At 39.2% G+C, this 246,228-nt stretch overlaps 4 protein-coding genes across 47 annotated transcripts; 1 reads left to right on the forward strand and 3 right to left on the reverse strand.

Moving 5' to 3' along the window:
• Window positions 1-12,379: 12,379 nt before the first annotated feature.
• On the forward strand, window positions 12,380-153,218 carry LOC125321263 (ABI family member 3 binding protein). Of its 42 annotated transcripts, none has more exons than XM_048293820.1 (59): window positions 12,380-12,576; window positions 33,184-33,363; window positions 42,460-42,528; window positions 44,455-44,587; window positions 53,627-53,808; window positions 56,798-56,859; window positions 61,848-61,899; window positions 62,357-62,419; window positions 63,446-63,541; window positions 63,864-63,941; window positions 69,483-69,563; window positions 70,853-70,927; window positions 73,524-73,583; window positions 74,080-74,154; window positions 75,320-75,388; window positions 77,366-77,440; window positions 78,886-78,945; window positions 79,327-79,392; window positions 80,983-81,057; window positions 82,967-83,032; window positions 83,545-83,631; window positions 87,486-87,551; window positions 89,073-89,132; window positions 89,514-89,579; window positions 90,499-90,573; window positions 91,645-91,719; window positions 92,630-92,704; window positions 93,543-93,620; window positions 94,185-94,259; window positions 95,329-95,394; window positions 96,603-96,683; window positions 99,841-99,909; window positions 101,404-101,451; window positions 101,931-102,005; window positions 103,569-103,616; window positions 104,143-104,217; window positions 106,420-106,494; window positions 107,316-107,390; window positions 108,056-108,103; window positions 108,655-108,729; window positions 110,071-110,145; window positions 111,749-111,823; window positions 112,458-112,529; window positions 113,004-113,078; window positions 114,681-114,755; window positions 115,235-115,309; window positions 116,431-116,496; window positions 116,840-116,914; window positions 122,167-122,262; window positions 127,107-127,217; window positions 129,444-129,527; window positions 130,917-130,985; window positions 131,652-131,864; window positions 133,311-133,422; window positions 143,211-143,290; window positions 144,773-144,802; window positions 145,781-145,942; window positions 149,701-149,814; window positions 151,833-153,218. In XM_048293820.1, exons 1-59 carry the CDS (start codon window positions 12,498-12,500, stop codon window positions 151,946-151,948), a joined length of 4,863 nt encoding a protein of 1,620 aa, XP_048149777.1. In that variant the 5' UTR covers window positions 12,380-12,497; the 3' UTR covers window positions 151,949-153,218. The 42 variants fall into 42 exon arrangements, with proteins under 42 accessions (XP_048149777.1, XP_048149778.1, XP_048149779.1 ...); XM_048293821.1 differs by having other exon boundaries at window positions 99,844-99,909; XM_048293822.1 differs by having other exon boundaries at window positions 93,546-93,620.
• Window positions 153,219-154,035: 817 nt separating this feature from the next.
• Window positions 154,036-177,990, reverse strand: TFG (trafficking from ER to golgi regulator). 3 transcript variants are annotated; one of them, XM_048293867.1, is made up of 9 exons: window positions 177,863-177,988; window positions 175,398-175,502; window positions 173,558-173,766; window positions 166,767-166,850; window positions 165,778-165,924; window positions 164,145-164,312; window positions 161,293-161,433; window positions 157,250-157,339; window positions 154,036-154,810 (listed from the first exon to the last, which is right to left on the reverse strand). In XM_048293867.1, the coding sequence occupies exons 3-9, from the start codon at window positions 173,739-173,741 to the stop codon at window positions 154,452-154,454; spliced, it is 1,173 nt and encodes a 390-aa protein (XP_048149824.1). In that variant the 5' UTR covers window positions 173,742-173,766; window positions 175,398-175,502; window positions 177,863-177,988; the 3' UTR covers window positions 154,036-154,451. The 3 variants fall into 3 exon arrangements, with proteins under 3 accessions (XP_048149824.1, XP_048149823.1, XP_048149825.1); XM_048293866.1 differs by having other exon boundaries at window positions 154,036-154,813; XM_048293868.1 differs by lacking the exon at window positions 164,145-164,312 and having other exon boundaries at window positions 154,036-154,813; window positions 177,863-177,990.
• A 2,427-nt stretch (window positions 177,991-180,417) lies between these two features.
• Window positions 180,418-205,878, reverse strand: ADGRG7 (adhesion G protein-coupled receptor G7). The gene is given in 22 exon segments (XM_048328576.1): window positions 180,418-180,461; window positions 180,464-180,577; window positions 180,580-180,631; window positions 181,872-182,028; window positions 183,025-183,177; window positions 183,681-183,694; window positions 184,176-184,243; window positions 185,807-186,171; window positions 187,499-187,612; window positions 188,940-189,089; window positions 190,520-190,600; window positions 190,602-190,677; window positions 192,339-192,446; window positions 192,536-192,601; window positions 192,604-192,653; window positions 192,955-193,046; window positions 193,549-193,704; window positions 196,106-196,147; window positions 196,150-196,217; window positions 196,986-197,117; window positions 202,024-202,131; window positions 205,773-205,878. Coding segments are annotated over 22 exon segments (2,316 nt in total).
• A 3,849-nt stretch (window positions 205,879-209,727) lies between these two features.
• TMEM45A (transmembrane protein 45A) lies at window positions 209,728-233,646 on the reverse strand. The gene is made up of 6 exons (XM_048295636.1): window positions 233,435-233,646; window positions 219,376-219,585; window positions 217,235-217,447; window positions 216,564-216,748; window positions 214,325-214,470; window positions 209,728-213,099 (listed from the first exon to the last, which is right to left on the reverse strand). The coding sequence occupies exons 2-6, from the start codon at window positions 219,563-219,565 to the stop codon at window positions 213,006-213,008; spliced, it is 828 nt and encodes a 275-aa protein (XP_048151593.1). The 5' UTR covers window positions 219,566-219,585; window positions 233,435-233,646; the 3' UTR covers window positions 209,728-213,005.
• Window positions 233,647-246,228: the final 12,582 nt, after the last annotated feature.

Genomic DNA, 246,228 nt, shown 5'->3' on the forward strand with positions numbered 1-246,228 from the left:
CTTCAAATTATGAGACAGTTCCCAAACTCCAGGTTTCTCAAATACTAAGGATTTTTTAAGGCAATTTATGTTAAAATGGGGTTTGTTCTGGACATGTGATGTTATAACTCTTGTGTTGCATGTGCCTTTTCATTTAGGGTAAGGGAGTCTGATGAATTTCTTTAGCTGTTAATAGTATTTTAAATTTAGGAACTACAGAAAAGATTGTATTCTCAAATCAATATCTACTTTTCATGTTAGGAAGTACACTGGTTTCACTTTTACACATATGTATATGTGTGTATATATATATATATATATTCGTAACTTACTTGAGATGAGAATGCCTGGAAAGAGACTCTCCTGTTAATCCCCACCTAATTTTGTTGATGTGATGGCAATGTTTTGGATAGCACAGCTGGACTATTTTCAGATGGAACTGAATTGGAAGGTAAGATCCACTCATGGATGTAACCCTCTGTAGCCACTTGTACTGCGTTTGCATGGCTTGGTTTTTGGTAGCAGGGCTGGCCACAGAGGTGGCTTCTGTGAGCAGCTGCTGGAAGCTTCCACTGTGTCCAGCAGAGCCAGTCCCTGGCAGCTCCAAAGATGGACGTGCTGCTGGCAAAGGCTGGGCCAATTAGAGATGGGGGTAACACATCTGTGATAACAGATTTAAGAAGAAAATCAAAACAAAGGTGGGGGCACAATTTTAATTCCAGTCAGAGAAGAGCAGAGTGAGAACACGTAAGATGAACAACTCTGCAGACACCAAGGTCAGTGAAGGAGGAGGGAGAGGAGCTGCTCCAGGCACCGGAGCCGAGATTCCTCTGCAGGCCGTGGTGAAGACCATGGTGAAGCAGCTGTCCCCCTGCAGCCCATGGGGATCCATGAGGGATGCAGAGATCCACCCACAGCCCGTGGGGGAGGTGCCCAGCTGGAACAGGTAGACGCCTGGAGGAGGCTGTGTTTCAGTGGGAGACCTGATGGAAAGAGGAGCTCTGCTGCCAGGCTGGAGCAGCCTGTCCTTGGAGGACTGCACCCCGTGGAAGAGTGACCCATGCTGCCGCAGTTTTGGGAGGACTGTTGCCCGTGGGATGGACTCACACTGCAGCAGCTCACAGAGAGCTGTTGCTTGCGAGATGGAGCCATGTTGAAGTCCGTGGAGAGCTGTCTTCTGGGGGAGGGACCCTATGGTGCAGCAGAGGAATGACTCCTCTCCCTCAACAGTGGGAGAAGCCTTGGGTGATGAACTGACCATAACCCCCATTCCCCATTCCCCTTGCACTGCTGGGGTAGGCAGCAGAGCTGGGAAGGAGGGAGGGGTGGGGGGAAGGCGTTTTTAAGGGCTTATTTTACTTCTCATTATCCTGCTGATTTTGTTAGCAATAAATTCACTTTATATCTCTAAGCTGAGCCTGGTTTGCCTGTGATGGTATTTAATGAGTGATTTCTCCCGGTCCTTATCTCAACCCATGAACCCTTTGTTAAATTTTTTCCTCTCTGTCCAGCTGCAGAGGGAGTGAGTGAGCAGCTTTCTTGGGTGCCTGGCATCTGGCCTGGGTCAACCCATGGCACCACGGCTGGCCATTTGGTCCATGGGACCAGGTTAAAACCAGTAATTGTTTCTCTGTCTTGAACCTAAAGCAAGGATGGTAGGCCTGATGCAAAGCCATTTCTTTTGGGCTGTGCTTTTTGCTAAAGCTAAGCACAGCCCTTGACATAAAATAAATCTTCTAACACACAATTGAGAGCTATCTGCTGGAAATGTGTATTTGCTGTTCATTTTTGAAGTGAAACATAACCCCTTTCCCCTGCAGATAATGGACTTTGTAGACTATAATGTTTCAGAGTTGTTTTGATTAGATTTCCAGTTGTTAAATACTTGCTCAAGGAGTGTAATGCAAATAATTTTGTTCTAAAGACAGCAATTAGAGTTTATTTAATCCTGGATTTCGTTTGCTTCAAATAAATTGTACATGCACTGTTACTTTAATCTTCATGTAATGTAACTTTGTATTTTTCTATCCCTGGATACAGAGGACAATTATGATGTGTAAACATATGAATTTCATATTAATATGTACAAGTTCTTTATAATAAATGTGCTCTGTACTTTAGAATAATGTGTTTCTGTTGCTCATTATGCTGCCTTTTTCAGCTTAAAATGAAGTGTATAGTTCATAGTGGTTTTTACATGTTTAAATTCTGTGCACAGTAGTGACAAGCAATGACACTCAAATGTTATCCACAGTATTCTGACCCAGATAAGCCTGCTGATGTCTAGTGCAAACTAATGTAGCCAAACTCAGCCAAAAAGTCTCTGGAAGATGTGTTTTAGGCCAAAATGACTCATAAGGAGAGAGGAAAAAACATGAATTATTTCCCTCCTGTCTTTGCATGCATTCATCAAATCTGTGCATCCTAGCCAAAGAACTAATTTTCTCATGCCAAGAAAATAATATCTTTTAATAAAACTAAGAATCTGGTCATCTTCCTTCATATAACTGTGAGATTACTTCTCCGCTTTTCATATTTTTTTGTTTGCCCTAGTTTTTGCAGGGCTTCCCCTGGCTTTCTGTCAGAATATTTGAAAGACTGGTGTAGAGAAAGGGAGGAGGGGAGAGGGAAATAAGCACAACTTAAGGCTGCACCTGCTGTCCCTGGAGTGGGCCAGATTCAGAGTTGCATTTAATTCAGTGCCCCCGCTGTAGTGAGGCAGAACTTACAACATTTTTTTTTCTTTGATGAATTGAGCTGGCAGCCATCGGGAGAATAAAAGTTTCTATTTTAAGTAAAAGAGCACATGCAACAGCCCTGTACGCTTTTGTGCATGGCCTTGATACAAGAGCAGCTTGGTGTCTCCCTCCATTCCGTCCTTGGAGCTTATGCTGGGAGGCGTCATGAAATAAACAGGGGGAAAAACCCAACCCATGAGCAGAACTTGCAGAGTTTGGTAGCAGCCGCTGTCAGGGTGTGGGTACACGGCGGAGCAGTTTGATCAGCAGCAATGCTTCCAAGCCAGCTCCTCTCTCCGAGAGACACGGGTTATGCTGCGTAGGGCCACATCCCGTTCTCCTGCTGGTGCTCCCGCGGGCTTGCCGACCCCTTGGGAGCTCTGCAGTGCGCTCTGCGGCAGCCGCTGGCCGGGGCCGCGGTGTGGAGCCGGCCGCTGGCCCAGCGCGGGGCTGTGGCCGCCGGCCCCGTCCCGCCCGGCCGGAGCTGTGGTGCGGAGCCGGCCGCTGGCCCAGCGCGGGGCTGTGGCCGCCGGCCCCGTCCCGCCCGGCCGCGGCCGCCGCTGTCCCGAGGCTGCGCCCTGGCGGCCGCAGGCGGCAGCGCCGGCAGAGCCCGGAGCGCTCGGGGGCGGGTTCCCCCGGGAGCTGGAGAAGTGGGAAGGCCAGCTAAGGAGCGAGCCGGAGGTAAAGGCCCAGGGCACAGAAAAATGGTGGGTGTATTGAGAAGTAAGGAAGTATATTATATCTCTTTGAGATGGAAGCCAGAAGTACTTGATTAGAATGTGGCTGAGCAATGAGGAAGCGGTAGAGTTAGGGCATAGTAGTTTGTCCCATGGCAATAATCCAAAATAAACCAAATCTGTACCAGATACGTGATATGACATGTGGCATGTGATATTTATTCCTGTACAAACCTACTATAATATAACTTGGCAAACATCAGAGCAGCCAATCATTAGCACTTCATTATTATCTTCAGGGGTGGGTGCTTCTGCAGATCTGTGGTACAGACAGATCTCCTTCGCAATAGAATTGCCAATAGCATCAACATTCATGTTCTAAATGTATAAACAGATTTTGTATCCTCTCCTAGTGTGTAGTAATAGACTCCAGACTTCACATCTGAGTTCGCTAATCTGGACTGTGATCTTACACTATCTTCACAAATCAGAACATATTGTAGAAAGAGACTGAAAGAGACCAGGAGGTGCTGACTCCTGCAAAGGAAGATTGTAATGGAGTATTGAAAGACCAAGACTCGGTATGCATGGATTATGAAGCCCATCTTCCAAATCAATCTGGGACAGAACTGGTGCTTAAAGTCTTTGCTTGTATTTTAAGCATGTATAGAATAATTAAATTATAATTGAGAATAATTTAGGCTATCCAAAATTCATTTTAATCACAGGAAAATCAATATATACTAAGACATTTTTGATTAATGCAATTACTCTGTTAAAGACTCGTTTCTGTCACATACTTTTTTGTGTTTGGTCTTTGCTTCTGCCTGCATTTCAACTTAATCTGATTGTGTTTAGGCAGACAGTGATAAGTGTTTAGAGATATGGTGGCAGGAAAGGCAGACACAGATGTTTGGAAGGAATGTTCCAGGATAATCCAATGATAGAGAGGCTTTAATTGTGTTAATTACCTCAAGTGGCACAAATGTGTTGATAAAAGAGAAGATTAAGGTGGTTTTCTTCACAGACAGAAGCAGTGTCTTCAGTACTAAGTAATTACATAGTGCTTCAAAGGCCAGGCTAGGTTTTTGCTCTAGAGGCTTGATGAAGTTGGGCAGATTTATTTTTGTCAGGATAGAACAATGAAGGGGAAGCCTTCAGGTGAGGAACCCCTTTGATGTATTGAGTGTTTGCTTGAAGAAGCTGGTTTCTTGATAGTGTTTTAAAATATAAATAGTAGCACACATCATGTGTTTGATGGACATCTACCAACATGATTCATAGGGACTGTGATCAACTATCTGGCCAAGTAAGTGGTTGGGTGCTTGGGCACAGAGGGCAGTGTGTAGTGGATCATATGTTACCTAGATGAGGGCAACAAGTGGAGCACCACAGATGGTTATCTTGGGACCTATCCTTTTAATATCTTTGTCAGTAACCTGGAGGAGGTGACAAAATGGACCCTTGTCAGGTTTTCAGCTCACACAAATTTGGATGATCATTTGATACTCTTGAGGGCAGGGCTGCCATTCAGAGGGGCCTTATCAGGCTGGAGGAAGGGGCTCACAGGGATGTCATGAAATTCAAGTACAACTGCAAAGTCCCATGTCTGGATGGGATTAACCCCTGCAGTGATACAGGCTGGGGAGTGATTGGTTGGGGAGCAGCCCTGATGGAAAGAATTGGGGGATCTTGGTGGACAGAAGGCTGCACAGGAGCCAGCAGTGGGTCCTGGCAGCAAAGCAGCTCAACAATGTCCTGGGCTGTATGAACAGGAACGTGGCCAGGAGATTGAGGGCAGTCATCTCCCCTGCTACTCATCACTTGCTGAATTACATATCTAGAGAGCATCCAGTGTTGGTCTCTCACCCCACCCCCAAATACAGGACAGACATCGATAAACTGGAGCAAGTCTAGAGAAGGGCAAGCAAGATGGTCAGGGTCTGGAGCACTTGCCTTTTGAAGACAGGCTGAGGGAATGGGACTTGCTCAGTCAGGACAAGGGAACCTAACAACAGCCCTAACAGTGTTTCCCAGGATGTGGCCAAGTACATGGAGCTAGGCTACTCACATTGCTGTGTAGTGGGAGCAGGAGAGAAAACAGGCATGAGCTGAAACAAGGGAGGTTTAGACTTCTTATAAGGGAAAAATATTTTTCCCCCATGTGGATGGTCAGGCATTGTACTGGGAATGTAGTGACACTCTGCAGAGCCCTTCCTTGGAGTCATTCAAAACCTGACTGTTAAGAAATAATTTTAAAAGGCAAAATAAGCCCCAAATTAAAAAAAAAAAAACCTCAATAACGGGAAGGAATGGTACTGCTGAAAACCAATGCGAACTGGAATCGCATTGGTTCTCCATATGATGGGTCATGATAATGTTATCAGAACTGAAGAACTGAGTGTACCAGGTTATTTGCAGTACAAAGGGAACAATAAGATAAGTCAATACTGTTGGGGCCCTCCCCCCCTGCCATGTGGTCCTGGGAGAGGGGCCCTGGGGGGGAGACACGGGGTTTCCCTGCCCCTGGTCAGCCTCGTTCCCCGTTGGTTGGTTTGTGTTCCCCTGCGCAGGCAAGGACCCTCGGGTCCCGTGATTGAGCAGTTCCTCGGCAGAGCTCCGGCCATGCGGCTGGAGAAATAAACATCTCTCTGAAACATCCATCAAGAATCGGTCCATAGATATTTCTTTTCCACGGGACTCCTGGTTTGATATGCGTGTTACAGTATCCACACTGTAACAAATGGTAGAGAAATGCTGGCAAGACACCGACCCCTAAGGACAGAAAATTCATGAGTAAAAACCACTCTAGATCTCTCTCTTCTCGCCTTGGTTTGGATATTCTCTCTGGATTATGGAAGAATCGTGGGAAATGTGGCTCTCTGAGTCACAGAAAGAAATGTATCTAGAAGTTAAAGGAATCCTTGAACAACAAAACAAGAAAGTGTTCCGGGAGATCTAGAACATTTTTTAACTGGTTTTTCAAAAATTTCTTCTTTATTTCTTGAGACTCTCTTTTTGATATTGATCCTCCTGAAATTACTGGAATTAATCATGGGTGTTTTTGGCATGAGATCTGGGATGAGATCAGGGATCAAACAGAACATGCAGTAGTGACAGAACCTCTCCATGCATCCCTTGTAATCAGCGAAGCTCTTGAGGAGCATTTGTATGGTCCCATTACCCCTAGAGCAGAGGATGGCCATAATCCCGTGGCTGAGACCACGTGGCAGCCGTCCCAGGAGCGCGTGACTGCAGCCGCGCCAGCGGAGGTGCCTGTGCTGGATGCGCCCTCAGGAGCGCGCGCCTTATCGCAGACCCCATCCCTGTCTCAGGGTCCCCGGCCGCTTGACCACGAGTGAGGGAGCGACGCTGCAGGCGCCGTGGGTGCCGTGGGCCATGTGCAGCAGAGAGGCGGCCCCCACAAGCAGCCAGGAACCGGGGGTCGGCATGGAAGCCCGCTCTGAGCACACGGCTCGGAGAGCCCTGCGGAGGGAGAAGTGGCAGTTTCCACAGCGACACGAGAAGCCGCGCAGCGCAGCGCCGAGCCGAAACGGGGCCGCACTCAAAGCAGCGTGGAGTTGGCAGAACAGAACCACTCACAGGGTGTGGGGCCGGCGGCGATGGCAACGCGGGGCCGCGCAGAGCCCAGACACGCGCCGGAGCAGCACCGCTCGGAGAGCGCGGAGCAGCCGCAACGCGGGGGCCCAGCCGAGACATCAGAGTCAGCGAGGCAGCAGCCACGCGGGACAAGCAGCCACGACGAACATGCAGGCACGTGATAGGAGGAGTTACAGCAATGAAAATCACAGGAACTGTGAAATGGTACAATGTAAAAAACAACTATGGATTTATAACACGAGATGATACAGGGGAAGATTTATTCATCCATAGAACTGCCATTAAAAGGAATAACCCTAAAAATTACCTGCAAAGTGTAGGAGATGGAGAAGCTGTACAATTTGATATAGTGCAAGGAAAGAAAGGTTTACAAGCAGCAAATGTTACTGGGCCTGGAGGTATTCCAGTGAAAGGCAGCCCTTATGCACAAAATTATAAACAATATCCATCCCAGCAATTTCCCTATCCACAGCCTACTTTCCCCTTTTACCCTCTACCCAATATGAGCCCCTTCCTTAGTTTACCCCATCCCCAGTTTATTCCGAATCCGTTTTTCACCCCATGGCTTCCCTATACAATTCCCTTTCCCTACAACTCCTCTCCGATGCCGAGGTGGGGATGAAAAGGGGGAGGGAAGAAATTAAACCCTCTCCTGCCTCAGTTTCCCCACAAAACATGCCCGGAGAGTCCTGTCTCCCTTCTGTCAGCCTTAAGATGTTCCAGAGAATCTGTTTGGACATTTAAAGACTCAGGAGGGTGGCTTGTTTTGTTTTGAAACTGTTCTTGTTATGTTTATCCAGTTGTTTTCAATGTTAAGTTCTAAATCTCTTTTTGTTAAAAATAAACGGGTGAAATGTTGGGGCGCTCCCCCCCTGCCATCTGGTCCTGGGAGAGGGGCCCTGGGGGACAGACACGGGGTTTCCCTGCCCCTGGTCAGCCTCGTTCCCCACTGGTTGTTTTGTGTTCCCCTGCGCGGGCAAGGACCCTCGGGTCCCGGGATTGAGCAGTTCCTCAGCAGAGCCCTGGCCATGTGGCTGGAGAAATAAACATCTCTGAAACATCCATCAAGAATCGGTCCATATATATTTCTTTTCCATGGGCCTCATTGTTTGATACGCGTGTTACAGTATCCGCACTGTAACACAATACTTAATAGAGAAGTTAAATAAACGGGATTTTTTATTTCTCTCCATGTTGTGCAGAACTTTGGTGAAATACACTGGCGGTTAGAAAAGATGAGTCACTGTCTGAAATTAAAAGTGTCAAATGAGTGAGTGCTGAAAGAGTTTGGACTATGTAAAACATGTCACAAGAACTAGCTATTCTGTCCATTCTTTTTCACTGAATTTCTTCCTCTCACTTTGTCTCAGATCCCATTAATTTGGAAAGCTGGAAATTAGTTTGGGATAAGGACACTAGAATGCCCTGTCTTTGTCACTTTTATGCTATCAAATGAATGTCTTATCTTTGACTAATAGATTAACATGTGAACCCTGTATTTTTGCAAGCACAAGATCTCAAATGTTTGCTCATCAAAATGAGAATGGAATATTGGAAAAGAAGTAATTACAGACTTTTAGAAAGTAGAGTTAAGATTTTCTTTTTTCTTCTTTTTCTTCTCTAAGCAGCACATCCGAAAGAATGTTCTCTGGCATCTCTTTTTTCCTGAAGGCTTTAGAGGAGATCCCATGACATTTGCAAGAAAAAGAGTCCAATAATTGAGTCACACATAAGAGAATGAAAATTATAATTAAAATTTATATAGCATGTTTTATGAAAAAGGCACTTTGCAAATAATTGACAAGCACTGCTGAAATGTACAGTATCAACCAGAAACATTCTGAGAAAAGACAGATCAAGTGTACTGTGAGTAAGTCATTACTCTTGGAGAGCTCCACATGGCATTATTGTGCTTTTCAAAGTGAAGATAGGAATTTTTTTTAAGGTTATTCTTTGCATATTCTTTCTGCTTTAAATTAGAACAGCAAGGAGTTGAGTCACCTTGGCTTTTGCTTGTCAAAATAATCAGGAATAATAGGTGAATTGTGACTAAGCCCAAATCTTAACAAAAGCATATTCGTATTTGGAAACAAAATGTAAAATCTCGTCTCTTGATCTTCTCCTTCCCGTCCCCCCAGCTTTTTCTTTTCCTTCCCATACTTTTGTTTTCACTGTACTTGCTGGTCTGGGAACTATTAAAATAGGACTAGAAAAGCTCTGCTTTGCCCCCAGATGTGCTGTGATACTATCTTGTTGGAATCTCCATTTTTGAGACCTAACCCACAGAGAATCAGTTGAAGTTGAGGTAAGCAAGTAAACTTTTGAGTACTCGACTTTGTTACTTAAACATTAATTTGGTGCTGAAAAGGAGGAGTCACTAGAGGATCAGAGGTTTTGTCTTTTCATGTTTGATCTGTTTGAGACTTTTCATTACTGTGCTTAACTCAATATTTTTTGCCTTTTATGCTAAATCTTTTTGTGACACAAAACTGTCAATAACTGAATCTTCTTCATTTAATATTTTCCTTCTGAAGAGTCAAAGGAAGGGTAATGTACTTCCAGGTTTGGGTAGATGAGGGAAACCTGAGCAATGTGCTGGGTTTGATAACTTAGTTAATGCAAATCAGATTCTCTCTGTTTCAGTGGAGATTGTGAAGCTGTTCTCCAACAAGAGGAGAAATTGGGTGCCTGAACAGCATTATGGAACCATCCAGCAGTGCAGGATAATGTTTGAAGAGCTCCCTTATGTTCCCATGTTTAGTTTTGCACTGCAGTAGTCAACATCCATTAAAATGGCAGGAGGATTTAGGGAAAATGAAAGCAGAAGGTGATTTTTTTTTTTTTTTTTTCCATTTTTCATATAGCAGAGGTTTCCTGGGAAAGGTTAGTCCTGTAAGAAAAGAAGTGGACAAAATCAGTGATTATCTATTTATCATCTGTGGATGGTGCAGATGCGGGGAGCATATTGGAAAATTATAAAAATATTATATAACAGATTTTTGTATTCTTGACATATATTTAATGGAAATTTGCACTTGCATCTGCTTGTCAAACCAAAATTGTCCCTGATGAAGCATATCCTTGATAAGACAGAAGAAAATGCCTCTTGGCATGGGTTTTTGAACTCTGGGCTGGGAAGAGCTGTGTTCTACAGGAATGATCAGAGGGAAAGGGACCTGCATAGTCTGGTAGGGTCTCAAGGGGAAGGTTAAATATCTGTATGGAACACCTAAGCAGAGAAGACACGGTTGGATAATGCACCAAGAGGAAGAAGTAAGATGTAATTGGCATCAGAGAAGCAAGTAGTTGTGAAAGCAGGGATGGGACTATATTTATCTATGAGACAGGTTGTGAGGTAAGCAAATAATTAATATGTTTGTTTCACTGAGATTTTTCCGAGTAGAAGTTGGCCTTCGTGCCTTTTTTTTAAAGGTGTTGTGTAATCTTTTGAAGGAAAGCGAATTTGCCATAAGACAAACTAGGAGAGTCCAGTTTACGCTAATACAAAGACAGCTCTGTGTGACCATGGAGCAATTTTTCCCATTAGTCCTCCTGACTGTTCCATCAAATGATTGATTTCTTATTTTTAATTTTGAAGGGAAAAAATAGAATATGGTTTCTGGAGCATTTTTGAAAATAGTATTTCAACTTAAAAAACAGTAAGAATGGCACGTCTGCTCTCTGTATCCATCTCTCTGTCATTTGCCACTCTTTTAGTGCGGTGTTTTGTGAGACCCCCATCCAAGTGTATGGCCTTTCAAACATCTTTTCATCTCATTCAAATTGTACTTGTCTTATTTACCTGTTCAGGGTGTCCGTATTAAAGATCTGAATCCTCCCAAAGATCCTTGCGGTAATAGTGTTTAGGGATTTTTGAGGGTCTGTCTATAGTATTGACTTTCAAGTTGCTATTCCCAGATTTGAGTTAGTGAATAACAAAAAAAGTTTCCTTATGTTGGAATTCAGATGGTGTGATGAGTCTGGAACACATTCCAATTGTACAGCTGGTTTTGCTGTAGCTGTGTGCTGTCCATATTGATTAGAAGAGCTTGAAATTCCTCAAGTTTGTCTCTAGGACCAATATTGATGGCTTCTCTTGTGAAGTTCTTCCTGAATTATGGTGTACGCAGGGTCTTTTTAAAATACATGATTAATCTGATCTTTAAGAAATGCTCCTGTATGTTTCAAGACATTGCCTTTTTATTTTGAACTACTTTGTTTCTAGCCCAGGTAGGAGTGCTGTGATTTTCCCTGCTTATAAACACAATGGAAGTAGAACAGTGTCAGGTCAGTAAGGTGGGGAGTGGGAGCAGACTAAGCATACTGAAGAACTTCACAATTGTAAGCAAGACATATGTTTAGGTTTGGTTGTTGATAGTTCTTTTGGGTTTGGTTTTGGTTAGACTTCTTCTGTTTGGTTTTTTTTCCCAAGGGGACTGTTTTGGCTTTTCTTTGTTTGTTGGGTTTTTCCTTGTTTGGTTTTGGGGTTTTTATTTCTAGGAGGAGAGAGAGAGAGATATCACTACTTAGTTGAATAGATTTAATCTCTTTGGAAACTTTTCCAGATACTGAGACTAAATTCTTTGTTATTGCTTCCTCTTTTTCTCCTTCACCCTTTCCTTCCCATCTTCTCACTTGTGAGTGGGACCAAATGCTGTGCTTACTTGGCTCATTGTAAACATGGAATGCAACAGCTTTTAATGGAAAAATGGAACTTCTTTTCTATTTAAAGTTGTGTAGCTGGTAAGAAAATCAGCCTGGAGTGAGATGCATTGCTTTATTACTTTCAGTGTGCTTTGTACCCATTGACTCACCAGACATTTGTGAAAGGGAAAATTATGAAGTATTTTTAAATTGCCAACACTAGATACAAGTGAAAAAATGACATTTAGATTTTTCAAGTCCAGTTCTTTTGCTGAATAAATATTTACAATGCCTGTTTATAACGTCATGTCAAATTAAACTAGTATTTATTTTGCCTGGATGAAAGCCACAAGTAGCCTGAATTAACCTTAAGAAAAATGTTGAGATTGCAGAAATATTGAGGTCAATATAGCAAACAGTTCTCTGAGTACTGCAAATGCTGTTTTTGCAGTTTAAGTCCAGCTTTCTTGGATAAAACAGTGAAAATGTCTCTCAGATCAGTTTTCAGTTAATAGAAAGTTTGATATTCATGATTTTATTTTCATGAAATGTAAGTAATAAAATGGTAATGTTTTACCCTTAGTGGTGGAAAAGACCTTGTAACAAACCCCAGAAGATTATACTAGGGGGAGCCTGATAATATTTTTTTTTATGCTAATTCTCGTTTTGCAGTGGGAGTGAATGATGTCATCCTGTCTCCTCCCACTGTGTAAACTAAGCTTGTGTCAAAGTGTTGCTGCCTCTTGTCACAGACAGAACGGTTCACTTAAATGCAGCTGCGGTACTTTTGGGTGATACCTGTCAGAGCCATTCCCAGTGCGAGGTTGGGTTTGTGACCATGATGTCAAGATTTGTCTGTCTTCTTTTCTGTGGATATATTGCACTAAACCTGGGAAATGCTCAGAAATTGCCAAGAGGCAAGTAGCTATGACAACTTTCTGGGGGTTTGTTTGTTTTTTTGTTGTGGGGCTTTGGGATTTTTAATGCCTGTGTTTTGTTATGGAAATTTGCTTTCAACATGTTAGGAATGATTAAAGGTAAGAAGGATTAAAGATGAAAGAAGGTCAGTGAAAAGGGCAAAGTCCAGGTAGAACAGCAACCTTAAAGCTCTTGAATAAAATAACCTCAGAAGTTTTCATGGTATCTTGTGACTCTAGTGAGAAGTACTGTGCAACAAAGTTACTGTATTTAATGATTTTATAGTGATTCGGACAGCAGTGTGCAGGTCTATGGTTTAATATCTTAAAGACAATGTGACTTAGAAGCACCCCGTGTTGCTGGTGGAAGGTTTCAGTTCTGTCTTTGAAAGAACTTGTATACTTTCCCTTTTTATGCATCCTTAACAATTCAGTAGGACTTGACTACTGTGGGTCAGGTTGCATGCATTTTGAGGGAGAGAACTATGATTGATTAAAATTTATACAAGAAGAAAAGCCCCTCCAAAGTTGTGTGAATATGTTTTTAACTATTTCTTTCTCCCAGAGTCTGGAAGTACAGTAGATTTGCAAAGCTGGCAGTGATCTCTTCTCCTCCTTGGTAATATGACACACATAACATTGGCATTTTATTAGTATTTTATTGCTGACTGCAGGAAGAACAGTCATAGCATAAAATTAAAAGAGTATTTCTCTATCTGGATGGTAAAACACTTCGTAGTGCCTTGGCATTAAAGCAGCAATTTCACAACTGTTTCTGTACTGCACGTATTGCTCTCACTTTGTGGAAGTGCTTGCTTGAGTCCACTGTGCTTTGTAATGCGTTTTACATCTGCAGTCTCCTGCAGCCACTGACATTTAGTGGAAGCTGTGATTCAGTTATGAAAATGTTTATTAAGAAATAAGCACTTTGAGGGCTTCCTAGGAAATTCTGTTCCATAGAAGGGGAACCTAAAGGTATTTTGGGGAGTCGAGATGATTTTTCACCCCTCACCCCTCCTTAAGAGACTTTTTTTCCCAGGATTTTGTTATTTTTCTTTCTTCCCTGTGATGATATTCTTTTGAAAGTATCTTTCTTTTGATCTCATCTTCTGGAGCCAGTGTGGAGTTTTCTGCATACTGGTAATAGTGGAACAATATGTAGTCAGCAAGTAACAGATATGCAGTTCAAGTCAAGCTAACTCTAACACTTTAGTTTTGTCAAAAAAGGACTTAAGAGAGGATTATGTTGACCAAAGAGGAATCTTGTATGTATTGCCTACTTTGAGGGAAGGAACTGTTCCAGTGCTTGTCTTTTTAATGTGGTTTCACTGGACTTTCTGCTCACTACTGTAGAATAGTGGCTCTAAATTTATGCTAACTGTGAAATTCAGACAAAGCTTCTAATCCACTGCAAGATTAACTCTGGCATGCGTTTTTTTTTCTGTCCTAAAATAACATTGCAGAAGTGAAGTTCTGTTTGCTGAGTGCATAAAGCTGCAGGTGGAAACTTCATTTCTTTTCAGTGAAATAGCATTTTTAAGTTTTTCCCATTGCAGTGTGGAAACATCAGTCTAATTCTTTTGTTTGTAGCTGCCTCTCCACTTACTATTTACAAAGAACTGCGTTGAAAAAGCAAGTGTATTAGTACTTAGCTGCTATCTGGAAATGCTCAAATGATTTTCTTCTACAACATTGTCTTGTTTGATAGGGAGTACAGACTTTCTTCATAACCAAAGAGTATATGTGAATCTTAAAGTGTTTTAAAAATGAAGATATGTAGTGGTAATATTCTTTTAAGAGGGCTATTCTGCCTTGCTATGCAAGCTTAAATTCCAGTGAATTTCTGTGCTCTTTAAGTCACGAGGTATGAGGCTTCAGAGTCACTCTTGCTCTCCGGGGAACAGAGGAATCAAGTCCATAGCTTGAAGGAGGGCAATCTAGCCAAACTTGCTTTCTGGTGGTGCAGGTACTTGTGGCAACAGGTTATCAGAGGAAATCTTGCCCTTCTTACCAGCACTTTGCAATTCTAGTGCTCAGATCTTCTCTCCCAGAGGTGAAACACACTGACCCCATGTCTCATGGACTGGGATTTCCTTTCAGTGGTACAAGGTGGAAGGAACATCTTGCCTCCTGCAGCTGCAAAGGAACAGATCCAGTACAGTGACTTCCAGAGCTGTTTGAGACACTGTGTGCAAATGTGCTTGTCAGGAGGCTGGAACACAAATTGCTCCCTTTTCACATATATTTTTGTACTTTCACCTCCACAAGTGTGTGTTCTACTAGGATGAAAAAGAAAATATTATTGCTGTTCTCAAAAGAGTGTTCTTTATTAGCGAATTCTTTCTTTCATTATTTTGACTTCAAAGATTAAGGCATTGTTGGAGGAATAATAATAATAACGAGTAAAGAAAATATAATTGGGAAGGGAAGGCTGGTGAGTATTGTGTTTTAGTATGAAGGCAGTGGTTTTTTTACAATTATGTATGTGTTTCATCTGGCAGATCAGCTGCTAAGAAAATTCTGCAGTCACTGCCTTTGAATATTATGTGAGGGACCACAGAACAGCAGAGTGGGAGATGATGGTACAATTAGGGATGATATTTCGTCCAGTATTTCAGCTGCTCTCTGTTTGTCTAGCCTCTAAATTAGAAATTTTCCATTTATTTTTGTCTCTCCCGTTATGCCATTATGTCAGTGCCATCCAACATATGTAATTCTTCAGTTCAACTTTATTAATGGGTGGAAACAGTTGCAAGGCATAGGTGCCAGAGTTATAACTTGTCATACTCTGTCTAATTTTTATGGTTCTGTGAAACAGAAAAGTTCCATTCTTAAAGAATGCAGTGTCGTCTCTCTAGACAGGAATTAAGTACAGACCAAAAGTCTTGTCTTTAGAGAATGAGTTGGTAAGCAGAGCATCCTGGGTCTGAGACAGAGATGAGAAAACAAAGCCACAGAATCCAGAATAAACAAGGTACAGGACATAATCCACAAGATTGTACTGCCTTGTAAACCGTGTTTCACTGGCATCTTTCCAGTTGGAGCTGATACAAATGTTGAGGGCAACAGTTGTGGAACAAGTTTTTAGTGTTTGGTGAAACAGTATTTCATGTTTTGATTTTGTCACTTGACTTTCCAGTTACAGCACAGATGTGCATGGAAATGTGGATTTTCACTACAATCTCTGCTTTCAGTAGCTTTTGTCTATCTTTATGTTCTGTTTTACTTTGTTAGAGATGAGAAGAATTTGGGGTCGATCCCTCCTTATAAAAATGCAGTTTTATGAAGTTACTTAAACGAGGAATCTGAGTGTTTTTCTGGTTTGTTTTCACGGGATTTTTTGACATGTTTCTGACCACTGTGGTTTTCCTGCTATTTGAATTAGTCATCAGGTACAGTGGAATTCAGGTCCATCTTTGTTCTACTTTCCAATACTCAGGCCTGTCCTACTCTGCTGTCCAGGAAGGGCTCAGGAAACCTTAATTCGGCTTTCCCCTGGTTGCTGTCTTCTTAGGGAAAAAGTATATGGACTTGACATTTCTTAGGGGACCATGTGAAAAAGCCTGATTTACAGAGTCCTATAGGGAAAACCAGATCCAAAACTTCTGTGTATCTACAGTTGTAAGTTGTGGGGAAAAGTGGGAAAAACAGTTGTTTTACACTGAGGATTTTTTACTTTGTTTGGAACTACAATATGTTTGGTCTGATACTGTAGATAGCTACTGGCTAATATTTGTACCTTAAGGTAATTATAACTGACATCCCTTCGAGAGTAAATGCTGTATTTACAGTAGACTCCCAAACTTTGATATTTGTGAAAGGAATAGGCTAATTTTATTCATAGCTAAGTTTGCTGGCTACGCCATGTTGTGTAATATGTCTTACTAAGCAGAGGATAAACTCAGCATGTGTTTTCATTTACTAGTGTCAAACAGTTAAAACAATGTAGAGTTATTTCAATGTGTCACAGTTATTATATTGCAACAGCCAAACCTTAAACTTTTGTGCTGCCCTCTCCCCTCCTCCCAGAAGCACCCCTTTAGTAGCTGTAGGATGGCAGGACAAAAATTGTAAGACAGGGGAAATTCTCCTGGAAGCTGTGGGTTTTTGAACATGCAGTGAAGCTGGCATATCAAAATATCACAAAAGGACTGAAATGACATGTGGTTTATATGTTACTCTCCCCATGGTTTACAAAACATCTTTCTGGGAACTATTTTTCAAAATGCACAATGCATTAACCTTTAAAAAACATTCTTATGAAGAAGGGCCAGTTTGAACTAAATTATTTAACTTCATTTTTTGTTTTGTCTGGAAAAAGAAGTGTGAAATTAATTTGGGGTTTTTTCTTATGTTTAATGGCACATAAATGACAAGTCCAACAAGAAATTTAAAAGGGATCCTTCATCTGGTGTAATAGAGTGACAAGGGTTTTCAGTCTCTGGATATGTCATGGCAAATTTGGGTCATTCTTACCGAAAATGAAAACAGCCTGTAAGAATGTAACAATTATAGCAGTTCATTTAATCAGTTATCTTATCACGCAGAGAGTTGTGTCCTAGGCTTGCACATAAACATATCAAAACCCGGTACTGAGTGTCAGGCTTCCAAGTTCAAAGATAATCTGCAATACCAGAATTCCATTTTTATACTGGCACAGTCAGTGGTGCAACATTGTGATGATACATATGGGTGGATTCTGCCAGAATTAAATTCCATTGCATGTGAAGGCCTCCAAAATGATCTCACTGCTGGGTAATCTATATAACCTTCCACCTCTTCATTTTAATTTTAGTGTTCCCAAGTATCACTTTTTGAACATTATTTTCCAGCTCTCCTGCATATAATCTTTGGATCTAGGTGTTCCAGAAAGACAAGCTCCATAACTCACTTGAGGGGAGAGCTAAAGGCTAAATCCTGCTGCTGCTCTGGGTCCAGACCTACTGTATATGGATAGTATAGTCTGTGTATCTGTTGAATGATGATACAGTGAATAATGAACATTGGGTTTGAGGCTTCTTTGGACTCACCTGGTATGCACTACACACTGCATGTGGGAACGAAATCCTCTGTCTTCTCTAGGGGGAAAAAATGGCTAGCAGTGACCTGCCATAGTCAGAATTGTTCATGCAGCTCCAAGTGGATTTATTTTCCTTGGGGAAATTCAAGTGCAGACTTGAAATTGTTTGTGAGCAAGATAAATTTGTTGCTGGGGAGCGTTCTTGACTATTGCCTTTCACAGGAGATGATTGGAGTCCTACTCACTGGCATGGTGAATCTTGGTGAGAACAGAAGCAGGTATTCGTGTTCTGGCCAGGCTGCAGCCTAAAATAGGTGCCATTAGTAAAACAGCCCAGCCTGCAGTACCTTCCCAAGTGGAAAAGGGCAGCTGGAAACAGGCCAGATGCTACTCAGACTTGCCTGACAGGCCTTAGTTCAAACACTCTAAGTTAAAAATTGTTTTTTCTACAATACAGGACAACGTGTATAATACAAGTTTGCTTCGTGAGATATGTATTTGTCTTATTGTGCTGGGAGAATGGTGGTCATGAAGATGACTACTGGCAGCATCATGAATGAAACCTTTCTATGGGCAAGGCCTGGGCCATCTTTTCCAGTACAGCCATGCTTCAAAACATAACTATCATGTGCCATTTTACTCTGCCTACATCAACTCTAAACCTCCCCACTTGAGCAAACCGGTGTGTGTCATATCAAGCTGAAGAAAAAACAGATCAAGTTTTGAACCACCAAGTGAGTTTCTACTGTTCATGAAGTTGTGATTGTAGTTATGGTCACCAGAATTGAATGTTTTTACACTCACTGCTTAACCAAAGTTATGTCATCATAGTGTGCAGATATCCAGGCAAGGTTACAGAAGGATGGTTGCATTCAGAATATCAACACAGAGTCTTCACTGCTGCAGAACTGCTGAATAAAATGCTGGTAAAAAGTTGAGGCACTAGCTTTGAGGATTCTAGACCTAAAAGCAGGGAGGTAGGGAATGCTTTTTTTTGAGAGGAAAACTACTTTTCTCCCAGTCTGGAGGAGAGTGTTTATTGCACTTGTTCAGAGGTTGGTAGACAAAATATAACCTGTGTTCTCTAAAATGCTTTAGAATTGTTGCTGAGGTCCATCACTTTGCAATAATTTAGTATTATTTAGAGCATCTTCTGGAAGAAAAATAAATGAGGCAAGTGAATCCACAATTTTTCTTAGGCTAATTGTAGCCTTGGCTCTTATATAAATCCTGTTTACCTTGAACAAGTATGTTATCAGGCATGAGGGCTCCATGTGAATAAATCTACTTTGATAAAACCCAGCTTAATGAAGTGCCTAAACCTCTGCATGTGATTTGATTTTTATTTAGTTTGTGTGTGTATATGGTGTGCTAACACTAGAATATCACTGTATGTACTTAAAAAGAAATTGTAGTTCTATACTCTTTCTCAAGCTGAAGAGTTGATGGCAAAATAGATTCTCAGAGTATGAGGGAATTTTTTGGTACGGCTATTTCAGCATTTTATATAGTTCTAAGGTTTTGCATTATTCTTGAAATCTGCTCAGGAAAAGCACAATTCAATGGAGTGGGAAAAGATTCTTTCCAATCACCTGCAGTTGTGGCATTAGTTTATGAATCTATAAATGGCCACAGAGTGCTTGATATGAGTTTACATAATTAATACTTTGGGAACCTGGCCAATTTTAAAAGGCTGAGAGTGTATGTGGGATAACATTATTTTTAAACTCACATTTGGAAAAGACTTTTCTTCTTTTGTCAGCTGCTTGCAATATCTGCTTTATATTAATTATTCACTTTAATTTTTCTTTTTATGATGTAAAAGTCTGGAGTAATTTTAGAATGTGTAAAACTGTGGTCGGTTCAAAAATACAAATAAGTATGCTTGAATTGTCCCAGAAGATCATTTTCTGACTTCGAAGTTAACACATTTTCTGGCAATTTAGATTACCTCATTACCACAGTTCAAGCCTATACATGAACAAGAAAAATACACACTGGGAAAATTACAAGACTTTCAGACCTTATCGCTTACCACTTTTCTTTTGAAACCTCAGTGTGTCTGCGTAATATGCACAAACACTTGCTGAAAATTAAGGCATGGGTGCAATAGCCTGAAAGTTGGTAAGAACTTGAGCTTTGGGATACAAACAATAGAAAGAAAACTCTACATTCTGACCTGAACATTTTGGCAGAGTTCCATTCTGTGGCTCACACGAACACTGAAGTAGTTGGATTAAATGGCAGGGCAGAGTTTTTATTTATAGCACAGTGTGCAGCTTGTTTCACAGTCAGGAAAATGGCTGCAGTCAGGCTTAAGAAGCATGAATTGTCTTAGTTTGATGAAGAGCTAACTCAGGTAAAAGTGGTGGGGTTTCATGTTCAGCTTGAATCAATAGGTCTCCTTCTTTTGTCAAAAAGCTTATTAACAGCTATTTATTGTGTGAACATGACTATGAAATTGCTCCACAGTGGCAGCTCATCATTTGCCACCTTACAGATGAGCACCAGCTTTTAGCTATGATCTGACAAGCACCAATACTGCATCTCTTCAGCATTCCTTCCTGCTCTTTGGTTTAGTTATGAGGAACACAAAAACTGGCAATTCTAATAGAAATGTCTTTTTGCTTGTGTTGGTTATTCAGTGCACCTTAGCAGCTGACACATCTGATGTGACTTGGTATTATGGAGTAGAAGTTAATTTATGTCCTTTGTTAATCAGGTCTGTATAAACATAAGTAAGATTTTTTTTCAAAGTATTAAAATACTAATTATGCAATTATTTTTAGCTGAAGAATTTCTTTTGACTTGTTGGCAGATTTGGGGATTTTTGCTCCAATGGAAAATCTATACTTAACTTGCGCACAGGTAATAAAGTCATGAGTGTGATTTCACATAGACTCTCTAGTACACTGAGGCATGGATGTGCACACACAAGGGCAGAGTGGGACCTTGCTCATTTTTGGTAAATGCTTTGGGTCAAAAATTATTTGTTTTAATCTTTTACACTTTCAGCAGTCCCCTGTACTCTCACAATTTTAGTAGCAGGGTCAAATAGCAGTTGATAAAAGCATTAGTATGTTGTTAATGTACAGCTATGAATTCTTAGAAAGCAGTTTCTCAGTAATGTAACAGATGTTTATTGTGCTCCCTTTCCGCTCAGAAATACTTACAGCAATTAGCAAGGGACATCATGTGCTATTATTATACTTATTTGAAGGCAATGTGAGGTTGCTCATAGTATTAAGGATGTAGAACAATTACAGATATTCCACCACATGTAGGGAATAGATAATCTCATTTATGCCCTGTTGAAATTTCAGGTATTTGTGAACAATTTTTTCCATGACCTGTCCCTTCTAGATTATTTTCCAGTAATTTGTTTTTGTAGTATTAAAACACTTGTCAGTTGTCAAAAATCCTGGCGCAGGGACAACCATCTCATTTGAAAACTCCAAAGTCGCGAAGCATTATTTATGTGCTTAATACTCTCTTAAATCAGAGAGCATTCCTTGGGAATTATTGTAATCTACTGCACACTGGGTTAAAAGATCAGTAATGAGAGAGACATAGCTTCCTACATACCATAAATTCTCCATGAGCATTTGGATACATGCCTGAGAGAAGTACAAGTAAAATGCAAAGTCAGGCCTACAAAGATTGCTTAGCTAATGGTTTCGTGCCCCTAGAGGTATGTGCCCCCATTCCACCCCAAAATTTTCATAAGCCTTCCTTTTGTGTAGCCAATAGCATTCTTTATTGGCATTTTTCAATGAAACATTGGCTGGAGAATTTATTAAAAAAAGTAAGTATAGACATAAAAAGATGGGTTGGAAACAGAGATTACTTCCTACAGCCTTCTTTCATCTCTGTAGATAAAAGGCAACATGGTGAAAATAGAGCAGGTGATGCAACAGAGAAAGAATTTGGAAATATAGTCAGAGAACATAAACTCTGTGCCATATCCTGGGTGGGAAGGGAAATATGTGGAAGAAAAGATGAAACACCTTCAGTAGCAAAAATAAGTATTTGTCTTATATTAGTACTCACTTAATCATAGGCATAGCTTTTATCTTACGTGTTGTATACTTACTAGGCTTGGTGTCCATTATTTTCTGTAATCCACTGATTTAGAACCATTTCCTTCATATTTCAGTTTTCTTAAGACAAGTTAAAAATGCCTGTGCTTTGCAATGTGTTCATAGTGCTGAAGAAGAATTTCTGTTAAATTTAGGAATTCAATAATACATTCTAAACTTATGAAGTATTTATTAGTACTTTTTAAAATTAAAGATGTACTGGCAATTCATTGCTTCTTTCTCCAGATGTGTTTGAACTGTAGAATCTTTCCTTTGATCTCTGAAAATTCAGAATGTGGAACAATATAGAAGAAGATAAAAAGGATCACCTCTGATTTTTCTTGATCTGTTGGGGTTTTTGTTGGGGTTTTTTTTAGAGTAGTAGTAAGAAGCCAGGTCATCAGTCTTGAGATCTGTCTCATCTAATGGTGCGAGATGAGATACATTTTCCAGCTGGAAAAACTATGTGCAGTTGGAATCAATCCTTATAGGACTGGGCTGTATCCAGCAAGTGTCATAGACATGTGTGAGAACGTTCAGTTTGGACACCAGGAACATAAGTGAAACCACTTTATTTTGACTGCTCTTTTGGAAACATAGGGCAATTTTTAAAAATTTACATTTTGTTTGTTTGTTTGTGTCTACAGCTTTCTAAACTGAAGGGAAGTAACTGGCTAAAAGCTTTGTTGACAGACTTGACTACACTGACAAGTCCAAATCATAGTTGTCATAGTTCAATAGAATTTCATATTTCAGTACTGCTTTTGTTAACTGACGAAGTTTTCTTACTCTTTCTGAGTTTAGCATTTTATATACAACACCGCCTAAGAATTCTTATGTGTGCTTCAGATATTTAATTGCTTTATCATCTGTTTGCCTCTAAAAAGTGGGGAATTTATTCCAAAGTTAACACAGAATATTGCAAGCACCTTTGCCAAGTGCCCATTCAGAGCTATTAATCCCTGCTGTATTTGAAGTCCTGTATATCTTGGGTGTTATTTTGAGCAGAGAACACAGATATTTTCTGTGGTCATATGAGGGTTGCAATGCTGGAAGTGGAAAACCGTTGTGACTTAGAAAAAGGAGAATCCCATTCCATTTCCATCTTTTTGCATATTATTTTAAAGATTCCTGCTTCAACTATACCCAGCATAATGGGAGGGCTTATAAATAGAATTTTACCTGTTTCTGAATGGGTGTCTCAATCTAGTTTGTTTTCCTTCAATTTCAAAGCAGGTCATTATGGACAACTCATCTGCTTCTATTTGCCCAACCCAAGTTGTTTTCCAAATGTACACAAAGCACAAAACATTCTCCCTCACTGAAATGAGTATAGGATTTACACTAGATGTTGCTCAAGAACCAGAAAGAGGTTCTTGAGTAATATCAAAGGGGTATCAAAGGGAACTTTGGACTTTTAACCACTGACTGCTATTCTTTGAGCCTAGTTTTCCATCTACCCCATAAAGTAGGCATCCGGTCTGCATTTCTCCAGTCTGACAGGAAGGATACCTGTGGAAATTGTGCCAAACTTGAAGTAAATTATATTCACCCCTTTCCAATTATATGCAAACCCAGTAATAACATTACAGAAGGCAGCAGGCTTTGCTGGACTGCCTGGTTTTGGTAAATTTGCTCCGGCTGTTCCAAATCACCTTCTTGTTCATCACATGCATAAGTGTGACTGTTCCTGGTGACTGAGGTTAGGGGGAACAGCTTGTGGTTTCCTGGATGCTCTGTCTTGCCTTTACTCAATCAATTGCACTGAGATATTTTTCCATTCTCACATAACAAATTAATCTTGCTTCTCCCTGGCTGTTCTTTCAAGCTTATCTATATACTGAAGAGATCATGCCTTACTGGATTTTCATTCTATGTGTTAGAGGTATGAAGTAGGATATTGGAATTCACGCAGAGCACTGAGGAGGGCAGCCCTCCTTGAGGCTTTATGGTGCATACTTAGATGTGCAGAACAAAAGTAGTAGCCTTCAAGTGGAAAAATACTCATTTTTACAAGGAAACATAGGGCTGAAATGGACTTCCCTGAACTCATTTTGACCACCTTGTTCTTATTCCTGAGACAGTTTGTTCCAGAGTATAACTGCCTATTTTCCAGATATCTTCCTTGCTACTGTTTGTAACTTCTCTTCACAGATGCGGAGCAGAACTTACTTACACTGCTTTTCCTCAGGAATTTGTTTGTTTGCCATATATGTTTGGATACTGTCTTCACATCGATCCATGTACTTTCCCTCTAAGGTTGATGACTCCTATTTTTTCAGGCTTCTTTCCTGGGTAACAGACTCTGTACCTCTAGTCATTGACTTTGCCTTTTTTCCTGGATTTATCAAGTTGGTCTGTTTTGCAGTGCTCTATGTACTTATCTACTAGTGATAAGAGATCTTTTCAGAAGTGAGAACTAGTGCATGAAAGGACTGGGATCCATCTCTTCAGATTTAAAATAGAGAAGGTAACAATTTTGAAACATACCTAGACATGTTGGTAATTCTGAGATTTACAGATTAATTTACAACTAGAGGATTGGAAATACATGCTAGTTTCAAATTTATTCTGTTAGTATAGCTTGTAAATCCTCCTAGCTGTCTAAATAAATGTTTAAGCAGTTTTGTCCTTATAAAATTACCATGTGCTGATTCACAGAAGGAAGTAAAACAAAGTTAGCTTTAAAACCATCTAAGACAATGCTAGTACAGAATACTGAGCTAAAGACTTGCTCTTTCAACTGCTTGGATTATGTCAGATAAGGTAATACTTATGACAGACAGAGGATTTCAATATATGACTACCTATTTTGTTCTATTAGCAAAGATATACATGCAAATTTCAATTTATTACTGCTTGGGGTTTTTTAAATGTTAATTTGGAGGTGCCTTATTCTAACACAGTAGAATTTATATTTTCTTGCCAGCAGTTATTTTGATACTCTTCTTTTGAATGATTCCTCCCAAAGTGTTTCAAAAGATCCCCAGATGAGTAGTCACACGGTGAAAAAAACCCCTATGTATTATGATGTAATAAATGGTGACCACATGTAAGGAACAGACTCCAAATTGGCTGTAAGAAATGAGTCCCTCACTACAATCTGGGTACACAGTAACAACCCATGTAGCAGATTATGTGTGCACTCAGTAATAAACGCTAAAATCCTGGATTGTAAAGTGTGATGTCGTCCCTCTTCTCGCAGAAGCAAAGGCGACTGCAGTTCCAGATAGTGGTTTTCATTATGCCTTTGATTTTCAATTCTTAAAAAAATGCACTGATATTCATGAATGAAAAGTGGCTTAAGGAAGTGGTGATGCCAAACACTGCCTGCCACAGAGTAGGTTAATGGCAGTGATGATGCACTGCCGGCTCATGAACATGGTTATAAGAAAGCTGTTGCATTGAGGTCTATGGTCTTTAATACCAATCACTTCAATACATTTGTTGTTTATGGGCTGAGCCAGACCAACAGCATTTGAATTCTTCACCTGCTCAGGTTCATAGTGTTTTGTTGAGGTTTTCCTCCTGAGGAAGAACTGTTGTCAAAGAAAGTCCCTGCTTTTATTCAGCTGATCAGGTCTAAAATATGATCACCTTGTATGAGGCCATGTCCAAAGACCACATTTCTCTTTTGGAGTTTGCATTGACTGATGCTCTTTAAAGGCTTAAAAAAAGAAAGTTACACCTAGAAAATTTGGGAGACTCTTCTTGCTCCCCGCAGTCTTCTGCTTGCCTCTGTTGAATATATTTATGTAGAATCTGTCAGGTTCTTTGGCCAGGACACAGTTTTCTTGGTAGCCCAGCCTGGGTGGAGTTGCCTTGGACAGGTTTCCTTGGACAGAAGAAGTAGCCAGGATTGGAAAGACAGCTCTTCTGGACAAGATGCAGTCACTGTGACATCAGCTCTGTCCAGGTGAAATTACATCCAGAAAAATATATGCCAGGCCAATCTGGAAAAAAAACAACAAACAAGGAGCTTTGAGAGTAAAGCCAGGGGAGCAAGGCCCTGGAGAACCTAAAGACATCAGATCTAGATTAAGCTTTATCCTACTACAAATAAGTGATCCATAATCTAAATTGAAATAAGGGTTTCAGGTTGTTTTATTAACAAGGATTTTTTTTCTTGTCCTTTTAAATTTGTGTGCTGTTTATTTCAAAAGTTTTATCTATCAAAAATTATTCAACTTGAAGGCATTTTAGAAGGCATTATGCATTGAAAATAATGGATAGGCTTGGTTTTGTCCCTATCCTTCAAAAATGTTGAATTGTTCAATGTTGAATTTTATTTAAATGAAATTTTTACCTTTAAACACCAAACTAAGTTTACTAACTGGACACATAAAGGAGCGGAATTTTCTAAGGTTTAAAATAAAAATTAAACTGTATCTCACAAGAGGAGCCAGGGCCAGGTTGTTTTAAGTCATATCAAAGAAGTTTTCAGAAGTCTAACTCCTGTTCCCTTTTCCATCAGAGCTGCAGACTTGGTTATTTTCAAACAGATTTCTTTCTTGTTTTCAGTTTTGTTTCCTATTTTAATAAATAATGAGAAATGACCTGCAGAATGAAAGCTGGAATTGGGGGTTGGACCACTGAAGTGGGATCCCAAGTTTAAATCCAGACTCTTTTCAGCTTTGCACCCTAAATATAACGACAGTTACTAAGTCAAATAAAAAATAATTTTCAACCAGCATGTTCAAGAAGCCTTGGGAGGGAGATAGTTATAAAGATGGAAGTGGAACTTCAGGGAAGTTCTTGAATGACCTGAAAACAGGCAAAACAGGCGGCATCATATGAGCAACAAATTTCCTTTGTACAATGATTTATGTAGCTATATAGAAGCTGGAATTGCTGATAACTACATCTTTACCTCTGCATTGACCTAACTGGTCCTAAAGTATTAATGAGTACAGCTTTTTAACTCAGTTCTGAACTGTAGTGATCACTAGGGAGGAATTGGCAAAAGAAGTTTTAAAACCTGTGTAATTTTGTAATGTAAACGCTCCAACAATTTTCTTTCAGAAGTATATATTTAGCTTAAAACATTAAAGAGCAGCATATCTTTGATTAGCATTAATAAAACTAAATGTGCACAGCAACTGGAGGAAAAGGTGTCAGTAACCTTGAAAGAGTGCTGTGAGAAAGGGCACAGGAAGGGATGGGACTGACCCTGGGCCCTCACAGTGCATCTCTTCCTTTCGCATCACTACCTTCAGCTGAACATCAGTATTGAGGAGTTTCCCTACTACATATTTCAGCTACTCATACCCTTTTAGTAGTGAATTTCTCTATCATTTAAATTACTAAAATTGCCTCAGATATTAAAGAAGTACAGAGGGGAATTACAGTTCATGCTGTTTTATTTGCTGTGTGCATTCTGTTAAGAATGTCGATACACCTAAGTAAAGTTGCCCTCTGAAATGAAAGTAGTTTGAAGGTGTAAGCTGAGAGCTTAAGAGTTAGTTTTTTGTAGATAGGCATGCTTGTTTGTGTTTTGCAAAGTTAAGTGCTGCATGTTGACAGCCTATTCTTCTGAAGCAATGCTAGACTTGTGTAGGCGTAATAATACTTGGAAAAAAATAATTAATTGGGGAACTTCATTTGCAAATGACAAAACTACATGCAAGGCTGTTAGCTCACCCTCCCCTAGTAAGGTATTCTTGGTTGCCCTCTTCGTACAGCATCTACTTTCATCATTCAGAGTACTTGTTAGTGTGAATTTCATGGCTAGGAATGTTAGTGTCTGATGTAATCTGCCATGAGAAAGGATCAAACATTGTCCTCAGCTATCTGACTGGAGGATACAAAGACAGATTTTCTGCAGAAGTGCAGAGTAATTTGGCAAGAGGCACTGGGCACAAACTGGAATATGGGAAATTCCAGTTAGATGTTAGGACTTTGGTTTTTTTTAACAGAAGTATGCTAATCACTGAAACAGGTTACCCCAGAGATGTTATGGAATCTATGTCCTTGGAGGTGTTCAAGACTCAGCTAGATGTGGCCCTGAGCAGCTTGAGGTCTGCTTTGAGCAGGGAGTTGTACTAGATGACTTACAGAAGTTCCTTCCACCCTAAATTATTCCATGATTCTGTGGTTGTGGCTGCTTTAGAAGTGTGTCTTGTTTATTCTACTACATAGAAACAGAGCTATTTTTAAATGTTTCCCATTTTAAGCTGTATTTGGGTTGCAGCCAAGCAACCAATATTTCTCCATTTTTGGCAGCCAAAATAAACACAAAAATATAAAAGAGCAGAAAATAAAATTTTCATAGTGTTAGATTATCATTGAAAACTTGCCTAGTGGTACTATGACACCAGATTTAGAAAAATCAAAGCACTGCTGTGAATGATTTGAATCAGTGAGGTGGTGCTTACAAATAGATGGTGCTAATATATTTTCATAAGACACACTTCATTTGTCTAGCACTCTGGGAGGCAGTGCTGGGTCTTGCCTTCATGGCCCCTAAAATCTTTGAAACGGTGGAAAACAAACAGTTTCAATGTAAGGCAAATGGAATTCTGGCAACAAAGCCAAATTTGCTGTAATACAGTACAGCTGTATTCACCCTCTAGTTTTGTAGCGCAGAGTTCAAGGATCTTCACTCTATGGATAAAACCAAAAAATAGGACTGTATTTTGTCACAAGATGCCATGCACACTTAAAGTGTGCAGTAGACTCCTGGTATGAGTGAAAGTAATATCTAGACTTTTAAAAGTTTCAGTATTTTTTTGCTTTTGTCTCCTGTTGCCTATGCATTCCAACTAGCCAAACTATGGTGCTTCCAGCTGGATTCTTCAGGCCATTGGTAGCTCTTTTCCTCTTTCTGAAGAGTTGGTGGTGGCTGGTTCTCTTATGAGGCAGCTGATTCATCAAGCTGTCTTTCATTCTCTCCCAGTATAGGCAGACTCCTTTCCTTAGAGTGATTCCTGCACTGCAAGTGCTCTGATGCACTTAACATAGTGCTTTTACTTCAGATGTGCTTTGCACAGTTTCTCCTGCTGATCTTGGCCATCAACTGACTTTTGTTGAAGAGAATACTTGCAGATCAGTGTGGAATTTCTGTTGGCAAGCGTGGAGGGAAAGATTGTGTTTCAGAGGTAGCTATGGATCTCAGAATCTGCCATTTGGAAATGGCCTCAATATAAAAGAATTACACTATAAATGCAAATACTTAAGACCAGAGTTTCACTAACAAATGCCAAAAACTGACACAAATGAATGGAATTAGAGGGCATCTAGTTTATCATTCAAGTCTTTCATCAAGGAGATGCAGGGAAAAAAGGTCTCTTGAAATCCTAATACGACAAAATTATTTTCTCAAAATCAAATAGATTCTTATCACAGTATGATAACCATGAAGTTCCTGTTACTTCCCTTGTCCATTCAATTATATTTAATGAATGTTTATCTGAGTGGTGACTAAAAGAGACATATTACTCAGAATGAGAATGCTTTCCTGAGTAGTTGTTCAAAACACTGTGAGATCAACACAAATGAAATCTATATTGCTAATGTGCTCCTGGGGGCAGTCCCCATTTGCCAAGCTAATTTATATGAAGTCCTTATATCCTTATTGCTCCAGGATGGCCCTCTCTTGACTAGATTGGCAGTGTCTGTGCAGCACGTAGGATTGAGCTCTCCTTGTCCTTGGTTGCTCCACTGCTGTTCATATGCTTCCAGAAACTGGTCATTTATTGTTTTACCAGTTAATATTCATCCCTCATTTTCAGTGGTTCTGGAATGCACACAGCCCATGAACAGGAATGTGGTTTAGTCATATGAAGTGTGGCATCTGTGTTGTTGCTTTAGCAGTTATTTTCCCTGAAAAAACATGCAGCTAAGTTAAAGTGAAGGAGATTTGTCTGCCTTGCTCTTTGCTGCTCTTTGGGTTAGGCTTTAGGAAAGACAGCTCCTGCTTGCCTAACCTGATCTCCTCTTATGACAAGGTCACTCACTTACTGGGTGAGGGAAAGGTTGTGGATATTGTGTACCTTCAACAAGGCCAAATGCTGGATCCTGCATCTGGCTCATGATAACCCAAAGCTGTCTGGTGAGAAAGGACCTGGGTGTGCTGGTTGCCAGCAGCTGAACATGAGCCAGAGTGTGCCCAGGTGGCCAAGAAGGCCAATGGAAGCCTGGTCTGGATTGGCAATAGTGTGGCCACGAGGCCTAAGGCAGTGGTCGCCCCCCTGTACTTGGCACTGGTGAGGCTGCATTCCAAATCCTATATTAAATGTTGGGTCCATCTCTGCAAGAAAGATGTTGAGGAGCTGAAGCATGTCCAGAGAAGGGCCACAAAACTGGTGAAGGGTCTGGAGCAAAAGTCTTATGACAAGGAGCTGAGGGAGCTGGAGAAAAGGAGGCTCAGGGGTGACCTTATCTCTTTCTACAACTACCTGAAAGGAGGGTGTAGGGGCCAAGTGGGCATCAGCCTCTTTTCCCAAGTAACAGGTGACAGGACAAGGGCGAATGGCCCCAAGTTGTGCCAGGGGAGATTTAGATTGGATATTAGGAAAAATATCTTCACCAAAAGGATCATGAATCATTGGAACAGACTGACCAGGTTTGAGTCACCATCCCTGGAGGTATTTAAAATGTGTGTAGATTTCGCTGTTGGGGACATGGTTTAGTTGTGGACTTGGCAGGGCTGGGTTTAGGGTTGAACTTGATGATCTTGATGGTCTTTTCCAACCTAAAGAATTTTTTCCTAATGTTTTTTCCTAAGCCCTACAGGGACTCTGAAATATTTGTTGCCATCCAGGCCATCACTGTACTTAAAAGTAAATTAGAGGAAAAGGACCAGCCCTGTCAAGACAGGGTGGTGAGGACAAGGATTTTTTTAAACTTATTTCAAATTTGTCTCCTTTTCTTCTTTTCTGCCTTGTTCTCTCTTTTAAAAAATACATGATTCCTATTTATTTTCTGCCAGAACTGTCTTTGATTTTAAAAGCTCTCTTGGTGGTTTTGCTATACTAGCTATAAAAAAGAGGTCTAAAGGGTCTTATCTCAAAGCCACTACTGTTTTGGGATCCTGTTTAAACTTTCTAATTGTAGAAACCTCACTGAGAGTTTTAAGGCTTTAATAAAATCAAGACACTTGGTCACTATAATTGACTGCTTACAAATAAGCGATGCTACCTATCTAACTGAAATCAGACCCAGTTCAATTTAATCTTGATATAGAATTAAGTCTTCAAATTGATGTAAAGTTTGGTTGATAGATATGTAAATACAATTGTGGGGGGGAAAAGGGTGAAATTATTGTAAATTTAAAATTAAATAGATCTTTACTAATTTTTTTTTTTTTTTTTGTAAATTCAGTTTTGAGAGTGATTAATAAATTTATTATGGAAATCAAATTACCATATTTGAATTAAGTACTGTAAGTGTTATTTTATTCTTAAACATGAATACTCAATAGAGACCAGGAGACCATAATTTCGATAATGCTCAACTCTCTAAAGTTAGGGTTTTGAAGAATCTATAATTTCAACAGATTTAGCTCACTGTCAATCAGAGATAATAATCTTAAATTTTCTTACCACTTTTTTCTAAGTGTCTTTACTAAGCTCATTAGAGGCATTTGAAGTCTGCTGTGTTTTCTTCCTGGTTTGTGCTATCTGGAGGCCTGTCAGTATTCAGAGTTGCCCATCTGCAGCCTTCTTGTGTAGGGAAAATAAAGGAGTTAGGATGTCACAGAGATTAGGAAGCAACTGCTGCCCTTTTTCCCGTGAAGGTATTGCACTGCTGAAAATGCCAGAGAACTAGTTTTCTAGAAGCCTTGCAGTCTTCTGGAACCTGGCAGAGTTGCCTTCGGAAAATTGTGACAGTTTCCTGGCTGAATGATGTTTCTTGATCACTCTTTAGATAAAGGAAGGGAGGCAGATGTTTTCCATCAGTTTTACTTGTACGCTTCTTTCTATAAAGGGAAGAGGCATAAAGTGTTGGCTTAAGGCTTTACATTCTGTGTGCAGACAACTGCAGATGCTCAAATCATCTACAAAAACAAAGTGAGGGTTTTAGTCTCTTGGCAACTCTAGTCACTAGAATTTCTCTAAAAGAAGCAGAGTATGTTGGGGTGATACCAGAGAATGAGTATGTAGTTGTCTAGAGGAACTTTGAATATTAGTCTGCAATTACTGAGAGGAAGGAAGGAAGGAAGGAAGGAAGGAAGGAAGGAAGGAAGGAAGGAAGGAAGGAAGGAAGGAAGGAAGGAAGGAAGGAAGGAAGGAAGGGAAAGGAAAAAGGAGAGGAAGAAGGAAAGGAAGAAGGAAAGGAAGAAGGAAAGAAGGAAAGAAAGAAAGAAAGAAAGAAAGAAAGAAAGAAAGAAAGAAAGAAAGAAAAAGAAAGAAAAAGAGAGAGAAAGGGAAGTTTAGTATCACTCTGCACTATTATTCAATGATATATTATATATCATTTATCTCATTGTTTTTCTTCAGGATTTAGTTCCTGAAGTAAAATGATTGTCTGCAAAGTTCTGGTTTTTCCTGATAAATTAATTTCAGCCTTCATAATTGGACAGATGCCTGAAAATATGTTGGGGATAAAAATTTACATTTTGAGAATGAGAAGAGAAATAATAACCCAAAATATACTAGTCTGGTGCTGGTGTTGTAAGTTTGGGGGAAAGCCAGCAATTCAACAGTTCTGAAAATATGATAGGCCTAACTGTGACAAGGGAATATTAAAATTGTACATACCAAGGAAGGAAAAGGGAAAAGCCAATTCTCCCTTACCCCAACAAGAAGAAGCCAAAACACCAACTTGTAGCCTAAAAAGTTAGTAATTCTGTTGTGAAGTCATTCTCTGTTGCTGCAAGTTAAATTTTTGCAGATGGAAATACAAGATGTTTCTTACTTTATGTGCTGTTCCCCTGGAAAGCATAAAAATGAATGTTTAAAAAGAGTTTCTTCGTAGTTTTGAGTAAAGTATTTATGTTAGTTAGGTGTCCTGGTGTAATTCCAAATACAGAATTACATTTCCAGCCCAACATAGGGGGGAAAAAATTGTAGAAGTTTTATTTGGATCTGGTTACTGTTTATCCTCTACCATAATTTTTGAGTGTGATTAACTGATGAACTTAATTTTACAACTTCATATTTTCTACTAACAAGCAAAAAAAATCAAACCAAAAACTTGCACTTTTTTTCACCTATGGGTCCTATATATGGCTACTACTACTATAACTCTTGCATTTAAAGGAAAAAATGCATGCATTTTTTCCACTTACTTCATGCATGGTTTTACTACTGCAATTGTTGATGTTAAAGCAAATGATAATGCTAAACTAGTGGAAAAACAGTTATGTTGGCAACCACTTTTTCACATGACTGTTAGTTCACTTTTTAAAATACACTGGGTTTCCAGGAGACATGACCTGTAAGAAATTTTTCAGTTGCATGCTATTAGCAAATTAAACAGCCCTATATTGCTATATTGTCATGTTCCATTACTGAATATATGATTGCTAGGTAATGCATTTTGATCTCTTTTTTACTCTTTCCCCAGTGAAAAGGCAGAGTCTGAAGGTTCAGATCAATGCAACAGATGACACCGTTTGCATGAGGTATCTTCGACCAAGTCAAAGCACCAAACTAGAAGGTTTTGTCCTGGGCTATGGAAGCAACTTCCTTTCTAATCAATACATTCCTTTACCTTCAGAAGGAAAAAACTATGTAACAGAACTTGGTAAGACATATTTGCTTTGCATGCTGTTGTTGTAATGAATTATGGGAAGAGATTGAGGAGAATATGAACATTTTGTTTGCCTAATTTTTTGTGTTATTGTGTTGTTGCTCAAGGTTTCTTTGTGTTTGTTTAAGGTTGCTGTCAAGAATTTCAGTTGAAAGTGGAATTAGGAGATCCCTCAAGGAGAACAACTAGTTTTTGTTTGGAAAAGTTTGTTTACTGGTATTTGTTTTGGGGATTTTCATTTTACTGATAAACCGTGCTATATGACCACATCACGGATCAAATGGGATGGTTTGCCTAAGGTTGCAGCTATAAAGTAAAATATAAGGGAGATGTACATGTTTTTAACAAAGAGTAGAAGACACAGTGAAACAGTCTTGAGAATTGTGTGGTTGATTCCTTTTGACAGAAACATTCATATCAAAATGATGCCTCTTCTTGTGGGGATCTACTCCAGTACTACATGCTATGGATTAACCTCTAACTTCCATGTGAGACATTACCAACAGAATTCCATAAGCTGTTTTATGGAAGAGATTAAACCATGTCAAGAATGTTATATTCTGTTATCTGGATTAGGGAGGAGAAAAAAAAAAACTATTAAAACATTGATTTATCAGGATTTGACCTTTTGAGATATCTGTTCAATCCCTAAGGATTTTCCTATTGCTTTCTTTAAGCTTTTCTAGCCTGAAATGAATCAATTTACCTTCATCATTGTAGTGCTGGTGATCTTGGTGTAAAACAAGGGGGAGGAAAGGATGCATGAGCATATGTCTCAGTTTTTGAGATAAGACTTCAGGAGGAAATATTCCGGAGTGAGTGTTCCTCCCCTTTTCCTCCGTCAATGAGACAAATGGGTCACAAGGAGTGAAAGTGGGAAAAAGAAACCAAACTGTTTATTAACACACAAACAAAACAGGGTAGAACAGGGGGGAAAAAATACAAAAAAATACAACAAAATACAACAAATTCCCACAGAGGGAACAGACGTGGGCTCGGACCAGCCGGGGCCACCCCACGGGCCCGCCGGCGCCACACCCGCAGGCTCCCTGGACCAGTGAGGAGGGAAGGCAGGCAGTGAGGCAAGGGGGAGGAAAGGGAAAAAAGAGCAAGAAAAAAACCCAACAGAACCTTTTCCCAGCTAGCTGGAACACAAAAGAAACCCAGGAAAGCAGCACAGCACTCCTGGCACACTCCCTGCCCTGAGCCCTGCCAAGCTCCCTGAGCCGTTGGGCTGAGCCGTTAAACTGCCCCACACTCAGCCCCGTGGTCCCACCCCCTGGGTCCATCTTAAAGAAAGAGCATCCTTGGGCGTTGAGCGGATGGTTAAGGAATAAAGCAGCTCCATAACATCACCCCAGAACACATAGGAGTAGTAATTGCTATCTTTTTGATGTGGTCAGTTAAGGCCATTGTGGGTGTCTGCTCCAGGCTGAAAACTGCAGAATAAAAAATGAAAAAATAAGATGTTAGATACAGAATAATTAAGATATTAGAAACTGATAGGATCACTGTGGCAGAAGTTAACGTTCCTTTTCATGAGTTGGTACTCCTGGGATTTCTTTGTAATTCCATCTCCAATCCAGTGTTTGACTTCATAAACATGACTTAAGCTGCGTCTGGTTTATCTGATTCATCCTATGTGTAACTTTTGAATCAGTTCACTAAGAATGATGTACAGGATTTTCTGTGCTATACTGTGCATTAGGCATAACAATGCCTGTTGCATGAGTAGTGAGGATTAATATTTTTCAGATACTCTAAGATCCAAGGAAAGAGCAAAAAAAGGACTAAATGTAATATCATGCGTAGATCGTTTGCACTTCCTATTTAATAGAAGCTTTAATACTTAATGTATTGCGATACTGAAAACTGAAAGCTCAGAGTTACCTGGAATTTAAGGTGTATTGATATTTTGTAGCTTTAACTGCAGTAGTTAATGGCTGGAAACTAGGAACCTTCTTAGTTCTACAGCACATCAGAGCACTAACCACATGCATATTCGTTTTCTGTAGGGTATCAGGAGAGGGAAGAGCAAAAATGTTGACGAATATTCTTCCTTTATGATTATTTCAAAGGAGAATAACTTCAAAATTTTATCTCCCTCATGCTTATAGAAGTTGTCCGTTTCCTTGTGACAATAAGTCTATGCTTGTGACTTCTGAATGTCCAGTAACTAAACATGCAAAATGCAACATAATACAGATACCAAGACAAGCATTTCCAACCTTCAGAAAATGTCATCTTTGAAAAGACACGAGTAAAAGAAGTTATCAGCAATATGTTCTTCAAGTTGCAAGCGTTTATTTAAGGCAATTACCAGTACGTTTATTGGAGCAGTTGCTTTTAGTTAAGAGATTTAGGGTTAGATTGTATGCCCTGGGGACTTGTTTATTGGAAGCAGTGAGTGCATAATCTTTCCCATTTTACAAATATTAAACACAACATTAAAGTGCAGCTTTGATTGTGCTTTCCAAATGTGTATGGAACACGAGCTAAAGCAATAAACATCAGTTGTGCTTTTGGCTCTATTTTAGAGTGACTTGTGTGGCAGAAATGAAGACAGAGATGATTTCTAGCACATTCCCTCCTCCCCACCTTATTTAAGGATCAGTTGTTGGCAGAAACTGGAAGAATTGCAGAATGGTTCTTAATTCTAGGAACAATGATTGAGTTTTATTGTGGCAGCCAGAGACCTCAGCTCTAGCACACACTTTATATTGATTTTAGAAAAACCAAGGTGTTGTAGAGGGACAATAAAACTACTCTCAAGAATGTGCCAAAGACATAAACCCCCTAGACCATATTGCTGAAAAATCTTAGATTATCTTTGTACTCCTAGTACATCTCATATGTCATGAAGTTGGCCTAGTACCTTCTCTTCATATTAGAACAATGTATTTTTTAAATTTCACACTCAGCATTGTCTATCCCATATTCTAGCGATCCAAGTGCCACTGCACGCTCTGAAAATGGTCTTCAGTGGGTTCCACAAGTTTTTCCACAGTCAGAACAGCTAGGTTTGTACAAAAGCCATTCATTTTTGCCCTAAGAACTCCTTCTTGGTCCTCTCATGCTTTGACTTATCTGAATTTTACAGAAATCAGGTGAGTTTACAGGCTTCCCTGAACAGTGGTGGGTGAGGCTTTTATTGAACAGGATGTGGAGGAAGTGGTTCCCAAATATGAAAAGTCATAGTGGTCTATTTAGATAAAGACAAATACAATTTAATGTTTCCTCCTTTCTTGTCAGTTTTAATGGTTCATGGAAAGATAATTCCTTTCCCAGTCAATTTAGGGACTATGATCACAACCTTAAATTGGTTTGTAGCTGGAAGGTAAAGATTAGAAATGGAGATTTAAGGGCATTTGTTAGTCTCTAAAAGGTGTGTTTTTCTAATGCATTAAGGAACATTGCTGTGGAATATAATCTCCTGAGGGAGTGATTAGATCCACGAGAATGGAAGATCCATGAAAGTGGATCTGGTTCTAGTAGTATTAAAATCGTTTATTCTGTGAAGACTTTTAAGGAAAAAACGTACATATATGTAATCAGCCATAGACCCTACTCAAAAAAAATTTTTTCATTAGTTTATCTATTAGGCCAATGAAAGAAAACACACAGACTTCACATATAAGTCATTAATCCCTTCCTAAAATGCATCAATCCCTTTTAATATAATTTGTCCTTTCTAACAAGGAGTATAGCTCTACTAGGTAGAATGAAGTACCTTGCAGACATTTCCACATTTCCACATTTCCTTGATTTAGCTCTGCATCCCTGGTTTTGTTAATGGAGCAGCATAATTGGTATTCTGTTTGGGATAATTGTCCCCAGTTGGAACTGGAATATGGAGGATGACACAATATACACAATACATGTTTCTAAGGCCCCAAAATTCCATATTTCCAACCCAGCCATTGTAGATTAAAATGAAATTTATTGTCAGCTTTTCTGCTGGGTCACACACCTCTTACGATCCTGTTAATGGGAAGCTTGAAGTCAGCAGATGTATTAATTTATAAAATTATGTGTCTATAGGTGAATATATATTTTAAAGAAATTTATAAGGATATGACCTTTCCAAGGATTTTCAGGAGAGATATATGGCTTTGTATGAAGTGTGACATTCACCTACGTTTCATCCATTAAAATATTCAGCACCTCACTGCAGTGATTCTTATCTTAAAATATCTGTTTTGCCTTTGTTTTGCAAATTATATAGTAACTGAGGCAGCAATTGCATAACATTATCCATAAATTGGGATCTGCCTGCAGAGGGGCATGTGCAAAGAGAAAAGGATTCTATTGGATTTCCTGGACTTGTAATGAGTTTGTGCTGGCAAGAAAGTCTTGAGCAGCTTCATGCACTAGTAGAATGATCTGAATCATTTTGAAGGGTAAATGACAATGACAAGGCAGCAGCAAAGTTTGTTTCCAAGATTTATGCTTCTTTATCAGGACACCAGATGTATTTTGTGCTGAGTGTACTTTGTGTACTTATGTGGCAGTAAACAACATTATTATTGGTCATGAAAGCTATTCAGATAGTGCCAAAATATATCAAGGTATTAATTCAGCTAGACTAATGAAAAGGTGAACAGACCCATCCAAAAGCTCTGGGCTTGACTTAAACCTTGATCTTAATTTTTTCAGTCTTCCTGACTTGTAAGGAAAGAGTATTTGCTTAAGAAATCTGTGTTAGTCTTTTCTAACTTGGCTAGGAAGATTGCAAGCCAGCCTCCTAGAAATTGTTGATACTGTTGGAGAAACCCAAAAAATTGCGTGGAGACAGGAGAGTGTTGTAAGAATGAACAGCAATTACTTAACACAGTGAACAAAATTAATTTCCCTTTCAGTTTCTAAAACCAGATCAAAGTTGTGCAATGCTTTTACTTTTCCTTTTCTTGAACAAGATTGTACAGTGTAGGAGGAGAATGTATTGGTAATCCTGCTTTATAACAATCCCAATAACTGGTGGGTGAATTTTGTGTTTATGTATATATATGAAAGCATTCTATTACCAACTTGAACACATTTTAAAAAGTGCAATTCAGGGATCAGTGCTTAGCTGAAAGATCTTGCTGCGCAGTTTCTTATATCTGATCAAATACCAGAAATTCTCAGATGTATTAGTTCCATGCTTTTCAAGATGCCAAATAATGTGAATGGTAATTCAGCATTACGTTGCCTCCTGCTAATTTACCAGAAACAAGGTTCTCATTGCTAATGTTAGCTGAGCCTAGTGGAAGGGAGGACCTGGAGGAGGTCAGCAGATACCCCTTCCTCCAGACAAGTGCATTGATCAGCAGTGAGTTCATTCATGCCAGCCTTTTTGTCCCACTTCTCTGTCTTTTCCCATGCTTGTTACACTACTATACCTTCTATCCTCCTCTTCCTCCACCTTTGCCCTTAGCAACATCCCATGGTAAATCTTTAGCAATCCCCAATTACAGATTAAGGATTTGCAGCCTGAAGCCAAAAAAATTCTTTGTTTTGATTTCTGAATTCAGTGGTCTATGAATTCTAATGATACATTTGTAACACTATTTTAAGATTTATTCTAAGTTCATCAGTCAGTTCATTCTTACATTGTTTTGCTTTCATGTGCATATTGGCTGGGCCCTGAATAGTGTGCCTGAACAAAAGCAGAATTTCCTAGCATTTTGTAGTATGTGTTAGTTGCCTGCCGCCACTGATTTGATAGCCTAGCTCATGGCAAATGGAAGTAAGTGTTCTCCTATGTTAATCTGATATGTCAGTGGCATGTATTTTTGTTACATTCTGGTCATCTTCATAAGCTGTTAAGGTGTGCAATAGAAGCTTTTTTCTTTTAAAAATTTTATTTGTTAATATAATAGCACATGTTTGGGAGAATTACATCACTAAGAATTAGGCATGGATTTATCAAGTAGCACTTCTCTGGTACATGTGGGCGTTTTCCTAGAGTATTTTATGGTTCAAGAATTGAAGGTGGTCACTATTTGGACTTTATTTCTGATCTGAAAGGAGCTCTTAGGCAAGGTATTTGTTGTTCTAGCTTTAATAAAGGGGGTTAGACAGTAATAGGTTCAAACAAGTGGTCTTAGAGTAGCAGCCCTCCAAGAATGTGTTATCGCAAGACGTTATCCTTGTGGCATCAAGGAGCTGCTAAGGTTGTCATAGCAAATCTGCTAATGTATTTCAAACTTTACTTGTTAAAGCTTGCATTGTTTTGTAGGGATCCTTCATTTATGAGACTGTGGGTCCTCACAGATGAGAGAAAGGCAGATCTCTATCTTGTATCTTTATCATATATGTCTCTGTTATATACTGATTAATGTTGAAATGATTTTTGGAGCCAGATGTTGGATTCATGCTTCCGTGTCCAGACGTTTCAATGTTGACCTTAGTCATGTAACTGCCCTTTTCTTACTAAATGCAGTTCAAAGAAAATAAGAAATATTCTGTTGCAAACAGGATTGCCTGTACTCTGTGGTGTAATTTGCTTTTACTTGAGTTTATAATTTTACTTTTCAAATGAGCTTCTCTTCTTAAATATATTTTCATGTAAATAGTTGATATATTCTGCAATTTGTAATTACATCCAGTCAAACACCCATATTTTTATAACTGACAGTCACATTTTCCTACCTACCTCTAATTTCAGCAATTTATCTCTTAAGCATATAAGATGAATTAGTGCAAGGTAAACTATAGTTTTATTTAAGTTCTGGTATTTGACAGAATTTTCATTTTCTTTTCCTGTTTTACTCACCTCTCCCCAAGATTCCTGTTTCTTATAGGCATGGATCTGTGGAATGGATTATGAATATAATAGGCATCATAAAAGAACACAGATTATCGTGAAACATTTCCTGTAACTTGACAGAATTTAATACATGGGTGAGGCAATGTTTTAACGCCCTGAAAATGAATTGAGTCATAGTAGCATCAGATGATTTCAGCATTGTGATAATGACTGATAGTCATATTTCTCAGCAAGAAGACTGAATCAGTGTGAAAACTCAGTAGTCTTCTGAACTTATTAAAAGAAATGTTGAATTGCTGTGGAAGACTAAGAAAGAACTCCCATTTCTAGTAAGTCAGGGCTCATTATATGATATTGAAAAAGCTCTCTGCATTTTTTAAATTCAGGTGCCTTGGATATAGAATGTATATCTGCCCAGAGTAAAAGCATTTCAAGACATGTGTCCTCCAGTCCATGCATAATGCTTTGATACTGTACATCAAACCAATGAATTTAACTTAAATTACAGTTGCTCTACTGTTAACATCTATATAGTTGCATGGGTGGTTCTGCTCAGGAATGGAATAATATTTCTAAATTAAGATATATCTTTTGTTAAGTACAGATCAGAAATTTATTGTTGTATTTCAGATATTGAACAGACTTGTTTAACAATTTCATATTCTGATTTCAGTTATAATTTTCATAATATTGTCTTAAATTCAGTGGTTCTAAAGAAGTGCTACTTTTTAAACCTACCCTTTCTATAACAGCACTCTCTCAGCATCTAGCCTCAGCCTGCTTTCCTAAATACTTCCTTTTGTAGCTTGTATTACGGTCAGAAGAGCCATGAATTCCCTGCAAAATGGGAATGCGTTGTATTCTTTGTTAAGGCAACATTCGTTAAATCCACCAAAATAAAGCTTAATGAACAGCAAAAATATTTCCATAGAGAACATTTTGTTAGAGAAAAAAACACCTGCTAGAACTAATGAATCCTGAAAACTGCCAGGTTTTGTAGCTGAGATGTCCAGTGAGGCATTAACAGTCTTTGTTTATTGCCGAATTTTGTTTAGCAGTTAATCTATTTCATATACTGCTACACAAGTAATTTCAGATTTCAGCCAGAATTAATTTTTCCATTTATGGAGCAGGGAAAAAATGTTTCAAAGTATTTGAATAACTTTCTCTCACAATTCTTGGACATTTTACTGATGAACTCATAAATTTTTAGAGCTTTGAAGACTGGCTTTGTAGTTCTCAAAATTTCAAGGTCATGCTTTAAAATAATCCTGTTGAATATGTTGTGAGTTATAACAGTCTCACAAGTGGGCATAAATGCAGAGCAGAAAACTGGGTTTAAAGTAGAGGGAAACGAAATTATTTTAAAGTGTTGCTAATTTCTAGTTTTCAGTCTCAATACAAAAAATGTCCAGATGGTTACACAGGTCCCATACTTGTGTACCCCTCCAAATATTAAAAAACATTTTGTAAACGAATATGCATTTGCACTTTGGGGTTCCTTTTTTTTAACTAATACTTTTTTCCACACTGTTCTGAACAGCTGTTTTCAATGCTTATCTTGGCTATTGGGTTCAGATGAAACCCATTTAAAAAGAATAATTAAACAATTAAAGTACACCCATAGTATGGGTTTCCAGTGATTTAAATGCATAAAATCAGTGAAGTTAAGTTGGAGTGGTTTCCCTTGCCACTGGCAGAGCCTTTTCAGTAGTACAGCAAGCTTTGGATTTTATTTGGTACTGCTTTTCCTTTCTCTCTCTTTACAGAAGTCTGAGTGTAAGGGGAAATTTAATGATATCTTAGTGGTTCTGTTCAGGTGGTAGAATTCAAGGTGCCTGTTACGCTGATATATGCAGGAAATTCAGTCTCTCATCTGTAGTTATACATTTAGGTAAATGTATCTAAACAACAATAAGAATTTTACATAGAGTAATCCTATTTTCTAAAAGCTATGGTAAAAATAATTTTGATCAGTATATGGTGAGCCAAATTCTACCCATGGATGTCTTGCTGGAATGTCCCATGACAACTTCTCTCATGTTGCAATTCAGAGAGAATTGGTTTTAAGTAATTAAGAAGGGCAGAAATCCCTGACATCTGGTTTTAAGACAAAGGGAAAATCTTATTTCTGAAGAGGAATTCCCCAAACTAAACCAAACATCTCAACCTTGTTTTAATGGAAGCATTTATTATTTTGAACTCAATACAATTTAAAGAAAACAGATCACAAAGATTGGATACCGTGTAAAGCATTCGCTGACTATTTGACTTTTTCTTATTAATTTCAGATTAATCTCTAGAACATCTGTAATAATTGCTCTTTTATTCATTTGCAGATGCAGAGCCACGGTACTTGGTTTCAGTAAGACCAGCACGTGTTTCAAATAACAAGAAATCTTGTTCAGGTATTTTAATATTACTCCATCTCTTTCTTAAAATATTTGAAAGAAAACAGAACCTTTGACTGGGTTTCTCTGAAAAGGTATTTCTACCTGTATTCATCTGACTGGGATGCACGAATTCTATATGTGGAAAGGTAAAATGTAGGACACTAATTCCTAGTCAGTAATTAGTCACTCATATGGTGTTCAAAACATGAAGATGTACCTAAAGATTTTTTGCATAAATTTAGAACACTAATGATTAAAGACATTAAAGTTATTCTTCCCAAACTACAAGTAAGGATTCTTTCATCCATAGACATGTTAATGCTCTTTGTTTCTCATTGGAAAATGGTAGTGTGGGTGTGTCTGTCTGTCTGTCTCTATCTCTGTATCAATACTACTGCTAAGCTTGCTGATGGAAAGAGGGATATTTCCAGCTGAAACTATACACAGCAGAGTAGAAATCTGAATTTTATTCTGATCTGTTTCAAAGTCTTTCTATATGCCCTTAATCATGTCATTAATACTGTTAGTTCTGAATTCCTTACTTTAATAAGGAGACTTAATTCTGTACTTTAATATGGAGACTTCTTTCAGGATCACTGGACTGTTGCAAAAAATAAACTGATGACCTGTCCTGGAAGCACTCAAGGTCAGGTCAGACAGGGCTCTGAGAAACCTGATCCAGTTGAAGATGTCCCTGCTCATGGCAGGGGACTTGGACTAGATGGTCTTTAAAGGTCCCTTCCAACAAAAATTATTCTATGATCATTATATGATATTTTTTTCCTAGTTATGCTTGGGATTAATTTTTTCTTGCTCTTGGCCAAGTATAGCACAGTATGTCTGGAAAGATTTTGGAAAGTGATTTACCTTTCAAATGCAACATATATATGTTGCTTGTTAATGTGTGTTTTGTAGCAACATATTCATCATCAACAAAGTAAAAACCAACATGGTTAACATTTCTAAATGTACACACATATATTGATATTGTCACTGGGGCTTTTTAAGTGAAGAAATAATTGGTTTCAAGAGGCATGAGAAGAAAGTTAGTCAAATCTGTAATTTATAAACTTCCAAGAAATGTTGGTCACCTGTACATTTTGAGAAGGTAAAGATCCTTTAGATTTTTGAAGTATGTAATATGATGTAAATAATATATCAATTTTCTATAGTTAATCATCTTTCAAACACCAGAGATTCTCCTTGGGCCTGTAGCAGTCTGTAAACTACAGGCTCAAAAGAGTTTCTCTAGATCATTTGTTCCTTTCCACCTATTAACTTTTAAACTTTCTTTAAAATAAGTTCTTTCTCCACACAAGAATTGTACTTCTCTATACAGAGCATAGCTGAAGTTCAGTATCATGCAAAAGCTGATTTCCATATAGTAGGTAATCAAAAGAGAAAAATCCTGCAGATAGAGACACTGACTCAGATCTGCCTACAGTTAAAAGCAAAATAACTTTTGTAGGTTTTATTTTACTCTTAAGAATGCTCTAGAAAATATTTATTATGTGTGGACATATTTGCAGTGTTACTGAGAAAACTGCCAAGAAGTTACTATTTTTGTTACATCCATGGAGACTGTCTAATGTCCTGGACTCTCTCATGTCTTCTGTGATGTAGTCCAAGATAGCCAGACGTTTTAATTTAATCTACCTATAGCTTATTCTTATAGTAAGCATATCTAAACCACCAAATATTCATTTTCAAAAATTAGGTTTAACTGGAACATTAGGTTGAAAAAGTGACCATGGACACTTCTCTGCCGTTTTTGTAAATCATATCTTAGAAATAGTGACCATGAAAAATAGAGAACTCTTGTACCTCTCCCTTCAAGCTAACAAGAGAACTAGATCTTCATTTATTTAATTATCCAATCGCAAAAACTTTCCTCTACATAATGCAGGAGAGAGAAATTAACTTTATATGTTTCTTATGTAGGTCGGAACAAGACACAAAAGCCTCTGCAGCTGGTAGTTGGCACTCTCACCCCAACCTCTGTATTTCTCTCTTGGGGCATCCTAGTCAACCCTCAACATGACTGGACAGCAACAAGTAACTGTGCTAGCGACAGGTAACAAAACAGAAAAAGATGGGGTGCAGCTCTCTGCTGTAATTAAGATAAATTTTACAGTGGAAATTAAAATGTTGTAAACAATAGCTCTGAATGTGAAGTAAGTTTTCTCATTTGCTCACATTAGTGCTTTGCAAATCTACTTGACAGCAGTTTAGTCAGATGTCTACATGCTGAATTACAAATCTTGCTATTTACACTAGATCCTTTGTTCTTAAACCAATGGCCTTGGCTCTACCTTAATTTCTTATCTTATAAATTGAAACTTTGTTAAATCACAGGAAATATTTTACTTTAGAGCTGACTGAACAAGAGTAAAAGAAGTCTTTTGTTGTGCTGAGGTGGGGGAATGATGCCTTGTTTTAACACCATTTGATTTTTGTTTCCTCTATTTTGTCTTATCACCAAAACTGCTTTCCTGCTATTGATACAGTACAGCTTTCATAAATTTTCTGTTGTAAGTAAAAGAGGATCTCTTCTATGTCAATATTTTTGGCATTTACTGGGTGGCACAGTAGGTGGGAAACTCAGGAAGACTCACCAAGTAGAAGTTTCAAGAGAAGTCATCGTGCAGAGGAGCTTCTCAATTAAGTGCACTATCATTATTTATTCAGCCCTTAGCAGATGAATAAAATTGTTTGAATTGTTACTATAGACGTTTTCCCTACTTTGTCTTTTTGTGTTCTCTTCATATTCTTCCTCAACAACAGAAGAATTTTTTTTACCTTCATTTACATTGTGTGAAGCTCTATTCTAGTCAGCAGTGTTTTGTAAAACTAAAAAGAAGCATTGTGCACCCATGGGATGCATCTACATCTGTTTTGCAACTGTTACCTTTTGGGTTTTAAATGTGCGGGGGTTTTTTTCATTATTATTTTTGCATATTGCATTATAGAACATTTGCTTTACCTATCTAGTATTGTCCAATATGTAGCTGTCTAATTTAGAATTGAATTTTCTTACTTTGGTATTCATAAGAAAACTCTAGCTGACATGATTAAACTGGATGCCAAACATAGGTTATGTTAAAAAAACATCTCATGTAGTCAGGAGGACCTTTCCATACCTTACAAAAGTTTCATACTTCACGAAAGGACTAATTCTTTTCAAGCATCAGAAATTTCTCATGAAAAAAATTTGGATCTTCATCACCAACCAGAATTTCAAACACTATTGAAAAAATGTTAATGTTTGTTAGGAAACAGTTATGGAATGTTAGTAAATGTCCAAAGATGAAATTTGATCAGATTTTTCTTCAGTAGAAATAAAAGTTGGTTTAGGCTTAGATTTTGCTCTTTCAATCAAGAAAGAAGCAAATATTTTCCTACTGTGAGAAACTGAAGAAATGAGCTGATCTTGGACAAGCTTATAAAGTGTTCTGACATAGTGATTTTAGCACCATTTTTACCAAGGAATTTATCTTTATGTGATGTGTCAGCACCAGTGTTGCAGCGCCCATTGTACAGTGGGAAGGAAGAACACTTCAGGAGAAGCCTATATCCTGTATTAATCCACCTGGAAATTCAAGGCAAGTGGTATCCACCACCATGCCTTCATCAATTCTGTGTTTTCTCCTCAGTAGCTGAATTTTCTTGCTGGATATTCATTGACTCAAAGTTTGAACAAAGTTTTTAACATAGTTTTTGAGTTAGGGCAGTGTGCTACTTGTGTCTTGCTATGTCTAGAATATATTCTGATGTATTCCTCTCAGGAATTACTTTTAATGTGCACTCTGTTTTAGTGAAATATTGTCAGACAGGAGAAGCTAGTTTAAAAATATTTAAATCAAATTACAAGTGATCTTATCAAAGTATGGTTATATACCTATAAGCAGATTTCTGTTTTGCAATCAAGCATAACAATGAAGTTAATGAAGAAAGAAAAAAGTCACTTTAGTGGTGCTCTTATTTATTTTACCTTTACTGGACCAAACTGCTTGTGATTTGTATAAATGATGAGAACAGTTGTCCACATGACCCTCTTGTGTATATCTAGAATTCTAAGAGAGATTAGATCCATATATACTTCTAGCCAGTGTGTAGAAGAAAAACTATTAATTTATGATAATCATTTGAATGACTGTTGATAACGTGCAATAAGAAAAAAATAGGAAGTAGCCCATTCTTAGCAAGTTAGCATTGTAATAAAAGTAGAAGAGTTAGAGTACGTAACAGATTCACCAACATTTCAATCTGTTTCAGGGGCAGTCTGCCTGACTTGATCCTTTTTCATCTGGCACATTCTCCTTACGGTGACATGCTGCAATTACTGTTAATCATCCTCGAGACTGCTGTTAGTGGCTAACCTCTAATCTTTGTCATTGGCAGTTCATAGCAGTCGTGACCTCTTAACTCAGTTCTGTCAGTAAATATCCCACCAAGATTTAAATTTGTCACTCTATATGACCTGAAACAGAGTCACTGTTCTTGGCCTCTGATTTTACCATCTCCATGTGGATGTTAGGCTTTTGTACAAATGTTGCATAATAAAAGTTATTTCAATCTGTTACTGAGTCAGAAAATAGAATCCACATGGGATAGCTCAGTTCTGCTGGCCAAGATTTCTCTAGTGCAAGTTTGACCTCTGTGGGATATTCCTTAGAAAATCTGGTTCTGTGAGAAAACGAGTTTGGAATAAGAGGCGCCATGTTCTCAAAGAGCATTACTATCTTTTGCTGCTTCCATGAAGTTATTGCTTGCTTCTTGAGGGCACATAGCAGTCTTCTGTACACATGAAGTTTTTAAGAAGCTCCAATGAAAAATATTTACTTATTTACTTGTGATGTTTTTCAACAAAACATTCTTTTGGTTAAACTCTCTAGAGCTTAAGAGCATAAGGCAATAGAATGCTACATATTTCCTTCAAGATAACCCCAAATGCTAATCCCTTGTTGAAGCAAAGGTATTCACTGCCATTTTTGTGGCCCAAAAAGGAAAGCTGAAATTTTGAAGCATTCTTGAAGTGACCATTATCTCTCATCAGACCCTTAGCACTAGAATGAAAAAACAAAAATATCTAAATCAAAAAACTCAATTGATTAGTTTTATGTAACTGTTGAAAACTACACAACACCAGAAAGCGCAGTTGGTGGAACCTTTCTCAGCATCCTCTTTTCTAACGCCAGTTGGAGGTAGTTGATGAGGGAAGATGGCAAAGTCATGATATCCTGCTGCACAGCCATGTTCAATTCTTTTTATTATTTCTAAGAGAGTAGAAAGGTTTGTTTCCTCTCTGCCTATTTGTGTTCAAACAAGTATTAGTGGACAGAGCTGTCAGAAGAAAAGCACTGGGGCTACATTTACTCTCCATCTAAGTCTGGAAAAGACAGAATACTCTGTAGATTTTTTTCTTTGTATTTGCTTTGATTAGAACATCTCTGTAGTTGGGGTTCAAAAAATGTGGACTTTGACCTTAGTTCTTTAGGAAGGAAAGTCAGGGGATGGAACAAACCCCATTATTTTCTGTGTTAGATGAAAGCAGGGTTTATAGATACAGTAAAATATAATATTCTATGGAGTGGGTTGTATAGAAAAACAAACACACTTTCACATACATGCAAAATAGAAATTTAAAACCTGAAGGTATGTCTTTTTAAAGTTAAAAACTGGGAAATTCACATTGGCGTTGTTTAAATTGGCTCGCCTGTGATTTAAATGTTCTAGTGTCATAGCTGCAAGTAGCACAGATTTTGTGGTTTATTTCATTTTTATCTGATGCTTTAAAAAAAAAGTAAGAAAAACCGTTAGGGAAAACCAGAGGAGAGTCCATACTTAGTCTTTATGTTGTATAGTCCATAGAAGTAGGGTTTTTAAAGCCCTAAATTCAGAAAGATATGTGCCTATCTCCTCCTGTGCCTATTTAAAAACTTTTGTCACTATGCAGCTCCTAACTAAGTCATACTTTGTGTTGCAAGTGACATACAAAATGTATTTTAAACTTAGCAAAATTTCTTAAAGGAAAACATACAGCAGCAAATACACATCTTGGGTTTGAGATGCTTTTGAGTTGATGCTGCAGGAGTATATGCTAAAAGCTTGTTTAAACTGGAGTGATTTTTTGCTGTTCAGCCTCACACTCTTCAGAGCCTCTTACTCTTCATTTCTGTCATTCTACTAAAAGTTTTAAGTAAAAGAAGTGAATGTTAGTGATCATGTAAAAGTGAAAACTAAATTAGAAAATGCTTTGCAAACTTAACCGGTAACCATCACTGGTGTCATTCTTTCCATTTTTTATATATGTCAGTGTTTACTTTAAAGTAAACTTAGCAGTAAAAAAGGAAACAATATAATCAACTTCATGTGTTAACTTGCGCAACACTCAGTGTCTGAAAAATCATAGTTCAAGCCATTTCTTGTATTACTTTCTAACGTTAGATGGATGCTGGGCTTTTAATGAAGTCTAACTATAAATAAATAAATATCTGGTAGGCTAATGGTCTCTTTTAAAAAATTCCCATTAGATTTCTATGAACAAAAAAGAAAAGAGCTTCATAATCTTTTGTCTCTGGTGACATGAATTCTCAGAGCTGGAATGTTCGTATATCTCCAAGGCTTAATTGTTTGTTTGGTGTTACGTGTTACTGAAATAGTCATGATTAAATTGTTTGGAGTTTTGGTTGGGACCCGGTTCCAAATAAACCCATGATATTTATACAAACTGACCTAGTCTTGAAATCTCATAAAACCATCTGCCTTATAAGATTTCCAGTATCTAACTGTTTGTGTCTGAATATTTGACTGTGCGGGCACGTTCTGGGAACCTGGCTGAAATGAGATTTGGTTAAAAGATGGAAAAATGGCACTAGAATTCTTGGCAAAACAGTATCATTCACACTGATAGATGAAAACTTAATGTCTTGCCTATCCATCCTAGAATTTTACTTCTTTTAACAGTGAATAAGATCTGCTTAATCTCAAAAGCAAAAACCCTGTGTGCTGCTTCTTTAAAGTGCTTATGTATTTTGATTTCTTGTGCAAAGAAAAGGCTGTCTCTAAACTGAGAACTGCCTTGCATTGTAGAGTTTTAAAAAAACAAACTATGTAAGCTGAACATAGAAGAGAAACAACCTTCTGTGTCAGGCTGAGAGTCTTGTACATTGACTTTGCAGATACAGTAATCACTACAGCGGTTGGCCTATGGAGTAATCTCATGCCCTTGTGGCTTCCTTTAAATGATGAAATTGGTTTTACTTATTTTATTTCTGCCATTACATTTTGTGTACATCTTATGTGGAGGCAAGCAAAGTCAAAATATCATAAAAGATACAGAGTTTCAAGAAAGCAACTAAACATTCGATGATGTTGCCCAAATGCATGTGGAGAGAGGCTGTCTTGATGAATGTGGGCTCTTTATTCCTCTGCTGCGGTGGGTTTTGCTTTTTTTTTCTCATTATTACCGCACTTAATTCTGAGTGCAACAATACCCCTCACCTGCCCATGACACCTTTTGTTTTAAATTGTTGCAGTTTATTATCCTTTCAGCTGTCTAGTAAAAAGGGAGGAGGTAAAATTTCTCTACAGTCCCCAGGGGGGCCTAATTGGTGGTATCTTCAAATGAGTGCCTGTTAGGGCGAGAGAGGGAGGTACTAACTTTAATGGGGTTTAACAGAAGAGCTCTAGTGTTTTATATAGAAAAGAAACAGAGTGAGCCCTGAAATCATTTGATTAGCATTTGTTGTAGATAGAAATACAAGAGATGTCAATAAACATTGTTCTGATAAAATCTCCCCCACCAAAACACATAACAAATAATTAATCAAAATTAAATATTAAATTAAGTTAAATATTGTTAGCTCTTTATACCTGCTGAGAATCTAGATTAAAATAAATTCTCACCAAGTGTGACTGGGTGTGCCGTGTCCTTGCTGAAACATCAAACCAGTATTCACAGGTGGGAATAGCATTCCTAGGACTGTTCCACAGTGTATTACTTGGATATTATCTGTTAGGGCCCTGTGGTGTGCAATCAGTTTTTCCTGTTCCTACATCACAGAGATAATGGGAAGTGTTTTATTTGAGAAACATGTAGTGTAGCTTTCCTTTCTATGTGAATGTGACAGCGCTCTATTTCAGCCTGCCTTCTGTCATTCTGGGGGGAATCTATGAAGATGTTTTGCTGAGTGTTTCCAGTTCAGCCAGCTGCACTCATTTTGTGCATGTATGTCACTGCCACAAGGGGATTGATAGATGTGAGTGGTGACTGGATCTTACTGCTTTCTCATGTCTTCAATTATATGTGTTGACTTTTTGATATTATATTTTTGATGAAAGAAAGTTTTGAAAAAGGGAGAAATTAAAATTACAACAAAATTCAATCGCTACAGTGTTCTCAGGCAGACACAGAAATTGCATTTTTTTTGGCAGTTTGTTGGTCTGGTTTAACAATGAGTTGTTGTTCTTTGATGACAAAACTTGGCATTTCTGAATTTTTACTCTATAAACAAATGATTGCATTTACCCAAAAGCACATGTAGATATTTAGATATTTTTAATAGTCAAATTATTGTGACCTGCAAATTGTTAAATGGAACTTCATTTTTATTGCTTTTTATTGAAATGGTTGAGGAAATTCTGTCATCGCAGTCAGTGTTTTTAGTACTCGCGATGGCAAGTTTCCACTGAAATAATTATACCCTTGGTGAAGTTTTTATAGGCTTGGAAACCTTGGAGTTGAGAGCACATTTCTTCTATGCTGTGTGTTTCTCTTTCTAATGGCATAGTTTGGCACAATTATGAAAATCTTCTTTTCAGATTTTATAATAGTCTTGAATTTAAGTGAAAGATGGAGAGGGAGTTTGTTGTGCAAGTGTTCTTGGTATTTTAATTCATGTTAGAGTGAAGGAAATTTCAGGTGTGGAACCAGCATTAAAAAGTAGAACATTTTCGCAGCTAGAAGCAAGTGGGAACAGCCACTTAAAAGTCTGTTCATTATCAACAAGTTTTTAGTGGTTTTTTTCTCCTCATTTCTGATGCAGGTGTTCTTTCAGATTGTTCAATAACTGAACTGATTCAGTTTACTCTTTTTTCCATCACATACAATCACTTTATTTCTATCCTATTGGACTAAAACAAGTAGGAAAAGGTAAGGATGAAGATGAAAACAAATGAAAATTCCTCTTTCAGGCAAGGGAAGAAGGTGACTATTTCCACTTAAATTCACATTTGATATCTATACTTATTCCAAATCCCGTCCCAAAAGACTGTATGGGGCCCAGTAAGAGGAATTTGTGTTGAAGATTGAATTTGTTTATTAAGGTTACATTTTTTGCAAGTCAGTGACAGGGAGTTCAAGTAAGCTTTTCCTGTTGGTTAATTTCTATGTGACTACACACAAATGGATTAAGAGGATAAAGTAGAAGAAATTTTCCTTCTTTTAATGTTGCCAATAACTGATTTTTCTGAAATGTTCTTTGTCAGTTTGACTGAGAGTTAGGTCTATTATTTGACATTTGATCAGATCACAGCCCACAGAAGTAAGGAGCCAGATTATTCCTTGGTAGTCCTGGAACCGAGAGAGGATATTCACTACTTGTCTTTCTTTTTAATTCCTGTTTTTTTTCCTTTCCTTTTCAAAGTAGTACAGTTAATTAAGTTATTTGAGCCAACATAAATACTGATTTTGTAACCTGGTGAAGTACCCAAATGAATGGAATTGTAGCAACTAAACCAGGAGAATCTATCTTTTCGGTGCCAAGAAAACAAATTTGACAGTTATAAGATAAACTATGTAAACAAAGTGAACCATTATGTATGGAAACATTTTCCATGAGTGACGCTTGCCTTGTCTTAGGTTGTGTTTTAGTAATGAGGTAGGAATTTCTGTGTACTCAACAGTCAGGTTTCATGTAAACTTCTGAAAGTGCTCTTCTGTAACTTTGGCAAAAGCAACTTTATACATTCACTGTATTAGATTTGGTCCACTAAGTAGTTTTAGAATGGACTTTTGAAGCCTTTTCAGTTGTTTAAGAACCTTTTTTTGGTTGGTTTGGGTTTTTTTAAGTTCTCTTCCTTTGTCTCTATATGTTTGTCTATATAATACCTGTAATAAATCTCACAACCTTGATTTGCAAGCTTTAAGTTGTTCTATTTAAGTGTGGCAAAATACAATTGGACTGAATTAATCCATTTTCAGATGATGTAAATGTGAGATAGATATGGACAATGGATATGAATTATTTATGTGTAACAATTTTCAGTAATACTTGGATTAAAAAGTTGCCAAATCTCTCTGAGATTTGCTTTTCCAAAAAGAGAAACCTCCACTCCGTTCTGGAGTGATTCAGCACATATATTGAAAATGAGACTACAGTCAGCAGGGGAGTTCTTGTGTTGAAGCTCTCACCATTTCCACTGCCTTGTTTTTGATTGGTTAGCATTGCAGTCATACTTTTTCAGGGTGGTGCTCCTTGACAGAATTGGGCAATTTCTGTAGAAATGTTTTTGATTTCATAATCTGTTAGTATTCATCACATTATTGATTTAAACTGCTGAAAGTAATGTCTTGGGGTTTTTTTTTTGTTTGAAGTGTGGGCAATACTTAATGGGATTTCTGAATGAGGAATGTGTTATACAAACAATGACTGTTACTGGCCTTCCCTGGAGAAAGCTTTTGGACTAGGTTTGATGGGAACACCTTTCACTGGATGCAAATGGAAGATTTTGAGAAATCAGTTGAGGCTTCTTGACTAGCAGACTTATGATTCAATTGACTAGTTCTGGCATATGTCAGAATCACAGGAACTGCTTGGAAAATGAGCTTGCACTTTGTGGGTAGAACCTCACACACACGGGTGTTTGTGAATGTCCTTTTGCTCTTTGAATGATACTCCTAATGATGGGGTACATATATGTGGAATAAATGCTGGCTTTTTGATATTTGGTGACCATAAAGAGGCAGAAAGAACAAGAACAATATAACATTATTATTATTATTATTATTATTATTATTATTATTATTATTATTATTATAGTTACTATTATTTCCCCACAAAAATGGTTATCATGAGTTCCTTTGTGTAGATCTATTTTTTTCCCCGAGCAGGTTCTATACAGTTCGCTACAGAGAAAAAGGTAAAGACAAGAAATGGGTGTTTCAGCTCTGCCCAGCTACAGAGACAGTGATTGACAATCTGAAGCCAAACACACCTTATGAATTTGGAGTTAAAGACAATGTAGAGGATAGTATTTGGAGCAAGACTTTGAATCATAAGACAGTTCTCTCCAGTAAGTATTTGACAATAATTAATCAAATAGCTGCTGATTTTGACTGTATTTTTTCCTCTATTATGGTATTACTTAGAGTAAGCTGTTGATCAGGTTTTTATTGTTTAAATGCCATCCATTATGCTCCTAAAAAATTCTTTTAGGAATTTCTGAAACTAGAAATATTTTGTTTTTGAAAACCTGCCATCTAGTCTTCCGAAAGTTGTTCTCTTGTCATTGCAAATAGAGGATCTGATGCAGGTTGGTAGGACTCTAATGGTGTTTAGTACAGATACACGTTAAGGGTTGAGTATGTAAATTTTTACTTCTGACTGGATTCTAAGCTTTTACCTTAGGCCATGAATAATAAGATGATCAACTAATGAACTAATGCATCAACCATCGTCCACCTAATCCATTTACTTTCTTCCGTCAACTAATATGAGTGATGGAAATTATTGGAGTTGTTGGAATCTCCTTTTATAACTGGATTTACATTGAAGCTGGTCTTCAAGCTAGAGAGGGCCTGTCCTACCTCAATGGGCCCTTTATGACTCCACTCAAAAGTTGAATTTGAAGCTTATTTTCAATCAAGGTATTATAAGGATTATGTCTGAAGCATGCAGTGTTGTGTATGCTTTTGTTTGTGTTTTCATGGAGGCAGTGTATTACATCTGTCTGTCTCTCAGTCATATTGTAAGGTTCCTCTCTAAAGTCCCAAGACAATGCAGGAAAAGTGAGGTCAAATTAACCCTTGTAAAAACATGCACTGCTGAAAGAATCACTCGTACCTGTAGAGGAAATAAGCATCAGCAGAGTTTTCCTCCTTTTAATGAAAGGAAGAGAGGACTTAACAGAGATTATCCAATTTGTTTTGTTTTCCTCAAACATTTGCATGAAGATATTTCTGAACATGATGGTCAGAAGATGCTGCAAACTCCTATGATTACAGTTTTTAGCTTGATTCAAAACATAAAGAATGGGAATTCTCATTAGAGAGCCTTATTCCTATGAGATTTTAAGCTGAAATTTAATTTGGCCTTCTGTTTCAGCTTGTAGGTGAGTTACAGAGCTTAATATACTTGTGTAAAAGGGAGGAGAGCAGTATGGTGGCTTGTAACACTGAAAAAACCTTCATACTCCCTAATAAAGAGCTTTGCTGGCCTTCATTATAAAGTACAAAGCTGTAACTTAGAAGCACCTGCCCAGTGTCCATAGAGCTGTTTTAGCAGTCCAGAATAATGCCACTGCTATACCATGAGCTTAAAGAGGATAATGGTGGTAACCTTTTCCCATACCTGATTCACAAAAAGCTCTGCTTCACAGCCTTAAAGATGTATTACCCAGGGGCTGATTTTTATTACATTTCAAACATCTTAAAGTCATCTTTAGAGCAAGTGCTGAAATAGAGTTCAACACTTAGAATAAGAGGGAATGAAGAGTGCAAAATGTTAGTAGTTTGTTAATGTGTTCAAGACTGATAAAAACATCCACAAACATCAATAAATTTTTTCTTTGTATGTAATATGTTTCTAAATGGTGTTTCTTACAGACATTTTACATTTCTAATAGGCCAGGAGCATCATTCTTGTAAGTTTGTGGAGACCCACTGACTTTGGTTGAAAGATTCTTTCTTGTAAGAGTTCATATTCTATTTACATAAGATTTCTTTTGTCTAGACTGTAGACTTGTGTGTTCAGTGAACGTTGGTGCAGCAACTAAATCCAGGGAGCTTGTGACTACCCTGCACGTCTGCATTCTGGTCTATTGATAAAGTATCTTCTAATCAGAAAACTGTCAGCACTTTCAGATTCAAGCCTTTCATATTTTTAGTATATAGCAGGTAGATACAGAAAATGTGGGGGGTAAACAGAGAGTGTATATTTATAATAAATGTATAACCAGGTGCCTATATAGTTTATCAATCAACACAAACAGACACTTCTTTTCTGTTCTAATTTCCTGTCTTATATCAACTCAATTTCTTCCCATATAGGGGAAGCATCTCAACAGAAACCAAACATCCTTCACCATAAATGTTCTTTTTCCCACTGAAGAATATATAAATTACTAGAAACTGAAAGTTCGTTTGAATGTTCCTGGATTTGCTGAATCCACAGGCCAAATTTTTGTTATATACTAAACATGTTGGGAGGGGCTGGGAGGAGAATCTGCTTTTAATTCATGATTTGAGAACACATGAAAGGCATGGCAAATGTTCAGCATTTATTTAACTGATTTTTGTCAGAAGAGATGAAAGTAGCTTATTTCTGACCATCTTACCATGATTTTGTCATGAAGTCAGTGTGAAACTTCTGTGAAACTTAGTTTTCCATTGAATTTAGGCCAACAGTAAGTCCTGTTCCTTAGAAGAATCAAGCACTTTGAAAGATTTTTTCCCAAATGAAATGTATCTCAATTGATATTTTTTAGAGTTGAAATTATTTTTCTACTTCTCATCTGTTTTGGATGGAATTTGAAAAAAATATGATAACATGTAACTTGGCTCTTGTTTGCACACCCATCGTTGCAAAGGCAGCAGAAAAGTGTAGATAGGTGGAAGATACAGAGAAAGTTTGAAGCATCATGCTAGAATCAAATAGGTGCTGAACAGAACCGTTTCTTGACTTACTTAGCAGCTACATCACAAGAAACTTCTACTACTTAGAAACTCAGAGGAAAACCTAAGAGAAAAAAATTGGAGTTTAAATCTGTGGGTTACTTTGTTCATAGATTGAAATAAACAAAACCATAAACAAAACAAGAAGAGTACATTTCATTTCCTTGCTGTCAAAATGTGAAGAGAAGGCCTTGCATCTGCATCTGTTAATGGATCTGAAGACACAGGACAAAAACGTTTTTCCATGATGTGTTTTTATACAGGCTTTGAATTAAGCCTCCTAACTTTCCTAGCTGCCAGAAAAAAAAAGGTGAATAAACTTGGTTTGCTTTGCTTTGGACAAAACAAAAAAATAATTATGTGTACTTATTTATCTTTCTGTCAAAACAGGTAAAAAAGTAAATGGGCAACTCCAGAATATGTACAAGTTGGTACCCAATTCCCAAACACAGGTATGCAAAACAGTCTCTTTTTTTTATACTTGATTTGTATTTCATATGATCAAATTTTTTATTCTCTGTTTCACTAAAGTGAGAAAGACATTATCAAGGCCACAAATTGCCAATATAGAAAACAATCTGTTAAATGCACTGTATGGAAAAATGTTTAAATGTGTGGATGGACAAAATAACTGAGAACTGCAACTAAGATGATTACATACACTTGTTCCAATCTATCAAAGATGAATTTGATGGTTTCCATGTGTAGATTCCAAACTTAAAATTGCCTTATTCCTTTGTAGTAGTCAGGTTTGTTAACCTGTGATATTTGTTGTGATCAGTTAACCTTGGGATAACTTGGTGGTATGATTTTATAGAGTCATTTTGTATATACTCAGGTCTTCTAAATTAGTCATCCCATTGAATTCACTGATAGTTCCCATATATGAGGCAAGTGTTTGCAGAACCAGAGGACACCAGAAAGGGCAATTTAATCAAGTTTGCTAGGCTGTCCATTAAATTCTTTTATGTGACACGGTAGAATTTTTACCGTTTTGTCAAAAAATTGATGATTTTTATAAATAGATAATTAATTTTTTTTACCTCACCTGACTTTTTTTCATAAACACAAACAAGCATGGATGGATTTCATTTGATTTTGGATTCATGTACACAGATACTTTTTTCTTCCACGAGCTGAAGCAGAAATGAAGGCTCTCTAGACTGAACCAGCTAGTGAGTTTTAATACAGTGAAAAATAGACATTTTAGTCATAACTTCTAAGCATTACCAGTTCTAGTATGATATTAAATTGGTTTCTTTGTATTTCCTTTTCTTGTTTTTTCATCAAAGTGCAAGTTTCAGCATCTAATATTCTGGAGGATTTTTTTTGTTCTGCTTCTTTTTAAGTTACTATCCCTGTGGTAGACTATAGGATAACTTCCCAAGAAAAATTGTAGAAATTCTTCTTACTTTAGAGATTTTAAAGGGTTAACTCATGAGTGTCAATTATTACAAGAGAATAACCCATTCTTCACAATTCTCTTCTGTCTCAGATTTTCCAAGTGTTTTCATGGTAGGAAATGGTAATGTATGGTTTCTCATTGTTTGTTTTTCATATTTCAGAATATTATAAATGGTCTGTAATTATCAGACCTTGAATTCCTTCAGGAATCAAACCATAATTCATGAAATAAATTTTCTTCTATGAATAATTAGGTATGCGTAGAATCATAGAATCATTAAGATTGGAAAAGACCTTTAAGTTCCTCCAGTCCAGCTGCTAACCCAGCACCACCACCATGTTTGTCATCAAATCATGTCCTCAAGTGCCATATCTACACTTCTTTTGACACTTCCAGGCATGATGACTCCACCACTTCCCTAGGCAGTGATTTCAAATGCTTGACACCCCTTTCTGTGAAAACGGGTTTTCCTAATATCTGATCTGAACCTCCCCAGTGCAACTTGAGGCCATTTCCATTCATTTAGGGCAGTAATACTTCAATTATTGCATCATATATAGAGTTAGATCAGTATAATGCCTAGGTTATAGGAAAGATAATTATGCCTTGCATTCAAGAGAAAATGCTTTATTTGTGAGTAATATGAATCCAGTTGGTTAGATATCCAGGAGGGTGCTCATCTCATTATGTTGATGAAGCCAACTTTACTGTTCTTTGCCTTGGTCCCATAAGTGTCTTTAAAGTTACACAGGACTGCCCAAGATCAGGTAATTCATCCTGGGATATGGAGTGCAAGCTGAGTTCCTTTGCTCTTCTCAGCAAACGCTCTGTGCCAGAACCCTGACTGTTATGCTGCTTCTGTGGAAGTAGGGATTCTATTTATGTGGGAGAAGTTCTGAGAAAGTGAGTGAAAACAGTTTTGCAAATATTTGCACAGCACAAGTATGAAAGGAGGACTAGAGCCAACATCTAGTCTTTTTTGTGATCTTCACAGGGCTTAGCTCCAGAGCAGTACTGCTTTATCACCCTCCACAGAAATATCATGAAAGCATTCCATAGATTATTCTAAAAATTCTCTTATCATTCTCACTTCAGTGGTGCAAAAAGCCAAAAAGCAGATAGTTCCCATTGTTCTTTCAGTTTCCACAGCGCTAGGTGGGGTATGTTTCAGTGGCGCAATCAGATCATCGACGCAAAGCAAGAATGAGCGTTATTTAGGCCAAGTTTGTTTATGCTGTATTTTGCTCCAAAGACGCAACTGACTCATATCAACATGGTCCTAACTCTTCTCTGTAAAGACATTTTTAAAGGCTGTTTATTAAAACAATGTTACCAGCCCATCTAGTCATTTGACCTTTCAACATCGGTCACGTATCATCTTGTGTTTCTTTTGGCAGTTTCATCCTTTAAGTTTGTCTAAGCTCCTGGGGCTGTGTGAGCAGCAACTAATGAGAGTGTGGAAGAAAAGAAGTGCTCTAGGGATGGTCATTCTTCTTCCCTTCATAAACAATGGGTAGTGGGAGAGCAGAGAAAATGCATTAGAAATTTATTTCCTCTTCTGTCTGGTTAAGTTCCTCTAATTTCATAATGTCAGCCTGGAAGGTGGGGTCCTCCCCAATTTTTCCAGCCAAAGAGGATTGTTAGCTTCTACTACTTGTTAAACTCTAGAGTAAAACATTCCTGCTCTTCCAAAACCTATTCAATCCAGACTGACCATGATCCTTCCTTGAGGAGTCTCTTACATGCATGTCAGTTAGTTTTGGCTTTTTGAAGTGTCAGAATATAACAGAGAAAGAAGGAAAGGAAGGGAAGGAAGGGAAGGAAGGGAAGGAAGGAAGGACAAACAAGGGTCTCTTAAAGCAATGTTGCCATGTGCTGTTTCACAGAATGCTTGAGATTTGCAATCCTGTAAGCAATGTGCTGTAGGTATATGGTCACAAGTTAAGATTCCTGATCTATGGTATAATTTACATCCCTGATTTTCCTCTGAAGATACGGAATAACTTATTTGCCATCTTCTTTCATGATGGCAACAATTGTTTTAATAACTAATGTTCCTAATACCTATATGCTTATATTCTCTCTCTGAAAAATATGGTTGATAGCGCCATTCCTACAGACAATGGGCTGATGTTTCCAAAATAGTTTGTACAAGTAGTAAATTTTACTAGACCTAGGAATATCTAAAGTAGTCACATTTTGGAAACTGAGAAGAAAGCTTTGACAATATGGGTAGATTTCAACTGCAGCTGTTACAGATATGTGAAGGTGAGCAGTCTAATTATAGCAGCTGGGGAACATGGATTTCATGTCAATTATTCATTCTTGGTTGAAAAACTAAATTTTTTATGTATTTAAATGTATTTGGCGTTTTTATGTTGCTATCATTGTAGCCATCCATTATTCAACAAAGAAAGGATGCTCTTGTCAATATAAGAATTGTTTACTAATAAAAAGGTTGATAATAATTATGATTAGAAGTTCTGCAGTAGAGGTTACACAATTGCTCACTACAGCTTCAGAGCTGTTTATTGATTGTAAAGCTTCTGATGAGAAATACAATAAAATGAACACCTTCTTCTAATAAATGTGTTCCATCCTGTTTGTTAGTCACAGGAACAAGAGGGCTACTTTAAAAGCAGATCATCTACAACACAATTCTTTCACCAGAAGACAAAATGGAAATGTAAAACTTGCTAACAATAAAGAAAAAATAAAGAAGGAAGATTTTTTCTATCCTCATATAATGACAATGATTGAAACCTTCACTTAGTTTAAGACCATGTTCACACCAATGCAAAACTGTTATTAGGTAGCAGACAGTAATGGCTTTCGTAGAATAAGTAGCCTCCATCCATTTCCCCAAGGAAATGTCCATCTTACTAGTGGAGATTGGCCTTCCAGCTTTTTAAACTTTGGTATGTGTTTAAGGTGTACCCAACCATTGTTTTTAAAGCTTTTCAGAAGTATTTAGAATAGAACAAAAATACCTATCCTTAGGTAAATGATTGGCACGTTGTCATCAAATGCTAACTTTTCATGCAGATGTTCTTTCACGTGAAGTAGACCAGATGTCATAAAGTGCAAAATTAATTACCTGATTCTGATTAGAGCAGAATATATTTAGCATGGAAGGTGATTGTCAGAGTTATTTTCTTTCTTGTAATTCAGATATAACTAAAAAAAATCCTCCTTTAATGTATTTAGCATTTTTATATTGCTAGCATTACAGTCTACCTTCTCTCATCACTTGACTGTATTATTAAGCTTTCAGAATTTGTTCCTAATTCTCATTTTTGGTATCAGCTGTTTTCTTGCTTTAATAACTGTGGGGTCCATTCATGTGTTCCTTTTTTTTTTTTTTTTTTTTTTGTGGTATTAATATAATGGAATATTCACTTTCAGGCAAGAAGTACTCTGGGTCAAAGAGAAGTGAACAGCAGAACAGTCCAAGTATTTAGCATAAAAATATAAGAAGCATGTGAGTGGCTGACCACTTGTGCTTTAGAAACAATCCCACTAAACAAAATTACTCTGAGTTAATCTACTTTAATCAGGCTATGCACCCAAGAGTGCTGCTGGTTTACAAATGTGCACCTGGTTCTGGAATAGTCTATGTTCTAAATATAGTATCCCTGAGAATATATTTCTATCCTGTGACCAAATTGTAATTGCATATGTTTCAGATGTTTTGCTGTAGTTAAATGTCAGCTTTTCTTAGCATTCTGGACTAATCCCCAGTGAGTGCTCCAAAGATCCTTAAGAGAAAAAAGAACTGGGGCTTCCTAAGATGTCAAATACTGTGTTTTTATTAAGCAAAACATCTCAAGCTGAGAGAAAGAGATCAAAATGCAATATTACCGCACTAGCCCGTGGGAACTGAAGCAATAGCATAACCATCAGGGACCAGGGCCAGAGCCATATCCAGTGTTAACTTGGGACAGGCGTGGTATTGGATTAGAACCCTCTATTTTTATTATTCAGTTCAATTACTATTATGGCAGTTATCCCAAGGCTTTTTTTCTCTTTTTTCAGATTATATTCAGTGATAATAAGAAGTTGGTCCCTGTCACAATAATCAAACAAAGTAAGTTTTTGAATTTTTTTAAGTTTATTCTCATAAAGTTTATTGCTGCAAATTTATTTATTACTAAATAAATAAATTAAATTACTATTAATTATTAATAAATTACTATTTATTTATTATTAAATTATTACCGCAAGAGTAATCTGAGATTAAAATGAGTGTCAGGGCAATGGGATGGCCTGCAGCTGGCCCTATAATACCATAAGCATAGAATGTCAGTTTCACCAAAATTGATATGCCAGGGGAAAAAGGTGTACGATTAAGAGATGATATAGAAGAAACACAGTTTGCAGTCTCTTAAACTGAATGTAAATACAGAAAAGATTAGGATGGTGTTCTCATCTGCAAATACTGAGGAAATATTTTTAGAATGCTGAGGTTTGTTTCTGGTGTGGTTTTATTTCTTATTTTGAGGTTTTTAAAATTAGCTTCTAATCTCCCTGTGTTGTCTCCACAGTCATTCAAAATCGGACGCAGTCAAAAGCACCAGACAGTTCTTCTCTCCCAGGAGCAATATTAGGTGACTAGAAGATATTTTTACTGTTTTTCTTAACCCGTGGTTGAAACTTCAAATTGTGCAAATGCTTTTAATTTTCTTGATCTTAATAGTTTTTCCTTGTATATCAAAGAGTATTTTGCAGCTGGTTCAGACAGTATTTTTTATATTTTATGGTGGCACAGGTGGTTCAAGAGTGTTGTAGCTTAAGCGAAACAGAATCATCTTATCGTCACTGGATTTAACAGAAGACACTGTCACTGTTTTAGGCAAGGAGTTCTTTCGTACTTCAAGTGAGGTTCTATGGCAAAGATCTTGTTGAGATGAGGGATTTTTCTTACTGGGCTTTTAAGGTAGCACAGTAGCATCCCATCTACAGTCACAAACCTGACATATTAAACTACAGAAATCTTGCAATTAGAATTTGTTGTTAGATCTCAGGGCATTACTGTTTCCCTCCAAGCCATTAGGTTTCATGCTTTATGTTCATTTGATCTATAAGAATACACAATATTGGCTTAGAACATAAAAATGGGAGAAAGTCTGTCAGATAGTGCTCAGTGTGGTGAACTACTGGTCTGCCTGAAATAGCCATGAAAGGCTCACTGCATCATGCACCTTGTGACCAATTTATTCCTGAATTTATTGCTTAGTCCTTTATATATGGAAATATTTTCTATGACTGCCTAACTTGGGCTTAAGTTTTCTTTGTGTGAGTCTCAGTGTATTGATACGAATCAAACACACACCATCTGGTGTTGAGCCTGCTTGGCCCACCAGACAGCATGTCCCAGTATCTGTGATGCTGCAGTGTTCCAGTATTGAATGGTTTTCAACTCTGATGAGTCATGAAATGGTGGTAATAGAAGGAGTGGTGTAAAGGGGAAAGAGCACCAAATGGGAGCAATAATTACGGGCTAGAACAAACTCATTTCCCAGATACTCAGACTAAACTGACAGTAGTTCAGTAGTAGTTGCTTACATTTCTCAGAGAGCAGACTGTGTGTTTTCATCTCTTCTGGAATTAATGGCACACGTCTTTCTCTGTAGTGCACCTCATTGTTCCAGGTCTCAACGAAAGTCAGCAGAAACTTCCTCCTCTCCTGACAATAGATGACATACCTCAAGCATCCAGGAAAAAACTGGGTAAGCAGAAATGCTAGGCAAACGAAAAACACTGAAAACCATTTTGCACTGTGAAAATAATGATTCATAAGTCATTAAATCCTTGCTGTAAATTTTATTTTTGAAGTATCTTTTAATTAACAGAACAAAACCAAAAATTCATGTGTTTAACATAGCTTGTAGTGATTGTGCAGTGGAAGTTCGTTGGGTCCTAAAGGTACTCAGCTTTCCACATTTATCCATGTTGGCTTACTAAGTCAAACTAAAGTGGGACAGAAATAAATCTGTGGTAAAAGAGAGCAGATACATCTTTGTAATTACTCTCTAATGTCTGTTCTTTTAGCTAAGAATGAAACTGGAGTATGGCCTGCTGAATCCAAAACACCAGAAGTTCAAGAAATCTCCCCACAGTCCCTTCCAGGTAATGAAAATTCTGTTTTTAGAAACTCTGTGGAATATCTTTGCCAAATATATAAACTAAAATTAAACCCATCTTTGTGCTGCTTAATCTAGAGTTAAAATAGTGGTTGGAAAACAGGAGGATAGTGGCCGAACTGGCAAGGAGTGGTAATGTGGATAAGAATCTCAATCTAATTTTGGAGGAAAGTTTCAGGTGATATAACTGTTAAGTTTATGAAACTAAGAATTAGAACCATATCTTTGTGGGGTGATGGGTGCCTTGAAATTGTGAAAAATGGCAAAATGAGTTTTTTTGTGATGCACCTTTAGATTCTGACTTTAATGAAATATATGAAGAAGAAAATTAAGGATAAGAACATGATTGTTTGAAATGGATGCATGAGGTTTAGACAGAACAGTGAAAAGTTCTATTTTGGGGGTGCAGAGGATGACATCACAATGTTCCATTTCAGTTCAGGTCTGAACATATTAATCTTAACCACATTCTCCCTGTGGACTTACTGGTCCTATTAATGTAAATACATGGGAAAGGAATATAACATTTGATCCTAGGCTATGTGTCTGTGAAATATATATTAACTCGCATATTTGGAAGATTGAAGTTTTTTGTCATCTATTCAGGGCTGAAAAAATACCACTTATTTAAAAGGGTATAGTAAGATGCTACTTTTGACTGTTCAAAAATGTAAAGTGAAATTTTAAATACTGCAAGATTTACTGCCTCCATTTGCTTAGGAAGCAAATTAGTGTAACACAGACAGACTACTTTATGAATTCGTATGACAAGTACAGTCCTATATTTTAACATTTTTAGTATGGGCGGGGAAAAGGATTGGAAAGAGCTGAATTGTTCAGAGTCAAATGATGAAGATTAACATTTCACCCACTTTATTGACCCACATTTCAGAATTGTTTAAGAAGGCATATGCCTATCTTCATTTTCTGTAGTCTGGCTCTAATCCTACAACTGAGTCTGAAGTCTTGATTCTGCTGTCACAAGAGACAATAGCTGGCTTCTGCCAACTTCTTTGCTGAAAAGAAGAAGGGATGCTTGAACTGTGGCAAGAATTTAAAATTAAAAAGGAATTTGAAGGAAAAATGACCAAAGGTTTGCTTTGGTTTGGTTTAGACATCTTATGTGATCTTGCTGGCATTACTCTATCCTATCTATCAAGTCTTTCCTGGCTGCATGAAGTGGTGTAGCACTTGGTTTCTTTGACATCACAGAATTCATGCAGATACTGCCCCTAAATATGACCGTGTTTATTTTATTCCTTAAATATATAAAAAACGCTATGCTTAACTTCATCACACCATCTTAGTCTTAAAAAAAAAACCAGAATAAAAAACCCTCCCAATGACTACATAGGGAATTAAAAATGTGTGGGGCAAAGAAATGCAGCAAAATCATGTAATCGTTGACAACAACCTTTCAGACTAACTGCTCCATCTTTTTTATTTTTTTTCCTGGGAAAATGTTTGAAGAATTTTATTTTCTACTCAATAGATAACTGTATTTACCAAATTCTACTTTAAACCATCCATTCCTTTCTGCAAAACCTTCAGATGGATAGCTCTTTTCTGTTCATCCTAAATATTAAGAGGAAAAAAAATGATGCTTCTTCACAAGAATTTATTATCAAAGGTTGCATTGAAAATGTGTGGATGCTTTTTAGAAAGCCATAAGCAGTCTTTTTAGGTTGTTTGATTGGTTTGTTTTCTCTTATAGTTCAAGGTCTCTTGTGGAATTAAATTTTGTGGCTATGTTGCTAGATTATTTTCCTTGTTTAAGTAACTGCTGTTTAAGAACTGGCAATCTGCAAGTATATTTTCTAGAACTTTGCCATTTTTGTGAAAGTGAGAACTGAATAAATTTAAGTGGTTGTTTATCCATCAGAATCCATGTCCTCAAATCCTAACCCTCAAGCTTGGATTCATCCAATCAAAATGTATCATTACTTGTGACAGAATGTATTGGTCAGTCAGGTAAAGAGTGTGAAATGTGGCACCTGAGGAGGAGAGCGCTGGTTCATTCCATTTCCTTTCCTTTGTGCTCTGTAATTATATTTATGTACCAGCATGTAGAATTTCTAACCAAGTCTAGACATAGCACAGAATTGTATTTTTATGAAGTTGGGATAGTGTTTCATTATACTGGTAATACTTGGCAAGTACTGTCTTTCCTTGTAACAATTAAGTAACAATTTTTTACAACTAAACACATTGCTGTCACACCAATAGTTACTGAAATATTTAGAATAATTTTCATTTTCCATTTCAAGCATCCTTTGTGGTTTTGCTTCTGTTTCTTTAAAAAAAAAAAAAAAAAAGGTGGTGACCATTCCTTTCAGATATTTGTTGATCTCAGCACCAGTGCCTCATGTTAAAGTAAGAGTATGTCACACTATTTACATTAAAAAATGTATCCATTATGGTTGCAGTCTTTCAGAGAAAAAAAAAGGAAGTCAGGAAACAGGGAAGTGAAAGTGAATCCTTTAGAAGGAAAGTATTCTTTTAGTGTAATTCTGTCTTGCTATGGCATATGGAAAAATAACTTGAATACTTAAGGATTTTAGCCAGACTTTTATGAGTAACTTAAGTGAGAGATCTCAGCACCAACCTTTTGCAAGGGTTGCATTTAGGAGACAGTTTAATATATAGGCATAATTAATTGAGCTTAGCAATAGGATCTACTTCACTGTATTTCATTCTGACGTTGCTATTTGAAAAATCATACTGGATTCTTTGAGTAACACATAATAATTATTTGCTGGGGAAGGTTTAAGGACTGGTGCCAGACTGGCAACAGAACATTGATTTAAAAGAAGCTCTGTGCTGCAGCAGCTATTGTGTCATCAGCCATGCTAGAAGAGAAGAAAGGAGCTCCAAGTATTTCAGCAAGCAGTCTATCTGAAAGGCTCTGTGAGCTGGGCTGCCCTAGTATTCCACTGGCTCTTTACCAAAGGGTGTGGTTTGGGATGTGACACAGTTTAGTAACTTTTGTTCATGTATTTGTCCACCAGGCATCCCATCATTTTCTTAATTTCAATCCTTCCCTCCCTTGGCATGCATTTCCATGGAAAGACTTGTTAGTAAACTCTTTCATTCTTTGTTTTTGCCAGGCTTGTTACAGTATTTTCCACTCAGGATTAATTTAGTCTTGACACAGCAACGCAAATCTGTACTGCTTTCCTCAATCTTTGAATTGTTGTCTAATATACCTCAGACTATCGCTACAACTTTTTCTCCTCTAAATGGGTCTTTCTGTTAACTTCACAGGGAAATTAGAGCCCACCAACACTTAGAAATATGAGCACATTAGTCTGAGACATGAAAGCACTAGTTGCTTTAAAAAAAAAAAAAAGAAAAAAGAAAAAATAAGCTAGTTATTTCTTTATGTAAGGGGTTATACTATAATTTAGTGAATTAGATTAGTGAAATGCAGAATAGACTTGAAAAGAAAAGTGTGAAAAATGCTGGCTCTGAATTCATTAGCTAGGGTTAATGTTCAGTTGAAATAACTCCTTTGTAGCCATGTCACCCAAGTTCTCTTCCTTCTGTCCTCCTTCCGGCCCCTGAAGTGTTCCCCTTGTGCTCACATGGTATATCAGGAATGAGATTAATGTTTTCATCAGAATATCTTAATTCCAGTTGTAGATGAAAAGAAGGTCAAGGGAAATTAGAGTAACCATAGTTTAAGAAATGTTGTCTGAGTGCATTCTTGCTGTGTTCCACGTGGGGATAGTAAAGTAACTTGGCTGTGTTAATGCTCTACTTTGTAGCCTTGAACCACTACAATAGGCCTAATTTACCTGGTACCCTGGAATAGTCAGAGGCATTTCTCTTTTCTCTAATTTAGCTTTCAGAGCCTAAACTTTCTTCTTCCTGTATCTTTTTTTAACAAAAATGTCTGCCTCAGTTTCATGTCATCCCTACAATATTTCGTGCAAAACTGAGAGCTTGGTTTCTTTTGTTCCAGTTCTAGGCATGCTTTATCTTATTCAGCTTGCTCAGCTAATTTAGCTGACAAGGCACATTTCATTTGAGTATAAACCCTCTGACCTTTTAAAAAAAAATCCAAACATCATGAATTCTGTATTTGCATTTGGTGTGGAATTGTTTGGGGTTTTTTTTCATTATTGCACCTCACAAATAAGAAATATTAGCTTTTGAAGTGCTTCTGAGGTACAGGTTTGATAGTTGTTGCCTCAGTGTTTCTTATGACTGAATTTTCTCCCGCAAGTTTCATAGGGAGAAATTGCTCAACCTTCTCTGGACAATGAAATCCTCCTTGCACTGACAGTAACAGCACTGTAACTGATTTACAAGCTGAATTGAACCCTAACAAGGCAGCATCTGTAGAGATTCAAGAACGTGTGGCACTGAAAGCACCATACTCCAAACTAGAAAATAGTGTAATTGTTGTAACTGTAATAGCATCTAAATCCCACTATTTAGAATGTGGGAAACAGCATCCTTTTTTCCACTAAATGAAATAAGAAGCTTATAAACCTCCATGATCAGTTCTTGCTTGAAGCATGTTCAGTAGATTGTGGAAAAAGCTTGGAGAGCATGCAGGAAAAACCAAACTGTCTTCTATTGTGTCTCAAAAAGAAAGTGATCTTTTATTAAATTAATATTAAAACTTAGTGCTATATTGATGCCAACCACCAATATTAACGATCTCTTCCAAATAGCAACGTGTGCTAAATACTGTGCAGTTTGCTCTGTGGAGGGAATTAATGCTCTTGTGACATTCAAGGCTGAGACCTTACCATTCTGTGTTCCGTATGCATAAGCTTTGTCATTTTACAATCTTAGATGATCAATTCTGTATAAACACCTCTGGGGTCTCCAGCAAGAAGCAGAGGAAAGAAGTGACCTTGACTTACTTATCACTGGCATTAATTGTTACGTGAAACAGATGGCAGAGGATAGTTATACGGTCGTATATTAAAATATGGCCAGCAATTAAGTTTAGATACATTTAATGGCTTTTTAATAAACTGCCCATGTATTACTCTGAAAATACAGAATTAGAAGAATGAATGGAAATCAAAATCTATTCTATAATTACTAGAAAAATGGAAGAGCTGAGGTATTACAGGTGAGTATTTTTTATGTTCCTGAAAATTTTTATATTAGAAGGATTAAAAACCATTCAGAGTAACAGGGAAAATACTTGTAAATGCACTTTGTGATGTAATGGATCTTGTATAAAATGCATTTTACACAATTTTACATAATGAATTTAAGAGGTTGTAACAGAAGTACAGTGTGAGTTTCTGACCTTAACTTTGCTCTTCATGACTTGTATTTTCTTTTATAATATAAAACTGCAGCAAAATAAATCCAAAACATCATATAGATTTCACATCTGAAAACAAAAGTAAATACTAATCATGATGGAGTTGAGCTGCTGTAGAAATCATTCTAATCATGTGACATGATGAAATGGTGATAAGAAAATCAGCAGGCTTTGGGCAGTAGATAAAGAAAAGTTCAGAGGGATTTTAAATTACATTAAGCTTCTTTCTTCTAGCTCAGGCTGAGAAAACACATGGACCTGAAGAATTTAAATCAACACCTAAACCCAAACTGGTGCAAACTCAAAACATACTCGGTAACTAATTTTTCTCTTTTTACATTCTTTCTACATTAAGTGCTTTTTTATCTCCAGCAGAATTTTTCTACTTCTTGCTGCATCCTCTTTGTGTTGGCTCCAAAGGAAGTCCTGATTAAAATATTCTGGTTCCTTTTGTGGTTGCAGTGACTAATGCTGGAATGAATTGTAAAGAAGGATGCACCTAGCTCTGGATGAACTGTGGCTTTCACAGATTTGTCTGCATGATTCAATTCGATTTTTCAAATTAATGCTTTCTGTCTATGTGATGTGCATGGTTGACATAACATAAAATTTCTGTCTGTAAAACTGATCTCCGTGATAGAATTGAAATAATTACCTCCTTGATTCTCTTCTGATTACAGGTTCATTTAGGTAACCAACAGATATGAATAAGAACAATTTTATATTGCATGTGATGTGATATAATTTTATTTGCCTTGAAGGAAAGAGAAGCTCTACTGATTTTTTTCATCTTTTGTCTCAGTGTTGTATGGTTAGTTTTGTGATTTGGTGTAACACCTATTTAGTTCTGGTATTCAGAATTCTAAATTCTCTAATGTTGATTTTATTGCTTGTACTTTCTTCCCTGAGCCATGCAAAATTATGAAGACAAATCTAAACTTGAGTTTGTATTTAATTCTATTTTTTTTTAAACATTGCTTAGATTTTTCTAAAGCAGAGCCAGCCTGCATACAGGATATGTATGATAAAGGGAAGGACCAGAAATGTTTGCAGACTAAAATGCAGATCTTCCCATGAAGAGGACTACCAATGCTTCTCAAGAAATGTATTTTATACAATCCTATTGATTCACATTAATATCTCACTCTCACTTTTTTCTTTTTTCATTTACATTTGACAGCAGATTTCTGGAATTTACTGAAGCTAAACCGTCAGTCAATCTATTTCATTTTAACTTTTAATCAGGTTTTTTTAACCATACTCAACTTTCCTTGGTTCTGCTATGTTTCAAAGATTGAAATATGAAAATTAATCAAGATGCATCATTGATTAATTTTAAACTAGCTGCTCATAGTTACTGATAGATGTTCACTGTCAGATTCCCATGATTTAGAGGTCTTTGTTTAACAGCTAGGGAAAAAAGATTGCATACCTTTTTACGTGACAATTTATGTGTGGGTTTTTTTCTAAGTTGGAGCTACTTTTTCTTTTTGATTAAATATCATTGTTTTCAGCAGTGAGTGGTCCATAAGCCAAATATAAATATATGTTGTGCCCTGTAGTATTCTTAATCAAGTAAAATTTTGGTTATTTTTTTATCATAGCTTCTAATGAAATACAGTTACTTCCTTCTGGATCCAGAATCCCTGATGCTCCAAAAAGTCCATTGACAGAACTTGGTAATTACTTTCTTTGTAAATATGAGTAAACTTTAGTAAAAAATTGTCTTCACAAAACTTGTCCCAATAAGAGAAATAATATAACTGAAACAGTAACACACAAACTCCTTATATTCTACCCTTTTTGTGGTGCTTTGTACACCCTTTCATTACACAACTGGGCCCTAAGCTAATGCTTTGATGCTTGTGTTGGTGATGAGTGGGGATGTGTCAGCAAGTTATGAGCATGTGGAGTGGGAAGAATATGATGTTTGTGTGGATGGTTTCTTCCTCCTCCCTTCTTTCTTACTCTCTTCTGCTGGGAGACATCTCAGATGTAAATTCACCCCATAGGGTGCCATTTGTGTATGTTAGGTATTATTTCTGTGTCCTTGTTGTTACTCTAAACTCAATTTTGTCCAGCTCCAAGTGTGCAGTTTTTGCAAATGACATTGTTGAGCTGTTTGTGGCAGGTGGTGTCCAGTGCCAAGCCTAGACCCCATCTCTTACCATCTCGTGCCTCCTCTCCTCTACGTCGTACCCTGTGTCTCCCTTTCCCAAGACCTCTGATTTCATAACAGGCCTGTATTTTCTCTGGGTTTGTGTTAGTCATAAATAGCTCATTCTACCAAAACTATTGCTTGTTGCTGCTTTCTGTATTAACAGCTATTACTCTAGTTACCTAGAGGGCCCTTGAATCAGGTTCATTTATATTTTGTTAAGCATTAGTCAGGAAGTTATCATAGAGTAGTGCTGGCTTATTTAGACAGCATACTTTTGCTTAATGTAGTCTGCCAAATTTTAAAATAACTTCCAGGAACACCTCTTAGTTAATGAAATGCATATTTGAAGAAGGTTCTCAAGTACATTAAAATAATCTTCACAATTTCTTCTTAATTTGATAGATTTTTTTGACAGCTCTTCTCCAGATGTGTTTGAGGGGATGGGGAGAGACATTTGTTTTCACTGTAGTGAAAGACATTTGGTTAAATCCAGTTAGAGGCAGCATTGGAAAGAGAGAGACATGATGATTTAAGAACCTATTTGCTATAAATGTAGCTGAAAAACTGGAAATTATTAGGGATGTGAAATATTCTTTCTTTCTGAAAAAAAATCCTGTGTTTGTCTCAGTGGTAAAGGTGGAATAATAGCAACACTTGAGGAAAAAATAAGTATTTCATTCCAGTATTTATTCTGGTTTTGTTCTCATGTCTTGCATTCTCTCTGAATAGTTTCACTTGGCAAAAGTGGGATTTCATTATGTGAGGCTAGGTCAAGTCATTGGGTCAGCTGGAGCATCTGTGCTCCCCATGAAGTCACTGCTGAAGTCAAAGATATTCTGTGAGAGTCAGGGGGTGGTTATACTGAGGAGATTTCTCTGCACTGTGCCTCTGCATGCCTTGATCACCTGCTGTCATAAAATCAGCAAAGCAAGCAAAATTTAATTTATGAAGTTCAGCTGCGCCTGACTTGTATTCTGCCCTAGTTCCCCTGAAGAATGTTCTTCTTTATTTTTCTATCTTGATTGTGCTAGAGGGAGATCTCTCCTTTGTTTTGTAAACTTCGTGTGTGGTCAGTATATTTTGAATTCAAATGTTTCTGGAAAGATAGCTTTCTTAACATGCCTTCAATGTTCTGATGCCTTTGGGAGATCCCTTATAGTTCTTACTGGATGTAAATGGATCAATGGAGGCTTGTGCCAAAAGCTGTGAATCGTATGTATTTTGTTGGGAGTATTTTCTTCTCTATAAATATAGAATAGAATGGTTCCATTTGCAAGGGAATGATTTGCATTGCAATGATCATCTGATCCAGCTGCTGAGTCCAACTATATCAGGATAGTCAGCTGAGATCCAAATTGTTAATGTGAAAAGATGGATTGAAAGTAAATGGGAAAGCAGATCTAATGTATGAAAAAAAGGCTGTTCACTTTTTGGCATGTATTCATATTGCCTATACTAGAAATGAACACTACACCTAATTATTTGAATGAGGCTTTTAACAGAAAGTAAAATGGTTACTGACCAGTACACACTGTTGGGTAGGATCTGTAGCAGGACAGTAGTGCAAAACCTGCACATGGTGGAAGCTTGTTCATGATGGCTTTTAGGTAAGAATGCCCAATTCCATCTTGAATCCATTTTCATTAAAGCACACCTCAGGTTATCCATACTTCAAAGTGAACAACCCAGAAGGTCTTGGTAATAATCCTCATTACAGATAACAGATAGTAGGTGTTGTTTACTAACTTTCACAATTATTTCACTGATTTCATTGTACTACTCTTTTCTTACGTTTTCCCATTGCAACTCCTTTAAAAACAGTCATACATAATGTAATAGTGACCAGTTTATGGACACCTGCAAGTGGTATGAATATCAAATTAATTGTGTTTCAGTTGTAGCTGCCTCGCTGTGAATAAAATCTCTTAAGTAATAATGATTCAGCTTGATTAGATAAGACATGCCCAAATATGAATGGGGTAAAAATTATGGAATGAAGAGACATTCAAACCAAATAAAAACTTGCTAGTTACAGTTGAAATTAGATTTTGTATCACTTGCAAGGAGAGAGTCTGTCTTGGAATGATAAAATTTTATTTCATGTTTGCTCTTAGCTACTCAGAGGCCAGCCTTGAAATCCGTATCTTCTGCAGAAACAAGAGAGATGGAAATGGGTAATTAGCAGATTAGTTCAATGATTTTTTTCCATTATCTTAGCATCATGTAGATCTGTAAATGTTAATCTTGGCTACCAACACTCACAGAGAGCTGCTTATTCACCATTCTTGTGTCTGTGTAACCACCTGAAAAATGTATTTACTCTCAGTTTAAAAACTGCCTAAACACAGTGTTGTCATGTCTCGTTGTTACCTTACTTCTTCCGGTTTAGCTGCAGCTCTTACCCAGAAAATTTAATAAGAGAGAATACCTTGCTGGTAAGAGATCTTTCAAGCATGTGGAACCTGCATTTCAAGGCCAGAAACCTCTGTTTGCAGCCATCACCTCCCCTTGTCACGGCTGTTGTCTCACATCTCCCTTTAGGCCATCTGCCATCTTGCTCAGCTTTGCATTAGCATCATCTGGAGCTGCACAGCCTTCACTCAGCTATTTGATGCTAATCCATCAAGTCACAGCTCTCTCAGCATTTTAAACTTAGGTTCTTTTTTTCAGCTTTTGAGGAAAAACAGACTGTTTCTTCAGGATCCAAACCATCTGGTACCATAGAAGTGCAACCAACCCAATCCGGTAACGGTTTCTCATGAGGTTAATCCTCCCAACAGTGGAGGAGACAGTGCCTCTCATTAAATAGTTTGTTCAATTTGAGATAAATGAAGAACAACTGTAGGTATGAAAGCCCTGCATCAAGTATCAGATCTCTTTGTGACATTTTATATGAAATACTAAACGAGTAGTTCAGGGCGTTTTTCCATGTTTGGCAACAGCATGTAATTCTTAGTTTTAAAATTAAATTGGACTTACTGTAAATACCAAATTTAAATAGGACTGTCCACACCTGAGTTTCATAAGTAGAATATCCTGATTTGCTAAAGGATTCTGAGTTGTAGGAGATGAATGGAAACTGAAGAATTTCCAACATATTTTGAAACCGTTGCTCTTCTTTTAACCTTTCTGTATAAACATAGACATAATTCTGCCCAGATTTCTAAAATGGCACCATAAAAACATACCACTGAAGATTCAGATGCTTTCTAGTTGGTCCTTACAAAATTTCTATTATGTGTTTCTCTTATTTAATAGATGTTATTTGCCTGGGGCAACTGACAGTTTTCCAAAAGAAGGGAAAAAAGAATAAGATGAGAGCCAGTTGGAAAGATTTCATTTCATTAGCATGCCAATAGTGTAATGCCTGATGCATATGATTTTGGAATAAATTAACATTGGGGGAAATCCATTACTGAGGGGGAGATTGATTACAGCAGTAGTCAGCTCTTCACATGTCTGACAAAAGACAGTTTTTATGTTTCATTTGGTCCAGTTCCTGTTTTGTCATCCTTTTTCTTCTCCAGTTTCAGCACCAGGATATCCTCCTTCCTGATCCTAGAAAAAAATTCCATGAATAACAGTTTGCTACTTTTTATCCGTAATTTTTTTCCTATTTTGAATAGCCTTGTGTTTCCTCTTTTTAACTCTATATTTCACCTTCTTTTTGTGTGAGTCTGATAACAATTTGGTCATTAATTGCATTAGGTATTAATGCATGGTTTTGGGAATCATTTTGAAGTCACACTTAATCAGTTATTGTACATTTCAGACTGTACCTTTCTGTGGAACATAACGTGTTAAATATTATGCAATAGTTTTGTCAGCTTATGAAGGAATACGATGCTGTTGCAGAATGCTTCTTGTCACTTCAAAACCACACAGCATTATTTTTGCTTTTATTTTCCAGTTTCATATGACTCTTTTCCTGTTATTTCTACTGCCCAAACTTTTACATCTTCAGATATACCAGGCACTGGTAAATTCTAGTAATATTCTTTCGCAAGCATAACCTTTGATTGGTTGGTGCTGAAAAGTTTGTTGCTGCTTCCATGTTGATGCTGATGATTTCAGACAGCTGTTGCATACTTCTTGCCTTGGGTGTTGCCCTGCATCTTATTTTTTCAACTCCTGTATCAACATCCTCATTCCTGTGATCAGGCAGAGCACAAGTTTAAAGCAAGTCCACAACTAGCTTACAGAATAATGCAGTATTGATCAAAGAGGTGTGTCGGGAAAAGATTCAAATTTTGCAAGGCTTAAGGCTGCTCCAGTCAAGTAAAATATCATACTTTCTAGTGATAAGATTTTTTTTGTTTCCTTCTTCCTGCCAGTTTTTCAATGTTCATATACAGTTTGCTGTGATTTTTTCCTATGTATTGTCTTTAAATAAGAAAGTCAACACAGCTAAGGCCAGGCCTTTCCAACTAACTCTACTTTGAGTTATAGCTTTGGGAATAGATTGTTTTTCCTGTAGCCTTAGGTAGGAGAGGATGCTCAAGTTTTTAAAGCATTGGTTGAGCATGATGAAGTTGAGAGGTGAGGACAATGGTGAAGGGGTAGGAGGAGATGGAGGGGAAAGGAAAGCAGTTCATTGCCCACATCTTCTCTGACCAATGCAGCAGGACTGTGTTAAATTCTCTGCTGAATAACCTACTGGTTCTTGGCATCCCAGTATAGTTCAGGTTTACTGCATTATTCTACAAAGCATCCCACTCCCAGGCAATGATTTTAAATCAGATAAGTTCCTTCTTTTACATAGGATACCTGAGACCAAACCTGACTGAAAAAAAGTTGGCTGAAACTGAGATGCTGGATAGAGCTAAGTGACTTAATGAAGTGGTGCCAAAATACTTTAATCTCTTGAAAACACATTTTTCCCAAAATTTTATGAAGAATTTTTGACTTCATGGATAGATATGGTTTAAGTTGTAGAGCTATTTCTTCAAGGTGCTATTTTTGCATAATGTGCATGTAAAACTCTTTGTGAATATTTGCACACATGGGAAAATTAGAATAACATCTTCAGCTAAGTAATTAGTGATGGTATTTGAAATAGACAAAGGAGGTTCATTTTTAAATAAATAAGTAAAAATAATAAATGCTTTGCAGAGCAGTAGAAAATAAAATTTCAAATTTCTCTCCACCAAATGTTCCTTCTTAATTTACTTACATGAAATTATTTCTCAGGAGTTTTGGTTTTGGGGTGTTTTTTTACTGCAGCTAGAGGTACTACTGATTTGGAAGTATCCATGCCTATTATTACTACAGAGCTTCAGTTGTTAGAAATGGCATGGGGCAAAATTGGTAAGTTAACTTTATTATAGTTTCAAAGATTTTGTGGGGTTTTTTTAACCTTGCTGCTATTTTTGGAAGTTTTGCATTGCTTTAGTTGTCACCATCTCAGTAGTTCATACCACTTATTGCTGTTGCTAATTAGATGCTCGTCTGCACTCATCATTCATCTTTGTAGATGGAGGATCAGGGGCAAAGAGGAGAGTTCCCTTTAGTTAGTTGTGTTTGGTTTTCTCATTATTAAGCTTCCCAGCTGTGGACCTGCCTTTCTCAGTTTTGGGGGTTTTTTTCCTGTGCTGAGAGAACTTTATTGTGAGATGGAATAAAAAACTTACACATATTTCTGTGTAATGTTTCCGTGAAAAGGCTGGCCCACTGACTACTCTCTGGATCCAAAGGTGTTCTCTTACTATCTGCCGTGCATTGTGCTAAGATTATTAAGTAATAATAAGAATGCTCATTAGTATGAATAGTTAGGTCACCTGGTTTCCACATCGACTTCCACACCAGCCTAACAGTCCACGAGACAGAGTAATGCCCAGCTGACTTGCAATTTTCCCTGTGCTTCCATTTTAACAATGCAACATCTGTTTGCTAACTCCTGAGCTATCCAGGTACCTCTGAGGCAGTTAAGCCTTTTAACACAAGATTATCTTTCCAGATTTAGGTGAAAGGAAGCCTCCTTCTTCAAGATTCACAACATCTGGCATGCCAGAAATGCCACCAATCTCAGCTGGTAATGATATCTGTCTTTTTAGTTCTCCTCACATCTAGGCAGTCTCTAAAAAGACACAGCAATGCTTTGCTAAATAGAGGGTTTATTCTGACTTGCTCTCTGTAAAGCTGGAGAGACAGAAAGTAGCTGCATCTACTGCAACATTTCAGAGATTTGGAATGAAATATTGCAATGACAAGATTAATTTTTTTTATGTTGGTAAACAATTAGCTTGTCCAGGTTTTCTTGTGGAGGATTGGATAGATGGATGGATGGATGGATGGATAGATAGATACGGAGGCCCATTGTCAGGAATTGTTAAGTAAGCGTTAACATGTCAAATTTGTTCCTTTTGCACATTGGAAAAGCACCTCCACAGGCAGAAAAAAGATTTATCTGCTGTTCTTAAGCAGATAAAAACACTTTGGTTAGTGAGTCATTGAATGTTGCTAGAAAAGGATTAAGTCGAAGGGACCTGAACAGAAGGGTTTCCACTTCCAAAGATCGGGAGTATCAAAATATCCTAGAGGAATCACTCAGCACCATTTCCTTATTGCCATAACTTCATCCACGTGCATGTTTGTAAACTGTCACAAGTCTTGCCTGCCTTAAACCTGAAGCCAAGCACAAAGCAATGGGCAGAGATGCACAGTGCTAGTGAGAACACACAGACTAGATTTGACACTGGTTTGTGTATTAGGTTGTGCATTCTCCCTGTGCAAAATTAGGATAACAGGGTATGAGGAGATCACTTCAGTAAAGGTACTTGTTCTTCAGCGTACAAACAGATGTTGAGTTGTAGGAGTTTAAGTTGTAAGATGTGCTAGAGTTCTGTGGAAAATTTCCTTTTTTCACTTGTTTGCTAGCATTTCTCTACAGAGAGAGAAATCCTCTACACTGTGCTTTATTACTGCCAGGGACAGTTATTTCTGAGCCACAGAATGAAGGATTTCATTGACTGTAGGATAAAGTGAGATCAGATCTTGAATTCTAAATGCATAGATGTGATTCTTAGTTGCCAATTGTCCCGAATTAGTGTGTTAGAGATTGCTCAAAAAATACCACTGTGGTGGTATAGTGGTGAAATACCACTACTCTGATTTTCACTTACATGGAAAGGGTGGGGCAGGGGGGGTGAGGTGCACCACCACACCATATTACCTCTGCAAAAACTGTTAGCATCTTTCAAGGAACTCTAAAGAGTGGCTTGGTGAATTGGATATTTAGGCATTTTTCTGCTGATGTAGAGCCATTTAGCTACTGAGGCTCAGGGAGTGTTGTGTTAGTTGCAACCACAGCAAGACACTTGCCTGCAGGTTTGAGTCACAAGGTACTCAAGGAGTCACAAGGAAAGGGCACGTGTGGCCCTAAGTACAGACATTTAGGGCACTGTGAGCTGGTGCTGCTTGTGCTGCTGTGGCAGGGCTGAGTGGAGATCTCAAGACCATTTCTGTGTCTGACCGTAGCAACCGAGAGACCAGTCCTGGAATCGACCTCGTCTGCCTCACGGGAAACCACAAGGATGGGTAAATAGCCAGCGATTCCCTCCTTCATGGCTTACTTTGGCAATGCTCTCCTCTGCAGTGATGAGCCTGTTCAGATGCGCTGGTGTCCCAAAAAGTGGGTCAGTGATGTGGCTGCACCCTTATGGCTTCTTGCTAAAAATTGTTCTACCTGTAAATTTTCTGCAGCCATTTCTGGGGAACCGTTTCTAGGTTTCCTCTCGTGGCTTGGCTGCCAATGCCAGTTGAAAGGCAAGCACTGTGCCACCATGGGGAGTGATGCTGTGACATGGTAGCCTGGCCCAAGCAGGATGGGGTTCCCTTCTTTATAACTCTGTCTTGATGTGACCTGTGTGACAGCAGCCTGTCTGAGGACCTGAAGATGGTTTTTGTGTTTGATCTTAGCTACTCGAAGACCAAGGCCGAAGTCCACCACTCCTTCCTCCCTGGCAACTCAACAAACTGTGATGGGTAACTAGCAACAGCCTTCTTTTCCCACTGTCTCCCATCTCTTTCACTTCCCATCACACCTCCCACCCCAAACCACCTGGCATCCTTGTCATCTCCCATGGAGAGAACGAAGCACTCGCCACACTGGTTCTGCAATTCTGTTGTTTGATCCCACGCTTTTTCCATGGCTGATGAGCATTTTCTGCAGGAAGCATGTGACATCCTGCAGAGACACCACGTTGTTGCACCTGGCCTTCAGCTCCATTTCCCTGCTTCTCTGTGTGTGGGTAGCGGGCCTTGCTTTCCCTGATGCATTCAAATATGACAGCGCTCCTAAGAGACAAATCCCAGCTGGGCTGGCACAAGAACACAGCACAGCAGTTCAGCTGTCCTTCAGGCATTCCTTGGGCAACGCTGCAGCTCTTGGTTGCCTCACCACTGACTTTCAAGGTTGCTGGTTTTCTTCCACCCATGCCTTTCCATTGCCATCATCTGGAAGTGGGAATGCTCTGCTCTGTTGCTGCTTTTGAGGCTGTGTTAGGTTTTTCAAAATCAATACCTCATTTCAGCTTTTGGTTAATAACAGGATGTTTCTTCGCAGTTTGAGACACCGGCAGCCTCTGGCAGTAATGATATTTCTTGCAGATTTGACAACTATGCAAGGCAGCAGTCGTCCCAAGAGATACTGTTGTGCTTTTAGCCAACCTGTTACTTATCTGGCCTATATTGGGGTAAAACTTAAGTGTAGGTATAAATGTGGCCATACATGCAAACCATAGTTAATTCAGGCATTGACTATGGCACTTGGCGACAGTAGTGGAGATGCTTGTGGCAACAGCTTCTTTCACACTGGCAGGTGTGAAAGACCAGTCCTGTGTCCCTGTAATATTTTGTGGCCCATGGAGCAACAAAGTATTATGTGAGCAGGCTGGTGAGACTAATATCTGAAGCTGAGTGCAAGTTAAAAATGTAATGAACAGTATTAAGTGTCTTGGCACTTTCGTCTGGAGCAGTCTTGCTTTCATATCAACTGAGATATTTCACTCACTTCGGAATCTTTTCCAGGGAATTTACATTTCCTGCCTTGCATTACTTAAAGTAATTTTCTGAGCTTTCTTGGTTTTAATGTGGAGAAATCAGATACTTGTAATTATAACAAATCATATAAATTTGGCTGGGCTAAGGATATTCTTTTCTGATTCCCTGCCTGGTGATGTTGTCTGAATCACTTTTTATGTTCTTTTATTTTTGCCAAATTTTTAAATTGGATTTTTTCCAGTATCTTCATCTCATAAATTTGCTTTCTCCTTGACTTCTCTTGGCCAGTGGTCTTGTACTTTTTCAATCTTGCATTCCTTCTAACCACATGGGAATTTTTTTCCATATTCCTTGTATCATTCTGTTTAATTTTTTGCATTATATTTGTGTGGTTTTACACATCTTTGCACATTAACCTCTTTCTTTTTAAAATTCTGCTAATTTTGCAGAATGTATTTTTTTTTTCAGTTCTTTATTGTTTGCAATTTAAACCATTGAGTCCATGGTTGCAGGTGATGCCATGGTGTCATGGTTCATGTATTTTTTAAATAATAAGCCACCATTTTTTTCCAGCCCCACTTGACTTTCTTCATGTCACTTCTACTCCCCAAACTTCTACATCTGCAAAAATGTCAGAGCGAGAGACTGGTAAATGACATTTATTTTATTATCTATCCTTGATTTTTCTTTATATTTAGGTGGTACAATTCAGATGTCTGTAATATGTCCTGTATTTTTAATGTTCCCTCCAGTGGTCTTTCATTTGTTCATTATGGCTTCATGTTATTTGTAATAATTACCAGTGTATAATTAGCAGTTCTAGCCTCAAGTAAGTGATCCTGATACCACCTGGCTCTTTCAGGCTAGTATTGTATTACTGAAGGGTTCTGATGTGGTCAGTGGAGCAGAATTTAGCACTCAAGAGGAAACTCTTGGGTTTGATGAATTTTGGGTTATTAGCAAAACAGTTTTCTTTTGCAGGGGGAATGCTTTTCTTTACCTAGTAGACACCTTTTGAAGACATTCATTGATTGGACTTTGGTTTCCTGTTATAGCTTTTTAAGTAGTCTCTAATAGTCAAAAGGCTGCTGCAGTACAGCATTTTGGTGCTAAAAGTTATTTTTACAGTTACATCTGCTAATAATTTATTATTTCCCTCCGTGTATTCATGAAGAATATAGGTTTTTAAGCACAATTTATGCATTTGTATTTGACCATGATATTTTTCCCAGAATATCGTCATAAAAAAATAATAGAAGGTTGCTGTGATGTTTTCATCAATGGTTCTGTTCATGCTAGCATGATTTAAGCAAGAGATATTTTATTACATAAGTATATCAAACATCACTTTCTTTCTGGGGACCAATCAGATGGAATTGGGTTAATGAGCATTAACATAGTTTGTCTTCTGAAAATTAGCTTATTACAACATACATACACTATTCATGGTTTCTCTAGTCTTATTTTGTTAAGGTTTGATCCGTGTTCTTTTAGCTTCTCATCACAGATAAATTTAGAGAAGCTTTTATCTGTTGCAGAATTCACACTGAACACAAACATGATACAGCTGAGCTAATACTCCATGGGCGGTGCTGACAGTTATCTTGCCTCTGCATGAACGCAAGATTTTTGTTTTCTTTTGAAGCTGAGAACTCTATACAAGGTCATTTCTATCTTCAGTAGACAGAAACATTTTAGCAGTTTACCAGGCATGACTTTGCTGTTGTCTGCAGCATTGTTCTCCCCAAATTACCACAGCCTTCTCTCTTGATTTAATGAACGGGGCTACTTAGGTTACTTATTACTTGGCCTTACACTTTCTTAAATCGTGAATGTTCTTAACATTAAGAGCACCTACGCTTCATTTTTTCATATAATACCCCTCACAGAAATGTTTCTTTCCTGGTCTAGGCTGCATAATTTCTCTAATGGAAATGGTGGTCTTAGGGGCTGATAGAATCCAATTTTTTTTTTTTTTTTTTTTTTTTTTTTTTATTTGTGTTTTCATTAATGTATTGTCAGAAAAACATAAAACTATTTTTAAGCCATTTTCTGGAGATGGATGGTCTGTCTCAATAATCCTGTTTCTGTTGAAGCAGCTTTACGGCAGTTGCAGGGAAAATCTGATTCTTGGCCAAAATATGAATTTGTTGGAAAAAGTTTTGATACCACCTGTGTGAAAATTGTGTGCATGCTGTATCAAAATAATATTGGGCATTTGCAACTCCTTATCTAAAAGACTTATCTGGCACATCCAAACTGAAGTGTAGGGAGAAGGGTTTTGCTGTCAGCTGTTGCTATTGGATAGAATTTTAAAATCAGATGCAGACAGCTGGCCTTGTAGTTAATGCCTAAAATTAGATGTTGTGTATCCAAAAAAAAAAATTACCCTATGAGACAAAAATGGAGTAGGCTACCACAAATATCAATTAGAAGTGTGTATACAAAAAATCTAAAATAAATTTATATCCCTTGGACCTGGTAAGGGCTGAAGATCACCTTATCTAAAGGCTGATTTCACTTATTGTTTCAAGACTATTTTCATATTTGATCTTAGCTACCCAGGGATCAGGCCTGAAAATCACTTCTCATCCCTTCATGGAAACCAGAGGGAGCGTGATGGGTAAATAGCATATAATTCCATGAGCTTTTCCATCCTTTGCCATCCCATCCAGCAGCTGTGGAGAGTGCCAATGTTCATTCAGACATGTTGCTTTGAAGACTGCTTGATGCTAAGCTTTCTCCCCACGCTCCACCCCCACCCCTGCTCAACTCAGCCATTTCTGTGCAATCTAAGCTGGAAAATAATTCCCCCCACTGACTGAATAAGAATCCACAAAAAGACCTCTGCTAGCTTATGTTGCCTCTAGGTTTCTTCTGGTAGCTGCAGTTTTCTTTCAAAGAATGAGTACTTTAAAACGAGGCCAGTGAGAAGAAGATTGCTTCACATGAGCTACTGGAATTGACCTTCCTTCATTTCACACTAGCTTCAGTGTTCATGTAACACCTCATTTCTCAGCTGATCTTTACAGCTGCTGTCACCTTGCTTGATCTCACATCAATACCGTCTTGAACTGCGCAACAGCTACTGGCCAAATACTGTGGATCTGAAGCCAGTTCTAATTTTAACTCCAGATTTTATTTCAGCTTTTGATGAAAATCAGCACATTACTTCAAGATCTGAAACATCTGGCATCCAAGAAATGCCATCAACTCTACCTGGTAATACTTGAAAAAGTGATTTTAAATAGAAATTGCCACACAGATTAATCAAAACTTTGGTATATTGTTAGTTAAGTTTAATATGATTCAAAATAACTTCAGAACTGTTGTAAGTTGCTCTCTCAAATACCAGATTAATTTAGGAAATTTTGCATGAAGTAGTAAATATTCTCTTCTAATTTTGGCCTACATTCCCAGTATATTTACAAGTCTGTATTGCTGTGTTTGATGTTTATAGGCATGTCTTATTACATAAAGTAGAGTTCTCTTTTTAAGTTGCAATACTGCAGAGGGATAGAGTGAAAGCTAATATAAGTTTTGTTTAAGTCCCTGAGTGAAATTATTCTAAGGGTTGAAACTGTTGAGTAAGTCCCATAGAAACAGCAGGAACAATAGCAATGAACGCATAGGGATCCAAATGGTGGAGAATAGACCATTAAGTACTTTAATTTGAATATATTTAAAGCAGTGATTTAAGTTAGACATTTTGCTGTGAGAAAGGGAGACTGCATAGGCATGAGACTAATAGAAACAAAAATGTGCAATATCACATGTATTGCTATATATTGCTTGAGTACACATTTTTAAATAAATGGCACAACATTGTAATTAAGAAAACATTTGCAACAAACTGATCTTGACCAGATACTTCTATGGTAGATCTGATGCTTTCAAACACCCTTGAAACCTATTATACCAGACCCCAGTGAAATTAAACTGGTGGAATGATGGTATTTTATTGACATTTAAATTAATTACACCTAATAATATATAATAATCTATATAGTTTTCCTGTTCTTTCTTGTCAGTATTTTTTCTTTAGGCTTCTTCAATTTCTCAATTCATAAAATAAGCTAACTTACCAATACCTTACAAAATGAGACACTGAACAATGCAGTTTTATCAATGCTCAAAAATCTGTTTCGTTTAGTGTCCCTGCAAGAGGAAATATTTAATTTCCATTCAGTAATGACATTTTCATCCAAAGTCTATTTCAAGTTGTTGCCAAAACTCTCTTGCAGCAAAAAGTAGTTTATGTTTAGTTTTCATCGCATTGACACTTGCTGCCTTTTTTCTGCTGTGAACACATTTTCTTCTAAGTCTAAAAGGGAAGCCTGTTAAAGAACAGTTTTGTATCAGTCACTGCTTGATCAGGAGCTAGAAAGCATTCTTGGTACAAAGTGCAAAAAGACTGATCTTTTTGCACCAACTTGTATGACTTTCCTCTTTCTGTTGGTGTAATTTAAACTCCAGAAAGTGTAGAAGAAGAAGACTATTCTTAGGAGTTCTGTCTAGCATCAGATACTGAATCTTCTTGTCACCATATTGGGCCACATGTCTTTCTCTTTATTCACACAATACAGAAAAGACTTTGAAGAGTGCAGTATCTTGCTTGTGTTTGCAGTGACATCATCCTGAACAACACAGCTTTGTGTGTTTGCTGTCCCAGCAACAGTCAGATTCCTCAGCACTTTAAATCCAGATTTTCTGTGCAGCTCTTAATGAAACACAGACAGTTTCACAATTCATGTCTAAAGTATCTGGAGTCACGGAAATACCATCAGCTCAGTCTATTACTGGCATTTCTTGCAAACTGAGTGTTCTTGAATTATCAGAAGGGTTCCCAGTGTGCTTTTGGTGAAATGTTGATTTGATCTCCTTTACTTTGGGGATAAGAACAACTGCAAGATAAAAAAAATCTGCATTGGGTACTACTTTTGTTTAAGGCAATATATATGATGTTTAGAATATTGGATTACGGTTTTCTTTCCAAGTCTGGAGTTCACTTCTACAGTATTAATCAGTAGTATTACCCATGATTGCCACTGACCAATTATGTACTACTGAATGTAGTAGAATTTTACTATGACATACTGTGGGGCTTGTAACCAAACTTTAACTTCTCTGCTATATGCAGTGTATCCTGATACAGATAGCTACTGTATTACTTCAAGTCATACCCTTTTTTATTTTCTATTTACTTTGTTACTACTGAAGTGTATTTCTGTGGTTATTGGTATTTAAGACATCGTCCTGGTCAGTTACAATGTTGGAGGCAGAGAAAGATGTGTGCAGGAAATTATCTTTGTGGGTTTATCTTCTATTTATTGTCCATGTTCAGTTGTGGTTTTAAAACAGCTTAATGGTTGTTCAAGCTGTAAATCCTTAAGTTTCATAGCATATTCAAACATATTTCTCATTAAGAAGGACTCTCCAGCTGCGACAAAAATTCTGTTGGGGAGATGAAAGGTAGCACAGTGAGCATTGCAAACGCAAGTTCAGGGTTTGGGGTTTTTTAAAACAGCTTCAGACTTGATAGTCTAGATATATCTAAAAAAAAAAAAAAATGTTTATTTATGGAGATAAAGGTTTGTCAGTTTTCTGCATGTTTCCTAAATGATCAAGCCAACTTCTTTCATATTTTTCTTCTTCTATGGGAGAAACTTAATGCTGAACAGAGGAACTCTCCTTTTCTTCTCTTGGCATACTCTGAATCATGCCTTCTATTGCAGACCTCTGTAGATATTTGTAAATGTTCTGTCGTATCCCCCTGTACACTAAGTAGGTACTTCCTTTTATATTTGCCATCTTAACAGCTATATTGAACACTTCTTTAAACCAGCGGTAGCAAAGGTGCAGACATTCAGAAAATGTATTTTTGAAACGTATTATTCCCATTTTTCAGCAAACAAAATGAAGATGGAGAGGACAGTCCACAGCCCTGTGCCACAGAGAAGTGCGTACAGTGAGAAGGGAGAAATATCTGAAACCCTTTCAATCCACCCCCTGACAATCTACCCCACAAACTTTGGGTGCATTTTTGAAGGATTTTATTTGCTATGACTGGAGGAGGCTAACAGAATTCTTTCAGAACAAAAACTCCATGTTTGAAATGTTCTCTCTGTTGGTCCATCAAATTCATACTCTTCTACTTTTCCTGTAATGTGTTCTTGCAAGTGTGGTGACAGTTCCCAAACTTTGATTCCATTTTCTGAGATAAGCTGTTTGAATTTACTCTGTGCTTTTATGAGAAACTTTTTTTTTTCAATAATACTTTCTTAGACAAGAGAGGGGATTTTTATTGTGATCTTTGCATTCACTGTTGTTGTTGGCATATCTGTTCACTAATTACTGGACAGTAAATGTGACTATTCTTGTAGCTTATCCTTGTCTTCCAGTGTGGATATGGGATTCTGTCTGTTCAAAGTACTTCATACCTCTTCAGAATGAAAACTTGTAAATTAATCAAGCTATTCTATTAGAGATTTTGGTTAAATAAGCACGAGTTCATTTTCTTCTACCAGTTTGCCCAAATCTTGATGGAAATCTTTATTTATCTTTATTATGCATTTTTCAGCAGAGAATCTATTATTTCCTTTTTTTTCCCCAGGCATCTATTAGTTTAGACCCAAAGTTCTTGTTTTTAAGTGTGGTAAAGTGTACAGTAATCAGAGCTAGTTAATTGTTTTGAGATTAAATATAAGGTGCACAGTATCTTTGATGCGAGCAGAAGTTCTGGCTATATATTCATTGACTGGTTTGCAATTTTTAGTTGGAAAATATTTGATGCCTGGAAAGGACTTTGGAATGTGTCGTATACTGCTGTTAAAAGGCAGCTCTGGAGCATCATGACTGCCATTATTGTGCAAAAGGAGCAGTGTTTTGCTAGTGGCTGGGGGTTTGTGGTAATATCAAGTGACTATAAATTGATGTAGGATTTATTTGGTAGAAAGAGTATACACAAGAAACCACAATTTAAATATTGACTTATTTGGGTGTGATTAAAATAATGCTTTCATATGCATAGAGAGACTGCCATAACATCTCAAGATAGTTTCCATCTCTAATCTTAGCTCTCCCGAGACCATTTCTGGAGGCCACGTCTTTTCCTTTCCTGAAAACCATGAGAACAGTGATGGGTAAACAATGATTCTGTCCTAATTTCTATCATTTCACAATACTTAAATAAGAAAAACTGTATTTTAAAATCTAGTCAAACATTTCAATTTTTTTACTGGTAGTGGCAATGCCAAATCTTTCAGCAAGATGGTCAGTCATTTGTGTAAATGATGAGATACTTAATTATTAGGCTTCTCAATTACTCTTCTTAATCTTCTGCTCTATAGGCTTAGTTCACTAAAAGATTAACTATCTGTATACTACACTAACTCAACTAAGTCACCCTGATTTTAATGTGGAATAACCTTGTAATGAATGCAAATAGTTATGTAAAAGAGCTGAGTGTAATATGGGTTTTATTTACACAGTTCTGTACTGACACTGCTTTAAAAACAAAAGTTCATCTCTATTTCTGAAGCCAGTTCTCTCGTTTAATCTTGGTTTCTCAGAAACCAAAGCTGAAATCTATTTCTCCTTACCTTGCAAGCCAAGGAACAGTGGAGGGTATAAAAAGATAGTTTGATTTTGTTCTTTTTGCTTGCCATCACTTGACATAATTTTCACCTGCTTTGAGCAATATCTGTGGTTTGTCAATGCACTTTAATACACTTGCCATACTAATGACATGGTTATGATGTCTGAACATATGCTTTTCTTCATCACTTGAAAAATCAGTTTTGAAGGGACTGGTGACAAAAACAATTTGTCACAGAATTCCCATGTGATTCTATGGGCACTTGTTATTTTGAAAATTCTTTCTAGAATGGAATATCCCAATATGGCAGAAACAAAATTTTATGTCCTCTTGATGATGTGGATTTTTTAGCATACAGAACTTATTTGTATCTTTTTGAATGAGAACTGAAGTTCAAGCTTGATGAATAAGTGTGTTAATCATTGGCTTAGAGACTATAACTGTAAGGAAGAATAGGAATTTTCATATTTCACAGGGAATCGCAAGGCCTTGCATGTGAATGATGAGAACTTACATTATTTGATTATATGTAAAAACAAGAATAGTGAAAACAGTAAGAAAATACTTATTTGCAAAAATTTTTGAACTTTTAAGAAAGGTTGACATTATGACTGAATATTGATAGCACAATGTGGAGTTTATTCCTTCATGCTAGAATAATTAGTAATTAGTATTTGCAGCTACTTGCATTGGAGACATACCCAGCACTTGTCATCCGGAATTTTGAATTCTAAGATGAGCCTTGGCTCATGTTCTCTCTGCAATTACTGTGGGTTTTGCATCTTTCAAGGATCTGTAAGGAGTGGCTTGGTGAATTGGATATTTAGGCATTTTTCTGCTGATGTAGAGCCATTTAGCTACTGAGGCTCAGGGAGTGTTGTGTTAGTTGCAACCACAGCAAGACACTTGCCTGCAGGTTTGAGTCACAAGGTACTCAAGGAGTCACAAGGAAAGGGCACGTGTGGCCCTAAGTACAGACATTTAGGGCACTGTGAGCTGGTGCTGCTTGTGCTGCTGTGGCAGGGCTGAGTGGAGATCTCAAGACCATTTCTGTGTCTGACCGTAGCAACTGAGAGACCAGTCCTGGAATCGACCTCGTCTGCCTCACGGGAAACCACAAGGATGGGTAAATAGCCAGCGATTCCCTCCTTCATGGCTTACTTTGGCAATGCTCTCCTCTGCAGTGATGAGCCTGTTCAGATGCGCTGGTGTCCCAAAAAGTGGGTCAGTGATGTGGCTGCACCCTTATGGCTTCTTGCTAAAAATTGTTCTACCTGTAAATTTTCTGCAGCCATTTCTGGGGAACCGTTTCTAGGTTTCCTCTCGTGGCTTGGCTGCCAATGCCAGTTGAAAGGCAAGCACTGTGCCACCATGGGGAGTGATGCTGTGACATGGTAGCCTGGCCCAAGCAGGATGGGGTTCCCTTCTTTATAACTCTGTCTTGATGTGACCTGTGTGACAGCAGCCTGTCTGAGGACCTGAAGATGGTTTTTGTGTTTGATCTTAGCTACTCGAAGACCAAGGCCGAAGTCCACCACTCCTTCCTCCCTGGCAACTCAACAAACTGTGATGGGTAACTAGCAACAGCCTTCTTTTCCCACTGTCTCCCATCTCTTTCACTTCCCATCACACCTCCCACCCCAAACCACCTGGCATCCTTGTCATCTCCCATGGAGAGAACAAAGCACTCTCCACACTGGTTCTGCAATTCTGTTGTTTGATCCCACGCTTTTTCCATGGCTGATGAGCATTTTCTGCAGGAAGCATGTGACATCCTGCAGAGACACCACGTTGTTGCACCTGGCCTTCAGCTCCATTTCCCTGCTTCTCTGTGTGTGGGTAGCGGGCCTTGCTTTCCCTGATGCATTCAAATATGACAGCGCTCCTAAGAGACAAATCCCAGCTGGGCTGGCACAAGAGGACACGCCTTTCCATTGCCATCACCTGGAAGTGGGAATGCTCTGCTCTGTTGCTGCTTTTGAGGCCATGTTCAGGTTTTACGATCAAAACCTCATTTCAGCTTTTGGTGAATCATGGGGTATTTCTTCACAGTTGGAGACAATAGCAGCCTTTGTCAGTAATGATATATCTTGCAGTTATGGCAGCAATGCAAGATGGGAATTGTCCCAAGAGATATTGTGCTTTTAGCCAACCTCCTACTTCTCTTGGGCCTAGATTGCAGTAAAGCTTAAGTGTAGAGATGAAAGGGCCCATACGTGCAAAGCCGTATTTAATTCTGGCATTGGCTGTGGCAATTCCACTTTTCTTGTAATGTGATCTCTTCTTCATATTTCTTCTAACAGCTTCTTCATAATTTTCGTCACCAGTGCATCTTCACACATTTACGTTAGCAAATCCATGGCATGTTCATTTGAGATGTTTTCTTTTCTGAAATCCCTAGTTTCTCAGTAATGTGTTGAAAACTGTTCAGTCTATAGGTTCAGATGATACCAAAAAAATATTTTGTTTTGGTTTTTTTTTTCTTTTTCCAGCTTCACTGGACTCTAATCATATTAGTTTCCTGTCCCAAACTTCTGCATCTGCAGAAATATCAAAAATAAAGACTGGTAAATTGTATTTATGATACTTCCATTTCTTAGTATTTGGTTTTGCATCAAGGATGTTACAGTTAGAGGTTGTTTGCTCTGATTGCTTGGTGTTTGAAGCAGAACTTTGTTTGCAGTGTCAGTTAGGCTGTATAATTACATGGTGATATTTTGTGGTATAGGATCAAATACAAACTAAACCACAGGAATTAATTTTTATTTTGTGTGGTTTTAATCTGTTGAATAGATTAGGACCAATAGCACCAATAGCTAGATGGATACATTATCAGTTATAAAGATATGTTTTTGACTGGGGCATTTCACTATGGGGGATTTTCTGTAGCTATATCATACACATTATTATGCAAGTTTCTCTATTCATAAGACTTCAAGTTATGTTACTATTTAACCTTGAAACTTTTATTACTGGAGTCATAGGTATTCAAGATTATATTTCTGTTCATTGCAATGCTACGAATGTGCAAGAGATAAGAAGGAAAATTATCCTAAACCTGGCAGTCAATATTTCAGTATTGTTTCAGATTTTCTGCCTCACTCCCTGTCTCTTCAATGTATCACAAAAGTTGTGTTAATTTATATTATGTCAATTAGATAAAATACCGCAAATGAAAAATTGCATGATGTATAGTATGTTAAAATGCATAATTCAAAATACTGGCATTTGCTGTATAGAAACAACCAAAGCTTTGGCAATAGAAATACCTGGTTGTACAAATTCATATTTGCATGCATTTAAAGTACGTAGGTCTCCTTCTCTGGGTGCAGGTGAAGTCAAAAGCACAGGTTTTTTCATGTTACCTGTGCACAGATCAATTGACTCCTGTTGATAAATCTGCTTTTAGGGGGACTGCAGCTCCTGTCAGGATGTGTCTCTTAGGTGCATGTGACATCTTCAAAACTTTGAGGTTTTGTTACTTTCTTTTCAAGTTGGAAATTTATGAAACTCCATTGTAGTAGTGTTGGCATCTTGCAAAGCAATGTAAAGCAATCTTTCTTTTTCTGATTTTTGCCCCCCTTGCTTTGTCTGCATCAATATGAATCCATATCAGGGATATTTACATTTTTCCACAGTTACAAGTTCAGCTGACCTGGAAAAATCTATGCCTCCCCTTTCCAGAACACCTCATGTGCTAACAACAACTGCGGGTAATAATAACTCTTTAGTTTTTCAGTTAAACCCCTTTTGGTGTTGGACAGCCATTTTTGAAATTTTATTAAGCCTAGATATTTTGATCATCATGTGGTGTGAGTCATGATCATTAAAAGCATCCTTTTTTACATGACAACTTTTGCTTTCTGCTGAGATGCTCACCTGGTAGTGTTTCTGAACTCACATTCATTTCTCAAAAAGCTTCTAGGGTTATCTTGAGATTTACTTACATGAAGTAAACCTGGTTTAATACTACTACTAATGAATAAATCTTAATAAGAATTCTAAAATTACTTGTTTTCTTACAAGCCTAATTGTTATATGCTCAGAGAGAACATATGTTTTTGTACCATAGATTGCCTTGCCAGCATAGGAAGCTGCTTCCTTACTATTTCTTTGCTGCTTTGTGATTTTTTTAACTTTATTTTACCCTTGTTTTTCATGAGTGTACATGTACACAGATTATATGACAGTAAAATTCACTAAAAAAGTATTGACACAAAAGCAGTGAAGAGAACTAAGGCAGGTGCTTTGTTTTCAGGGAAATATACTTGCAGTGCTTTTTAGTTTTTATAGATTTTTTTTAAGTGCTTTATCTTTATTATTGTGGTGTTAGAAATTTTTATCTTTGTATTTTCTGGGTCGCTTTAAACTATGTGGACCATGTGATCCAAAGCAATATTAGCTTTGGTTGGCTAACACTTTAGTTTTAGGTCTCATTTCAAACACTAGCTTCAGCTCGCCCTCTAAACCAGTACTGCTCCGTTCCTGAGGTAAGGTGTGCTTATGGTGAAGTGCAAAGTAGCTGTGGTATAACCTATCGCATTTTTTGGTTGTTTTTCTATGACCAAAAAAAGCTGTGTGTAGAATTAATATCATAGATAATGTGACTTGGTTTTTTTATAGTTTTCAGTGGTGTTCAGCCTGTACTTTCAAGTCCTGTGGCCCCTAGTAAGCCTGAAATAGCAGATGCTGGACCAGGTACAATAATCTCTACCTAGTTCTTAATTCAGTAGCTCAAGCCATGCTCTAAAACTCAACTGAAATGAATATACTGCTGTTATTTTCAGTGCACATTTGGATTAACCCCTTACAGCTGATTTCAAGTTTATGTTGCTGCTAATGGTTGAACTTGGTGTTTTCTCACAGTTACAATGCATATAGCAGCCCACAGTCACATGATTCAGTATTTTGAAAAATAGGCCACATAGATAATTGAGAAAACAGTATTTGTACAGCAGTTCTGATGAAAACACTGTGATGTGAACTGTAGTTTTTATGTTATTGTTGTAGCCTCATTAAAAATGTTAACATTAGTGCATCCTTAACAGCTTGAAATTGGTTAACAGTTACAGACACTCAGTGGTTTTGGACTGAAATCACAGCTGGATCTGTTGTCAGCTTTCTATTCCAACTTTTATATGTTTTAATGTGTGACTAATTGTTTGTTCAACATGTCCTCTTCATTAAATACTGACATTTACACAGTACCATCTCCCTTAAGTATTGGACCAAAACTTAAAATGTTCAAAAGCTCTACTTAAAATCTTACTTGGCAGTGATTGAGATCCAGACCAGTTGCAATGAAGGAAGGAGGAAATAAACATCCAGACCTTTTGCACATCACAGATGCACTGATTTATAGCGACTGAAGTTCTGTGCAGTTCTGAATTTCTCCCTAATGCATACTAAACTGATAAATGTCCAATCATTAGTGAAATATTTGTTGTTCTTGTAAAAACAAATTGGTTTTGCTTATGAAAGAGGAGTTTCTTCCATTAGCTCTTCGCTCTCTTATGACTGTCATCATTTCTTCCAGCAGCAACAAGTGAATCCATTCTGGAATCTTTCACACCTAAAACTTCCCGTCCTTTTCAATGGCCAAGGGTAACATTAGGTAATGTTGTTTTCACCCAGTGAAAAACTCTGTGTTTGTTTTGAGCACTCCATCCCATATGAATGCATTCCTTCCAGCATATCATTTCACATGCATAATCATTCTTTTTCCTGGTTAGAGAGTCTTGTTCTTCCATCGTCATTATATTGACTGGTCTTGACACCCCTGTGTATGAGAACAAGGTTCTGGGTGGATTGACTGTCTCAGAGAAGTAAAACTTGTCTCCTGCATGATAAAACACCATCATCCTTTTAAAACACCATCATCCTTTTATTAGTGTTCTATTTCTTTTACTCCCAATGCACACGCATGTGCTGATTGTCTCTGATATGCACAGCTTTCAGAATGGAAATTTTAGTTGTTTTGGACTCACAGAATCTTATTTCTGATCAATTCACAGCATTTCAGTATCATCTCCATTCCACACTTCAAAATCTGATTTCATCAGCTGGCTTTGACATTCCATACTGAGTCGTCTCTGATATAAACTTGTGACATGTGCTGTTTGTTGTGGGAAATGCTTGTTAAACAATTTTTGATTGCAAACTGAGCTCTTTCTTTCAGCTCAAAAAGAAATACCACTTATTCCTTCTAAACCGAAACCATCTGCTACCCCAGAAGTACAACATGTGAAACCTGGTAATTGTGCACATCATTTTCATAAGCTGGTATGCAGGGAGATATGTTCTCTAAAAATATCTAAGCAAAAACTTCCTAAAAAGGACAGGAGCTATGCAACACATGAGCATACTGACTAAGTCATCATTCTAAAGTTGGTCATTAACTCTCATTAACTTAACAAGAGTTAAGCTCATCGGTTTTATGCATTTGGGTCCAGTGATAAAAATATAAACCAGTTCTCTAGTGTTGTAACATTTTAAAGGACTGGAATGGAAAAAAATTTTCTGGGTGGCACAAGGGTGTTTTAATATCACTCATATAAGCAATAAATATGATTATTATTTTTATAAACCCCTTTGCCACTCCCCATCTCCCACTTTCACAAAGACACACGATGGCAAAGATGACATCTTAGCTAGTACCATAGGAACATTATCATTGTGTCGTGTATTTTCTGTCTTTTGATCAAAAAAACAGACCTCTTCTAATTTTCTTCTGATACGGGATTAAGGGAAATTAATTTGCCTCCTTTAGTGATTCAAGTACGGGACCAATAAGTATTACGCTGTGGATTATTCGAGACCAAAATGTGTTTGTTCTCATGTCTTATAAACAGACAGATCATTAAAAAGCAGGAGCTACCTTTACTGTCTTAAACCTCTCTTACAATTAACTGCAAGTACTGATTTAGGATTTTCAGCAAAACTTTGGCATTTAGAAGTTTCCTTTCCTATAGATTCTCTGGTGTTCATTAGAGACTACATTCTTTTCTTCCTCATCTCTCCTTTCTCACTATTCTCCCATAACAGAAGTTTATTTGCTGATTGAATCAAATACAGGATTAAAAATGTCTTGAGAACGTAAATATGGGGAAGGAACCTTAGAAGCAGTCTCTCACACAATCATTCAGTGTGCGATTTTATAGGAAACAAAGCTAAAAGGAGTGTAGGGTGTTACACACAAGAGTAAGGCTTATCTAGACTGTTTGAAAAACAACTCCCCTGAACTACTGGAATGATAACACTTTTGGCTTTGTGTTGATACATCTACTGATCAGTTCGATTACTCTTGGATTTTTCTTTTCTAGCCCCTAAACCACCACTTCTGGACCCTAAAACTTCTCAGACTCTCGAACAACCAAAAGCAACCCTAGGTAATACATGTTTCTGTAGCTGTTGGCCACTCTTCTTTGCAGTCCAAGCCACAGTTTGTATTCTGTTACTTCATCTCATAACTTTTGCTTTATTTAATCCATTTCTCTGAAAGAGGACAAGAGCTAGGACATAAGCATTCAGAAATGTTTTCTAAACTTAGGATAAAGAGAAACCAGTTTTTTTTCATATAGTTTTGCTAGTTCAATAGTAATAGTTTTATCTTCCATTTTGCTGAGAGCTTTTCTACACCAACACCCTTTACTCAGAAAACCCACTGGAAATACAATTGAAATACCAAGTGTAAAGGTAGTATTGTGGGTGTTAATCCCAGAAGTCCCAGTGAAGGGTTCCTGTGGCACTAGGTTAACGTGTTAACTCCACTGTTTTATGAATCCTTCTGAATATCATTTTAGCTTGAAAAACATCTCTCAGCCACTTCTTGTCTCACTCTGCTCTGTCCTTTCTGCAAACATCAAACACTTTTCCACTGTGTCAATTGCTATGAAACATTTTATTGGAAAGCAGTCTTGTAGCACTGCTTTTTAAAAATGTACAAAGCTACTGACTTATGCCTGAAATGGAGTTTATACTTTATCTGAAGTCAGACCAACAGACAGATTAGCCAGTTACAGTTTCAGCCCGTGCATGTTTGGTGGAAAAGGGGTTTCTAGAACTCATTGTTCTTAATTTTTACCATTTACATGATGCTACTTCTATTCTATTAGCAGAATTCAATGACCGCACTTATGAAGCAGTTAGATTTTTTTTTTTAATTGATTCCATGTTTTTCCAGCTGTCTGCCAGTAATTCCTTTACTGTGCCAAAAATGGAGGACATTTTTGCATATTTTGTCTATATATGTCTTCTGCTGGCTTAAAATTGACCTGGTATTCAAAAGGATAAAAAGCATTATTGTTTTATCTCTTAGGTATCTTGCAAAAATGAATTTGCTAACTTAGTGAGAGGAATATTTGGATGTGATTGCAATCTACAATTGCATATTTAAATGCAATTATTCATTTTTACGGTGAAGAACAAACTGGGGTTTTGCTGGGGTAATGAAGTCTTAGGAAGATTTTTGAGAAGCCTTCTTGGCATGTCTGATTTTACCATTTGCTTTTGTTCCCAGTAGCCATTCATTGCCTTATTTGATTTTTTTGTGATACAGTGGAAAGGATAAATTTATAATCCAGTATATTTCTTTCAGCTCCTAAAGAAGCCAAACTCACTACTTCTGCATCTAAACCTAGACCATCTGCCAGACCCCAAAAGCCACGAACTAAACCTGGTAACTAATTTCCATAGCAAACCTTTGTTATAGTGTGTCACTTAAGTAGTGCAATTTAGCTTAAATTTCTTCTGTGTGAAGTTCAGCACTTAATCATCAGAAACGTGAGGAATTCCTCTTTGAGGAATAATATTTTTGTATTGGATCAAAAAAAAACCAAAAAGAAAGAAGCAAAACAAGAAAACTTCTACCTTTTGTATCCCAAGCCACCAACTCACACAGCCTGATATCAAAGCAAATTGTTTTCTTGATTTTTATTTTGAAATAATAAGGTTTCCAACTTAGTTCAGCATAGGGTCCAGAAAATGCAAATTCTACTGTTTTGCTGATGGTTGTAACATCCTACATAGAACCATAGGATTTGTATTGATTCAGTGATCATTTTTCAAATGTAGACTTACCTGAAACTGTGGAAGTAAGAGTGGAATTTTGTTCTGGAATTCAGTAAAGACATATTTTATTACCCCAAATGAAATAGCACCTTCACACTGAGGTTAAATTTGGTCTATGATGTATGGCAGAGAATAAAACACACCTGGCATTTTCTGGACCTGAAGAATAAATAAATACAGTTGTAAAAATATTTCTAGTGTTACATGGTTTATAATGAAATTAGAAAGCTTGAAATTGCTTGAAATTGAATAGTTGTTTATTGTAAGAATATATTACTCAATGCTGGAAGAGCTCAGATGATTTTATTAAATTCTTTCCAGATTCCCTGCAAATTATTTTTGCTCATAAAAAGAAATTAACTCTCTTCAGATCAAATTATTCCCTGTGAAGCTTGTTAAAGGAATGGCACATATGACTTGGAATTGTCTCAAAATACTGTGCATAATTAGTTTTTCATGCTGATTACAGCTCCTGCATAATTTTTAGTGTAGGAAATCCAGTATTGTATTACAAGAATCACTACTTTTGTCTCTGCTGTAGATGTCTATGTCTGAATATAAATATGAGTCCTGCATGTTGTTTTTTGAAACAGCAGAGAAAAAGAGCTGCTCATTTGGAAAATGTTGCGTAAATTTATTTTGCACCCTGGGACTGCCAAGATCAAGGTTTTATCTTGGTGTTTCCACACTGAGTGTGTCTACAGCAAGTTTCTATATGCCTACAAAGAAAGTGGCATGGTTCCATATTTGTGCACGTGCCTCTGGTTTTTCCTTCCCCAGTAGTGGTCTCACAAATTAATCAGGTACAATCCTAAGACAAACTTTTTAATCTTGATACAGTTTGTCATGATCCTCTTGTAAGCAGGTACTTGTGAAATTGGCGTGTGTTCTGATTGTCAAATGATTATATTCTCGTTCAGAAAATATTATTTGAGGCATAAAATATGCAGTGCATGGGGATAAGGTGGCTTTTGGGTAGGTGGCCAAATTGTCAAAGAGCAGAAGCCTGTCTGTGTTCCAGCATTACTTGGAAGTTCAGCTTAAATTAGCAACTTATGTCATGATAGTGGTTGTCATCTTTCCTTAGCAGTGAATCAAAATAATGAAGAGTGTGTGCCAAATTCATATTGAAACAATGACTTACTAATAACTGCCTTTGGGTCAAACAATTAATTTTGGTTCTCATTATTAATATGATTTTTGTGCTGTTTCTGGTAAAGTATTTGTCTTTTTTGGCAGTGGAGAAAAAAGCTTCATTTAAAAAACCCCAAACATTTAAACAATTTTCAGTTTTTCCAACCAACAGACTGTACATTTTTGCAAAAGTTCACAGTTTCATTCTGTTTCTGGCTATTTGGGTAACTGAATCTGTTACCTGCATGAAAAAAAGGTTTTGTTGACAATGTGATCATGCCCAGCCATTGTCGACTACTTTGCTATTGTTAGCATGAATACCCCTCTCTAAACCTTCTCCATTTATCAGAAAAGGAAATGATAATGAATTTTCTATTGTGCACCCAAAAGCACTGCAACATTTTCTTTACAGAAAAGTTTTTAAATATCTCCAGGGATTGAGACTCCACAACCTCTCTGGGCATTTACTTATATCCACAAATGATTTGTCCTGAATACATTTTGGAGTATTTTGCCTTCATAGAATAGTGGCAATAGTATTAAATACAAAAGCTATCTAAGCTATAAAAAATGCCAGTAAAGAAAAGAGGGAAATTTTAGAATTCTGAAATTATTCAGTCTTTTAAATTTAAACACAGTCCACCCAGGTAAACCACCATAAACCTTCATGTGGGGAAATAGAGACTTTTAAATTAAGAATGTGATTTTGTATCTAAACTGACTGAGTTTTGGAAGTGTTAGGTCTCAGAATTTATTGTATTTAAAAATTTTAAGGTAACTTCCTTGGAATAAATGTACTTGTGAGTCTTAAAATGCTTGTGAATTACAATGTGACAAACTGCTAGTATGTCCAAAAATACAGTTTGAGGCATATCATACATCACTTTTTCTTTCCTAATTAAAATCTATAGGGAAGGATAGAGGCTAAGAGTCAAAACAGAGTAAATAAAGCAAAATTTGAAGGATAAGCACAAAGATTACTCAATTATTGTAGATGTATTTAGGTGTGAAAATGGACTCTGATAGTACAGAGTCATGCTAATATTAAACAATTCTACCAACTTTAACTTCAAAGTTCTTTATCTTTTTCAGAGTGTTTGGAGTTTGTTCTTTTCAAACCTAATTAAGTACTCCAGACAGAGATAGGAGACTTGTTAACTTGATGATCTAATGTGCAGTGACACTAGATAAGCTGCTGGGATCTTCAGCCTTGCTTTCTGTGACTTTACAGTGATTTACACCTGAAGCCTTTCAAATCTATCCTTTGTATCACTATGGGAGAAACCCAGGAAAATTAATAGAAAGATTTAACAAAGAATATTGAATTCTTTGGGACTGTTTCTTTTCAGTGGTCTACAGCCATAAAGAGAAAAAAGAAATACAGTAAAACAGGAAGATGAAGATTTAGAGAGCTCCTCTGCCAGTATATTCCGGTAGCATAAATAAACTTTTTATTTTCCAAAAGCAGCAAAAGTCACACAGGGTAATTTCAGTAAATTTTTCATTTACTCAGTGTTTCCACTTGAAGAGTTGTGAGGAGGTGGATTATAGTTGGGAAATAAGAGCAGCTGAGCCATAAAGTAGATACAGATGCACCTGTATTTCTCTTAAGAAAATTCTCTTTATTCCAGCAGCAACCATTCCAGTGTCAGTCACTACTAGGAGTCCCTACACATATGAACGTCCAAAGACTGCAGAGGGTAATGATTATGAGTCATCTTTAGTCATTCTTCTTTTCATTGGTCTGATAATATGTGCAATTGAAAACACCATTTTCTGGAGGCTTCTTGCTTATTCATGTGTGGTCCAAATCGAGCAAATGGAAGTATAATCTTGGTGCTTTATTATTTCTCCCTGTTCTTAGCATGGAGATGTCTTCTAAAAGATAGGATATCACTTCAAAGGTAGTTACTTAGAAATTTCACTTAGATTAGAAGAAGAATAAGAATTATTTCAATAATAAAGAATTTATGGAATATAGAAATAACAATCAGAAAATGACATTAAAAACTACACACTGCTAAACTATTTTATTATTGGAAGCTGTTTTTCTCTTTGAAAGAACTGACTGATTTTTCAAAGGCAACCTGAAAATAGAAATTAGTGTTTTGTAGAAAAAGACTTTGAATTTGAATTCCAAAGGTAACTGATGAGCTTGAATAATGGCAAAGTCTTTGCAAACCAGGCATATGTAGTGAGAACATTTGAAAAATTAGTGACTAGTTTGAGATTTCTATAGAGTATCTGGCCACTGTCAGTAGAAGATAATACTCATTGTTTTGGGGTTTTCCTTTATTTGCAGCAATATTAATACTACAGAATATTATACTGTGAATGTTAATAGACATGTAATAAATAGTGTAGTATTAATCCCCTCAATTGCAATCAAAGTTTTATGGTGTTATTTATTGTGAAGCCTATTTTTAAAACCAGTAGATGCATAAGAGAGTTTGGGAGATAAGTGAGTATGGGTTATAGAAAAGGTTCTATCTTTAGGTGTGTATGTCTGTATGTTATATGCTACTTTACTTGTTAATGCCTTGAGAGGGGAGAACTGATGCATTAACATTATTTTAGTATATTTTCCTGATTGCCAAGAAATTTTTATAGATTCTGCTACCTCATAATTTTTTTCCCATTTGGTATAGTTTGTGACAAGGAAAAGGGCATGATATACTGGTTCTATGATCCAAATTGTAAGTGGATATGAGAAAAAACAAGGAGGCTTTATCAAACTATTTTCAGGTTTACATACACCTCTAGCAATAGCAGCCTTTTAGTCCTCTGCTTAATTGCTCACTTTAGAGGAAAAATTCAGCTGTTTTGTCATGGTCAGCACAGTACTTTCAAGTAGTAACAGAGTTCAGTTTGGGGAGTCCTGACATTATTGTATATCAAGAGTCCGTTGCTGTCGCTAAGTTAAGCTCTGTGATCTCTTCTCTTGCTTGTTCTTGGATTTACTGGTTTATATCCACATATTTTTGCTTCTATTGCCATCAAGTTTGTTCAATAACTTATTTCTTATTCTACCTGTATCATTAAGAACTTTAATTGCCCACGGTTTAAAAGTCAGTTTGAAGTTCCACATTACTGTGCTGTTGTGTTAGTACCTGCTTTTATTACTTACCACTGGAGTAATTTTAAATTTTTGGAGTGTGTTCCATACTTACTTTGTCACACTCTTTCTGTTGCAGTCTTGGAACCGATTACACTTAGAATTGAACCACCAAGGTCACCCATAGGTAATAGTATTTCCTTGGCAAGCTGCCGTGTTTGCTTTCTTTCCGTCACAGCAAGCATCACTGAAGTTAATCACCTTAAGCCTCAGGATTGTTTCATTTAACTTCATTTTTCTTCTAGGTAATTCTCTTGCTTGGCATTCACAACAGTTGGGTGTATTGCTCTCTTCACAGCTGGAATGTCTCCTTTATAAAATAAATTATGCTGGCAGCTCTGAATCACCTTTCTCAATAATTATGCTTGTTTGTGCTTGTTCCAGTTTTTATTTTAAACAAGCAAACAAAAAATTGTGCTTCAAAAATGACTAAAATTACACTTTCTTGCTTAGATTGTTGTAAACACATGGAGAGTATTACCTGACTTGCCTACCTCTTTTCTTCTCAGTTGCAGGTGTGAGGTTTCTGTGCTTGTGTGTTCAGCTGGTATCAGATACTAATTACTGTGCAATTTAACCAATTTATACCCACATTTTCTCTTCCAGCTCCCAAGCAGACTCAACGTGTTCCTTCTAAACCTAAAACTTCACCCAAACCTTACATCCCACAAGCCAAAGATGGTAAACTGCTTTGTGATTTTTTTCTAGTACAGTTTATTTTGGATTGAAATGTATTTATGAGCAGCTGCTTAATTATCTGAGCCAGTTAAACATAATGGGGTTCTGTTCTGTTCTGCTATGTTCAGCAATTTAGTTGCAGTTTTCAGGAGCTGTAACATTTGCTAGGTAATTTTCACTGAGCAAAAGAATAAACCTCTGCTACTCCAGGGCAACTGGATGAGAATAGTGTTGTTACACTCATATTAACCTTGGTAACTAAAGCAAATACCAAGCAATTAAAGTGTGTTCTGAGGCTACTTGGGGGGCATAATTCTTTCCAAAGTTGCTTTGCGTTGTTAGAATAAATCTGTTTCCTTTCTAAGCCAAAATTAATTAATTTCATGTCATTATTTATTACTGCATGAGGGACTAAATTGCCCAGTTATACATACATACTTAGTATTTGCTTATAAATATTTATTGGTATTAATGATTCTTTACACTATATTCCAAAATACTGGATTTTTATGCCATTAAATGTGAGAGCAGTTGAATTCAGTGGTGGGCAGAGAAAATTGCTTTCTGTCCCATGCTCTCCAGTTGGTAATATCAACAGAAAATTGCAAGGGTCTCAAATATCAACATATGTTATCCTTTGGCAAATGTGAAAAATTTAAGGATAAGCACTTTTTTGAAGACCTTTAAATTGTAGACGTAGTCCAGTATTTTTGAAATCTGACATTATCTATTAGATGTGATTACCTCATGTAGTAAACAGTCAAAATCCTTGTCTTCTTATAATTTTTTAACCATGACAGCTGATTATAAAACATTGTTTCCAAATTACATCTTAAAATGCAACTTCTCATAAACTCAATTTTTACCTTTGTGGCCATTTTTCATTGTTATGGTACTCTGGCCTTCTCTGAAATGGTTAATGGTTTTGTCACACAAATCTTACAAGCTTGTATTGGTCTGTGTTCAAAAAACCAAACAAACAACTTACGATTTCTTTGCGAATCTTTAATATACAGATCTTTTTCTACAGCATCATCCACTTATCTTGTAATTGTCTTAAAATACCCAGAGAAATTTCTTTCTTTTTTTCAATTATTATCCATACGGAAAAATTGACACAGAGAGGATACCATCAATTTCACATTCTTATGGCTCTAAATCACCCAGTTTTATTTTAGATCCATTTCAGTCTAGAGCTGAATTATATGATCATGCAATGCAATACATCATATAATGCTTTTTAACAATACAGTATCCAGTAAACAAGTACTGTCTGATTCCAATTGTGCATATAAACTGCATTTGAAACACACCACCAATGGACGAGATTTGTGTCCCTAAAAAGATGTTTTCTGAATAACAGAATGATAATATTTGGATATTTCATTGAAATCTATGGGAGAACAATGCTCACATTATATTGCAGATTACACTGCTTTCTCAGACACTTCTTTTAATACAGCTGTTTCTGTATGAGGCAGTATACAAAGTATATATTTCAGAAAGTGGTGCTAATTGTAAGTTTTCAACTTACAAAACATCTTTTCTCTTTTGTTTCTGATACAGTCCTGGAATCTATAACACTTAGAACTGATCAACTAAAACCAACAATAGGTAATTTTACCTACTGGGTAAATGACCTGGGGACCATCACATTTATCTTTTTTCCCCACTGAGTATCACAAGCACATCTTCATTGCATTCCACTGCCATAATTTTTTACTATTGAGGTTCATCCTGTAAGGGGGGGTTTGGCAATTTTACACTAACAATTCATAATCATCCTTTCCTGTTTTTTCTCACACAAATGTATTCTGTAAAGTGGAGGGAAGCACCACAATCTACCTTTGACTACTTGTCTCTATACTCAGTTTCTATCATGTGCTGCTTCACCTTTTATACTGTACAACCCTATTGGCCTTGTTTTCTATTATCCTGTTACAGAGGTTTTCCATCAGCACTGGGGTTTGTTATGTACCAAGCATTCATATTTCTCCATTAGTCAAGCTTTTTTGTGCTTCCAAAGGGTCCCAAAAGCATGTGTTCTCTTTTAATATTATGCTTTCTGTGAAGATCAGTTCTCAAAAAATTCTAATAGTTGCTGTAGTTGCTGCTTTTTTTTTTTCTTTTTTTTCTCCAGTTCCTAGAGAGCCAAAGCATGTTCCTTCCAAACCTAGAACATCACCGAGCCCAGAGGTCCCACGAACAAAACCTGGTAAGGTCATTGTTTCTTTACCTTCTCATACTGACATGTGTGTCTTGTGGATCCTACTGTGATCAGTGGAGCTTCAGATTTTTGTGTATCCCTTGGGCACACATCTTGGAACATTCCTTGAGGGACAAAGTCCAGTGACATGTAGAATTTATAAGAAACCTGGTAAGGTGAAAATCTATATATTCAGTTCTTTATTAAATTTTAAGTCACTGCAACATTGGATGTTTTCTGTACAATTCTCAGTGAAAATAAGTCTTTTCTGTGTGAGCTTGCTTGTCTTTTGGCAAAATGAAGGTGAAAGCAAGGGGTTTCATTGTAAAGACGAAGGATTTTGCTCTGTATTTCTCAAACTGTGAGCTTGTTACTTTTTTCCCAGGCACAAGCTTTCATTCATACTTGTTGGTTCACTTTTCCACAGCCCTGGTGTTGTTCAGAGATTTAAGAATGTGTAATACTTCCTATAATTGTGTCCACATGGGTTGTTATACCCATATACAACCTTAGGAGAATTAAGGATGGAGAAAGTAAATTATGCAACTCACACTTGCATGATGTGAGGTACTGTAGGGGGTTGACCCCAGCCAGAAACTAAGCACACCCTAACCTCTTGCTCATTCTACCCCACAGTGGTTTGGGGGAGAGAATCAGAAGAGCAGAAGTGAGGGGAAAAAAGAAAAAAAGAGGGGAAAAAAAATCAAGATAAAGACAGTTTAATAAGGAAGGATAAAAAGAGGGGGGGAAAAAGCAAGTAATACAAAACAACCACGTGCCACATCCCACAGGCAGACCAGTGCCAGACCAGGAGCAATGGGTGCTTTAGAAAGTTTTGTTGCTAAGCATGACGTGAGCTGGAATATCCCTTTGGCCCGGGTGGTTCAGCTGTCCTGGCTGTGTCCTCTCCTAGCATCCTGCCCACCCCTAACCCAGCCCTATTGCCTGGGGGCAGAGTGAAAAACAAAGAACTCTTGGATGCTGTAACAAGCTGTATTCAGCAATAACTAAACCATTGGTATTTTATCAACATTTCCTTGGTCACAAATCCAAAACAGAGTACCACAGGGGCTGCTATGAAGAAAACAAACTCCATCCCAGCCAGACCTACTACGGGTATCCAAGGTACTCAGAGTATTAGATGGTATTGGTGAAGAGAGGGGCAGAGAGACAGCAACTCAGGTTCTGTTTCTCCCCAGTAAGTCTGCACTTATTGCTTGAAAAAAACCCTTGAAATAAGTCAGGAAAGTGTACAAAGCTGAAGGTAAAAAACCACCCACAATCTCTTCGTGGCTTTTACAAAAACTTCAAATTTATTTTTGGAATCTGTTCTGTATTAGAGCTGTTACCTTGAACTGGAGGCAATTCTGAGGAACATAACACTCTGATGCTGAGTTTCAGGGAGGAGTAACTGTCTGTCATCAGCCCTAGCAGGGATGGTATGATTACTGTGGAGACAGTGATTGTAACATTTTGATTGCTCTTGGTAATACTTTGGTTTTGTTGTTGTATTACACTAATGCAGTTCTGGAAACAATTAGGTGTAGAACTGAGAAAGCAAAGTCAACAATAGGTAATGATGCTTCTTGTTTGAATGGTCATATTGTCCTTTTTCAGTACAAATCATTAAAAGCAGACCTGCAAAAATTTGTCATCTTTCTTTGCATGTTCCTTAATAATTTAATAGTCAAGGTTCTCTGTCTCTTATTTTCTATTAAACAATCGAGGAGAATCCTTGTACCTTTCAAGTTGTTACACGCATAAGACAGGACCATTTCCTTCAACATTTAATGGTAAGAGGCAGAGGGCAGATCAGAACATGATCCTAATTTTGTTCTCGGTCATCCTGTGGAGGTGGCACCATTTCAGGTGGTCGTATGGTTGGGGAGGGCAGAGTTGCATCCTGAGAGCTTTCTTTATCTGCTTCCCTTCCCTTCCCCTCCAATTTCATGAAATGAAATTCAGTCCTTCATAAAGGACTGAAAAGTAATTCTGTTCCACTCGAACCTCAATTTCACTGTCAGAATACAATCACTTCATTGATCCTGGATCATATGATTGCTTGAGGCAGATCCATTTGACTAAGGTATTTTTGTCACTTGAATTTGATATTGTGAATCATTCCAGGACAACACCCATTACAGAGCAGTATATTTGTATTTGAAGCTACTTATTACTTTAATAATGCTTAACCCAGTTTCTTTCTTTCAGCTTCAAAAGATCCATATCACAGGCCTTCCAAACCTAAAACATCACCCAGTCCACGTGTTCCTCCAACTAGAGCAAGTAAGCTTATCAATAGTTTGCCCTTTAGTGCATGAAAGTTTCATCACTGAAAATTTTCAAAACTGAGGAGTTCTCTGAAAATACAGAGTTGCTTATTTAATAGGCAATGTGTCACTGTCATAATCAAATTTTGCTATACAGCTGTCATGAAACAATCAGCTGGATATTTATACATGTCAATGACACAAAATGATGGAGATGTGTGAGTTAACACTCATCTTGAGCTCTTGCACACAGGAAAATCTGCATCTTGATTTTCTTGGAGTGTGACAGAAATATTTGTATTTTTAGTTGCTTGCTTAGAAGTGTAAAATTACAGTACTTTCCTGTTCCCAAAACTTTAGAAATAGCTCTGTCCATTTGAAAAGCAGTGGTAAATTTCCATGTTTCTTCTGCTTTGACAGCTTTGTTGATTATTTTTTAATGAGGAGTTGATTTAAATGGGCAGCAGGTTTTGGAATATGAAACACTTGAGAAGCCCAACTAGGAAGTGTGAGAACTACAGCAGTTTACTCTGCAGAAAGCTCTATTGGTTATTGCTGTTGGAGTGGAGAGTTAACCTGACACGGCACTGTAACAGTCACTTTGTCTTTAGTCTCTGCATGGGCATAGTATTGATTGCACTAACAGGAGATTATTTTCAAATGACAGAAATAAGCCCTAAAAAATTTCTTAGCAGAAAATGAATCTTCTGTCAGAAAAATCAAAACACACATGTTGAATCATCATCCTCAACAATGTGTTCAAAACTTTGCACATCTTCACAGGTCCAAGAACCATCATTCTCAATAACAAATTCAAAACTTTGCTCATTTCCCCAGGTCCAAAAGAAAGTCGACGAGTCCCTTCCAAGCCCAGGGCATCACCAAGTCCAGAAGTACCACACACAAAACCCGGTACGTACATTGTTGCTTTGTTGTGCTTCAATACCCAGGGGTTCTTTTGGGTTGTCCTTTGTCAGGGAATCAAGTGTTGATTAACATCTCTTCATATTAAAAATACATTCTCTAATGATCATTAAACAGGTGTTTAAAGGAAGATAGAGCTGATTTCTGGTTTTAGTGTCTGAGTTTTTGTAGCTGCCTCTGCTTTTCAGCCACATGACACCTACCACTGATGAATATTCTGTAGAGCAGGGTAGACAACATACAAACATTATGAAAAGTTGGAAGAAATTGCATCTCTTTTGTGCCTGTCAAAAGGTGCTTAGAGAAAAACTTATTTGAGGGCCTTCGTATATGACCCTAAGTATCTGTAACTCAAACCACTCACGGGTTTGTGTGATCTGGTAATGGAATTTGACCCTTAAAAATAAACTTAATAGGGATTTGCATACTAATGAACTGCCAAACCTCTGTAACTTCTAACAGTTCTGAAAGAGTCCATTGAATATTACTTTGAGTGTATATTCACTAATTTTACAAAGAAATTAAAAAAAAAAAAAAGAAAAAAAAAAAAGAATATGTTTCAATTGAAAACAAACCAGTCATGTTAAAGGGAGTATTTTTACCACTTACTTATATTTACCACTAACTCTGTGTATCTTCTTGTTTTTATGAAGTTTTGGCAGCTAGTACATTTACAATTGAACAACAAAAGACAGCAACAGGTAAACTTCTTACCTTGCTCTTAGCTGGCCATTAGCATTTTTTCACTGCTCCCTGGACCAATGCTTATATATCATGAGTCTGTTTTTCACATAATCTGTTTGTGGTTTTGATTTGTTTTCTTTTCTACTAATTGAACTAAATTCTACTCTGTTGCAGGTATTGAAAGATTCGTAGCTGATTTATTGTCGTCACAGAAAATTTCTTTCCCTGTCACACATCTTGTAATTCCTTTGACACTTGTAGGAGACAAGCATGCAGTGGGTATTGCAGTTATGGGTTCTGAAATACGGACGGAAATACATTCCCTGGAGTTGTCTGTGTTCTTTCAGGTTTTGTTGCTTGACTGTAGATTTTGCTTACCTGATTAATTTCACCCATGTTTCCATTCAGGATTTTGTTTCCTCTTGACTTCCTGTACATATCTGACACTCAGTTTTTCAGGCTGCCATGCAGGAATTGTTTTTCTTTGCAAGCATGAGGCATGCAGTGCCTGTGCAATAAACCTAATTTTGTCAAAGTATAAAGCCTTAAAACAGATCTTTTCTTTCAGGTCTTAAAGAACCACAACGTATTCCTTTTCAACCTAGAACAACTCCCATCCCAGATGCTCCATACAGGAAGCCTGGTAAATTATCTGGGTTTTTGTGAAGCTGCAGTTGATAATTGAACAATTGCTTTCAGGGTGGCAGTGGGGAGAACAGTCATCAGTGCATTTGCTGTTACCTGGGTATTTTTCTAGGTTAAGAAACCTCTGCAGGGATGCAATTAAATCTGATGGAAACCTCAACAGTTCAAGACTTTCTTTTATTTTATGAAGATATTAACAGAAGGTGATTTACCAAAATATGAATATCGGTCTAATACCGATATCCAACTGAGATGGATAAAAACTCTCTAACAGTTTAGAGTTAGAAAGTGAATGTTTCATTTGGCGCCAGGCACTGCGTGGGATAGCTCCCCAAAATGCAGGGACCCGATACAAGCAAAACCAAAGCTTTTTATTTACAAAAATTATGAATATCCAAAATACAAATGCATATTCATAACATTAACACCTCCCATTCTCTGCTTCGTATGGAAATGAGCTTCAATGTCATTAAGCATGTGTAGTGTGTGTTCTGAATTTAATCGGTGGTCTTGAATTGGGTCACTGGTCCTAAATAAATGAAGTAACTCATCTTCCTCATTTTGACCTTTTTCTCCTTTCTGAACTTTAACAACCCTAATTACTTTAGTGACCTCTAAGTTTCCTCTTGTGTGACTTTTTAATAGGATCCCACAGAGGGAGGAAATTGGTGATTGTCCTTGTTCCCTACACCAACTTATCAATGTTTCTGTTCCTCGTTCTAAACACAGCTAAGCAAACATGCAAAGGACAGATCATCTATTTAGTAATCAATTACTAGTTTCAGGTCCAGCTCTCTTAACTGTTTTAATTAAATGTAGCTGAGCCTGAATTCCTCCCTATTCTAATTTCAACACAGCTAGCCTATAACTAAAATCTTTATGTTTCTTTTAAACCTATGTTTCAAAGGAATAGTATCAGCCTGTATGTTATAATCAAGGATAAAAAGTTATTTGCAGCTTGTATCTGAGCAACACACTTCAGTAGTTTGCACCATGTTTTTGAAGCTCTTATGAGAGAAACTGCCTAACGCTGTTGCATTGCTTTTTCTTGATATACACATTTTCACCCAGATTAGACTGCGAATTCCCTTCAATTACATTTTGATTAGGTGACTGCCCTTTGTAAATCCGACTGACCCGTGTAATATAATCAGTGATTTCACTGAAGGATTGTTAATGTTGTTTCCTAACCAAAAATTTCTGAGGGTAAATGCCCATTGCTGTTTTAAAACGCCTCTTTCCTGTTGTATACAGTGTAGTGCTGAAAGGTTTTTTAAGGAGGGGAGGAAAGGGAGGTTCCTTCATTATTCAGATCATTTATTGACATTTTTTCCAACAGAGATTCTTCCAACCTTTGATGAACCAGATACTACTATGATTCCTCGTATTCCTGAAAGAACAAAGGCAACATTTGGTAACTGTGTTATTTCATAAATAATTATTCTATTTTCCACACTTTTTAGAGAATATCATCTTAGAGAGACCCCATTACATTTTATTCAAAGCTAATAATGAAATTTTGCCCTTCTTGTAGATACTTACTTGCTCTTTGGTCTTGATAAGGGTAATAATGCATGAGCTCGTTCACTTTCAAAGGTTCTTTTCCTCATCTTCTAGCCTTTCCAGTCAGGATGATGCAATTCCTCCAGATGTTATCTATTTTCCAGTTAAAGGGGACTTTATTTAAAGAGCAAATAGTGATTCTTCAGAGAATTGCAGAGTATTCTCAGTTGGAAGGGACCCATGAGGATCATCAAGTCCAGCTCTGAAGTAAGCTGGCCCATCAGAACCCTTGCATTATTAGCACCATGCTCTAACCGAGTTAATCCCTTGTTCTTCATGTGAATTGTGGATAATTTCATTTCCAAAATACTCTTCTTCTTCACTCCTCATGGTTTAATTTTACAGAAGAAAATTCTAATACATCAACAACAGCATAAAGTCTCCAGACCAGATATGTGACCGTCTAAATCCAACTCTAGTTCTTAAAACCATCCTCTCTGCTTACTTCTAGTTATCCATGTTGGGAAAACTTGCTTGAATATATGAAACCTTAGCTGAGTGTTCTTTCTTCTTAACTTAATTGTCAGATGTGGACCAAGTAAGGGTCACTGAATCCAAGCAGTACTGGGGAGCAGGAGCATTGCTTGAGCAATCTTTGTTCAATCAGTTTTCTGTCCCCAGTTTCAGAGACAAATCTCGATCATGATTTTCTGAGAATGGTTAATGAAATATTAATAGGCATTTTATAATCTTCAAATTATGGGGTTTTTTGGAAAGAGGAAGAGGAAATTAAAACTGCTTTTAACCATGTTTCTATTTTAATATGTATTCCCTGGTATGCAATGATACTTAGGTTAGTATTCATTCAGTATCTGTTCATGTAGCTTTATGAAGTATGTGCCCTGTTGTAAACATCTGAGCTATCTGAGTAATGTTCACGTGCAAGGGGGATGAAGAATGCGCAGGCTAAGGCAGATAATTTTGGACCCCTCCCATTGGTGTAGACCACAGACTAGAAAGTGCTAAGAAAACCTTTTCCAGTTAATGATTCCTACTTTTCTTTACAAGATTTTTTTATCTGAATAGTACGAAGATAACAATATTAAATCATTCCTACATAAGAACAAAAGAATTTAATTTATAAATCAAGTTTGATACAAATGTTCCACTGAAAAAGAAATCCTGTCCTCAGATACTCATGTGCGGCAGATGAGGAAGACATAGGTTACCACTGTCTATTTTTGTCCTATTACAGTATGATGATGTTAATGACTATATTCTAGACTGCTTGATGCAAAGCTACAAATTTGAAGATAATTTTTTAGAAGTCTTCTTGTGTTAGTGGCCATTTAACTTGCTTTTTCTTTGCAGGAATTCCAACTGAATGGTTTTCAGCTTTATTCTTACATAATTTGCCTTATTCCAGATGAGATCGTGCTTATGTTCCTTGTGTGCTGTGAGAAGCAGTGTGTTTTTTCAATTATTGTTCTGGGTGCTGTTTGTTTTTATTCCAGCTCCAACTGAAAAGCAGTTCATTCATACCAAACGAAAAACAACTGAAAAACCAAGAGTGCCATACGCCAAACCTGGTAATGGAGTAATTCTTTTAATTTTGTGTTTAATCATTCTTTCCCCAAGTTTCTGGTTTTGTGCTCCTTAATGGAATTATTCATAGCCAGTTTTGTGCTGAAACAAATGCATTACACTTTAAATAATCAATCCAAAATATGCCAAAACTACACTACAAACAATAGTAGGGTATGTATAATATATATAATGTTTTTCCTATTTCTATTACACATAGCAAATGAAGACTGAAATATAGTAATGTGGGTATTGACAAATTTCAGTGGCTAGGCAGACTGTGATTACTGCTTGGTAATCTTGGATGCTCCTCTGTGAGCACTTTTTTTTTAATCTCTTCTTGAAATGCAACAGAACTCCTTTACAATGTGCTTGGACAGTTAGCAACAGACATTGTCTAATATATTGAAATGAAAGTAGGTTTAAAAATAGTTATGGAGGACTGTGTGGCTTCCCATTTTCAGGATAAAAGGAATGTATAGCAGAAGTTAGTAGAAAGATAATTATATCTGTCAGCAGTTGATTTTCAAGATATTCTGCTACTCCTTAGTTTGGGGCATTTTGCAGGTTTTAGCACATGCTTCTTTGTTTCTATTACAGACAAATATTCTAAAATTTTTCACATTTTCTCCTTAACAGCAATACATCTGACAACTCCACAACCAATTATTACAAAATCTACTACTACTGGTCATTCAAGGGCAACAATGGGTAAATAAGTTTCCTTAACATTGAGATGCAGGTATTTCTAATTTTTCAAAGGAGAAATTTCTAGACAGCGTTCTCCAATGTGGTATTTATAAAGCACCATTTCACTATCCTTCATTCTGCTGCCACGTGCATGTATCTTAGTACAGAGGATTCTCATTTCTATTTTTTGAAATAAAGCAAAAATAGCCTACAGCTTATGTCTGGTCAGAAGTCTGTATTTGTCAGATCTCCAACCAAACTCAGTGGCCTAATTTTTCTTTTAGAGCAAGAATTTAGCCACTAACTCAACTTACAGCACACTGCTGGGACTTTTCTGTGTTTTGGATAGTCACTTTGTTTCAGGTTCCAGAAAGCCATGGAATTGTTATTGTCTTTTTTTCAGGCATTTGAGGCATGCATTTTCTGTGGGCTAAATATGGCATTGGATCATGACTCCTGAAGAATACAATAATAATCTTTTTCCTTTTCTTTCAGCTCCAAAAGAAACACTGCTCATTCCTTCCAAATCCAAAACATCTGTCAGGCCAGAAGTACCACAAACTAAGCCTGGTAATTTACAGTTTGTAACTTTAGAAGTGTTATTGTGGCACTGCCTTAGTTACGTTTCTGCTGTCACTGAGGTCTGCGGTCAGGGGGCATGCATAATAAGTAGACAGAAATTTGCATCATTGTTCAGCTGAGAGTATGTTCATAAATTATATCAAAGTGAATGCCCAAGAATTGCATCAATTTCCATGGAAAGCAGATGGATGGGATTAGTAGCCATCAAAAAATGCGAGAAATTCAATTAATTTTAATAAAAATATTTTTCTGCGGTCACAGTCACAAAGTTCTTTTCTTTGGGGGGATTTTACTACCCTAAATACATTTGATTCAATTTCTCAAGTACTTTTGAATCTCGGTTACAGAGTCTCAGTCCAAGACATTTAGATGCAGAAGTACCTTCAATTCCAGTGATTTTTGCAGTATCCATGGTAGATTCAGGGATGCTCAGTTATAGTGAAGAGTGGTGATACCTCAGCTTTACCATGGGGTGAACTACTTCAGTAAAAATTGCTGTGTAGGAAGATAACAGGAAATAAATATAATTAGGGGAAGGAGGGACTACATGGCTATAAGAGCAGCTCCTGGTCTTTCTTACTCTCTGACCTAACCTCTGAACTGAAAAAATTTTAGTCTTAGGCAAATAGCTTAATGAATAGTTTAATAGTTTCCCCCACACACTTCTTTCTCCTTGTCCATTTTATATAGCCAAAAATATTTTAAGCAGAGACCCTATTTATTCAAGAACTATATTCTATCTGTATATATACCATATGTACATATATATTACTATGAACATCAAACTGAACAGTCCAGGAAAAAGATTTCTTTTCTAAATGCCTTATTTTGAAAGGCTGTTCAGCAGCCAAGTTAGATTCTAAGTCTCAGTTGAATAAGAGCTATTTCCAATCATGTCATAGTTAACAAGTGCCATCTTTTGGTACCACTACAAATTTAGTTTCAGGGAAAGAATTTTAGAAAACAGAATTTAGAGGCTTGTTTTCTGCCTTTTAAAGTTTAAATCATTATAATGGTGTATATGCAAAATAAGCTGCTGTTAGGAAAAACTGTAAACAAATGTTTACTGTAGAGTATAAATGGCACTTTTTAGCCACTGCTCCTTATGCTAGTAAGTAGGTTATTTTCCAGCTTCCATATTTTAACCTTATTTCTGAAAGACAAAAAGATGTGTTGGGTGTGCCTCTGCCTACCAGTCTGTCCTTTTCATCCAGTAACTTAGATAACTTTCAGTTAATTCATTCAAATTTGAGTGAGGTCTGAAAAAGAAATACATTACTAAAAACTTCTTGAAGTTTTTTAGGGAAGTGTAAGTTAATACAACAAGTATGAGAAAGACCAAAGACTGTCAGAACTCCAGGTCTAGGGCAAGTGTTCTGAAGTTAGTGGGGGCCCAGCAGAATAGCTGCACTGTCTGGTTGTCAGCATGAAAATACATCGAGACTAATCAGAACGTGTCTGTCTTGTGTCTGTTAAAATTGTCCTAGCAGATGTGCAGATAGGTTTTTAGGAAACAATGGAGACAGATCCTTCATGAAATCCAACTTTTTTAATTTCCCTTCTCACAGAACAATGGTTTATTTTTTATAGCTCCAAGGGCAACACACCTGGGATCGATTAACCTTGTAACAGTTCATGTTGTTGATGGGTCCAAAATAACTTTGGGTAATGAGAATATTATGTCAGTTTATTTTTCATACATCTTTACTTTCTCTGCTTTTGCTATATGGCTAAATGTACCCTTTAATCAACAGAAATACCTTAATATATCTTTGTCATGTTCGTTTGTTAGTTACAGTCCAGTGCATGTACAAAATATTGCTGGTTTTAATTTTCCATCCATTTTTCTTCTTCCTGTGTTTCTTTATAGAAATAAGTATTACATGTACAAGGCTGAGGAGTCATTTAAAAAGGCATTGCCTGATCACCTTTTCTGATTTTGTCTGACTTACTAATGATATATATCTTCCCAGACTCGAAACGTCTTTTACCTGTATAAAAGCATGATTTTCAGCCAGATTTCTAGCACTGACTCTTTTGTTTATGATCTGCACAGACAGTTTGAATTTCCTTTCCACCTGTGATGTCTTATGTTTAAAATGAAATCATTTGCATTTGATAAGCAGTAATATCTCCATTTTCAGTTCCCAATGAAACATACCACATTTCACCCAGGCCCAAAATTGGTCAAGCAACTGAAATTCCTTGGTACAATACAGGTAATTTTTTAAGATTTTCTTAATTGTTGTACTGTAGGTCTTAAAAAAAATCAGTAGAGTTTAATGTTTAATGGTATGTTCATTATTACCTTTAAAACTATTTCAAACACATAATATGAACATTTATTTTTCCCCTTATCAAGTGTTCATTTATTGCTCTGAAAATGGGGTTTGCTCAGTATTGCCTCAAATATCAAAGATTATATGAAGTTTTTAAACAGTGTTAGAGCTGTGTATTGAATACTCAGATATATAGTGTTGCAAACATCGTTGTAACCCAGTTCCAACTTTTTCCTTACAAAATCTAGATCTGTAAAACTTCCCAAATCTAAATGTCAAAAATAGGTATTGTGTTCTGTCCTGCATAAGTATTTTCTCTGATGCTTTGGCGAGGCTGGATTAAGTGTTATGGGTCAAGTGTTATTAGACTGGAATATCAAATAGCCAGTGCTATTTTAAAAAACTGATTTACAGACACTGATGATTGGGCACAAGATAACAGTGACTACTGCTTATGCTTTCAGCTTCCAGTGTGAGTTTCACAGATCCCATAACAATTACAGTATCAAAATTATTTTGCAAGCGAAAGGCAACAATAAGAAAAGGTTGAAGTCTTCTGATTTCAACCTTGGTGATGACACTGTGCTTCAGCTGTCCCACACTGTGTCTGCATTGAATGCTTCCAGTTGTTTTCTCAGCAATATTTCAATGTTTTGTGGTTTTATCTAAGTCTTTGATTTTGGGGGGTTCAGTTTGGTGTGTTATTTTGAGGTTTTTTGTTTGTTTGTTTTTTACAGAACCTAATTAAATGTCTTAAGGCCATGGATACCTTGCAGAGCTAACTCTGTATCCATATACAGTTGGGTAACTGGCTGTAAATATTTTATATCTTTTTCCTAAACCTACATATGAATGTAACTGGTCAGACTGCATGATGGAGTCATCTGGCCACTAAAGAAACTAGCATCTTCCACATGCATTTTGGATTAGAACTCATAGAACTCTCATATGTCCATTTTGCTGTATCACATTGGTGCATGGACCTTTTTGTCTGGCAAATCGTACTGCACTGCCTGTGTTCTTTCACACACAGCATTGAAACAGAACCTTATTTCTTTTAGCACCTCATAAAACACGTCTCACTTCTGCAAGACCAAAGCCATCGGATAAATCACAGACCAGACCTGGTAATAATTTTTTATTCAATCTGGGATGGGGAAGAGATTAAATAGTTAATTAATTTCATCTATTCTTAGTGGAATTTTAAGCATTGCTGGTAGAAAAAAAAAACCAAAAGGGTATTTTTCAATCAATTAATAAGTCTAGTGTTAAAGCCTTTCCAAAACAGGAAAAAAAAGAAAAGAAAAGAGACCAAAACTCTGTGTGTTATCACAGCAGGTGTTACATTTTCTTCTCTAGTGTGGAATTGTTGGCATCACAGAGAAGTCTGTTGGGTATTCTTCTCATGGAACTTCTTTCTTTTTTCGTCTTTTTTCTTTTTTTCTTTTTTCTTTTGAAACTCTCTCACAGCTTTTAGTAAAACCACACTAGCACCAGCCAGAGCAAAAGCACCTGGACTGCCAAAGTGGATTGTGCCAACAACAGGTAGAGTTTTGGGGTTTGGGGGTTTTTTTTATTTATCAATGAAAGAGCAGAATGTGACTTCCCCAAGTCATCTTGAGCCCTGCAAAATATCTCATTGTGTTTTATTGTAGAATTTAATTCCTCAGAATGCCATGTGTAATTGCTTCTATTGATCTTGTCATATAATTCCTGAGGGTGATTATGAAATTATATTGGCACTCAGTCTGAGTAAATTTACAGATGGATTATTATGTAGCTACTGTTTGGTAATGTTTCCTAGATGTTAGATCCACAATAATTACTGAAAAACACTTAGTTGAAAAGGATCACCCCGTTGTTTGAGTCCAAGTCAGTAGGCTTGGTAGGGAAGCCTTAATCTTGCTAGTTGCTCTCTATGCCCAGGGTGTGTTCACATCAGACCTACTCACTTTCAGACCATGCAGTATTTGGACTGTGCAGTATTCAGGCTTGGATACTTCACCAAAAAATTCCATGTTGGTGGATGACAGACAAGGGTCTTCAATTTATATATCCATATGCAAGTAGATATCAAATATCCCTAGCCACAAAGACTTATTAAAAGTACAGGCTTGGTTGGAGGAAAAATCATTTTTCCTTTTTCAGTTGTACCTGATTTTTCCATCCAATCAACATAATATTTTCAGTGCTAATTCATAATGAATCCATATTTTTTTATTTTGTAAAGCATTAATTTATTACATCAATAGAAATACTGTTGGGGATTTTTTTTAATACAGCCATTGGTTAATTAAATATGTAATTCTGGGATTCTTCATCAACAATTCAAGTTTAAAATAATAAATAATATAAATATATAAATAATGTGCATATTCAAGGCAAACTTTTGGCTGATCACCCACTAAAAGTGCTGCTGCCTCATATTAGTGCTGGGACCTGTTAACTATTTCTGTGCTAGCTAGATTAGGATAGCCTGAGTGATATTCCATCTATTCTAAATGTTTTTGCCTGTGTAACGTTTCTTTCTTGTATCTTTGGCAATTTAATACCTGTTGCTGATCATAGAATGTCTTGACCTACTCATTCCAGTACATTTTCACAAGCCCACCATGTCATTAGAAATGGTAAAAGCTCAAAGAGATGGTTGTATATTTAAAGTGAATTAAATTTAACCTATTTAGAACATGACATACATTTCTGTATTACATACAGAGTGAATGCCTTCATTAGAGGCATGTGTTTTTTGACACTTCATAGTCCTTCTGGTAAATTAAATGAGGCCATCAAATTCCAGGACATCAGAGCCAGTTACAGCATTAAATGCCCAATTTCAGTAGCTATGGGTCAAAAAGTTTTGTTGTTCACTTGTGTTGGAAATCACCTTATAAGTGAGCTGGCTAATGTCTGGTTACTGGAATAGGAGAGTGCACACTGGTCTCCAGGAATGATCACATTATGAAATTATGCACAAACACACAATTACATTACACAGTACATTGAGCTTTTCTCTTCTCCCCTATGCTCATAACCTTGGCAGAGGTATTAGAGCTTATAAAAAACACCAGGAAAAACGAATACATGCTAAGTAAATCAGTAGTATAAACATAACAGTAGCAAATTGTTACATGCAGTTTTTTGTGCTTAATGCTGGTTTAGGTTGCTAAAGTATTGTTTTAAGCAATCTTATTGTAATACCCTCCTTGGTGTGCCCACCACTTGTTATTATTTCCATGTCTTTAGAGTAGTGCCTGTTGCCACGAGTAACTAGATCTTCATTGTGATAGATGGTGTCAAAAGTCACCACAAGACTACTATTTACTGTGCATGCTGTGTGTACTCACTGGTAAATAAATACCTTCTTTTAGAATTAATCTGAAAAATGATACTTCCAGTAGCAGTTTCCATTGCCAAGTTACATAATTATTTTTTTCTCTAAGTTAAAGAAACATCCTGTAGTCTCTAAGCTAAATTTTGTGTCCTGCCAAGTGGGCCCTTCAAGTCAAACTTGGTATCCAAAGTACTAAAGAGGAGCTGGCTTTTGTTATCTCCTGCCCACTTCTTTGTACCTCCAACCCCACTGCCAAAACACCTCATTGATACGTTTCTGTGAGTCTGTACCCTTCTTCCAAGAAGTGTAAGAGAAATGACCAGTGAATTCTGTACATTTATGACATCTTGAGAGGGGGCTGCAGCTTTTCACAACTTTTCCATCTGTACTTTTTTTGATGGTCAGTAAGTGTATTCCCAAGTCTTCTGTAAGGCAAGTACATCACAGTATTGTGGCAGTGTCTGAGACACAAGGCTGACTGTGCCCACAAAAATAAATTTGCACAAGAAGGAGTTCAGGTAATCAATTAAAGAGATTTTCTCTATCTCTCCCAAGCAATGTCCAATTAATTGTCTATTGCACAAGAATTCCTAAGTGTGCAAAAGAGACTTAGGAAAGAGAATTCTATAACCTGGAACCCCAAATCTTACCAGCTGAGCAAAGAAAAAAAGTTTCTTTTTCAGTATTTCCTGGGGCTAGCTTATCAAAATCCTGAACTTTTGATCTAAGATGATCAGAATTTTTAACTGGGCTGTTATGAATATGTTGTGTATGTAACAATGTATTTTCAGACTCACCTTTAGACATTACACCACTTATTCTCGGATATTCCGTTGTTTGAACACCAGTTTGGATCTTTTAATTCCTTGCTGGACTGGCACTGCTGTTGAATGTACTCCATTTCTTCTTCCTGACTGGGCTCATTAGCCTCAGTGCAAAGATGTTTCACCCCATGCAGAGAGTGCTTGGCAGCTGCAGAGCCCAGATGATAAGCAGTGGAATTTGTTTTCTCCAGCACCAGCACACGGGGTTGTGGCTGGTTTCCTGGCAGGCTTTTCAGTCTCCTGGCCAGTTGTAGTGCCAGGTGGTAAACTTGATTGGGGAAAAGAGGCAGGGATTGCTTACTCATGACTAGCATTCCTTTTAGGTTTTCGACCTGTTTTAGCCATTTTCTCTAGAATATAATTTTATTCAGGTGTCTTTTCATGTTAGTGTATGTAACTTGTTTGTAAGTTGTTTTTTAATTTAATCCTGATCTACTGCTCCTGATCTACTGAGCTTCCTGACAAATGTCAGCAAACAAACTTTGAGCAACATTTCCATTTCTCTTGTGAAAGGGAGGCATACATGATTTTCATTACAATGGCCATTAACTTTGTGTTCTATTTTCTTTTTATTTTTTAAACTGTATGTGTATAGCCAAGTTCCAAAGGAACTCAAGTATAAAGGTATTTCAGTTTATTTTATGAAGGGCAATTTTCCCATTACTTCCCTTAAAATGATCCACCCTTCTAATAGTATTCTTCCTATTAAAGACACGGAGTTTAGTTTAAACATGTTCCAGACCTCATGAATGTTTCCAGGAAAAAATATAGAATTAAAAGAAGACACAAAGAGATATGCAAGTAATAGATCTATTCTCAATTCTGTTAAAAGTTTGGATGAATGTGATAAGTGCTTTTAAATAAGTTACATTAGGTAGGATAAGGCAAATGCTATGACAAATACAGCAAACTTTGGTTGTGCAGGTATCTTGTGTAAAAACACTAACTTTTATGTAACTTTAAAGTGTATTGAAATACTCAAAATGGGAGACTTTGTCAACATGAAAGTATTGTGGTTTGAAACTTTTCCTTATTTTTCATTACTACTTTACTAATGGCAGAAGAGCAATTCACGTTTCTGAAAAGAAAAAAGATTACTTCTTCTATCTAGAACGTATACAATATTTTGTTCATTCTTAGCTGATATAATTCGGAAAAGATTGTGATTCTAACTTAGATTTTAAGGAGCAGGATAGAGATAATTTTTTCTGTAAACACTGTAACATGCAAAACTTATTTAGATTTGTCATATATAATTGGGTGATTTAGTGTGAATTAGTCAATTAGTCAACATTTTGTTGATATGTTCACTGAAAGGTGAACTGAGAAACTAAACATGCTCTGACTATAACTCATGATGTACAAGATTATTTTTAATTTTTTTAGAGCTGGTGCTGGTCTTCTCATGCCTTTTCTTTCTTGAACATCACGCACATGAAGCATTGATAATCACTCTGGTGCTTTGTATATCTGAAGATCTAATTAATTGTTTTACTTACCTGAAGACAAATTGCAGTTACAGAAAGCCATATGATGTGTTCAGATATTTCAGACACAGGGACCAGGTCATCTGCATCTTGTTCCCAGCCTACTGCAAGTCTCATTACTTTAATCTTCAGTAAATTATTTATCATGTATGGGCTGTGGATTTGTAAGGAACATGCAACAAGAATGGTCAAATAGTAAAGTAATTGAAAAAGTATCTGCTTCATACCATCAAAATACTAGTGAAATGTCAAAGCAAATTGAGAACCAGATTATAAACCTATGAAATCTTTAGCTGATTAGATCATGGTGGAATAGGGTTGGAATTTGATAATTAAAGTAATATTGAGGGTTTTTTTAATATATCAAATTTTAGGGGTTTTTGTCTTCCATCTTGAGCAAGGGTGTGTGGGTTTTTTTCCCAAACATGATGAAGTTGCAATGCATCTTATTGCTTTACTATATATACAGTTTTTATAAAGCAAGTATACTTACTTTTTGTAGAGAAAGCATATTAATTTAACAGTCTGGCTGTCCTATAAATACCAGCATGTGAAACAGTTGTTCTCTACCAGGAGTGGTGTTGATCTTTTTAATGCCACTTACATTTTTAAAACTGTGTTTATGTAACTTTTAAGTAGGACTTTCTCTCGTATACAAACTGAATGTGTATACTTTGTCTCCTGTACACCAAATATGGTGAATATATTTGGTCCAGAATTGCTCTAACTATTTATTATGGAGGCTGACCAGAAATCTTACTATGAGGAGAAAGTGAACTTTGCCCTTTGCAAGAATTAATGGACATTTTATTCTCTACACTGAAAAACTAGAATGTTCTCTCTTCTCATTTTTCCATGTATAATCTTGATTTAACTCATCTGTCACCTCTTCATCTTATTAATTTTCTCTTTCCAAATATACTTTACTAGAGGAATGTTTAAAATTAAACTGCAGGCTTTGTAGAGCCAGATCACTTTCTACTTACATGAATAAGAAGTTAATGGATATCACTAAGTTATCAGTAAAAACAGACATGGGCCACATATGATGGTTTTGCACATCATGTCAACTGGAGTTTGAACATATGCAATATACAAGTGCTCCATTACTTGGTGCCACACTGTAGATACTTATTTCATTTCCTTTTTTCACAGATGACCTTTATGCACCTGAGGATACTGCCAGACCAATTGACACAGATGTCAAAAAACCTCCGGAATATGTTGATACCTGGCAAAAGCCAATTTCTGGTAAGGTTAATAAAAGTAGACAGTAAAGCAATTTTTAACAGTAGTTATTAAAATTAAAACACTGTCTTTTTTGCACACAAAGCACCTCCACTGAGAAGAAAAAATAGTTCTGAATCATCCTCATCAATACACATTCTCATGGCTGCAGGATGCTACTAAAAGAGATAAAAATAAGAGTATTTCATAGCCACTACTTAGTCACGTACATATGCTTAATCACAACATATGGTAGAAATTATCACCACCAGAGTTGTATCCTTATGATCCAACAGCCACAATACTGTAAGCACTGATTTTTTTTCATGCTAATGGTTTCCACATAGCAAAGGTGAATAAGGTAAAAGCATAACCGACTTGTACTCCCATGTTTGAGGAAGTTTTGTTGAATATTGGGATCATTGGGAAAATTAGAGCATTAGGCTTGAAGGAAAATAACAATGTGGAGTAAATCAGGTTACAGGTTTTTTTACATGTGTAATACAAGACTTGTAATGTTTACTTTTCTGGCAAGTCTTGCAATTATATTGTTTTGGGATGACCTTTGTATTTTTTGGTGCTTGCGTGCACCCTGCTTGTTAAATAAATAGGGGGTTTTTTTCACTTTCCTCCAAGAAAAATTTCTTTCCAAACATGTGGGGGAGAGGCTGCTGAAACCTGCCTTCTATCAGAGGACGTTCATTTCGGATGGTCCTCTAAATTTGTCTCAAACCAAGACACGTATTTTCAAAACAATCAAAATATTTTGACTGAAAATGGCTTCTACAAACTGAACTTTAAAATAGGCTTTTTGTATTTCATGTTTTTCTAGTCAGCTCCTCAGAAATTTTGTTTCAGCTGGAAAGTTTTAGTATAGAATGTGTATGCCACGTATATATATATATTTACACAAACTTACTTACAACAGGTAAACACCTTGATGTGTAAAGAATTTATGTGTTTCTTAAGCATAACCAAGCACAGAATTTGCTTTAGCTGTGGTTTTTTTCTGACATACAAATTGACTGAAAAGAAAATCTTTTTTGTTTTACTCTTGGATTTACTACTCAGTTGCAGCTGTTCTTTTTAGGTAGCTTCTCCTTTGAGAATATGTTGCTGGATTTTAAAACACTAATTTATAAACTGCTCGTTTTTCCTAATCCCTGTTGAATTTCCTTTGTACCTAATTTACCTCTACAAAGATAAGAGCCTATCTTGATGCCCAGGTTCTGATGTTCTATCATTTTCCAGTTTTTTCAGTCTGACCACTGTACTTTGCAAAGATTAAGTCTAGTGTGATATACTATTAGTAGCAGTTGAAGACAAACTGTAAGCTGAAAACAAGGGTGATGCTCTGCACTTTTTGTTACTGAATGTCAGGAAGTGGTGTTTCCTTAAGTAAATCCTGCTTGTGATTTGCAGAGACTTGAAGTTTTTTTATGCACATAGATTTGAAGGGATATTGATATCAGCTTTTACTCATTTTATGACACTGGATGTCTAAAGTTAAGCTTTTAGAGCTTTGAGGTGAGCCAATACCTTGAACTGTAGTTGTAAAAGGCATTAGGGTATATTACCGCCGTCCTGGGCCCTAGGGTGTATCACCGTGTCCCGCAGCCGTAGGGAGGAGAGAAGATCCAGCAGGCAGGAATTGTGCAGCAAGATTGATCTATTTAATTATTTTACAAACTCTTCTGTAGACTTTTTTCTTCATAGTCTAATTGGACAAAGGATCAGCCACCCCTTGGGGGTGATTGGCTAAAATCCTAAAACATCCATTGTCAAAATATTTTTCTACTGTATTATAAACAAGACTTTTTAAGGCTGCAGGTGTTTGGTTGTTTACATAACTCTGCTACCTCTTCTGTGAGACAGAAAAGTCTCTCATGGGCTTAGAAAATAGCAAGAAAATCCTTGCTTAGCAGCATTTTTGTATCCACAAGGGTATGGTTGTGAAATTAGCTACTACTGTTTCATAATTTTCTTGTATAACTGCAATCTCAGCTCTCTTCTTAAAATGTATATCAAAATTCATGGAATCATAGAATGGTTTGGGTTAGAAGGAACCTTTAAAGATCAGACATTTCCACCCCACCTGCCTTGGCACGGACACCTTCCAGCAGACCAGGTTTCTCCAAGCCCCATCCAACCTGGCCCTGAACAGTGCCAGGGATGGAGCATCCAAAATTTCGCTGGGCAACCTGTGCAAGGGCCTCACCACACTCACAGTAAAGAATTTCTTCCTAATATCTAATCTAAATCAACTCTCTTCCAGTTTATATTACTATCTAACATAAATCTACCCTTTAAAGAGTTTAAAACTCTTTCTTCTTGTCCTACCACTACAGGCCCTGTTAAAAACCCTTTCTCCATTTCTCTCACAAGCCCACTTTGAGTACTGAAGTTTGCACTAAAGTCTCTCTGCAGCCTTCTCTTCACATTAAACAGCCCCAGCTCTCTCAAAGTTTCTTCATAGGAGAAGAGCTCCAGCCCTCTGATGGTTTTTGTGGCCCTTCCATGGCCTTGCTCTAACAGGCCCATGTTGTTGTGCTGGAGACCCCAGAGCTGGATGCAGCACTCCAGGTGGGGCCTCGTGAGAGCAGACTGGTAGAATCACCTCTCTTGACCTGCTGGCCACACTTCTTTTGCTGCAGCCCAGGATATAGATGGTTTTCTGGGCTGTGAGCCCACATTGCTGGCTTGTCTCTAGTTTTCCATCCACCAGTATCCTCAAGTCCATCTCTGCAGGGCAGATGTTTCCAATCTGTCTCTCATCTGGCCAGTGCTGAGAATGATGATTGTCCCAACCCAGGTGCGGGACCTTGCACTTGGCCGTGATGGACTTTAGGAGGTTTGCATTGGCCCACTGCTCAACCTGCCTGGGTTGTCTGGATGGGATCCCTTCCCTCCAATGTGTCCACTGCAGGACCAGCTTGGTGACATCCCCAGAACTACTGAGGGTGCACTCATTCCCACTACGTCACCAATGAAGATGTCTGCCCTAAGAGGCTGCTCGTCCTTCTCTTTCATCAAGAGTGACTGAGTCAAGGAAATAGACTCCCACTCCATAAAGAAACCTTGAGATTAATTAAATCCAAATATTTCACTATGCTGTTGTCCTTACAAGAATCTACACTATCACGAAATCCCTAAATTTTATTGTGCATCCTAGTTTACAAGTTCAGTCTCTACACATTGGTAATTAGGTTTGGTAGCATCATCAACCATCACCTGAATCATCGTGGGAAGTAGCAGAAGGGAAAAGCAGGAATTCTTGTTTTTCCAGAGTACAGTACATTAGATTCAATGTGACCCAGGCACTGAATGTGATGTTTTAATTTTTCTGTAACTGTTGTAGTTGTGCTGTTCAGAAAATATGATAGAAACCACTGGCAAGTCAATACTTGCACATTTTTACCTCATAAATATCTTGGACAATCCCATTCTCTAATTATGGGCAGGGGGAAAAGTAATGATGAATACTGCCATATGGTAGTATCTAGGGTATGATGACTTATATATACAAAAACTTATTATACTTTTTCAGGCCTTAGGCATATTTTTTTATCTCCATTTGGAGATTAAGAATGAATATGAAGCCTACAAATTTCTATTGTAGTTTTGAAAATAATATATTTGAAAATATACTATTTTCAAAACCACTACATCTTCCTGAATTAGACAGAGCATTATTTTCTGTCTTGATCTGAGGGATTAAAAAAAACCAAACCAACAACAACTGTTTTATAAGTGATTGCAAGAATCCAAAAAGGAACAGGGAAGAGAGAGATGGAGATATTTCTGTTTGTGTATTGTAAGTATTTCTAAAAAATTGCTCCTAAATGAGTCTTTGGATCTGCTCCCTTCTCGCCCACAAGCTCTCTATTTATAGGGATAACTAAGGTCTGATACACAGAACCTGAGGTACCTTATGGAGCCAGTAATTCAGTATCAGGCAACTTGCATAGTTGTTGACATTGGCAGCATTATAAGAATTATATTACTCTTGAGGATTTTCTCCTTTTAGGTACAAAAAGTCTTTTGTTACATAAATGTGTTGCACATATCTCCTGGATTTTCTTAAGGAAAGAAGGGCAAAGGTGAATAGTGGAACAAAAATCTTTTCCTTTGCCTTTCCTTTGCATAATAAAATCCTTCAAAATTGTCTGGAAAATACAGTAGAATGATTTGTAAGTATGAATTAAGGGGCTTAGGTTTTCCTTTTAGACTTCACTGTCAAAGGACATTATCAGATAAATTCAATAGATTCCAGCTGGAGCTGCACATTGAAATAACCAAGTTGGGTGCTTCAAAAATTTCTACCACAGTAATTGTCTTCAGCTATGTCAGTGTATGAGGTGACAGTAACTTTTTTAGTTTTGAATGGCATAGAATAGACTGTTCCTAATGATAATTTCATTTTCTTACATGTTTTGCTTCAAGCTGAGGGTGGCCGGTTGTATTAGTCAGAAAGTACAAGAGGTCAGAAATTTTGTAAAAATGTTTCCTAGCACGTTGAGGTGGTGTTTATTGTGTGAAGATATATACATTTGAATGCCAAAAAATAACTGTTGACAGAAATGAGTAACTACACAGAAAGTGAATCACTGAAACACTTGTACAAAGTCTCAAAGGAGCTATATTTTTTCAGTGTAAACTTGGTTTAAAACTTCATGGCACACACTTCTCAGAGAATGTAAGGCTGAAAATGCAACTCAGATCAGCTCCTAAGCTCACCTCTCCACTTTTGATACTAAATCAGGCGTGAAACATTGCTTGAGAAGTCAGAATATAACTTCTAGTAAGTTTCTGATTTTATGGAATTTGAGGTTAAATAATTAATAATGCTGTCATGTAATGTCATTCAGTGACTAGATCACCTGGCCCTCAGCACCCTCCTATACCTCCTGCCAAGCCTACACAAATGAGAAGAAAACCTCTGCCTCCAAACACCGTGACTGGTAAACCCGGGAGTCCAGGTATCTCAGCCTTTTCAGCATAAATATTTTATTGTGTGTGAGATAATAGCGTATAAGAGGGTATAGGAGAATTCTACAGCATAGATTTCTTTGATCTGTGATATTCCTATTTTATTTTAATTTTATCCTGAAGCAGATATTCAGTATCCAAAAGGATGCTTTGTCAGTGAATTCTATGTAAGAATCCTTAGGCTAACATTACTCCAGGTAGTCAGGAACTGTCATCTCCTTAAGCTTAGCATCATGACAACTCCTTTTCTCTTCCTATTGCTCTCTGTAGTTCCTTGGAAATATACAGGTCTCAGCTCTACTGTATTTCCTGTTGTGGTTTTTTGGGGTTTATTTCATTTGGGACTTTGTGTGCTATTAAGGTACTAAAGACCTAAACAATTTGTTAATATTTTGTGCAGCAGATGAATAGGAAGGATCTCCAAGCTGGATGAGACAAGCTGTATATTTACTCATCAGCAGAGCCAAGATTGAAATGCTGTGTCTGTACTTGTCATTGGTGGGTGGTGTTTCCTTAGTAATAGTTCCAACAAAACAGAAGACATCATCAGTCTTAGACTTGATATATTTTCTTTTGCTTGTATTGGGATCTATACTAATTTTCTCCAGTAAGTGTCTAATTAATTTACCAGTGGTTTGAAATTTCACCCTTTTTCCTTACAGTAGAGGCCAGGTTATGTGTTAGTCAGCAGTTACCATACCTTCCTAGGCTTTCAAGATGGAATAAATTGGTTAAATGATCTGGTTCTTCCTTGTGGGGCCAGTAGAAGATTTTTCCTTCTTCTATGTTTCCTAGTGTTTTATCCAGCTTAGTTTTAAATACTATTATTTTGTTTCTTCTGGTTCCCTGGAGAGACAGTTCCACTGTACTAACAGGAAAAATTTGCCTCAATGTTCTTCTTGGATTTTCCCTGTTAGAATTCTGTCCTCTTTCTCATTAACACTGTGATTAATTCTTTACTTGCATCTTTCTAACTCATAGAGTGGATATTATGGAAAGGTTTCTATGCAGACATTAAAAGTCTCCTGAATGGGAAAAAAAACCAAAAAGGAAATGAGAGTTCTAGAAGCTTTGGGAAACTGATCTCTAGTGAGAATCTTTCAAATTTCCACTTTATTAAGAAAATTAGTGGAAAGTACAGATTTTTGTTGTTTTAAATTTGGCTCACCTGAGTTCTGCCTTCAGTCTCCATGTTCTACGTCATATATAAAGGAGAGGTAACTACATTACCTAGTTCTTGACTCTTCAGGGTTGAGATTTCACTGTCATGTCATGGTTATCTGGGAGTATCTGCATGTTTTGTGAATTTAATTCTTGTCTTTTTCAGCTATTTTGAAAGAAATCAAGACATCCTTTACCATGGATTGTTTGCCTCTTAGAAACCTGTTTTCTTTATTAGGTGGTAACAGATGAAGAGTAAAAGCAATGTCACATAACCTAAATATTTTTTTAAATAGCTATGTAATTATAGGAGATAATATTGCCTTTATCAGTCAGTTTCTGTCCAGACTTGTGGAACCTACTACAGAAATGAGTTCAGAAAGAAAACATTTTTCCTTGAATCATATAGTGCTGTAAATGTTGAAAATGCTGAACTTGGCTGCATTTTCTTTGCTTTCATTTGAAGTCTATCTTAATTTCATTAAGTGGAAGCTCCAGTACTGTTCCATGGTTAAACTGTTAATGCAGACCACAATTAAGGACTTGGTGTTTATCACTGTAAATGTTCCATCCCCACCCTTGCTAATGTATGTGCTGTATTGAGAGCAGAAGTGAATCTTACCTATATTTGAGGGAAGAATCCAAGTTTCAGTTGCTGACTTCAGCTACTGTGCCTTGCAACTCATGAAGAAATGTGCTCTTTCTTTAAGGAGCAGCAATGTCATTGCTGGTCATTTTGCATCCTTTTACCAGTCTGTGTAGGATGGTTCTGTGCACTAAACCAGGTTATATTCTAGCTGACTAAAGTCTTCCAAGACAACCTCAAAGTAGCAAAGAATTTTCTTACTGGGTTTCAGGATTAGGTTACATCTGCAACTAGCACAATTCAGAACTTTCCTAAATCCAGCTGAGGGATTACCATGATTTGAATGAAAATACTTGTTGCATGAAGCAGTTGTCACACATCTGAGTTCTCTTAGAAAATCAGAAAGCTGTTTAACTCCGTGAAACACTGAATATCTTGTTGCTACAAGTGCCTCCATCTGTCACTTTAGCTAAGCCTGCTGGACCAACACCGCCTGTGAGGACAGGAACATTATATAAGACACCGACAGCTTTTGCAACTCCAGAGTATTATGGTGAGCATATTACTAACAGTTCTGGTTTCTTCTTTTTTCTTTTTTCTTTTTTTTTTTTTTGATTAACATTAGGGTTTCCATTTTTCTTTTGTTTCCCTTCCCTGAACTTTATTGATGCATTGTATATTTAACATAAAAAGTGTTCTGGCTGGGGTGATTCTGGTATCATTTATGCCACTTAGTAACTTTCCTGATTTTACTGAGATCATCTAGATCCCTTCTGTTACACATCTTGGTAACTGAGAATATGACTGGCCTTCCATCTTCCTAGAAATCCATACATGCTTAGTAGGCTTTCATTACTATTCAGTGGCACTTTAAAGCTGTGCAAAGAGTAGATAAGGCACTTCTTTTCCTGAATGTTTCAATTTTCCCAGGACATAAATTCAAAGTATTATTTGTCAGTGACTGATAGTGCTCATCACAGATGTGATGTCCTCCTACTTACTTGATCTAACTGCCACCATTTAAACAGAAAAAATAGTTGCAGTGCAATCACAGTGGTCAATGGGTAATTTGCCCTTTATAAAACTGGGAGTTGATTACAAATTCAGAGCTAAGTCTTTTCAAAGTGTCGTACAGTAATGGGTTTGGAGGAGCATGTGCTTAGAATTTTTGAGCCCAAGTCTGCAGTTCTTGGTATATTTTCATGAATGTTGCTGTTTCTAATCTTCCTGCATTTACAGTAATACTTTAATTCTTTTCTCCTTACAGTGGTCATGAACTCACTGTGACCCTTAATGCTCAGTAAAGCAAGCTGGATGCTAGATTCATTTATAAATGCTTGTTGGGGATGTATTGTGTTTTACCTCTTGAGGTCCACTGTAGTATTTGCATCGTGTTTGGTGTAGTGGCTAATTAATACAACATTGTATCATGAAATCTGACTGCTTTAGCACATTTCTGTTCACCAGTGTATTTGCTTTCAATTTCCTTCAAATTTTGTGGAAGTTGTACACTCTGGAGACTGAATTTTTTATTTCCTTGTTGTTATTTTTAGAGAAGTTACTGTTCCAAAGTAATAGTTCTGTATATCCTAGGAACATAAAAAAGCTCCAAGCTAAATAGCCAGTACAGTGCAAAAAGATCATTTTTTAAAGGTCTAAAAAGTATTACATATATAGTACATATATTGCATGAACTGAATCCAGCAGCAGTCATGAAATCTGTCATTTTCATTATGGCTGGCTGTACTAGCAGGTAAGTACAGGGTTCACACAGCATCACAGACAAAATGGGCTCCCTAAAATGAAGAGACAGATCTGGCAGCAGATTATCATGATTTAAAATGCCAAAGGAACTGTGAAATGCTGCAGTTCTAACATTGAAATTTTGTATTATATTATAATTGTGTATAATTGTATTATATTATAATTGTGTTTCCTACAGTTGATGCAACTGTCTTCAGCTCAAGTCCTACATCAGAAACAGATTCTTCAGGCAAACCAAGGTACCAAGGTAGGATATTCATTTTATTTCCAGGAGCATATGAAGTCTGACCTATCTTGCATAAAAATTATCTTGTTTGGTTAGTCAAAGGCCAAAATTTTACTTAATTCTGTATCACTTTAGTGGCAGATGAAAGAGCTGTAGTACAAACCAGCATCTTCTTGACTGAATTTTACTTTCTGGACTAAACTTGTTGCTCCTTCTGGTGGAATGAAGTGTATATGAAGTCTTTGTATTAGCATACCTTTCAAAAGCTGCAAGTAGAATTATAGCGTCATTTTACTATAGAAGAAATAAGGTTGATTTTCCTATTTTGTGACAGATTATTTCAAACAGTGTGTATCACCTGCTAATACTTTCAGAATGTCATTTCCTCAGTGGTGCCAGTAGGAAGGGGATGAAGGTAGTGCAGATTCCAGGTCTAAAAACAATAAGTAAAATCTTAAAAATCAGAAAAAAACCAAAAACAACCACAAAAACATAAACAGAACCCAAAAAAACAAAAATGAGAACAAGTAGCTTAATATTGAATGGATGAGTTTATTCTGAAAGTTTTGTGTTTGACTTGTGCAGACTTTTGCTTGCTGTCCTGGGATGGATGTTGTGCACCAGGTGAAACGGCACTGCCATTTTGTAAAAAACTATTGAATAACAGCTCTTTCCTATTGTTCTTAGCCCCCCATGTCAAGTACATGAAGAAAGATGATGATGTGCCTTGCTCCATCACAAGCTCTCTTGAACATTTTCCTCAAGAAGAAGCTGGCAGCAAGGAAGAACCCACTCGTCCTCCACAAAATCCTCCAACCAACCTCACGGTGGTGACTGTAGAGGGCTGTCCAACATTTGTCATATTGGACTGGGAAAAACCAGACAATGACACTGTTACAGGTTGGTTTGAATTTCTTTCCTCCATTGTGTGATAATACAGTATTCCCAGCTTAATTTACTTTCATAGTAGTTTTTTGCCATTTGAAAGTACTTTAATCCCCAGGGATTAAAGGAGCCCATTGCTTTTATTTTGTGCTACTGTCAGCTCCAGTGTGGATAAGAAAATGCTACTAGATTATAACAAGATTTACACAACTAGGATCAGTGGTGTCAGTGACGATACAAAAATATTCTTAAGAAGTATGACTCTGTATCTTCTCCAATTTTCTGGCTTCTCTCTGTACAGGATGTGGTAAGATCTAGTCAAGAAGTTCCAACAATAGAACACTATATACAGATGCACACACATAGTGTAGACATCTTTCTTGACCTGAGGATGTTGTTTAACAGTGGGCCAGACACAATCGAAGTTTACATGCGTCTTGTAAGTCAGTAGAACTTTGCCAGCATAATACTAGCAGTATCCACTGCAAGAGGGTCAATAAACTCTCTCTATTAAAAGAATCTGGGTTTTTTTCATTAATAAAGGAAGGGGTTTTTATTGAGAATAAATGCATGTGAGTCATGCAGGACTCAGCACACAGACAGGTAAACATGCAAGATGGCCATTCCTAATTCCTCTGTCGTCTTCTGGACACTAGCTGACAAAGACTAACGATGAAGTTAGCTAACAACTCAGTAAATGACTCATCAAAATCAATTCTGAAATCAAAAGAAGGCATTGAATCCTGTTTTCTGAAAACAGTGATTGCTTAATATTGGCACCAGTATGACATTACTTGTTTAGACAGGCTTAAATCAATTTTTCTGTCATCTCTATTTTTGTAGTTTATGTATGTTTTTCCAATCATCTTATTTTGGCATCACGTCTCTTTTTTTTTAAATAAATGCACTGTTTCAGATAGAAAGGTGGAAACAGAAAACGTAATTTGTTGCATCATTTTGTTCTTTGAATGGTTACTTTAATAGTGGACAAGGGATTTCATTGGGTATGCCCAAAACCAAAATGTAATGGAAAGGTCAGACAAATAACAACCAAAACAGTGATCAAACTCACCTCCTTGTTTTCATGAAAACTGCAAGTGTCAGAAGCCAAGACCATTTTGCTCATGCTTTGCTCCTGTTGTGTTGCCACAGAAATGTAGGGCAGTTTGTTGCCTTGTGCACTGAGTAACAAGCAGGCCCTGGGTGGACTCAGTAGTTCTTGGTGTGTGTCTGTGTGTACATGCACGTATTTGCATGCTCATTCATTTCCTGCATTTTCTTTTCCAACTCGAGTGAATTAAAAAGTCCAAATCGTGTATTGACTTCAGGCTGGCAAAAGGCAGAAAGATTGAATTCCTGTAAAATTGCTTACTCATTCACTATCTGGTTGTACTTAGGTATGTACTTAGGATGCTCACGAGATATTACTTAATCAAATTTTTCTTTACCATAATTTTCCAGAGTATGAGGTTGTGTCAACTGAAAATGGAGGAAGTGATGGTGAAAAGGAGAAATCAATAATCACTACAAATCAAACCCATTCTACTGTGGAAAACCTAAAACCTGACACAAGGTAATTAAATAATATCATTTTCTAAATTAATCCAACTAATTTAGACTGTCAGCTGTCTGCCACTTCAAATGAAAATACCTATGGAAATAAGAACCAATTGGTTTTACTCCTGTTTTGATAGAAAAAAAAGGTATGGTTTGGTTTTGCTTTCTTGTAAGTTAACAGATAAAACACATTTGAGGAATCTTTAGGAAATTTCCAGGAGTACTTGTTGTCTGGACAAGCTGCAGAAGTGACCTGTCCTATCAGAAAGACTAACTGTCAAATTTAAGAAAGTTACTGTGGAGAGGAAAAACACATTTGTCCTGAATACGTTGCTTTCTTTCAGTGTCTTAAAAGAGCTGGCAAATTAAAAACGAGTAAGTGAATTCCAGTTGATGGCATGCCTCTCATGCAACTAGTCCAAATAAGCATGATCTATCTTTAAATATCATATCCCATAAAAAAGTATTCTTCTTTTTATGGTAAAATTCAGAGCAGGGAAGAAAACCACTTGTCTTTTGTTACGTTGTTTATTAATTGCATCAGAAATTTAATGAGTGACACTTGGGGTTTTTCCTGTAAGACCATCCATTTGGTGTTGGTGAATGGATTTTCTATTAATATCATCCATAAATTGGAAACACAGCACAAAATTCTGCATAGAGCCCATGTTGAACCTTGATTTTTAGGCAATGTGTGGTGTAATCTGGGATGTTGGTTCAAGCTCATGTACATGTTACCAGCAGGTCCTAGGAGAAGGAATGAGGAGCTATCATAAAGTGGAAGACAAGGGGAGAGAATTTGAAAAACAAAATACATGGGCAAATTGTGATACTCCAAAAGAGCTTCTTTGACAGACTTCAGAAGATGGGCTCACAAGATGGGCTAGAATTGCTGTTTGTCTTCAAGAATGCCTGTGTTATTTCCTAAAGGCATGTGGCTTGTGAGAGAGTGAACTCTGCAGCTATGTTGTTCTGTCATGTTAAGAGGCAATTAGAATATATTAGCAATACCTAGCTTGGGCACCAGGCATTGCTTTTCTTGATCAGCTGAAAAGGCTTATAAGAGATAGCAAAACAATGTATTTCTGGAGTAGTGACTAAGAAAGGGAGTAGGTGCTGCTGAAGTTGTCAGGCTGTGCTGTTTGTGTTTTCACTTCAGTTCTGTTTTGAAATAATACAGCTGCACCTTTGAAAAGAGCTCTGTGTTATTAAGCAGATTCTCTTTCATTACACATTCAAACTCTTCATGTCACATATGGTGGCAGAGATGGAATGGATTTGGTTAAGTGTGGAAGGACATGGAAGCAGAGCAAAACCCTTACTGCTGGGAGCAGTGTCCATATGATCATAAGAGAAGAGCTTTCTACACTGCTCTTTGCTCAGAAAGGAAGCAAGATGGAGATGGGCAGATCCAGCTAGAACCATTGGAAAGGTCATAATGAAGGCAGAAGCTATGCAGAAGCAACTAAGATGGTTTTTAACTTCAATTAGCAACACCTGTGAGAAGACTTTCAGGTTTTGGTAGGCAAGAGCAAACCAAAGACCATGGAGGACAGCTGTCTTTTGAAGTGTGCATTTTGTTACAAGGAGCTAGATAGGAAATCAGGAATGACTGGTGGAGGCTGACTTAAGATATAAAGGGATAACTTTTCCTGAGGAGGGAGCAGCTACCATTCACCAACCCCAGCCTCAAAAAGAAAGACAGTCGAAGTCTCTCTGGATCCAGGAGGCCATTGCCCAAAACTGAAAATCTTTGATACAAATTGCAGTGGTGCATGTCCCTCGAGTCTCACCAGATTTAAGGATGTAGCGTCTTCAGAGTGGCTCTGTTCAATAAAACTCCCGTTCCAAGTAAAATGTATGTTTCCTAATTCTGAGGACACCTTGAGAGCTTTGGCAGAAGCACAAGTTACTGTTACCATTTAAATCCCGGCTTGCTGGCACACTAAACTCAGGGAAAACAAGAAAGTGATTAAGACAGTTGGCATCGTGTAGACAGTATCTGTTCTGCCAAGGAACATCATATGCCCGTAATAAAAGTCTCCTGTCTATCAGGAGCTGCTCATTAGATGAAGGAAATGGATTTGTGGACAAAACTGACTGCAAATGGGAGGAAGAGTGACAATTAAACACAGCTCAATATTCATTAACAGAGTCCCTGAAATGTCTAAAAATTCATCAAGTAATACATTAAGACTGGGAAGGAAACTTTTCCATAACTAGCCTTAAAGAAAAGAGCTGTAGAAGAGGTGGAACTGGAAAAGAAACTTGGAGGAGAAATAGAAATCCCTCCCACAAGCAATCAGCAATTACAAAAGTACCAGCAATATATGGAAAGAGAGATGCTCAGTAGCAGAAGGTGGATTAACGGGGAAGAACCTCTTGGCCTTGCAACACTTTGGAGAAACTGACAAGCTGAATTAGAGACCCTATTTTTTCCAGCTTTCCTGAAGCCCTCAGTGAGGCTCATGTGAATCCCCAGTGCTGCTCTGAAGGTCCAGTGCATTCAGAGGCAGTTCAGGACAGATCTAAAGCAGACAGACCTAAACAAAGGCTTCCCAAAAAGGCATAAAAATGTTTGTGAATGTGTTACCTCAGCCTTCATGGCTAAGTTGAAACCAGAAAGACCCTAAAGCAGCAAGCCAGCTCAAGCCTGTAGTTGTGCAGTTGAGTTGTGTGGATGTACACTCTTGAGGAGCTGTACATGGCAGAGATGGTCTGCAGTCACAGTGGCCAAGGTCTAGCATCCTGCTGAGGTACTTCAGGTAGGATATGGTAGTTCCTGTCCCAGAAGCTAAAGGGTTAATTGCCCACAACCCGCAGGAGGGAAGCAAGACAAACAACTTTTCAGTGTGAAGGGGGCAGAACAAGCAGCAGAGAAAACCTGAGTGCATCTGAGCCTGACAGATGATGCTGTTTGTTTGCTTTTGTCTTCTGCATTCTTCATTCAAATAGGTCATACTGCTACACCTCTGGGAAGCTCTGCAGCAAGGCAGACACCCTTCTTCCTTTGAGCTGGCCTTTTCACAATGCAGCTTTTAAAGATTAGGAGATAATGACCAGACTTTAAATATTTCAGGAATTTGGATAGTGTTAGGGAGGCAACAAAGAGACTTTTACAGTCGCTCATCAAAAATTGCATGTGCGACTGCAGCTGTCAGTAAGTACAAACACAGAAGTTAAATAGGATGAGGATTATCATGCAGTATTCTGCTCATCCATTTAGCTGTCTGAAAAGTGACTAGATCCAGAAAAAATGCACTGGCTGAGAAAAGAGTTCTGACTTTGAGTACAGTTATCTAGTGTTTGGTTTTAGCAGACTCATACCATGGTAATATGGAGATGAAAATGAAAATGGACTTTCATAAGTATACAACAACTTGTTAAGGTTACTTTTAAACAAATAAAGTTCTTTATGTTATGGCAATTGCCTTTCTGCCTTATATATGCCAGCTTTATGTGTTCTTGGTGACTGGAAGACTGATACTCCGAGATGAAAGTAAAACAGAGATTTGAAAAACTTCTGGCTGCAAGGGCATAGGCCCTTTAAATAAATGTGGGGCACAGTCAGCTGCTTTCTAATGCAACTGATTGTTTGGGGTTTTTGTCTTAAAGAAATGTTTTAGAGGCTCCTGTACAGTGTGATTTCATTGGAATGCTGAGATCCATATGTTTTTTTCCCAAGGAAAGACATATCATATCCATGCCATTTTCCCACAGTAAGGCATGCTTCACAGTTGACAACCACACATTAGTTTAAAGGATTTTTCCTTATAGGACAAATATTTTATCCTCTTTTTCACCTAGAGAATTGCCAAACATGGGGGTTGCAGGATTTCAAATCTTAGATGACTTCTGATCATTTAAATAACCTGGAAAGTTCAAATCTTGATATCCATTATTTGGTTAGTCAGAGTTCCTGAAACTGGTACCCTTGCTGGCCCTAGGCTGCTGTCTGGCTTCAGTCTATAGTTCTGTTTAATTTCATCAGATAGTTCGCTTCTGATTGTAACCTTTACCTGAAATATCTCAAAGCATGTAATGTGGTTATGCTATATGAGCTAGATAACTATATATATCTTCCTTCTACAGATAGTTAATGGGATATAACTGCTGCCTGAAGAAAACTTCCTCTTGTTTATGAGTGTTTTCTGCTTAAACATTTCTATTCTAGATGTACTTCTGTAATCTAATATTCACCTATAAGCTGTTGATTATGACTCTGTAATGTAGTTAGCTTTTGTTACCCTTTATATTATTTCCAAGAATTTTAGAGTAGGTCCAGGTCACATTTCACTCAGCCCCCTGTTCAGTATCACACTGAAACACACACCAAAATCTCTGCAGTTTTTGCCATCTTTATTCTTCTGTTAGTGAAATGACTGTAACAGCCAAAAGCCATCTATTCTTCTTTCTCCTGGTTAGCCTGAACCAAGTAGTGAGCTACTCAGATTTTACTCTGTTGCTCAAGCAGTAAATGACTGTAACTACTGTACTTGATCAACCCTGAGCTCAAAGCAGCTAAGTCAGTCCTGTCATGAAAAGGGGCCTGGACCAGGACACCTTCATAGGTGTCTTACAGTATAAATTATTGTGAGATTGGATCTTAGGGGCAGTTTCTGATCTTGTAGATCTCTGTTTCCTCCAGTTTCTTTAATGCAGGCCAAGGTAGCTTAGTGCATTAATGCAAATGTCATTTCTACCTCAGCAAAGAAAAATGAGAGAAACAAATGCACTAGTAGGAACTAACAATTTTTCATCCTCCACATGGAAATTCTGCGATTCTTATAGTGAGAAATGTACTGTTTATTCCACTTGGAAAAGAGTCAAACTACAAGACTGATCATTTTGGTCAAAGTAGTTACAGTCTAACTTCCAAGCAGCCATTTGAGGAATGAGACCTGTAATATTCCATCTAAGTTGACATACAGGTCTCCTGTTTCTGAGTTTCCTTACAAGGCTGCTCACCCTGGAACTCCCAGTACCACTGGCATACCCAGGACTCTGCTCTTTCCTTGTTTTACATTAAAACTGCACTTCATAAGGAAGTATTGCAGTAACTTCTCCTATGTTAATAGTCAAGCAGTATCTCCCATATGTGAGTCAAGATAAGGTCATTATCCACTATTTTCAGTATTTTTCTCCTTGAGCTGTTTGTTTGGAATAAACATTGAGAGGCCTGAGATAGAAATGGCCTTACTGTAGTTTTTGTTGTCTTCATTCCGTCTCTTGTGTAGTAATAATGGTGTTCCTCTGCATATTCTCTTTGGAAAAAAATGGGTTTCACCGACCTGTAGTTTTTTCATGGACTTTCCTAGCCTAAAATATTAAATGCAGATGTTGTTTGGGGTTTTTTTCCAATGAGATTTTTTGTTATTTCTGCTGGTTTCTCTGCCAAAATATGTAGTTCTTATTTCTGTATCCCTGCCCTATCTTGAAACTTTTTTTTTGTCAGTGTATATTTTCTCTTTCATTCTAGTGGTTTGTTTAAGAGCAACGAAGTCCACAGAACAGACCATAATGTCCAGGAAGTTTTACAGCCCAAATTTCTATAGAAGCCTTCAAAAAAGAGCCTGAAGATTGTTGAAAGCTGTTGTCATGCATGTTTGTGATGGCACTAATGGGAAGGCAGTAAAGAAATATATTAAGGCTTGTGCAAAATAGCTCTGGGGATGTTTGAGTAGCCATTGAAGGATGTGTCCCACCAGCCAACTTGTGTAGAAAAAGAGTATTAATAAGAAATAAAAAGCCTGTGATGCTTGCATTCCACAGTTTTGTATAACTTCCCATTAGGTACTGATCCGTTTCCCCATTAATTATTTTGGTGATTTCAAATATAATCTTCTCCTTTTAAAAAATGTTTTGAGTGGTCTCTTTCAGACTTCTGGGTTAGATTGTGTCCCAAGGCTGTTATCACCTTTATCTAATATTGTTTTGGATTGCACTTAACACCCGAAATATGCTAATCCCATACAAGGAAAAAACCAAGAAAACCTCTTTCAATGCAGAGAGCTTAGCTTTTGATAACAGCAAGGGTCTAGAGGTAGGAACTACTGTGAAAGCTTTAATGCAGCAAAATTCAGAAAGTGGCAGAAAAATGCTGGAGGTTTCTATTTGCTTTTTTTTTTTAAGTGACAGATTTTGTATTAAATTGCTGTTGATATCAGGGTTCATGAGTAAGCATTTCCCATTTCTCTTAGCTTTCTTCCAACTTTGTTAGGAGAAAGATTCCTCAAACAAGCGTAGCAGCCTTCCCCTTCCCCTTCCTCTTCCCCTTCCCCTTCCCTCCCCCTCCCTTCCCTCTTTCTCTTTTTTCTTTCTCTCTCTCTCTCTCTCTCTCTCTCTCTCTCTCTTTCTTTCCTGACCACACTGCCATCCAAGCACACTCTGCAGAGACAGCAGCTCCGTGCACAACCCTGCACAGTTGACATCCAACTCCAGCTTCTCCCCAGCAATAGACCTGAAGTCCCAGGACTGTACTCAGCTGCTCCAGTTCTCCTATTATGGTGAAAATCTCTCTTCACCTATTTTCAGTTCTGCAATCTTCAATCTTCTCCTTTTGCATGATTTGAAAAATGCAGCGGCAGCTGCATTTGCCAGAGTTCCATGTGGTATAGCGATTTCCTGTGGTGGAAAAATACACTCCAAGTAGTAATTACTGTAAGTCAAGTCCATTTAATCTGCACAAGGACTTTTACTGTCTTACACACTTCGAGAGGATTTGGAAGGCCTGGTCTCCAAAAGTTTGTAGGATAGCAATCTTACAGATGTTAAAGGTGTGAGACATTAGATAGCAGCTTACATAGTGTAGCAGTTTTTGGTATATTAGGCAGGCAGATATAAAGATGGAATTTAGACTCCAGTTTCTTTTTAGGTAAGTCTAACTAAGCAGCAGACATGGGTTAATCATTCTATAGCTTTCCTATTCCCCTTTATTAATTTTGCCGTACATACTTCTTGAAGCAGTTTTTCTAAGCAGTTTTTCCCCTTTCTTGTGGTTTCTATAGGAGTACATAAGAGTGCAGATGATACCCTTTCTTCAACATTTCATTTATGTTTTTCAGATCTTTCACCTGACACACAAAAAGGGAGACTTTAGATTGTCTTCTTTTAAGACAGCCACAGCACACCTTTAAAATTATAGTTAGGTTTGTAAACTCTGTCATATTGTGAACCCATTTCCTTTCTCTCCTTTTCAATGTTCTGTCAACTAGCTAATTTTCTTCATCTCCAAAAGTGGTTGTTTGTTATTTTTGTACTGTGGAAGCCACTGGTATTGTTTTAGGATTGAAATTGGCAGAGGAAAGGAGCCTGTGATGCTTGTAAAAACACATACCACAAAACTGTAGAATTGCATGTATTTTAGTTTCTAAAATTTCCTCTTTAACATTATTAATAAGAGGCTTCCCTAATTCACTGAGCTAAACTTTGGACATTTCTTTATTATTTTCCTTCTCTCCAATTTTCTTTATATGTTTACATAAGCTGAAATCCCTATCTGTAGATTCTAGTTCTTTATTTAAATTTTGCCCTAATTTTCCAAGCTGTGGTTTGGTCTTTTGCAGAGAACCTAGTGATCTCTAAACCACAATTTGAAAAACAGTGCTTGGAAAATTATCTTCAGTTCTTTTTTTTTTGTCTTTTTGGAATCAGAGAATTGATGGGTCCAAGTTCATAGACTAAAGATTTTTGGGAACAGGACTGATTCCTATGAAGAATGTTGCCTAATGCAGCCCAATGTAGGTCATATCAGCTCGAGAACAATATATTTGTTCAAAAATCAGCAAAATACATACAAAGGGACAGAAACAGATTATTATCACCCATGAGAACAAACCATAAACTGCCCATAAAGCAATAGAACATTCCATCTTGATGATCACAATTACAATAATAGCTCTAGATAAGGTGTTCCTGCTGTGAAAGAAGGAGGAAAACTTCTTTGCAACCTTTTATCTGTAGGTGTGGATTAATTTCTACATTTTCAAGAATGTATCGTCTAGCTATTACTTTAAGACACCCAACACCAACATAAGCACATTATCCTTTGGTGATTCTTCAGAAAGAATCTCCAACTGCTCTGATACAGTTCTCTATATTATGACCTTTCCTACCAGATAAGAATACTTCTTGACCAAAAAAAGTTACTGTACCACATGCCCAGTGTGAATACTAACACTGCTCAGATCTTATTTTTAAAATCGTGTCTTTGTTTAAAGAAATTGAAGTTGATAATGAAGATTTATAAATTTCTTAAATTGATCATTTAGTTAATGTCTCCCTCCTACCATGGCGTAACACAGGTAGTTCAAAATGGTCTTGCAGCATGTTTGAATAAATATCAAGATTACTCCAACCAGACTTTTTTCAGCTCAAAACAAGCCCACATTTCTTTTAGCAATATCCATGAATTTCCACAATGCATCTGTTCAGCATACCAGTCTATATATGTACTTCCCTTAAAAAGAAAAGAAAACCCTAGAAATAAAGGCAATTGCTTAAGTAAGCAATTTTAAAAGGTAAATGTTGTCTTAGAAGTACAGTGGATGGAAAACAGTTGCTTGGTACTGCATGAATACTCCACTGAGGTTAATTAGTGAACTGCTCAGGTTTTGCAGGAGCCAAGGAGGAAAGAGAGGTAATCCAAAGTTTGGATTGAATTCTTCTTCTGGGGAATTGCAAATGGAGTTTACAAATTTCCAACTGTGCAGTGTGGTATGGGGTTTTTTTCTTTAGAAAATTGCTGTTTGGAAACTATTCCAGCAATACATTACAATTCTGTGTTACAGTGGCAAGCTACCAAAGTTATCATTGGTAAATGATCCTTCATGAGTCAAGAGCTGAATGTTTAATTGTCCACTTCTGGGACTCTCATTTTGCTCTGTGTTTAGAGCAAAAAAGTGTCTCTAATTTGGGGCCCATTTTCCAGGCCTACAGTCCCTTTGACTCGTGTCCTGTGGCTCCCTGTCACTGATGAAAAAGCGCCCTGTGTTAGGAGAGATTCGCTGTGTGTGTGCTCAGAGCACGTGAGATGTCTCTCTGTACGTGGCACTTCCACTGTTAATCAAGTATTGACAGGTGGGGGAGGCTTAAGAGGAGGAGGCTGGTTTGGATTTTTTCCTTCAATCGTGTTCTGTTTCCACAGCACTGTGTTTAGTTCCCAACACAGTGATGAAAAGGGATCATGAGATAACTATGGCACAGGCTGGTGTTGTGCCACATCAGTAAAAACACATGCAAAAGAGACTCTGTGCAGTGTCTTGTCATTGCTTCATATGCTGATTATTAACATACATTCAAGCGATTGGATCTTTGCCTTGGCTGAGCTCCTGTCCTGGAAGACTTGCCCTGTGTTTCGCTACTGGCCCTGTCCGTCACTGTTGGTGGGCTGGAGAGGCATTGAATTGGAGGTTTGTGTTCTTAAGAATGCAAAAAGTACAAATAAATAACAATGTCCTTTACTCAGTCTCTGCTTGTCAGGTTGCTTCAGACCTCATCTGAACTTGCTCCCTTTGCCAGAACTGGAACTGCTGTGTGAGAGGAGACAGAGAAACCAGTGGTGAATTTAATCAAATATTAATAGTATGTGTGCAAAGAATTATCAAAAGGACTGGTTAATTTTGTTTTCAGAGAGGTCTTACACAGTCAGGACAAAAAATCTCTGTGGTTTTGGGGCAAGAAATTGGGCTTTTTTGTTCTTCTCCAGAAGGGGAGTAGCACCAAGGTGTGTGCTGCTTCATTGCTCCAGACTATGGACATAGGCTTAGTTTGCAAAATTTTTATCTCTTCTATTTGATTCCCCAGTTATGAATTCCACGTGAAGCCTAGGAACCCCCTTGGTGAAGGTCCGAGCAGCAATGTTGTGACATTCAGCACTGAATCAGGTAAGAACTTCCAAAGATCAGACCATCGCTTATAGCGGCTTTAGTATCCATGTTTGTGGGATGCATGAAAGGCTCTCTCACTTCATTTTGTGCATTCAGTCTTGCTCTTTACTATCTCTTGATTGGCTTTTTACCACTGAGCATGTTACGGCGGTGCCTGGAAGGTCAGCCTGGGATCAGAACTGTGTTGTGTGAGGATGCGAGATGGACAGACTGCAAGAGAAAAAGACAGAGAAACACAGAGGGTTTGTCTGGTATTCATTGCGAAGAAAATGACTTCATCCTTAGAAAGGGCTCAGTCATTTAAGATTTATATTCCTGACCTTTTTGCATCTATCCAACTCATTAACAGCTTCTGGATGGGGAACATTAGCTTTTTCTTTGGGCTGGTGTGTTCATAGGTGTTTTTGCTACCTGTTCAATAAGGCTGCTGTAAACAGTGATGTTGTTTGGCTGAAATAAGGATTGAGAAAGAGTAGTTGGGAAGAGTCAGTGTCCCAGTAGGTCCCCTTCCATCCTGTTTACTCTCCAGTGAAACTGTTAAAGATGTGTATACGTGTCTGTTTTGGCCATTGGTTGGTTCCCAAGTCAAGTTCTCTCTGACTCAGAGGTGAGAATCAGAGCGCTTTTGCTTTTCCTATTCTTGCTCCCCTCAAGGTTAACTACAGCTGGCTTGTTGACTTTATGCAAGCAAGAGACCATCTTTTGTGTAGAAGTGTTTATTGCTTGGTAGTACTGAAGGACCACATAAAACACAAAATGGGTTTAGCCTTTTTGAAAGGACTTTCACAATCTGTGTTTTGAGCCAGGTGTAATAACTTAATAGTCCTTAGCTAGTGCTGTCACTGATGGATGAGAGTTTTGGCTGAGCAAAGCATTACTCAGGGAGGAGTTCAGACTATGCCACACATATTTAAAAACTCTGAATACACTCTTTGTAATCCTGGATTGTTAAAAGTGAAAAAAAAATGTTTGCGTCAAGTGCAGTTTTCATGAATGACAAGGCTTATGCTCTGTCTCCTATTTAGTTTGGACAAATTAAGCATCCAGTTTTGTTTTTTCTTAATTGCACACATCCATTTCTCACATTTGGGCTTTCAAAGCCAAGATTTTTGTGGCAAGTATTACAGATGTGTCCTTTTTATTATTTAGGTTTTGAAATTGAAATTTTAATAAGGCACAGTACAATTGGGTTTTGTTGGTTACAGGTTTAAACTCTTGCTTTTACTAGAACTCTGCTTGGCTGGTGTTGTCCCATAAGTAAAATTATTAAAAGCTCATTGATACTGGAGTTTCGCATAAGAAATATATTTCTTCTAATTTAATTTAATACAAAAGTTAACTTTGCTTCCAAAACTCTTTCTGTTTCACAAATTACAGCTTACGTCAGCTGTAAAAAATCACTTACCAATGCTTTTCCATCGAATTATTGGGAACGTTCATTTTACAGTGTCTGATTGAATGTTTGTTTTCTTCCCCCAGCGGACCCAAGAGTGAGCGAGCCAATTTCAAGTAAGTGTTTTATATATAAATCTGATCAGCAATTTTTCAGAAATGAGATAGCAGAATTTTACAAGGAGGGGGCTCTGCTGCACCAGCTGGATGAGTTACGGAATCAAGCAGCATTCACATACATTTCACTCACCCATGCCCCTGCTAAGGAATTCATGTGAGGTTGCTTGTTTACTTGAGCACAAGGCAATCAGCGTGATGTGGAGCTCCCATGGCAGCTGGGATGGCTTCAAACCAATGTATACAAATGAGCCAAGGACAGCCTCATATTTTCTCAGCCTTGTCATTAAAGCAAAGAAAGCTCTGCAAAATGAATAAGCTACTCCACACTTTTTAAGTGAGTTAACAGAGCACAACTCAGAGGATTCTATTTATCTGTCTTTGTGTTTTAGGAAAATTTTCTGCTTCAGAAGGCGGCTTGATCTAGCTCTGCTTTAGGTCACTTTCAAGACTCTTGCGGTCTTTGGTGGAAGGTGGACTGAGCTTTTGAGGAAGAGCTGAGATTGCTCAAGCAAATTGGGCTTTTTGTATTTGTAATAGATGTCACTTTCACTTTGACAAACACTGAGGTGCCGTTTTTCTCCACGTAATTAACGGCACTTCATTTTTATGTGTATTTTTGTTAGATCACATACAGTTTGCTGCAAGCTGATTGTCTTGGCTGGAATGCACTGAAGAATGGTGACTGTATCACACACTTTATAAAAGAGAGTTTTGCCAATACAAACATTGTCCCCCTAACAAGGTCCTAGAATGAGCTTATTCCAAACCTGCACTGGAGGACAGCAGGAGGAGTTCACAGTACCAATTTTATCTGCATACTTTGGTGCTTCCCTGAAATATTTCTTATGTTCAAAATGCAAGTGTATTGGTACATTCTGTTTCATCAAGGTTTCTAATTCTAGTTATTCAAATGTATTTGTTGTACATAAATTTGTACGCACCATCATCCTTCAGCCTCTTTTTCTTCTCCTGCAGTGGGAAAAGATGCTATCTGGACTGAAATCCCATTCAATTCAGACACATATTCAGAATGCAAAGGCAAACAATACGTAAAGAGGACTTGGTATAAGAAGTTTGTAGGTGTGCAGCTGTGCAATTCTTTGAGATACAAGATATACCTCAGTGATTCACTTACAGGTAAGAAACATTCAAATCAGTGTTGTCCACATTACATATCCCTGAAAAATATTATGGTTCCAGAGCTAAGAGGTTTAACAAAATGAGCTCTGCTGAAGTGTGATCAGATTTGTTTAGTTTAGTCCACAGATTAATCATAAACAGTAATCTTCTTGTGCTCAGTAAGCATTGATATGTTTGATAGAAAACTTTGAGACTCCAGAGTAACTCCTCTGTGGTGATCATCTGATTTTGAGTACCTGTTGGTATACTGGGGGTCATAGAGAAAATTGATAAAGATTAGAGTGAATAGCATATATTGTAAAACAGCCAAATTGGTATTTAAAGGATAGCCTGGAACAATTATTAATCAGAGGATCAGGACCTCATTTTAGACCAGAATTAGACCTTTCATTCCCATCTCTTTTGGTAAACATCTGGTTACTTCATTACTGGGAGGCTTATAAACACGACTTTAGCCAACAGGTTTTACTCACCTGCTTTGACATTTTTGTTTTCACATTCCTCATTTTTGCTTATGATCTTTTTTCCCCACCTTTTTTCTTTCCTCAAATTGGATTTTATTACTGAGAGAAACTTCCTGGCCTAAAGATCTCAAGTTTTGCTAGGTGTCTTAAGGCCAATAGAGTGTCATGTGTTTAAGACCTGAATAAGTGACACATGCTGTGTGTGTACTGGGGAAACAAACCATGAAAAGTATTTTTCAGTTAGTTGGTCTAGGAGATCTTAGTGTCTCACGCAACTTGTACTTTTAGAAATATGTTAACTTCTTATAAGCCATCCCAAGTTCCTGGCTTTCTTCTGTGTGAGGTCTCTTACCACGGACAGCTCTGTGACAATGGCATTAGCATGGCTTCTGAGCACAGAGTATCATAAACCATGTGAGGGAAATGCCTTTTGAGTGTGAGTCAGGCAAGCGTGTTCAACACATGGCATTGAATTAACTAGGAGAAACTGTGGCTGGAAGAATCCACTTTCATAACCTAAAGTTGCCCCATCTTTGAGCTCAGCACCTCACAGGAACAGGGCTCTGGGCTCTGTGGGAAGGAATACGGAAGGAAAAGAGCAAGGGACTGTAGGGCAGCCCATGCTGCCATAATTTTAAACTTCCCTGCCTTGCATCTGGCACCATTCTCTCATGAGCAGACAAGGAAGGAAAGCCTTGTCATTAATAGTAAGTACAATACTCCATATGTAAATAATATCTTAGCAATTATGTGACTAAAAGAGAATGTTTTGAACAGAGGTATCATTCATTCAACTGTTGCTGTACTAACCAGCTGTGATCAAATGACAAGCACTGGCAATGAGGCATGATGTGTCCCAAAACCAGCCAGCAGAGGAAATAGCAGTGCTAATCTAGCAGGACTAGACTTCAGCCCTAAATCAAGTGAATTAACACCGCAGTGAAAGCTACTCCAATCTGAGAAGAAAAGTTTAATATCAGCAGCCCATTTTCCTATTTTCCTTAGATTGTTTTTGTTCTTGCTGGAAGGCTGGTGGTTTAACCTAGCTGGAAAAAGATGAGGTAGACACACTGTATTCATTATACTTGCTAAGCCTGGTTCTTGCACTTGAATTGTTACAACCAGTGCTGACCAGTTGTCACAATATTTAAAAGTGAAATATTTATGTAGAAGGAAAGCTGCTTTTCCCCCGTTCACTAAGTGAGGCCTCTGTGTGCGAGTGAGCAGTTTTCCAGTTTGAAGCCAAGCTCTGTTCTGATGCGTTTCACGGTCACCTCGCCTCGCCATGCCCCCGAGGCCAGCGGAAGTGTCCCTGCAAGCACCAGCCAGCTGGACCATGTGTGCCAGCAGTGCAGGGCTGCACTGAGCTCTGAATTCCACTGGAAGCTGAAAAATCTTCCAAAGCTTTGCTGCTGAAGCAGTGTAACTACCTCAAAACTTGAGTGCATTGTCCAAATGCTGTTGGATAAGGCAGGCAACAACTTATCTTTGCATGCTGGTTTTTAGCATGAATTTATTCTTCTAGTACTGTGGAATTCATAATATATAAAACAAAGTTTGTATGTAAGATTGTAAGGCCACCCACAAGGGAACACTGGGGAAAAAAAATTTACTTTGTGCTAGAACTGCTATCCCCGAAACAGAAAACCAGTTATTTGTTAGCTAAACGGTTTTAAGTGTGTTCTTCTATTATGGAAATAATTGGGCAGTAAGAATGTAATAGTCACTGAGAATGCTGCTAATTTATGAAGAGCAATTGTTTAAGTTATGCATAGGTTAAGCTGTGGGCCAGAAGAATATGTGTGTATCTGGTGTTAGCCATTAAAATATCTGGTTTATTCTATCTCTTATGGAGAAAAACTGATCTCCGTTACACATGCCAGGACTGTTCTATAAACCAGCATCTACTGCTGACCTCATTTAACAGTCCTCCAGAGCAGTCACTGTAGGCATTCCAGAAAAGCAGGCCACCTAAAAATAAGTATTTATTGAGGGGAAGAAAAAAATAAATTCTATGTGTGACCTTCAACAGCTGTGGATAAAAAAAAAGGCTTTTTTGAGCAGCCTGAATGTTCTTAATTTCAGAGCAAAAAATTGCTGAGAGGAACTCCCTCTGACCAGTTCTCCTATGGAAAAAACATGCCTGTAGCCAAAGCTAGATAGTAATAAATAATTTTGTAAGCTAGAGAAGAACTACATGCACAGAGGCCATCGACTGGAGGTGAGAAATTTTGGCAAAGTATTTTTGGCAAAGTATCAGATCACTAAAACATTGGAGAGTTTATTGGTAGGCTGCTCTTAATTGCATTTGGGAGCATATAACCCACCCCACCATCTCTCAAATGGCCAGACTGGCACAGATTCAAGGCTACAGGACACCCAGGATTTAATGAGTAACTGGACTTTCTGCCTAGCTTATACCTGCGTGCTGAGCCTATTTCTAAGTGCTCTCACCTTTCTTTTAAGCATCACAACTGAAGGTTGGACATATTGAGAACTAAGTGCTGTGAAAGGAGATTAGGAAGAATGGTAAATTTATCTACAGACATTTCCATCCCAGACTTGGGAAGAGAATGTAGCAGTGCTCTCCTCCATCTTCTGAACTGAATTTTATTAATATCTTGCAAATCAAATCAGTAAGTAAAAACATCTGTCAAAGCTTCTTCAGTGTGCCTGTTAACAGGATAAGCACAGCCTGTGTAACATCAGCACATGCTGCATGGGACACTTGAGACCTTGATTTCTACTCAGTTGCAGTCAAGTGTCCTGTTAGGCAATCCTGCAAATAAATACATGGGCACACTCCATGCTCTGGATAAGTACTTATTATCCAAGGTCATCTATATGTTAAGGGCTATCACTTGCACACATGTAAAAATATGATTTATAAAACAGGCCTTGGCTATGTTAGGAGGTGGTCTATAAAAACATCTCTGAAGGTACTGGGGGCTTCCTGACAGGGAACTACACCTGCCTTCCATTCAAATCACTACCAAAACTTGCTTTTTGATGAGGTTGTGGGTAGTAACAGAATTTCCCTTACTGTATGAAATGTAAGGAGAGGGAAAAATTACGTCCAGGCATAGATTTTGGCCAGGAGTGGGGCACTTCTGCCTTAGCCATGAGCACTTGGAGCCTGCACATCATGTTCAAATTACAGCTACAGGTCCTGAGAGGAAAAAAATCGTAGCATTCACCTTGGCTTCCCCACAGAGGAAAGAGCACAGCCCATTGCCTCTGGTGGTTTTTGGAAATAGCCTTCACTAAACTTTGCTGCTTCTTTGCTTTCAGGAAAATTTTATAACATAGGAGACCAGAGGGGCCATGGAGAAGATCACTGCCAGTTTGTAGACTCATTCTTAGATGGAAGGACAGGACAGCAAGAAGATCTACCAGTCAAAGATGGTAATTTCTTACACCTGTCTCTGTAGCAAATCTTGGCAATTCCTTTATTTGAGTGTTTGTTTTTCCTGCCAGTGGATTCAATGCCCACTGCTGGGGTAGGCAAAGAAAGCAGCTGCCAGCTTTGCAGGCAGAAGAGGGTCAAGAAGTTTTTGATGGTGAACGATGACTTATTAAGACAGTTATGACTTGGGTTCTGTCACGTAGCAAACAGACTCTCCTCATTAAAACAGCCCAACAAATCATTCACAGTTGGTATTACATATCTAAACCCAACCACACATTTGAGTTTCCAGAGAGGCATTAAGTGGTGTGTTCAAACTAGCAAGGTTGATTTAAAGCACAGAACATAATTAGTTGGGCATTAAATACTTTGTTTGGTACTAAAGAGAAACGGAAGAGTTATGGCTGGAAAATATAATTCATGCTGCAGTAATTCTGTGTGTACTGATTGCAACTGGGTGCCCAAAATTCCAGTCTGGTCTAAGTGGACATGGCACTGGATGTGCTAAACACAGCTGTGACCTGCCTGGCTATTTTTCACACATTGCTGAGGCTGAAGCATAAGAAATTTGTACTTCTGTCAGCTGAACTCCTGCCTTGCTGCTTGGCAGCAGTGCCAGGGTGAGGTGTTTTGTTCCTTGTGGGGTAAGAACACAGGCTGTACTGGTATGTGCACACGTGCTGAGCGAGTCATGGAACATTTTATTGGGGAAAACAGCAAAACAGTTTTCAGTACAGCATCAGCATGTTGACCAAACCTTCCTGTGCTTCATTTATAAAACACCCCACAGGAGTCCAGAAACACATCAAGGTAGGTGTGGGAGATGAATGTGAAGTTCCTAAGTCTTTCACAAGTTTTTCCAAAAAACAAAGTAGGTGAACAGTCTGAAGGGTGTTTGTTTACGCGTTTTGTGAGTTTTTTCTAAAGAGGTTTTGCTTTTCTCTTCCCAGTCAGTGCTGCCCATTTAAAAGGTATTTTGTGTGACAGATCATCGGGACCCAATTTGACATTGCCAGGACAGCAAACTTCTCAGTTGTACCAGATTCACATTTTTAAAAATATTCGATTATTTAAAAACCTTTTACCTAACAACCTTGCTACCTCAGTTTAAAACACACTTAAAACCAATTTGATTTCAGCAGCTGGATTTGAGTGAATCCATAAGCTACACTCATTTTTAGACCAAAACAAACAACAAAACAAGCAAACAAAAGACCTCACCTTTTCAGTAGCTTGTATTTCTAGTAAATTAACAGAACAGAGGAAAAAACAGACCAACAGACCAATTGTTCTGGCTGCAGCTGGTTGATTTCTGAATTGACTACATGTATTTGACCTGAAGTGCTTCGAGGGAATCACAGCCAATGTTGTCTCTCAGCTGCAGAACAGTATTTTGTGTGTGTGTGTCCACATGAGCACATGCCTCCTCTAGCCACACATACATTCCTTATGGTCAGGTTGGATGGAGCCCCAATTCCTCACTTTAATTTGTAACTTAATGTTAATTGTTTTAATGGGAAGCAAGTGTGTTGTTAAAGACAACAGAGTGAAAGCAGGAGGACGATTTTGCATTTAAGGGTGGGGAGGTGGTGTGAACTATCCCCAGGGGCCGAGTTTTACTGAGGTTCACTGCGATGTCAAGGCTGCACAGTGGGGACTATTTGTTACTGTCACTTTGTAACGTGGAGCAGCCTCCTGTTCCGAGACCCCAGCATGGACAGAGGGGGCACAGGCTGTGCCCAGCCAGCACCACCCACGGGTGGGTGCTGGGATCTCAAGGAGAGGCAGGCTTCACCTCTGCGCTGCCATCCCAAGCACTTAATTTGATTTGGGTGGGCAAATTGCAGAGTGCTAATGGACATAGGGGCAGCAAACAGCCCTGCTTGTGGCAGACAGGTTAACAGCTCGGGGACCAGTTTAGCCACTAACTGGATTGATAGTTACAGACTTCTCAGGGAACCCAAGCATGGTACTGTCCTGAGGGCTTCCATGTAAACAAAGCTGTTCTCTGTTCCAGGATTTTTCAGGGCAGTTCGTCAGGAACCTGTCAAATTTGGGAAGATAGGCGGGGAGACTCAGATTAACTACGTCCGCTGGTACGAGTGTGGCACATCGATACCTGGCAAGTGGTAGAGGCCACATGAAGTTGGTGCAAAGGCCCAGCCCGTGCCACCCCCGCCGACCGCCCAGCGCAGGCTCCAGGAAGGCAACGCTTACGGTGCGCCTGGCACTTCAGTGTTGGCTGACGTGCGAGGCTTATACAAGTCTGATGCCAATACTGCATTAATTGTGTAATAGTGTAGGCTGCTTACTGTAGTTATCCAGTGTTACAAATTTGTTTTTAGAATAAAAAGAAACACAGGCTAGGGACATGTTGTAGGATAATGTATAGGGAAGCTGGCTCCCTATCTTGAGGTATGGTTTATATGGTATTTTAAAAGATACAATGTGTATATTATTTATCACAATGTTGTAATAAATGTTTAAGGCACAGATATGCCAGAGTTGGTCGTGGAATGCAATGTGCGTTAGTTTTTAAATATTCACTGGTCCTGTAACACAAGTGCCATAAGCTACCCATCCTAATCCATCTGTAACATCTCCCAGTCATAAATTATAGAAAAGATCCTATAATTTTTAATATCCTGCAGCCAGTAAACTTGAAGCACTTTCTCCTTACACATACAAATAGTTTATGCTCCTGCCAAAACGCCGAGGTAGGATGCTGTATGTGCAGCTTTAAATGATCAAGTTCAGCGGGGTTTTCTTCCATGTTTGTTTTCAAATGTTTCAGCACCAGCCCAAGCCATAGCCTGTCACTAGGGGGTCAGAGCTGCTGCCCGTGAGCCTGGCGGCGGCTGGCAGGGGGGGTTGGTGTTCTCTAACTGAAGTGGACAGGTACAGAGGTACATGGAATGAAAAAATAAAGCTGGCCTCCACGGCTGGGGTTTTTCATGAAAATGTAGTTTTCAGAGCCTGACACTTAACTGGTTCAAAAGCCAAATGTATGTACTGTGCAAGGGGACTTGGAAAAAATGAAAGAGGAAAAAGAATAAACTAGTTATAACAGCATGATCAGGTTTATTTTATTTAAAAAAGAAAATTCTGGTTTAAAACATTTTTCATTTGGGACAAAGGGGAAATAGTGATAACTGAACTTTAAAACTGCTCTACAGTTATTTTGATTAAAACCTCTCCCAAAGCTACTTGTTGTACTGCTTGAACATTTATGAACTAAATAAAGAGATGTAGGTTTTTTTAAAGGTGTTATTCATTACCTTACTAATGTATTGAATAAATATGAACAGGAACACCCAGATATATATAGTAGTCATTTATAGAAAATACCTTATAAAGTACATTGCAGGTACACTGTACTCCTAATAAAATATTTTTTAATCAAGTCGTTTTTCAAGTGTTTTACATGAAAGCAGGGGTTAGTTTCTGTGGTAAACGCTGTTATTCAGAACAAACTGATGGCTGGAAACAAGCCCCTGTTAACCAGCACAATGAACACGGGATGTATTAGGTCTGAGGAGAGCAGAAATGGGAGGAGGTACTGCGTAGCTGTGGGCATAGCACTATTTAAGGATGCTGAAGGTAAGAATATTTTCACTCGACTTCCTGATTTGTCTTTAGGAGAGTTCAAGCTCCAGTTCATTTTCTATTTCCTACTTAGTATTACATATTCCTAGAATCTGCAACATATTAACTGGGAGACTGTTTTGCCCTCTGCTGTAATATGGTCTATTGAATTCATTATAGCCCTTGCTCTGCTTTTTCTTGGCTCAAAACTGAGTCACTAGGATTGCACTCCCAAGTTCTTCTGGGTGGCAAAGAACCTGTGGAAAGTTGAGGGTTTTCTAAGAGCTCTTTTTTAAAGATACATATTTGGTTTAAATTTTCAAGTAATAAATGAATTCTCCCCCACACCTTGTTAAAGCAAAATTGGTTAAGAGGCTTTAAGATTTTACAGATTCGTTTCTAACCATTTGGTAAAAGGGTCACTTGACAATTAATGACACCAGACAGCACAAAACCAGCTCCTGCTGTGAAACCTCTGTGAAAGCCATCTGCAGTCACAGCACTTCTCCATTTACACACTCAGACATCTCCCAACCCCAGCACCGCTGCTCTTTACACCCAGCATGCACACTGGTCTTAGCACAGTTGTCTTGTTCAATATTGCCTAACTTCTAAAATCAAGATCAGGCATTTAATAGATTCAGGGTTTTTATTAGATTTTCCATGTGAACATTACAATTTATAATACATCATATCTAGTTTGACCTCCAGAATGAATCTAATTTAGTACATCATGGTATTAGTAAAAACAAGCCTGATAAGTGGGCTAAACTTCCAACTAGTATCTTCGTATCCTTCAGACAAGGCAAGCTAGAATGTCAATCACTTTACAGACATTTAAGTAGTGTTTTCCAAAAACCACCCAGCCCCAAATTAAACTAGGAAGCAAATACAATTTAAAGCAGGAAAGATTTGGTCATTTCCCTCCCCCCAGGAGAATTTAATTAACAGCTATAGTTTTGCCTCATTACAGTTTTGGATCTCAATTAAAAATCCTGGAGTCTGTCGGGATGGAATCGCACGTGTCAGTCGCCGTCTTCGGGGCAGCTGCTTAGCGGTAGCCGGGCCCGGGCTGGGTGTAGCCCTGAGGCCCGAAGGGCGGACGGCTGCGGGCGTAGGGGTTGGGCCCGCTGGGCGGCGGGGTCATGGTGCTGCCGGGCGGGGGCGTGAAGCCGGGCCGCGGCTGGAAGGTGCCCGGCGCCGCCTGGGAGCCGCTGTAGGCGGCGGGCTGGGAGGCCTGCGTGGTGTAGGGCTGCGGGGGGAAGCTGCCCGCCGGGTACTGCGGCGGCTGCTGCGCCGGCAGCTGCTGCGCCTGCCCCGGGAAGGTGGCGGCCGGGGCCGGGGCAGGCGCCTGGCTGTAGGCCGGGAACTGCTGGGCTTGCTGCGACAGGGGCTGCTGCTGGCTGTAGCCTGCTGGAAAGGCAGAGAGCAAGGTGGGGTGAGAGACACTAAAGAACCGTGGGTGCCTGCAGAAAGACCTTTTGTTTTCATGTTCACAGTGACAAACGCAAAACGATGCAGGAAGCACAGAAAAGGCAAACCAAGCGTGAGCTGCGAGTTTTCCTGCCCTTCACATAAGCGCACGGCCGAGGTTTTGGTGCACACCGTGGTAGCACAGCACACTGACAACAGTTACTATAAAACAGTTTTCCTGTGACTGACAAGAAATGAAGAAAAAAGACAAGGAGTCTTTTCCCTAATATCACACAAAAAATAAAGTCTTCATTGGCAAATGAGGCGAAATTCAACCCTTTTCCCAAATAAAACCTCCAAATTAAACTGTCATGAAAATACTCTCAGGGTTTAATATAAGTCATACCTTTGGATAAATCATAGGTGTTTTCAGTTCCTTAGAGTTAAATATGAAAAGGGTGTGTAGAACAGAATACTTTAGCACAAAACTTCCGTTTACACATGTCGCAAATTTGATTTTTCTGTATAAAACCAGCTTCCAAAGGGAATTTCTCTTCTCAAAAATTTTAAAATAGAACAAAGTCCTTTCATGAAGAAATAGCTACTTTTATCCATAATGAAACACACCTGCAGCTACTTGCAATGAAACCTCTCCAGTGACTGGAATCCTGTCAGCATTAAACACCAGACACACAAATTATTAAAAGTGCACAGCCCTAAACGGAAAGAGTAAGGGTAAGAATGCACTGGAGTAAACTCACCTTGAAACTGGCATCAAAATTTACTCATGAGACAAACCACTGAAGGGTCCATTTTTACAACCAGGTATAAATAGCCACTGTTGCCTAGTAGATCTACAAGAGTGGGAAGGGATCCTGCTCTTGGGGAGACATGGGTTTAAAAGGAGACAATACTCATGGGAACTAAAGCAACACAAACAAAAAGATCCTATGACTCAACATCTTCAAAGGCTGCTGTCAATAGGTCCTCAAAAAAACACCCTGTTTCTGAAGATTAGGTTAATTGTGAAATAAGTTATGAGACACAGAGGTGCCTCAATAAGTTTTTGGTGGCGTTTCATTCATACTTGACAATGATGTTGACTGGAACGCAAAACTCACATTGCACTGCAGCTTTCACAGGAACATCAGTAAAATGATGGATTAGATAATGGTAGGATATGACTAGAAAGCAGGTTGCAATTCCTTTGTTTGCCCACCCAGTTTTTAAGCCTAGAGAGTCAGACAGACCCTTCTACTTCCAGCAGGCTTGTTACTTCTGAAATTAGACCTCAGCATATCTGTCACTGTATTCTAATTACAAAGGTGGGGGGGAGAAATCTGCAGAGAACAAGATACCATTTAGACACTCCAACCAGCTCTCACACAGTGCACAGGAACAAGGTCTGAGGTACAAACCTTCAATCCAAGTATTCTAGGGTTCTTATCCAAGCTAAGCATGGAATTTCTCCGTGAGCTCTGCAAATCCTCTCATCTATATAAAAATTGATCAACTCCTACTGTGCACCAAGAAAAGGTCACACTGGCTCTGAGTCACTTAATGGGAGTCTTCTGTTTAGTTTAAGGAAGATTTTTTAAAACAAGGAATGATAAGTGCTTTGTATCATTTTCTAAAAGTATTAAAGCAAAATGCAATTTGTTACAGAATCTACTCTTACAGGTTCATCCCTAAACCTCATCGGGATTTATCATTCCTAGCATATACTAAGCATTCCTAGATGCCAGCTACTTCTAAAGGAAGTAACTGAAAAGTTCTGAGGTCAAGTTTATTTTTGGTATACACCAAAGCCAGCTTTTCATATTTCACTGCACATAAACCACTAGTGCACTAAAATATTCTTCTGCTAAAAGTCTACTGTCACCTTAAGGTATCAGCAAAATCAAAAACTAAAAAAAAACCTATCACTTGAAAGTTTCTCTGGGATTTACAGTATTTGTAGTAGCCAAGGATTTACTGAATGACAACTACCGTGTTTACACCACTAAATTTTGCACATGGAGATCATTCTAGATGCAAGAAATAGGGGCCATCTTTAGACACCTTCAATATTTAAGGAAGCTAAATTGGGATGTTTCACTTGCTTGCTAGAATCCCATGATTGCAGAAGATAATCCTGAAGGCTGCGCATCCTTCAGGTGATTCATTTTGCCTGCCTTTCTAACAAGGCGTTCTGCTGATTAGTAATGAAGTCTACCTTCAATCAAGTAGGACTGAGACAGCAGAACTCTGACTACGTATCAACAATGTAAACAGCTACAGTGTTCTCCTCCTGGCAATTTCTGAATTGTGCCACTTCCCATAAGGAACCTGGGCAGCCCAGCACCCTGACCTGCCCCACAGGGTCAGGAACTGCTGACAGGGCCGGGCGCTGCAGGAGAGGTCCTACAGCTGAGCTGCTGTTGCAGAGCTGCTTACCTGGGTACTGCACGCCGTACTGCTGCTGGGGCTGAGCCTGCGGCTGCTGAGCAGGGTAACCAGGCTGCTGGTACTGCTGATACATCTGACCTAGGGATTAAAAACGCATTTCATTGAAGCCCAGTACCCTGGTGCATTACAGCAAACAATACCCTGACAGTTCAACATCACAGAAACAAACCCAATGACACCGAAGTACAGATTTTAGTTGCTGAAACATGTTGTTCTGACTAAATAATGTTTATCTAAAGAGTTCTAATTTGGTATGTGAGGCTTACTATTGCACATTTTCAGAGGCTGCCAGAAGCTATGCACTTTAGTTAGCACTACTCTTGTTGGTAACAGACCAGGAATCTTTAAACATCTCCATTACTGCTCCAGAACTTACACTGTAAATTAAAGTACTTCAGAAGTTAAACATGTCCTCAGATTGTCTGTTTAGATTAGGTTTTTAAGACCATTTCTGCAACCAAGTACTGTAAGCAGAGTGGTACATTATTTATGCTTACCACATTTTCCAGATAAGTCATCCATCTTTTAGCATCGCCAAGTCTTCTTAAGAGACCCAGGGGTATACACCCGAAGCAAAAATAAAACCATACATTCTTAAGCTTGGGTAGTCCAAGTCAATGCTTATTTTTCCTACATTCACTGTTTTCAATTTCTTGGCCAGAAGAGGCAGAATATTTGTTCAGACAACCTATGGGTCCTGTTGAGGCTTTATGCTTCTGCTGTTTTTCAATCTAGTAAGTCACAGTCAAAGAACAAAATCAATTATCTGCCAAAACTAAAGCTTAGCTGAACTGAAGCAGACATGGAAACTTTACTATTATGAAGTGTTACTGTATTATTATTCATTCTGCAAAGACCAGCAGACTGTATAAATACACTGTAAACTCTGTCTTTGGAGCCACACCGAGACAAAAGCAACTCGACTCTACTCCGAGTCCTCCCAGACAGACCCCTGTCCACACTGATTTAAACTCCTTATTTCTTATTTACCTGCATTATTTGTAGCTGAAAGGAACAGTATTTTACATTCACACTAAGGTGTTCTGAATACTTTATAATGATGCAGTCACTTAAACTATTATTTGGTGCGCAATTATTGTGGGATGATGAGAGTGCTGAACACAAGGCTGGAAGAGAATTTAAGCCTGTTAGCTTGATGTTTAAGAATTAGAAGCTCAGAAAGCGTGTTTTCTCTTTCTTAAACTCATTTGACACGGGGAAGTTCTGGGAGAATAACCAGCAGGCTGCCCGTCCTGGGATAATTCCCTGCAGGCTAACAGAGAGACCACACTGGCACCTGCTGGAAATCCCAGGTAAAGGGATAGCAAAGGAACAGCATGGAGTTTTACCAAAGGTTTCTGAGAAGGCTTGCTGTCTTCTCCAAGGCTGAGGCATTACTGAGGAACAGAGAGGTGTTCCAGTGCCATTCAAGAAAACATTTTAAATTTACAGCCATGAATACAGGCAGGGATCCTTTGGGTCCTCAGACACAGAGTCTTCTCTCTCCCTGGATTTTTATTCTGAAAACTAGATGACCTACAGCATCAGTGTCTGGTTTTGTACTTAGCAGTGCTTATTGCAGTGAAGGATCTGCCAGCATTTACCATTGTTCCTGTGCACTGAAAAAGACTTTTAGTCTGATTCAGAATAAAGACCATTTACATATATTCACACAACATTCTCTTCCCTAGAAGATCATGAAGTGCTTATGGGAATGAGATTTTACATGTATTTCAGTAAGGACTAAAAAAGCAGTATTACATAATTGGTTCTTCTCTGTGTTCAGGACTGAATTTAGTGGTAGAAAAGCACCGGCCACAAAACACAGCACTGTATTAGAATATCTTTGCTGGATTGATTTAATTCAAATTAGTGAATACTGAAAACTTCTCAAGGGAGGCAGCCCTTCAGTAGTATCAGCACACAGAAGTGAGTTGAGTTGGTATTCACATGTAACAACAACCTAATAACCAATCATAATCATCACAGCATTTACTGGCAGAGAATGCCATTAAAAAATAATCCCTGATATAACCAGAATGACTGACACATGACTGGCATCACCAGTTTACTTGTATCTTCAAAATACTGGGAAAGTGTGTGGGGGAAGCAGAGCTTGGGGTGTTTTGGGTTTTTTTAAGAAGTGAACTAATAATTTCAAACTAGTTTCAAAACTAGTTTCTAACAGAACCTGCTCTTCACCAGCAGTGCCATATATGTGAGTTCATCCTGTTGAAAACCTAACAATCAAAACTTATCCGAAGTTCTGGCTGGGTTATGGCTCTATGGGGACAGCACAAGCCCCCAATTACGACTGGACTGAGGTGCTATCAAACCTCAGTGAAGTATGGAAAACTACTCCATGTTTCAAAGGAAAGTCTTTGAACACTGTGGAATAAAGTTGGTAATTGCAACTACTTTACCCAGCTTTGGTAAGACGCTGATGTTTATCATATGCATACAAGGCACAGCAAAAGCAATCCTCCTCATATTTCTAATGAACTGATCTCTGATCTCTTCCCCAAAGACTAAACCATGGAGTGAAGAAAATATAATCAATACTTAAAATATTGCAGTAGCAATAATAAAAACTATATAAAACTAAAGATCAAACCCTTTATAATTATTAGTGTTGCACTATACTTTCCTTGATCCAAGTTCAGAAAAATCACTACATCTACTCTGATACATGAGCCTAGATAACTTCTTCCCCAAGTAAGATGAGTTTTACTGAAACAAATACTTTTCCCCTTCCCTGGTGTTAGCAGCCATACAGGATTCCAAGCTAGTGTTGCTAGTGCTTTTAAGTGTTTCATTTCTTTGTTTCAGTTCTAGTTTAACAGCAACACTTAAAACTTCTTACCTTACTGTATTAAACTAAACTAAAAAAAACAAACTCAAAATGCAAATTCAGTAGCTGAGAATATGGTTTCTGAACATTAAATTTTCTGGCTGCCAACAGAAGAACCTGGAGCCCTTTTTTGCAAAAGTAACTTTTATACATAAATGCCAAACCACTCTAAGCTATTTAAAGACAAAAATGTCTCTTGCTATAATACTTGACTAATAAGCAAAAAAAGGCTGAAAGCTGCAAAAGAAGTAACCTCCACTGCAACCAACAGTATTCATACCTCTTTAAATATACATAACTACTAGCTGTTCAAATACTCTGCTTGATCAAAATATTACTTATTCCCTTCAGGCAAGACAATCCAAGTGACTATGGATACTGTGACCACCATCTCACACGTGTTGAGCATTACATCATTAAAGCAAGCATCAGGGGGCTCTCACTTGTGCCTACACCAGCACAGAAACAACTTTATATTATTCTTCATACAGAGGAAGAAGTAGCAAAGCAGGTTATTTCACAGACAGTTTAATCCAGAAGTGTGCAGGTCAAAATGCTCAGTGCACTTAGAAAATAGGAACAGAAAAAAATGATGCCCAGATGTAGGAAACCTCAAAATAGGTTAATTTTGAGAAGTCGCATAGCATGTTAAAGGGCATAGTGCAAACAAATCTGAATAGCAGAGTTAAGACCTTAAACTTTAAAGGACAGCCAGGTGGGGCTCTCAGGAGTTATAAGGAACTCCATGCATTTAAGATGTTACAAGGTTTAACTTGACCAGCACAGAGCCATACACAAAAAGGAAGCAATGAAATAATGGCTCCAGTCTGTCAGATAGAAATGATGAGTAAACAACACTTTTAATACATAGTAGACAAGTCCACAAACTGTTAGTTGAGTGAAAGCTCGACACAACACACAGTGTATGACACGAGCACAGATGCAAGCAGAAAACAGTACCATGAAAATTCTCTCATGTTACACCGCCTGCCCTTTCAAACAGAGCCACTGCTCCACCTGCTGTTTCTGTACTGAACAGCACGGGCAGCGAGGACAAAAGCTGTTCTGCCTAGGGGCATACATCGATCTGCAGTTTGGTATCCACTTTGGGTCTGCTAATTGAAGGCAGAATCAGACACCATCCTTCACATCTCGGACAATAGAAAAGCACGGTGCTTACCTTCCACCTGCCCCGTCTGTGGCTGTGTGCTGGGGTAGGGCGGCTGCTGTGCCTGAACCCCAGGGGGATGGGCTGCAGAAGAGGAGGAAGCTATGCTGTCCGGCGTTCCTGATCGCTCTTCTGCAGGGGCACTGGGTGGTCCTAGAGGAGCAAGAACAAGTATGTGAGATGAACAGATGTGAAATAAAAAATTCTCATATAAGAATTTTTGCAAATATTTTTAACGTTTTTTCCACATCAGATTTACATCTGTGTGTCATGCCCAAGCTAAAACTAAGTGTGTATTTACACATCTTAAAAATATTTGAGGGGGGGAATTTTCCACCTGTCTCTAGATCACTCAGATTTCATTCTTTTGAGGAACTTAACTCATTTGTGAGTTAAAACCCTTCATGATAGCATACTTTTTCAACAGCTTCAAGAGTTAACCTTGTACACACACACACCAAGAGCTGCCACGTTTGGACACAACATGCACTTACCTATTTTTTCTAATCTGGAGAAAAGGTGAAAGGTTGTGATGCCATGAAGATTTTTTGCCTTTTCTTTTATATCCCTTTTATACCTTTTTTACAACTTCTGTATTCTTAGTGCTTTTTCCCTACATTCTTGAACTTGTTTGTCAAGCTGAGAGACTGAACATTTTAGAAGCTTCGTAGCTAGGGATCAGTGTGCCCCAGACCCCAAGGTCCTCTCCAGAACACATTCTGTAAACTGAGATAGAACCATCCAGGGGAAGGTTCCTTGGGGAGGGGGGCTCACTTGAGCCTCTCACTGGGGAATCTTTGATAGATATGCTAACTAGTAAAACCTATAATGTTATACCAGATCTATTGTGGGTGTGCATTTTTGCAGGGTGCATTTCAGTGCATTTGACCTGGATATAATGCACCCAAGGATCCTTAAAATAAATACCAAGGTAAAATCCCTTTTTCCCTTCTAACCGTGCATGACTCTTGATTTTAAGACCAGGAAAAGTCATCAGATGCATGGAAGTATCCAAATGGATTAGTGAACCACATGGACCAGGCCACAAAGTGTTTTACTGATAGTCAAATGGCATGTGAACAGAAAACCGCCAAAGAGGTGTTAAAATCACACTCCCAGACATGATATGGCAGGCTTCAGTCTAAAAGCAATTGACTGCTCTGCTAATTCTGAAAATATTCCAGCTGGAACCCAAAGACAGCATGGAATCAGGGAATTCAAATTTTCTCTACATTAGTAAGAAGTTCTGAAACACACATGTGAACAAATATAAAATACTACAATTTAATGCAAAATATTTTGTTAGAAACATGGAAACTTAAACCTGGATCTTTCCAACTGTATGAATGCTATGAGACTCTACTTTCAAATACACACTTAAAGTTAAGCACAAGTACTACAGCTGCTGCCAATTTGCAATTTTAAGAATGTTATATTTACACAATATAAATATGCATCCAACAAGCCCCTAATTGTGTTTTCATGTTAACCTTATTAGGGGAAAGTTAATTAAATTTGCCTTCTTCTTGATTTGCATTTATATACATAACTGCAGGATTACAGCTTTAGAAATGGGATTTCTTATATCCTGCTTAAATGGTCCTCTGTGGAGGTCTTTGTACGTTCAATGAATGGTCAAGTCAGTTCAATCTCTCAGAAGCAAATATTGAACTATCACTGCTCAAAACATTAACTGAAACTGACAAAACCACTCATTCAAAAATTAGCTCAAATTTTCTGCCAGTTGTGCTTCACTTGCTATTGCTTACTTGTTCAGAGAGCCCATTGCAAGTTTTCAAGTACCATCAAACCTTTTTCAGCCTTGCGAAAGAACCATGCTGTGACAATACCCAAAATGTGCCATGGAGGAAGAGATCACACAATAGGCCTGGCCTACAGACCAGTACCTCACACTGAAGTCAACCACTCTCTGTGGGTACAATTTTGAATCCTGCACAGACACAATCCCACACCTATTCCTTTTACTCCACACTTTTGCCATGGCAGCCACACTGAAGAAATAAGCTCCAGATGCTACTGGCTTGCTCATCTGTATCATCACTTCATATATTATAAAAAACTCACTTGCTCTGAAGCTGAGAGTACACAGCAAATCCTGTTAGCTAACAGCAGTTTCATTTTCATGTTTAAATGCACCATTAAACCTTGCCAGGCCCACACAGATTCTGTGCAAAATCACTTCCCTATGTTCTGCATTGCACTCCTTATCACATTCAACATTGCTTTTCTAGCTTCAGCTATCCTGTCTCAAACTGATGGCATTCAGTTTAGTATAATCAGTTTTCATATGCTCAGCATTCTACTAGTAGGGCCAACAGTCCTCCAGCTCTTCAAAAACAAATATAAGTCAGACAAGTGTGTTATTCCTTTCTGTTAATAGTACAAAAGTTGACTCTATTTACTTCTAACACAAGACAGAGAAAAGGTGGGGTCATATAACACATCCTGACTGACCCAAACAGCAGAAGCACAAGCCAAGAACATGAACTGCAAGATCAAACCCTAAAGCAGAGCAATGGGTTCTTCTATCACTGGCAGATAACAATTAAGTTAGTCTACACAATAGCTTTAAGTAATTCAAATTTTTTAAAAAATGAAGCTGTTTTCTACTCCAAGCTAAAACACAATGCTAAAATCAACAGCAACATTTCAACATTTTGTATACAAAAGTTAGCACACAGATACAACACCTTAACACAGCAAATTTTAGAATTCTGAAAAGAAATAGTGAACACAGAACACAGCTTAATATATCCAAAATACACATGCTTTGTTACAAATCAAAACTGGAGTCATTGATTATGAACAGATTAAGCTTTCCTTTTCACCAGCCACATCCTTACCTGACACCTGATCATCTGTCAAGCCAAAGGCTGACATGACATTCTTGCTGATTTCATCCTGGTTCTTTAGTGGATCGAATGCAGACATGCTCGCTGCTATAACTTGAGTGGATGGCTTAACATTAGCGTCAGCAGCAGCAGGCTTTTCATCCCTACCATCTACAGCATCTACAAAGCAAAACGCCCAGTTACCAGCTCTCCAGAACTGAAACACCAGCACACACACATTGCACTACAGCAACCTTAAGACCGCAGAGTTGAGGGCTTTAGAAATTTAACTGTTGAAATGGGCACATTAGGGTAACAGCAAAGAATCACTGCTGTATCTGGGATGGATCACAAAGCTTAGGTTTCTTTCACAGTTACTTAAAGATACACTAACACTGAGGAGTATCAATATCCTATACCACGTGTTCTGAAATTCAAAGGCACAAAGCTCCTGCTTCAAACAAATGAATTGACTACAAAGAATTCAAAATAAGAAAAACATACAGGATAGTTCCAGCTTATTATGGTGTTTTATCACTGCAGTTTCTGCTTTGTACTCTACTTTTCTCCACTAATTTTTCCTAAGCTGATAGGTGAAGTTGAGATCTTTGCAACTATACACGTAACTGAATTGCTCAGAATTGCCTTGCCTAATTAGTGCTACATTTTCTGTTAAAAACAAACTAGTACAGATAGATACAGAATGGCTAGTTTTGTTTACACTCTTAGATCATCACTCTAACCTCCTTCCAAATAGGTTGTAACGAGAATCCATGGTATTCCATTGAAATTAGTATTTGCATATATTGTAGGAACAGGGCTGGGATTTTTTTAAGCAGCAAAAGCAGTAAAATTTAAAAGTGCAGATACAAAAGCAACATTTCTTAAAAGGCAGGCTGATGTTCTTCTTTCACCTCTTTACTCAGAGCACTGTACTTCATGACTTTGTGTCATTATTTTCTGTGTCCAGCTGACCCAAACTCTGAAGTTGAGCAAACAGAGATACAATGTTTGCAGCAGTACAACTGCCCTAAGCTAGGAGATCAAGACCTCAAAACTGTGAGAATAAGACTTTTCTTTCCCATTTTGCCCTCCCCCAAAAATCCTTTCCCACTCCTACCTGCACCCTTGTGCTGCTTACCCTGAGACAGCTCTGATGCTGGTCTGAGCTCAAAATGTGTGGATTCAATTTCCTAACCTGGCAAAAAAAGTGGATATAATTTTTGCTGAATTCACTTCTTACTGTTTTAGTGAATCAAACTTGCTTAGCAACACTAGATAAGCACCAGAGCTAGCCCAAAGTAAGCAGAGGGACTACTCAACTGCGAGCAAGAACTCTTCAGCAACAACAAACTATTAATTTAGCTAAAAGCCCTTTCAAGACATTGCTGGGGTTCACAGGTGTTAGTTACAGTGTTTTCATACATTGCAACAAAACCTTGGATTCTGAAGTTTCATTCCTAAGTTAGTTCAGTGCTTTACTCCACATACCTCAAATGAAAGTTCAGCCTCTGAAATAGCTAAAGCTATTAAAAATTAAGTTCTGGGCCATCAAGCAACAATTAAGAATGATCCATGTTTCATTTTGTTAAACAGCACACCACTCTGCAAATCAAAGCAAACAACCCTTTGCCAGGCTGCCTACCACTCTCAGGCAGATTAGTGGAAAGCCCTGGATCCGCTGGTGGTTCTAAACAGTCCAGTAAACGATTGACTTTATTGCGAAGTTCTATCAGCTCTCGGCGCAGGTACTTCACCTGGTTAGATTCTAGGGGTCTCGGTTGTCCATTCACTGCAAAACAGCAATTAGATAAACTTAAGACTGTAGCTAACATCCAGTTCTAACCTTCAGTTTAAGATGACAAAAAAAAATTCAAACTCTTACTTGCTTGTAGCATCATCATCCTTTATGGAGTTTAAAGTGACAAAGTTTAGTCCACACAGACTGAACTCATTCTAGAGCTTACTGTTCCTTTAATAGAATCTCAGTTCAGCAAAAGCTCCAGTACCAAAGCAAAGTCCACAGTAAGCGTCCCTTTAGAACTAACGCAGCACACGCGACACTGCGGCAACTCATGAATCAGGTCAGTGTCCAGGTTAAAGGCAGGAGCTATTCCTTGGAACTAGATGCTAAGTTACCTACAGCAGCTTGAAAATACAGAACTTTTACACAAAGGCTAAAGGATAAATGTTAAGATCTATTCAGCTCCAAGCAACTAACACTAGTTTGGAGCAGTGTACCAGTAACACTGTAAGATAATCGTCAGCTTCAAATTCTCATGCACCTGTGAAGAAAACCCTACAAATGCTAGAGAGTGGAAGATAACATGGAAAAGAGCACTAAGGAAGAAAAGAACCACTGATCACATGTATATGTACACATGCCAAATACTTTCAGCAATCTTATAAAAAGCAGTAGTTTCAGTTTCCATTAAGTTCAGAAGTCTCATGAAAAACATCACGAGAAACCAGATATCATGTATTAATTCAGCAGTTCTAATGTACCGATTGCCTTTTCTTCACCTTATAAGCTGACAAATTTAAAGTTTTTTGTACCTTCCAGTGAAGCCTACTGCCTGAATCTTAATAAATATTATTTAGAAGAAATTGAAAAATACAGTCTTCTATACTTACCAAACAATGTCAGTTTAAGTATCCTACTGCATTGAATTGCAAATGAGAGATCTGAGCTATCAAAAATTGTTATAAGATCTCCATCTGAAAAGAGTAAGAAAAAGTTACATTAAAATCATAGCCTGTGACTACTGAACTTTACATTAGGACAGAAATGTTCCTTCATTACTCAAACCCAAATTTCCCTATTTGATTGTGAGGTCACTAGAAAAAAATGTTTATTATTTTAGTGCAAGAATCAGCGTGCAAAAAAATCATACACAGAAGGTAAGACAGAAGCATGACTGGTTCCAAAAGTTCCAAATTAGCCCTTTGATGTTCCATATAGCACATCATTCTTTTATGTTTACATACAGGATGAAATATTAGAGCTAAGAATTTGCAAAGTCCGACACCAGAAAGAATGATGCTACCAGTTAAAAGTGAAATGCCTCTGCTGAGTGCCTCCAGAACCATGCTGTTCATGAACAGACAGGAGTCAGATAAATGGCCCAAACCAAACCCAACTCAATTTTTAAAAATCAAAACACAGATGCTGACAAGGGAAAATTTCAAATGTCTAGAACACTTCCTCAGGTTATATTCAGAACACATGAGTTGCAAGACTATTACCATTCCCTTGCTGAAAAACAAAGTTCATGTGTAGAAGTGAATATTAAAGATCTCTCTCAGCTTTAACACACAAATAAGTATTAACACATGAAGATGCCAAAGTAGTCAGAAGAAAACTTCTCTCAAACAGGAATTTGACATGAAGTCACAGATCTTAGGCATGGGTTTCTCCCATGTCACATGTCAGAGGATCCTAATGAATTTGCGCACTGCCATCAGTCACAGGAACTATATTACAAGTGGATGGAATCATTTATTTTTAAGATACAAAGGGCCATACACAAAGCACTGATCACCTTTAATCGTATTAATTAATCGTACCTCAAAAGAGATACCAAGTTCCCATTAAGTCTGGTCTCTCACGATTTTTGAGTCAAGAAAAGCTACATTAACATCTTTACTTACTCAACAAAATCACAACTAAAACAAGACTATTGTCTTTGGCAGGACAGATTTTCTAGTGTTTAACATATTCCACAGGTTATTAATAGCTTAAATGAACCCAAGCTAAGCAGTGCAAAGGAAAGAGTGGGAGCACATTATCAGGAAAACGGGTACTGGCACAAGGGATAGCAGGCACACTTCCTGCCAGGGCAGTTTGATGACTTCGAACTGAGGCGAAACACCATCTAGTGATGTTTCACCTTGAAAAGCAACAGTGTTTAGACAAATGACACACAGCTTGGAACAAAGCCAACTCCAGGCTGCCCAGGTTCCTCCAAAAACGCTGTAGCAAGCAGGCTCTCTGGACAGACACAGGAACACGTTTTCCATTACAGATTACTGCCTAAAAATTTTGAATGTATATAAATTCCTTACACATTGGTGACAAAGGCAAACAACCTGTATATAAGTTATGGTTAAAATTTTCAAATAAATTAATACTTCAGTATGAACAGTCATAAAATATGTGATACCAAGTCAAAAACAGCTCAGAATTTGAAGAACTACATATTCTCATTTTGTAATACCTGACTACAAGTAACACCTCTGCAATGGAAGGTTTTTTTAAGTACAGTATTATTAATAACACCTCACAGTGCCTGTCAGTCTTCAAAGAAGGTGCTTTCTAACAAAATAAAGTTGCAAATACTAATGAAGTGATGGCATAAAAAATAATTTTCAAGTTTTTCCCGAAAGAAATACTGCTGCCTCCAAAGATTTTTTTTTATGCTCTGTCTCCACTTTCACAATCTCAAAAGACATCTGTTGATAGCAGTATCAGTCATGGATTCTCTGACTAGAGACTGGAAAGTCTCCAGAAATGAGGGCTCCAAACCCCACCAGGCAGCCTGCTCCAGTGACACACTGCCCTCCTCGCCAAAACTCAGGCTCAGCCTCTCAAACTGCAATTTCTGGGTGCTGCCATCCAGTGCTACTGCAAACAGGTCACATTCAATGGTCTTTGCAACTCCCATTCTACTCTAAGCTGCTCTGAACTCTGCCCTCAGCCCCCTCAGCACAGTGAACAAGCCCAGCTCCCTCCCGTGCTCCCTGAAGGCCACCTGCACAAAGCCCCTCCCTGTCCTCACCACACCCTGCTGGACCCTCTGCAGCTTTTCCAAGTCTCTTTGTCCTGGAGTGCACACATTAAAAGCGAGCACAGACAAGCAGTCTCACTGTTGCCACCTCACCAGTGTGAGGAAGAGGAAGATCAGTGTCCCTGTTTGCCATTATGATCCGTAACGGGACTTAGACAATCAGACTTAATCAAAGTTAAACAGATTTTTTTTTCTTTGGCAGTAAAGGGGGATGGGATGAGGTGTGCGTTCCCTCCAACTCACACGCTTCCTCCAGCTTTTCAGTAACCTTTCCTAAATGCTGATACCAAAATCCACTGGTGTCTTAACACAAAGCCCTTCTATTCCTTATTATCCTGGTAACACAATAAATGATAATTACTTCCCTTAGCAATCCACAACATTGGCAAACCATCCTTTGATGCTCTTCTGTCATATCAGTCAACACTCAGATTCACTGCCTGAACAAAGATGCATGTTCTAAACAGTCTATCCTGCACAGTGAAATGAAAATGCACATCAATACACATGGCTTATATGGATTAATGTCATCCAAAAGAACTGGGATCATTCCATCTCAATTCTCCCTCACCTACTTTAACCTTTAGGTTGAAGGCATTTTCAAATAATGAATAATTACCTATTTTAAATTGTTAGCAGAAAAAAAAGGCTGAGAAGCACCAAGTACAGAATCTTGTTAGATGCATGACGTCAGTTCTGTGATTCCTATTGGTAGCCACCAAGTTATTATCCAAGTAGAGTATATGCCAGGATTCATAAGATATATGTCAAGCCATAGAAATAGCTGACAAGTATATTAGATTTAGCAAAAAAACTTTTCATCTTAAGGAATATCAATGAAGCTTAATTCCTGTTATCATGACACACTATTACACAATGTTAATTATTTTCTGTTGGAAAACAGAACAGACCTTCCTTTATTTTCTCTACTAATCTTGTTATTTTAAGAAATTATCTTTCTCATTTTTACAAGGGACACAGCTTTCCCTCTCTACAATTTCCCATGTATCACATTCTCTGCTATGCCAATTATAATTTTTTTATCTTTCTATAAACTAGTGACACCCTTAACTAATGAATGGACTGCAAGGTATTTTAGCATTAATGCTGCATCACCATGATGCATTTCAACCTTTATGACATTAGAAATCTGCCTCATTCCTTTGCCCTGGCAGCTGTTTCCTCATCTACTAAGCTTCATTATCTACTAGATTTATCTACCCTTATATTTCTCATTTAGTCAATTTTTGAAAAAACAAAACCAAAACAAAATCTCACACAAACAAAAATCCACACTACATCAAAATGTAGTTTTCCTTCACTGATAAATTCCCCAAAGGCTGAGAGATTACTGACTAACACAGCAGCTTGAATACATGCAGTATGAGTAAACAATCCATTATTTGCTCTGACACAGAGACACCAACTTCTATTTTAAGGTAATGAAGAACAAGAGCAAAAAGGCCAACCTCACATTACACCGTCTGTTTTAAATTCAAGCATAACTTAAAAAAAAGTGAAGTTCTTGTTATTGGCTCTATAGGGCCTTTTAGCATGTGCAACTCAGTAACATGGCGTGCTTAAGATGCAATTTTACTCTTTGATTCATACAAATTCACTGCTGACAGTTCTCATTAGTTTGTTTGGGGTTGGGGGTTTTTTTGCTGACATTGGGTTTTACGTGCTCAAGAAGATTAAATAGGACATGAAAATTGTTTCATATCTAGCAGACCAATTTCCTTAGCTCAGGAGTTTGAAAGATGCCAGCTTGAATCTAGAACTTGACTTCACAAAGCAATACCTGAGACTTCTTTTTAAGCACCACGTAAGCTAAATACAATGTAGGAATATGGAGGGGTAGATGAAGCATTCTTTGAATGCTCAAAGACTGTGCACATGAATTTGGAGAAGACACAGATGGACATTGTTAGACCAGTTCAAGATACCTCCTTGTAACAGATCCAGACAAGCATTCCTGCAGGTCTTAGGGGATAAATAACAAAATAGAAACAACTAAAATATATACATTCCAATGCACCTCATGACTGAAATAGATTTAAAGAATCTTAGCTTAGTTGAAATGAAGTTAACGATATCACAGCTCTCATATGACAAGAAAATTGAAGCCTTGTTAACCTTTTCCTTGATCACTTGCAACTACCGCTGATACTAACATTTATTTGTTTTTAGTAGTGATGATCAGCTAGGATAGTATACACTGAAATCACAGTGGAATAGGAGTACATTCTGTGTAGGGGGTGAGCTCTGGCTGGATGCCAGGTATCCACCAAGGCCATTCTATCACTCTCTTCCACAAGTGGCTGGGCAGAGAACATACAGTGAAAGGACAAGATACAAGACAGGCGCAGGGAGAGATAACAAATTGATTACTGTCATGGGCAAAACAGACTCCAGCTTGGGGAAATTAACTGAATTTATTACCAGACAAAATCAGAGCAAGCTAATGAAAAATAAAACAATCTTAAAATCACCTTTCAACCCCTCCTTCCTTTCCAGCCTCTATCTCTTCCTCCCCCAGTGGTGCAGGGGCACACAGAATGAAGATTATGGTTTCTGCCACTGCTTAGGCAGAGGAGTCCTTCCCCCTGCTCCAGCTTGGGGTCCCTCCCACGGGAAAGTCCTCCATGAACTTCTCCAATGTGAGTGCATCCCACTGCCAACAGTTCTTCAGGAACTGCTCCAACATGGGTCACTTTTCCATAGCATGCAGTCCTTCAACAACAGCCTGCTCCACTATGGGTCCCGCCCAGTGTCACAAGTCCTACGAGGAAACCTGCTTGAGTATGGGCTCCTCTCTCCATGGGTCTGCATGTCCCTGCCAGGAGCCTGTTCCAGCACAGGCCTCCCACGGGGTCACAGCCTCTTCCCAGGCATCCACCTGCTCCAGTGTGAGGCTCCTCCAGAGGCTGCAGGTGGATCTCTGCACTTCCACTGATCTCCATGGGCGGCGGGGGCACATCCTGCCTTACCATGGTCTGCACCATGGGCTGCAGGGGAATCTCAGCTCTGGTGCCTGGAGCACCTCCTTCCCCTCCTCCTCCACTGACGTGGGTGTCTGCAGAGCTGTTCCTCTCACATATCCTTGCTCCTCTCTTCTCTGGCCACAATTACATCTGTGCTATAACTTTTTTTTTCCTTTTTAACTATGTTACCACAGACACATTACCACCATTTCTGATTGATTCAGCCTTGGCCAGCAGCGTGTCTGTCCTGGAGCTGCCTGGCTTTGGCCTCCCCTGTAGCCCCTCCACTACCAAAACCTGGCCACACAAACCCAATACAATTCTGAGACAAAGAAAGCTAAAAGTAAAAGCAGGAAGTCTCTAGACTGTAAAAGACAACCAAAGAATGAACCCATAATTACTGTCTCCATCATACACCATTATCTTATTTTGAATAAAACAGAGACAGTAATATACACTAAAAACCCCAGAAGAATATACTTGAAGAACAGGTAAGAATGCAAAAAAACCCAAAGTAACTAGAAGCTTTAACCTGAAGAAAAAGCATCCAATCTCCTTTCACCTTTCTCATTCCAGAAAGTAAAAAAAAAAATTACGTGGTAAGAGGGAAAACAAAACCACCACAAATCCACTGAGCACCCTCCCACTACAGATCAAGACCCAAAATATTAGGCCTACACTGCTTATCTATTTTGATAAGCAGCATCACAAAAGCTTCGTGAACCTAAAAAAATTGTCTCAGGGTCATTCAAAGTGAAATTTTATTGATTAGATACAAGAACAAAAGTTATTTGATATTTTAGGTACCACAAACAGCAATGAAGTTTCCTAGGCCTATTAAGAAAAATGAACCTGACTGCTTCAGTAAAGTAGCACTTTTTACTGTATAACAGCATAATTATCACAGTCTTTAAGAGACTTTGGATTTTATCACTTCATTCCAAGTTTCATTTTATCAACACCATCCCTCTGTCCCAGATTAAGTAATTTATCCATTCCCCACTGATATTCTAAGAGGAAAAACCCTCCAATCATAACTTTGTCTCAATGCGTCTCAAATAGGGCTCTTTTCATTCTGTGGAAGTCCTTAAGGTTATGTTTGTTTTAACACTAATTATCAATATTTTCTTTGGAACAACCAATGTGCAATTCAAATGGTCCCACGGAGAAACGACAACTTTTCATACATATTTCAAGTTAAAATTATTATTCTAATCTTTACTGATGGATGAAAACAATCAAGAATTAGTACCACATAAATCATGTTTTCAGTCTTATAAAGAAGCTTGTGTTAGGTCATACATGTTTATTCTCTTTTCACCTTCAAACCCACTGAAAACTCAAAAAAATGGTTAAATGAGTGAACAGAAGAGAAACCTGCGATCAGCTTCCTGCAACAGCAAAAAATGTACTTTCAGAGAGAAAAAATGGAGGAAATATTTCAGAAAAAAATTGAGTAAATGTTGTTAAGAGAGCCTAACAAGAGATACAGCTTCTATATTGTCTGATTAAAAAGATTTCACAAGAAATCACTTGCATTTGCCCATGACACTGGACAATTCTGAAAGGTGAATTTCAAAGTTTTTATCCATAGATAAAACATATCAGAACAACAGTAGTCAACTAAATTTCAACAGCAGTAATTAAACCTTACCTTCATCTTTATATTTTATTGTGACTTCATCATTGCTCAGAAGTTTTCCTCTAAAAACTCTTTGCATCATTAGCACCAATTCATCATAGGTGATATCTTCATTATGAATAGGGATTCTCCTAATATCTTCCCCAAGCTGAGCTTTGATGATCAGCTTCCCACTTAAGTCCAGCTGCCCATTCATGGTGGATTTCTTATCGCCTGCAGACCTGTTAGGAGCAAAACATTAAAAACATTTCAGAAAACTCAACTGTTAGTTATTTTAGTCTATCTGATGACAGTTGTGAAGCTTTACATTATCATCTGATTCGATTATTTTTACATGCCCCCAGTTATGAAAAAGAACAAATGGCTTTTTTTTTCATTTAAGAAATGACTGCCAGAACAAATATATCAAAGATTATAGGCTGTAAGGTGGCTTTACTAAGGGGATCAAGCTGAATCATGTATTTTTTCTTGAACAAAGAAGTGCAGAGCTAAACACCCATTATCACATGGATGATCAGAACTGAGGGTTCTTCCCCAGACAGGAAGATACACAATTTTTAAATTTTGATTGAGATATTTTAATCAAGATTTCAGACTTTTAAAAGCGGTTGAGAAGACCACACATTAGCTACTCATGGGGCTCAACACGTGGTCAGAACAGTCTGTTACTCTCAGCATTTTAAGAAGTGAGCAACTGCTCCAACTTAATAGGAAGTGCAACAAAGCCATCTTGTGTCCTAGCAGCACACAACATATACTTCTGTTATACCTTTATCACTTTATGTAAGAAAATTTTAAAATTACCACTTTGTATGAAGCATCTCTCACTTGAAAACACAAAGGCTTTACATTTAAAAATCTGAAACTACAGTGAAGTTACTCAAAAGAGGAATGAGAAGGAAAAAAAAACCCACAAACAAGAGATCCAGGTAGTTAGTCAAATGTGCTCTCCTATTTTCACTGCTCTGGACAGGGTCAAAACAATAGATCTGGAATGAGGAGCAACTAAAGAAGCAGTTTTATCTTAACATTTGAAGTACAGTTACTGGAGATCTTAAAATGTAGACAGCCCACATCCAAATCAAGACTTCTGAAGCCACACGCAGGCAAGTATGTTGCTCATTCTCTTGTGCAAGAACTCTTCTCAGAGATATGCAGCTATTTCTCCCTTACCTTTAAGGATGTTGTAACACAGTGCCTTATGAGAAAAATGAATTTTGCTATAGTCAGTCTATTTTTAAGTACTGCACTAAAAATTAATTCTCTCCTACCAGAAACAAGACACTCAGCTAAAGCCTTTAATACATTCCTTGATGCACCTGTATAAATTAAAATCTACTGTTTCAGTGACAATATTTTGCAGTAAAATGATACAGTATGATGCTATCTTTAGATTGCAATTAAATTTCTGGTGGGGTTGGTAATTAACTTAATATAAAGCAGATTTCAGGCAAATCTCTTTGTTTAGCCCAAAGAGATAGAAGCAATTATTGAACAAAACTCACTCTCCTCACCACACATAAGAGGAGGTAGGTGGATATAGTCTAATTGCAGGGAAAAGGGACCTGCAATTAACAGAGCCACGTTGCTGCTGAGATACTGTGATGAAACAGTGAAGTTTATAGTATTGTTAATGCTCGCTAATGCATTATTCAGGTTTTGCAACATAGGAGTCTTGACTACAGGCACATCAACCCATTCTGATTAACTTTAAATTAGATTTAAAAGCATAGGGTTTTGCACAATTTGGTTGGTTGTTGGATTTTTTTTTATTTAAGCATTAAAAAATAAAACTGTATCGACCCACGGGTTTCCTTTCATTTCCTTGCCAAAAATATCCATTTAACATTACCTTGTCTGTTTTAGTGATGCTGGATTATTGGACAGTTTTCCCACCTCACTTCAGGACTGAGTTAGGACAAGCCGCCATGCACTATCAGTGCCAGAGAACAGTAAGCTGCATCAGAAAAGAAACATATTTACAGTCACACTTCCCTAGAATGACACAATTCACATCAATTTTTCATTTTAGAACATTTTAGTGAATATACCCAATTTAAAAAGCCCTTGCTTTATCCATAATGTAACAATCAGATTTACACTTTTGAGTATTATAGAATTTGAGTTCATCTAAAGTAGATCTTGAACAAGACTTTTAATTTCATACTAGAAGATTATTTTTTCTAAATTTTCTAATAGCATGTAGGAATTCCTAACAGTAATGTATTCCTTTCCAGGACAATCTCCAAGAGATGATTTAGCATACAGAACAGTCCAGTAAGGAACACACCTGGCTCCTTCCTCTGACCCCACGGGTGTACCCTACTGGCAAGCTCTTCTCTCTCACATGCACAGCTGATTTCAAACATCCATAATCTGGTTTTTAGATGATTCACTGCTAACCAGAGAAAAACAGTAGGTTCCCCTCATCCACATAAAGCTGGGCTTCCCAGCTCTCCTCTTTCAACCGAACTGGAAGTAAACTGGAACATAAAGGATGAAGGCAGAGAACAAGCAAACCCCAGAGAAGACACAAAGCCACTCTCTGGTTCTCAAATGCTGGCAGCTGCTCCCCTCATCCTGGGTATGAAATGCTCCCCTTTAAAAAGGGTTGTGCCTGCTCCTGACAGCAAGAGACTGTTGTGACATACTAACGAGGTGAACAGCAAGAAGCTACTTTTCTGATGCCTGACTCATGTTTTATGAAGTGAGTAAGGCATGAAGATAGTGCCCCTTTCACCCCAGACCTGCTACAGCTCCACTGCTAAGCTCACTGCACTGGACAAATACGGGATACAGATAATGCATCTAAGAGTGGTTTAACCAAAGAGTTCATGTAGCTACCCCCTCATGTTGTTTAAACATTAGAGCTGAGCACTGGTTTTGCTTCTTCAGCATTACAATATATGCTACTCAGAAACTGTTAGCAGTAAGAAATGAACCTCATCTCTAAGTCCTAAACATACACATTTTGGTGAACACATAGCTGAACTCCTGCAGCCTTTCAACAGCTTGAACGTATCATTCGTATCTTTGTGCAAGGAAAGGAGCTACTGAAATGACTTACTTACCAGCATCACCCAGAGAAACCTCCTCTCTATCAATGACTATGAAAAGGTAGCAGGAAAATATTTAAACGCGCTTTTTTTTGGTCCAGCTGTTCTCCATTCTGCTTGAAGGTGTCCAGATTTAAAGACACAGATTCTAAACACTGCAGCTGTTTGCAAGTGTTACAGAAAACTATGTGAAATGTTCAAATTACTGAATTACACAGCATTAAAGCTTTTTCCCCTCACTGTGACACAGCTGAACGGATGACTCCATTGAGAGAATTTTTCAGAGAACACATCCAGAATGCACACTAATGAGCTTTTTAACAGAATCAACGTGTGTCTACTTTCCTGGGGAGGGGTGGGGGGGAATCAACCAACCAAAAAACATTTATGTCTCCATGTTTCCGATTAAAGATTGCTTCCCATAAGAATCACACTGACAATCTTTCTAACCTTCCTGGTGTAGCACATGCATTTAGCAGGTACAGACGTTTCCTCCCCTCCCGGGTCACTTTCTATTCACATCATGCACTAATCTAGGTGGTGCATGTGGACAGGGACTGCCCAATCTAGGCCAGTCACTTCAGGATCCCCTCTAAAACCAGCATCCCATCACCACATCGTATTTCACTACCATTTTTGCACAACAGCAGAGAAAAACAGCCTTGCCTAGGCAAGGGAAGGACAGGCACTCCTGTTTCAATTTTTCCTGTCAAAACAGGGTTAAGGATCAGGGTGAAGCCGACAGGAACACGGACAAGGACTGCCTCCCAAACGCCACTCCGGAGTGAGCCATGAGTTTTCCCAAGACAGCTGGGGGGGGTGAAGGGAGGGAGCAGAAAGGAGAAGAGCTCTTTTCGGTTTTCTCCAGTTCCCATACGGGCAGGCCCGGCCGAAACAGGAACAGGAGTCACAGCCATTCCCCGCCTGGCAATGAGGAGTCGGCAGCTCCTGTGGCTCCCAAGGGAAAGCGGCTGGGTGACCCAGGGAACACCCGGCCGTACAAAGGGAGGGATCCCGGGATCTCCCGCTCCCCCGGGCCCAGGAGGCCGCGGGGCGCTTTCCGCCTCCCTCAGCCGCGGCCGGGGGGACGCGAGGGGTCTACCGGCCCCTCCGCCAGGGGCCGCGTCGCCCCTGGCACCGGGGAACGATGGAGGGGAGGAGGGGATGGTCGCCTCACCCCAAACCCAAGGCTGCCCCTCTCCCCCTCCTTCCCGCCGCCTCCACAGACGGCTGCCCCCAGGAGCAGCCCCCGCTCTCTTACTGTGGCTTCTCCACCGTCCCGCCGGTGCAGCCCCCCCGTCCAGCCCCGCGCGAGCCCGGGCCCGGCCGCCGCCGCCCGTACGTGGCAGGGCAGAGAGAAGGGGCCGGAGCGAGGCCGGGCCTGCGCGAGCCGCGCGCCTGCGCGCTCCGCCGCGCGGGGCCCCGGCCCCTCCCATGGGCTGAGGAGGGGCCCGACACGGCCGCCCTGGCGCTGGTCGGCGGGGCCGCGCACTGACGCAGGATTTCTTTCGAAATACGAGCCTTGGCCTTCGTAGGCTGGTGGTGCTCAGAGAAAAAAGGGGCTGTAAAATTCCCCTGTACTTGTTAGACACCGCCAACCACACACAGGAGCCATTCATCCTTGAATGGTCGCATCCAGGTATTCATTAGTATCGTACACTCAACACGCACTCACACTCTCCTGTCTTGCATTCAGAGCTTGTCCCCCTAATAGAAAAAACCATTAATCTGTGGCTAATTTCCGGAGTTTTGTCAGTCGAAGGTGCGGGAATGGATTCGTAAGGGCGCCTCTCCCAGATTTACTGGAACTGGACCTCATGTTACTCTGGGATATTTGAGATTTCCGCTGCCTTTCTTCATGCAGCAGCGAAGCCACGCTGTGCTGGTACTTATGAGAGAGGTGCCTATGCAGAGCAATCTAAAGCACAACTGTGCTTAGTTATTTCCTGGGGTTAAAGATGCCTCTGAAAAGACACCTTTTCCTTTAGTATCTTAAAAAGCAAAGCTTCCAAATAGTGTTTTCTGCCAGGACAAGAAAAATGCCAGTTGTTTGATTTTTGTAGTATTTGTCCTTGCTGAGAGCTCTGTCCCTGCCTGAGGAGCGTCCAACAAGAAGTAAGCAGATTGAAAATGGAGGTGAGAACTTGAAATAGAAGTGAGAAAAGAGGAACACGATACAAATTTTTATTCTAAACATTTCAAGGAGGAGGAGGAGCATGGTTCAGGAGGCTTCTTTGCTAACTGTTACAAAGTATTCAGAAAATATTTGGGTATTTTTAATGAAAAAATCTTTGCTTTAAAAAATATGGGAAAGATCTGGAAAACTGGACAAGATTATACTTTCTGCCGCTCATATTTCATACCTTTGTACTGATGATTCAGTCCTTCCCCAATCCATTTCTTTATCAAAGCAGTGTTTCCAAGGTTTTAACAAGAAACTTTGTGATCCCTAAAGTCTACATATCACAAACAATACCAAAGTTCACTACACTATGAAGATAAATATATTCCACGTGTAGATAAGAGCTGAACTATTGTTCCTGTAACAATTTAGCATATAACCTGAAAAAGATCATTTTACTTTGTTCAATTTCCGAAATTAGGATTCCCCAGATAAAAGAAAAAAAAGCCATAAAATATATAATTTGGAGGGTGGGGGGGCTATTCTGAAAATGTTTTGTATTAAGCAAGACATGTTCAGTGTTGGCTATAACAGGATTTTATTCACATCTGAAATACTTAGAGACAGGATGCTTGATTATTAAAATAAGTCAACATTTCCAATTCAATACTTCAAATTCTTCTTGGGACTTTTGATTGTTTTCTGGGATAATATGGAAACAATATTTTTATTAGTTTTTTAAAAGAGATATTCAAAATTAAATGGGATGTTCTTTAGAGAATACTTCTCTTTGTGGGGAAAAATATCAGTGATTAGAAATAGTATCACTTACTTGAGGAGCCATCCTCATAGTGCCTAGCTATGTTTTACAACACAACCAAGTATCATCCTTCCTAAACCACACAAATTTCTAAAGGAAAATTTCTCAAGGAAATTGAAGGAATTGCCAAAAACAAGCATTATACATTGGACTTAGAAGCAAAAAATGGATGCCCACAGATAAATGAACTTCCTGTCCAAAAAAATAAAAAGTGTGAACTACCTATCCTAGGTAACTTTTAATGACCTTCTCTCCTTTTTCTGGAGCAGTAATGATGAATTTCAGCCTTGTACCTGATGTGACTGCTCTTTTTGGAGGCTTATCAACACTACAGAACACTTGTTTTCTGCCTCATAAGAGAGAGCATGGGTTTCTAAGACATGGAGGACTTTTCAGGACTGATCAAACACTTCTATGAAGACACTCAAAGTCTCATGTATAATGCACAGTGTATGTATAACTATGCTGCTTGTTGATTTACCCTTTGGTTTCTAATTAAATTGTATTTTTACTTATGAAAGGGAGAGGAGAGCTACAGTGCATTGGCCACATTCAGCAGGCCTGGAATATACAAAGGGCATAAATAGAGCAACTTCTATACATCTGTACTGGAGTATAAAACTGATTAGCTCAGGTCCTTTCAAAGACCTTGGAGTACAAATCACCAAGAGGCTCTGGTGCTGCCTGCCTGGTTTGCAGTCACATTGTCCTGCCAGCACGTGGTCCCGCTTTTGGCTCCCCGTGGTCTCAGCTTATGATCTATTTCCAGCTACATGCAGCTGAGGAACTGTGGCCATCATTCAAGATACCTGTGAGAGCTGCATGAAACAAACCATGAAAAATGCAGCATTGCATTTCACATATCTGCGGGTTTCTAGTTCTGGTTAGGGAAGGTAGACAAGGAAATATTATCCGAAAGATCTGGGTTGATCTGAAAGTATCCTGTGAATGTTTTTCAGGCTGTGATTTTGAAATATTTTATGGTTTTGAATGCATATACAGTGGTACCTGGAAAACAAGAAACACTTTGGAAACTTTTTCTTGAAGAGTGGTGTTCTGAAAGTGCACAGAATACAAATCTGGAGTCCCTGTAGAGGAGGAGAAAGTGTGGAGTAAATATTTTGCTGTTAAAACCAGAAAAGATTAGTCAATGTGACTTGATTCGAAAAACAACCATAAAATGATTTTCGGTAACTGTTAACAATTACATTAATACCTTAAAATACAGGAAGCACTTTCAATAGGAAAACTATTCCATGTAGGTGATTCCCAGCTATAGGCACCTCATTTGCACATTGTAATGGATTAGTTAGCATGTCTCAGGAGTCTGTCTCAGGATCATATTATTACCCTCAGCTGGATAGGATGAAGGTAAGACCTGGCTGAGGATGCCATAAGCATTAAATGTGGTGTGCCGTATCAGCACTTCAGCCAGACTCACACAGAGTGAATAAAGACTTAAATATTTCTATACCTGGTTTTCTAAATTCTCATTTCAAGGATTAAGCAGCAGAATCCTGAGTCAAAAAAAAAAAAAAAAAAACAAAAAAAACCGGCTCATGCTTTTAAATAGATGGATGTCTGTTTCCTTTTCATTATTTCAGTTTTAAATCCTTGACATAATCTGTCCATCAGTGTGGTATGATCACCTTGGGACTTTTTCCACAGAGTTTGCAGATCTGATCATCACTGGTGTACAGGCACACAGTTTTCAGTAGATTAAAAGGATAATAAACAACTTAATGTTTGGGGATGGGTGGATTTTCACATATTTCCAGTTAGCTGTTTTATAGAAAATAGCCAGGGGTGTAATAATGAAGAATCCATTACTCCTAGTACTGCATATGCCTTATATGAAGGGACGTATTTATAGGAATACAAAGCCAGGAATCCAGCAGGGCTGTGGGGGGAAAGAAGAGGCAGACACTTTCCTGAAGGCTTTTTTTCAGTATCTGTTTGAAAAGCCTCAAGCCATGAAGCTCTTGTTACTTCCCTGGGGCTCTTTCCAACAACTAATGCAGAAGAATTTTTTCCTGCTATTCTTTCTGAAAATAATTTTATATATGATTTGGTGTAAGAGAAGACACCCAGACAGAACAGTCTTTTCAGTGCTGACCTTGAAATAAAATCCCACCTTGATTTGTACAATGGGAAGAGTTTTATGTTTTATGTGTGACAGACCAGCATCTCTTTCTGAACAAAAATTCTGAATCCCTATAACTGCTTTCCAACAAGTTCCCATACTGTATCAAACTGTAGAACAAATAAATCTCATTATTATTTTCTTCAAATCTCAGTTATTGGTCTCAGAGTTGCTAAATACTTTGCCTGGGTAGCATTCAAAATGCAGAACAAATAGCTGAAAGCAAGACTTGTTTTTTCATGACATATTAAAACGAGGTAGCTGATCATCCAGGTGATCCCAAGCACTATCACTATAGAGACAGTGCTAATCATATTTTTCATTAATGAATCCTTTTTATTCCTAGAAGCAGAAAGACACAAGAAGTTATTAATTCTTTCTCTATACCATTTAATATCTATTTGAGCTTTAAACTTTCTATATATTTGGGCTGTATTGCAAAAAGATATGATTAAGGTGAGTTGAGAAGATACACTTCCCTACATTTGTTTGATGTATCATTTGGAGAAGAAATCCAGAAAAATAAATGTAACCAAATGTATCAGACTAGTCTGTGTTTAGAGTATGCAGCTTGGATGTATCTGGTTTTAATTTAAAAAGTGATGTTTACCAAGCCAATTGAAAATTAGCATGTTAGCTATTATAAGTTTTTTAGAATGCTTATAAGTTCATGCAAATGCACTTAATTTTCAATATAAGAATTAGCTGCCCATGATGTCTGAATATCCAGTTTCTCTTAAGCCTGAACAGACTCAGAGGTAAGGTATTTTGTTTGCTCCAACCATGAAAATCGTACATAGAGAAATGAAGAGATGGTACAAAGTTTTATTGAATGGATCAGTCCCATGGGATTAATAAAAATTAGAGCAATCCTTTTTAAAATAATACAGTGTACACTGAGGGTTTGTGACATTCAGCCTGTGACAATACATGGAGTGTTGATGTAAAACTGAGCAAGTAAATCTGCTTCAAGCTACTCAAGAACTGGCATGGTGTTTGTCTGTGCTGAGAAATTCATAATTCTCAGTTGGCTAGACCCACTCTTCTCTCACTTTTATGGATTTAAATTGGGAATAACTGTCATTGAAGTCGACTGACACTGCAATCCAAAAAGGGGGACAAAAGCCTGAAATGTGTTCATTGATATGCACTTGTCTTGAACAAAGTCCAACCCATTGTAACAAATGGAATTCATTTTCTGCCTGCTTAAATTATACATTTCTTTAAAATAAAAGATTTTGTAAAAAATCTGAGTTTGTGACAAGAAAGTCTGAGCTGGTGACAAGAGACTGAGGAATAAATTTGCTGAATGATATGAGGAGTCCTGTGCCATCTCACCTTATCAAATTTGTCTTCTTCAATATCACAGAGATGCTGATTTTGATGAAGATCAAGATGTGAAGCAGGAGTGCTACTGTCAAGAGGAATGACCACAATATGGGCTTTTGCACTCTGAGATTCTGATTTTGTTCCAGTGCTGCAAGCCATCAACTTTGAATATAAAGAGAGATAGGTTCAAAAGATACTTCAGATACATTATTCAGAATACCAAAACAAAACAGAATAATATTCCACTTTTCATCCTGAAAGACCTTACAGTGCTTTATAGGTCTTATTAACTTAGCTCTGAAAGGCAGCCATTCCTTGAGAAATGAGGGCTTTCAATCATGCTTCTCTGGGAATGCAAAATGATACATCAAACAAACGACATGGAGAAATAATAAGGTACAATATAACCAAATAGATATCTGGCCACCACATGCACCTTTATCTTTAGGATATATTTTATAGTAAAGAATAATAGGGCAGACCTAATGCACAAAGGCTGAAGAAGAAACAGGGACAACTTCAGAAAAACAGGGTTATCCTGTAATAACCTTCACCTCTTTTCTTTTTCATTTTCAAATAATCTCAAATTAGAAGTCACACGCCCTAAATGAGTATCACAACATGACCACCATCTGGAAGGGGGTTTGTGTTTACATTTCCTAAACAAGTCTGTCTTTCTTTTCTATCATCCACTATCTCCAAGGTACACTGCAAGCCTGATAGCCTACTTTGGTATGTGTGCACTTGAATACCTATGCCAAAAACACTGGGCAAATAGGTATATTGTTATTATGGCCAGATTTTAAATAAATGTGAGGATTAAATGTAGGTACTGAGATGAAGGGGTGGGGTATCAGTTAGGCTAAGGGTGTCCACAGTTTACACTTCAACTCACAGGGGACTGCACAGTCTTGCAGAAGGATTCAAGGCAGATGTAGATTCAGTACCCTAAATCCTTAGTGAGGAGAAAATGTGTTTCCTTCTAGTGAATGTCTAGGTTAAGTGAAGACTTCTATTTCTTTTGACTACTTAGATGTACAAAATAGTGTACCAACAGTACATCTAGAATTGTATTAATAATAAGCCATCACAAAAGGCATGGGGATAGCAAGTGTTGTAATAATACGTGAAATTAAAATTCTTCCTAGAAGAAGAAGTCAGTAGTTTAGAGCTTTTCCTTCTCTGTAAGTTGCTCCAAGTGTTACTGCAACTACTACGGCAGGGATTCCTAATTAATAAGAGAGACATTAGCATTTTATTGTTCGGTTGCACAGGCATACCTCCCTCCCACACAAATAGCTCCTTGCCTCTGAAATTTCATAGATTTTAAGAGCTATGTTTCACCTGCACTGTACTAAGTTAAGTGGGTTTTCTGTAGCCTAGACAAAAAGCAGGACTGAGGGTTGTGAGCACTATTTTTTTGAGGGCAGCTCATGTCCATGACTTGCTGATTTTTTGCCATCAAAGAGTTTCAACAGAGCTTCCTGAGCCAACACCAATGGTGAAAGAGCAAGCTCCCTCCTGGGCTGTAGTGGGCTCCCTTATCACAACTGTGCAACCCTAACTTCTGGTCAGCAGTGAGAAACTAATTTAAGAACATTCTGCACCAGACACCATTGCATTTCATACCAGATTGATGCAGACTGTAACTTTCGCCCTGCAAGAAGCTTGGCTGTGCAGGTTTGCCTCCTCAGTGCCTTTGCTTCACTTCTTGTCTTCCACGTCTCTGCCTCCCAGGTCACCCTAGGCAGCACATCTCATGGAGAGGAACCCCATGCACAATTTTTTGTTTGGGTAATAAACATGCTCCTTAAAGTCTGTTCCTTCTTCATCCCTAATACAGACCTTCCAGCTTGCCATGCATTTACTGTGCTCTCAAAAGAGATCCAAAAGCAGTGAGTCAGAATCATGCTGGTTTGGATGTGTGTGACTTGTCACAGGACACACTGAAGAACATAATGCTGTGTTGTCATGCAGATACGTATGGAGGGAGCACAGTGCCACGTAGCCAGGCAGTTTTTGCTGAACTTTTCCTGGCTTGCATGTGCAGTCCGAATTCTAAATGTTTCAGAGGAATTGCCTCTACAAATGCAAGGCATAATAATGGAACAATGAGGATTGAAAACTGCTTGGTGGGTGCCATCAGAAACAGTACAACACAAAAGCTGAATACACAACATGGAAAAGACAGGTGTTCCTGTACACTGCATTAGAAGAGTTTCTTGAAACAAGCTGAGATTTTCACTTTACCTAGTGAGCATCTATCTGAATTTTTCCATTTTCCGGGTACTTTGCATTTCCCTTTCAGTCTGCAGTGTTGTTGCTAACTGCTGTACTGACTTTAGAATGTGTTCTTTGTTTATTAATAAATAATATATAACAAATAATATCAGTCACTCATTGCTTTTGGATGTATTCAAGGCTCTGGCTGGGAATCTCTACATCAGGAATTTAAGTCCACATATGACATCACCATAACTGAAAGATTTTTTACTTAGTTTCCAGAAGCAGATTGTTGAATGCTTGATTACTGTGAAGATTTCTCCTGCACCCAACAGGCCTGTGTTGCTGTGCCAGTGACCAAGCTATCAGTTTCAGTGTTTTATTAGGACAATGAAAACAAGCTCAGTTTATACCAGTAGTGTGAGCAGCAACAGGAGATAATAAATCACGTGGCACTAACCCAGAGACACTGATTGTAATTACTCTCTGCTGATCTCCTGTCTTTACAACTCTCCCTGAATGTACTCTGTACTGTAAAAGTTGCCATATGGATAACTTTAAATCTCACCCCATCCAATTACTAACATGGTTACGAGGGAGTGTCCAGGCAGCAGCTTGATGGCTCTGAGCAGCAATAAGTACAACTGTGCAGAATTGAGTGCTGACCACAGAAATGTTGCCAGCAAGAAATAGTGCAGTAGGGCAGGCACAGCTGTGCACCAGGAGTCTGCAGGAGGATCCCCCTTGTCAGAGGTGAGTAAGGTGTTACTGGTGGCATCACAAGGAAGGTATTGCTGGTAGCATCTGGTGATATCATTGCTGCACTTCCTGGCAGTGTGGTTTTTGATTCCAGAGATGAAGATGATGTTAAAAATGAGCATAGAAAAGCAGAGGCTCACTAACATTCACATTACGGATAACTTTTGAGTTTTCCTATTGGTAGGAATATGTTTACGAGAAAAAAGGAAGAGAAAAATAAGAAAAATTGGAAAATATTTTCTCATTTTCATTTATACTAAAAGCAAGCTAGAGTACAAACTTCAATACAGACAGAAACCAAAACAAATAACTTGTTTGCAGAATTACACCAATGTTACTCTCAGACAGCTTAACAAATCTATCAGTTTTGTCTGACTTTGACTAGAACACAGAATACCCAGCATCTTTTAGGACTATGCCTTGACTGACAGCAGTTTGGGATGCATTTTATTTTTTTCCCCTCTGCTCTTTTTGGAATCCTTTTTTTCGGTGTTAAGAAGTGAAGTAGCATAAAACAAGTATTTCTAACTATCCTCCAAAGTGCAACAGAATAATAAACCTCAACTTCCAAACTTTGTCTTGTCTCAGAATCACAGAATCACAGGATCAATGAGGTTGGAAAAGACCTCCAAGATCATTGAGTCTAACCTATGACCAAACACCACCAGTATCAACTAGACCATGGAACTGAGTGCCATGTCCAGTCTTTCCTTAAACACCACCGGGGATGGTGACTCCACCACCTCCCTTGGCATGATATATATTGTATACCGTATATGTATGCATATGTATAAATGTGTATTTTTATGCATATATATGTATGTATTTATTTATATAAAATAGTATCATAAATAAATGCATTTAAAAGGCAGAGTCTGGAAGCTCCTACAATCTTTAAAACAATAACCTCGATGGAATTGTTCCAAATCTACATTAGCACAAGCAGGATGAGAAACATGCATTCATCTATTGTAACTACAGCTCTGCTGGCAATTTGCTCGTTGTTCAGAGGGGAATCACAGGACACCATTAATCACAAGCACATCCATCAAGGCAATTTGCTGCAATTGTGTTTGTATTAAGTCACTCACAATTTAACAGTAACACAAGCAGCTACCAGCTAGAAAAAAGATAACTGTTTACACATTGTAGTACTGGGGTATGGGGAGAGGTCACGCTGGTGGTGGGACACTGTGACACATTTTTAAAACCTAGTATTGAGATAGTGAACTGAAAATCTCAACATGTATCACAGACCTTTGTAACGATAATAGCACTCTGGGTCTGTGTTGTCAGTGCCTGGCCAGGGCAGTAACAGAGGTGTAAGCAGGTACCAAGCCATGCTATGTGATTTAGCTATTTTTAAAAATACTATTTGCTAATCAATAATATTGCAATATGGTCTAAACTGACTACTTTTAATTGTTTTCTCAAACTACATGCAGAGCAGAATATTGTAACTTAGTGCAAAACACTTGCAGTTTAACATCTTCCCTCTTACCTAGTGAGTGTTTGAAACAAAATTGTAATAACCAGACCAGCCATGGACAATCCAACTCCAGTATAAGAAATATTATCCAAAGGCTTTGCATATTTATATTTGATCTGAAATGCCTAGAAAATAAAATTGTATCAGTTATATCAGATGAGAAGAGATAAATTTCTTTCTGAAATTTGTGTTTTTAGTTGCACATAGAAACAAGAATGTTCTAGTAAAGTTTGATTATTGCTAGCCATTGCCAGAATTTTTAGATCACACAGAATGATTATAAAAATAATAAAAAACTCCAAAACTAGAGAAATTTGTGAAGAACACCAAAAAGAGATTTAACAATGCTGATCGGGTATTCATCAAAATAGCAGATAAAATTATGCATTTAAAATGCAAGGTGACACAGACTGGACAAAGCAGCTTTTAACTTTTCATGCTGGTGAGCATTCTAAATTTTGACTTCTTCTTTTGATCTTCTTAAGGTAAGATGTTACAAAGAATTATAAATTGAAACCAGTCTATGTTTGTATAGCGACAATAAAGCAGCAAGTAAATGTAAATGTATTCAGCAAAACAGAAAATGCTGTTGTGTTTGCATAAACAGATGGGAATCTTTGTTAGAAGTCACTTTGTGCAAAAAGGACATGCATAACATAAAGGGAAATACAGAAACAAATAAATAGTAAAAATATGGAAATGCTGTTCTGTGAAGACGGTAAAAATGAACTCTGAAATGCTGGCATGCTGAAGTTAGTGACCACAGATACGTGATTTTATCCAGGGTGTGTTTTGTTTAGAGAAGCTGAAATAAATACTGAAAGAATAACAAACGTCAGAAACAGACAATCATTCCAAAATAGTCTTGTTAGTACAAGAGGGCAATGTATAAAACTTTACGGTTGAAAGCTTAATATTTACAGAGCAAGTGCTTTTATAAGCATATAAGCAAAGGGAGTAGTTAATGCTAAATCCTCTGAGTTATTTACCCAGCACAAGGCAGTGCCAGAGCTAGACCAGATTCCAGGCTACTCTACTGTTCATCTGGGGGCACTTTAGCCTTTAGACAAACCCTCATTCAGCCACCAGCTGCAGCAATGGAGGTGCAGAGCTGGAGGCTACAACAGCTGAGCAAGGGGAATGAATTAGGCCAGCCCTTCCCTGCTATGGAGCTGCACAAGCAGGTGGCACAGCCACAGGTCGTGTCAGAGGAAGCCAGGACTTGCCAACACATTTGGCTATTCAGCAGCTTGGGCACAACTTGCCCGATTTGCCGGATCTGCCGTGGGGCAGAAGCAAGTACATGGGGACATCTTAAACTCCTGTGCGTTCTAGCTGAGCGCACCTATGCCCTTCTATTGCCATGCTGGTCTTAGAGTTAAAAACAACCAACCAACCAAAAACATTAAACAACCCTGGACTCTTCCCATTCAAGAAAAGACGATGCCCTATCATCAGAACAGCAAAATTAGTGGTGTGATTACACCTGCATCTCAAGAACTGGTCTCTCCCTTTTGCACAGCCAGCGGTACTCCAGTCATTTCGAGTGTAATCCCAAACGACGTAGGCGTGATCACACAGCTGCAGTTCGGATGTGGCGTACCAGGGACTGGGATCGCAAGGGGAAAAGGGTCTACAGAAACACAGAGATGGCACCAGCAAACAGTGTGTACTGACAGTGATTTGATTTTGAAAGGGAAGCTGGTGCCTACCAAGGGATATATGGGTTTCCAGTAAACCTTAGGAATGATATCAATAACAGCATATTTGGCATTTTAAACTTGCTTTATATGCCTTTCTCAGTTAAGATTGCCAATTAAGTTACCAATTCCTGTGATTTGTTCAGGTAATTAGGATTCAGGCTCCCACTGACTCCCACAGCATTAAACAACTGCCAGCTGAATTCCGTGTAAGCCAAACAACAGCTTTCAGTTTGTGGTAGCACTGTGTTACTGCCAACCGGAGCTGGATCCACACTGGAACAGGAAGCAAACAATGATAAACGATAAACCCACCCCACCACTTCTGCCACACAGTGGTGCTCAGGCATTCATACACCAAATGCAGTCATTTTCAGACAACAAACTTCTGCTGGGTACTGCAATTAGAACCACTTTTTAATGAGCAACAAGCAGCTTGGAGTGCAAATAAGAAGTGAACAAAACCATTCATGGTATTAGGTAGTTCTGTTTAAAATTATGAATAAAAGTAGGAGTAAAAAAATCAATTATAAGTTTGTTTCATTAATTTCCTTAGAAATTACACATTTCCTGCATCACTTATCTGTATGGTTCCATGGTGATGATTACTGAGCTGTCATATGTATTTATTTGACCTTAAAAGCTTTGTTAAATGTTGTAAGAAGAAGCCAACTACTGTTTTCTGGAGAAACCATGCCAAACATGAATGCAAATTATCTAAAAATGTTGGGGTTTTGGCAAATGGACACTCACATAAGAGCATTTCCTGCAAGAAAGTAGTAACACCTGGAATCAGTTCCTCGTGGAGGAAGTCAAAGCACACAATGGTTTTAACTGGAAGTAGGAGTTAAAAGATAGCATGAAAAGTGAACATTCCCCACATTAATATGCATATTGAACTATGCCAGTCATGTTGACTTTTTCTTGTTTTCCAAGATTTTGGTAGTCTTCTGGAGAGAAAGACTGTCCTCCAGAGACCTGGTTTTTCATTCTTGATATAGGACTAATGGACCCTAGGACAAATCCACTCTGGCATACCTATAACATTTTATGGAATACAGTTTTGCTCACAAAGGTCCCAGTTTAGCAGTACGGAGTCAGTAATATCAGCTGTTTAGTACAGAAGTTGAAGAACATTTTCTATGCCACATTATCTAAGCACGCTTCACTTGTATCAGTATACATCCCACAAACTCTGTCAATTGCTTATTGCCAAAAACCAAAGCAAAAAAACCCCAACCCCCTCTCTGCTGGAATCTCTTTCCCTAAGTCCTGAAGAATGCAGCAGGGCCAGGGCAGCCTGTGGTTCAAACTGGCCATGGTGTTTCTCACCTTGGGATTGAAGGCTATTTCAGCACTGCTGGCTACTCCACCATCAATATTGCCAGAGATGACTCGTTTAGAAACTGTGGAGACTCTGATAAACCGTGGACAGGAGGAGTTTGTCATTTTGGTACAGGACAAATCCAACTCTGCCACTGTCTGATGAACCTTTGCAAGGCAAAGAGAAAACTAGGTATAGATGGCAGGTATGAGAGAAGCTGGTGCTTTTGGAGAAGCCTACACAATGCTGTCGCACGCATTCAGCATTTACAGATTCTTGTTCAGATTTTTTTTTTAGAATCCATATAAGTAGTAGAGAACGGCTGCTCTTCCCGTGAATGTCAAGAGACATCTTCAATTTTTGCTGACGTGGGGTGTGAAAATAGTTATTACCATTCTCTTAATGTCATTTCTGGGGGAAAACACTGGTAAATGAGGAAAATAATATCCTTAATGCCAATATATACACACAGTCCAAATGGCCAGACTTTTAATAATACTGAATAAGAAATAGTCACACCAGGGACGTTTACTGCTAGTGAGAAGTCAGAGGACACTGCCTGGTTTTTTGCCTTCAGATCCCACTTTTTGACTGCGTTTCTTTTGCACACTTCTAGCAAATTAGAGTTCACTACATTATTTAAATCACTCAACTGTAGCTTAAGTGAGGAAGCAAAATCCTGGATTATATAATAGACTTTGTTATTGATTTTATGCTTTTAAGATCAAGAGGGACTGATTTGATCACTCTCTGATTTGATCATCAGGTGAGACTAATGTAACTGTATATCAAGAAAATATCATAAATGTGCACTTAATATTGAAGAAATCTGTTGGGACTTTTTTTAAGACAAGCTTTTGACATCTATCTGTCTTGAGGGGACTGTTATGTGATACTGGCATTATGATAAAGGCTTTAATTACATGATCACACTGTTTTTCCACAGTATTGTTGTCTGAAACAGTGAAGAGAAGTGGCAGTGAACAGTTAATGAGTTATTCAGTGATTTTTTATTGTCAGTGCTGGGTGTGTGAGGTTACTTGGTTTATCTCTTCACATCTTATTCTAATCCTGCTGAGAGGACTGAATTATTCATTTCCCTGTGGGCTTGTTTACCATTATGGTGTCTAAGTGCTCTACTAACTTCACCTTTGTTATACTGTTGTGATGTCTCAGTGTTACTGACACTACATGGAGAGACTGAGGACAAGTCTGCTGGTTTCTGGTGCCTGGTGTGAAACTCTTGTGATGTCAGAGAAACGCATGTTTGAAACTCAGCTCTCCCACACCCACCAGCTTCTGAAGCAAATGAAGCAGAGGAACTGTAACCTTTTTCTTTTTTCCTCTCCTGGTCAATACCAATTTATCCTCTGAGCACTGCAGAGTGCAGTGGACATCTGGAAAAATCCCAAGTGGGTAATCCAATTTGCAGGTGGTAGGATGTGGATGTCCTGGCTGACACCTGACAGTAGTAGTAATTTTAGTTGAAATGGTTGATATATTCAGATTTCAGGCAAAGTAAATATGTACTGGTTCTTGATCTCAATGTTTGTAGAGGTATGGACAAAGACTCAACACACTCTCAATTTTAGAAAACAAAACAACTGAAAAAGTCCCAGACACCAAAAGCATTCTAGCCATTACATGTACTTTTTCATTCTTCTATAAATAAGATTATCCAGCTCATTTGACACGTGCATTTCTTGTACCAGGCGTCAGCATGCATAAAAACCAACCAGCTAAGGGGTTTTTTCCCCAAAGGAGATTTTTAGTGAATATTCATTAAAAATTTTCCCAGCTGCAGTTTTCAAAAGAAGAAAGAACTTACTGTGACTTAAAATGTTGAACAGTATCTGAACTTCAGTACTGAGGCCACCAATCAGCCCAGGAACATTTTCCTGTATTTCTAGTTTTGTTGTCTGATACTTTCCCAGTGCTATATTTGCCACCATTAGCAGTGTATGAGTTAGGATTTATGGTTCATACTGCTGTGTCCAGGTAAATCCAACAACCCACAGGACTTACTTCTCTGTGCCAAAAACAGAATCATAGAGGACCCTAATTTCAGTGGAGCAGACTGGATTGCAACATTGGCTGTGAGATGTTGCCAGTCAAAGAAAATTCCTCCATTGTTTTCATGAGGCTGCATCAAAATAATGAGTGGGATAAAAGTTATCATTATTTGTTATTATACAACTACAGGTTCAGTTTCTGAGCTTCCTCTCTGATTTGGTTCTCCAGTGGGAAGCACTCCTTGTTTCCTATCCATACCCTTTCTCTAACGCAGAAGAATCCAGCAATGTGTATGTTGGTGGAAATTGGAAATTAAACATTGGTGTTGAAAGCTAAAAATATTTTGACTTGTTCACAAACTGCTTTCAACCTAAACAGAAAGGGAAATGCTGTTGACTGCATCTAAAGAAAATGGCAAAAGCTGAAGTTACCTTGTTGTAGCATTGACAAGATTACTGTGGATGAATTCTGTTTCGTTGGCATCCAAGAGTTGACTCGCTGTAGCCATTACTGCCACAGATGCCTGAGACATGCGGAAAAAAAAGGCAATATTCAAATGCAGTTGAATAAATCACCCCATGTGCTACACACTGAATGGGCAAAGTAAGAACACTTAACAAGCATTGCTTGAAAGTACACAACAGAGTAGAAAAGCAAAGGAAGCCATTCAAGAGACCACAAGCTTTGTGCCAATGGGTTCGTAAATTCCACACTTCTATTAACTTAAGAAGGATTAAATTATCAACTTAAACATTAAATGGTGCTCATATTAAAATTTCAGATATACATCTGAACAGCTGATAAATTTACACTCCGCTCTGCGAACAGACCCAACAGTGATTCCACAAGTATGTGCTCAAGGATGCTTAAATAACTCTGTTAAATGGCAAAATTAGAGCATTGTTTGTAGTGTTATGTACAGTTAAGAAAAAGGACAGTGTCTTTTCTGCTGGTAGAGGGGGGACAGAATTGATATCCCAAATATTAAGTCCCACAAGTCTTATTTTAGTCCTCACAGAAGTCACCTGAAAGTCTTCTGGAACATTTGGCTTTTTCATAATCTGTGCTGCTATATTTGCAGCAGCAGTGATGTTCTCTCTGGTCAGTTGGTCTGGCACGGAGGTGAGGATTTGAGTGTTATTTGCAATAACTGAAACCTTGCTGGAGCATGCAGTTTCAACCTGTGAGGAAAATGTCATTCAACAGAAACAAAATGAAAAACGGAAAAAGAGTCACCACCTCATAACATTCTCACAGAAAATAAAAATATACAAGTATTTGGCCATCTAAAATGTTTATGTTAATGTCAAGTACATGTTATTTGCAAATTCTCCCTAGAGATTGTTTTCATGAATTCATGGAGTATCTTGGGTTGGAAGGAAGCCCTGGAGGTCCCCTAGCTCAGCAGGGCCTGAAACTAGGCTTCTCAGGGACTCACTTTGAATATCCACAACCTCCCTCAGAAAACTGCTCTTGTTTGAGCAGTGTAAAGAAGAAAAATTTTCTCTTATCTAACTGGAATTTCCCATATTGCCACTTGACTCTGTGGGCATTCATCCTAAAACTGCACACCTTGAAGAACAGCCTGGCCCCATTGTTCTCCACACCTTGCCATGAAGTAGCAGCAGGACCTCTCCTTTGTCTTGAGGTTACTGAGTTCTGAGTCTATAAACTTCTGTACACTTTTCATTGTTCCTTAAATAACTACAACAGGATTTTTTGAAAGGCCATCAGAGGAACTTGAGAAATGTCCCCTGGAACAATCATGCCTCCCAACACAGTGCTTATAATCTGCACTGAGTACATTATCCTCATTTCAGCACATTATACAGTGTCAGCTTGGAATAAATATTAAAAAAACCACCAACAAAACAATAAAATATTCTTCTTCTGGAGATACTAGTAAGAATTGCTATAAGCACTGGCTGGGTCCAGTTTGAGTTAGTTAGCACTGAATGGAGTACATGTCTGTTGCATCTTAAGAGTCTAAACATAAAAGGAAATTGAGTCATATGATATATGATATATGATATATCATATATATGATATATATGATATATCATATATATGATATTTGATATATTATTTATGATTTATGATATATGATATATGATATGTGAAGGTGTAGCTAGATAACAATAAGAGACAGAAAATCTGCCAGTCATCAGGTGAAGTCCTCTATTTCTTAATACTGCCAATGAATATCTCTACTGAATTGCTTCAATAACTGAATTGTTCTCAAATTATTTATGTTGGGAAGCTACCAAAATCAAGATTAATTCTATCACGCAGCTTTGAAGCGTTGATAAAGCTTGGAATGGTAGCTAAGAAAAGTGAATGTGTTGCACAGGGAGGAAGGAAATTTGCTTTTATAATTACTGGAGATGATATTATTTGACTTGAAAACATCTGCCTATGCATGATGGACCAACAGCACATCATGAACACCTGTGTTCACTGTTCTTGCTTATGACTTTTAGCATGACCTTGGATTCAAGGTAAATATTTCAATTTAAAAGTAATCAAATCCTTTTAAACCTGGTCTCTGGATCACTAGCATGAGCACTTCCTCCTCCCATTCCCCAGATCCCCAAGCAGCCCTCAGCTCACTAGAGGGCAGCCCGACATCACAGCTCCCAACAAAACCCCACATTACTGATGGCAGCAGAAAACCCATAGGTCACACCTTACTGGCACTAGAAATAGATACTGCTAATATTATATATTACTTTGAGCCATTTAGTGAAGGTTATGTACTGGGAAAATGTAAAATTGAGCTCAAGGGTTTCTCAGGAAAGGATCCAAGCGGGTGAAGCATTGGGTTGAAGGTACAGTAGTCAAGCAAAAATCTGCGAGAAAAGGGACTTCTCTTATTTAAAGGGACAGTACCTGGTGTATTTTTTTTTTCTTTTTTTCTTTTTTTTTTTCAATTGGGGCTAGTGATAAGGAAATGAAACACAGAAGCAGCAGAAGGGAAGCAGTCACTGTAATGTGCTTAGTCATGTTCAGCTCTCCATGTTTTGCAGATACACAGAGCTAAACCTTAGAGCTAGACTTAGGGGGTTAGGGATTTTATGGATTTTATGGAATTTATGGATTTTATGGATGCCATTCATACAAGAGAGTTTGAATCTGGATTCTTGGTGGACAGAAACGTTGATGGAATGGAAAGGCTTCACTCTTAATCCTTCTGAACATGTTGGTGTCAGTATCACCCTCATGCCAGTCTTCTCCAAATCCCTTGCATGTTCTCATCAATTTGGCACCTTGGGTCGGCCTCACCTCTGTTCAGAGGCATTTGCTGTGAACTGGGAACCTGACTGAGGAAATTGAAGGCCAGTTAAGAAATAAGAAAAAGGATGCTGTGTCCAGGCAAGCCCAAGCAAAATAAAATGATCACTGTTGGAAATTCAGGCCATTTGCAAAGCAGACACATGCCAAGAATGCCACTGGAAAAGGCTTTGGTCACTTATTTTGCTTTCTGCAAAGTTTTGATGAACATAGCATATATTTCCTGCCTCAATTTTCCATTCCCACTCCCCTTTCTTTCCCCAGGATGTTTAAATACTAATTTAATATTACCTGTGATGCTAAGGAGTCCAGCTTTTCATTACAATTCAGAATTTGGTGGGAGGCTTTAAAGTAGGATTTTTCCTTTCTCTGGAGCACGTCTGGATTGCTACTGAAGCATTATCTGTAATTTTGTAAAAGCAGAAAGATACGCATTTGGTACAGAAGCTCTCACACATACACATGACCTCACTGGGAATTAAAACTGTTCTGTGGGTGTGACACCCTATGCAGTGTAATTTTCTGTTTGCTTGTAAAATTTTGTCTTTCAGTGTTACAAGTGACCATCAATTATTTAACTATTTATTGTTCTTTTTAGAGCATGTATTTTACATTCATGTACACAGTCCTGTCAGAGTGGCTGACATTCTTTATGTCAAAGTCAGACAGGCTTTCATTATGTTAGAGCTGCAGAAACACATCTCTTAACTGGGGGGCACTGGCATCAGCACTGAGCTATCGGAAAGACTCTTTACCATGTCCTGAAAAACATTGTTTATAATTCATGAAAGAAATGCAAAGGACATGTGGAGCAGCCATGCAGCATTTATTCCTCTACACAGTCTCTGAACGCTGGGACAGGTCGTGGAACCACCGTTGATGGAAAGCATCCTGAATCCTAATGCTAAATAGTAGGATATAAACAGATTGTTTTTCTATTAAAAGGCTGTTCAGGAGCTGACTCTCCTCCCAGCCCCAGACAGGCACAGATCCATCTCAGCATGTGTACCTGAAATTCTCTGCATTTGGGGTAGAAACCTTTGTAGAAAAGTTTGTGCTATGGAGTTCTGGCTTCAAACACAGACCTCTCATCTGGTCTAATAATCCAACATTGTTCACAGACCTTACATTTACTTTTGGGAAGTGGAAGCAAAAGGAAAGAAACACGTACCATTCACAATATGAGGTGCACATTTTTCTTAGGAGTGACCATATTTACCCACTATAATCCGTTCAAAAGTAAAGGTTTTTATATTGCTTTCAGAAATGTTCACTGTCTCAGTACTGTAGTCACAAAAATTAACTGCACAGAAAAAAATATATATAGATATATCCAAATGAAATATTTTTAGGATAAGGATCAGTTTTCAAAAATAAAATAGTGCTGAGACAATAGAAGCTCATTGAATCTTTTGCCCTAAATGAAATAAAAGCAGTTAGGTAAATCTTGTCTAAACCCAAGCTGCTAAGCTGCCTCAAGTGATACTTTTGAAATCAATGAAGTCTTAAAAGCCCATACTCTTTGCCATCTCTTCTATTTTCACTGCTTTAGTCCTAGAAAATTTGTGACAAATTGTAAAGCCTCACCTTTGGTGTCTTAATACCCGGGCAGAAATCAGATTTGATAACCTAATGCCACAGAATACAGCAGGGGGGCAAAATTACACACTTTTGAACAACTAATGGGGAACAGTCCTTTGGTGACTCTAAACAGCGATGGGTTGGATATGGCTTCTGGTGCAGGAAGTTTCTGCCCTGCTGTCTGCTGGACTGGGACAGGCTGGCCACCCCAGACCCCACAGCTGATACTGGCTGCATCTAAAAGCAGCATGATGAGCCTGGTGAACCCTGACCTGACCCAAGAGAGGAGCCTATTACATTCTCATGTACCACACTGCTATAACTTAACACAAATTTACCTCACAAAACTGCAAACACTTGGGGAAAATATTGCCGCACATAGGCAGAAAATTTTTTGCTTCATCTTAGGACTTGCAATATCCTGTTTTTGCTAACTTTTGCTAATTCAGACCACATTTCAGCTGACTATGTCCCATTAGCAGGACTGACTCCAAGCATATTTATGGTCAGGGTTCTGAGGGGGCTTAGGAAAGCTGGAGTGTTCTCTGTGTTCTGGCATGGACTTCCTTGTCAGGTTACTTAACTTTGTGGATCTTGTTTTCTACGGGGCCTCAGTTTCCCATTATACAATGACACTTTCCTTCTACACGAATTATTATGAGCAAATAAGGATGCATGATGCTGTGAAGATGAGGCTGCCTTACAGCACCATCCCTGAGCCTTGCTTGTCAGAAGGTGGTTAGCAGGACAAGGTGTCTCAAAAATCTGGTGGAAGGAACCTCTGGAGGGCATCTAGGCCAAACAGAGGCTCCACATCCTCACCAGGAGACATGCTGCAGTGACACGCTACCTTTTTAAATCCAAGCATTTCTCCTAATGCTCAATCTCAGCATCTCAAACTGCATCTTATGACTTCTATGTCTCGCTTTACCTTCTGGCGGTGCAGAGAAGGTTTGGGTTTGATGGTCTTTGCAACTCCTTCTCAGCTGGAGGCTGCTGTTAGCCCTGCCCTCAGTCTCCTCTTCAGCACAGTGAACAAGTTCAGCTCCCTTCCATACTTCCTGCAGGCCACCTGTCCAAAGCCCTGTAGATGCTAAAAAAGCTGGCAGATTTATTTTCCCAGCTTTTTACAGCTGCTTGTGAAAGTCTCCTTTCTCATGCAAGCTAGCTGAAAACAGGGTAGAGGGTTTTGTAAACCAAGACTTTATCTCACAGGTGCAAACTTGTTATGCACAGTCTTGTTTTCCACACTGAAGAAAATATTTTGAAATGGGTGCTGTACCATTCAGCCAATCACTCTGGGAGGTGTATGGTCAAGCACCTAATGATGTTATGCAAACAAAGCTGCATAAACAAATCTGTAATTAATTAAATAATCCCATTTTATCCTGGACTTCTGTGTCGTTCTTCACGCTGTCCCTGCGGACAACAGTGACAAAGCCCCTCACTGACCTTACTGCATCCTGCTGAACCCTCTCCAGCTTCCCTAAGTCTGGTTTACCTGGCTTGCTGGTGGCAAACCTTAGCTTGTATTTCCCCGTGGTGCCTCACCAGTGCCAGGAGGGGCAGGGTAAAAGTGTCCATCAACCTGTCTCCCTCCACATAACACAGCTGCTCTTCCACCTTGTTTGCAGAGAACCACATGCTGTTGGCTCATATTGAACTTGGCATCCACCATCACTCCCAGGTAGTTTCCAGCAGGCCTGCTTCTCAGCCAGTTCCAGCAAATTCCTGGTCTGTACCAATGTCCCTGGCACAGAGATCGGCGCTTATTCCTGTTGGATGCTGTGAGGTTTCTGTTGGAATGATCTTCAGGTTTCTCAAGATCTTCGGCACCTAAGCTCTGCCATTAACTGTGTCAGCAATGCCTCTGCCCCGCTCCAGGTTCAGTGTTGTGGGCATACTTGCTGAGTGGATGTGCTGTATCATGGTCCAGGTCTTTGATGAAGACACTGAATGATTCTGCCCTATTATTGACCAGTGAGTTGTTCTACTTTTACAATATCCTGATCAAGTCACTGATTGCTACCCCTTCAGTTTAGCTGTTGAGGTAATTTTCAACCCAGTGAGTTGTCCATTCACCCAACCTGTGTGTCTTCACCTACCAAACAAGAATGCTGAGGGACATGGTGTCAAAGGCATCTCTAAAATCAAAGTGTATTATATCTTGTTACTTTTCTGTTGTCTACATAGACAGTTACTCAGTCAGATTGATCCTGCATGTAAATCCATGCTGTTCCTGATGATCTTCTGGTGTCTCATATGCATGGAAATAGACTCCAAGAGGATATGTTCCAAAATTCTTTTAGCACCTGAGGTAAGCCTGACTAGCTTATGGTTCTCCCAGATCTCCTTCCTACCTTTCTTAAAGGTGAGCATAATATGGATCTTTTTCCAGTTCTCTGTGGCCTCTCTTCATCACCATAGGTGTCAGGAGTCCCACAGGGGCATCAGCCAGGTCTTTCAGCTGTCTTGAATGAATCCTCTCTAGACCCATGGATTTGAATGCCTTTGTGGTGAACCTGCCTTCCCTCTGATGGATGAAAGCCAAGAATAAGTTGCTATGAACACATATGCACTCATACACGAATAGGTACTCATACAGGAGTACCTATTCAAACTTTTTTTTTTCTCTGTCTAGTTATTCAAGCCTTCATCCAAAAGTGCTTTGGGCTGGTTTATATGCTTATACTACTTGATTTCAGACTTTAAAAAGAGAGTCCATCTGAAATAAAATTTTCCCACTGATGCAAGTCTCAAATCATTCCAAATATTTTGACTTCATTAGGATCACCCAGATTAAAACAAAACAAAATGAAACAAAACAAAGCAAAAAAAAAAAACCAAAACAACCAAACAGAACAAACCACAAGTAAGAATAAAACCAGGCCTTTTGTCATGATTTGTGAAAGAAAATAACCAGGACATAATGTAGAAAAGCAATGAATTATGAGCCAAGTGGAAATTTTTCATCATTGTTGGAACAAAAGTAACTGGGTTACAAAAGTTGTCTACGCTGTATGCCACGCTCTCTTTTCCTGGCAATAAACCAGATCACCTCCTCCATACTCCCAGCACGTGACTGCCTTTTCTTCCAGCCTCCTCAACACCTTTAGCAGTATGATCTCATGCTCTTTATGCTCCATCATGTCTCAGCCCTTCTCACCTCTTAGATCCATCTTTATATTCTCAGTACATAAAATATACATCTCCATTTTGTTAGCTGGTGAAGAGGAAACAAATGTCATGAGTAGTTTATGCATCTTAGTGACTAGACTGGGTTGACTGGCCATGTGGCCTCCACCTCCTTACTGATGGCATAAGTCTCCTTTCCTTTTCCTCTTTGAGATATTTATAGGGTTGGTCTTCTGTACCCAACTACTGATATGTACAAAACTCAAAAGATTTTGAGACCTTTAAGATCTGTAACCACTTAGTAAATTTAGTTGAAACTGATCAGCAAGTTAAAGAAGGTGCCAAGAAAGTGGAACAGCAGACAGATGAACAGTATAAACATTGCTCAGGAACACAGGGTAAAATTCAGGGTTTGTAACTTCAATAATGTTTGTTATGATTTCAAGTTAATTGCATCTGTCCAAACATTCCTACCTCATGCATTTTAACAACTGTTGCTATTAAAATCTATTCTTTAAGGCAATTCACAGCAAATCAAATACAGAACACTAGAGCAGTGAACAAAGGGAGTTATGGAATCATCATAACGCTTTGTTTCCGGTGCTGAAATTCAAGCCATGATTATTTAAGCCAACTTCTCTGAAACATTTTGCCCAAATACTCCAATCAGTCGTGAACTCATTCAATCCGTCATTGTCTGTTGGATGTGCTGCCCATCCTGTCACAAGGGAAATGACATGGAAGACCTGGACTTTCCGTCTACCTATCCATCTTCACCAAGCATATTTTCCTGGATACACTGCAGATATTTTGACATCCATCTGAGCAAATATGTCACATTGTTTGACAAAAGCACAGCTGACACATGACGGCGTATTTGTGTGTCACACTGGCCACATTGTGGGTTGTTGGCCTGGGAAAGTATGAGCTGGGGATTTTACCAGCTCTGGAGATCCTGCAGCTTGGTGAGCTGGCAGCCTCCCAGCACAGGGCAGTACAGAGAAGCCATGTTGTGGCAGAGGGGACTGAAATGGGAGTCAACCAGGACAGTGCTATTCCAGGTGTAGGAAATTTGACTCATCCAAGACCAGCGCCAGTGGCAGCAGGAGCTGAAGACAGGCATTGTCCTGCAGCGTGCTGAGGTGGATGGTGTCCTCAAACACAGGGCAAATCCAGACATGGCAACAGTGGTCACTGAGGTCTGAGTCAGATTTTCAAATCACTGTGATCTTCAAACAGGGGAATTCAAACAACAGCCAAATTAGCTAGAAACAGGCCACAGATTTTTGAAACCTGTAATGTCTTCCCCAGATATATTACTCCTTTGAGGTGGGTGAAAAAAACGGCATCACCAAGCAAGAAGAGGCATGGCACTGCTTGCAGATCTGACCCCACTGAGCAGGTCTCATCAGCAGGAAGGGTCAGGGATCTCCCAAAGTGAAGGGGTTCCCAGAAATTATTCCAGCTGCCCATGCTGCCTGGCTTGTAGTGACCTATAGGACAAAGAGATCCCACCTACTCCTCTGGGCACACTCAGGCTCCGTCCTGACAGCTGCCACTGTTGAGACAGAAGCACAGAGGTTCCATGGGTTCTGTAGTGCCTGTGTAAATAAAGAATCAAGCTGTGTGTATATGAATCTTCATTAATGGGTAGGTAAAACAATGTATCTATTTAATTTTATGAAGGAAAGAAGGAAACATGTTATTTTTGAAGCCTCAGCTAAAAAATATATATATGACCCATAATCTCACCCATATACTCAGTCCCTTGCCCCTAAACCAATGGCATGAACGTGGGGTCAAAGCTTCCAAACATGAATTTGTGTTCCCAAACTAATGTAGGTGGGAACAGTTTTGTGTAGATGCTGAATGAGCAGGAGTGTGGCCCTCCAGATCAAACTTTTGAGCCCATAAAAAACCCAAATTACTTCAGCAGGAATTCATGGGACCAAGAAGGCAAAACAATGCTGCAGATTCCCAGTGCTGAAGGGCCTAGAACAATAACAAGGACATGGATAGTCACACCTCCAAGAATCAGATAAAGATGCTATTATTTAAGACAGGCATTATAGGATAAAACAGAAAAAACCCCATGCCCCATCTCTGCCATAGCCTCTATACCCATTCCAGGACAGGTGACAATTTTTATTCTGTCTTTTGGCAGAAATAGTAGGTTTTCTTCAAAGTAGTCATTGAACTGGCTGCCACAGCTTCAGGAAACGAAAAGGCACTGTCTAAGCAACTGTAGGGAAATTGCAGGTCTCAGAAATTTCTGAACATATTGTGTTATTTCCTGTGAACAGCGAGCTCTGAAAATGTTACGGTTTTTTTAGAAAGAGACTGACAAATCTTGAATGGCTAAGGGGTATTCTGCAGCAGGGGTTGCAACAGGGAAGGGTTTGGTGGACCTCAGTCTTAAAAAGATGAATCCAAGATCTGGGGGATCTCCACAGACCAAGATTTCCTCACAGTCAATCTCACCAGGTCCCTAAGTGAAGGATGGAGTTGGAATCCTTTCCAATAAGGTTCACAGTGGAAATTGCACACCTATGCACTGGGTGTAGTGTATGGCTTCAAATAATGCAGAAAACTGGATTTGAGGACTGACATTTGATCTGATATTTTAATGCCTGTGTTTTGAGACACTGGCAAACTGAGTAAAGCCAGAACATTCAAAAGTAAATGGCGCTGCCAGGAACACGTGTCACTGTGTATTTCTAATGTTCTCCCTGAACTAAAGAGATTGCTTAACTTCTTACTCTTTAATGGGATTCATATAACTGGAGGATTATTGCAAAGTAATTAGCTGTGCCACGTGGCAGAGGTAATTCTGTTCTTGGCACTCTTTGCTCAGCTCTTGCTCATGTTATTGCTATTTAGCATTTGTGTTTCAGGCTGTCTCTGCTCCACTGCAGCCAGATGTCTCTGATGATAGTGGAATAACCTCTAAGTGTCACTAGGTAGTGTCTGTACTAGCCAGCAGCTTTTCAAAACACATCATCTCTCCATTGGAAATCTTACAGGAAAGAAAGGAAATCTCCTCCAGCAATTGAGACTTGTGTGGCTCAGCTGAGCAGCTGTGGAGAACATCTGTATCTGTGGGAGCTGTGTGTCTGATCACGCAGTTGTTGCTGCAGTGCCCAGCAGCACTGTCCCACCAGCCAGGCACACAGTGTGGCACTTGGGGCCATGTGGCAGAGACCCTGCTTTGGACTGGGAGCCTGGGAACCCACAGGACACTGGGGAACCTGCGGCACAGCTCCAAGGCTCTGCCTTGCTTGGTGAGCACAAACCCGAAGCAGCCAGGCCAGGCAGACTGCTGGGTCATCTGGCACAAAGGATCCCAAAACCAGGGAGGGAGCAGGGCTGCCCTGCAAACGCCTGGACCCTGAGCTGCCAGCGGAGGAGCAGTGGCTGGAACAGCCTCAGGTGGGAGCAGTGCTGGAGCTGCTGCTGCTGCTGCAGCCGGCTGTGGCAATGTTGGTCACGGGCTGAAAAGGAGTGCAAGGAAAGAAAGGGAAAGGTGGAAAGGAAAACTGGGCTGACACTCCTTTGAAAGCAACAAAACAGAAAAACAACAGGCAGCTGTGGGGTAAAAAGTTCAGCTTTACCCCTAGAGGTGTAGACAGAGCCGCAGTGAAGCCCGTGCAGCAAAGGGAAAGTGACAGCAAAGGGCATCAGCCTCACTTACCTTTGCATTCCCCGAAAGATTTCCTCTGTAGCAACTCACGGGACCTGTTAATGTCAGGCGAAACTGTGCCTCTATTTAGTGCTTCCTGGTAACTTTTCTTAGCCTACTGTTCAAGGTCTCATGAAGCTTTTTTTTTTTCAGAAGGAAACTTGTGTCTTTCACAAATGCAAATTCCTGAGCTGACTAATGCAGTCACACCTACTACACATGCAGTAACTCACCAGGCTCCAGTAATCGTGGCACTGGCTTAAAATCATGGGGTCCTTTTGGTTTTGTTTTAAGGTTCAGAAAACATCTTCTTTGTCTTTTAAGTTTTGCAGACATTAATCATGTCAAGAAGCCTGCTGATTTTTGACCATATATATTTCTAAACTAAAACTATACGATTCTTGCATAATACCAGGTCACCATGAACTGTTGAGCGTGTTTTAATCAAGCGTCATGGGAACGGTTGATGCTGGTGCCTGTGGTTGAAATCTGAGCAAAGAAAAAGCTCTACCACTATACACAGCAAGCAGTGCACCAGATGGGCATGGAGTTATTTTCCATCCCTGAAGTAGCTGCAGTTTAAATGCCTTTCTTAGCAGCTCTTTGCCTGCAGCTGTGTTAGGCACAAGCAGAGGTATCCCCACGCTGCACTGAGACTTAACTCCCATCTCATCTGGCTTTGGCTCTGTCAAGTCAAACCAAGCTCTGAGCATATTAGCAAAGGTAGATTATTATTGACATATGTTAAATAATCACTGTTTACTTCTGTGTCCTTTCTGGGGCTCAGCTATGTTCAACCCCTACAAACTATCTGATAAATCTCTTAAAGTAAATGTAACCTAATGAATCCTCATATAAACTTTTCTTCAGGCTTCTTGGTCTTAAATCATGTCTGACTCTCTACTGGACAAGCAGTCAGGACTATTTGATTCTTTCAATGTATTTTGAATATAGGTCCATGCATAGTTTCGTATCACATCAATGTAGTGAGTATTTTGCTGAGAGGAACCACTGACCAGCTTTCTGCTCCAAGTTTGCACACGGAAATGTTTTACAAGAGTATATTGACCTGATTTTCAGATAGAGAAAATGCAAATCTCTGATATGCTTTCAATAAATTTTTCAGCAATGCAGGTTGCAATGAAAACATGAACAGGTGCTATATGCATACAAGCATACAAGCATCTGCAAAGTAAATATTTCCTTTTTAAAACGCAATTTACTATACTAGCTAGAGGTTTATTTTTGTCTTTTGAAAAATAAATCCGGTTTCTACCAGAAGAGTGAGAAAATGTCAAGACATTTCTCAAAGTTATATCAAAGGGGTCATGAGCAGTGTACACATTACAACAAAAACACTCCAGAGATTGTTTGTCACCCTATTCTGTTTTACAGCAGCATACAAAGTTTGGAGTGCTTCTTTAAACATCATTGTAAGGAGAAAAATATTTCCACCTGAGAAGCATGCAATGTGGATGTAATGTTTGTCAGCAGTCGTGCTTAAATATTTAAGGAAAGGAAGAAGAACCCAAAGAGTTCAAATGGGGTAGAATAATTTCTTACCTCCTTTGAACCTGAGGAGTTGCCAAATACACAGCTCCCAAAGGGTCACAGTCACCACACAACAGGTAACTCCAACTAAAATTCTGTCCTGGTGGAGTGAAGTCATGTTGTAGTGCAGGCTGTCTGCAATGCTGTGAAATGATTATTTTACATTCATACTTCTGTGATAAACCATTAACTACGCATCTACTGATAAAACTTTAACCTTTTCCGTTCCACCTACAAAAAAAGAGTTTTGAAACTTCTGTGTTTATTATCTCTTGGGAACTGACTCTGGTCCTCAAAATAGATCTGCACGTACCCTAGAGGGAAGCAGGGGTACTGGCTGGCACAGAGTGAAAGTCAACACAGTCAAAGTGAAGAAGAAAATAGACTTATTTTAAGAATTAATTGGAATAAACACATCTTTTTTGTCATCAGCATTCAGTGGATGAATTCCCATTGTGTGAGTAGGGACAGTACCTTGTTTTTACATGGTGTTTCTCACTAGTGAGGAAAGGAGATTTGTTTGGCTTCTTTAATTACCAAAGCATTTTCATCTCAGTTTAAAAAAACAGGACTCAAAAACCTAATATGATATGACAAGGATATACAGAAATAGTGCAGTCAAAAAAAGGGGTTCTGTGATCTTGGGATGTGGTCCAATGGTCTAGCCATTAGATACTACTGCTACTGCTGCTGCTACTACTACAGACTACGATTCCTTTAACACCTTACAGATTGTTATGATGTGTAAGGAGTTATCAAGAATAAGAATGAGTAAGATAAGAGATGTAGTTAATCTCCTTGGTGGCAATCTGCAAGGTATTCATAATAATACTCGTATTCAAAATGTTGATAAAGAAAATAAAAAATATCTCTTATCAGGTGATCAAGACACTCTCTATGGAAGAAAGCACCTAAGGTCATAGGAGAGACTAGGGAAACGCACAAGGAAATAATTAAGATTACTTTTACAAATGGGAACACCAAAATTGTTAATGTGCTTCTTCAGATAGCCAAATGTTTTAATAGTCTGCTCACAGAGGTTAAAGACAGGCTGTGCCACCACACCAGTGACAGGTGGGTACAAGCCTTTAGGAGGGATGGGCTGCATGCTGTCCCTTTGGGTGCAGCTCTGTCCAGCTGTGGGGGAGTCTGCCTGCCTGTCTGTGGTAGCCCTGGTGTTAGAAGTGTGTTTCTTGTCCCAGATCTTTCCTCTCTCCATGTTATTCTCATTAGCATTGGAAGCAGAAAAGGGAAAATATCCTCAGTGCTGGGACCAGCACAGTGACGTGAGAAGGGTGCAGGGGCCATGGCACCCAGCTGATGGGCGAGAGTCCAAGGTGGGGAGGAAACAGCTGCCCCCGGCACCCAGGGGCCACCAGAGCCCTTGCCCTCCATAAGATGCCAAACTGCAGTTTGCTTCAAGGAGATTGCCAGGGAATGGGAGGCTTCATCAGAGGGGCAGACACGGGGCTCTGTGGGGCAGGGCAGCCGTGTGTGGGGCTGGGTGGAGGCTGGGGGCACAGCTCGAGGGCCGGCCCCAGTGTGCATCCCAATGCCTGGTCCTCCCGTGGGCTTGGAAGTACTTGAGGGGCTGGCCAGACAAACCCTGGGAGCCTGATGGCTGCATGGCCCAGCTCTCCCACTGCTGTCAAACTGTGAGCAGCAGCAATGCTCAGCTGGACAGAAACATCTCCTCCTCATTCTGCTCGCAGAGAATGCTTTGGACCCTTGAACATGTTAATTGCTTTACAGCCTCTTGCCATAAGCAGTTAAATGTTTGCTTTTCTGCTATTTAAAGAGACAAGGATGTAAAACTGGATCTGAGAGACACGTGAAGATGCTCATTCCTGAGCAGGACTCCTACAGACAAAGCAGAACCAAGTCTAATTTGGATCTAGAAGATTGAGAACCTGAGGCACAGAACAGTTCAGTGACATTAAGTTAAGCTACATCCAGCTTGGCTAAACTGAGTCTGAGGTTTGCAGTATATTAAAAGCATACCCAGCTTCTGAATCACAGGTCTGAGTCCTTTGCTAATAGAAATCCTGCTAGATGGTTGCAGATGTTTTTAAATGACAAAATAGGAAAGAAATTTTAATTCATTCTCATGGTTACTTACACTGCCTTTCCTGTTCAATGGAAATAGCATTGCTGCTTCTTTCCTTTACATGGCTAACATGATCATGGATGTCTTTGATCAGAATGTTGAGTTTAGATACAAGAAATTCTAAGAGTCTGAAACTTTGGGTAGCAAGCCCAGCTTTGCAAATGGAAGACAGTTTGTCAGCTGGGAGGTTGCAGTAGGATTGTGAGCAAAACAGATTGTGAATTTCTAACTTCACATGAACATTTTATATAAAACACAGAAAAAAAAATTTGCATAAGGCAGCAAATGGCAAAACCAACACAAAGAATGAACACCTCTTAAAATAGAGTATACTTTTATTTATGAAAATATTAAATCATGTTTATATGATAGAATAATCAAACTGAAAAGAAACCTTAATGCTTGCAAATTTGTATCTGGGATGCAGCTGCAGGGAGATAAAATCACTCTTGAGTGACTGGTTGTGTTTCTTCTGCTTTCCTCCGTTTCTTTTAAGCCTTAATTAGAGCCAGATGTTTCTTATTTCCTTTCTTTTTTGTTTTTAAGTGTGCACAAAGTGTGGTGCCAGCAGTAAACACCATCTTTGACTTTTTTTTTATGTCAACTGCATCTGAGTCAGAGTCACAAATCAGTAAAATTCCACCAAATCAGTGCAAGCTTTCACTCCTACTGTCATTCCCACTGGAAGCAGGAGATTGGCATTGCTGTTTCCTGCAGCACAGGAGTCATAAAAATCCCACCACATGTCTGAGAACCTTGCCCCTGGTAAATAACACTGGAGGTAGGCTGGAATGCTGTATACCATGAACACAGCTGCACCTTCCATGCTCATAAGAGTGCTGGGACTGATTTCTTGTTGCTTAATTGCTATTCAGTTATATGGGTCTGCAGCCTGTTTTCCATTTCTTCTTTCTCCTCCTCAGGGAGGCAGTGGCTGGTAACCAGGGCATGTAGGCAAAACTATTTCTGCTCCAGTTTCATGCCCTTACTGTGCCATTGACCTCTTAGGTGCCTTCTCTGGCAGAGTGTTTTGTCAGTAAATGGCAGAGGTCTATAGGTGGGAGCTTGCTTTCCAAATCAAATTGCAAAGTAGTATCGCTGTACTATTTATAATTATGGTTTTCATCTACTTTTTAAAACGTATTTTCATTCTAAGAAGTGTATCAAATACAGAAATCCATGAACAGCAACAGCTACCTAGCAAAGAGATAGAAATTAGTGTTCAAAAAAAGTCATCTGAGGACAAGTTATGCCTTATTTGACAAATACTAGGTTTTTTACTCCCGCATATTTTGAGTGAGCACATATTGTACCTAGAATAGATTTTAAGGACAAATTTTCCGGCAGTTTTCCAGTTGTCTTTCTCCCTTTTAACAGATGTGCTCTTTGTTGCTTAGTCCTTGGGAGTCAGGATCCCTTCTGCTACTGCACATGCTGAAGGGCTTTTTGGATAAAAAACTATTCTGTTTTCTTCCACCAACTTCTGTACCAGCAACTCCCACCCCAACTGCTGTAGTTTGGAGGAAGTGAAACATTCAGGGTGAGTGCATTAAGGTACCAGATCCACTGAAGAATTTTAGTGCCTAGGTTTTAAGGACGAGTGAACCTGGAGGATTCAGATTCCTTGCTGTCATATTTGCTCTTTGTTCATGCTATGTTTAGTTACAAGGGAAAAAAGTATTTATTTACAGAATATAGAACAAATATCACAGTTTCTAATGATGAGGTAGTACTGACCTTTCTTGAATTCAAGTGCAACTTGTTAAATGTCTGCATGTGTTAAGAGAGTAACCTGTTTATCCCACCCCATCCTGTCCCATAAATGGGTATATTTTTCCCCCTGAAAACATGACAGACATCTTACATGAATAAATCAATTTTATTTAAATAAAATTACAGGTGTATTTTTTCTAGTATAAACTATCATATAGTTTTTCAAAGGCACCAATATTTTAAAATAATTTAAATTTTCTTGAGAGCAGCTTCCTTTTTCTGAGTGGTGTTTGTAAACTTGTCAGACTTCCCTCCCCTCATTCAACTCAGTCAATACCTGTTGCTTGTGAAATGATGAAGGCTGTACCTTTTTCATTGTAATAGATGCCCTACTCTTCCTGGACACCTCTTTTGAACACAGGAGAACAGGTCAGGTGTTCCATGTAGCAAAACCCCACTCTGAAACGGTGTTTCCTTCCTTTGTGGCACCACAAATTTCTCAGGCACAAACCCCCACTATGACACTCACTTTGCATGTACTGTAAGTATTGAAAATTAAAAGAATGTTTCTTTGAGACTTCAGGATCTGTTTTTCCTTGCATTTCTTCAAGTTTGATAATGCAATGCCACCTTTTCTGGTGTGAGGAGAGAGCTTCTTGCACAAAGCCTGCCCTACAGTTCTGTGTCCCAGTCTGCATCAGCCTCCAGTTTGGTCTTCTTTAGAGGCATCTTTGCAAAGCATGGTTGTACCAAAACCAGCAGACGTGTGTGACGGGCTTATTCATCCAGTTGTGTGAGCATTTACAGGAGATTCACAGCAGGGGCACAGAGGGAGCTGCAGGTGATAACTCTCAGCAGGCCAAATCCTGCTCAGGTTTTCTCCAAAGAAAACACCCAGCTCTGCAGCCACTGCTGGATGCAGGTAAGGACAGAGCCAGAGTCCCCAGGCAGAGGGCGGCACGGGAGGAACTGTGTTAGGCAGACACTCTCTGGCCAATGAGTTCAAGTACTGTCACTTTTTGCTTCTGTAAAAGCAGGGAGTTTTTTTCAAAGGAGATTTTGCTAAGCACCTTCTACATGCACAGCTCACCCATGAGGTTCACTTCATCAGCTGATTTTGGCTTACTGTGACAGACATTTGTAGTAATCCCCAAGTTCTCTTTGATGCATAACCATCGTCCTCTCTGCCCAGCACTGCAGAAGCTTTGTAGCCCAACCATTCTAACAGGAAAAAGAGTCTGCCCTTTAAAAAAAATCCCCACAATTTCGAGATGACAGTGATGTGGTGCAATGAAGGTAAGACCGTAACAGGTATACATTTGGCAAATGTATCTCTGCTTCAATTAACAGGCAGGCTCCTCAGGGAAGCCATGGATCTTCCTTCTACAGAAAATCTGATTTTAATGGAACCACAGTAGTTAAACTCAAGTCTTAGATTTGCAGAATGGAGGAAATACAATTATTTCAGAGTTTATAGTAAGACCACTGTAAAGCTGAGACACAGAGCTACAAATATACCATACCAATACCTCTCCTGCAAGAATGTCCCAGACAGGCTTTACTAAAGTCTGCCAAAATCTCCAAGACTTTTCAGAGAAAGGCATTGAAAAAGGGCCAACAATTGCTAAGAAAAGCAGTGATCTTAGGCTAGCAATGTGCAATTTCCTTTTTGCCATTTGTAAATGTAGAAATGTATGTGAGCCAACAACTCTTGCTTTCCAAAGAAGATTCATCTAGATAATCTGACAGCTGGTTACAGGTGTTACTTCACAATACTTTATTTAAGCAACTTCTCTGGAACATTTTGCCCAAATGTTCCAATCAATCATCTAAAATGTCTAAAATAATTTTTAAAATTAGCAACTGAAGTCTTCTAAGAAGACACACGAAAGCTCAGCCAGTTTATTGTGCTTTTCATCCTGTTTAGGTTATCCCTTTAGTTTAGAGATACAGCACCTTAATATCTGCATGGTATTAAATATATTTATCAAGAAAAGCAGTGAAGAAATTTGCACTGTTCCTGCCTGTAAGAAGCAAAGTAATTTCTGATTATATCCTTCAGAATAAACAACACCACTGATTTTGGAAAGGCACTGTCAAAACTGACAGACTAAAATTCAGCATCAACAGCATGTGCAGCTGAGAAAGGTGCTCCTTGAAATATGGGAGATAAAAGGTAGATCTTAAAAGAGAAACAAATGTTTATGTTGCATTAAAGGTAAAGTAGTTTTAGAAAAAGCCTTTAAGGGTTTTTTGGGTCTTGGGATCTCTTTGAGGTACAAACTAGTTTTTATAAGCAATCAGTTTGCTGCCATTAGTCATGAACACTGTGCTTTTCACTAGATCAGTTTGGATGGAGAAAATAAATGCAATTAAAAGCAGTATTATTTTTTAATTCCCTCGCTGATGTTGTTAGCTGGGTATGGAGCTACCATGAAGGCAACATCTGCCCTCCCACAGCTCACTGTGCAGCACTGTGCAGGCTGCCTGGTGACTGAAAGGGTGACACAGGGAAAGAGATGCAAAACCATCTCAATCCTGCCCACAGAGCAGAATTACCCACGCCTGACTCAGGTGGTGGGTCATGTGTCTGCTATGAATCCTGCAGAAAACCACCAAATTCCACCAAAGGTAAGGAAATCGCTTTGGGAAAGAAGATGGTTTTGCAGTTAGGTGCTGCCTGATTGGACACCCTCAGCCTTTCTGGAAAAGAAATTGTTCCAGGCACCAAGGGAAGGCAGAGTCAAAGGGTAGCAAAGACACAGGACTGTGTAGGCCTGAAAATGAACAACTGCACTGGTTTTTGATCAACATACACATCTTTGGTCCTCCTGCCAGCCTTGGTGGTACCTCTGAGGGGGTGAACTCTTCACACGCTTCAGTGAACCACTCAGTGGGTTCACAGTGAGAAGTTCCTTCTGTTTAACACAAAGCCACAAGCAGAGACACAAAGCTGTTACATAAGACAGCTGCAAGACTGTGGTTCCTTATCTTGTTCTACTGTTTTCTAGGTCTGCACAGTTATTTATCCACAGGTACTTGCGGGGCAACAAACACGCGTATTTAGACACCCTAATTATGGAAACTTTATGTCCAGCAGCAGCTGAAAAACATTTTGCTTAGCTTTTAATAAGGCAAACATACAGATTTCATTGTGCCACCTCATCCACTCCAAGTCTGTCTAATACTAGCCTGATTTTCTGGGAAGTGTGTGATAAGCAAGGTACCAGTGCAACCACCATGAATCAAGATCAAGCTTACCCTCCACAAAAAAAGTATGACTGTGTAGATGTAGACATCAGAGGGGATTGATATTTGCAAAGCAAGTTGTAGCAAAGAATTAATAAGATGGCAAAGAAATAGAGAAATGAGGTATCAATTAGCCTAATGGTTGGAGTGGGCAAACTGGTCAAGCCATACTCATACTAAATTTCTTCTTCTGACTCATGATCCCGTTCAGATGTTTTCAGTAAACCCATTTCCATGGACTGGGACTGTTTAACCTTCGAGCGAACTGCCCTGGAAACAACAACAAAAAAGGTTGTCAATAGTAGCTCAAAGGCTCATCTGACCTTTTTTGACATGCTAAAAACCTGTTTAACTCTTCTCATCAGTGAGTTAGGATGATTCATTCTATGATTCTATGGTTAGGAAGTACTGCCTTTAATGATACCACCTGACTGCAGAGCTTGTAAGCTCTTGTTCCTATGAACAAATCAGAGTGCTGTAAAAAACCTCAGTGTACCTTCCAGAAGGTTCAGTGTTGTGCAGGCACAAGACCAATCGCTGTGTTCACTTGGGAAGGGACCATAAAGCTGTGAGAAAGAGAGGGTCTGGCCAAACTACCCTTGGAGGGGAACTCTGCCAGCGTGCCATGATCAGCCTCCCCTGAGGCCTCGTCTGATGCTGCAGCAGCCACTGGTCCCAGCATCAGAAGGGATGTGAGATTGCTGCCACCTTCTCAGGAGCTGCCATTCTTTACACAGCAAACCAGTTACCCAGCCTTGAGTGCTGGTGCCTTTCGAACTGAGATACAAAAAGAACTGGCACCTCAGTGCAAAACAAGACTGGAAGAACTAGGTATTTAACATGATTAAATAGGGCTATTAGGATGGTTGGGATCAAGCAAGGAGCGAGAAGCATGTTTAGGTCACTGCGGGCAAAGGCTTGGTAAGGTCCTGTGGGCAGAAGGTGATCACATTCTGTGATCTGATGGCAGAGGCATTTTTACAGCCAGATTAACACCACAGCTGGAATTTTGTTAGAATTAGCACTGGGCAGCGAGGAAAAGGGCTAACTTTAGACACTAGGGGATGAAAATGGCTAGTGAAAAAGAAATTTCTAGCAAGGAATTCTGTGTAATAGTCTTCAAAGTAAAGTCATGAAGCCTGCTCACTAAGCCACTTAAAATTAGCAGAGATGAGCAGTGGGAGACAAGATTCAGCAGGTAAAAAGAATCTCCTACTTCTGACTTTATATGCACTTACAAATGTGGAATTTGAGCTCATTTTATGTGAGAAGTATTATGCTATCAGAGCTGTATTTATGGATGTTTTCCCCCTTTCTACTGAAGCAATGTCATTTGCTTTTCATTGATTACTAATAACAATTTTTATTTTACCTTGCAAGACAATTACTTACTTCATAGAAACCTTTTCATTTGTCAGTGAAACTTTTCTAAAATAAAGCTCCTCCGAGACTAAATAGACAAGTCACCAAAGTTTTAGTGTTTCAAGTAACTTACCAGCTGACAATTGTGTAATTCACCGCAAGTATAAGAAAAGCAAAGGCGTAATGCCAGCAATAGCACATAGTCAGGAACATCATGTTAGTATGATCCGTCTGATTCCACTCTGGGCTCCCATTTGGAGGATAAAGCACAAAGCCAATCTGTAGTAAGATAAAAGATACTCAGTAGATGTCATTTGGTGTGCACCCTATGCCATATCATGTTTTATGCTACCCATCACAAGGCAGACATTTAATTCTCTTATGGTGTTGCTTATTTCTGTGTATATTATAAAAAGCTATTTTTGCAGTCACTCTCAGGTGTGATGGATCACTTTACTCAACTCTGTGCAGAAATACCTTTGAAGATGCAGAGCCAGTCCCAGAGACCCACTGCTCTTGCCCAGAGAATGTAGGCGCCTGCCCAACAACCCAGCCCTGCAACAATCACAACTGTGCACTGTAAGGAGAGGGGCTGGTGCTCAGCCCTGTGTGCTCTGAACTAAAAGTGCCATTTGCACTGCCTTGCTTCTTCCCAGCAGCATCTGGGAATGCATCATGTGGCTGGGAGGATGAATAATCAATGAATAAATAAAGGGCAGCCATAAATCTATTTCTTCTGGGCCATCCAAGGGAAAGGTCAGAAATGGCACAAAAATGAAGCTTCCTCATCGAAGACTGTGAGTTCATGTGAAATACATAGCTGATTTATTTATTCAGAGCTGGGAAAGATCAAATTCATATTTGTACATAAGATGGGAAAACCATTAATCCTGTGGCTACACAGAGTTTGCATGACAAGCACCAACCCTCTGTACTGCTTAATACTCTTCAAAGTCACCACTCAGCAGTTTAGCTGAGAATTCAGAAACTGGGAAGAGGAGAGGAAGAAGGAGGGGAGTGCATTTTGCATTTCCATGCAGAGAATTCAATGAATGAGGGTGTTGATGATGCAGAAAGAAAGTCCCTTTACCTTTTACAAATTTCCCCTGCTGCAGCCAGTGTGTGGTTTTCCGTCACACAGATGGTTGAAGTCTGATGCGGGTGTGAAAAAAGCCACACTTCAATTTCTTCTATTTTTAGTACTTCAATTTCTTACTTTGAAACAAAACCCACATTGTCTCTAGAGCTAAAGAAATAATCTGTTCTAAAATTAGACTAGGCAGAAAACAACGAATAAATGGTTGCATCTATTCCTCCTATGTAAAGTTTCTGAAATCACCAACAGAAAGTTTACAGGCAAGAAAATAAAATAGCAAGTGCTGCAGCACCACATTCTTGAGTTCACTTATAGAAAAATACAGCCAATTCCAAGGTCTGTCTTCATGCCAGAGCAAGCATTTAAATATTTGATTTGGTGCTGAGTGTCCAGTTCTCCTAAGAAACAGCAAACGTTTTTATTCATCATGTCTGGCCAGCATAGAAAAAAGGGAAGCCAGTCTAGACATGCTGGAAAGAAAAATCACTGGAATGACCTCAATTCTCCACTATAAGATGAAACACACATCAGCACTAGTGCTCCTATTTCTGTTACAAACTCACAGCAACTCCTTAAATCTCTCTCTTGTTCTGACAGCAGAGAAAAGGCTGCTATCAAATATCTCTTATTGGATAGACTCGCAAGTAATTGAAGGCATAGAAGCTACATTTTGGAGAGTCCTTTTGGGAGCCACATCCCTCAAATATCAAAGTTTTGGCTGCTCGGTTCCCAGAGCACTAGAAAAGCAGGAGGCTTTATATCACCCAGCCTCCTAATGAGAATCTGTAGCTTAAGTACCTTTTGAACCTGGCAATGCCAATGAGGCCTTTGCCTCACCCACCTGTTCAGTACTACACTGGGTATCTGCTCACTGCTCCAGCAGTTGGCAGTGGAGACTCTCTTTGTAAAGAACAACATGTATTTCCATGCTCTAAAATCACTGCCATTTGGCTGGTGAATTTGGAACAGGATGTTACAGGGATCAGAGAGAATGGTCAATGACTGTAGTAATGGAGAGCTCAAGAAAAACACCTCAGCTTTTCTATTGATTCAAATAAAAGGCACTTGAAGTAAAATGGCTGCTGCTTCTTCTTCTGTAAAATGGATATGAGAGATACTTTTATCTCCTTAATGGAACATTGAGAGTGCATTGTTTTCTATAAGTCTTTTGAGGTCTGTGTTTAAAAGGTATTTATATCACCTGTGAAACATCTGCAAAGGGTTAAATGACCCATTTTGGTGAGGAAGAAGTTACAAGGGCAGAAAAGTGACCTACCTGCCAGAACCAGCTGCCTTGTAATATGCAGAGGCTTGTACGGAGCATCTCTAGCACAATACTGCCACGGAAGAAAACTTCCAGAAATATGCAGGCAGCAGCTCCAAAGATAGCAAATAGCAGTAACTGATGAACATGAACATCCAGCATGGTTCTCCCATGGAGATGGTAGCAGAAGAGAAAACCTGGAATAAATTGTGATCAGTTTAAGATTTTTATTCTTCCCTTGCAATTTCCCTGCATTTGCTTTTAGAAAACAGCAAAGCATTTCTGGCATTTCTCTTTATGCCAGTATCACCTTCACTCACGCTGGCTTTAGCTAACTAGTTGTGTACCATGGCAGTACCTAAATCAAACACATTCCCAAGCTACTTACCCAAAACAGGCTTTTGCTGCTATTTTCATAACATTTCTGTTGCTGTCTGAGGCAGTTAGGAAAGCACAGATTCACCTCTATCAGATTCACCTCTACGATGCATGCTCATGACCTGGGCTGCAGATAAAGCCTCAGCAGTGTAAGGAGGGCTAAGACTGATCTTTGTTTGATTCAGTTTCAGGGAGTGAAACAACCAGCACCCATAGGGTCAGTTTCTAATCTGAGATTCCCAGACCAATGATCAATCCCCATCTGCAGGATTCATGTGCATTCCTGCAGGGAGAGCTAAACTGACCTTCAATAAAGACTGCTAAGGAAAGCATCATCCTGTCCATGGCCGCTGGCAGCGCATTGGTCCCATGCGCCACGATGTCCACCAGCCCTGAAATGCCATAGAAGAGGTACATGGTGGCATGTTGCCAGTTCATCAAGTGATCCCAGTGCTTCTTCTCATAGTTGTACAGCTTCAGATGAGGTCCATCAGGAACAAACTGCTCAGCCACCATTCCTGTGCACGAAACAAGAAGAAAAACCATTTGGTCTGGTACTTAAGGTATAAACTGATGCCAAGTTTTCACACAAACAATAGTGGCAGCAATATATCCCCATGCAGCATAATGCCAGTAAATTTGAGGTTTTAGCATCACATAATCTGGAGAGTGAAGAGCCAGAGGAAATCAGGCTTCAGCTCCACTCCTGGTGGAACTATCTGCATCTCACAGTTTCCAGCAGTGAAAATGAAAACAGCTATTCTGTGCTGCTTTTTCTTCTTTTAAACAATTGCTATTGTAGTAGTCCTCTGACCAAATTTTTCAGCTGCCTTTCCCAATGGTTCTGACATGAGTATAGCACACACTAAAGTCTCCAAAAGAAAGATTTACCATTTTAGTGCCCTGCCAATGCAGGATGACAGAGTTCAGACTCATAATTCAAAGGGGGATTTTTCCTCTAGAGCCATAAAAGGAAACCCCTTCACCGTGCAGGGTTATTAAAAGTCCCATGGGAATGTACACCAAAGTAGTATTTGAATCACTGCTTCACTCTCTCCCTTACCTTGGCCCCTCAGTGTCTTGCTAAATAGCTGAGGTACACCAGCAAAGGAAAACTGCTTTAAAATGCTTTATATAATCACTGAAGTTTGGGGAGGGTTTAAAAGTTGTTATGCTTTTAAAACATTAAAGCTAATTATTTTGTTTATGAAGCATAGGCCAGCATCCTGCTGTATAAGTAGATGTGCTGTTGAACAAATGCAGTGTTGTTCCACCTTTATTTCCAGTTTCCCTAACATGGAAACAGCAGGTTTTACTTCCAATGCCTTTACTGCCTGTCTTAGCCAAACGTTTGTCCATACTTTTGATTGGAATTGGAATTTCTGTATGTTAAAGTAATAGCTTGTTGTTTCAAAGTGAAAATAAAACCAGTAGATTAATGTTTTAGCTGCCAAGCTACCTCTAGACAGGGGGATTTATAGGAAAGATGTCCACAGTGATGCCTCAAAATGAATGCTATTATTTAGATTTTTATCATTTTTTAAGGCATATAAAAATATATACTGTAGACACAACATCCCTTCAGTGCTGATATATCTTAACAGAGAGGAAGGAAAACCAAGAAATAGACTGTCACAGCCTGGTCCTTGATTAGAAATGAGGCAGCTCTGAGAATCTAAGTGAGAGCAGACAAATAGAATCTAAAAGTGTAAAAATGCTTAAAATTTAGATACTTTTCAACTTGAGCTGCAGGTGCTGAGCTCCCCAGATCCCCTGTTGTTGAGTTTACTTACCCTCTACAGGTAAATTGCTACCATACAGCCTGCTGGGATGTAAACAAGAACTAAACACTTCCAGTCAGCTCTCAAAACCATCCCTGTGAGTTTGTACCCAGGCCTGGACACAACAGAAGGACAAACAGCTCCCCCATGCCCCATCACAACAGTCCTGCAGCAGTAAGATCTGGAGTTTAGTCTTTCTTTGTGAATATTTTCACTTTTAACTGACATTAATCAAAAAATCATCTGCATCATTTACATATTTTATCAATAAATCAGTGGAGGCTTCCAACATCTGAGATGGTTGGGTTCAAAATAGAAAAGCAACACCTTCACAGTCTGGTGCTCCCAGTGTGCAAATGAGAGCCCCTTGCATAAACATCTTATCTCCCTCCCTGAACAGAGAACAGTACATGAATGCTGACATGTGGTCAGGAGTGGTCAAGTGGTCAAGAGTGGTCAGGAGATCTCACAGAAGCTCCAGAAGAGTGCTACGGATGGAAACCACGTTACAGCCACAGCTGTGTAATTAACAGCAGTAGCCCCACCACTTCTCAGGGGTTAAAGGGCAAAATAGCAAAACACAAGGAGACTCATTTTATCAGAGGACAAAATTTGAAGAATAAAGTGTTAGAAAGTACAGCCTGCCCTTAGTCCACCTCACTTACCAATGAGGGCAAAGATAGCTTTGACGATGCCCTCAACAAACTCCAGGCGCTGGAATCCTGCCCTGGAGCCAAGGTAGCAAGTGCTCTTGTTTTTTCGACAGGCGTACTTCAGTGGATACTTCACTGACCACCATAAACCAAAAAGAAGGAAAAAGCTTCCAGGGAGGGCATGCCCTTTGAAATTGCCCATGGTTTTTTGCTAGGCAATACCTGAAAGAGAAACAAACACAGACCAATTATGGGAATAGTGGGAGAATTTTGTGGGTTATAATTTTAAAGTATCTCCTTGCACAGATCAAACGGGTGCCACTGAATAAAGTACTCACATTTAATTTAAAAATAAATTGTGCACTTGTCTCACCAGGCTGTTCAAAACACCCAGCCAGTCTCCCCAGTTTCATAACTTTGCAAAAGCATAATCAGACCCAAGTGCAGAGCAGCTGACCTGAAATGCAGAGCTGGCAGTCGGCAGGGTAAGAGAAGGAAAAGCCATGGCACACTACATCTTAGCTAGCAAACAGAGAACCTGAATAGCCACTATTTGGTGCTTTCACCTTTAGAGAGGGTTTTATATTCTCTTCCTCTACAAAGGGAAACCAAGACAACACCTGACTGAGGGAAAAATGAATTGCATACCCATCGGATGGGTAAATATGCACTAGTAAATTACATTTTGTGTTTCAATCCAGGTGTTTCATTATGATTTACAAATATCAAGTAATTCTCATTATTTGATGGGTGAATTATGCACCCACAACTAGATATATATTAACAAGTACATCAAGTGCACGGAGTGACAAGTTTATTAGTTGGTCAGGATTATAAAGTCATTAAAAAGCAATGCCATTCATAATCCTAGTAATTCTGGTCATCATCCCAACATTTAGGATAGTTTACTTTGAGCCAGTGGCCTCTTCATTAAAATGACAGATCTAACATTAAATTGGCAATTTTTCTTTAAGATATTATAAACTGAGTTGTTGTGCCTCATGCCCCAAAGGCATACGAAGTCTCTGCACAGACAGCAATCAAGAATAACAACTTTAGAAGGATTGGCAGTCTGCACTTTCTGTTATTATTGCTGCCGACTTAAAAGTTCAATTGCCACACTGTACTGGAGCCATCTGGCTATGAATGGAGCATGGAAGCTCTGGTATATTTTTCTTTTTCACGAGTATTTCCTATGGTCAGCTCTGCATAAGGAGTATTAAGCTGCGGCTTCTGGGCCGTGGAGTACTTTCAGCTGGTTCACGTAAGGCTGTCTACTCACGTAGTGTGAGCCCTCTCCTGTTTCTGGAGGCTAAACTCTGCTGAAAGCTTTTTTTTTTTTTTTTTTTTTTTTTTTTTAAGAAGAGAAACTTTTCCGCACTCACAGGTCCTGGAGTTCTCCTAAGACTGTTCCAACTGCATGAGAAGAGGTGACCTCTATAGCCACAAAGGAGAAGGAAAGAAAATACGACTGTCCATGCTTAGCATGAGTCTGGCCTTTAAACAGGAGTTAAACAGGATGCTGAAGAGGGTCCTGCAGCCCTGCCTGACCCCTCCTATTCCAGAGCTGAGCTCTCCCACTCTAAGGGCTGCTGTGTGGGAGAGGTGAGCTTTAAAAGCTTTCCCTGGACAATACCCTGCTTAGCTAATTTCTAGGGAAGCACTGGGGAAGTACAAGAGCAGAGAAATGTGTTGCTGGTTGCCCAAGCAAGCCCATTACTGGATGTGTCCCTGCAGGTGTTGCCGGATCTGGCATCTGCGTATGGAAGCTGGGAAGGAGACTGTGCAGAGATGGGTGCACCAAGCTCGGGGAAGCAGCACCTGCCAGCCATGGGGCAGCCAAAGGGGGCATGAGGGATGTGTTTATGAACAAAACATAAAGGACCCCCTCTTGGGATTTCTGCTGTGTGGGGAAGGGCTCCTGCTGCTGAGGGTCCAAGGGCTGGGAGAGCCTTTCTCTGCCTCCTCTGCCTCCCCCATCACCCTTAAAGTTCCGCTGGGTTGATGCCTGTGTGTTTTATTTGCAGGTGGGGGAAGCGCTGTTCACCCTGCAGCAGCCCTCAGCACAGTGAGGCTCTCACTAGTGAGGTTTGGGGAGCTGAGCCCCATAGGTGCGACCCAGCCCCTGCTATCTCACTGGCGAGGTTCTTCATTTTGGGACACCTAGAGTTCAAAGAGTCTGACCTGCCTGCACATCACTGCCAGTACTCACTGCACAGCTCTGCCTCAGTAAAGGGCAGACTAACAGCTTTAGAAAGCCCTCTGAACTTTGCTTTAACCTTTAAAATACTTCTTTTGTCTTTCAAACCTTAATTTCTGGGGTTTTTTTAACATGCTGGCCTGAAAGGCATTGCTCTCTTTTCAGACATGTTGGTTTTTTCCCTTCTTTGACTCAAAGGGAGAGGAGAGGAGTGGGGACTGGCCTTTCCTCACCATGTCTGCTCTCACTGAACAGCATTCATTGGAAAGACCTTATTCATTATTCATTATTATTCACCACAGGTATAAAGCAGTCCAAATGGAACAATTTACCCTCTATTGCACATCAAAGCAAAACAATGGATTACAAAGGTAAATTAAACCTATGAAAAACCTTCCTTTAGGAGAGTACAGCTGCAGTAGGAGTGAAATGAAGAACAGTGTTGACGTCATTTGTAGTGCACAGTATACAAAACTTCAAAAGTAATTCTCAATCTGTGAATTCACACCTGGGTTACCTAGACCTTTAAACACTGGAGGATCTTTCTGCACTAAATCTTAGCAAGTTATCAAGAATTTTTTTTTTTTTTGCCTATTGCCTATTTGCCTTTTGTTTATTGCCTATTGCCAAAAAACTATTTTTTTGCCTTTCAAAACAAGCAAAAAGAAGAAAAGACGGATACAGCAGCTAATGTTCCACATCCAATATAAACAAAATAGAACTAGAAAAATTGCTTTTTTGCTGGAAGAAATACAATCACATATTATTAACGTAAGAGAGTGTAAACTTCAGATTAAGTTCATCCAAAGGTGTTGGGGATTATTTGTAGGATTTCTCTAGAAAGAGACACATCAGATCTGCCAGCCACCTGTCGTGGCAGACCTTTGGAATGCTGCATGTTGACACAGTTGCTTTCAGAAAGGAGTTATACAACTTATCCTTTAAAGTCTTAGTAAACTTGAAAACATCATGACAGGCCTTGCCTTAAACTGATTAAACTTCCCAATTCATGAGTTTTCTCTTTTCAGGCCAGAGATATCGTTTTGGTGAGTCTAGAAATCACCTGCCAACACCCACAGTTTTGATGTGATTGAGAAGTCTTGTCTGCAAATAAACTGGGGGATATTGCACAATTTGGGGACTTAGTATGAAACGGAGGATGTGGCGAAGCTAAGCAGAGACTCCTCAGTAGGAAAGTCACTGTGGGGTCAGAAGGCAGACCTGGGAGGTGGGGGGCAGGGGAAAGGAAAGGAGAACAGTACAGCAGGCTGCTGCCTTTCCATGTGGCACTTTGGCATCCCCCTGTGCAGACCAGGACAAATTAACTCCTACCAGCTCTTCTGCACAGCTTTAGAGTCAGACACTTTTGGTACAGCAGGTGCTATTTATTGGATAAAGATGGCATCAGTGTGTTATGACAATACTTGATAAATAGGAGGGCTTATTTTTACAGAGCCTTATCAGTCTATATCTGCAACATCAGACTGATGATGCAGGATGTGCAAATCCAAGAGTCTCTTTTTTACCCTCAGTGATTTCAGGGTCAAGGGTGTTAGCAGAGCCACAGCCACATTCTCAGCAGCAAACCTTCCTTGCTGCCCACAGCCCTTCCTAGAGTTCATCATCTTAGATTGGATATCAGGAGAAATTCCTTCACTGAAAGAATTGTTAAGCCACTCTCCAGGGAAGTGGTGGGATCATCATCCCTGGAGGTATTTAAAAGACATGGAGATGTGACTCCTGGGATGTGGTTCAGTGGAGGACTTGGCAGTGCTGTGTTAACAGTTGGACTCGATGTTCTGAGAGGTTTTTTCCTACCTAAACAATTTTGTGATTCTATGGTCTGCCAGAGTTGTAGGTTGAGAAAATCCTGAGGTTGCCCCACAGCCGGGTGCCAAGAGGCCTGGCCCCAAAGCCACCCAGTCACACCAGATCCCACATGCACTCCTTTAGCTGGTGACCTGCTTCACAACTTCAGCCCTGTCCAAATCCTTCTCCTAACCCTGCCAGGCAAAGCCAATGGTGCTGATGCCTACAAAAGGCGCACACACAGCTGGCATCACCTGGCCACAGCCCTCCCCATGGATGACAGGATTGGCTTTCCATCAAATGTACATCCTTGACCATTGCGGATCAAATCGTCACTGTTACCCACTGTGTGCAGCCCCAGGATTCCTGCAGGATCACTCACTCCTCATGTCTCTGCCCTGAAGTCTCACCACCCAGAATCCTTCCACCACTCCCAGCAAGCAGCCACGGAGCCACAGCAGCCAGGGCACCAGCAAATTCTGAACTCTGGCAAAGCAAATTTTGGCGCCAAGCCGGGGGAAGGTCCCCCTCTGCCAGGCAGCACTGGCCACTCCGAGGAGCATGTCCAGGAACCGGACAAAGCACACGTTCCAGCCCAGGTTCAGGCTTTTCACAAGAAGTGCCCTTTGAAACGCTGCTCTCAGGAGAGTGTGGGGCACGCCAGGACAGGAGGCTGCTGCTGTCACAGTTGGACAGCCATGGGCTTCAATTGCCTCAATCACACTCCCCCAGGACCCCCATCCTGGCACCCCTGCTCAGGTGCCTCTGGTCACAGGAGAACTGGAGAAAAAGGTAATTAGGCGTAATTATGGCAATAAACTCAACTGTTGAGGTAGTTTACAAATTTTAAGTACCAGTCAACGTTTTTGCAGCTGATTGGAATGATGAACAAGAATAATCTACAGCTACCTGTGAATGTGAGATGCTTTTTTTTTTAATGTGAGAATTCCAAGCATAGTTTTTCTTGCAATGACCACAGAAAGCCCTGTATGATTAAGGTTTTTCCAGCAATTAGAAAGCTGCATGGTATTGCAAAAGTGTTTTACGTCCAAACTTTGCCAAACCAATATAGGCTGTTCACAGCTGCCAAAAAATTCCCCATGTAGCCCTAATGCTTTGTGTACCTGGGTTGTTCATCCCTCTGTGCAGACTGCATCTTGCTCCTTGGGGTCAGAAGGGAATATGGGATTCCACTGAAGAAGGAGGTTTCCAAGAGAGCACTCAAGAAAAGGTGTGCATTTTTGTGGCTTTTAAGAGCTGCCTTTTTAGCCTGAAAATTATCTCACACCATCAGAAGCATGAAAGGCAGGCAGGAAGTAAACTCAGATGGTTGGTTTAAAGATCTTCTGATGGTTTTGGGAAGGATGTTTCATAACATTTACCAGTTTGATTTCTGATCTCCACTTTTGTGGGGACTAAGGAAAGACTTGCAAGTGATATGGAGAAATATACCACGTGGTTACTCAGAAGGCTTCTCAACTGCTTCTGGAAGAGCTAGGTTAGTTTTCCTTTTATCCCCTTCAAAAGACAAGCAGGGGTTTAGGCAGCGCAACCTGTATGGGACAGGGACATGAGCAGCAGCTGACGCAGAGCCCGCCCTGCAGCAGGCAGCTTCTCTCCCCTGCACATTCTCCTGCCACAGCAGTATGCCCTGCAATTTCCTGTGTTTGTCAAGCCCTGGGGGATGCTACAGAGGGCTGTCGAACAGAAATGTGGATTTCTTTTCCAGAAATGACACAAGTTATAAAGCCACAAACTCTCTCTGCTGCAATGCTTCCATTTCTGCTACACAGCAATATGACAGCAAAGGTTAAGACCAAAGATTAAACATTAGCAATTTTTTCTTCCACATGCTAGATTAGAAAACAGTGATGTGGAGTTTATAATATCTGATGGGAAATGTTTATTTTTCTGTAACAGCTGAGGGAATGCATTGTGATATCGGTTAGAATGATGCACCCAGATAAGAGGAGGAAAAAACAATTGTAGGCATTTTCTAATCAGTGCACAAGCTGTGATCACACAGCTTTTACAAAAAATGGGAACCAGCAAAGCTGAAATGCATGTAAGACAAAGAAAATCACAGACAAGTTTAATTCAGTCCCAAAGTTTCCTACTTGCAGCTAAAGATCTATTCACGAGGCAAGTGCCTTTTGTCCTGCAGCCATTATGTTGTAAACACCACAGACAGCCAGGCTGATCTGAAAAACTCTCTGCTCCAAGCACTTTGTTCACTAAAGGCAGTCCTGATTTCATGTCATGACCGAAAGCATTTCAGCAATTACAGCTCCACGTTTCCAGATGAGATCACTGCTCTGGTGTTAAGGAAATATTCAGCTGGCACCTACAGCTGCTTTAGAATTAGACTGGGGCTAAGTACTGTGTGTGCTAGTGAAAGCAGGACACAAGACTACTTGAAATGCTAAAAAGTGACGGGACAGCCTTGGTATTTTTGGCTTAGGGGTGTGGGAGATAAAAATTTTCAGGTAAAGAAAAGAAAAGAAATGTCATAAATATGAGTCTCCAAAGTCTGTAGAAGAATTCAAGCCTTGAGAAAATCTTCAGACCTAGAAGACAGGGATGAAAGCCAAAAATCCCAGAGGTAAAGACCAGAAATCTATTATCTGCTGGCCCTAGAAAGGAGGGACTCCAGGACACAATCTCCCACAGTGCTGAATTTGGGCCCACAACTTATACCGCTCTATTTTTTTTCAGTGGCTTGCATCTGTCAGAGTCTTCCTTCCCAGATACTTGTCCTTGTCAGTCCTCTGAGTGCTCCTCGCTGTGTTTGTCATCTCTCATGACCCTCAGCTTTCTGGCTCTCTTTCCCTGTTCTCTGTGCATCTGCTGGCTCTGTCTGCTCCCACAGATGAGCAGGCTATCTCCAGGGGTTATCCAGGGACAACAAGTACTACTTAATAATCTTACCATTGGCTCCTGATATCTGAGCAGCTGCTAGTCTGGGGATATGAAATTTTTGGTCTTCAGGACTGCCAAATTGGAGCCTTTTTCAGAGCACCACAAGTTCAAAAAACTTAAAACCACCAAAAATAAGCCTTGTAAGTGCATGACACACGTAAGAGTCATTTTTTCCTATGAAAGATTCATAGTTCCTCTATTGGCCATAAACCCTGGTATTTCCTAGCACTGCATGAAGTAAAGGGTAAAATAGCACAGGTATGTGAGTAAACTGTTGCAGGTGTAACAGTGCTACCTCCGGTGGGACCGTGTTTGGCTCCAGCCCCCACAGCCACTTCCATGCCCTCAGTGGGGTGCCTCCTGTGGGGTGACCCTCCATCTGTCCCCCGTGCAGAGCAGCAGTTTCCTTCCCCACAGAGGGTCACAGCAGACTGCTGCCCTCCAGCTGAGGTGCTGCTGCTGCAGGCTCCCCCCAGCCTGGCAGACTGGAGCAGGTTTTTGTTTGCGTGTGGCAGAGGCAGAGTGCTGTCGGAGAGAAGGCGTAAGGAAGGATATGCTGTGACATCCCACTGCTGTGCTCTGGGAGCTCTTCACTAACATCTGAGACCATCTCCCCTTTCCAGTCCACCCAGAGCTGGGCTTAGCTGGAGCTCTTACTGCATCCCGATTTTAACCTGTTGTGCTGGCTAGTGAAATTCCTGTATGCGCTCACTCTCCTTTTAAAGTCAATTCCTTTCATCCCAGAATCATAAAAACATGAAATCACAGAATGTTTAGTGCTGGAAGGGACCTCTGCAGGTCATCTAGTCCAATCCCCCTGTTAAAGCAGGTTTATCTACAGCAGATTGCACAGGATTGCATCCAGACAGTTCTTGAATATCTCCAGTGAGGGAGACTCCACAGCCTCTCTGGGCAGCCTGTTCAGTGCACGGTCACCTGCACAGTAAAGAAGTTCTTCCTCATGTTCAGGTGGAACTTCCTGTGTTTCAGTTTGTGCTCATTGTTCCTTGTCCTGCCACCAGGCACCACTGGAAAGTTTCTGGCACCATCCTCTTGACACCAGCCCTTAAGATACCTGTATGCATTGATGAGGTCCCCTCTCAGTTGTCTCTTCTCCAGGCTAAACAGGCCCAGCTCCCTCAGCTGTTCCACACAAGAGAGATGCTGCAGTCTCCTAATCTTTCTTGTAGCCCTCTGCTGGATCCTCTTCAGTAATTCTTGGTCTTCCTTGAACTCGAGAGCCCAGAATTGGACACAGCACCCCAGATGGAGCCTCACCAGGGGAGAGTGGTGGAGGAGGATTAGTTATGATCTTTAAAACAGTCAGTCACTTCAATGAAAAACCTCTGCAGGACCCTAGCTATTCCTGAAGTTCCATGGTCCAGCAGAGGTCACACTGCCACTAGCAAGATTGCTCCATGGATATGCCACAAAAAACAGTTCTGTAGGGTGCAATTTCTGGCTCCTCTTTGTCTTTCCAGTTGTGTTCACTTGCGTGTTCTCTGCTTCCTAGGGGAGAAAAAGCTTCCTAGGCTAGGAAAATTTCAAGAGTGCAAAAGTTTGATGTATCAGCTGATGATTCAGAGATCAGAGCCCTGCTCTGGAGAGGAAATGAAATAAAATACAGTTTGGTTTCTGTTGGCATCCTTTTTATAGACCTCTTCCTACAGCATCTTGACAATACAGTTGGAGTTTCAGTGGAATGATGTCATAAAACAACAGAGCCTACAGGACCACTAGACTATGGAAAATATTCGTAAAAAATATTTGTAATAAATACTAATGACCACTTGGGCTGTGAAAGATCCTGCATTTGGCACTTACAAAGCTCTTTACAGATTCTTAGAAGTTACTGCGATTGTTATCTATGTCTCCAAACACTTCTTGAAGACAAGAAAACACAAACCAAAAAAAAGGGGGAGTCTACTGAGAAGACCTAATGTTTGAGTGGTCTTAAACGGATATTTTCCACCAGCAAGGAGGCCATATCTGAAAGAGAGCTCTGTGTTTTGAGGAGGACAGGTCACAGAATCACAGAACCAATTAGCTTGGAAAGCACCTCTTAGATCATTGAGTCCAGCCTTTGGTCACCACCCAGTCAGCTACACCACAACATTGAGTGCCACGTCCAGCCAGTCCTTAAACACCTCCTGGGAGAGTGACTTCGCCACCTCCCTGGGCAGTCCAATCCAATGTCTAATCACCCTTTGTGTGAAGAAATTCTTCCTAATGTCCAACCGAAACCTCTCCAGGCAGACTTTACTGTCGCTGCTCGCTTGGGAGAAGAGGCTGACCCTCACCTGGCTGCAACCTCCTTTCAGGTAGTTGTAGAGGAGGTGTGAAGGCATGAAGGTGTGAAGCACAGGGCTTGCTGACCTCAATATGACTTACAATTCTTTGGTTGCAAAGGTTGCTCCCTTACTATAACTACTGGTGACTGTACAGAAAAGGCATTAGAATTTCTCTTCATTATGTACAGTACTGGATATTGGGGTGACTGAAGCCCTTGAATGAGAAAGTGGATTACAAAGAAGACCCTGTTTTAAAGAATCACCAAACACTAACAAAATATGGTAATCTGAAGTGTCATCTGTGCTGAGAGCATTAGTAAGCTTTCACCTTAAGAACAGTCTCATGTTGACAAAAATGGGAAGGGAGCTCCTATCAACAAATGGTAGGTCATTATTAAGTCGTCGATGGTTTTCATAGGAAGGACTCATTTTTCTTACTGAAAAATTACAAATACACTCAGTTTGCTAATGTGATGCTCATAACAGCTCAAACTTGGGCCGAAAGCAGATGAGACTTGTCAGACCTGAGCTTCTCCTGTCCCGTGCAAGGGAGAAGGCTGGAAACACAGGCACATGTGTCCAGAATATTGGTTTCTGCTGTGACACTGTGCTGCATTTTGCTGTCTCATCCCAGCGAGACCCAGCCACTTCTTCTTGAATCTCTGCTTTCTGAAGTTATTCCATTAAGTGATTCGTAACTGAGAGGGACCAATCTGGTTTTTATTTATGCCTCAACGTACGTTATTCCTGTAAGAGCTGTACATGTGCTAGCAGCCCTGTCCCGGGGAGGCTTTGCCTGGCAGCCAACCAGGGCAGAGAAAACCTCCACAACCGGGCTGTAAGTGAGCCCCTGCACTGGCCGGTGAGGGAAATGCCCGGATGCCCAGGAAATCAGGCTGGGAGAGAAGCCTTAGCACATAAAAGCAGCTAACTGCAGTACAACGGAAGCCATTTGCTTTTGGGGTTTTTTGGAGGGAGTGAGGGCTCAACTGTAGGGCCGGCTCGGGCTCCCCCCTTTCGTTTGTTTCTTCCCTGTGGTCCTGTTTCCCTGCCCATGCCTGCATCTCCCTGCTTCGCCGTATCCGTGAGCCAGCTCGTTGCCACGAGGACCTCGTGGCCGCGACGGCCGCCATCCGCGCCCAGCCACGACCGCCGCCGCCGTGCTCCCCGTATTGCCCGTGGCAATGAGCCCGGACCACCAGCCCGCAGCACCCAACTTGCAGCCACCGCACCCCGACCCCGAGAGACCGCAGCTGCTCCAGGAGCAGCCCTGCCGATGGAAGGGACACGCTGCGGCAGGCGGATCCCTGCCGATGGAAGGGACACGCTGCGGCAGGCGGTGCCCTGCCGATGGAAGGGACACGCTGCGGCAGGCGGATCCCTGCCGATGGAAGGGACACGCTGCGGCAGGCGGATCCCTGCCGATGGAAGGGACACGCTGCGGCAGGCGGTGCCCTGCCGATGGAAGGGACACGCTGCGGCAGGCGGTGCCCTGCCGATGGAAGGGACACGCTGCGGCAGGCGGATCCCTGCCGATGGAAGGGACACGCTGCGGCAGGCGGATCCCTGCCGATGGAAGGGACACGCTGCGGCAGGCGGATCCCTGCCGATGGAAGGGACACGCTGCGGCAGGCGGTGCCCTGCCGATGGAAGGGACACGCTGCGGCAGGCGGTGCCCTGCCGATGGAAGGGACACGCTGCGGCAGGCGGTGCCCTGCCGATGGAAGGGACACGCTGCGGCAGGCGGATCCCTGCCGATGGAAGGGACACGCTGCGGCAGGCGGTGCCCTGCCGATGGAAGGGACACGCTGCGGCAGGCGGTGCCCTGCCGATGGAAGGGACACGCTGCGGCAGGCGGATCCCTGCCGATGGAAGGGACATGCTGCCTGCGGCTGTTTGGAAATCGCGCCCAGCCCGCCACGGGAGCTACGCAGGCGCACTGCGGCTCACAGCACACACGCTCTGTCTGCTGAGCTGACGCCGACAAAGCGCTCAGAATTCCTGTGGTAACGCTGTCCCTGTCTTCTATTTCTTTCTGTTTATCTCTCTTTTCCCTCCCTACTCTCTTTTCTATCCCCCTTCGGTAGGAACATTTAACCTTTCCTATCAATAGACGGTTCTCAGAGACAATATTGCCGTGTTTGCGCTTTATTTTCGTCCGAGGAATCTATCAAAAAGAATCCTCCCCGACTCCCTCTTTTATAGTGGAACAGGACAATAACCTTATGATAGAATTATAGAATAGTTTGGGTTGGAAGGAACCTTCCCACCTCTCTGGGCAACCTGTGCCAGTGTCTCACCATCCTCCTCACAAAAAATACCTTTCTTACATCTAATCTAAACAGGCCCTCTTTTAGTTTAAAACCATTACCCCTTGTCCTATCAACAAGTCGTTCTAAAACATCTGTCCCCATCTTCAGCCACCCCATCTGTCTGTGCAGTACAGTTAGGTAGTGTGAGCCCTCACTGCAAACAAAGTGATTCAAAATAAATGTTTTAATCTTGAGGATTTGGAGATTGTAACCAATTATATGAGTGCTTGGGGCTTACAGCATCGTGGGGTGACAAGAAAAAAAATACATAAAAAGCTTTCTTATCAGTAATTTCCACAAAGCTGCGCAACAGAGCAGGTGGGGTTTGCATCTAGAGCTTTGCCTTGGCTAACTCGCCTTTGTACCTTGAAGTTTTCTCTTTCTTTGTCTGTCGATCTCAGGGTGCCTGATAATACTCCAAGGGGGGCCAAATGCACTCTACTGCCTCTACCAGCTATAGCTTAGGGGAAACACTATCAACAGCAGAAAGCTGTGTGGATCAAAAACAAAAAGAGAAACACTAATGAATAAGTGGGAGTGTTGGCAAGGCAGTGTGTAACATTGATGCTAGCTGGGAGAAATGGCTGGCTGACCTAGCCCAGCTAGAAAAAACAAAATGCTTGAGAGAAGCAGGTGTAGTTCCATTTTACAGGACCACCTCATACTCATTAAATTGGAATCAACTTGTGCTAATACAACATTGGCAGAAACTGAGGAGTCCTCTATGATACAAAGCTACAGCAGCAGCAGCTTCAGTTCCTGCAACCCCTCCAACAACACAATTGACAGAGGGAGCAGACCCAATAGGGGGCTGTATCCTCTTCCAAAACCACTGGCCTTACAGATGCTGCACAATTAGTCTTAGAAATATCTCAAGTGCTAGGTCATGTGGAACAAGAGTTTTAGGAGTGTTGCTCAGATAGCATTAAAGTGTTATAGCAGGCCCTGATTTAGGCATAAATTGACTAAAAGAGACTTAAATCTCCATTTTACCTTCTGGAGCAAAAAGCAGTGCCAGGACCCAAGATTTGGCTCATGTTTCACGATGGGGCAGGACTGCCCCAGTAGAGAGACACTCCATTAAAAACAAGGGTATTTCAAAACCAATGTCAAATTAATTGTAATTCCTGGGTTTAGGAGCTTGTCTTGCTCGTAGCTTGGAAGAGACTGTCAAAATTACTGCTACTGCCAACTGCAAGTGAACATGAGGGTGTTTGGTCACAAGTAAGGAAAAGAGTTAGGAGCCAGTTGACAAGAGTTTCAATACTGAGGAGTCTTGGTTCATGTACCTCTTTAGACTGGAAACAAGGAGCCCATTTTTGTGCTGCTGCACTGGCCATCTGCAGTACTGACTCAAATGATCTTTCCAGGCAGAGTTGTGTGCAAGAAGAGAGTAAACAGCAGTTTGCCTAAACACAGGCATAATTATTCCAGCCACTCCTCAAGGTTCATTTGAGTTTTCTTCTCCAGCAGTTATTTCTACCCACAGTCTCCACAACCAAGAGAAATGTTTGGTTTGCCCAGCTCCATTTGTAAAGAAAAAAATACAGAAAAAGCCACATAAGCAACCCTGAAAAGCAGCAAAAGACATCTGAGCAAACTTCTGAAAGGTAACTCCAGAGTCAATGATGAATTTGAATCTAATATGGATATTGAAAACATTTCTTTTAAAAAGTACTTACTGTGACTTAGAGTACAACTTACGCCGTAATTTAAAGAGCTCCACAGAAACAGCAATATAAGGTGATGCAAAGAGAGTTGTACATAGTGGAGAAATCACAAGTCCAAAGTATGCAAATGCATGGTAATCATCAAACACTTGGTTTAAAAATGAAAAAGCAGAAATACTTTGGTCTTAAGTACTTCAGTTCCCAAACTGTTCAGAAAGCCCTTTATCAAAAAGATAATAATTTTTTGATACCGTGTCAAGTATTAAGTGTTATTAGGAGAGTAGAATATGATTTATTGCTGGAAAATTGAAACAAAATGGAACATATGCAGGGATGGAACGTGTTTTCTGAGGGTTATTCTGTTTTGAAATAAAATAAGGAGGCCAAGATTTTAGGGTTTCTCTAATATAGTAAGAAGTCATGGCTACATTTAAATTCTTTTAATTTTGCCTGGAAATTCAAGTTTGGATATATATCTCCATTTGACACATCCAAGAGGGAGGGAGAGGAAAAAGATCACTTAATAAACTTAGAACTAAGCCGAACACTTATTCAGCCCCTTTGTTCAGCGATCCAGAACCTCGGCTGCAAAACCTCTTGCACATGGGGTAAAACGCTCCGGATGCCTGCAGGGGCCACGCTCGCATTGGAACACCAGCAACCTTCGCGAAAGCGAGTGCTCATTTAAAAGTCCCGTCCCCACTTTTACCTCAGAAGTGCCCCCCGTGGATCGAGTCAAGGCAAACATGGAGTAGTTGTCCTTTCACCCGGCAATATCCGACATCCCCCCGCCCTGCCCCGCCGCGCCCGTCCTGCCTTCACCCCGGCCCTTCCCGCAGCCGGGGCTCTGGGGCGCCGGGCTGCCCTTACCTGTGCCGCGCCCTCCCTCGCAGTCTCTTCTCCGCCTTCCTTCCCCCTCCTCCGGGGGTCTCGCTGCCGGCCCGGGCAGCACCGGGGGCCGGACCCTCCAGCTGCGGCCGCCGGGGGATGCGCCGCGGCCGCTCCAGATGTTTGCAGCGCGGCCGCCCAGATGTTCCCCTGGCGGCCCCGCGGGGGGCGGGCGTTCTCCACCCCGCCTGGCCGGGAAGGACCCAGAGCAGAGCCAGAGGAAAGGGGCTTGGGGAAAGCGAGGCTTCCGCGGGATCCGACGCTGCCCGCCCCCTCTCCTGCCCTGCTTTCCAGGAAAGGCGAACGAGAGCGCGCAGGGCTGGCGCGGGGCTGGCGGCCAGGGCAGCGGCTCCCAGTAGCCCAGGCAGGCGAGGAAAAGTAGAAAAAGTAGAGAAACTTTCAAACATACGAACCTCTCTTTGATGGCTGCATATAACAGAGGCCTTTTTTTATTTACACACACACACGGACAGCCGCGGTTTTCTCCACGAATATGAGCACCCGTGGCTGTCATTCCTGTAATTTAGCAGGAATGTATGGCACAGCCCTGAATCCAAAAGAAGAATGTCTAAAAATAAAATTTAAAGAACGAAACCACGGTTTTGTTTGCAGATGTCATCCTGTAGTAAGCAGTGTAAGTGACATTACAGAGTCATTGACAGTGTAATGAAGGGCATCTTATGCTGCACCACCTCTGTTACAACAGTCAGCAGAGAACACCAACGAAAGCCTCAAATATTTCATTGTGGAAAAATCCTCCTTTGAGGTATTTGCCAGGAAGTTGCGATAATCTGGTTTTGAAGCTCTGTTTAAACGACACCAGAAGACTCCCTTGACCCTTTCCACTCCTGTCAGCATCAAGGTCTTGTGTTGCCAGAGTCCCCTGTGGCTGTAGGAATAACCAAGCCGAGGTGCAACTCTCCCTACCAGTTACTTGGACTGAACTCTGAGCCACTCCCCTCAAGTCCCCTAATTTAAGATTTCTGCTTTTCACAATCCAAAAGCTTTTTTGTTGAGATTTGTAGATGAAATTAACTCCACGTAAAGATTAAAAGTTTTTCACTCTCCCTTATCTTCTCAGGCAGCTCCATCCATGCCTGCTCTTTAGCATAAAGTGACACTTTCACTCTCAGATAAACAGTACTCCAGCAAATACCCCTCAGCATCTGGCAAGCAGATGCCTTTGCAGGTTGGATGATGTAATGAGTAAAGAGAAAAGGGCAATAATCTCTCTCAGAAATCCAGCCTCTGTGAAGCTGTTTCCCTTTCCAGGTCTGAGGGACTTCTTTTGCATTTTTTTTTCAGACAGCAGAATGCATCTCACATCACTGCATTAATCCCTACCTAATGGATATCCTTCTTTTGCAGAAGAGTTTTCAGTTAGACTGAGCTAAATCAGCCAATAATACTGATAATTGTAATTACCTCATCTATTTACCACCGGTTTGATGCTTGTCTTGGCAGTGGAGCAACAATCACTTCCTGGGATTCCTCATTTCCATCCACAATTAAGGTGACTTAAAGGTCATTCTAAGTGATAACCAATGTTGCCAGTGTAAAAAACTCTGATTAGCTTCCCCGGAACCCTGCAGGGATTCTGCAGTTCTGCCGGTCAGTGTGCATCAAAGTAACCACAGAGAAGTGCGTGCATAGAATATTTTACAAAACTGATAGGGACCATGGAAATAACAAAGCATCTTCTGCATTTTTTTACCTAAGGTCAACAAAAGGCCAACAGTGCTGCCACATTCAGTCAAGTTCAGACCTTCCTTCATTTTCATCTTACTCTTTTGCCTTATTCCAAAGTTAGTCAGGAAATTAATTCACTACTCCTCTTGCAAACTTAGGATACATGCTTGGCACACAGGCAGGAAATCAAGCTCTTCCCTTGCTGGAGGAATAGAGCGTCCAAACAGAACATTTGTTTGGTTGCTGATATTGAGCATTAAACTGAAGCAAGGAACTAAAATACTAATTCATGGCAAAGCTTAAATGCTGTAAGATGAATTTGCAAGTAGTGCTTGAACCACTTTCCACAGGACTTAATGAAAAATCACATGGTCAATTGTCTGTGGCTCCAAGACTCACAGGCCTATTTCATCACATTTAATGTGGTGTCTAGTGTTTTTACTTCATCAGAGTTATCACAGATACCAGGCACTAACATCAACCATGAAGTCACACACCTATGCCTTGATCCAAATAATTCATGAACACATTAAAGACAAATTAGAGCTCTAGATGTTTTAGGATTATTGTAACATCTGCATTTTGGTCCAAAAGGCAAGAGAGCACCTGGGAGCAGGCGAGCTGGTTTCAGCCTAGGCACCTGGGGGAACAGTACTTTACATGTCCATGAGTTGTTTCTGGGTTAAAACTGAAGTAAAATGTTGATCTACTCCCCTGGACACTTGGAGTCCAAGTGTTGCTGTTTGTAGGTATCTTTGTAGCACCACATCTAATTTATAGCTGAGGGAGTGAAGGCCCTCGCACTCTACGTGAAGAGCAGGTTCAGGACCATGTGATGAAGGGGAATAGCCACGAGAGTCTGGGACCTGATGAGATGCATCCCAGGGTCCTGAGGCAACTAGCTGATGTTGCCAAGCCACTCTCCATCATATTTGAAAAGTCATGGTGGTCAGGCAAAAACCCCAGTGACTGGAAAAAACAGAAACATTGCTCCCATTTTTAAAAAGGGGAGAAAGGAAGATATGAGGAATTCTTTACTCAGAATTCTTGACTGTGAGGGTGCTGAGGCACTGGCACAGGTTGCCCAGAGAAGCTGTGGATGCCCCATCCCTGAAGGTGTTCAAGGCCAGGCTGGATGGGGCCCTGAGCAACCTGGTCTAGGGAAAGGTGTCCCTGCCCATGGCAAGGGAGTTGGAACTTGATGAATTTTAAGCTTCCTTCCAACCTAAACCATTTTATGATTTTATGAAATGTATCATAGAAGTGTGGCTGACACTGATAAAGTAATAGCTCTCTGGACAGAGTGCCCAGAAAGTTAAACAAATAATTCTGGCTTTGCAAAGTTCATGCAACAATTGAATAAAGAGCAAATACGTGCATTGGCTATGACTTAAGGAAAAACAAACATTGACATTCTGGTTTTAATACAACTTGTAACACCAAAATAAATAAAAACTGAATTTGAATACAAAGACCTACCTTATGAAAATCCAATTTTTTGGAGTGCTATTAGGGATATTTGCTCTTGGACGGATTTTGAAGGTACAAGTTCAAATCCATAAAATTTAAAAATGCTTCTAGGCCTAATCCTATCATCTGGGGGAGGGGGGGGAATAAAGGTACTTACATTATACATGAAATTTTAGAACTTTTAAACGTTAATAATTATTAACTATGTTTATGTGTCTGCTTTTTGGGTTTTTTTACGAGTAGTCTGTAAGACCTTTGCAAGAAACTTTCAAAAGGAATACTTTTCCCAAGTTTATATCCCATCCATGCAATTTGTCAAGCTGATTTCTAGTGTATAAAAATGTACCCCTCCCTTACAAAAGTCTTTCATCTAGAAGAACATGCAAAAGCAATAATGGAGATTTTAAAAGTCAGGAGAGCTCAGCTTAATGCTATCTACATGAACAGAGGAACTGCACTGACTGCAGGAGCATTTCCTGAAACAATCTATAATTCACAGGTAATTGGCTATGTTTCAAGTTGATCAGAGTCCTTTGAACTAGTCTAGCAATTTGGCATGGAGAATCCAGTGTAATAAAGCCAGAAATGCCAGGAGTAGTAACAGTAAGAATTTTCTCCCCAGATTTTCCTATCCCTCTATTATGATGATGAAGAACAGAGAAATCTAGGAAAAGCAGAAGCACCAGGAGAAAATAGTTTGAAGATCTCAAACATTTTTCTTCTGAGTTTCAGTTCCTGAAGCAAATATGGCTCCACACTGAGAGCTGTGCAGGTGAGGTCATCTGCAGTACTGTGCTGCTTTTGTGCACGTTAAACCATGACACAAATGCATAAAAAAAGATTGAGCCCTGTCCCTACAGTGCCGAGCAAGAATTTTGCTTCTTCTTGTCTTATCAGGTATCAGCTGAATGAGAGAAATGATTATTTAAAGCTGCAAATGTCAACACAAAGCTCTGAAACTCATCTCTGTGAATGTGGAATGGCATTTCTTTTTACTATGCTCCAGCTTGTGATGCAAGTTTCATATTAGAAAGTGAGAGATTATCCACACTGAGGAAAATGACCTGCACTAACCTGTCATTTTTTGACGAAGGACAGTCAGCAACTGAATAGTCAAACAAGTTTACAAGGTGTCACTTCTAAATAGCAGCAGGCAGTGCAGAGCTCATCTGGTGTGCTCGCTCGGGGTCAAATATCAAGCCAAATCCTAGCTTTTCAGTAGTTCCAGAAACTGGGACATGGAAACCTAAGGCAGAGGACTGTGGGAAAACAGGGAATAATCTGCTAGCAGAGGAAAGAAACGGCAGCTGAAAGAACTAGAAACTCTCCCTGCTTCTATCAAGTTCCTTAGTCACATCTAGGTGAGATATCTCCATTTCTGGCTTATGGTTTCTTGTTTTTAGACAGCTGGTAGGAGACATTTATGTTATAGATTCATAGAAGCACAAAGCACTCAGAACAGCAAATGAACTCTGCTGCATCAGTTAGTTAAATCATAAAGTATTCTGCACAAATGCCAGAGCCAATGGAGTATTCAAAAAAAATTCATCAAATCATAATAAAAGGTTCCCAGTTCCCTGGAAATAGTAGCTTCTCAACTTTAAGGCACACTGTGATGATAAATAGTCAGAGGCTGTGGGGAAGCCACCCCAGAAAACCTCATGAAGAAGCTGGCAGCTCCGAATTCAGCGCAGTGTCTGTGTTAGGTGGTGATAAACGGGGCTCCTAGTCACACACTTAGTCCAGGAAATGCAGAGACCAGCTTCATTCCCAGACACTGTCCTGTGTTTCCACTAAATGAAGCACTAGTCCTGTGGGAAAAATAGTATGCAGCCAAACAATTAAATCATGTCACATAATACACATTGTGTGGGGGAAGGGAAAAAGGGGCTGAACTATCCTTCCAAAGGCAGCCCTAGGTCTAGATTTGTCCAGCTTTTGAGAGTTTAACTTTGCAAACCTAATGGTGTTCTTTCCATATTTTTTTAATGTTGCAATCTTATCTTCCTCATTGTTTTGTTAATTTTTGTTCTCTCAGTCTCTCTGGCTCACTTACTGCAGTTTTGCACGTACCTCGGGTGAGTCAGGATAGTTAGCTGGGGGAAGACAGCAGGGTGAACAACCCTCTGGACAGAGACACGAGGCAGAAAGAACAGGATGGGGAAACTGGCCAGTTAAGCAATGATATGAAAAACATCAGCTGTAGCCCAGCCTAGGGAGAAAGAGGGGAAAAACACTTTTTCAGGAGAAGAGGGAAAGTGAGAGCAGGAGCACAGCTGTGGAAGGTGAGCGTGGAGCAGCGAGGAGGTTGGAAATCCAGAGTCACTACATAGGCATTGCCTCATGCAACCCTTTTCCCTTGGCTCTTCTGCAGCACAGCAGGTAAAGGTCCTTCTGCTTGCCATGTGTGGTTGTTGTACCAGTCTTCATCCCATAGGACACCAGGGCTATAAAATCTCTGGAGCACAAAAGCTTCCCCAATACACACATTTATCACACACATGAAAGAGAAAGAGCAGTAATAAGGAAGGAGTCCATCCAAGTCACAAAGTTCTCTGTGACCAGGTGCAATACTCCCAGGAGACAAACACTTTCCCCTCAGTCACTGTTCTCCCAACCAGCTCCTTACAGACATGGCCATGTGTCCCATCTCACTGGGAAATGGATCCTTTGGTCTCCCATCTATCACTTAGTGAAACTTTGGCCTCCCAAAACACCTGAATTTACAGAGCCCCTGTCAACCCAAAACACATCTTACAAACCAGGTCCCTTCCAAAGGCAGCTCTGGGCTCTCTCCACCACACTCTTCCCCAGGCATGCACTACTCAGACACCCCCATGAAAAAGTCCAGCCTGAGCTCCCGACCCCTGATGTCACCAGCCCTGCTCCCAAGCCAGGCACCGGGTCACAGCTGCAGAGGTGCTTCAGCATTAATTCACTCGGCTCTTCCTCCCCTTTGCTTTAATCCAGAAGTCCAGCTGGCATTGCCACTTCCACAGTGCAGACTCCCACTTGTTCCTGCCTTTTCACAAGGTTTCCCACAGCATGGGAATGTCCATCTGCCCATGGGTTATATATTGACACAGACACCTTATCAGCACAGGCAGGCTTAAACATGAGTTTGAGCTCACAGGTCAATACTGGATACAAATGGGGTCACAGGCAATCAGCTAAGCAGCTCTGTAGGAAAAGGCTGTTGTAGGGAGGCTGGGGATTGATTGGAAGAAGGCTGTTTCTGAAGAGAAAGCTGAGGAAAAGCAGACAAACCCAGGGGCACCTTGAAAAGTAATAGTTTGTGGCCAGGCAGGGGGAGTGTTGGACAGAAACCCACAGTACAGCACAGTTCTCCTGGGACCTGCAGATATACAAGTGTCTAATTGTCAGCACATGTCTCTGTGTGTGTATATATGTATGTATGTATAGTGCATGTATTATATAAATATACATAAAATGTTACTTTGTACCTTGGTGTACAGGCACAATGAAAATGAAATGACCGACTAATTTAGTAAACCAGTGATTAGTGTAAAAGGGAAAGAAGGTCAGTTCTGATTCTGTATCTCCTGCTGAAGTTCCCAGCCAAATCATCCTGTTTCAATTACCATCAGCTTTGTTTTGACTTTGCTGTGACTTACTTTGTTTGTTTTTATGAATACAGTTGTTTTACCTGCTTCTTGTTTCTGAGCAAATAACCGCATTTACTTGACAGGACATATGAACTGATCCTGCCAATGTGTCCATCTGTGCTTCACTTCACAACCATGAATAATCCCCCTGCAATTAGCATACTTGTAATGAAGTTCACTATGGCTTTATGTGCCCAGATTTCCTCTGCAATAACAGTGAGAGGCCAAGGACTGTAACTCAACATTGCCTGTGCAAAGAAGCTGAGTGATTTAAGACTCCTGCTGCTCCCCAGGTGTTTATCTCTCTCCCACTGCCAGCTGTACCCTCACAGCAAAGCTGCCCAACAGGAGAGGCATCCCTGCCCTTTGCCATCGGAGTTCTCAGCTCAGCAAAGCAGCACAAACCTCCCCACACCCCGGACTCTGAACTAGACTAGCCAAAATTGGGCTGGACATGCCACTCATCTCACTTAGCTGTTGTAGAGAGGTTGCATCTGATGAACAGAGATGTTTTGAAATGTATTTTAAAATATGGGTTATTTTCAGCTAAGTTGCATGTGAAAAGTACTTGTGCTGCTTATAAGAATAAAAATGCTATTGCTTTTTCTCACTGAGAAACTTCTGTCAGAATAAACCTGGGGCAAGAAATGTGTTGTCTTTCCTATAGTAAGGACTAGGAGAGAGTTTCCCAAAATATTTTGTGTGTTTAACATTTAAAATATGGAAAGCAGGACCGAACACTGGGACCAGCAAATCTCTTAGTGATGATGTAGTGATTGTAGGCAAATACCTGAGGAAGGTTTCAGAGAGGTGTGGGCAGGCAAGCCACCTTGGTTTCTGGGTGCAGAGTGGAAGCTGATGAGCCCCAGGGTTGCCACAGAGGTGAAGAGAAGCTTGGCTGGCTGGAGGAGCAGCTCCCTGGGCAGTAGCTGATGAGCTGTCTGTGATGTTGGTCACCTGCCGACCCCCAGGAAAGCAGCAGCCATGGGGACCTCCATCCCTCTGCGCCTTTGGTGCTCATCCCTTCCCTCCAGCCTGGGCATTCAGTGTGCATGGGGCTGGGGCATCCAGGGCTGCACCAGCAGCTCCCCAGCCAGCTAAAAGGAGGGGAGTGTGGGCTGTGCCCTGGAAATGGAGGGCAGAGGAATAGCACAGTTTGGGAAACACCGGCAGCAAGGAGCTGCCAACGAGTGATTCAGCAAAATGGGATCTCCAGAGCTGGATCAGGGTTTTCTGCTGACCACAGGGTAAGTACTGCAGTCCCTAACTAATACCAGACTAAACTCTGCCATGGGTTTCAGTGTATTTTGATTTCCTTTATATTAAAAAAAGTCATATATTAACAACACAGAGCAAAATTTGACCACATGGACCTGTGCTCTTGATGATGGTTGTCTCCTGCTGGCACTGTAACTATTTTAGTCTCAAACTTGTGCTTGCACCGGACTATAGTTCATGTTCTCACTCAGTATGGACTGACTCCCTCTACTGGAAAATGGCTATAAACCTTATCTAATTGATTAATGATCGTAAGTGAAAGAAATTGCAAACAATATATTTTGTAGCAAATGTGCAATTTTGATTTACGCTGTCCAAGGAACTGTAAAAATATTTTACTTCTTCCCTAATCACTGGGAAGGAGCTAGGAGTTTTAACTTCAAAGTTCATCTCTGAACTTCAGAAAAATCCACACCACTTGCACTAACCTTATAATGCATTAATCCACTGAGTAAAGTTCTGATTTCTCTTTTCTTCTGTATCTACAATCAAGCCTTGAATGGTATTCCTCTGTAATGCTAAAGGACCCTCTCCTCTTGACTTCTTCATCAAAGGGGACAAGAACCTGCCACTGACTTTACAGAAGCACCAGGACATGACATGTGGGACAGGTTGGTTTCTTTAGCAGCAACTTTTGAATACACTTTGCAAGTGGAAAAGAGCACTTGCAAACAGGATTTTAATGCAAGAATTCCTGTTATTTCTTAGGAGTTTTAAGAGGTGGAGCTGATATATTCCCTTCAGAAATTAAGATCCCTGGTCCAAGTTATTTGCTGGATAATTGATCTTAAGGAAACAAAGGTTACTATTGTTAGATGAAGTCCTCTTATCATCAGAGTAACTTCAGCAGGATCCAGGTCAGACACAGCTTTATTTTTTTTCTAGAAGAATGTGGTATCCAATGCTTTCTCTTTTTGCTTATTTGATACCAGGCCAAAGAGTCTTGAGATAAGATTTGTGTTTTAAAGTACAACCATAGCACAGCATTTATGCCTGCTTCTCTCACTCCACCCCACCCCACCAATGTGTCTCAGATGCCACATAAAGAAAGAACCTCCAAAGGGAGGAGTACTTGGTGCTTAGTGCCTTTCCTGAGGTTATCAATATAGGCACCAACTATACCATATAATTTATCTCTATCATCATAGAATCACAGAACGGTTTGAGTTGGAAGGGACCTTAGAAGATTGTCTGGTTCCAAGCACTCTGCCATGCACAATAAACCTGGTTACTCAGGGCCTCATCCAGCCTGGCCTTGAACACTTCCAGAGATGAAGAGTCCACAACCTCCATGCCCTTGTGAAAAGTTCTGATCCAGATTTCTTGTAGGTCCCCTTTATGTACTGGCAGGGGATCTACGGTCTCTCCAGAGCCTTCTCTTTTCCAGGCTGAACAGTCCCAAAACTCTCAGCCTGTCACCATAGGGGAGGTGCTCCAGGCCTGTGATCAAGTTTAGTGGCTCACCTCTGGACTCATTTCAACAGGTCAACATCTTTCTCATGTTGAGGACTCCAGAACTGGACACAGTACATCAACTAGCTGGGAATTAATAGAACTGATTGCTCCCTCTCTGCCGTGCCAGCTCTGAACTGCAGCCATTGAAACACCCAGCTGCTCACAGCTCCTTTAGAGCACTGTGTTCCCCTTTTCCACTGATACAGCTATTTAAGGAATGGCATGCTTTGTCTGCAGCAGCTTCAGTGTGGCCCACCATTTTCACCTTTGGTCTTTCCATCAGTGCAAAACTTTGTTAAAAGCCACTGAAGACAATACTGAGGGTTCTCCTGCCTTCTAAGTAGCTTCTCTAATATGGGATTACTGTGGCAGCTTCAACACACACACCTTTCAGTCACCAGCATTTAGGGTTTAGTCCAGATCTGTCCTTCCTCTACTCTCTATATTGCAAGTAACAGAAAATAAGGCCCTGGAGTTTGCCTTGATCTCTCTTTGTGAAAACTGTGCATGTAGTGAAGTTCTGTGCTCCTGTCAGTCCCCAAGTCACCATGAGAAATTTCACATGGATCCAAATCTTCTTGCTTCAACTGAAAAGAAATTTTTATCAGTCTTAAGCATTCTCAGAATTGCTTTGGATTAGGTAATACATTGCAGTGCATACCATGAGTGAATGATGGATGTTATGGTTGATGTCCATTGACCAGTTGAGACCTGAATTATCCTAATGTGAGAATCCCTTTGTTCCATGCAAAAGGCATCAAAGGAATAGAAGATCTCAGAAGCAGCCTCATCTGCAGCTGTGAGTATGTAGAACTTGGCACAATGGAGAAGGAATTCATGAATATATATTTTGCATCCCAAATCCTGGGCTAAACTGTGATTGCCACTCCTGTACAGGTAAGAGCAGCCCAAAGTTACTTTGTTCTCCTTGAGGACCTTTTATTGCTGCTGGGACCACTAGAGCAAAGAAATGCCCTAATCATTCCTCTCTGCCAGGCATAAACTTGCCAGGCTAATCTAAAATCACTGTACCTGCTTTCTGACAGACAAATTTCTCTGTATAGGAGTCCTCAGGGAGTAGACCCACTATATTTAAAATGCTTATGAGAAACATTTAAGATGTATTTTGTGTATACAGGAAGAGCAGTATATCAAATGAGAGCCATTGCATACTGGTACAGGAAGGGTTGCTTTTCAAAGGACCAAATCTTAGCATTCACCTCATATCATGGGATATGGCTACAGGCAACCATGTCCATGCATCCTTCTGCTTGAGCTTTAGAGCAAAAAAAAGAGTTCTTTTTTGGTACTTCATTATCGGAAACAGGACAAATTCTCCAGTTTGAAGACTCTCTTTAGGGCCCTCGATGGCTTTTTGATGAAAACTGTCACAAGTTGGTTGGTCTTCTCAATACACCAAAACTCTGTCAGTTTGGAAGATGTATGAACTGAAGCATTTTCACAAACATATAAGAAGGACAAGAATGCATCCAGTATGACAGAATATTGATGCTCCTTGTATCACTTACTCCTCTCATTTTCTGTCTGACCTCAGGGACAAGACACAGCTGAGAGGAATTATCTTTTTCCAAAGAACTGTAGATCCTGAGCTGGGATTCAGAGGAATCCTTCTAATAGGAGAATAGCATCTGCCAAGCCAATCTAAACAGTGAAAATGAAAATCAACGTGCTACGAGCAATGTTTTCTATGATGAGTGGGTTTATTTTCACATTTGTTCTCGCACAGTTACCTAAAGCTCTGGCACAACAACTGCAGGCAGAGCATTCTTCATGAAGTTTGTTGTATTTCAGTGTTCAATTCTCTCATTGAAAGACTTAGATTTTGGCTGTAATGTCTCTCTGGAAATATTTCAAGACCTGTTTGTTTACAACAGTTTTGGCAGGAGGCTGTGGTAAGCTCAAAGTCCCGTGATTATGATTCATTGCTGTGTGAATAATTTCAGTTATCAATCTTGATTATATTTCTATGTGGCTTTACACTATTCACATGTACACTGAAGGCATTCAGAGCCAGGGCTGTGCTTACTCAAATACCATTTTTTGTGCTAAAGAACAAAAAACTGCCAATGAATATTTTAATATTTTTGTATTTAATATTTTGTTTCTTTTTTTTTAATGGGTATTATATTCTTCTTCAGTTATACATCGTGGTTGCTTTATTTTTATTTTATTCATGCATTTAAGTATTTCCCTTTTTTTTCCAACAAAGGATTGTTGTATGTACATAAATACAGCTGTTACATCATTTTACCTGTGTGGGTTATGACATTCCATATACCAGTACATGATAAGTTAATCAGCACTCAAAATTTAATTCATCCTCCAAACCATGCTGCAATTAAACAATACCTGAGAAGCAAGCATAAATATTTCGCTTTGGGAATGCCCACCCGACAGATGAGGTAACCACAACTGATGTTCTCTTAGCCCTCTCAGAAAACACTGGGGTATAACTCACTCTTGAAAGGTTTGTATGTATCCACATCTTCCCTTCCCACAGGAGCACTTTCTAGCTAGCCTGAAGTGCTGGAAGAATCCACAGGGATTCTTGAACATTTTACCAGACCATGGTCTTCCACTTGTAAGACACAGCAAGTTCAATACTTCCCTCATGGGTCCCTGAATCACACCAGTTTTCCTGCTCGTTCCCCTTTCTGTTTCATGTTTTCAATATTTCTTCTTAATGAGCATTTTGGATTTTTTTGTCCCTTTGTCTTCACTTCCCACTGAAGCCTGACCTCCGTCATGTCCAAGGTTTGGACGCTGATGCAACTTGCAGCCATCCCACTCTTGCAAAGGGCAGAAAACGCAAACAGTGTTTGCCCAGGAATGGGTGTTTGTGCAGAAACTGCCTGCAGCCAGCCCTGTTGCTCTGGGAATTCAGGATGGAATCAAGGCAGTGACCATTTTTTTTGTCAGTTGAGACTGAACTAGTGACCTACTGTGAGAATGAAAACCCTCTGGAGTCTTTCTGACTACTTGTATATTCCACTTCCTGTGGAAACAGAAATATCAGATGTGCCATTGCAATCAGATTCCTGTTTGGATGGTTACCTTCCTTCCCAAATTTGTTACTAAATACTTGTTAATTTCTGTGGAGAATTATTTCATGCTATCATGCAAGTTTCAGTCCTTCTAAGTAATACTATTGCCTCAGACTGGATGGGACTGAGCTGGAAAGGGCTGTTGGTCTAATCAGCCATGATACGAAGCAAGAGAGAACACTTTTGAATAAAA

Source organism: Corvus hawaiiensis, chromosome 2, assembly GCF_020740725.1.
Source record: "Corvus hawaiiensis isolate bCorHaw1 chromosome 2, bCorHaw1.pri.cur, whole genome shotgun sequence".
In the NCBI taxonomy this organism is placed as follows: domain Eukaryota; kingdom Metazoa; phylum Chordata; class Aves; order Passeriformes; family Corvidae; genus Corvus; species Corvus hawaiiensis.

What these genes read in the sequence shown, in the direction of transcription:
- LOC125321263 (XM_048293820.1), top strand. Translation starts at nt 12,498, where the DNA reads ATGATGTCAAGATTTGTCTGTCTTCTTTTCTGTGGATATATTGCACTA. An exon ending in TACCCAATTCCCAAACACAG is followed by an intron (nt 56,860 to 61,847) that starts GTATGCAAAACA and finishes CTCTTTTTTCAG; the next exon opens with ATTATATTCAGTGATAATAA. An exon ending in TGCTCCATACAGGAAGCCTG is followed by an intron (nt 108,730 to 110,070) that starts GTAAATTATCTG and finishes TTTTTCCAACAG; the next exon opens with AGATTCTTCCAACCTTTGAT.
- TFG (XM_048293866.1), bottom strand. Translation starts at nt 173,741, where the DNA reads ATGAATGGGCAGCTGGACTTAAGTGGGAAGCTGATCATCAAAGCTCAG. An exon ending in AATAAAATATAAAGATGAAG is followed by an intron (nt 166,851 to 173,557) that starts GTAAGGTTTAAT and finishes TACTCTTTTCAG; the next exon opens with ATGGAGATCTTATAACAATT. An exon ending in ACAGACGGGGCAGGTGGAAG is followed by an intron (nt 157,340 to 161,292) that starts GTAAGCACCGTG and finishes TTTAATCCCTAG; the next exon opens with GTCAGATGTATCAGCAGTAC.
- TMEM45A (XM_048295636.1), bottom strand. Translation starts at nt 219,565, where the DNA reads ATGGGCAATTTCAAAGGGCATGCCCTCCCTGGAAGCTTTTTCCTTCTT. An exon ending in AGCTATCTTTGCCCTCATTG is followed by an intron (nt 217,448 to 219,375) that starts GTAAGTGAGGTG and finishes TTTCGTGCACAG; the next exon opens with GAATGGTGGCTGAGCAGTTT. An exon ending in AATTACACAATTGTCAGCTG is followed by an intron (nt 213,100 to 214,324) that starts GTAAGTTACTTG and finishes TGTTGTTTCCAG; the next exon opens with GGCAGTTCGCTCGAAGGTTA.